Below are 229,217 nucleotides of genomic sequence, written 5' to 3'. Positions count from 1 at the left end.
TATAAATGGAGCTCAGATAAGATTTTATATTCATCCTTGTAAGTATGATCCAAGCAGAGATAACTCTGCATGTCTGTGACATTTATAGCTGAGAATGAAGTACCAATAATGGAAGAAAAAATGTGGGACTTTCATACTGCAATAAATCTTGACATATTATCAGCTTTAACACAAACCATTGATCATTTAATTTCAAGTGGTTTCCTTCCCACTGCTTCAAGAAGAGATTCCTCTCCTAAGGATCAGGTACCTGTAACCATGAAGAAGCCAACTCTCAGAGAATGTTTTGCACCTTTCTGTCGGAACATAGTCAAATATTTTCCTGGCAAAGAGACACCACGGACCCATCTAGATGGGACAGCACAGCTACAGGGAGCCCCCAGGGAGGCTGGAAGCGTTCCAACGCTGGGCTCTTGTGGCAAATGCCTGTCTGTACTGGGATCCATGCAGACTACAGTCTCCTAAAGAACAGTAGTTGCTGTGAGAGAAGGAATTGTTTGTGCTTCAAAAGACACGGCAATGTTTGGAAATTTTGCTTTCATTCTGGACTGGAATAAAAAACAACCTGTCAACACCTCCTTTGAAGTGAAAATGAAAATTGAGACAAAACAAGAATCATCATTTAAGATTAACAAAACACTTTGTTAACGTTTGGAGGTAAAACATTTTGCTTTTATATTTCTATAAATAAACCATAATTGCTTATGTTATTTTGTAAAGATTATAGTGTAGTCCAAAAATGTGCAACTGCTTTAGAACTACAATATATTTGTCATACTGAAATAATGGAACTTTTATTAAAAAAAAAAAAAAAAAGTAATTGATTGACCTGCTCCTGCAGAAATGTCTTTCCATGAAAGGGAGGCTGTTCCTGAATCCCTCTGATTACCTGCTGTACTGGTTGGGGTTGTGCAAAGCTGGTACCTCCTCGGTGTACACTTTTCCAAGACGATCTCCTTCCTGCTCTGCTTGGCTCCTCTGAAGGGCACGTTGTTTTGAATACCAGCTTCCTCACACCTTAGGCTCCAGGTGAAAAAACAAGTCTGCTGGTAATCTGAACGATCGGTTAGTGTGCGGGGTGGTGTAAAGGCAGCTTTGTGTCCTAGGGATGTACTGGGAGGAAGGTATGAGAAAGCCAGCTCGGAATGAGCACTACACAGTCTCGCAGTTCCAGAGAATCAGGGGGACTTCAGCTGAGTTAGTTTTGAGGCCAGTGGCTAACTTTGCTAAAGCCTAGAATATTTACCAAACATAGCTTTTTATTTTTATTTTTTTCATCTTGCTGTTGGTACTTTCAACATAAAAACCCAACTCCCACAAATACAATCTTTGTTTTCAGCCTTGTCTAGATTTCAAGCACCCCAATTGAGCTATTCTCATCTTTTGATGTTCCCAGGCCTTCCAGATCTATTAAATGATCTTCAGCCGTTTCCTCAGAGGAGGGATGTAATTTGTCTTGAAGTGGCTATGAGGTACTTTTAAATTAAATAATAAATATACAACTTTTTAGTGTCATTTTGTTGTATCGTGCTGGTGTTCCTGCAACTATAAACGTAATAAAAACACCCAAACCTTAACCTCCTCAGGTAAATCCTATGATGTATATTGATACGTCATTTTTTTGAAGATCTAAGTGGGTCTTGAAACACGATTCTTCTGATTTTCTTACACTCACTCTGTATTCTGCTGCACTGCACTTGCTTGATACTGAATCGCTACAGATTTTTTTCAAAGCGTGCTAATCAATTTTGGTTCAAACAGTTAAAATACCTTACAAATTGCTGTCACACATCAGTGAATGAAATTACTTTAAGCCAGGTTAGGTCAGGAATCTCCAGACACCTAATCTAAGCTTCATTACTGAAAGTAAAGGTATCTGCAGATCGTGTGTCTTACCTTGTTGCATTCAGCACTACAACCATTGATCTGTGCCCAGGGCTTTGATGGTGTGTAATTCTGTGGAAATTTTCAGGAGCGTTAGAGACCTGAAGCTCAAGAATCAGGTTTTGGCTGTTGTAAAAAGACCTTCCAGGGCAGTGAGGAAAAGCAGTGCACCTGAGCCCCTGCTGTGGGCAGGAATCCTCCCCTCCTCTTCCCCCGAGTGCCGCTGCTGCTTCCCCTGCGTTAGGGGCCTGGCCACGCTGCTGCATGAGAGCTGCTGCTGGTGTTGAGAGTTAACCTTGCAAAAGGAATAGTTTTCAGCTGGCTCAATGCAAAGGAAGGAACTGGAAATGCTCTTTTTGGGGAGTGCACATTAATATCTTAAAGATCCATCAGAACTGGCAGTATTGGTTTCTGTCTCTTATTTTGCCTGCAAAGTGTGACATGGTTACATTGCTGGAAGTTGGTTTCCAGTTTGTTCTAATTTCTGCTGGTGTTTTAGGAAGATGAGAACGTGGAAGTACACGATTATGCTATACAATTTGTATGTTACGTCTGTCTTCCTTCAGTACTGATGAGTATGAACATAATTCTTACCAAATCAATGCTTGATCTGAGCTTCTGAAGTGTAAGATCTTTTTTTTTTTTTCTTTTTTCTTTTTTTTTTTTTAAATGAGATTTGTCCAACTGCATAAGGCAGAACTGGATTCATATTGCTAAGATACTGGACCTGGTCCTGCTCTCTTTAAAAATTCCAATAAAATAAAATAATGTTTTGCAGAAGTTTAAAAAAAAAATCTAAAATAGGCTTTACATAAATTTAGTGCAAAAAGAACAAATCTGTATTGGAAAATGATTTCTCAGTCTTTTGCTGCAAGTTTGAAAGCACCACATCTCCTTTCCTAACATGACTTTTTTCATTGTTGGTTCTCAGTAAATACTCCACAAGCAGCGTTGGGAATTTACACAAAACAAAATCGTGCTCTCTGTGTATGCTTTTATTACAAGGCGTGCCAAATACCTTTCAAAGAGTAATTAACATTTCTGTCTCATTAATGTAGAAACTCAGGTATGATTGCCTAACTCATTTGGTTGAGATCACACAATGTATTAATGATGAAACCACACACAAGCTTTTTTGTCTTCTAGGATTATATTTAAATGTTTCTCCTTTGAGAATAGAAGGGAAATATGAATTGCTGTGAATTGAAATATTTTTCAGTTAGCTGTGAGGATGTGGGTTTCAAAACATGCAGGCCTCCCCTCATGTGAGCTTCATCCTAAATAAAATGCATTTGAAATAATCTTTGTTACCACACAAACATGTAAAGTCATTTGTGTGCTCTCTCTGCCTTATTTCCAGAGAAATAATTATGGTTTTTATTCTGTTCCTGCTCCAGAGGAGATGATTGTCCTCCAAGAAAGAGGTAGTCACTATTTGTATATCTTTAAACATTTTCCCCGAAACACAAAACAAACAAAAAACCCACGGTGTTTTCATTTAATTTGCAAGGCTGTGGTTAAATTTCCAAGACTTCTTGATGCCATAGTTCAATGTTTTTATTTTTTGTTTCTAAAAAAAAAAAATCTATTTCAATGAAAATGTCTTTCCTATAGGAAACAAAAAGCTGTTGGAAGTGTATACTTTGAAAAAACGGTCTTCTATTAATTCTAGTGGAGGAAGGAGGGGGCTGAAAAATAGAAAGCATTTTCTCTTACTGTGGTAAGAGGAAGGAGGAGAAACGACAGGGAATATGGCTTTACTATTTATTTCCTACAAGTTGGGGAATGACACTTTTAAAAATGAAAGATTGCTGTCTCTTTGAAATACCTTTTGCACTGAAAAAGTAAGTTTTTATAGATTTATGTACACATTCTTTATCCGTGAGCAGTATGGAAAAGAGGACTGGAAAAAAAAAAAAAAAGAAATGAGACATTTTCTGTTGCATCAGTGCATGCAAGGATTCAAAGGCAAAGCAAACTGTGTAACTGAAACTTCTCCATAAACCATTTTTCCAGATCTTACTAAGCATTGCTTCCCACTGTCCACTGGTATCTACAGAACACAGTCAACTTTTCTAATGATTCTGAAGGGGGCCTAATCTAGTCAAACGTCAATGCTTTGTCATTTTAATAAAAAATGTTTTCAGTCCAAAGATATTTGTAACCAGCACATAACATTTTGTCATTCCTCCAAAAATTTTGGTTTTGTCTGGCTAACAATAAGAAGTGGGCATGATCTCACCAACGGCAGTGATTTAATTAAGCTTATTGAATGGAGCTGCTGCCTAAATGGCAGGCCATTGTTCAGTGTTCCGTACGTGCCACTGAAGTATCTGTGAAAATACAAAATGTTGTATTTTTTACTTGGCAAAAATAGATTTGGAGCTAGAATAGATCTGCTTTCTTGTCTGAGCAAGTGGAAGGAAAGTTCTTTGATAATGAAGAGTCAGTGCTAGCATACAGTTGGTTTGACTCTTGGGATTCTCTCACACTGTGAAATAAAGATCTTCCTCCAGTGTCATTCTGCAACATTTTACTTAATATCCTTTGCTATTAAATAAAATTATACGACATGTAAGTGCTACAATTCATATAATACAAGTCCACTTTCTTCAAAACAGAAGTTAAAAGGATTGGAGTGAAACCAGAGGCACTTTTCCCTATTGATTAAATCCTGCCAAAAGTATTATATTAACTTGTATCTCACTTTTAGAGACAAGATCTGAGAGTGGTGGCCCCTATTGGCTTTACCTATCCTCAGAGCAGCATCTGTTACAGCGCGGTGCCGATGAAATTCAGAACCTGACAGCAGCGGCACAGAAAGTTGGAGGGCTGCAAGCATACCTGCCACATCGTGCAGCATTAGCATCAAACCTTCTACTGCTGCTTTTTACTTTCTGCATGCAAAGAAGTAGCTCTGAAGTGCTTAGTAAAAAGGTCAAGTAAGTTTTATTCTATTTCAAAATTAGTACTCAGTTCCATATTTCTGTGCAGAATATAGAACAAGAATTTAGATCAATTTATTTTATTTTATTTTTTTTCAACTTTAGTGAAGAAATGCAATGTTTTACCAGTTTAGGACACTTGAATTTGTCTCCTATGGTTTTTAAGTAGGTAGTGGAAGTGTACTGGTCTTTAAAATGTATGTTTATGCCTCTCTAGGCTTGTTTTGGCTGGTGGAATTCTTTAAGAGCAATCATGCTGGGAAATGCAGTTTCTTATGAAAAACTGAAAATCAGGAGCACGTGACCACCTCCAAGAAGTATTACAGGGAGTAGACTGGGCTGTGGATGTGAGCTGATGTGGTGTCTGAGGGGAAATGCAGTCAGCTGGGGTAGATAAGTTATTTAAGAAAAGCTGTGTTTTAGGAAAGGTGTGTTCTCCACTCCTTTGTTGTAGTTAAGGTTGCAAAGGTAAACTATTATTTTTGCTGCTTTAATTAGATTTTGACACCTCTTTTAAAATAAAGGCGACCTTGAGGAAAAGAGCTCAGAGTAACTTGTAATCTGAGTTGTATTGTCCTTTTGTATCATCAGCGTACCTGCGTACACTTAGCACGTCTGTTTTCAGCCCAATATTCACTGTTTGCTTTGAGTGGTCAGAAGAAAAAAAGACAGCTAAATTCAGTGTGGTTTTAATGCCATCACATGCAGCATGCTGTTTGTTTGTCTGGCCTAGGGTTTCAGGCATAACTTTGTCTCTGGTCATTTATTTGCTTAACAGAGTTAGTTAATGATGCTGCCTGGCTGCTAGGGAAATAGGCAACACAACAGACATACAAGTAAGCAAAAGTGCCAAATCCTAAGTATTGCTGGGACTTTTCATGTAATTGACATCCACTGGGGAATACCAGTTTCTGTTTTAGAAGCTGACAATTGATCCATGGCCCCAAATGGACAATTCCTTTGTAAAACACTTAGCACTCGAAAGCAGCGTTTTAGAAAGCATCAAACCATGGCATGTTGGTCAGAGAGAGCCCCGAAATACTAAATCTGACCTATCTGTACCTGCCTGAAACCATTTTTGGAGGCAATAAGAGACTTTTCCTAAGCTTCCTCTGACAACACAGCACTCAAGGGCAGCAGCTCCATGCTCCTTGAGGTGCCTCAAGTGAGCTGGCCCATCCCTTGCAGCTGCTGCTGCTTTTCCCTCCTCCTTTGGACCAGAGGCCCAGGGCATTGCAGTAACTCCCCTCTGTCTGACCACTGCCTTCACCAAGGGCCCCAAACTTTTTGTAAGGTCTGTTTGCTTTCACAATAGCATGAACCAAGGATTTTTTTTACAGTATGGCTGTGAGTATGAAACCATAACTACCTGTATTATATGTAGAGTTCCTACAGTCAAAGAAGCCTGAAAGGTTCTTGATGTTAGAAGGCATACTCTTAATATATTTTTCTATATGATGAAATTGCCAGCAGAGACCACTAATTCTACACCTGTGCTCAATCCTGATTGCTGAAATCAAGACGAGGGAGCACAGAAGGTTGCTGGCAGCAGGGCTGTGCTTGCCACAGGTGCCAGCTCTGTCTTTTACCCCTTGTGGTCCCCGAACCAGCTCGTCGTGCTGTGATGGATGCCAGCTGTGCTTCCACCCAGGGCAGCTCTGTCAGAGGCTTTCTGCTTCGTTGTTGCGCTGCTCTTGAGAGGGAGGAGAAGGTGCCAGGGGCCTTGACGTAGAGACAACATTGGGACCCCTCTGGGCATTAGGATCCCTCTTGGTCAAGGCTGTGGGGTTGGAGCAGGAACCCTCTTCACCCCCAAACCCAGCCCAGCTCTGTACCAGCATTTTACCTCACAGCACCACCCCCCACCTCCCCTCCGCCTAGAACAACAGCCGGCATCGCTGTTTGGCTACCTTACTTCCAACTTTTTGCCCAAAAACGAGCTTTCCCCTTTCCCCCCTGACACAACCCCGCTCCCCACCGCCCCCACCCCAGCCTTGAGGCTGGAGGCGGCCGCCCGCGGGGCTCCCTCCTCCCGGGGCGGGGGGGGGGGGGGGGGCTCGGTGAGGACGAAGGAGGGGCCCCCGCTTCTCCCAGCCGGGCACCGGCGTGAGGCGAGGCCGGTTGGGGGCCGGTTCCCTCCCTCAGAGCCGCGGCGGCCCCGCCTGGTGGCAGCAGGAGGAGGAGGAGGAGGAGGAGGAGGAGGAGGAGGGCGGGCTGGCGGGGCCGCGCACGGGGACGGCCCGGGCGCCATGTTGGAGGCTTGCTGAGCCCGGGTTGTGTGTTTGTGTGTGTGTGTGTGTGTTTGTGGGTGTGGGTGTGTAAGGGCGGCTCTGTGTCGGGGTGTTTGTGTGTGTGTAAAAGCGTGTGGAAGAGCCTGTGAGAGACCCGGCTCCTGCGCGGGGTGCGGCGGGGCCGCCGGAGGGCAGCGGCGCCGAGCGCGGCCGGGGGGAGAAGCCCAGCGCGGATCATGGATGTCGAGAGGCTGCAGGAGGCTCTCAAAGGTGCCGCCGGGGCTTGTGGCGGGGGGAGCGGGGTCCGCACGGGGGCGGGAGGCAGCGGCTGAGCCCTGGAGGGGGATTTGGGGAGCCCCTGCCCCTTCTCCCCTTCCCCGGGGTGAGGGCCGGGGGCTGCTCCTGAGGGGGGAGACGGGGGTCTGGGGGCGGCGTGTGGGGAAGGGGGGGCTGAGATCTGCCCTGGAGCCCCCCATGAAACCCCCACGAAGCCCCCCGGGCTGGGCGAGGGGCGAGAGGCGGCAGGGGGAGGCCGGGGGCCCCCCCGTTAGGCCCGGGGCTGCCCCTGCCTGGGGCTGTGCCCTGCGCTCCCCGGCCCCGTGCCCAGCCCCTCGGCACCCCCAGCCCCTCACCGGCAGCCCCCCAAGCCCCGGGGCCCTCGGTGCTCGCCGGGGGCCGCTCCAGAGAAGTTGGCGACCAACTTCTGCTGCTCGGCTGCGTGCAGCTTCTCCTGAGGAGAACGCCCGAGCGCGGCTCAGGCTGGGGGAGTTGGGCTGGTTGTTAAAGCAGTTACTGTGGGTTTTAACTGATTTTTTGTTGTTCTGTCCTGTTTTCTTTCTCCGTTCTTCTTCTGTCATCCCCACGCCAACAGACTTTGAGAAGAGAGGGAAGAAGGAAGTGTGCCCAATACTGGATCAGTTTCTTTGTCATGTTGCTAAGACTGGAGAGACCATGTAAGTGACTTCTTGGCGATCCTCAGCTGTACCTTGTAGGATTCCTGCCTTTTAAGTGAGCGAGGTGCTACCTGGATTCCCCTTTTTGTGTCTGCAGCGTGATTTTTGAGCTAAACAAGCTCGTCTTGGCTCTCACACTAACTTTGGCTGGGTTAGTTTTGTGTGCTGGTAGGTGGCTTGACCCCAGAGAGGGAATTTCTGTGCAGGCCGTGCTGGGGGTACCTCGGGTTTTACTGCTCCTGCCCCACACGGCGCAGCTGCTGCTCGCTGCGTTTGTGTGACGGGTGGGGGGCTCCGGGTGGGAAGTGAGCTGCTGCCTGTCGGCTCTGCAGCAGCCAGCAGCACGGCGTGGCGTGGCTCCGCGCTTCCCTTGCAGCTCGGTGTGAGGAACACACAGCCTCAGCCCCTTGGGCCAAGGGGGGAGCCGCCAGGAGGGGAAATCAGGCGGTGTTTTCAGCTGGGGGGGCACCAAACTCACTCCCCGCTCGGTGCTGGTGCTTGTTCGCCTTCCAGCCTGCCGTGACCCTTTGCGGGGCCTTCCCTTTCCCCTCCTTTTCCCCTCTTTTTCCCTTTCCCCTTCCCTTCCCCCCCCTCCTGCTTTGCCCCCCCCCCCCCCGCCGCGCCGTGCTCGCCCCGGGCCGCCCCGGCCCGCCCCGGCCCACTTCCTGCGGCTCACTATTTGGCAGGAAGCGGGCGGGCCCCGCCGGCTGCAGCGTGCGTGTGCTCACTATGTGGCAGCCGGCCTGCCTCTGCCCCCGCGGCCTGGGGACGGGGACAGGGGACAAGGGACGGGGACAGGGCCAGGCCCTGCGCTGGCTGCCCCCGCCGTGGGGCTGTGCGCTGCCTTCTGCAGCCCCTCCAGCCCGTGCCAGCGTTGGCTCTCTTGCTGGCCCTGTGCGAGCACCGAGCCCTGAGCTGCACTTTGCTCTGGGAGCAGAGGCTCAGGCCCTGGCGCTGGGCCTGGTGCCGTGGGGCCTGCTGGCTGCGCCCTGTGCGCCCGCCCCGCTGCCTCCTCGGGTCCCTGTCACCCACAGAGCCTTTATGCTCGGAAATGTTTTTCAGGCTGTTGTTTTTTTTTCTTGTTTCTGCCACCAATACGGGTATTCCAAAGCGGTTTTAAAAAGTGGCTGTAAAAGACCGTGTACTTTACAAAATTCCTTCCAGGGTGGAACTTGGAGTTTATTTAAACTTCGTTTTATTTCCGTTGGGAAAATCTAGATTTTTAAAAAAATATATCGTTTGATTATTACAAACTGTGGCTTAAACCTCAACAGAAGTCAGCAGGCGCTCCATGCAGGCCCTGGCCTTTTATGTTTTCACTATTTTCTTTAGATTTTTTTCCTTTTTTTTTTTTTGTCTGTACCATTTTTGCAGCCTTCTCAAACCTTTCAGTTCCATTAAATTGTTTTTAAAAAGCGTCAGACATGAGCAGCAGCAGCGTTCAGTGTAATCTGGAGACAGACATGGAAATGCTGTTCCAGTACATTTGATTTGCTTCCCATTACCTGTTAAATTCTATTTCTTTGGATAATATGCTTCTGTTTGCAGTAACGTGTTGTGCGTCAAAGTATCAGGAGGAAATTAGTAAAAATTAAAATCTCATCGTGGATATTTGTGTAAAGACTGGTGGCTGGTAATACACATTTATAACAGCCTGCTGTATTTTTAAGCTAGTACCTCTTGAGCACTGTAATAGAAGTGTTGTAAGTGTTCCTGAACACAGAGCTACTAGATGTGTCAACTTAAAATGAGCTGAATAGTCTATTTCATGCTATGCAAAAATAATTTTATTTAATAGAAATCTAAAACAGTAAGAAATGGATTGTCTGGGAAGATGAAGTCTAAGAACATGATTTGTAGTAATGTTAGTTAGGATTTTTATGGATTTCAGAGCTCAGTTGGGAAAAAAAAATAGTGATTAAGTTGGGTAATTGCACAGTTTGCAGACTTACTGAAAAACAATGGGTCTTATTCAGCCACAGCCTGTTTCTAGAGTAACAAACAAAAAGTACCCACACAAGTAAGGACCAAGGCAAATAAGGACAAGTGAAACATGAAGTATTTTTGCTTTGAGTTATTGTTTCTGGAGGCGTCACGTAGTGCTCGGGGAGGTTCGCTCTGCTCCGTAACTTGCTCTGACGACTGCTGGTTGTGTTCTGCGGGCTCCATCCTGGGTCAAAACACAGCGTTCTCACTCCCCATACCTTTTCCTGATGTAGTTGCAGCACGCCTTGTAAAATAATTGATAAACTTAGGCTGAAAGGATGCTAACAAAGTAAACAACCATGATTTTTAAGGTTCTCCCAGCAGCGCAATCACGGCATACCGAACTTGCTCGACAGACTGGAAGCCCAGTCTGACTGCTGTAAGGCCACGGGTGCCTCCCTGCCCCTGTTTGTTTCAAGGTGCTTATTCACCTCCGGGAGTTAAGAACAGGTACATGCAGGTTCAGGTTAGGCTGTAATTTTACCCTTGTTTCTCTTGGCAGCGGTCTCGGCGAATACAGCCCTTGTGTCACTGCCGCGCTTGTGCTTGTTCAACTGTTTATGTAGCTGCGTGGTAACCCAGAGCAGGGAAGTGCTCGCAGTTGTAACTTTCTTCTTGGCAGTAGGGCTCGTAGCAGGGGTCAGTTCCCAGCCCCAGCTCGTCGTGCCCGTGTTGGCTGGTATGGCAGCACCGCAGCTGCCAAGGCGGTGCAGGGGAGGGACAAAGGGTGAGAGCCGTGTGAGCCAGCAGCGCAGCCGTGATAAGGCTCTCTGGAATATCTTTACGTATAAAGCCTTTTCTATTTACACTGAAGATTTGGAATAAAAATGTTGCTAAATTTGGTCACCAGCGTAAGCTTGGATGTTTTATCAGTACCTTGCAGTAAAAGTGCGATCATACAGCCACCTGTGTTAGATTCATCCGTTTGAAGTCTCAGACTATCTTCGTGTGCATAGTTAACCATTCACCTCATTGTTTGCGAGATTATGAGCAGCATTTACAAAAGCCAGTCCAAACTTCCTTTGTTGTATCTCAACAGAAGCAAAAAATGGATTGCTTGACTGCTTTGCAGTAGGTGGTTGCTTGACTACTTTGAAAGTTTGGTTTCTTCACAGTTAATGTGGTAAGACTTGAGCCTCAGGTGAAATGTAAGGTATACAGCTCAAGCCTTTTTAATCCTGTGTTGAGTTTTAGGATTTTTTTTTGAAGGAGTTATATATTCCTTAATTGACTTGACTTTACTGAGACATTAGCATGGGTTTTCCTTGGCGAGACCAAGGAGAGTCAGGGGAGGATCATTACAACGTGCTTTTCTATAGATTGTAAAGGATCAGCATGACTTGCAAAACCGAATAAGGGGAAGAGATGAAATTTGTTACTCTTGATATCTCCCTGTATCTGAAAGACTTCTTTAAAAACAGGATATGTTTTTATGCTTTTATTTTTTGCATAAAAATTACTTTTTATCTATTATTTCTAAGGTATAAACAGCTTTAAAAGGTGGCACAAAAATTCACAACACTGCAATACTAGAAGCAGAATACAAAAGTGAAGTACAGTTTTTATAAAGAATTATGACAAAAATAGAAACGAAAATCACTGACCAGTGTCTTGTCTCTAAAATGTTCTCTTACCTTTTAGGAAGTTATCTTGGATGTAAAATCACTCTGCCCCTTCAGGAGCTAAAAAACATTTGTTTTGTTCCTTCATGAAGAGAATTCAATTTATTTCTTACTGAAATTTTCCTTTGTTTCTAAAGTTAAAAATAAAATGTAGAAAACAAATGAGATCAAAAAATCATTTGTCAGTTTTCTTCCCGAGTTTCCCCTGTTCCTGCCCTAGGGCAGGCAGCTTACAAAGCACAGCTTTAACGTCTTTCTGGAATGCAAGGTGTAATACAGGTCCTTACTGACAGCGAAGGAGTGCAGAAATGAGTAGTAAGGTACCAAAATCTGGAGAAGGGCAGTGTATATACAGCAGTGATGAGCTAACATAGTTCTCTGTTTAAGCAGAGAATACTCGGCCTGGCCAGAGCGTAGGGTAGTTACCCCAGCTCGTGCCCTGGATGCAGAATAAAGCCATTGAAACACACTGACTGCACATTCCTTTGTGTAGACAAATTCTTTCCTCTGAGTTTTCCTAGAAGATGTGAAATCCCAGTCCGTACCTCCTCGAAGGCTGAGGACGCAAGTTGTCACCTCACTGGTTCCCTGGAGGGTCAACGTAACTGCGGTTCTGCAACGTGTCTAGGGTGAAGCTAAGTACGTGTGGTTGTAGAGCAAAGAGGAGCACCTGCAGTGTGGCCGTGGGCTAACAGAGTTGGACAGGGTGCTGCAGGGCAGCCGGTCTGACCCAGGGGAGCCAACTCCAAGGTCAGACCGGGTTGCTCAGGTTTCATTTCAGGTGCCCCGATGTGGCACGGCCTTGCTCCATTCTAGAGGCAGGATTTGAGGTTCAGACCCCCCCGACTGCTACTCTGGGGGCCGGCTGCCCGCCGGGCCTGGAGCTGGTAAGGTGCCGAGGTGCTGCGAGAGATGGTGCTGAGTGTTTTGCTGAGGTCCCGTGAAGCAGCTCTCTGCCGAGTCGTTCCGTCACAGTCAGTTCTCTCCAAGGTAACATCACGGGGCCTTTGCAGCCCTTTGATGCAATTTCACGTGCCCTGCGTAGGGAGCTGTATTTTCTGACGGTTCCTTTCGAGTGCAGTTCTTCGACTTGGGTCTCTCCAACTTTTATTTTGTTACGGTGGTGAAATACTTGCTCATCTGCTGAAGAGGTGCGAGTGGAGATGGTAGCAGTGAATGCACACGGGAATAAATTCCTAATACATCCTCAGCTTTAGTGTTTTAGGGATGTGTTCTGACCTTTTGTGCAGTAATTTGTTACAAATATGTAAATGTTTATAGCCATGTTTCCTTTAGCTTATTTAACATGCTGAAGTCTGATTTTTCTGCGAAGAATGTTGGGCTTTATTTAACTCTTAGTTTTGTTGCTTAATGTGTGAGTGATAGATTTTTTTTTTTTTTTTTTTTTTAGTAGTTTGGAAATCATGTTCTGATTTGGAAGCAAATCATTATCTAGAAATCTTTAAAACTAGTGGGGGAATATAATTCCTTATGAACTCTTAAAAATGACCTAAAGCGATTCTCAGTTTTCTGCTGTAATAAACAAGGTAGTATGCTCTGAGAGGAGCCTGTGTGCTGTTGTGAGCGTTGGCCTCTTCCATTTCCACGGTCACCAGTGAGGCGAGAGGTGTGAGTAAACTTCCTTGTGTTGCTTCCTGCTATTATTCCCCATCCAGTCCCACTCCACTCGTAGTGCATTTTCTTCCTTGGAATCCGCTCGTGCCCCCAACGGGCTGGAAAAGTGGTTGAAAAGCCTGCTGGTTGTCTTCCTAAACGGTGAGAGACAGGGAGCTGAACCCAACCTGTGTTACACCATCATGTGTGTATCGGATGTGCAGTCGGGGTGCTTCAGAGAAATCCTTGCTAGGTAGATGAAATCCCTCGCTCCTGCAGGGACTGCGTGCTGTTCTGTTTTATTTTAAATGCTATGTGCAAGCAGATTTTCCTTGGTGCATCCATCGTCGTGTTCTTAGCAGCAGGCTTTGTGCAGGCAGTTCACTGCTGCTTTGCACAGAAAGCCGCCCCGCCGTTATTCTGCACCACTTAGCACAGTTGCATGTGCTTTTGACCATCACCTTTAATTATTTTCTGTTGTCTTTCTACTCAAGCTCAGTCCTGCACTCCTTATTCCTCTCTCAGTTCGTACCTTTACCTCTTAGTGCTATTTCATCACATCTGCAGTGCCTCTTTTATCTCTGTTTTCCAGTGAGCCTCAACTCGACTGTTTTGTGGTGGCTTTGCTCCTTGTTATTTAATGTAAGCACTTCCCCAGACCACTGGGGATTGTCCTACTCTATATTACACTTTGCAGAAGCAGGGATGTTTATTTCTGGTTTGGTCCTGAGCCTCGCTCCTCCTGCCTGCAGGTTTTGGGAAGGTTCCTTCTTGATGGGACCCGTTGTGGGGAGGGAGCAAGGTGCTGGAGCCTGCAGGAGGGAGGGTGCAGAGCAGTCTGGGCGGCTCGGTGGTGTGGTGGTTTATCTGGTTTGTGCCTAAATGAGGCTGATGCTGCTTTTCTGCAAAGCTGATGTGCCGGGCAGGTCTCACAGGTTCAGAACTAATGCTGCCTGAAGACAGCTACGAGGTTTCAGGAGGAGTAGAGCAGCACCCTGGTAAGATGGCTGTACCCTATGAGGCTTTCTGCTTGGAAGTGGTAAAGCGGTGCAAAAACACCTGCTGGCTGTTTACTGGGTCAGAGGGAGATGGCATACTCTGTCTCAGCCTAGGCTTGGTGTGGGAGCCAGAGTGCCTCGTGTAGAAGTCATTTGGGTGTCTTCTGTTCTTGGTTTTGGAAGGAATTAGCACCAGAAGCACAACTCACTTACACTGCTTCCAGGCCTGAGTGAGGTCTGTGTTTTTGTGGGATGAAGCACAAACTGATGAGCACTGTGCTACAGTGCAAAGGAGGTTCAGCTCCAAAAGCAGTTGTGCAGGGCAACTTTTCCTTTATCTGTTTTCCGAGCCTTATTGCTCAATACAGTCCAATTTTGACAGTATTATCTCAGTGGGATCTGCTGCTTTTGTGAGCAGTAACCTGTGGATCTCTACACGTCTGTCATTTGCAAGTTACACTTACTGGGTGAGTTACAGAATTTTTTATTTGCTCATTCTATGCAAACTTGTGAAAGCTGGAAGGATTTCAGTGCCCTGTATTACTAGATATGCGGAATTTAGTTTGTTTATGGAAGGGGTGATACATATGTGATTATCCAAACATTAAAGTTACATTACTCAGAGTGATTTTACTTAGGAGGCAGCTTCTGTAGAGATAGTAATTTTAGGTGCAAATTCAGGAAGACTTTAAAGTACACTTTGGTTGTTGCATAATAGTTTGCTTAAATTTGACTCCTGGCCTTCTGCTGAACAAGTTTATTAAGAAAGTGCAATCTCTTATGTTCCTGTACTCCCTGCATCAGCTCTACACTCCTGTCAGTGTGTTGTGCCCTTGCCTGATGGATCGTTCTCTTGCAGAGTGTCTGTTGTATGGGGTGCACTCTGAAGTATGGTGTGGGAAGAATCTCGATGATACAATGCACAGCATCACTTCTGAAACGTGCCTTAGTGAACATTTATCTTAAGTGAAAATTTATTTGAAATAGAAATGAGGAAAAGCTAGGAACAATGCAAGGAATTGTTAGTATTGACATCGTTATGGTTGTCTAAACTTAAACAGAATGTCCAGTCGTGTTAAAGGCAGGTCTGGGCACTGTGTAAGTGGTTCTCGGGAGGCGTTTTGACACATGGACAAAGCCTGACTGCTGTTGCTGCTCTGCTCAGCCAGTGCTGCCCACATCCAGCTGTGGTTATTTGTGGAGAGCAGCTGAATATCGGTGTCCTTGGGCTGTGAGGGACTGGCACTTGGGAGAGGGAGAAGTTGGGCACACCCCAACTGCAAACCTCTGTGCTAGTGCCTTGGTGTTCACAATGCTAAGGCTGGTGTGATTGTCCCTTACTTGAAGGTTAAAGAACAACAACGAAAATTCAAAAATGAGGTCACTGAAATCATGCCTTTTTGAAGCAATTATTCATGGGGTAGTCTGTTGTAGTGATAACGGAGTCCAAGTCTTGAAAAAGAAAGTAGCTAAGTCATAAATATGTTAATATACGCTCCGTGCTGCTTAGATGGCAGGACTTTGCTGGTTTTTGATGCTCATCCAAAAGTCTGGGTGTGTAGGACTTGCAGCACTGTGTAGTTGGTGAGTACTTCATAGGAACATCGATATCTGAGGTAATCGTTCTACTTGTAATAAAACTTGAGATTTATAATAAATTTTATGTGAATATGTGCATAACTGAAATTACACGAAGGAGAAATCAAAGCAAGGTCAGAATTTACACAGTGCAGAAACCCGTAAGTGGAATGTTTTAGCAAATATATCAGTTTATTCCTATCAGCCAAAGAATACTTAAAATTTCAAGTGAAAGAGGGAAGTGTAATGAAAATATCATCTCCTTTTACTTTTATCTTCATAGATAAGCCACTGCCTGTGGCTTGTGGAAGTTTTGGAGGCTTGCAGTTACTGTGTGTGCATTGCTTTCAACTCCACTCTAAGGGATTTGTTTCCTAAATGAAGAACAATCAATCAATTTTTTTTCCTCTTGTTCTGTGGTCATTTTTTTGCCTTTAAAATAAAAAAATAAGAGGTAGTTTGGTTTGTTTGTCTTTAGATAACTGTATTACGAAATACACTTTCCCGAGACGAGCAGCTCAGGCTTTCTGTTGTGCACAACAGCTGTATTCTGTTGGAGTCAGTTGAATATTTATCAGCAGAGATCAGAATTAGTCCCTTGATGATTACAGATAGCACTTTAATGCCTTCGTCAGCTGTCTGTTTCCACAGCTAAGTTTTAGTCTCTGTTGTTCCTGGCAATAACAGTAGTAATTCGTAAGTAGTAGAGAGGTGAGCGCTCACCACCGGGGTAGGTGCACCTCTAATGTATTCCCCTTTCTGTGGTTCTGGAGGGAGCTTGTCAGGCTCACCAAGAAAGAAGGCAAGGGCTGTATTTAGGCTGCCAACAATGAGTGACTGGAGATGGAACAATACCTTTTGTGCTTGTGGGAAATAGCAGTTTTCCCTCTTTTGAGCTCTTCGGTATTTCTTTTCCCTTTAAAATGAAAGGTAAAACGAGGTCAAACCCTACTGAAGATAACGTGAGAGTGTTTTAATTTTACAAGAGTTAGGAGGTGGGGGTGCTGGCTGGACACTCCCCCATGAAGAGCGTTTGCCAGCGTTTTCCTAACAGCAGTATGCAGCAAAGCACCATGTTCCAGTACATTCACAGTGCCCTATCACCTACAGTTTAAAGCCTACCGCTCATTCAGGAACACCGAAAAATAACCCAGCACTTTGGGAACTGCCCTGTTCCTTCTGCTCACGCTGTTTCTGTTTTGGTGCATGTGTCCTCAAGGCTGTGGGAGAGCACGCCATGAAGTTTGCTACTGGCACAGGGGTTTAAGCTGGGTATGTGATTGCTGGGAGCACTTCATTTTCTGTGCTTTTTGGCTTTTCAAATAGTTTCCTAGAGCAGAATAGGAAAGGAATTAACTTGTCTTGGGTGAGAATTTAATTTTACTTCTGACAGCACGGGAAGATTATTGTGTTCTGCAGGGTGTCTTCATCTTCTATGAGCTCTGGAGCAAAGCATAAAAAAGAAGAAAATTATTGAAGTTGGCAAGTTATTTCACTTCAAAAAACACCTGTTTCCTACTAGCAAATCTCAGTGGGAATGTAATCTAAATCAACAATAATTGGGGGAAGCTAATATGAGAGAGATGTCTCTTGTTAGAAGTTAAGAGAAGTCCTCTGAGATTGCCCGATGGTTCTTTCGTTCTGTGTCTTGGGGACTTCATGCTGAAATCAGTTGAGCTGAATAAGAGGGGTTTGAGTGCATCCTAAATACAGCATATTTAGGATGCCCACAATAGAAGAAGGATGGAGAGGGAAGTGCTCCTCGCTTCTGCCTGGTACTAGGTTGTGATGTTTCTTTATGGCCTGTTCAGTGAACAGGATCAGTAGTGGATCTGCTTTGGTTTTCCTGTGCCTATTATGTACGTGCTGGTATGTAGCATCTCTCCAAAACATCTGGCATCCTCTTAAAATTTAAACCAAGTGAATTTGCAATGAACTTCAGCACTGTGAAATCTGAGGACAGCCATCCCACCGGGACTCCTGGGATTCTTAATGTTTTAAGTACGTAGTTAAGTCTCCAGAAGCTTAACATCCCTGCAATATAATGGTGTTATTAATTACACCTATAATCTGTGAAGCAATTCCAGCAAGGTTTATGCAATAATTGCAGCACCTTCATGCCAGGGGGTAGCCCTATTTCAGGCAATACTGAGTTCTTCCTCCTGCTCTTCTAGTTAATTTTAGGTGTTGTCCTGACTTACCTTCCATGAGTCTTACGGAAATTTGTAACTTAAGATCCTGTAGAGTTTAGATAAAGTGTGTAAGCCATGTGTAACAGCTTAGTTTTCAATCTGATGCGTTAATAGAGGTGCAGAAAAGGGAGATATGTAGCTTTCTGTAGTTTTCTTAGACACTTCTGGAAGCTTTTACTCCAATCTACATGTAATATCCAAGGCATGTAGCACTGGTGGGGATCCCCTGAGTTTTTATGTATTTTTTTCTGAAAGCAGCAGGGAGAGCTCTGTGTACCTGGCAGAGGCAGGGGTGGTGCAGGTGCAGCTGCCCTCCTTGGCTTGGTCTGTGCCCTGTCAGTCCGTGTGTGTGTGTCAGCCTCTGCACTGCCAGACTTTAGCCTCTCCATTTGAGTTTCCCCAGCAGCCTTTCAGATTTCCTTGCTACTTGCTTTTTAGTATTTGTCAAATCGTGCCTGAACAACTCCGCTGAACCTTTCAGTCTTCCTGCTCTTGTTGAAATTTCGTGTCTCCCGAAGTGCCTGTCCCAAAGGGCAGCAGAATCGATGACAAAACTTGTCCAGCGCTAGGAAGCAAATAGCAGCTCGTTCTCTCACCTCCAAAACCTATCTGAATAGTGCAGGGTGTTGACAGGTGGTTCTCCTGTCTGACTGTAAGCAGGGCAGTACGGGGGAAGGCTGCTTTCTCAGGCTGATCAGCACAAATATTTTAAGTACGTGGGACATAAGGGAGTTGGGGGAAGTCTTTTTGCATTTTAACTGCTTCCCTTTCTCTGTTCCCAGAGAGTGGGAGTGATGGGATTAGATTATTTCTGTGTAAAATGCAATTGTGTTTTTGCTGTGCATGTTTGGAAGGATGAGTTCTGCACAAATCGTGTTAGCAGAGAAGCAATCTTATCTTGCAAGGAACTTCGTGCTAGTAATTCCTTTAAATCAAGGCCCAGCATCGGATTACTCGAGCTGCTTTCTGTCTGAGGTCACCTCTGTCCCTTGTGCTGTTTATCAAATAGGTCTGGTGGATTTTTAAAGCTGGGTGATTGGCAAACTTGTGTTGCTCTGTGGTAATGGATTACTTCCAGCAGATAATCACGTAGTTTAAGGCCAGGTGTGAAATAGTTTGCTTTTGAGAGAAATGCTATTTGGGGTTCTGTTCTCCTTTGTTTAAGCTCGGGTGCTGCGAAGTTACATCTTTTTGTAATTCTTCCTTCTCCGTGCAATGGACATCTGCTGCCTCATCAGCTTGCAGGGAACAAGTATGTTATTGTCCTGCTGCTCTGTTGGGTTCGCTTGCACTCCTTTGTGTCGTTCTTTATAGGACTTAAACTTCTTATCTTTACATAATTTGTCCCCATCTGGGGGCTGGGTGTGTTTGCAGGGGTGTGAGGGGTGGATTTTTTAAATAATATTTTATTTCTTCGGTCTCTTTTTGTCTCCCCCACTGATTTTTAGCCTTTTCTCATGCTTCCTCTCAAGCCACACGTAAATATTCTCAAATCTTGCTTCTGTTTTTCATGTTATTGCTTCTTGCATCAGTTGCTGCCTACTTTCCTGTTTAATTTCTGTGAAACACAGCTGAGTATCTTCAAACACGGAAGTCTTTTCCATCCACATTTCTCTGTTATCTTTCTAATGTAAACTGCAAGGTCAGGGGCTCCGTAATGGTACAATATTACGGCGTGAAACATCTGGTAGTACCTCGCAGTGTAATTACCAGCAAACCTAGGACAGAGCATCTTGTATTTAAGGGATTTGCAAGGACAAACTGAACTGTTGCACTGGGTTAATTTCTATGCTTTCATCTGTGACCTGACTATTACACTATTTTTTTTTAAATTTAAAATTTTTGAGTGTATAATATCAGCATTTACACCCCTCCTGGGAGGGTTTGAGATGCGTGGCCCTGCTGCGATACAGGTACTGTACAAGCTGTAGTTCTGGAAGCAGGCTGGGATTGCTTCCTTTCAGCCTCATTCTTGCTTCTGGTGGCTTCTTTCCTGGCTGCCTGTTTTGTTTAATAAAACCACTTTCCTTTTTTCCCCTCTAATTTTCTTTAAGTCAGAGCAAAACCTTCTGGCTGACGTGAGGGAAGGCTGGCGCAGGAGCTGGTGGGAGGGGAGCAGGAGGAGAGGAGGCTTCCTTTGAGCAGAAATGCCAGTTTGCAATGATGTGGAGTACCTGTGAAGTTGCAGGCTCATTAGCCCAGGGGAGCTGTCTTTGTACAGATATAACCACACGGGATGACCCAGATCTTGTAGTGAAGGATGCTTTAGATGTACATAAGGTGTATATAACTTAAAAGTTGTTCCTTCTCTACAATGTGAATACGCTGTACCAAAGCATCTTAGGATAAACTCATTTTTTGAAGTATTCCTCCTGAAGGTTTTTCCACAGATCCTTCAGTGCTCACGGGGATTTTTGCATTTGTGAATTGCTGTAAAAGCTCTCGGAAACGTTGCTAGCACAAAATCACAGGTTAGTGGACAGGAAAACCATGGTTTAGAAGCCTGGGTGTGCGTTTAGCAGAGGCTGTTTCTGTACAATGCTGAGTGGGAAGAACAAGTTTTTATAAACAAGTCTGCTCAGAAGAATGCATGAATAGTGTTTCTGCCATGGAATTCCTTCACTTTGCTTTCCTGACAGAGCTTAAATTGTTTGCCAGTTATTTTCCAGTGTATAAAACTTAACGAGGTTGTACATAAAGCTCTGTGGAAGTTTTTCAGTTCCATTTGGCCATTAACTATAGAAGGGATTTAGCAAACTTTGCTCATTTTTTAGTGTCTCCCATTTTAACAAAGCAGCTATAATAGAGATCTTGTGCAGTAATGCCAGAGTTATGCTCAGGGAGCACGTGAAATGGGGAATATATGTCCTTTTTTCCTTGAAAACCAATATTCCCTCTTTCTTTATCTCTTCTCGTTACCGTTGTCTGGCCAAGTGCCTGGTCTTTGCAAAGCACTGGGATAAGCCATTTGTAATCTTCGCTGTTGTGTTGTCTAAGGTAACAGACTTCTACCCAGCATTCAGGAACCGATTGTGTTTCCCCATACGTGAGCTGCAGGTGAGTTTCAGGAGGTTAGGAGCAGCGGACACCAACTCCTACTTATCAGTTTCAGACTGGTGAGACAGGAGAGCTAACTTTTCTCCTCTGACACTCATTTTCAATCACTTTCACTGAAGTAAATAGATAGTAGGGGAAAAAAATCTACTGCCCCTGCAGAGATGATGCTTTTGTCAAAAGGAAGTTGATTATTTTAACAGTATTTTAACCCCTTCCTAGTGGCCTGGCAGACACAATGTTAGGCTGGACGAGGTAAGGAAGAGGGGAACTGAGTTCTGGACATTCCTTATCCTAGGGTAAGGGTAGAAGAGCAGGGCCTAAATGAAACAAATGGCCTGCACTGCATCCCTCAGGAACCATCTTCCTGCCTGCTAGGGATGCACTGTGCTGCCCTGCAGGACTGAATGCTGCCTGTGCAGTCGAAGGCTCTGGAGCTCTGTTATTTGGGGTGTAGATGGCACTTCTACTGAGTGGGCAGAGTTCTGGAACTTACTGGTACTGGGATAAAAATGTTCATTGGAAACCAGTTGCATAGATTGAAAATGATTTTTGGTGGGAGCATGTTTCAGTGCTCATGGGACCATCCTGGGGTTCCCTGAATGTCCAAGGGGTGACCCTGAGCTCAGCAGGCGATGCTCCAGAAGCAAAGGGAGCTCTGGGCCTGTGGAGCAGTGGGTTACATTGCTCTTGCCTTGTGATCACAGAGGCAGCTGTGGTTTGTGCCACTGGATGTAACCAGTTGGCTCTCCTGCTGCCAGCAGTGCAGCCACAGCAGTGTTGAAAAAAAATCATTTTGAGGTAGCCGAGTACATGGCTGCTGCCAGTCTGCCCGGAGCTTCTGCTGCTGAGGTTGCCCTGCTTCCAGCAACAGCTCAGGGTGAGCTGATCCCTAACCTGCTGCTCCTGGCTGTAAGCTGGGCCTCGTCACCTCATCGGCAGGCGTTTATCATTCATTTGGTCTGAAATACAGGACGAAAGATGCTTTTTAGGTCAGTATTGCAACGGTCAGATCACAGCGTATTGCAGCAGCGGGTTCTTAGCCTTTCTATGTAATAGAAATACTAATTAAATACTTGAATTTAGAAAAAAAATAACATTTTTCTAGACTTCTTTACAGGGGTAAAAGGTTGCTTTGTTTTCATAGAGCTTCAGCACTGGGAAGAGGAGGTGGTGGATGCTGCCTGCAGGCAGTAGGTTCCCATTTTAAACATATTTGCTGTTTAGTGTTGGGTTATTTCAGCAACACGATGCTGATGGGTTAATCGTCTATGAAAAGAGGTGTTACTATTCAGCAAGAAATAAATAAAAATAAAATACAGCTTAAGTTGAAACTGAAAAAATACCTGAACAGGCTCATCAGAAGCCGTAGCAGAATAGTGGAATCCCTTTTCATGAGGCAAGTACAGCTCTTGGGGTGCTCGGTAGGAAGTAATCCTACCTTGGCATCAGGGTATTGATGGCTTTGTTCTGCCTGTGCTTTGTGATGTGCTTAGGTACTAACCGTGAGATTTGGTGTGAAAGCTTTGGTCTCACGGTGCTAGCACTGTGGAGCTGGAGAGCTTTTTCATTTCAGCTTTGCAGGAGTCGTGTCTAATACTGTATGTTCGAAATGTTGCTGCATTTTGTATTTTCCTGTATGATGCTAATTGGAGCAATAATCCCATGAGAACCAGTGGTTCTAGTTAATCTGCCCAGGACATTCCCTTTTGGGACCTTATTTCCTTCTATTTTGCTTTCTGGTTTTACAGTCATTCACCAAGTCCTGCGTTCCCCTCTGCAGCAGAGTGCTTAATGATTTCCTGGAAGGAGAAGGAAGGTTTGCCTTTCCTCTCCAGATTTTCCTCACACATTCTTGCCAATTTGTTACTTCTAATGAAAGACCAAGGCTTTGTCTTCCTATCTCTGGGTAAATCAGAGCTAAATTTTCCCGTTTTCATCTCATGAGCAAGCGGAAAATCCAGGTGGAGGTCACAGGGCACTGTTGTTTGCTGGATTCGCAGAGATGTGACAGTGCCCGTGTGGTCGGAGCCTGTTGGTTTCAGATCACACGTGGATAAATGTCATCCGGTAGCTGCGAGAGCTCCTGCGCTGCGTCAGCGTGGACGGACTGCAATTGGTAGTGACCGAAGGAAACGAGCTGCTGGCACGGTGCTCCCCGCGCCGCTGAGACGTGCGTCAGTGGTAGGAAGCCCGGAGTCACTTCTGGGGCTGCTGCGGGCTGCTCGGTGCGGAAGGGCACTCAGATATCCCTACTCTGCTGCTCAGGAAACCTATTTTCTTGCAAATGTCATTGTATAGAATCCTATAAATGGCAAAACTGGAAGTTGTAAGGCAGAAGGTGGTTGATATTGTATCTGTGATACAAAATGTATTTGCCTGTCTGAGAACAAGAGGTCCCATGAAATGCTTTGGAAGTGCGTGGATACCCAACAGTTGATTACAAAAGGCCCAAACCAGAAAGGTTTATAACAGAAGGCAGACAATGCTGGGTGGTTTCCAGACTTGAAACTTTTTTTTTTTTTTTCTTCTGTAAGCTGAGCGAGAACTTCAGGCTGTGTGTATGCTCTCTGGTAATATGACGTGCACGTACCCTGTGCGACTTTAGGTTGGAATTGTAATGGTTTGTGAAGGAACTGGCCCATCCTGTTACCTTGTTAATGGCAATTAACTAGTGTAAGATTGTTTTACTGTAATTATTTAAATAGTTATCATGCTTTAAATTCAGGGAGAAAAATAATACTTCCTTAGTTGCCACATTTATCTCAGGATTGCCATACCAGCCTGAATTTTGTTTTTACAATTGTGAAATTACACCATTTTCCTGTGGTTTTGGGGCTGACTTGTATACCTCTTATTTCTTGTGTCCTATGCAGGGTTCAGTGGTCTCAATTTAAAGGTTATTTTATTTTCAAACTGGAGAAAGTAATGGATGATTTCAGAACCTCAGCTCCTGAGCCAAGAGGGCCCCCCAACCCAAACGTGGAGTATATTCCCTTCGAAGAGATGAAAGAACGAATCCTGAAAATTGTCACTGGATTTAATGGGTATGTAACATTTGTTGCCTAAAATCAGGATAAGAAAGATACCTCCTTAATTTTTACCCTTAGGGTTCTGCTTGGTGACCATTTATTCTACTTCCTTAAATTGATGAGCAGAAAGAAATTTTTGCCTTGGAAATATATTGCAGCAGTTTCAGAACTTTCTCTTATTATATATCTGTATTAGATATATAATTTCTCTTAATCTATATCTATATTAGAATAATTTATATTATCTGAATGTAAATATTGATGTCTTGTGACATGTCAGTCATTTCAGTTTTTCAGCACATAGGCAGGTTTGTATTAATACCCTTCAATGAAGCAGGATAGCGTTACCTGCACGTAACAGGTCCAAGAGCTATTAAAGTCAGGTTTCTTTCAATGCATTTTAAAATATCTAGCTGGAAGAACTCTTTAGGTGTCCAGTTCTTAATAACTGTGCCAGTTCAGTAGGCTTTGAACAACTAAAGCTGTGGTAGACACGGTGTGACAAGGAGGCGAAGTGAACCTGGTTTTGAAGTGTTAAATTCCACCAGACTCAGATTTATAGTTCAGGGGATGCTTGTCGAGAGATGTGTGATATTCGATCTGTTGCTGACTGTGTCTTGAGTGTGTACCCTTTGTTGGTTTTGTAATCCTGGAAGTTTTGTTTCATTTTAAATAAAGCTCCTGATTTGTTTTTTGTCAAGGGTGTCTTTTTTATTTGCTGTATTGCTTTAATAGCCTGCGTAGTTATTTTTCTTGTTTCTAAACTGCATTATGTACTTACCATAAGCTGAGCCGTTCTGTTCGAGTCTCGATATTTGTTTATGAGAGACTTATTCTGCCTTTTTCTCAGCTTGTCAGTAAATGGTCATACTGTAAGGCTTACCTCCTTGTTGCTTCCTTATTTCAGTTTTGGAGGTACAGCTGACACGTCCTTAGCATGTTATTTTGATGTTAGCTGAATAATTTTTACTGTCATTGTTCCATGCAATGTTATGTACTTACAATGTAAGTGTCTTTTATAAGTCAGACCTGGTTCCCTTTAAAAAAAAAAAAAAAAAAGTTGTCTCAGGTTGCCCTTATATAAGACAATCCAAAGAATGTAAAATTGAGTGTGTTCTCTGCTGCCCAATATTTATATCAGGCTGCTTCACTGGAGGAATTTAGAAATAAACCTGTCTTTTATGCCAGTCTGTCTCTCTCCTACCTCCCCCAGCTTTTATTAATGCTTCACTGCCCCAAAAATCTGTAATGTTCTCACGTTGAGACAGCTCATGAATGGGCTGCTGTTATCTGCCGTTTTTCGGAAGAGCGCTAAACAAACCTCTGGGTGACCCAAGCGTGCAGCTTGCTCTGTGGCTGTGCTGTTCTCAGCTGGTGCTTGAAAAGTGTGCCACTTCCTCGTTCTTTCAGCTAACCACCTGCTCTTTGAGGAAGCAAGCTGTGTACATCAGCTGCCTTTAAGAAAGTCATAAATTAGGATGTTCCACAGTCTGGGGTTGTAGAATAGTCCATTAGTAAATACCACAGTTCCTACAGGAGGATATGGATGTGAAAGTTGAATCAAGTGAAGGTGTGTCCTGAGGGTCTCTCTAGATGAAGGAAGAGAGAAAACTCTTTGTGTTTTAACGTTACCGTGTCTTACCGGACTTAGTGTAATGTGCTTCTGGGGCCAGACTTTAGAATTGCTTTGGAGTAGCAGGTCCTTGAAAGACGTGCTCTTTTCTTTATCTTTTGCTCCTAAAGCAGAAAGTTCCAAGGTAAGGTACCCAAGATCTCAGATGGCAGAGGAGTCTTCATAGCACCAAAAAAAAAAAAAAAAAAAAAAAAAGGAAAAAAAGATGCATTAATAATAATTATTCAAGGTTTCAGTTATGTGCTTTGCGTTCTGGCAGGTTCGTTCTGCTTGCTATGTTTCCTCAGTACCATGTTTAAAATATGTGCTATGTCCACTAATTGTCCTTCGTTTTGAGTAGGAACTTTTAGTTATAACAGCTGAGTTCAGGATTTTAAACTTAGGGGGTCCGTGCCTCCCTGTTACTTCTTGACTGCTGTCTATATGAAGAATTTGTGGTTTGAAGTTCATTCTGAACAATCTGGCTAGGAAGTACAGTTACGAATGTCTTCATGGGGAATTTTAGGCAGTTACCTTAGGAAGGCAGGTAAGGGCTGACGCTCACACATTGCCCTGCACCAGGCATTTTCCGAAGCGTTGGAGGAGATCAGCTCTCACATTGCCCACAAGCTTTCACATTGGTGTTTACATACGTATTTACACCAATTTTGGTTACTTTTATTTTAAAATCATATTGTTAAACTTTTTTTTAATTTATAGATTTATATTAAAGACTTTATAATTAACTAGAGGTGAAGTTAACTTTGGTTGGGTTTTGCAAACTAAAGCATATACAAATGTTGAACAAATGATATGCAGAGGTGATACCGTGACACTTGGTGCCATCTACTGCTCGGTAAACAAAGTTCAGTTTACTATGGAAAATTCTGGAGGAAAATGAACCGGTTTTACCTTTCATTTGAACGTTTTATAACTGAGTAAATTAGGGGTGTGACTTCAGGCTATGCATTTTCTTGACTATTTCCCAAGAAACCAGAACTCTGTTGATGTGCAAAACTACTTTGTCTTTGTCTGTACTCCAAGTGCCCAGTTAGATGCAGCTAAATAGGAATTAGCCTGGGAATGATTCTTCAGAATGTTTAATGTGTTTGGTTGGTAAAAATAACTTCAAATTCTGTATATTGTTGTTTCTCTGAAATAATTTGATTTTGCACAGACAACTTAGTCTACTACAACTTTACAAAGACACTTGAATTAGGGACTTTTAAACCCAAAAGCACAGTCACCATCAGTGAGAAACAATAGCTACAAGTAGTGCTGTGCCTGCGTGGAGAGGTTAATAGATCAGGTAAATTTGTGTGTGTGACCGAGTCACAGAGGTGGGAATTCGGTTAAAAGAAGCTGAGCGTTGCGAACAAGTTGGGTGTCAGAAGGATTGCTAGCTCACCAAACACTGCTAAAGAGCAGCAATGTTTGAATACTAAGGCAGCTTTAGTGAAATTAAGAATGAGAGGAGCATTGGCAAGCCCAAGAGCTTTCATGTAATAAACTGAATGAAAAAGAACCTTTATTCCTGGCTTGTTCTTATCAAACTTTGGGGTTGGGAAAGAAACAACTTAGGGTCAAATAGGGAGGTGAGGTGTATTTTGCTTGTGTGCCAAAATACTACGTTTCTCCCATTTGTCTTACTTGCTTTTAAGCAATCGTGTCAAAACAAATGCTTTAGAAATGGCCTGCTTTAGCATTGCTTTTTGCAAGTATTGAACGTATTTAATGCTTTGTCAGCTGTATTCTAACTCGCCACAGCTGACTGATGGAAATCAGTCCTGACCATCTTCCTGTTCCTAGAAGTCAGGTACAGATAAGCTGGTGTGGTGTAACTGGGGCTGAGAGCAAGGCAAGGCATTGGCAGGGTAAATGTGGGATGCAGTCTGGTTTTTTTTCTGGTAGCAGCTTTTGAGCTAGGGCTGAGGGTGATTGCACAGTAGCATATACCCATACTGCTTTCAAGCTGAGGGTTGTGGCTTCCTCAGTGACATAATACCCAGTTCTGGAAAACATGATCAGGTTGTTGATGCTTGGTCACTCTATTTCTGCTTGCTGCTTGCGTTGAAGTGAACTGTCACGTAGTGTGAGGAATCGCAGCTGTGCTGACGTCTTCGCTGACCCAGTGGTAGATTTGTGCATCTTTAAAATGTGGCTTTTTAGCTAATGGGATAAGCTTGAGGTGCTGTGTTAGCTAATGAAACAGCCTAAAGATGCTGTGTACCGAGTTCCTTAGAAAATAATAAAAGTTGAATTAAAAAAACAACCACAGTGTAGTGCTGTATGTGTATGCAAACGTGTATTGGTAATGCTCTGGATTTGGTGTATCAGTCATGTTCTCAATCAAGAACTGGTGCTTAAGTATTATTGTATCAAATATTCTTTGAAATGTTAATGGCTTCGATTTCACATAGTCAATTGTAAAAATATATAAACGTTCATTATTTTATTGAATCAACCTGAAGTATTTAATTATTTTGTCAGAAGTCATAGAAATCTGTTAAATTGTGACATTGTATGTGAATTTTCAGTGAAAGTGTATGACATCTCAGGTAACTGATTGACGTATGTAAATATTGCTTAAAAGGTCAGTTTCTCATTTAAGTAGGATGAAACTGAGTGCAAAATTGTCAGAAAACAGCGTGAATGTGATGCTATGGATCTGTGTAACTTACTCGAAGTTTAATAATGATTTTATGGAGGTGTTCCATGATAGATAAATATCCTGTCCAGTTGTGGTAAAATACAGTGTGTGTAACAGCTAATGTTAGTAATTCCACCATTTAATGCTTTTTCTGTAAATGTATTTTGTAAAACATGAAATAAACTACAAGTTGAGATTTTTTTTTTTTAGATCTAGCGTGTATGACTCAAATTTATTTTGAATCACGTCCCATTTTTGTTCTATTTGAGTTACCTAATAAATGCAGTCTTAAACTACTTTACTGTTGATGATCTGGTTTCTGAATTTAAATACCACTTTCCCTTTCATCGTTTTAGTGGATTGAGTTGTGGGATGATGCCTTTAGGATGCTACTTAAGAGTTGTCATGGTGAGCATAGAAGACAGTGCCTTATCTCACTGTGTGAAATAAGGGAAATGAGGCTTTGAGTTACTACCCTATATTGCTAATAACAACAAATTTCTGTACTATTTTCTTTCTGTCCTCTCAATAACGGGAGGAAAGCAGTAAAGTTTTTGCTTCCTAGCAGTCATACTCATAAAAAAAAAAAAATTAAATTGTTATAAATCTATTTCATTGCAGCATCCCCTTCACTATTCAGCGACTCTGTGAGTTGCTGACAGATCCTAGAAGGAATTACACAGGAACAGACAAATTTCTAAGAGGTGTGGAAAAGGTATGTATTTTGCTGACAACATGCAGCTCAACAGTCACCATTTAAATAACTATTTAAATAACTTTGGAATTACTACCAAAAGTCTGTTGGTTTCCTTAAGGTTCACAGTCATGTAATAGCTAATAGCTACTCTTAACCATGTGAGTTCCTTCCTTTATTTTTAATGTTGTAAGAGCAGTTTGAAATAACTTATTTAAACTTGAAAATAAATTTCAGGAATGTAATTTATGTTTCCTAATTACTGTGCAATACTCAAGCTGTAGTTTCTGGAGGGTATAATGTCATTTTAATACTGAGTCCTAACTAAAACCAAGCAAATAATCAGCTGAAATAATCTGAATTTTTTGGTTTGATGCTTGCTTCCACTTTCGGGTTCGGGTGAGATCAGGAAGAGAGGAAACCTCCACCCAGTGTTTTTTGTGTCAGTATTGAAATCCTCTTGTATAGAGGAATGTATCTTCATAAAAGCATACAGATGGCAGTTACTGGACTATGTTAAAATGCAGTTCCACATAGGATTTTCTTGATAACAAAATTAGCTTGAGATTCCTACTTAGACTATTCAGTCAAAAAAAAAAAAAAAAAAGTTTAACTTTTAAATGGAGCTGCTTTCACTGTTATAGGGCATACAGTCAGATAAATTCTTGCAAGTTTGGCAAAGGAAGACAGCAATAAAGGATGAAACAGGGATTTCACAAAGCAAAAATCAGCCAGAGTGAGAGCTGTGAAACAATACTTCAAATTTTATGGAGATCCTTCATTAAAGTTAGTCTGGGTTAATTTAAGCAGTCCTGCAGAAAAGGTTGCATTGATAATTTGACTAAGCATTGATTTAAAAAAAAAAAAAAAAAAAAAAAAAAAATTTCTAGATATTAAAACGGATTTTGTTTGCAGTGCCATTCAAGAGGAAGAGGGGGCTAAGCAAAACACGAATTAATCATTATTTCTGCCCATTTTTTTATGCAGAGGCCAAAATAATTTAGCAGATGAAATATGGCTGTGCCAAAAATAGCTAATAATGCTTGCATGCTTTTCAGTATAGGACTTGTGCAAACAGAACATTTCTTCACCAGTTCAGGAGCTTTTCAGCATTTGAGAACATTTTGTTCCGATTTCCAAGGATATACCAGTTAGAAATTACAAACACTTGGGCCTGGGGGTTAGTGTGGTTGTCTTGTTTTGACCCACTTAGGAAAATAGTGGCTTTTAATGTAACTGTGGTCTGATCTTGTTAAAGGGGAGCCAAGATGGTTTTTATGTTTTTAACATGTTGATATCTCTAAAGAAAAATTATCTGAAAGCTACTTCAGCAGATACGACCAATATCCTGTAACCCTTTAAGTTTTGGACTGTTGTCAGGTACAGAAGTTTCTGTTTCTGAACTCTTAAAATGTGTATTTTTGTGTATTACAGAATGTCATGGTTGTCAGCTGTGTATATCCATCTTCAGAGTAAGTATAATCTCCAGTTTCTTGGAACTTCAGGATTGCATTAGTAGCCAGGAGGATGTGTGTCTGCATATGGAATGTATTTCGCTTCCTGACAGTAGTTGAATCCCAAAGTGCAACGTGCGGAGTTCAGTTTTCAGTATCAGTAGTTAAGCCAACAGTAGTGGTAGTGATCTGCAAGTGTTACGTGAAGTAATTTGGAAACATTCCTTTATTCCTAACATTCTGATTCTTACTTTATTTAATAGGAAAAATAACTCAAATAGTTTAAACCGGATGAATGGTGTAATGTTCCCAGGAAATTCACCAGGCTACTCTGACAGGTAAGTTTAGCTTCAGGAGTTACATTTTTCAGGATAAAAGCAAGGTTGTTATGGAAATGGCTGGCTCAGATCCCTTATTTTTGCCTATTTTGATCCTGAATAGATAGGCTCAAAAATGGAATACGATACAGAATACGAGTGAGGGAGAGGAGTCACGGGGATACGTCATGTTCTTTTTTCATATTTTTTTGTAACCTTGTGTAGAATTTTCTTTAAAGTTTTGGTGATACTGGTTCCATTGGAGGCAAGGGATTTTATTTATTGCAAAATAGGAAGTTACGCTCCCCCACCCAGTTCTTCTAAGAACTAGATTATAGCTGCTCTTTGTTGGGAACAAATTCCTTTATTAAAAGAATGGGGTTTATTACTACTGTTGTTGTTATTAACTTTGTTATTATTTTTTTTAAAGATCTAATGTAAATGGTCCTGGAACTCCCAGGCCAGTAAACCGACCGAAGGTTTCTTTGTCATCTCCTATGACAACAAACGGTTTGCCAGACAGCACGGAACATAAAGAATCAAGCTTGCAGCAAACGGACGATAAGAAACACAGGTTTGTGAGGAGCAATGCATTCCAAGTTTTTATTATTCTCATGTTTTTTCACCTGCATTTGAAAAGCATTTTAAAAGGGAATGGCCTTCCAAGGTATGCATAATTAAGCCATAACAGAAGAATGTCTGCAGGAGGATTCTGTTGTGTGCTTACTGCTGTTTGGGCTGTCTAGGTAAATAGTAGCTCAAGTTTTCAAAGTTGTAGTAATGCATCTTGTAAGCATATGGCATGTGTAGTAAAACTGCGGAGTCAATAATAGAGTTCAGAAATGGACAGTTACCATATTTGTGCCAGGATGATGAAGTCTAACCAGACACGACATTTCATAAATGCTTGCCATTAATGCTGACAGTAGGAGCAGTGTGTAATTTAGACCCTCCAGAACAGTGTGATTGCTGTTTTCATCAACAATCAGGTGAAGCTGGAGTGATGATTTTGAGGTTTTGTCATGTAATGAAAGAAGCAAGTTTTACTGTTTTCTTGTAAAGTGTTTAATTTGAAATAGCTGCTTTAAAAAAGAAGTGTAACAAGCTACAGAATGTTTTTTCAAAAGCAACAACAAAAAAAAAAAAAAAAAAGAAAACCAAACACCCTACAGCTGCTTTTGTTGTTTATAGTGAATCACCAGCATCTGAATCAGAAGGTGCTCAGAGCAGTCCTGTAAAAAATAAGCACTCTGAAGATGACCCTGCAGAAGCAGAAGAGCATGAGGTAAAAAGACTTAAATTTGACAAGGAAGGGGAAGCCAGAGATGCACCTAATCAAACTGCTTCCAGTGAAGTTTCTTTAGGCATGGGGGAAGAGACAGAAACATCCTCTACATCTCAGGATAAAGAAAAAGATGCTACTTGTGCCAGACAGCACTGTACAGAGGAAGAGGAGGAAGGTATTTCACATTTCTTGTTACATTTGTTTGGTGCATTTTCCAAGAAGGTTGGATTTTCTTTGCAGGAAGCCAGTACTGTTGGGATTGTTGATTGTCTCTTCTTCTGGATTCTGCTTTGTTTTTGTTTTTTTTTTTTTTAAACATGTTCTCCCAAGATTTCTTTTAATATTTATTTTTTTGGATCCTGTATTTGTAACATGTTCCTTTAGATGACGACCGATGTATACTTGAAGCAGTAATGTTTTCAGCATTTCCAGGAGACTAATTCTGAGGACAAATGAGGAAATGTGTGGAAGCAAGAATTTATTTATTGTTTTTTAAACTGTCTTTTTCCGCTGAAGTTTTATTAAGTGAAGCTACCTATTTAATCCAAAATATGACTTTATTTTATGGTATGTTAGTACAGAGTGGCTATCCTGATGAGGTTGGCTGATATTTTAAATTTTTAATAAAAGCTGGGATTGTCACTTTGTCTTGTCTTTGTGTTGTAGAAACTTTGCTCAGCATAGCCAGGAATGGAAAGTAGCAGGATTAAAATTTTCAGGATAAAAAACTGCCCTTGTAATACTGTCCTTTCGCTGTTTCTAGAGTCCTTCATGTCTCCTAGAAACTCTGGTCCAGACAGAAAAGATCAAGAAAAAGACACTGAATCCTCAACTGTGAATGAAGAGACCTCTGAGGAGAGCAATCAAATGGAGGAGTCCGATCAGTCTCGATCAGAGAAGGATTCACATTCAGACAACAGTGAAATTAGTGGATCTGGCAGTAGTGGAGCTGACTGCAGTGAAACTGAAGAGTTAGGGTCGTATGCTAGTGAAACTCCAGAAAATTCATCAGAGACCCCTATGGAAAACAGTGAGGAAGCCACAGAAGTTGCAGATGAACCTATGGAGCAAGACTAATTTAAATACACTTAGATGCAGTATTTTCCATAAGGCTCCGGTTTTACACTGTATAAATAATTTTATGTAATAAAGTGGACCTTTAGTTTTACAAAAAGAAGCAGGTTGTAAAATAAACTTCTCCATGGATTGAACCTTGAAAGAGTTGTACATGATAAGAACTGTGAATACCAGCTCCTTCAGGTCCTGCTTACCGCTGAACTTTCGTTTGGTCAAATCAGTGGTTTGTGTATAGTTTTTTTTATTTAGAATAAAAGTTTTTAAACTGGAAGGTAATTATAATTTTGACAACTTTTTTGGAAATTACCACACCTAGTTGTATGTAAGCAAGAAAGCTTTTTGTCTTGTCTTTTTCTGACAGCTATAGCAGTTACTTCATATTTTGGTTACAGTTTCAACATTTAACATGTGAACTATGGGGTTTCATGCTGGTTTCCAGATTTTTATTTGAATACACACTATGAAACCTTACGTTGTGTGTTTAAAATGTGTTACATTTCACACACACATAGGCACGCATGCACACGTACGTGTACCCTCACTGTTCTAAGGGGGAAATGTTATATTTTTCTGTTTCTATAAAAGATAAATACAGCAAATACTTTTTCTATAGGAAAAGACTAAGTTCACCTCTCAAGGCACTTTGTTTTGCCTCTGGGGAAGAAAAAAGGCAACTGAAATCTGGCCCATATGAAACCCTGGAAATATGAACGTTGTTGAAAACACCAGAGTAAACACATTCCAAGAGAACTGTTCAGATTACAACACTTTTGTATACTTCTGAGGTGCCTGAGTGAAAGGATTTCATTTATTTATGAGAAAATGTGCTTTATGTTGAGAACGTTGTAATCAAAACATTAGCTTAAACTTTTTGTAGAAGAAATGTTTGAGAGTATGGTAAGAAAGTATCTCGGAAGCAATTAACAGGTACTTGCCTTCTTGAGTGCTTCTCAAAGCATTGTGAATATTACAGAGAAGTCTCAGAATTACTCTAAGGTATGCAGATGGCATTGGTATGATCACATCACTGTATTGGAAGAATTAATATATGACAGTAGTTATGTACCTGAGCTAAAAAACTAAAAGGTGTAGAGGTGCATAGAAATCGCCATGATTTGTATAACATTTTGGAAGTGAACTAAATATTTTTGAACATGCTACTTTGACAGCCAGTGTTACATTTTTTTCAAACCAGCTCAAAGCACAACTACTGCTTTACTTTCGATATTTTCCAGTTCCCATATTTAAAGACATGCAAGCTGCAACCTCCCAGTCACAATTACTGGCTGCCAAATTTATACCTGTTTCTTCAACTGTACCTTTTTGATATTTAGGATTTTTAAATTTCTGTAAAGTAGATTTTTGTAGATTGTAATGAGTGCTCACTGCCATTGTGAAACGGTATATAATTGTATAATTTCTGTGTGTAAACTGAATGCTTGGGCTTTCAATACAGTATTCATATAAAGCAATAAATATTAATGTTATGAAATACCTGAGTACATTTTTATCAGAATTGTCCCTTTTTGGTTTTAAACACATATACCTGAAGTACAAAAACAACCTCTAAAATGCATGCTGATAGTTTCTTGTACTACCTGATATGCTTTGTATCATTTAGGAGAAATCTAGGTTTTGATTATTACCAGAATAATTTGGCTTGGTTGGAGTATCATAAAGTTGTTTCTTGCAGACTTTATCTATCAAGTTCTAAGCAGACAGAGTGTTCAGGGAGATGCTTGCCAAAAAAAAAAAAAAAAAAAAAAATTAAAAAAAATGAAAATCCTACTGAGATTCCCTTACAAAAGGAAAATTGTACTTTGAGTCATTTTCACTGTGCTGAAAGGTTGGATGTGTATTATAAAATGAAAGGACTGAACCAAAATGTTGGAATTAGGGAAGTTCAAAAATGTAGTGACATTTTACATTTCTCATTCATTTCTTGGCAGGGAATATTTTGCCAGTGAGAACAAAATTTTAAATTTTCTAAGTTTAGAGATTTCTGAATTTTTCTTTAGAATGTTTATTTGTGGAGATATTGTCAATAAAATTGTTCTTAAAGCACCTGTGACCCACTGATAAGTTTGTTTCGGCAGCACTAGTGCCACAGTCATAAAGACTTGAAGAACTTTGAGGTATGGATCCATTTGTGTATCTGCCAATATTACTTATTTTTGTTCAATAGCTAATAAAAACTGAAATAGTGATTTAATGTCACAGTAAGCATCTTAATACTAAATATGTACCTACATTTAAAGGCTGCATATACTATTTTTTTTTTTCCCCAAATTGTCAGAAGCACTGTGTGCCACTAAATATACAGGCAGCTGCTTCTCAGGGTGAGTGGAGCCGTGGTGTTGAATCTATTTTCTAAATCTGGGTGCTTAGTTTTGTAACTACATGTACCACACAGCAGGTTTCTGTATACAGAGATTTAGACAGACTCGGTCATTCTGTTTCCATTCATGAAGGAAGTGTGTGGTTAAACCCAAGAAACCACAGAGCAGGTGCTTTATATTGTTCACAGGTGTATTTCCTATTTAAAAACAAAACTGTTATGTGGAGTTAGAATATAAATGTGATGGAGTTTACTTCTCAGACTGCAAGGTAAACGTCAGCCCTCACCTGGGCTCTTGACAGTAGAAAACAACAAAACCCACAGCAACTTACTTAGAAAAGTTCATTTCCTGAAAGTATCTGAGATTTCTCTGTCCGCCTTGATTTCTAACCCCAGGAAACGCTCTGAAGTTTTCAGTACTCATAGCTTCCCACTAGAGCATATATTTGGTGTTTTAAGTATTAGGATGCTTATGGTGTAGATACTAGCACACTGAAGTTAAAATGTTCAAAAAAGTCCTGGAGTTTGAGCCCTTCAGTGAGGGGAGCAGAAGTTGCTGCAAATTGGGGCTAATTTATTCTGCCAGGCCCAACCTGCTGGTGGCTGCCCCGCTGCTGCCCATCCCAGAGGTGGCCGGGGTCCTGCTGGGGCCGTGGTGCTGCAGGAAAATCTCACAGGCTGAGGTCAGAACAAAGATTTATGTTCTTGTGCACGGCTGTCTGAGTTTGCATGAGGTTCTGAGGCCAGGATTAGCACTTTTTTGTATTGCTCACAAGGCCCTGGACAACTTTGGATTGCTTTTTTAAACCTCCTTGGGTCTGCAGCTAGCTTGAACAAAGTGTGTGTGTATATATATATAATTTAAAAACTGTGTATAGAATTTTTTTTAAGGCTAAGATAACCTCTACCTGTAGCAAAAGTCCCTGTTACTTTTTAAAACCTCTTAGGAGGAAATATTCCTTGCTGGAAAACTGACTTGGAGTTGCACTTCAGTTTATGCATAGCCTAAGGGATGCAGAAAACTGCGACCTGAAAAATATTTCCTGTTCTGCTTCAGTCTGTGAGCAAGTTTAGGATTATTTATGTCCATCCTCCGGATGGGCCCGGGCAGGGCTCCGCCGGCTGCAGCCACGGCCGGCGCCACCTGGCGGTGCGGGGCCGCTCCTCAGGGCCCTCAAACACGGTCATAAAACAGAATTAGGATAATTACCGAGTCCCTGCGGACCCCCACAGGGAGAGGCAGCCCCCGGGACCCCGCAGCGAGGATTTCACCGAATATTTAAGATAAATTATCCTGGCAGCAAACTAAGCTGATATTCCTCTCCCACACTAGCGAGAACAAGGCTGCTGACAGACTTCCTGCCAACAATTCTCCTGCGCGCTGGAAATCCTATTAGTTTAGCCTGCCACCCCAGTTTTCTGCCTGTGAGACTAAACAAACCCCATCCTTCCAACCTTCCCTGGTATTATGTGTTGTTCTGAGCCATTGCTCTTCTCCCAGTTGTCTCCCCCTTCCTTAAATTGCCAAATCCAAATCAGGACACAGGATGCCAGCTGGGGCCTCCCAAGCGCTGTGGAATAATGCCTCCCCTGTGTTGTATATATGTCTCCAAGTGATATTTGACTGTATTCAATTTGTGGTCCACCATAATCTCCAAGTCATTTTCTGCCCAAGTTATTTCTGAGCCATGATGTCCTGTGGTGTGTATTTGATTTTGCCTTAAGAGTCCTGTTCTGCTCTTGTCTCCCTTCAGCTGTCTTCCAATTTTTTGTACCCTTTCTATTTTTTTTTTAGATTTCTTTGAATTCTTGTTTCATAAGGTCTTTATAAGTGCCTCTCACTTCATTGTGCTCTGCCTGCTCTCTGGGATATTTATGCTACACCATGCCGTCTTCTCTGTAACACAGCTGAATCCAGAGCAGATACCTGCAGGAATCAAACTGACTTTAAACCGTGCTGGGAATAAGGACAATTAAAGGGCTGATGAAGGCAGAAGGTCTGATCTTTATCTTAACAATCGAGCTCTACTTTTGCATCATTAGTTTGTATTTAATCAAAAAGCACAGTAGGTTGTGTTAGGGCCTTCAGTGACAGAAGTGCATGTTGGTATTTGTGTAGCAGAAGCAGGGCTCGCTCTGGTGGGCTATGTGTGAACTGTGGCAGCCAACAGCTCCAACTACAGCCGTGTCACTCCTGCTGCCCAGGCCGGTCTGATCCCTCACTGTGACACTCAGGTTTTCAGACAGTTTTAGCTCCATTCACCTTTCACTGTCACCAGTGTATTGTAGCAATCTGGTAGAGAGATGCCCTGGGACTGCCTGGCAGCAGAGCTACCAATCCTTGTGAAACGGGCCTTTGCAATGTGCTTGGTGATGTGACATCAAATGAACAGAGGTAGGCACTAGAAATGTGTCGAAATCAACACAAGAACGTGTCAGCTGAGAGGTGCTTCCAGAGGTGCCCCAAAAATTTTCAAGGTCCACATGTTAATGTTCACATGCCTCTGAACACTGATCACAGAAGAGGTATGAGGAAAGGGAGCTCAAAAGCAGGATGGGGAAGAGGGGTTTTCTTGTGCAGTTGCTTCTCAGCTCTCCATTTCTGTGCAGTTAAACGATTCTGTTTTCTATGGGACACCCGATAAAAGGATTCGAAACAGGCTGCAGACTGGCGAACAGCACTTCTTGAAGTTTTTAAATAATCCTGTGGAAAATAAAAGGAGTACAACGAGACACCCGAGAGAGGAAAATGTGGGGTTGCTCTCTGGAACACGAGGGCAAGCAGGAGGAAGAATGTGAGGACCTGAAGGCGAGAGGCCTGCCAAGCCCCGCTCCCTCCGGGCCAGGCGCTGCCGGCAGAGGGCGCTGCGGGCCGGGCGCGGCGCCGCCATTTCCTCACGGGGGGCAGCCGGGCCCCGGGGGGCTCCAGCGCGGCGCTGAAGGCGGCCGCTGCCGAGACCCTGTCAGAAATTACCCGCTGGGGAATTAAACCGACTCCCGCCCGATCAGGGGGTCGGCTTCCGAGCTTGTCTCGTTTATTTATTGATTTGGCTGTGTTTTTTTTTTACCTCACAAACCTGGGGCGCTCGTGCCGTCTTAAATCTTGCCCCAAACTTTTAAGTTTCACACCTTTGCACACTTTTAGCCTGCACCCTCCTTCCAAGTGAAGGATAGGCGGCCTCGGTACTAACCCATGCCTCCAGGAGGTGGAGCTTTAGAGTAAATAAACGCTCCGATGCAGCATTTACAACACAGAACATGTACCGGGATGGTACAGGGGTACCGCCCTGCAATGAGCATTTCGGGGGGTTTTGCTCCTTCCCAGCCCACAGGTGGAGGTGCTGTGTCTGCAGGCTACAGCAGGGTGGGAATTAAATTCCTCTTTCTTCAAGCTGGACCAGTCCCGGCAAGGATTCAGCAGCAAGTGTGCTACAGGAAAGTGAGGGAAGGGACACGGTGCGCCACATCTGTACCTGTGGTCTTCCTCTTGACAGTCCTCCAAGTTACACAAACAATTGCAGCAAGTGGAAGGGGTCTCGTGAAATCACTTTGAATAACAGAAAGCTTCTCAGCACGATGTGCTGCCAAAAGAAGGTTATGGTCTATTCTTTCTGCCCACAGTGCTTAGGAAAAGGAGTTGGGGATTTAGAAGACAACAGAGAAAGAGGCCAGGTGCCAGGGTAGTTGTAAGTGATGCAGCTGATGCTGTCCCGAGATAGTTTCTTTTTTATCTCTTATTTTCCTTACCTAAAGCATTTTCAACTCTAGTTTCAGAAGAGATGTGATAAAGCTCAGTTGCTTGAGATGTTTTAGACAATTCTGTTCTCTCAGGTATTTGCCTGTCAGGATTGTTTTTTTCTTTTCCCGGTGTTCTTCATAAACTATTTCATCGCATTTCCCCAAGATATACTTAAAAGTTTCCTGGTTCTTCTAGCATGCATTTTTAGGTGCCAAATCTTTCCCCTTGGAGCCACTCCCCTCACCTGTTTCATATTTACTTTTATCTTTGCTTATAAATCAGTCCCAATTACTTTGGGTGCTCTTTTCTGAACTTGTGGGTCTGTGTTCTGCTTTAGTACTAACTTGTACAGATGCTAAGGAGGCAGGCTAGGTTCTCTGTCAAGGTAAATGACTGTTTATGTGTAAGACAGAGAGCGACTCCTACTTTCCACCGGCACTGGTTATCTCCTTGGGAACCTTAGCGAGGAAGGACTGTCTGTGTTTACATGGGCCTCACTCCATGCAGTTTCCACACCTAGGACCCTGCCTTCAGATGTGATGGTGCCAGGGCCTCCTTACCCCACACCAGTCCCAGGTGAATGACTGCGCTCCATGTTTTTTTTCTAGGAGTGATTCATATAAATCCAGAACAACCTGGGAGCAGGATGTTGACATCTGTCATTTCCCAACTGAAGTAACTGCTCTGATCGCTGGGCTTTTGGGTGATGCCCAAACTTGCTCCTTTTTTTTTTTTTTCTTGTTCTAAATGCATGCAACTCTGATTCTCCGGTTGTATAGGGAATAAATTAAAATTGTGTGGAAAATACACAACTTTTGTTACTACGAGGCATTTCTTTCTATGTAATACTGTAGTTTACAACAAAATCTACTTTCAACAACAGAAGAAATGCCTTGCTTTGTTGGTGCTCTAGGAATATCAGAATACCTCTGTACCTCTCAGAGTCTTATCAGCTTCTTTCTACTTCTGTTCCTTTGATTATTTATTCCTTTCTACATTCTCTTTGACTTTCAACTCAGTCAAAGAGCTGTGCTTCATGTACCAAAGGCCCTCCTCTTCAGATCTCTCTTTCTAACTGCAGGTCTTGGCTGTCTTGTTTAAATATATGTACTCAGAGGTGTCTGTGTGTGGCAAGGACTAGAACTAGGTGCAGAGTCTTTGTTTGGAAATCTGGCCGTTACGCTGCTAAAATAGAAGTCTTGGCCATGTGATCCGCACGTTGTTCTCTAAACACAGCAGTTCTGCATTACTGAGGTACTCCTGCAGGACTCCGTTGTTTCACAGCCCTTGGGCAGGCTTTCTCAGAGTAAATACCCTCTGTAGGCACATTTAGCTGTCTCATGTCTTTGTGTCTGAACCTGGAGAATTATCAAGTTATTCTGTAGTTGCTAAGTTGCTAGCTTTTAAACGTGATTTTTTTTTCTTCCCATCCATTTAAAATGTTTACAGTGGAAACTTCAACTTTAATATTACTACATTCTTGCATGATTTTTGAATAATAAAATTAACTTCCAATTTAGGAACATAATGAAAAACATTAACCTAATCTTTGCATTTTTTTCAACATCTCTGTAAAAGGGTCAGTATTTTTGTAATGCCTAGCAGCATATCCTCAGGCACTTATAAGCTAGTCACAACTTTCTACAGTAATACAAATAAAGCTAGAAAAAAAAAAAATTGTCGATGAGAAAGCAAAGACTTTGAAAGCAACCCTTTTCTTCACATGAGTATGTAGAGAAGATCTTCACTACTACCATCTAATTTCCATCAGCTGGGAGTGTGCCTGCCAGCTGGTAGCGGTAGAAACTCGTCAGCCTCACAATACTGGAGAAGGATAGAAAGAGGCTGGACTTCTGAAAAAAAAAAAAAAAAAAAAAAAAAAAAAATTCTCTTGTTTCTGTAGGGGTAATGATGATGATGTCTTGTCCTTGACCTTCTTAGTGAAAATCAAGCTGCTGTTTTCCATTCAATGAAACCTGCCTTTTCTGTTTTTGCTAAAATGAAAGCTGTGAGCTGTGGTGCATTACTAAAACGGCTGGGACGCTGGACCGAGCAGGTGAGAGATGTGGGTTTGGAAAGAGAGATGGGAGCAAGACTTCTAATAACAACACTTTGTAATCCTGGGCACAGGGTTGGGTGCCTTGTGACCAAGGGGGGATTTTAACTGTAGGCCTCATCCTCTTGGTCATGGGGCACCTTGTGGGAAACGAGAGGAAAGGACCGTGGAGGTGCTCTGACGAAAAGCATCTGTTCTTCGCTGAGGCTGGGGAGGTGCACCCTGCTCTAATGGGAAGGAGAAAAGAAGTATGGCTCTGAAATGACTCCAGCTGAATTGGGGCTGAGTAGTTCTGATCTGGCCAGACCTTCAGATCACAGAGAGATCAACAGCCTTCCCCTCAGTGTTATTTGAAAATGGCCTGTTGTGTGTTAGCTGTTCGGGTGTAAGCCACTGCTGTCTTTTAGGAAGCTGCAATAGCTTAAGGAGTGCAACATCTTGAGGGAGCAGTGTGGCTTTGATCAGCTTTTGTTAATGAGAGAAGGAACACAACTAGCACGCTTGCTTCCAAACAGAAGTATATTTTCCTCATGAGTCATTAGCAAGCAATTTTGCAGTGGTTTCTCAGGCCCAGCACAGGATTGTTGTGTTACCATTGGGTTATGCAGAAAGTAATGAGGTGACCTTGGGGAAGTGGAGTACATTTTAAAAAAATAATAAGGTATGAACCATGTGGTTCATGGAGCTTAAAATAAATGTTTTGATGTTGTGCAGGTGAACTGAAAAGCACAGGCAGAGGAACAGGTGAGCTCTCTTGCCAGCCATCTGGTACATCTGTGATCTCCAAAAGAGCTGTGCAACAAGTGTCTGAGCTCGCTGTATGTGACCTGGTACGGCTGCACAGCCAGGAGAAACAAGCGTCCGGCCATCAGGTGTGATAGCACGACCTACCCTGTGTGCTCCCCAACTTCTGCTGTTCCGTGTGCCTGCCTGGCCTGGGCAAGTACCGTATGGATTTGTTCTTTTTATGTGGCATTTTGCTGTCAGACCTGGCTTTGATTTTAGTGTTATTTTTAACTGTGACTTTGGTTGGTTCCTAGCATGTAGGAATAAATAACCAGGTTTTGCTCTTTCCAACTGAGCTGTGAATAAAACAGCTCATCTGGGATAGCAGCAGCTTCAGCTTGCTTGTACATCCTGAAACAAACTGGGTTTGATCTGTGAACCCTAGAGGGGTCTTAGGTGTGAGTCCTGAATTCTTTTTCATGGGGTTAATTAAAAAGTCTGAGAGAAGTCAGCCAACCTCCTGTGGCTGAAATGATTTCCCCATGTAGCACCTTCTGCAGGGATAAATCTCTGTTGCAGATGTATCATTCTTCTGCAATTAGTGGCAGATTGCTAGCTGCTGCGTCTGGCACTCCTGTGCGTGCTCTCTGTCTGAGAATGGAGCTGAACCACATGAGCTGCTTGTGCGAGGCTCTGGCTGCTTTCATGCCGTAGGTATTTGCACTCATGGGTGCTTAATGGTGCTGTGGAAACTTGCAGGGTGATGCCAGGCACTACTCAGCTGCACTTCTGTAGCAGTCTGCTTGGGGCTTACACTGCTACATTAGTGAATTTCTCTTCCTCCAGCAGGCTGCCTGGTAGAGAGAGTTCTTTAGGCAGGAGTCCGTGGGACACGTGTTGCTTGATGGTCTCTGCCCCTTCCCACCAAGCCCTGGAGTTCTCCACGCACACAGAGCTGGAGATGGCGGGACAGTCAGCACTGGACAGATGTTAAGAGCAGCTGGTAGTAAACTGACACTTTGAGTTAACACTTGGAGTGATCGATGGACAAAATCTGAGAGGTCAACCGTAAGATCTTTGATCAGACAAACTCAGGAGAAGGACACACTTGACAGGAATGCAGGATTAAGCCCAGTAAAAGCAGTTTCTAAAACTTTATCTTCCTAGCAAACTTCTCTAATGAAGAACTCTGAGTCTTGGCATGTTTTATGATTTGTGATTTGTTCTGTAATACAGAGCAAATTCTTTCCCCCTTTATACAGCTGTATTTAAGAGAATTTTATACTGCAGCCTCCTGGTTTTAGAAGTGATAATATTTATTTGATGGGGAATTTGGCTGACTGTAGCAGCGCAGCCTCCCTTTTGCTATCTAGCTGCTATGCACAGCAATGCCAGTGCCAGGGGTTGTGCTCCTGATGAACTTGTGTACATCTGGTACTTTTTAAGCCTCTGGGAAGACTGTGAAACTTTTTTTTTTTTTTCTTTTTTCTAATGGCATTATTTAAACTAAGAAGTGTAAGAGAAACTTCTGATGTGGAAAGCAGTGAGACAATAAAAGGGGAAACTGGAAAAGGGGAGAAAACGTGTGTAGATCAAATAGTTTGTGGTGGAGTAGGAATCCAAACCTCTTACTTTTGAGGAAAGAAGGCTTTGCTTCCCAGAACTGGGAGAATAAAATACTGTTACAGCATTACCCTGTCCTTAACCGTCAACTGACACAAGGCTGTTCAAAGGATCTGAATTTGTGTGTGGTGTTTGCTAATCTAAACCTACTGCAAATGGATGAAAGAGCTGGTTAGCTTCTTGTGTGAAAGGTTACTCTGTAGCTGAAATTGCTTTAGGTGGCTCAGCTGTATTTTGTCAATAAAATGTGCCATCAGTGGAAGAATTGGCAGTAAAGTAGCTTCTGCGTGCTTAGCAATGGAGAGCACGTTTGAAGGGCAGCAGTAGAGTTTTTGGTAGATGCAGTCAGCAATTGTATCATTACAAAGTCTATTTTCTGGGATTTAGAGTTTGAATGTGTTTAATTGCAATGGGCTGATATGATTTACAGCTTGGATGTGATTTTCTTCATCTATTTTGGCTACTTTATAGTGAGCTCTGTGCTGCATATGAGTTGCTATGCTAGAGGGAGTTCGGTGGGGGGAAGAAAACAATGTGTTCCTAATATATTAATGTGTGTGTTAGGAATGCGCCCTGTAATGTCTCTGTAAAAGTTTATTGAACGTGTGGGGGGGCTTGGCATGGTGCACCATGTCAAATCTTTTCCATTTCAGGTAGATGAGACAGAAGGAAGGCTCTTGCCAAGCAGTGAACTTCTCAAAAACTCAAGCAAGTTTTAGCCTTGGCTTCTGTCCCCAGCTCAATCCCGTGGGCCAGGTTGGTCTTCGGTGTAGCTCTGCCTTGCTGGGAGAGCTGCCTGAGGGTAATGCTGTGGGCTGATGCCTTGCTTCTCACATAGTTATTTTTTAGAGTGAGAAGGGATGGCATTGAATGTAAGGGACTGGAAATCAAGAAGTCTGTATCTGCTTCTTTGTTCAGACATAAACTTTCTATGTGTCCTGGGGCAAGCTATTTATTTTAATTGCCTGGTCCTGTTTGTCCTATTTATTTGGGCTGCATTGACAGGAACCTAAAGGCTTTTCTGCATGGTATGGCTAGTGCAGTGTAGCCTGATTTTAGGTTGGGGTCTTCTGGTATCATAGGACAAGTGATCAAGAGCAGTGTTTCAACAGGTCTGGTCTTGTTTGAAAACTGGCCTTTAAAATCAGATTGTACCACTAATTCTGTCAGTTTATGGAATGCTGTCATTAGGTGATGGAAATATTAACTGTACTTCAGCTGGGACATGTGAAAAGTGCAAATGGGCCATCCCAATGGTACACGAGGGCATTTTGTACAGAGTAATTCAGGGTCACACTCGGATACCATTTTAGTCATTCTGCAAAAGGTTCTGTGGGACACCCAAGGGTGTTGGCCAGCAAAAAACTAAATGAGTAAATAGCTTTTTTTTGCTGCTTTGCACTGCCATACAGGGTGCAGAGTTAAGATGACCCCTTGCTAGCTCTTTTTCACAGGAATACAGATGTGCCCAGGCTGTGGTGACTGTGGGTTTGCTGATCACTTCTCTCTGCTGTGGTAGGCAGTGGGTGACTTTGATCAAAAGGGATGTATCTGGCTGTGGGTGGATGTACTGTTCCCACCTCTGGCTTTATCTGCTCTTCCTGCTGTCTCTGCTGAGAGCAGCAGCAGCAGCTCGGATAATCTGTGATGGAAGATTAGGTTATTTAGCATTCTTAGACTTAGCTTTTTATTGAAGAGTCCTGAACATGGATGTACTCTAGGGTATGCCATCCAAACATAAGTAAGGGGAGTGTTTGTGAAAACTGCATGTGGGTCTGAAACTGTTCAATCCCAAGCAACTTAAAATAAGAGTGATATCTATTTAGACTGAGGAACTGATTCAAGGAAAATGGGGAGCCCTGAAACAAATCTGAACTGCATTTTTGCATGGACCTCAACAGGAGATAAACAGATTTCATTCTTCGCAGTTTACAGGTGTGGTACGACACATTCCTGACGCGATACATACTTTCTATGATTTTCCTATTGTTGCAGTAGAGTGTTGGCTTGGTAGCTTAGGGACTGAAAGAATTAATATATTTGGTTTATATTCATGAGGTATCTAGCAGCCTCAGCCAGCAATCGGGGCTCTTTCATATAACATTATGCAGGTTTCTAAAAGAGTAGTAAAAAGCCTTTTGACCACGCTATGCAGTTTATCAGTTTCCTACAGCTTTAAACCCAGAATGGTTCTGAGGGCATGTGTTCAATGAAGGTTTAAATCAAATATGAGTGATATAATGTAGGAATATTAAAAGAAAAACTAGTTTGATGTCAGCAGTTTTGACCAATGTAGAATCATTTTTAGCTTTTCTACAAAAGCAGCAGCTGGTTTAGTACTCTGGGGCTAATCAAAAGATGGAACACACTCAGAAAATGTGGGCAGGAGAGCTTTGTAAGTAAATATTTCTCCTCTCACAAGGCAAGATGTTTATTGTTTAACAAACATAATGACAGGAAAGGACTGACTCTCCCAAAATCATGAGATGTGTTTGCTTAGTCTTCGATGTACCACAGAAGTGGTGATAAAGTAGGTGTGGGCAGAAGGAGGAACGGGCACGTTACTTGTGGCTGAAGCACCGAACTGCTGGAGGAGCGTGTCTGGGTGCTTGTGGAGAGCCATGCGTGTGGGTCTGTGCTCAGCACGGGGTGCTCCATGGTGCCCCGGGGTGTTTCCCCACTGCTCAGGGCCTCTCCCTCATGGTGTTTGTGGCCCAGTCTGAAGCCCTTCTCATACTGCTGGCAAAAGACCCAAGCCTGGGCTGGATGCTGTTCTCAGTGGTGTTCTCCTGCCTGCCTCTTGAAAGACACCAAAATGTTTCTGGCCAGAAGGACCCTGACTTTGGAGCTTGTGATGAAAGGTGCTTTGGTTTTAGCTTCTGTTTCTATGGTGGTCTCTCCCATTAGATTAAATTAAATAAAACAGGAATTAAGGAACAAGATCTAGAGCTCAGGGTTTGAACATCTCAGGTGAAGGTCCTTCTAGCTGACTGGCTAGGGTAATTTGAGTTGTGTGTGTGGAAGGGTTGTGTGTTCTCTTTGGCCAAGTGAGCCTTACTCGTCTAAATTTAGACAGAAAAGCTGAGGATCCATCAGACTGACCCTGGGTTTCATTCAGTGTATCAGGATCTCCTGCTTCAGTGAGTACGTGCACCATTTTTTCTCAACCAAAAGGTGATGCAAGAATATAAGCAGGAGTCCTTCTGTGATCCAGAAGCCTTTTGGCCCACTCTGCAGGCAGGTCTTGATGGTTTTCATTTGTCCTGGAGACAACGCTGCTAGAAAGATGAAATTTGGTACTGTGGAGCTCACAAAATAGATTTTTTGGCTATATCTGTTCCTGTTGCTCACTTAATTATAGGACCTGAATAAGTGTACCTTTTGGTATAAATATTACTAATGTTGGCAGTAATCGAAGGTGAAACTGGCAAATGTATCTACTAAGCCATTTCACCAAGTAATCATTTATGAACATAGCTCTATTAATTTGTTTAGTCAGATGCAGAGAAGCAATAAAAGTGATTGACTAAAAACAATTAAAACAGTAAAAGTAAATTGTTGTGTGCATTAAAACCTGCTGAGCCTGTCAGATGAAAATTGTAGGTTTAAATGTGAAAATTAAAGCTATTGATTTTAGCTGGTATGTATGCGGCTATCGGAGTCCTAATTTGTTGTAGCTTTCTTAGCTAAAAGTTGTTGAGAGAAGAGTAAAGATAATCCTAAAACTCATTCCCCAAAAGACTTAAATGATCAGAAAGGCATATATGATAAATACTTGTGTTGTCTCAGGAAGATGGGAGGGTTTTTTTTTTTTTTTTTTAGAAGACATATTAACTGTCAGTATCTCAATGCTGCAGTACTGAATATAAATATTTACCAATACTGGTAATTTATTGCACTTCAAAGGAGATGAAGAATGAGACATTGACATGAAAGAAAATACAGCATTGATACAGACTAGATTACAGGGCTTCTCACCTAATTTATGTGTATGACTTTATTGTCATTTTATTTTTATGTGTTACAGTAAATCTTGCATTCAGTGAACTATTATTTTTTAGTATTCAATTAAAATGATAGCACAAAAAGAGTGTTATATCTAGACAGGTATTAAGGGATAGTGCTGGGGAATAAGACTGCAGTCTGTACCTGAGGGCTTCAGCCACTCAATAAGGGCGACTGTCAGCAATCGCATGAACCAGGGCTTTAAACAAGCATTATGTGTGTTGACTTGCCAGTGTTAAGCAATAGGTCAGAGTATTATTTCCTTTTATAGTTTCTTTAGATCTCTTATAAATCACCCCTTTACAGTGTAAGATGTAATATTTGACGGTTAACTCTTTGATCAATAGAGATTTTTAAATTTTGCTTTGGGGAGCATAAAGCACATCCTCCAACAGCTCTTGTTTTTTCTCTTTAAGAAGCAGACCCTAAGTTCTGTTACCTACAGACTCTGTGTCAGTGTTGACTAAATTCCTAATCCTGAAAGCACAAGGAAAAGACAATTGTGCACAGCCTTTTCTATGTTTCTGTGGATGGAAGCAATGCTCACAGTCATTGAATCACTATGTGTTTCTGGGGATGCTTGGAGGTTGGGACAACAGCAAAGAAAAAGAAAAGTTGGTAACTTTTTATATATGGAATAGCTCTAGAAAATGCAGAAATGCTGTCCCACCTCCCCCCCATGCAGGCTCTGACTTTTGCACTGGGATAAGCGAGTGATGCAAGTTCAGTAGCTCTTCTCAGGAAAGAAGGAATAATAAGAAAGAAGGAATAGACTCAAATTATTGGGATGACAGAAATGAGGAGACAGAGGGGAAATCTGAACCTGTCTATATGCATGAGTGGCACAGTTCACAGACAATGTGTGTCTTGAAATGGGATTTTTTTAAATGAAAAAATTCTGATACTAGAGCTGATTAGTTTGAACACTGTGGAGAACTTAAGTTCTTGGGAGTCTGTTCTACCAGATGAATGCTCTCGGCACATACTTCCAGTAGATAACACATCAGAGAATACAAATAACTTGCAGTCAGTAGGCAGCTAGTTGAAGTTTCTCTTTCTGCTTGTCAAAATAACTCCTTCTGTCAGCATGCAATAGGGTAGGCAAGTCAATAGTGGTGTTATTGAAATGCTATCAAGGGAGAATTAGACAGCTTTCATCTGTAAGGCTGTTGTTTATGGGGCTACTGTTTAAAATCACTGTTTACCAGTAAGAATCATGTTTGTTTTCAGCTGGAGCAGACTGTGCTGCTTGAAACAAAGGGGAAGAGCCACATACATCTGCTCCCTTACGCCATTTGCAAGTAGATGCTGTTCTCCAGTAAGGTGTAAGTCCCCCAGCACTGCAAGGCTGTGTCATACCCTGTATCTGTTCCATCATGTGTGTGAGTAGCCAAGGGCAGGGAGAGGGCCCCACAAGAGGGTTAATTTGCTTCAGTTATAAGGAAGCTGTCAAAAGGGGTGTCACTTCTGGGCTCTGTTTCAGCAAAGCTCACAAGCATATGCTGAAGTGCTTTCCTGAATCAAGCTCTAGCAGAGAAGCATGTCAAAAGTATTTTACATCTATCCATGTAACTGTCATGCTAATCTTAAACCTTCCAGAAACTTCTGCGTAAAGTATATTTTCTGATAGCAACTCACAATTTGAGGGAAGGGTTCATAATGTTTTTCAGCAGTAGACCCCAAGATAAGCAAAACTCATTTTCCCATTTATGACTTTTAAATTGATACTGCTTTCCTAGAAAAATAACAACATACCAGATCCTCTAGCAGAATTAATATAAAGCCCTTGTGGCATGTTAAAGGAACAGTCTGTATCATTGATTGTATAAAACATCACCTTGCATCCCCAGAGCAGATTGCCTCTTAATATTTGCATCATCTCTCACATGGCCATTACCTCTGAAGAATTTTCAGTTGAAGCAGAGATTGTGAGGATGGGGAGCTGCAATGACTTGCACAAGAGGCCACTTACAGAGTGAAAATTAAACTCAATCCATTTTCTGCTACAGCCTACGTTTCCTTTGTTCTAAATTCTTGGTAATGCTGCAAGTAATGACTGGGAAATGTGGTCGTCAAATGCAAAGGAAAAATAAACAACATTCCAGTGTTTGGAGCAGGTCTTCTCACTGTACTTACTGCAAATGGACAGCTTACTCCAAAAGTAGTTGTATCTCACTTCCTCTTAATGAAATAAGAACACCGTGCAGACAGTGGTCCTTCTAGATGATAAAGGACAAATGTATCAGGACAAATACAAGCACAAATGGGCAGTAGTTTGCATAAGCCCGCTGTAGCAAAGTAGTGAGACGGTAGCAGATGTCTTGACTGCGCATTTTTTATATAAATAATCACTTATTCACACCAATTTTATTTTCAGCAGCATTAAAACTCAGCGTGCTTTATGTTTAGCATTATCACAGGAGGAAACTATTCCCTTGATAGCAGAAACCTAGTGAATTTTCACATAAGTACCACGCTACCATTTTGCTCCTTGTGGAGACTGTAGCATTCAGCAATTCCAATTCTGCTGGGAACTGTAGCGTGGCACCATTATAGCAAATAATTTGAGCAGTTATGTTTCTAAGTGCTGTTACTGGCAATACCACGCTGAGCATTTCAGGCAAAGCAGGTGTGTTTTTTATTCTTAAACCAGAGATAAGAGTGTTTTTTTTTTCATTTTATAAAGACATGACTCAATCAGGACCCACTATGTAAATATATTTAAGTGAAGGTTGGTTTAATAAATAAATAAACCAGGGTTTTGTCTAACCTTTAACACAATCGTGTTTGTGTGTGGTCAATGTGAGACAATTTCTCTCTAATATTATCTCCTTAGCAAGGATTTAAATTGAAAGGAAGTCCACTGAAGATAAAATAAATAATTTCAGCTTTATTTCAGTATGCATTTAGAGTCAAGTCTTGACTGAAAGCCTACCAAAATCCATAGGATGCTGTCCCCTGATTCCAGTGTAGTTTAGTGTTGTGCTTTTAAGGCACCCCTCTATCTGTAAAGGGAGGAAGAAGGTGACATAGGAAGCTCCCATCTCTTCATACGAGAAGAGGAACTGTGCAACCAAACCCCAGGATATCATTGAGATAGGTGGCACTGATAATGACTATCAGTAAGTGTGCTATTAATATGAATGCAAACTCTTAAGGCTTTTGCAGAGAGAAATGTCCATCCTGAGCAATGAGAAGAGGTAGAAACAACCATTTTGTTTATTTATTTATTTATTTTCCCACCTAAGTGGCTTGCTGAAGACTAGTCACCCTGGCCTACTGCAATGTAGTGCTTTAAAATGTGAAGCTGAAATACCTTAATAACATCTTGTATTATTTATCTACATTTAGTATGTGTTTATAGACTTTGGTCAGGATTGAAGAACCTGTTATTGTAGGTACTGAAGAAGCTCAGTTTCAGTTCCCTTTTCCCCTACGTATTTATGTTCTTTTTTACTGAACATTAATATGTATCTTCGACTGCAGTTTTAAATGCCAACTCTACTCAATATATATGCAAATCGCCGTTTTCAGAGGTAGAATTTTGTATAAATTAAATAGATAATTAGTAATTCAACTTCTGCTATGTAATACATTATGCCATTGAACTGCTAAACAGATTTTGGTTTGAAAAAACAATAAAGACTCACAACTTCTGGCAGCATGCTGTGAAGCAGTATAATGAAGAATCAGTACATCTTGAACATACAGCCCAATTCATACTGAGGACATTTTTTTTATAACGATTGGAGCAGGCCCTAAAACCAGGTTATGCATACCATCACCCCTAAAACTTGCTGGCTGGTCTTAAACTCCTTTGGGATATTGAGTGGAGGGTTTCAACGTGCGTATAGCTGTAATTTACATGTTAAAATCAAATGTGATAGCAGGGTATTTTTATTTCTGTCAGTGTACCGTGTGGTACCTCAAGTTGGGGATAAAAGATGAGGTATTACCAAAGCTGCTAAAGTAAAATCTGCACAGGAGCTAGTAGTGTGTCGCTGTTTCGACAGCACATATTGAACTGATACGAATGCCCCTAGTGCGTCCTGTCCTGTCCTATTCTATCTTGTTTCTTTCAGTCTGGAGGGTCCCTTGGACCCCAGGAGGGACTGTTTTCATGACTCAGGTGATAGTTGTTATATTCAGTTTCCTTCAGGTTTGATTCACTGTGGCACTGAGGACTGGAGAGGCAGTCAGAAGATGTAAGACCACCTCTGCAGTAGGGGTAAACTCCTGTTCAACGGCTCTCCATTGGTTTAGGTTAGTGCTCACTTCAGTGCTCTATTGACTGTTCCAGCTGAGCATCTGGTTTCCTGTGAGTTGCACCCCTTGTTATCAAAGGGGAAAAATAAAATAGGAATGTTGCTGGGAAGCTGCCTTCCCAGGTACCAAACCTCTTTATCCCACAGTGCTATGCTTAAATCTGAAGATTGAAATGTGCACTTCTCTTGAATTGGAATATTAATCAGAAGAAATGCAGGCAAAGCTGGTTTTCTGTGTCATATCTTGACACTTGGGCTGAGCGCCATGTTATTCTTTATTGTCTTTGGATTCTCTTTTCAGTCATCTCAGTGTGCAATGGGGAAGCTCTCTTCACCCCTGCTTCCTTTTACAGAGTGAATGCATTGGGACTCATCTCACTGGAAAAATGAGACCGCTTCACTGAGTTGCACTTAGTTTTAGTGAAAACCTTTCTTAATTATAGTTTTGGGCATAATATCAAAGTATAAATCAGTCCAGATCTGCTTGAACTAAAGCCCGAGTCTGCCTGGAGAATTTGCTAACCTTAGAAAACACAGTCCAAGTTTTATATATTATATTGAAATCTAAACTTGCTAGGATTTGGGCATCTTTACAAAAACTTTGTCAAGCTCCAGTGAGACACCTCTTTCAAACATTTCATTTAAACTCTATGCCATGAAAAGACTTGAACTCCATCTTTCTCCAGGAAAAAACACCGCAGCTATTGTGGTGTTTGGAATTAGATGTGCACTTACAGGAAGGATTTACAGAGGAGCACGGTTGGTTTTACCTCATGGCTAGAGGAAGAAAACACTTGTCAAGTATTCCAGTTCTAATTTCACATGTGTTGCAGTGGATAAATACAGCACTGCCAAGAGAGAAAATTTAATAGGACTTGATGTAGAGCAAGATAGCATTTCAAGAAATGAGGAGCTGTGTTTCTTCTGGAGGAATGCCTGTGGACTGGGGGTCCCTCCACAGGAGTGAGAAGATTTACAATTAAGTAATGTAAACTTCAGGTTGATTTCATGAAGTTCTGTGGTTGTGCAGTGCTTCTACAGAGAGAATGAAGATGGAGAAGGAACCCAAAGTTTAATGCAGGTGTTCCCAAGGACTTCACTGCTTTGGGATTTCACCTAGCATCTCCTGATCTTGTGATGATGTTGTGATGGCGTTCAGAGGACCCATTAGTCTTCTGAAGTACATACAGACATATTGTGGCAGAGGTATTGATGCAACCCAGGTACAGCTGGCCGTTTTCACCACCAAGGCACACAGAATGTTGACTCATTTTGAGTGTTTTATGCATCAGAAACAAATGGTGAAGTCTGTGAAGGGCTAGGGAAGATTCCACCTTCCCCTGGTAATACATGGCCCTGTACTGGTTAAAAACAGTTTGCCTAACTGTTTTTGTAACAAAAAAGCTTGAATAAAGAAAGGCAGTTGTTGTAAAACATATCTCACTGTCATTTTCTGCTGGTTAATTATTTCACTTCCTAGCTAATATTGGAAAAAGTTATCTTAGAGAACATGGTTTTATTTTTCCAAATCTAAGATTAGTGATTTTCTGATATTAGTTAGTCATTCAAAATATGCTGTATGTTATAACTAAGCTTTTATTTTTTTTTAAATATTTTTGATGTTGCAAGTTTGAAAAAAGCCTGTATTTGCTAAATGAAGTTGGTTTTATGGATCCATATAACATCAGGGTCTTAATTACTACAAATGGATAATAAACGCTTCCCCATGTATGAGAATAGGAGACGCATGGAGTGACTGTCATTAGGAACAATTGGATTTTCTCTTGATAAGTTGGTAAAAAAATGTAAATACTGCAAATAACTGCTATCTAATATGCCCACAGGCAATACCAGAAAGCATGCACCAAAAACATTTTTTACAGAATTGCTTTCTCTCCGTTAGATTTGAATACGGTGGAAACTGAACACCCATTCATGCATGAGTTGTAATATCATTTTTTTTCTCTTCATTCTTTATGAACACTTTGCATTAAGGGTCTGATACATAGTTTTCTTGCTGACAAGAGCAGAATATTGGCACAGCAGTGGTTAGGATTCAGTTTTCCCTAGTGAGAGACAACCTCTTGCCTTCAGGCAGTTAAACCACTAAACCAACCCTGTGTTCCATGGGATAGAGTCAAAACCAGGAGGAGTTGCTTCACACCGAAAGAACAAGACTAAGAAATCTCTTGTGATCAACAGAGAAGAGGAAAATTTGCCTTTTTGTTTCGCAAGCTTGATAAGAAGCAAATCATGGCCCTTGCTGGCTGCAAATGCCACCAGCCAAGATCCCAGTTTTTCAAATGAGTTAGAAGAAGCTGAATTAACACTGCTCTTGATTTTTTTCAAGAGCACAAACAGTTCCACTGGGGAAAGGCTGGAAGAAGTAGTTCTCTTTAGCTTTGATTTGGGATTTACTTTTAATTAATCAAGAACTGGATTCCACCCCAATGAAAGGACAGCGTGTTGACCCCAGCTCCTGGTTTTAGCTCAAACATCTTTGAACAGTTAATGTAAAATTTCTTCATGTGTTCGGAGGGAGGAAAAATTGCAGCTTATGGGCTCCAAGACTTGGTCCTAGAGAGTCAAATCATTAGTGACTGGAACATTCAGAGCCCTTGCAGCTTGCTGGAAGGTGACGTGTTTGGTGCATGATCTGCAGGGCTCTGTGTTGATGTGGTGGGAAGTGGTTCCTTTTAAACTCTTCTCTTTGCAACTCATATTTGCACATCCTCTTCTCATTCGAGATGCGGTCACTTTGCATCATTACTATTCTCAGCTGGAGCTTTGTGCTGCCCCTTGGCACAGCCTCTCACCATAGGCCCTTGGGCCCTGTTTCAGACGTCCAAGGCCATTTAGCCAATAGGAAATGTGGAACGCAGGGACTGCGGTGTGATTTAGGCTCTGTGAAGCTGGGCTTTTGTGTTCACCCTACCTTAGTTGGCTGATGCTTGTCAACTAAAATGTGCAAACAGCACCCCTGGGATTTAGTGAATCCACAATAAAAAAGATACATTACTGAAGCAGATACTCTTATTTTGACTGGAAGCAATTAATGCTTGGAGGATGGTATTTCCTGAGCACTTTCTTTTGACACCATTCTAATGATTTTTGCCTTTCTGGTAAATCTTATTTTTACCCCTTCTTCCCTGGACTCTTGGTTACCTGTTGCAATTGTTCTCCGCCAGGCTTTCTGTGGTATTGGTGGTGATCCTCCAGTGGAACAAAATCCAGATATTTACAAGGATTTGGTATACTTTCAACAGAAATTGAAAACCTTCCTTAAGAATAGAATACCAGTTCATGAAGCAATTAAAATAAACCTTAAACACAGAGGGAAATGAGAAAAAATTATTTTTGAGTAATGCACGATCATCATTTTAAATTGAAACCAGAAGGAATCAACTTCTCAAAGGGTTGCTAAGAAAGACAAACACCCAGATTTTGAAAGTTGTTTCCATGTAGAACCTAGTGGTACTGTGAATTTAATATATTTTCACATTGCTGTTGTCTTTGTTTTAGGGTTTAATGGCTACTTCTAAGTGGTGCTTGGCTGTATACAGTTTTATAACATTTCAGATCAGTAAATTTTTCCACAGGAGATGAACAGAGGGCTTTTGTCTGTTATCACAGCCTTGAAAAAAGACTCTGTCAGCTGGACCCTGAAGCTGTTCTCTAGGGCTGTGTGGATCTAATGGAGTTTCTGTCTTTCTAAATCTGCATGGATGCTGTGAAGATCCACTCTTGATCTCACATTGCTTTTTTAATGCATGACAAAAGTGTTATTTTTCTGTAGAAATGCCCAGCAAAGACCTTTGAGAATTTAAGAACTGTGAAGAAATGCGGAAAAACAGTGCAGTCCAAATCATGGGTTCCCTACTAATTTATAGAGAATTTCAGCCCTGCTGGACTGTTCACTGAAGGCAGGGTACCATCAGAAAGGCCCAGGGAAAGGGGAACAAGACAGCAGAGTGTGATTGTGGCTAAAGGGTTGGAGGTGTAGTCGTTCTCACACCCAGTAAGTAAGCACTGGGAGTGCTGGGCAACCTCATCCTCACGCCCAAAGGGGCAGATGGGTTGCTTCAGCCCTGTTGTTATCACTGTAGATGTGTCTGTGTGTGGTGGTGTGCTGGGGTAGAAATAGCTTTTTGCTTTGCTGTTCTGTCTCCTCCGGCCTTACCGTGCCGTTTGCCTTTTTTCATTCATCAACATGACGAGTAGATCTTCTGAGGACGGTGCTGAATGTGAAGGCTGCTCTGTGAATGGCTGCACTTTGTTCTGCTCTTGCATTAGATTGTGAATCTTCATTTTGTAGAAAGCTGCCATGCCATAAATTGAGCAGAAGGCAACAAAAGATAAATTAGCTGTACCATCCTGTGTATGGAAGATTTCATGATATATTCTTCCCCATACAAGACTCCCATCATACCTACCTCTTAAAATCAAGCCTGGTGAATAATGGCTTAGCCAAGCAATAAATACATAATGCAATGCCACCTTTGAACCTTGTAGCTTGTGTGTAGGTCAAAGATTATATGGGTTGTATTCATGATTTATGCTTTCAGTCTTCTGATATTTTTTAGACCATCTTTGCTTGTCTGCTGGTATGACTAATTATTTAATTATTCTATTTATTTTTAGGAGGCCACAGTGATCCTTCTGGTACAACTACAAAATACATATATTTTTTCCTGAATATAAAGTAATTCAAACTGTGTAAGACTCATGGTGTTGAACTAGGCAAGCTTATTCAGAAAAATGTGAATGTTTATGTGAATAAATATGTCTATTTAGGTGTCTATCTTCAAGATTAACACACTGTTGAAGAGAAAACTTGTTTTATTATTGGTAGCAGACTTAGCAATTATCTATCTTAGCAAATAATGTAAACTCACTTCCTAATTGCTGCAGAACCATAATTATACAAAGAAATCTTGACAGCTTCCAAATTAATTTCTCTCACACTGGTTGATCTGAAAATTTAAGCTTTACTGATGAATGATGACTACGCATCTCAGAGAGCTTCCAAACTTAATGCTATTTGATGTTAAAGTGCATCAATCAACCCTTAAGCATAACTTGACAAAATAATTTGATAGTGGCAAATGCTTGTTTTCCTGTCTCTGGCTTTTGTTGATTCTTTGCTGTACCTGAGGCAGAAGCTTACCTAGCTTGTGGCAAAGAGCTTTCTGACTTGATAATGAAAGCAAATGTTGTCATTAGTTCCCCTCTTCTGTGTTCCTGCCTTCTGGCTTGCATGCTGTCACTTTCCTGCAAATAAAAGCATGTGAATTCTTCTTTCTCCTTTGTACAAAACTGCATTTTTATTCTTATGCATTCAGACTGAGCAGCCACATTTAGTGACAAGTGAGAGAATTCTTTCTGCTGCCTCAAAGCAGCTCCACAACCTTCATTCAAATGCTGCAGATGGGTTGGTTCCTCTTCTTAGTTATTGCCCCTACTCTGCAATAAGAAGCTAATCGCACTGCAGTGCAGAGCAGTAGGTGCTCTTGCCTTGGTTTAGTTCTAGAAGGACTGCTGTACTGGGGTGGCGTTAGCATGTGGTACCAAGTTAAGTTTTTAACCTGCTGCCTTTAAGACGTGTGACCAAAAGGTTTCAAAGCCATGCTGTTGGTCTGTGTTGTCAATGACGTGTTAATCTACTAGTAGCTATTTCAATTAATATCGTTTTTACTTTGCGTTTCAGTTCTAATTATCTGGATCATCCCACCTACTGTCTGGGAGCTCAAGCATGGCTCGTCTGAAGAAAACCTCAGAGAACAACAACAGTCAAACGTAAGTGGAACTGAATATATACAGTTAACAATCAAGTGTAATTGCAAGGAATATTATTTGGATTAGATGACTATACGCCAGCCCCAGGGCACTGTGGCAGATGCAACGCAAGGTCTAATAAACTATAGGTCCCTGCTGCCAGTATTACTCTATAGGAGTAATAATAACACTGTGAGAGTGAAAACATCCATCAAAAGCTGACAAATCTGACAAAGATTATACATACCCACGTGCATATACTAAAGATGCTAGTTAAATCTGATGGAACTGCTAATAAAATTTCTTTAGTGGTTTTAATGAAACATCATTTTGTGCTTATTATTCCTTTCATGTGAAGTTGCTTTTAAGAAACAATCATCTGAGTGTTATTGGAAAATGTGCTTGTAATTGCAAAAGTAAATACCAATATGTTGTCTGATAAATCACAGGTACAATAGCTCTATTCAGAGAGGAGCTCTGACTTAAAACTTTAAACATATAGAATATATGTGTGTGTTTTTAACACAGAGACTGCTTTTCTTGCTGTGTATTCAGACAAATGACTCTTGTTTCAGATTGTGGGTGGCCCAGTTGCAAACGTATGTGTTTACTTTTAAGAACTAAGAAAAAAATGGTACGTGTACGGATTATAGAGTTTGTGTGGGGGTAGATTTTTTTTTTAAAGTCTCCAAACAAATACCAAGAAGGACATTCCTTTGAGGTGCCTGCCTAACGCTGCTGTTAGTGCCACGAGTACCCTATTTAGAGGTTGACCTCTTTATTAGAGCTGTTGGCATTGCATATAGGATACAGCCCTGACTTACGATTTAGGCAAGCATGACAGCTTTGGCTGTACCCCAATCTGCTACATCATCATTCTCCCTCCTGTAAAATACCCATTCAAATCAAGTATTCTAATATCTGTTGGTGAAAATAAGTATATGGGGGGAAGCCGTACACATCACTTAATTTTTATGGCAGGATCTAAAAAGTGCCAGGTGTCCTGGTTAAGTAAGTACATAAGTACAGCAAGTTGCACGTTACATGTGATTTTAAAATGTTAATGTGAATTAAAGAAAAAGCTCATGGTTTACCGCAGATGTACCTACAGCCATCCATTCTCTAACTGTATTTATTCTTCATTTACACTGAACACACAACTTCAGAGTTCTGTGATGTTTCTGGCTTGAATTTTGAAACTGAAGGTAAAATGTAAATGCTGTAAATTACTCATGTTGTGTGTCCTCCCCAAGGCTGGAAGCAGGTGCGTTTCACTGTAACTTGCATCCTCACAGGTCTATGCCATGCTTTCTGCTTTTGATTGCGTAGTCTTTTTTTCCCTCTCTTTTATTCTTTTTTATTTATTTTTTTCTTTTCCCCTGACTGGGATCTGCGTGTCAGACATAGCCACTGGCCCACTGAACAGGGATACCTGGGTTGCTGTGAAACTGTGCAGGAAGTTTGGACTGTTTTCTTCCAGCCAGGGTCTCAGACCCTGCTGCAAAGCATGTGCCCCCTGTTTTGTGGTTTGGGTAAGGCATTTCTCTTTTGTCATCAAACATGCTGGCACATAATCTATATGGTTAGGATTTTCCTAACCATAAAAAACCACCTAAAACCACCTTTCCTAAAACCACCACAGCATGTGATTCGTTATTTCAGTGCAAAGCAAGGACAGGATTTTTCAGACCAAATCTGAATAGCTATTTTCCTGATGACAGCAGTGGGAAGCCCAAGGAGGATGGGCACCAATGTGTCTATGCCTCATCAAAGTCAGTGGAAGCTGAAAGATTGGGGTTAATTCATTTGGGCTTTCATTGGAGTCTGCTGCACAAAAATTGCACTCAAATTTCACGCAAACATCCTGTTTACATTCAAGTGCAAATGCTAACATTTTTGTAAACCTGTTGCAGGTGCTAAAAATTAGCATCTGCTCCAATGGAGTTACTGACATAAATAAAAGAAAATCTAACCTTAAGGATCGCTTGATATTACCTTAGAAACTGGGTTTGTTCCTTTGGAAATGGATGCTAATGAGTAGCCAGACAAACTCCCATTTTTCTTCTGTGCAGAAAAATGTCACGGTTCTGTTCATGAAGGCGTGTTCTTTGAGTATCTTATTAGACATAAATATAGCCTATGACCAATAATACTAGTGCCAGATTTCGTTGTTTTTTCCCAAATGTGTGTATTCACAGTTTCTGAAAAGGGAGGGTTTGTTTATGTTGCATTGTTCTGCTCCAAGAGCCTAATATATTAAACATTTTCCCAAAGGATAGCTGTGGTCTTTAATTAACTTTTTTTCCCATATGCCTATAATATATCATTATACAATATTTGGTCAGTACCCTGCTCTTCTACTCTTGTGGAGGACTTATTGGTTCTCATTTCCTGGGGGAGCGTTATGAGTGCAGACAGGAAGAATGCATCAAATGAAAAGTTAATTGTGTTTAAGCTGTGGGTGAGAGAGAAATAGGAATGAGACTTCCATTCCATTGTGCCTCTATAATAAGAAGAGCTAAATATACAGTTTCTTAAGCTACTAAACCAGGAAAACAGAAAAAATACCTCAGTTACAGAAAGGACAAAATACAAAATATGTGATTAACCACGGAAAGCTTCACACTTCAGTTTGAAAGCTGTGTACAGGATGATGGACGTAAGCACGTGCTGGTGTTCCTAGTGATTTCTTCATCGGGAAGGAAAAAATCCTGCCCAAAAGCCTCTCTGATCCTGTTATCCCAATTCTGTCGTGCATGAAAGCAGAGATGATGAATGGCATGGAGGAACTTAGCCATTTATAGGTTCATCGTAAATCATTGCAGTATTTGATGGTCAGCCTGTGGGCAGTTTCATGCCAAATCCGTGGCTGGCATGGGTTCTTTCAGAGGAAACCAAATGGGTCACATCTGAGCCTAGACTGTGAGTCACTTCCACTGTTCTGAGTGCTCCAGACCCAGCTCCGTGGCTTACTCATGCAAAATCTGTTTTGTGCAAGGACATGAGTTCCCAAGTGGGTGATAACATGAGAAATAGCAGCTGTTTCAGCGCAGGATTTCCAATATCCTTCTCATTTGAGATGTCCCTATTGCTTATAAGACATTTTCATTGGAAAAGCTCCAACTGTCAGCAGCAATTTACCCAGCAAGGGTCTGTTAGTTTCTGCCTTAATATGGTTAATGGGGCTTTGTGAAACTGGGTCTTCAGATGTCTGCTTGATCAAGGTGTTTTTCCGCTGGTTTTGGTGAGATTTTTCCATAATCTCATTTTTGAGTTTAAGGCTTTATCTGAACTAAAATTCAGTGGAACTTGCTGGGTCAAAAAAAAAAAAAAAAAAAAAAAAAAAAAAAAAAGAGGCATGGCTTCTGGTTTAGTTTTGTGCTTTCTGCCCCAAACACTTGAAATCCCTTGCACTGGGATTTCAGGACAGCTTTAGTCCATGTTTCTTTGAAATTTGGCCATAGTTTACTCAAAGATTCATAAACCAAAGTGAACGTGGCCTGAGTGTCAGGTTTGTAGCTGCAGTGAAAGTGTGTGATGTTTATCTAGAATTTGTCACAGAAATTTTGCCTGGTCATATTTCAGACTGGAATTGTAGGGGCAAGGTCTGTAGAGTCAGAGCTTCGTTAACTTCTAATCAATGGAACGTGGAGTGTGGGAGAAAATGGGAGCAGAGAGGGGCAGGCAGACCAAAATGCTACCGTATGATATTTCATTTGAAGTTTGATTTCAATATTGCCACAGCCTATGAAGTGCACAGACTACCATTCATTCAATAAGGGCAGCTCAAAACCCTTCCCAGTAGTGAGCGTGTGTGTTCTTGTAAATCAAAATAATTAACTGGTGTGCTGGGATCTAACGTGCCAACTGCACATGGCAAGCTACATCACCAATGAGGCTTTATTACTTGGATGTTTCTAGTCTCTAGAGATCTTAATTGAGGTTTCATTGCACTGTTCACACACTTAATTAAAAAAAAAAAAAATCATCCCCTATCCCATGAGTTTAGTCTAGTGTCCAGATTCTGCAAATACCTGCAAGATTTTAACTTTGTTAATGGGAGTAACTTTGTTGAAAATTAGTGAGATCATCGTAAATGAAACAAAAATCAGCTTATTATGAACTCAGCTGCTTGGGGAATACTTGTATGTGCTATTTGTGGTCAGACCAATATGCTGCTGCTTGTTTGACCAAGACAAGTGACTAGTAAATGTTCACTTGGTAGCAACTGATGTACCTGGTCACAGCAGGATCTGAGAAGTTCTGCCCTGTATTCCTTACTATCCGCTCTGCATTTTGTTATCAGTGGGACATGGCAGAACGTGACTGATGCATGGTAAGAGTGAAAGTGACCTTAGCTCAGGAATCCTGACAGACAATGCAGCCAAATAAAAATAATTTTTTGAAAGTAGCCTGGAAAAAAAAATAATAAATCCCATGTGCATCAGTTCGCTGCTTTTTTCGAGAATGCATTGATGAAGTCCTGAAATGCAGTAAAGCTTCTCTCTCCTCCAAGACAATGGTTTCATTTGGAGTGTTGCTGTGCCTCACTTTAACAGGGCCCTAATTTGAAGACAAGATATCTAGTAGAAGCACTCAGGCTGTTTGTACAGAACACATTAAAATTCACTTAGAGGTGGGATTTTTCATTGAAATGGACAAAAGTAGGCAACTCTACCTATCCACCCTACTACTGAGGAAACTGAAATATCTCATTTCACTTCTTTGTAAGCACATACACACAAGCTAGTAATTTTCTTGGATGTTTTTATGAGATAAAAATTTCCTCCATAGCCTAAACACAAATATAAAATTGCTGCTACACTTCTAATCTTGGTGACAGCATGTTATAAAAATCTCTTCTGACAGCTGATGACATTAACTGTGATTAAAATAACTGGCAGTGGTTTGATGATGAGCTATAAAGGGGTGTCTTTAACTACTTTCGTAACCTTTATTCTTTTAACAGGATGCTGTAAGATCAAATTCAGTATCACTACAACTGAAGTATACGGTTTCAGGTAGAATTAAATAAATATGATCTCAGCTCATGTTTGTTCATCTTAGAAGATATCATAGGGTTTTTTATTCACATTTTTGAATGGGATTGTTTTCTCATGTAGATGAAAGAGATGCTTGTGAGATGAGCACAATTCTGCATGGATGATGGGGGAAGGAGAATCGTACACGTTCTTTGATTTATGAAGATCCGTAACTTATGATGCTGATTTAATGGCCAGTCTTATTCAGGTCTTATAGGGAAACTCAAGCTATCAGCTTAAGTACATGGTATGGATACTGGACGTACAAGTTCAGTAGTAACTAGACGTGTACCTTTTTGCCAGTTGGATGTCATGAGTGCCATGGAAACTAAGACTGTTGCCACTCGTCCAAGTAAATGTGGTGTTAACGTTATGCTGAGCTCCGTGGGCTGTTGTTGCTTGGGCTGTCCCTAGGCAAGCCCGCCTGTCAGCAAGGCAGTTGTGTTGATCAATCTCCAGCGCTTTGCAGAGTTTGCTAGTGGTCAATGTTAAAGTCCCAGTGGAGGTTAATTACTAAATATGTTTCTTCCCTTGCTGGAGATTTATAGTGTTTTGTGAGAGAACGCCTAAGTCTTTGGAGAATGGTGAAATGCCAAGTGTCAGTTTTGTTCAGATCCCTTACAAGATGAAGATTCATAGTGTGGTGCAAATGGTACTTGAAGTCTCCTGCTACACATGTGCCCGTCTGCAGCTAAATATCCCTCTAGAGGCTGGCAGTCCAGTTGCTACCCTGCTGATGCAGCTTGTTCCATCTGTCACTGATGCTTCGGTAGTTATTAAGTGGCACATTCAAAATAACAAGGGTCTGAATCTAGTCTGACCTGTCTAGAGTTTATCAGAACTCCTCCAGCTTCTAAATTTAAAATTTTTAAGTTTGGAGAGAGAGGCTTTGTCCCCTGCTAGGAGACTTTGAGTACTAAACTTAGTACAATAGCGGTCTGAAAGCAGCAGAGCTCTTACTGTAAAGGAGTTTGTATATTGGTTTCTATATGGATTTCTTTCCCAAGATTTTTAATCTCAAGGAGGATTTAAAGCATCTGAATCTTTCATTCTCTTAGCTCTGGTAAAATATGAAGGTCTTTATGCTGTGGCACACTGCTGTTTTATTGCAAGTTATTCTTCACTAGACCTCAGGAAGCAGAAGAATTGCTTTCAAAGAGCCTAATTTATGGTCTAATATTTATATAGGACTGATTCACAAGTAATTAAGTGTCTGTGCTTGTATTGGATTTCCTTTTAAAGAGTAATAACTTAAATCTAAAGCAAACACTGGAGCTTCACCCATTCCAAAGTCTGAAAGTGTTTGTTTTCTGAAGTAACCTAGGGATGACACTTACTTCCCCCATGTAAAATAATGAAGAAACCTTTGACTTTTTGAATATAGAAGAACATAGGAACACTTATTCTAATGTTCAGCATGTTCTAATGTTCAGCAGCCACCATGTCCCACTGCGGTGCTAATGTTCTCAATGCTAGCTATGTTATTTGGTACCTCCATGAGAAGCTGAACTCCAGTTAGAAAAACTCAAGTTAGAAAGGCTGGCTGTGGCTGAGTTTGGTATTCCTTAAATCCTACCCTTGGAACTTTTTCCCCTCCAAGTTACAAAATCCAAGCACTTCTCTTGTGACTCCTTTGTAAAATCTACCAGACTTGACAGGCATTCCTTTAAAATGGCAAAATGTGAGCAACCAGGGCTTCTAAATAAACCATTGCAGAGCAAGAAATGCCGAAGGCTGACCTGTGGCTTTCCTATCCCTGCCTGCTGTAGACTTTGCAAGTAACTATTCATGTCTGTTGGACTAATGCGGTGCCAGTGTCTGAGTTCAGTCAAGAAATCTTTTGTTGTCCTTCATGATTCCATTGCCTTGGCTCCTTCTTCATTTTTATGTCAGAGGGGAATGGAATATAGCCAAATGAGGGCATTTTTTGAATTTAGTGTATCGTGCCATCAATCAATACCACTTTCCTGTGTTATTGCTGTATGCTATTGGGCTTTTGCCCTTTGAATAGATAAAAAGCAGCTGGATTATTTCTAGTGTGTGCTGGAAAGTACTTGATAACACTGTGTATAATGAATGCAAAGAACAAAAAAATCATCCTTCTGAAACTGAAGGCAAAAACTGTTAACTTAGTAGCCTGGACCTGCTGCTATATTCTGTGTATTTTTTGTATTTTTCCTTGTAGAATTTTTCAGGTTCCTTTTTTGGGCTTCAAAAGCATTTAGGGCATTTTCAACCTGAATATTTTCAGTTCCTGTTACCAAAATTGATAATTAAATGGTATTCGTCATCTTTTATGTATCTATAAAGGTGAGGAAGGGTATCTAAGGGGAGTGAAAAAGTAGCATGACACAAAAGCACAAAGGATACAATTTGAATTTTAATTCCATGATTAAAAATATTTCTCTCTAGATTTACTTCATTTAATGTTCTACAAACTGTTGGCACTTTCTTATTCCTTGCTGTACAAGCCTTTTCAGCACCCTGGACACCTGATCAGCCAACGCCTGTACTTCTGCCAGTTGTTCAGCCTGTGAGCTAAGCTAGCTGCCCAGTTCAGGTATGCTCATTCCTGGTGCATGCACACTTGCCATTTACCGTACAGGTAATAAGTTTAGAAACATGAGATTAGATTTAGTGTGTTCCTGGGTTGTGGATTGCTGCACCCTGAACATCTTCTGGCTCCTAACTTGCACATTAAGTGGTGCCCTTTGTGGGGCATGCGTGGTGGTTGCGCTCTGCCTTTTTTGTGCAGAGTCCTGCTCAGTGGAAACATTGAGTCAGAACAGAGCTTCTGGGCACTAAAGTAATGCTAAGAGTAAGCAGTGAGAGAAAACAGATTTGAGTATCTGTGCCAATTATAATGCTCGAAGAATACAGAAGCAGTGTAATGGTTTGGGCAAGAAGGAACAAAGAAAACCAGCACAGCAAAAGCCAGAGACCGTTCCTCACCACGTACCTTAGCTCTGCCAACCCTTAGACACACAGATGTGATAGTATCTCTGCATCCAGCAGGCTTGTTCATTTTCCTGTCTGTCATTGCGTTTGTTACTCTTCTGGCACTGTTCACATTCTAATGATCATTTTGTTGATCGTTACCCAAGATCAGATATAGAGTGAGAATAAAAAGCGATGTTCAACCCTTTGAATGTGGTTAGGGAGAAATCCTTAATCAAACATTAACTGAAATGGTTGAATCTGATATTAGGAAAGTGCTTCTTGGAAACTAAGTTTTAGGGGTCTGTCAGACATGATGGGGAAGTGTAATACCAGTGGTGGCTTTAAAAACAGACAAACAAGATCATGAAACAAACAAAACAGAACAAAAACCACTAGGGTGAGGAAATATGTGGAATTTAGGGTAAGACAGATCCTCATATTTGGAAGGATTATGAAGGCTGGTCATGTTTTATCTTTGCTTTTTGTGGCACTTGCAGGCAAGGGTCTTCTTTCTGTTACCCACAGTGCTGCTAAATGTATAATTACACGTGAAGGATGTTCCTCCTGTAGGTGTCTGAGATAATAGTTCTTGCTGCTATTATTTAATGCTGGGGAGAGCTTTACTCTGTAAAAGACCTCTTACTAGCATGTTTTGCTTAACTTAATCTTTGTTACCAATTTGCTGTCCTGCAATTACTGCAGAAAATAGTACCTTGAAATTTGCTAAAAGCATCTCTTGCTATAAACTATCTCTACACTGAGAGCTAGCACAATTAGCACAGAAACAACACACAAGCTAAGGGGAATTATAAAAATTTTGTAAGAGGGTAGTGTTATCTGGCTTGCACATTTTCCTTTCAGATAATAGTATCTAAATCCCTGTCTCGGTGTATTTTTGCTAATTTTAGTAATGTCTTGAGTGAAGATTATTTTACTAAATATCCTCAGTCTTTGAGTATGAAATTGAAGATCGTTGTGTTCCGAATCCAAGTTGGGATGCTACCAACATGTGAATGAAACGTTCAATAATACTTGAGTTGTATTGACTTTTAATTAGTTTTAGGCTTTTAACTGCCAGATAACTCCTGAAAACGGAGTTTCAATTCCCAAGCTACTGAAATGATTTTCAAAACTGTGTTTTTTAAGAACATGAACTCAAAACTCATCATCTAAATACTGTAGAACACTTGGAAACCTGGACAGCGTTGTTGGTGAAGATGATTTTCCTCCTTAAATCATATTAGGAATACAGCCAGAGTGAAGACTGATATTCTCAAAAGTGCTTGAGGTAATCACATCCCCCTGAAATTCAGTAGGAGTTGGGTGCTCTAGGGTACCAGGAAAACCTAATCTATGGCTAATTACTTTGGTGCTGTTGATAACTCAGTTGTTATTTTTTTAAAAATCAGCCATATTAGAATATACACTGGTGTTAAGAAACTTTTCCTGGGTAGAATGAGTCACGTTGTGGCTGTCTCTAGCAATGTCATTGAGGATGAGGTAAGGTAGAAAAAGGTCTGAGTTTGTCACGGAGTGGTGGTTCTGCGTCTTTAGTGTTTTCATGCTTTTCAGGTGATTTACTCCTCCGTTGGCAGAGTGGGCTGTGGGAATGAAGCCAGTGCAATTAAGCATCTCCTGTGTTATATTTCTTACATAATCATAGGACTCTGCCATCTCTTCAGAGCTGTTATAACCTACAAACTTTATTTCATCATTCTGGCTTTTTTGTAATTAGTATTATGGTTGCGCTCTCTGGAAAAAGCTAATCAGTAAAGCTTGGAAAGTCGCTTACAACTGCACCAACAACTCACCAATTATCTTCTGACCTCTGAGTGACAAAATGGTGATTTCATGCTGGTTTTCAGTATCACGATCTTGGATGTCATCATGGTAGCGTGATTGCCATGGATGATTTTCTCATTGGCAGCCACCTGTCTCTGTACCTTCAGATCAAGCTCAGCGGAGCTTTGCTTGGATACAAAGAAAAATTAATAGTGCAGGATAATTTAATGGTTGTTTGGCTGTTTTAGTTATGAGAGTGATAGCATGAAGTACATTATCAGCTCTCCTTTTCCTAGTGTTACTTTTTCAAGTTACAAAGAATAAATAACCGTTTTTTTGGTCAGTTCTCTGGGTTCTAGCTGCAATCTGTTTTGAGGCTGCAAATCTGTCTGGACAGGCCACTCAGACAAACCATTTTGTTGTCACATGTAAGGTGTGAAAAAGCTTTGTGGGTTACAGCACCAGGGAGATGGACTATTAAGGTTGTGGTTCTAGGGGAGGATAGATATATATGTGAGTCTTGCTTGTTGGAGTGCTTTAGAGAAAAGAAACCAGAACTTAAAAAGGAGAGGGGGGGGAAAAAAACAAAAAACAAAAACTATATCTTTCATAGGTATCAGCAAGGAATAGCTTGTGTGAAAAAAAAAAAACAACCTCACAGTAAGTTTCTGTACAGAAGAGCACACATGTATGTGTAGAGGCTATTCATTTGCTAACTGCGGTGTTTGCACAGCTTCCATGGCTGTCAATGTGATCTTGAGAAAGTTTTAGTTTTCACCACAGTGGTAAAATGGTGTGATCTGTCGTTCATTCCATAGTGCTTTATTTAACAATTTACAGGAATTTTGAATTATTCTTGGCAAACACAAACAGCAGATTAGAAAGGCCGTGATGGGGCCAGAATGAGATCTTTGGAAAAACAAAAAGATTTGCACTTTTTCCTCTTTATGCAGATAACTATGATATATACAATAAAAAATTGCATTGACTTAAATGTTGAAGTATTCTCCCCATAATCTGGGATTTACACTAAGAATCTGCTAGTTGTGGGTATTAGGCTCAACATGCTAAACTCAGGGGCGATGTTTCTCAGGAATTAGGGTTGCTGCAGTACACAAGAGGCTGCAAAAGCTAGCTTCTCTAAACAGCTCCAGGTACCTGAATATTTGGTTCTATTTCTGACACTGCTGAAAACGCAAGGTGAGCTGATCTGTGAGCTCAGCAGGTGAAGGGAGGATTTGGGTTACGTGTCAAATCATTTTGTCCTGTGAATCATCAAATTCTGTGTAGATCCGGATCATGGGTTGCGCAATGCAATTACTCAATTTCTGGCATCCAAGGATGTTTCAGAAAGGTTAGAATTGCACAAAGAGGTTCAAATAGAGTCTTGAAGGAGGAATAACCTGTAAGAAGGGACGTTAGTTCCAGAATAAACTAAAACTACACCAGCCACTTGGGCTCTTGCAAAGACAAAGGAACAGCTTCTATCTGTCATGGGTTTCCAGGAGGGGAATACAAACATTCAAGCTGTGCACATGTAGCAGGTCACCATGGCACTTTGGGAGAGGGAGATGAATGGTTTTATAGCTGTGTTTTTCTGTTATGTTAACATTTTTTCCAAGTTATTTCCCACTTTTTGCTGGGCTGCATGCCAAAGGTGCTGCTGCACAAAGAGTGGAGTTATTAAGATGAGATTGCCAGTACAGCATTTTGAAAAGAGAATGTGCAGAGTGAGACATATCTAATTATGCCCATCAGCAGGTACTTAGCTGCAGTGTGTGTTTTACTGCTTCTGTAGCTCTGCTCAGGATCTTGGACAAAAATCAGGCTTCTTTGAACAATCAATATCCTATGAGACTTAACATCATGGTATGTGTTCTCCACTAGCTGTGGATTTCTCCTGTACTAAGTTCATTTGCTGACCTCTAATTTAATTTTCTTGATAGTTCAACTGATTTTTTTATAAAGAATTTGTGTAGACCACTTCTTGTGTCAGCTCAGAGGTCTGAGATTGTTTACCTGTTTACATCTTGTTCACTCTTTAAATACTTCTTGTCTTTGAATGTCTTATTACTTACCCCATAGCTTCGTTGCACCTTCATTTTGGCCAAGACAGCCACGTACATGTGGCCTTTGCCATAAATTTTGCTTCACGGATCAGCAAGAGGGAAGTTAAAATCTGCATGTAACTGCAGTGTTCTTAGCATAGGTTGTGTTTGGGGTCTGGCATGTCATTTTAGAATCCAGCCTCACATTCAAGACTGCCAAGGAAATAGAGGTTACTGCATTCTTGGGTGCATTATTTTCACTGTTACAATCTTTAGGTTCATATAGATGTAGTCCAAAACCACCTATGAAGGAACAAACATTCAAAGTCACTCAGGTAGGCATTGAGGTAACAGAAGTAACAGCAATGCAACAGTATAGGAAGAGTTACAGTAAGAGTTTTCAAGGCAAGAACAAGTAGATAGTTTAGCAAAGCCTTGACCAAAGTGCTTTAAAAAAAAAAAAAAAAAAAAAAAAAGTGTGTTGGGGAGGGGGAGAAGTTTGCTAGAGGCTCGCTCTACAGAATTTTGGTGCAATGTGCCAACCAACATGTCTTTCCTTCAGGTTTACTTAGTTAGTCTCTTCAAAGGCTTAAGATTGTTTGAGATGTTATTTTTTGTCAAGTGGTTTGTTCTGCTCTTCACTAATTAGGATCCTTTCCCCTTGAAGGATTTCTACTCCTCTAGAAGGAGAATGACAGACGTGGGTTTGCTGTCCCTGCAACATCATACTTGACCTTTGGAGAGGCTTTTGTGGTAACTGCAGCTTCTAAGTACCTGCCAAATCTTTACTCTTCAGCTTCTTGGTCCCTTGAGCTTCTTACTGCACCTGGTTTGCTGTTACTGTGTGCTTTGCAACAGTGTGGTCTGGCTCTGTGAGGGGCATCTGGCAGAGGTAGTTCTCACTCTTTCCTGGAACCACGTGTTGTATCCTTTTTCATAGGCATGCTCTAGTCTGTATTTCTGTTGTGAGAAGCAGTACCAGGCAAGTTCACCTTGTGTTTGAAGTGCAGGCTATTACATCTCCTAGTGGCATTTGGTTTTGCAAAAACTGACCACTTCTAGAAATATGAAAATACAGGTGTGTCTCCTCCACAAGAGTGCCTTTCTGATGGAGGAAAGAGCGGTGGCTTCTCTTAGTCTGGTAAACTTCTACCATGGTTGGTCACGTAGGAAAACATGCAGGTAATTAAACACTGGAACAATCAGGTAACGTGTTCATGTGGGGGCTTTAGATCAAGACAAGGTTTTCCTAAATAATTCTTAGCTTTAATTTACAGGCCTGGAAGAGAAATGACTACAAGTTATTTGGAACGGCCTAATACATGGCAACATCGGGTTTTGGCTGTATAAATGTAATATCTCAGTATTATTAGAGAGGTATAAAATGTCTGTACAACATCTTTTATTTAAATAAAAAAATATTTCACATTTGATTCCAGCATAGATGTATCACATGGACAGTGATACATTTTTCATGCCTGATGCATTATCTTTGTGACTCTGCCATATGAGATCTACATGAATAATATATCTAAAAACTACAGAGAATATAGCACTTCTTGATGGAGAATTGCATAAGAATTTTCCTTTGTCTGTCCTGGATAATGTATAACATAACCATTCAGTTGATGGATGACCTTAGGGTTAGCAGGGTTTGTTGAGTAAGTTGAAAATCAACGAGCAATAATTCCCCCCACCCAATGATCCATGAGTATTAAATCTTTTGGTTTAATTATGCTATGAGTTGAAGGGAGAAAACGCACACAAAGAAATCAAATGAGGTCTGTGAGGCATTATCTATCCGTTGGCAGTCAGCGAAGGAGGCTCTCTGCTGTGTTTGTCAAAGAAGGACGTAGGTACGTGTGCTTGCAGGTGTATGTAGATGTTTAGCAGCCTGTGTCCAAAGGCTACTTCATGTTTCATATTACGTGGGGAAGACAGTGAAAAAAAGATAATATGGTGGGCTGTGAGGTACAGAGAGGTTGGGTCTGGTGTACCTGAGCCATGGAGAGAGGTAACCAGAAGTATCACTACACACACGTCGTACATTCTTCTTTCCTCAGTGTCTGTTGATGGACAGGGCAGAGGACTCAGTGGATTCTTGCCTCACCCCCTCTAGCCATTTTATAACCCCGGTAACCTTCTGTTCTTTCTAAATCAAGGTTTAGGAAGGTCCTCAGTCAATCACAGACCACTCCAGCAGATCAAGCTGTGTTTGCAATAAAGAACAACTTTTCCTTCTCTTCAGCGCAACAGAGGCGTCACTGAGCCTAGTTAGAGAGGATGTCTGCGTTTGGCTTTCATTGTGCTTTGTCATTGCAAAATCACCTTGGGCAGTGAGATTTCCCTGGGGAGAGCAAGTATATTACCAGAGCCCTGGGGATGCTATAGAAGGACAGGCATTCCATACGGAATGGCCGTAACACAGCTAGCCAGGCCTTTATTCGCAGTTATTATTTTTTAAGGCGTTAAATTAGCTAATATCAGATTCTGCATTGAATTTCTGTAGCTGGTCACTTTTGCCTGAAATACCTGGGGCAGGCTCAGATCCAGACGTGGCTTCAGAACTTGGCTTACCTGAAGCTGAGCATCGCGGGAGACCTCAGTGCTGTGCAGCCAACAGAGAACAGAGATGCTTAGGAGCCCCATCTCTAGAGGGTCTGTGCCAAAATAATTCCAGCTATTAGCTTAACGCCAGTTATCCCGAAGACCACAAAAAATAAGCTGAATGGCTCAGATTTGGTTGACACACTGGGTAGGATGGCTCAGATTGAGGCAATGACTCTCTTGCGGAGAATTACTACAACTGAACTGGGCTGTGCAGGAGCTTGGCTGAAGGACACTGACTTCCTTGGCTGGGTATTTGGCGAGGGTGGAATGGAAGTGCTACGGGCCAGACACGGATGTCTGGCCATCTGCACAATTTTGCCGTGTGCCAGTTGCTTGACTTAGGCTGGGCTGTCGGAGCAGGTGAGATGTGAATATCAGAGCTAAGCCTCCTTGTTTCTTCCCACTGCTCTTTCACCTATTCCCAGGTGGCTTCTCTGTATGACTACGAACTTCAGGCCTCGCTGCCGTGTTTTGTAGTTGTTGTTTCAAATGTTGCTGACCACTTATTCACCACGCAATTGTATTTCTGTGCTCAAAGAGGTTGTAAACTTGGAGCTGGTAGTTGCAGGTGTCTTACTTGCAAGTGACTCAGAGAGATGAACGCGATATTTTAACTCTGAACTGACATTGGAAAGGATGCTGGGGATAGGGAGGAATGCACCAAAAAAACCCCCAACAAACTCTTTTTAAAGTTCTGAATTAAATGTGAAGTTGAAAGCTAACTACTTCTGTTCTCACTGAAGTGGAACTGTTCCTGGGCTTCAAGTAACCTGGTTGAGGTTTTATTTTTTATTTATTATTTACCTAATTGCTCTTAGGACCCATCATTTTGTCATCTGATATCCACGTTTCTTGGTTGGGTCCTGATTCTATATTTCTCAAACCACAAATTAAAATTTGGCGCCCTCAATATATACAAAATGTAGTAGAAACAAATAGAGCATCCGATCAAGTTATTTTTGTTTAAACGTATCATAGATAACTGTGTCCTTCAGTTTATTATAGTTGGAAGCATTCAAATGGTTTGATAGCCTTTTCATTAGTGTGCTGCTAACTGCACAGTTCAAGTGAGAAGCAAAGTCTAGGCTGCTTTACCTTTGGTTTTATTACTTAATTTGTACCTTCATGCCTTTGGAAACTAGTGAAAGTGAATGGTGTGCAGGCCAATGTTTAAGCCAATATAAAGTTTTTGTATTGGGCTCTGTGAAAGCAGCTTGAAAACACTTCTGTCTGGATTAGGTCTCTTATGTTGAGTTGTAGTGATATTTCCATCTAGTATTTCATGTATGGTGCTTATTTTTTTGGCTTCTCCTTAGTCGAAAATAAAATCCTAACACAAATCTAGAAATTTATTATTGTAACTTGTAAAATATTCTTTGTAGCTAGAGACGCTTCTTGCATAAAGTTTTCTTTCAAAAAGCAGGAAGGAATGATGACTTCTATACAAGACTGGCTTTTTTTGTTTTGAGCAAATCATTTGATTTTCCATAATTGCCACGACTCCAAAGAGATGTCTCCTGCCGAACATAGAGCAGCCAGTGGCTGATCAGCGAAATTCAGCGGGGCTGCTTAATGAGGGGTGAAGACAATACGAATGCAAATCTCGTGAACAGTTGCTTTTTCACAGTTGGTAGGCTGCGTTGCAGGTGCATTTTCTTAATGAGGGTTAATTTGTCTCATATTTTAATCTGACAATACTTGGCATTGTTAGTAATATAGGTTTGCTTAAAGAAGTAAAATGAAGCTTTTTAGTGTAAGATTGGGATTTGATTTAAGTGAACTATTAGTGCTGAATAGCAACTGACGTTACTCAGAACCGACCTTTTACTCACATTTTTATGAGCTCTTGATTTTTTTTTGACAAATCAGAGAAAAGTAACTAAGACTGTTCTTTTAGTGGTGTTTTTTATTTTATTTTTATTTTTTATTTACAAATTCTGAGTGTCTGAGACTGAGATAAAACTGAAAAGGCTGTGATTGATCAAGATTTACTGAGGAAGAACCAGGAACAGAAATGGTGTTGAGTACCACAGAAAGTAATAAAATGGTCAGGTAGTGCTGTTCCCAGTTAGTATGGATTCTCTGACACTGAAACACATGGCTCAGTTGAAGAAAGCCTCACTGTGGTGTGTCAGTGCTTCCCCGCAACTTTTCCATTTGGGCATGGGGGATTCTGTTCTTTAAATTGGGATGCTGAACCGAAGGAAGTACAGCCCTTCCCTAAAGAGGAAGCCGTCAGATGAACCCAACCCGCTTGAATTGGCAAAAGCAAGCTTTACAAATTTTCTCTTGGATACCCCTTAGTTGCTGTTGTTACTGGTTAATAAAAGGCACCTGTAAGAATAAATACCCCGTCCTAGTGCCTCACAACCAGAGGTGTGTGCCTGACAGGTGGTGGCCTGACTTAGCTGTATTGAGATCACCCTATAAAATTAATTTTGTGCCTCTAAAGAAAAAGGAAAGCTGCACTGGGCACAGGCAAAAGGAAAGAGTAGCTTTTCTGCAGTTGCTTATTAAGCATCATGCATAAATTATCCATTGTTATCCTACTGTACTCTGTAGCCTTTTAAATCTCATATGCCTCTCGTATCGACTTGTTTTCATCCAGTATGAGCGCTCATGAATGCGGGATGCTGAAGTACTAGGTCAGAAATCAATTCCATCCTTCTGAAATATTACCTCTACGCCAGTGACTTCTGCTTCAGGGAATCTAGTTCAATATCCTATCTTACGCTCATATAGATTACTTCTTTAGCTTCCTTATATCTGGAACATGCAAAGGGATATTCCTACTGTTGTAAAGTAAATAACACCAAAAAATCAATGTGTGAAAAAGGTCCTTGATATCTCTGACAATTGGCAAAGAAATTTAGAGGTTTTCTTTTTTTTTTTTTTTTTCCTCACTTGAGATCTGATCCTGGTGAATAATGGCTGAAATGCACCGTTACTATGATATTTATACAGTAAGCCAGTGACTTTAGTTTGGTCCCTCACAGCTAGGCACGGAACCAAAAGGGGTTTGACCTCTGGCATCAGAGCTGGGAGGCTCAGCAAAAAAACACTGAACTGCTTCTCTTGCTTTAGACAGCCCTCCTGGTTCAGCACGTCGGTGGTATGGCGCTCTGTTTCCTCTGGCATTTTCCATTTCTTGGCAATTCTGTATCTATGCGATTGTACAGGGATTTCGTGCTCCAGCCCCATTTAGCAGCTGAAGGTCTCAGTTTAGCACAGAGACCTGAGAATAGTCCCAGGCAGAGTCAGAGCTTGTGTGAAGACTAAAGATAAGGGGAGTTTTGATCGCTGTGCAGGGATTAAGGTGGAGGAGGCTGTTTAATAATGGTGAGGTTTTGGAGGTGGTCAGTGCTGCTGTTTTGCAGAGATTTGTCTTTTTAGCTTCAGAGCTCCTCTCCCCCCCCAGTCTTCACTCCCAGCATTTTCTATGGTCTGCAGCCACCAGCTGGAGGCTTAAAATGCTGTGAGACAGCAAGGTGTGAAGGTACTTGCTTTTAAACAAGAATTATCTACCAATTCCAATTTAACTTAAAAACCCAATAAAACAGAGCAGCAACATTTACGAATTAAGAGCAGTGAAGTGCTCTGCCTGTGTCCATAGCAGTGATGTGCACGTGAGCTGAGCACCGAGCTGGGGCTGCGCACCAGGGACTGGCAGGGTGCACCCAGGGGTGCGAGGAGAGGGCCCGGAGGGCTCTGGGCTTATAACAGAGCGGCTGCATTCGTGTCCTGCCTCCAGCTTCAATGCACCCTGATGGGATGGCCCTGCATCAGTGCAGAGCCAGCTGGGTCGGGTGCTTTGGTAACACACTTCTCTTTGGGATAGACAGACCCAATGCTCATGTGGGGAATCAGCAGTTCTACAGAAGCTAGTTTTGTAGGCTCCCAAGTACTGTGATAAGTTAATTTATTTCTGTCTAGTCAGGAGAATGATATACACAAATCTCACTTCTGACTGAAATCAAATAAAACTCATTACTCCCCTGCAGCATTTGGGATGCTGACAATAATTTCAAGAAGCAGATCCATCAAAACAAGAGCACGACTCTAAAATCAGATTATGAGGAGTTTCCTGCTCAGAACGGTACTGGTGCTCCAAACAAAACAAGTGCTTTTGATTTTTAAGCAATTGGGAAATGTGGGGTAACTATTAAAGTACTCTCATTTAATTTCACCTGGCTTTGAGATATGAGTTGTAAGATATTTGTCTAACCTTTACTTTTCAGATGTAAGGGCTAATGTTGATGCATCATATCTGTGTTCTGAAAAATTGATGTATCTCATATTATGGGCATATGTAAGAGTTGATGCTTCAGGTACTATACTTAGCCTTAATGTTTCATGTAACATTCTTAAGCTACATACTTGTTCTTTATTTTGATTAAATTTCCAATAAAACTTGCTTGTGAATTGTGATTTTAGTAGGAAGTTCCCAGAGCTTATTTGATGTATTACTAATAGCACATATTGCACGCTGGGCTGCCTGACTGCTCATAATCTAGCTTATCTTGATTAAATGTGGAGTCCAGAGTTCTCTTTTAACAAAGATCTGTCTTTCTGAATTACAACCTGCTTAGCTGTTTTCTTTACCTTCTCATTTGAAGGAAGCTCAGATGTGGCTTAGTAAACAATGACAACATTATCTGTAATCAGACACCTGTCCATCCCATTACAGCTGTCACTTGTCATATTTTTCAGCCCTTGTATGGGAAATGTTGGCACTGCAATGCAAGGAGGGGAGGGCAGCATGTGCTAATCTTTTTATTAACCCATTAATAGATGGTGTGCCAGCCGGCTGATCAAAATACTGTGCTTTGGAGATCTTCACAAACATGGGGCCATGGCAGAAGACATGGAGGTTATCTTCTGAAATGAAGGGGAGTTTGGTTTTGTGCTTTGGTGGCTATTGAAGTTGCTGTTATAGTCACCATATACACAAATGGATCATCATTTGTATTAGGCTATCTATTTTATTTTATTTTTTAAAGCAACTGCTTAGGGAGATACAGTACCGGATTTTTAACCCAGCCATTCTTATTGTTGGTAATAGGAGTTTTTATACCCAAATCTGGGGAATTTGTTCCTGCAAGTCATATTTCTGCCATATTTTATTTCCACTGCTGTTGTGGACCAAAACGTGAGTTACTCAGTGTTACAGTTCCTAACTGAGTTGAGGGGCTGAGTACTATGGGTTTGTTTTTTACAAAAATGATATTTACATTCAAAATAAAGAATTCCCAACCAGCTCTTTTCGGGGTAGTGGTAGGGTCCGACTGAGCCTTGCTGTTGTTGTGTGCCCCTTGTTTCCCTCCTGAATTTCTCCACACCTGAACGTTTTTCTGGCTGATGCATCCTCTGGTACTCGGTGCTTTTCAGAAGCATCAACTCTACGGTGTCACGCGCTGCGAGACAACTGTTACATTGCTTTACCTCATTGAATGCAGGAGGTGCAATAAGGCTGTAAATCTCCTAGATGACAAAACATAAAATTTACATGGAAGATCTAATCTATCCTGTTCCGTCCGATAAAAAGAAGGGTCGCTAGTGGGTAGTAAATTAAGGGGCAGTATAAAAGTTTTACCTGGACGTGTTAAATCATTCGACCGTCTCAGGCTTATGTGACTGTCTTTGTTAATAACTACAGTGCAGATTACCTGCTGGTGGGTTATGGAGGGAAGGTCAGTATTTGCCAAGCCTTTCCCATATAAGTGATGTCTTTTGCAGATCCTCGTGGATTACTTTTGTCACTTTTTGTGATTACACAGTTTTTCATCGGGTTATTGTCAAAGTGCCGGGCAGCGAGGCGGTGCTGCGTGCCTTTAGCAACAGGACACTGCAGGAGATAGGTGAAGGACGGCTTTCTGCACGGTGGAGGAGGGAAGGCTGCTTTCTGTTTGGCTTTCCTGAATGCACAAAGAGAATCACTGAGCTGTGGAAATGGATGGTTTATCTGTACATACGAGTCTTTGTCACAAAGTCTATTTTGAACTCTGCGCTGGGTGTCTTCTGGTAGCTGATATATATATCTCAGATTTTTTTGTTGTTGTTGTTTTGTTTTTGGTTTTGGTTTCCTAACTTTGGTTGCAGAAATAGGTTAAAGAGTGTCGCTGTCTAATAGACTTGTTCCCCCAGTTGTAACCAGTGCCACAAGGCAAGTCCCCGAGCTCTTGCTATGTGTGCAAACTCACAGGTGCAGGTACGTGCAATGTGCTGCTAATGGCAGGAAGCTTGCTTCTCAGTAGATCTTGTTTATATTTCTCCCTCTTCACTTCAGATTGAGTTGTAGCATTTGCCCTTGCAATTGTATTGAAATCCTCACTGCAACAGACTGTTCCCTGCTGAGCCCAGGCTGCGTGTGTAAAAGTAAAGCAGGTGGTGAGCGTGCTGTGACTTGGAGGGTTTAGGCAAAGGATGGATTATGTATTTCGTTGAAATTTTAAGCTCTTCCTCCCTTCTTCTCTTTCAGAAGCTAAAAAAAAAAATAAATCAGATGAACCCTAACACTAAACTCTTAAAGTGTATGTCTGAAAATCTCTACTTCAACTCATCATTTTAACCTGGTATTTTAGAGAGGATTTTGTTAAAACCCGAAATCCAACCTGAAGATTACTGATGAGGAAACCTGCTCATTTAAAACAATGCTGTGTGTACAGGGGTTGTATGTTACAGAAAGACCCAGTGTTTTGGGATGCAATTAGGCTATAGCAATTGAGGAGGGTTAATCCAAGCATTTATCCAAATCCGATGCAGAGTGACCCATCAGAATAAATAAGTTCTTCTGTATGGTGTTACTTTTTGACTCAAGGAAGCTTCACAGATGCCTGGGAGTCAACAGCCTTCTGAGTTTGCCAGTATTTGCAGAGCTAATTTAGGCCTGGATTATCAAAATAACTCACAACACTGACTTAACTCTGTTCCTGCTGAAATCAAGAGGGATAGGCCAAAGCTCCGTGTCTTCTGAAAATTTGCTGCTGGGCTCCTCCTGCCTCCATCCACCTGCAAAAAGAGAGCCATCGTGCTGTCTGATGGGCAGCTCGCCTGGAATTGGTGGTTGGGTAGTGCGTTACAGAAAAGCAGTGTGCTAGTACTGCTGAGAAGAGATGTTAGGTTCACTTTAGCTATCAGAGTAGACAAATTATTCCAGTTTTGGCGTTTTCAAGGTAATTTGGGCAAATTATTTTCATTGGCTCTGCAAACTGTGGAGTAAATATGTTATTTTGACCAATTTACCTGCAGAAAAAAGCAAGGAAGGAAGACCAGAAATTTCAGAACAGTGGGGTTTGTGCTGTCTGACGCTGTGAAGGCTCAAAGCAACGTGAATGACCAATGCCACCTTGGAAGTAGGTGATGAAACCCTGGCCCAGCAAAATGCAATGGGAGAAACCACTGTAGCAGTGCAGCATCATAATTTTCTGTGAGGCTGCATGAGGAGTTGTTCATGGCAAGAAATCAGGCAACCAACAGCTTTATGAGCTTTTTTGTTGCTGCAGGCAGGAAGAAAGTGTGCTGCTTGCCCTGCTGAGGTGAGAGCTGTTAGAGCTCTGCCGGGAGGTGTCAGGGATGCAGCAGGAGGGTTATCCTCCTGGGGCTGTACCTTGGGCCACGGCCAAACAGGCTGACGTGAGGCATGGCCATGATTTGTCAGAAGGATGGCCAGGGTTCCACTGCACAAATCTTAACTTAATTTGGGGTTTGCAGCAGAGCGTGCCAGCAGGAGGGTTTCACTGGGGATCGATAGGAAAGATTTGGATCGCTTTGGGGGCGTTTTGCTGCAGAGGAAATGAAAGCTGTGTTTCTAACTTCAACAGTGTCGTCTGCTTGAAATGTCTTGTGGGAGAAAAAAAATCATGGAAAAGTAGATAATTTTATATATGTATGTACACATATAAAGCAGTGTATTTGGAAATTCACTTTTTTAGACATCTGCCATCATTTTTAAAAATATAAATATTAAAATATTGAAATTAGAAAAGATAAATATTTCTTTGTGCTTATGTAGAAACTAAAACTGAGAGGTATAAAGAGAGTAAATTAGCTTCATCAGCTACTCTCTCCATCCCTTCCTTACTCACCTTCATCCATCCATTTGTTTTGGGGTGGGAGATGCCTCACGTTGGCTGCTTTTTTTTGTAACAAATCAAGGGGAAAGAAATGAGCACCTACAAAACAACCAGCTGGTGCCAGGTCAGGGCGATCGTGTCAGCTCGTGTCATCGCCTTTCCTGGAAAATGAAAGCAGTCAAAGTGAGATGCTCCTTGGCAGCTTGTCTGATTGATCTGCGGCATCCAGTTGAATTCTGGCCTTTACTGACCTGCCATCCCCCCGCAGCAGCACTGGTGTCTTGGGTCAGGAGCAGGCACCAAGCAGCGATGCCAAGCCATGGCAGATAATTTTTCAGGCGGTGGCAGCTGGTGGGCTCCTTGCCCCCCTTTGGCAGTTGAACTGATCCCCCTGGAGAGGTTCATAGGGCCGTAAAGGGGACGGGCTGCTCTAGGGCTTGCTGGCTGATATTAACACCCAGAGCTCTCTTTTCCTCTGCTTTCCCGTTTAAATAGACTGGTATTAGTGTCGTAGCTGTGTTTTGTGCCTGGTAGCACTGTTACAATGAATGATCTGTCAGCGTTTTCGGGAAAAGGTGTTAATTTCAGGCAATTACAACTCAGCAATAAAAACTTGCTTCAAGCAGGAATATGAAATACAAGTGCTTAGTAGTGGTGTTAATATTTATGTGCAATCTCTCATAGCAATGGTTTAGCAATTCAAAAGCGATTTGAGCTTAACTCCTGTGTTTGACTGCACTTCAGAAGCTTGCTTTTCCTACTGGCTATGCAGGCACCAGGTTTGTTTTGTGCTAAGCATGGCAATCTGTCTACAGGGGACCCTCATCTGAATTAGCTGAGAATCCAAAATTATGGGCACCAGCAGTCACAGCAATAATTAACAGTTCAGTGTTACGACTTGTTGCAGCCTTTATCACTGCTGTATCTTCCTGCTGTGGCTCAATGAGGATCCGCAGAAAACAAAACATAAACACGAAAAACACGAGCACACACTCCATGGAATAAATCCTGAGCTATCCCCTTTTTTGCTCCAGTGAGGAGTTTGTTTGCCTGAGACTGAGATTTGCTTTCCTTGGGAATTTGCCAAAGGCCTCTGTACTTATTCTTTAGTTTGCACTGCCTTCTCCAAGTTGGTAACGCTGACTGGCTGTTGCTTCATGTCAAAACTGCAATGTTTTTGCTGTATTCTTTTAGAAAAATTCTAATCTTTCGATCTCTTGCCATTTTGAAGAAAACGGTCTGCTTTACCTTGACCGTCTTGTAAACGCTTCCAGGGGTGGCAGCAACTCTGGGTGACTGACGCGTGTGGTTCATCTCCCACAAGTCTGTAGGGTTGGCACAATTTTCTGAGAAGTCTCTCAGCCAAATCACTGCTTCCAGTTTTGCAGATGACTATTTGGGGTAACCTCCGAACTGCACAGCAATCTCTTTCTGTGGCCACACGTTTTCCATCAGAGAAGCAGCTTCCAAAGAGCCACACACCCACAGGTAGCTGCTCTGGCTTTGATGGGATCAAAATCCTGTACAGATAAAGGCCCGTGGGGTAACTGGGGCTCTGGAGGCTGCTCTACATCTGTGTGGCCTCTACCAAACCTGGGGTTGGAAAAGTATCTTGTAACCTTGTATATTTTTGTATTTTTTTCCTTTTTTTTTTCCTCTGAACTGCTTGGCACATTCCTTTCTCTTTACCCTTTCCATGTAGTAAATCGTGTTCTTGCTGACAGCCGTGGTAATTGCTTTATGTAGTATGAAAGTCTTCCATTCTCTTTCTCTTTTTTTATAGTATGCAACCTTCCACAGCTAAGTTTAAAAGGACAGAAAAATTCATGGTGTTTGCAATAAGAGCATGTTTTATGCTTGCCTGCTGCTAAAGCAGGGAGAATACTGCCCTGATATGGAAATGTCAGGGGCATAGACCCGTATCTAAGGCAGTAAATGTTTCTTTTATTTCTTATCCTACTTTATTCGGGTTGATATTAATTTTAATCTTTTCTTGGCATTTGGAGCAATAAAAAGGGCAAAAATCCTGAGGCTTTTTTCTTATGTGGCTTTGTGCTTATGAACCAAGCCTTCAGACTTCAAATGAGGCTTAGGCCCATCCTGCCTTCGGAGACAGCTGGGAGCTCTTACAAATATATGGAAGCACGGGGACAGCGCTGGCTGAAGGCGTTGTCTGGTGAACTCATACAGAGCCTGCCCACTGTGGATCAACAGAGGAAAACATTCAAAATCACTACATAAAAATCTACCTTCCAAACCCCTCTTGTGCAACTGGCCAAGTGTGGTCTTAGTGCTGCTTTGTGGTTTCAGCTGCAGCCCCCCGTGCTCTGTAGCAGCCCAGGAACGTGCGTTGGCTGCAGGCCCCAGCACTTCTGTGTAATGGGGTGACAAGGATGTGCCCTCGGTGAGCAGCCCCAACCGGGACAGGGTTGTGCTTCATGTCCTGTGATGTGCCACATCCCTGTTCCCCACCACTTCTGCCAGAGGTGGGGACTCTCCCTGTCACGAGCAATGTGGTGGCGTAAGGTTTGATGCACTCGTTCCCTTTCTTGATGATTCGTTTTGAAGCTGGCCCGACTTTCACCTCCAAGCCCAGGGAAAAGCCATTACGTGCTTTCTGGTCTTCAGCTCGTGGATGGATTCGTGCATGGTGAGATTCCAAAGACTTCGCAATTGAAGTTCAAATTAAGGAATATGTGGTGCTTGGCACGGGTACATACGGCTGGAAAGATAAATTCAATTGTGTTTAACTGCTAGACAAATTTTCACAGCCTTTGATTTAATCACCGGAGCATTAACAAGAAGGTTTGGCCCAGTGCTTCCCTATTTAGCTGTGCTATTTGGTTACTAGACTGGAACAGAAAACAGCAGGTATTGTCATGTTAGGGAGAGGCATCCCACAGCACGTTCTGCCCTAGAACGAAGCTTGAGCAATGGAGAAATAGCAATTTCTTGCCTGATCAAAGACTGCTTATAAAATCGGGCCTGCTGGAATGCAAAAAAGTTCAGTATTCATCTCTTAGGAGTAGATAATAAACTGCTCTTCTGACGGCGAGAGTCCCCGTGCTGCTTAGGGCTTAGCACACGTAAAGTTTTCCATGAACACACTCCAACCTGCGCTGCAGGCATGGCGCTGGATGCTGGGGCTCTCTACAGGACACCTCCCTCAGCAGCTGTGAGCAAGACCCAGCTCTGTGTTGTTCGTGCTCTACTACTGTATTAATCATAATTATACGGTAAATAAATATAGAAATAAATAAATATTTACTGTATAATTATAGCAGTGCCAATGAACATAATTTTACTGCCAAAGTTTTTGGGAAACATTTAGCCAAGACGCTGCTATATTGCATCTTGAGAGGAAAAGGCGGGGATGTGGAACTTTTCTGAAGTGATGTTTCCATTCAGTTCTGTATAAATAGGCCAAAGAAATGCATATTCCCTTTCTGATATTACTGCAATGAGATTTATATGTGAAATAAATATTCATAAATCTTTGTAAGGGTGCCTACGTTATTTATGGTTGGTTTGGTTTGGTTTGCATGCCATATTGCTCTCTTCTGTTAAACAGTTTTTACACCATCAGGCTTTTCCCATTAATCACTGCAGCCTGTGCTCGGTTGCCCCGGCTGAAGAGCCATCTATTACATTCCAGCAGCCACAGCCAAAGTGATCTAATTTGTCTGTTGGTGGTTTTATCCAGTGGTTCATAAACCCATGGCTGTTATTGCACTAGTAAAGATAAAGTTTTGATGTATCAGACTGATGTGTTTGCCATGTTCCAGGCAGTGAGGGGTTGGAGCTGCCAGCTGCGAGCACCAGGTTAGAGGTGGCTTCAGTCCCTAAATCTGATCCTGCCTAGCCCAGACCTCTTCACCTCGCCATTGCAGACATGCAGCTCTTTTGTATTCCTGTGAGTCTGTTCTAATATCTTGCTTTTCTGTTTGCCTTTTCTAATACTTCAAATAGACCCTTCTGTGGGCCTTTAAGTGCTATGATATCTAGCCTTGCTTTATGATGAGCTATAGATGGGGCACTAACTGACACATGCACGCACAACAAGACACATCTGGCATCATTGTGTGTGTGTATGTGAGCTAGAGATGATTAAGGAGTAAAAACAAGTGTGAGTGAGGAAGCCCTGCAATTCTGCTTTCCTCGCATGCAGCTGAGAATGTCGATGGGTCTATTTTGGTAGTCTTGGGGGAGATTGGGTTACTTGCCTCTGTGAAACCAAGCTGTCAGAAGGGATGTTGTAGCTGTGAAAGGTTCATCCCTCTTTCCCCAGCAAAGTCCTGGTACTCCTCTTCACCTGTGAAAAGCAGCGCACATGAGCTGTAGTAAGGATCCTGCCGCGTTAGTTATCCTCTCAGCAGCAAACGGGTTGTCTGATAATGAGGTAATCTACAAATACCACATCCAAGGGAACTTTTGTGTGACTGAATAGCCAAAGCGATTCATTAAAAATACATGAATGCAGATGGCTGTAAAGTAAGAAAGTCACAGCTGTTCGTTCTCGTACGATTCTTGCGAGCACATTTTAGCTGAGGTGCCTGAACCACCTTCTAAAAATACGGGAGGGGGAGGACAGGAAACCTCCTGTCTTTAAGAGAAAAGCACAACAGGAGCCATGTGGCTGTAATTCATGTGGGGTGTTGCTCTGAAGCCATAAAGCACAGCCATGTGCTCATACCCCAAAAGGGCATAATTATTTCATGATAACAGTTCTCCCTAGAGCTGCCTTGCTGGTATTATAAAAGCATTTATTGTGGAGAAAACCTATATTTGTGGTCCTGGCAGTTAAGAATATTGAACAGTAGTTGCAGCTGAGATAGTGACTCACAGAGATTAATGCAGCTCCTCAGACTTCTCATTAGCTGGACACCGCTCCTTCCAAGCCACGGGGAGAAAAAGGGAAATCTTCAGAAAATTGCAGGTGAAAGTACAGAACAACTTCGAGTGCCTTCACGCAAACAGTGGTGTTTGTATAAGGTCCAAAGAGCATCAATTCACATTTTTCTTTTAAAAGGCCAAATTGTGGATCAAGCTCCTTTTGCTCAAAGGAGCTGCATCAGTGCTCTGTGGGGTTTTCTGTGTTCATCTGCTCCTGGGAGAGGGAAGGTGGTCAAAGCCTCTTTGTGGTGGGTAGAGAGCTTGCCGTTCTTTAAACAGCACACGAATAATTACACCACCAGATTTTGGGTTTGAACATCATCTTCTGGATGGTGCTTTCAGCCACGTGTTCCCAGATGTTGACAGCCCATTATACAACACTGGTTCAGCTGTCGTGGTGCTAGAGGAGAGTTGTACTCTGGTCTGAAAACACGTTTCAAAGCTCTGAAATTATCCTCGTGCAGCTATTCGGGGCGAAGAATTTGTATGCACATTTCCTGAAGTTGTTTTGTGTTAATTCTTCAGCTGTCACTTAAGCAGTAACATGGCTTTGGGAGTGTCCAACAATTGTAGTATCTGCTGGGAGGCTGCCTGGCCTTCAGCTTTCCATACTTAAAATTTATTTGTAAAATTTTCTTCAACACAAATTATAATCACAAAATGGAAAAAGAGGACGTGGCAAGCTATGTATTTTTCTGTTTTAATACTGGCAATCAAGACCTCCAAAAGAAGAACAGAAGAAAGAAGTCTCTGTTAAAACTACCATTAGGGCAGCGTTGCTGTTAGGAATGCAGTTAAGGGTAGTGCAGAGTGGGAATTCTGTAGTCGTGGTGCAAGCGTATACACTATTCAGCTGAAAGATTTATAATGCACATGAAATATAAATAAAAACAGGTTTGCAGCATATAGTAGCATCAGTGTGATGAGCCTGTCAACACAGTGTTCTAGCAGGCAAAACATATTAAAGTCGGTCTGAAAGAAACTGCTTGAAAAGTCCAGGCCCTTGTCCAAGCCCTCCTAAACTGCAGCTAGTGTGTCACGTATAGGTTTTGTTTGCTTGTGTTTTTCTTCTCAATTTCATTGCTGGTAGAAGAGTAATATCCCTCCAAATGATTTATTTTCAAGAAAACAAAGGCCAGCTGCATCTTTCCTAAATTTACAAACACTTAAAGAAAAGAAAATCCATTTATCTCCAGACACCAGCTTTCCGTAGTCCCTTAATTTATAGGATTGTCCATTAAATGGCTGATTAGCTTTGTGTTCTTTATATGTGCTTCAAGAGAAGCAATCTCTTTAAAGTTTGCAGAGATTTGTGTTTGCCTGCTATTATCCTTAGTACTTCACTTGATTATTTTTATATACCCGCTCTCTTGTTCACTCCATTTATTGCCAGCCTAACCATGTCACATGCCTGGGGAGCTGCTGGTGTGCTCAAAGTATTTAAAAATGACTGCATGCTTGATTTCTTTGTGTAAGCAAGGAAACTGTTTAATTTCCAGCTTTTTAAACCCCCTTTTCCTCAGAACCTCCCCCCTCCCCTGCCTTCTTCTGCTATTTCCTCCCTTTCAGGAGGAGATGGAGCACGGTGCAGCAGGACCCAGCAAGGTGGTTGTGTTTATCCGTGTAGCTCCTCTAAAATCACCAGCAAAGTCCTGGAGATCCTGAGGTGCCAGAGTTTTGGAGGTAGGCACGTGTTGACCTCCTGCAACATAACCCCAACAGCGAGTTGCTCGAGAGGGACCTCCCGCAGCCTGTCCTGCTGCCCCCTGGTAATTCCTTCAGTTGCTCCCAAAGCAAGCACAGATCTTCCCTTCCTTCCAGAGGTAACCACTGGATCTGCCCAGTTCTTCTGAAGGGAGCACAGCACCAAATCATGGACAAATGTGTCAAGCAGTTACTGTACATCACTGTCCTAGTCACCTACCCCTTAGTGAGGCTGCCTGCTAGAGTTAGTTAAGAGGTTTGGATATAAATGCAGAGCATCTGTGCTCGCCTGAGCTGTTGTAAAGTTGTGCAGGAGGCTTGAATCCTGCGTGTGTCTTTCACCACTGGATTAAATTGCCCTTCCATTCTGGAGGAGGTGGAATCTGGTGTGGTGCAGCAATTGTTTTTGTTTGTTTTTAATAACCAGCTTTAAAGCAATAACAGGCACATAGTGTCAGGCTGATATATTCTGGTTTGATTTCAGGCATTACACAAGGGAATAGACTATTTCCACATCTCCCCCTAGAGCTCTTTAGCAACTACAGCAGCAATAATAATAACAATCTGGGTTATTAAAAAAAAAAAAAAAAAAAGAAAAAAACATCCAAACAGTTCCCTTAAGGAGTAGCACAAAGCCATAGGCCCATAGCGAAGGTCCCTAGGATGGGGCACCTCTGCTCCCTCTGTAAGAGCAGTGCACATCAATAGCAAAACACAACAGTGTTGCATGATTACCATTTCTGATGTTGAGGAGAAATAAGGTTTTCTTTCAGGTAAGGAAAAATATTAGGCTTTTGACCAGAAAGGTCTCCTCTCTACCCTTGCCAGTGTAAGAAAACCCATTTTTACCTGAGCTTGTTAGAACAAGTGTTGAGAGAACTTGTGGAATTGCAGTGTCAGATCAATGCCCAGGGTGGCTGCCTGCAAAAAAGCAGCAAGTTATGCCATGGGGGCTGGATAGGTCTAACCAGAAGTTATGGGCTTGGAGGCTTGAGGAAGAGGAATGGGAAGTGTCAATGGAGGGAACAGCTGATGCCTTTTTAATAGGAGAAGGGTCAGTGGGTTGGCAGCAGAATTGATGAACTGCCAGTGTAATATTCTGCGTGTAGCACTGAGGCTATGCCATGCACTGTGTTTTAGGAGCATGGTGCCTGTCCTCAGGAATTGGCACAGGCTTACCTCTCTGCTGGGTGAGTCTCAGGCATGCCAAGTTATATATATTTAGTTAGATCGTTCCTTTTCTTTCTTTCTATGTTTCTTTTTTAATCTAAAATGATTAAAAAGAGAACCTTTAGGCTCTTTTGTGCTGGAATCTCAAGAGGATATGATTTTGGATTTGCTTAGGTGGTTATCAGGTGGTGTGGTTGTCTGGTGAGGGAGAGGAGTTCAGTAGATGGGGAGCAGTGCTGGAGGGAAGAATTGGGCAAATCTTTTGTGCTTTCTCAGCTTAAGTTCGTGTGAACGTTTCATCAGAGCAGAAACAGCAGAAGTGAAACTTCTCTCTTATCAGATTGGATGAGGGTGGTAGCATTGCAGAAATGTTGAGTGTGTGACCTTATTTTTTCCATTCAGAACCAGATGTGGGCATAAGGCTTGTGCTGGGAACATGTCATCCTCTGAATATGCAGCTAGGTGGGACATGAAAACATCTTCTGATTTAAGTTTTAAGCTGTCATCTGCATCTGTGATGCCATCAGAGGCATCAGCTATTTTTGTATCAGTGGTTATCATGATGTATTTCATTGATTGCATGTTTTTGCCTTGTTTTGCCTGGAAGGTATTGGGTTGACTTTTTCTCCTCAAGGTTTTGGAGGCGATAGTCACCTAAGAGTTAAAAGAGCTTTGTTTTGCAGTGAATACATGGTGGGTATGGCTGCACTGTCAGTGGAGAGTTATGCTAATGGAAAGGACATAAGAAACAAACCTGAAGCATGTACCTTAGTGGGCATGGTCAGTGGTTAATCGGTGTGTTAACATGCACGGTGGTACAATTCAGAGCCCCTAGAAGGTCGCCCTCTAAGAGTACGTCCACTTCTGGGCATTTTGCCTCATATGAAAATGTTCCAGAAATGCAGGTTGCACCTAAAATAGCCAGTGCAATTTTTCAGATGGAGAGAAGCAAACAATCTCTTTGTTTCTTTTTCATTTTCACCTTCTCCTTGTTCTTCAAAACAAGGCATTAATCAATGACAATAGAAACTGCTACTCTTAGGGCTGTCAGTGTTTATAGCTCGGGGTTTAATAGCAAGGACATAAATATATACTTTTCATTACAGTTTTGCTGTTATTTGCTCATCATCCGCAGTATCTGATATTATCATAACTCTTTGGTTGAAGCTATTAAAGTTATGGTTTGCAGCTCACACTGGCATGAAGCAGACAGAGAGCCATAAAAGTGGGGGAAAAAAAATAGATTGAGATTCAACTATTAGGCAGTATTGGTCATTTTCTCACTATTCACGTAGCAGCAAATCTAATCCTGGTAGCTTGTATTTTAAACCCTCTTCCTTCTTCATCCTGCACACCTCCACCCCCCAGGAAAATTTCTACTCTTCAGGTAAGCTGAAATCATGTTTGCCATTGCAAGTGCAGGAAGATGTTTGGCTCATCATGGCCAAGTATTACTAAGCAAAGAATGTTTGTATTTCTGTTAGACAAAAGAAGAAACTCGATTAGGGCTCAAAGAAGAGCTGACTTGAAGCTGTGGTTGCCATGAGTCATTGTGGTGCCCACCCCAATTCTGGGCTGTGAGAGCAAGGATCCCTTGGAGCATTTGTTTATGAGGACATTCTCCAATGGAAAATCTTCACAGGGAAGCTTTCCATCTCCCTGTAGTCAGCATTGGCTGGGAAATTCCTCCAGTGGGTCCCTACCCATGAGCTTTTTGTCTGTGTTTGGAGCACTGCTCGCTGTCAATACTTTGGCCTGTTCACAAGTGAGTGGGTAGAAAGACAATGAAGCAATAAAACTTGTCTGCTAATTAAGGATGGCCAATGAGAAAATAAAGCCCCAGCTGAGACTTGTCAGGATAGAAAATATCTGAGACGGTGACTTCATGAGTATAAATCATTCATCTTCTGGCAGAAAAACTTTCCTTCAGCTACATCTTGAAATTACCAGCAAGAAATTCTAGATCAAATTGTGGTCTGACTTGTAACTATGCCGAATCTTGTGCTGCTGGGCTCCTTTAGGATACATACTAGACTTTCTAACATACTGGGAAGAATCCTCAATTACGTGAGCCTGATCAAAAATCCACTACCTTTACTGGGTTTTGAATTAAATCCTAGGGACTTACAGCTATTTCATGCTCTATATTGGTTTAAATTTCTGTTCACCCACTAAATCCTAGAACGCAAATTTACAAAGACTAGAAATGCTCTTTCATCTGTCCCCCTTCTGAACTATTCACTCAGATGTTGGCAGAGACTTATTTTTGCTGGGTTTCCCAGCTTTCTGCTTTCCAGGCTTATCTTTAAATAGCCTAATTCTGTCAGGGTATTTTAGGATTTGTTTTAGTCTCTAAGATTTCACGTGACTTTCAAACAAAATAAAACATCCTTAAAAAGAAGGCTTTATACAAATCTGATTGTATTCCTCTCCAAGAAGTAGCACAGAACAAGTTTGATTTTGTTTTCAAGTAGGGTATTATTCATTGTAAGCTACTAACTGCTTGTAGTAACTCTGCTTCAGACAAACGAGCCAGAAGTGAATGCATTTCCCGTCTCCCTTTCTGGCTGTTCACTTGCTGAATGGTTCGCCTTCTCTTCTAATAATTGCCCGCTGAAACTTGTTGGGTTCCCTGTGCCCGTGGTGGGTGAGAGTGGACACTGGCAGCTGAAATCTGTGGAAGTGTATTTATGTGTATCTGTAGCATGAGTACTGATGTGAACAGAGTTTTTCAACAAAATGTTTTTCTCACATAAATGACAAAACTGAAGCTTTAGGCTGGGGAGGGAGGCACAGCTTCTCCCCAGCTTTCACTCGGAATGTTTTAAGATTCAGGAAGGGCTTTCTAGCTGGAGAGGAGGGGAGGATGACCTGTGAAGAGCCTGAGAAATCTGAAAACTGAAGTCTGAATTTCCAGTCCAGGTTCTGAATGAGGCATCCCAGGGGGATCCTGCAGCCCCTGCGCAGACTCTGTGCGGACAGGCTCCTTTCACACCAAAAGTTAATGCTGTTTGGGGCAGAGGGACTATACAGCAGTCCTGCAGGGAGAGGACTCGTATGGATCTGGTTTCAATCCTTGCTCAGCCAAGTTCTGTCTGCTTTGACCTGGAGTTGCTCAGGGGCCCTTCCCTTCTCCTTAGCTTACTCATGCTGGGCACATACCTGGTTCAGCAGGTGCTGTTAATATAAAAATGAAAACAACAAAACCCCCACACCCACTTTTCTTTCCCATTTCCCTTTTCTTCCAGCAGGACTGCAGCCCTGGGTGGATTCACCCATTCTGGAGGGCCCTTGGCTCTGTGACGTGCCGCTCAGCTGCAGCCCAGGGGCTCCCCACTGCTTTTCATATGCTCACCTGCGGTGTTACTGCAGAATTTGTGTTTCAGGACCACGCAGAGGATAACGTTCGCTTTGAAAGACACTAACAATGTCTCAGAAGGGAGATGAAACAGCTCGTTGTGTGTCCTGGCACGTGTGGTGATACTCCTGGGGTCTGATGTGTCAGCAGTGCCCTTCTCTTCGCTCCTTTCTTCATCCCTAAGAAAGCAGTGAAAGGGTGGAACCTGTGGTGGCCTTGTAAAATAACCCGCTGTAGTGTTTCCATATGGTCTCTGTGAGTAAAGGCCTTTGTGCCACAGTTTAAACAATCTTATTTCTGTAGCCCTGTGTGCGAAGGAGATGTTTGGTTGTGCAGGGAGGAGCAGACAGCGACGGGAGCACGGCACTCACTGGCAGCACGGGAAGGCTGCAGATGCTTCAGTCCGTGGCAGTGTTTTTGTAGCTGGCCGCCTCCTGTCCTGGCGGAGCTCCTCTCGACATCTGACCGCTGGCTGATGGTCCTGAGACCTCCCGCAGCACCACTGCTCCTGTCAGCCACAGCCCTCAGTCAGCCCAAGGTGGGGAAGGATCACAAGCCAGAATACCGACCCTGTGGGAGGCTGGCAGTCGCTGCCTTCCCTAAATGTGTCCTTCGGCACTGCTCCCCTGCTAGAGACCGACTTGAATGTCCTCACAGAGAGGGAACAGAGATGTTCCCTCTCACTGCGGGTGCTGATTTCTAATCCCTGATAACCCTTCCACGTGGTACAGCCTCATCAGGCACAAATTGCTCTGGGGCAGCCCGGAAAGTGAGAGGGGCCTGAGAGGGTTTGAGGTGCTGGTCAAATGAAAACTGAAAATACTAAGGAGAGTATCAGGAGGTAGTGTGCTGGGGTCCATAGCTACTGCAGGCTGGCAGAATGGGGAATCTGGGGCTGAAGCAGGTCTCCTCTTCCTGCAGTGGAGAGGGCAAAACTCTGAACTGCAGTTTTAAGGCAACCTTGTCTCAGATGTTGGTGATGACTTGAGGTTTAAAGCTGAGCTGGGAATATACAAGCCCTTTGGCAGGCACTTGTTATTTAACAGAATTACTGCATTTTGGGCTCGTGTGCCCCTGCTGATGGCACTAATCTCCATGCTAGGAGACAAAGTACCAGCTGTGCCTGGTCCTATTTGTACTATTTTAGCCACATGGATGTTCATCCATTTAATTTGGAAATATTTCTCTGCACTCATCAGCAGCCACATGCAGGCAACCGAAATTGCCACATTCATTCTGACTTAGTTTTGAAAACGACAGATGCTACATTACTGTAAAACATGGTGAAAGGGTTTTCTAGCTTTGTTTTTGTTTCTCGTTTGTCTGTGAATGTTTGATATACAAGCCATTAATGCTGATGAGTGAAGCTGCTTTTCTTCAGCGAGGTCTGCTCCTTCTCCTATAAAGTCAAGCAAAACTTCCACTGGGGGACCAGTGCCATTTGTGCTTAGAAAAAGGACTTAGAAACTGCACTGGGACTCGGGAAGGAGAAGAGTTGGCATGAGTGACTCACAAATATGCGCAGATGTGTTATGTGGTGGTTATTACTTTTTCTTAATAATGTGACTTTTTCCACAGCTTGAATAATTCAAATGAACGATGCTGTTGTGAGCATGCCTAAAGGCATGTAACCTCCTCCGTCCTCTAGGTGTGTGGTATGTGTTCTACTTCCACTGCAGATATTTTTAAGGGCAGAAATACGAAAACATCTGCTAAACCTCCTGTATCAAGCGTGAGCCTTGCACAACTGATTCTGATTTGATGCCTGCTCAGGTCTGGGGCTGTGTCACAGAGCTGCAGCGTGGTGCTGCAGCCACCTTGACACGAGCCAGCTGTGCTCGGGGCACTGGTGGGGACAGGGACTGTGCTGCTTGGCTGCCCACCGGGGCCCCGGGACCCACAGCACCCTGCTCATACAGGCACTGCCTGGTCCTACACCCCAAGAACCACTCACACGGCCTCCCACAAAACCCGAGACACTGCCGTGGTTTGCATTGGAAGGTGGTGATCTGGGTGTTTAAAGACAAGTCTCAAGACTTGCAAGACTAGGACGTAAGAGGCTGCAGTGTGTGTCACAGTGATGCTTGCAGAGAAGAGAAGCAGAGCCTGTGCTGAAACTCTTGACCCTCTTTTAGTGGCTGCTTCTTTGTGCTTCTGGCCTTTGCCTTAGGTCTGCATTCCTTGTTTGTTTGTTGTGTTCAGCAGTGCTTGATAACGTTGTGTTTGAGTGTGGGATTGCATTAGCTGATCTCCAGAGGTTCCTTCCTGCATCAACAGAGGCACAGAGAGATGCCTACAAAGACTTCTGGCAAGACTCAATGAAGCAGAACTTGTAGTTGTGCTGATAAACGCTGACACAGGAGAAAGCCGTGCGGTTGTCTGTATAGGAAGGATCCGTCTTTCCTTCCTAGATAGCTTTTGATGACTTTGGAATGGAAATGCTGAAAAAGGCTCATCAGGTTATTACCAACCACCATGTAGTGCTTGCCTCTGCCTTGAGTTCGGGTTGTGGAGAGAAGCCCGTGGAGTTTCTCTGAATGAGGGCTTAAATGCAGTAGAGCAGAGAAGCCTTCTCTGGAATAGCTTTGTAAAACTGGCTTTGCTTTTTGTTACACTTGGCATCTGTGCTTGCTGGATCTTATGGCGTAACTGAGACTCGTTTCTTGTGGAAATTATTTGGATGTGACCTTCCTGCTTTTATTTTGGCTGCTACCTCGAGCCCTGAGGACTGGTAAGTGGTGGATGCTTACATTGAACTGGAGCTAAGCAGAAATTTGACAAAACTTGGGTCCCTTCAACTTGCAGCCTTTGGGTTTGCTTTTATTAAACAATTATAGTTGGATTTGCCTTTTGGGGAGTCTTTGTTTATGGCATTCTAAGCTAACAAAGCCCAGCTAAGCCAAAGGCTGGATTATCGGAAATCAAAGCAGGCTCTCCTAATGGGGACAATGGAATCCCGCCCGGTGCGAGCCGCGCTGTGACACCTGGGAGGCCCGCGCTCCAATATGATAAAGTATTTTCTTTGAGAGAGGGTCACCAGAAGTTCACTTTTACAGAGAAGTTCTTATTCTCGGTTAATGGGGCTCCCTGTTGCATGGTCCCGCAGTTGCCTAACATAAAAAGGATGGATTGTCAAAGAAATTACTTGTAAAGCTCCTCCCTGGCAAACTTATCTGAAAGGACAGACCGAGTGCTCTCCTGGCCCAAATGAGCGGCCCACGACCCAGCCACCCAAGCTATTGTGCCCTTTTGCACTTCTGCAGTGTAGGATTTGTCAGCAGTTTGGTTTCAAACCTTTGTTCTGGGCATGTGCTGTCCTTCAGGGTTGCGTTTTATAATAGACTCTCCTACCTGGCTTTCAGAGCAAGCCATATAATCTTTTAAGCCGTGGAAATGAAGAGATTTCCAGTCCTTTGGGGATTTTTCTAGCTCCAAAAGAGCAGAATTATAATTTAATGTGAAACATTATATGCTGATTATATCATACGTGAAATGGACTTTCTGGTCCTTAAGATCTAAACACAAATTCAAAACATACAAGCAGAGCCAGGTTTGGCTTTTTGTGTGTGTGCTTTATGTATGTAATTTCCTGCATATGTAAGCGATCCCTAGTCATAGCTGGGCCCAGGCCCAACTGAGAAACGGCAGTGACTATTCTTTCTGGTCCCTTTCCGATGTAGCTGACTCATTTTCCCCAGAAAGGGGAGAGATGGAAGTAGGACGTGAGAAATGCATGACCTAAGGCCAACATCATCTGCTGGGAGGACTAGGTAAGCTGGTGGGGCTTATTTCAGCTTGACTTTTCATGGGTAAGTGTAGGTGCTGGGAGAAGATACTGGAGAGGTTTAGTTATCTTTTTAAAATTACCAAAAAAGTAAGAATATCACACCAGATTTTTATTTGGGCTTTGACTTCAGTGGAGCTACACTGACTTTTATAATATTGGCATTGTATTTCTGTAAATTGAACCGCTAATTGGAGCATTGTTATCAGGCTGTTGTTTGCATTATTCATTGATTTGATTAAATCTTATCCAAGAAGCATTCTGTGTTGCAGAAGATGACGCAATTTTTCATATTGAACTCATGGAACTTGGTTCCCATTTTGGACTTCATCAGTAAAGAGCACTGTGACTGTGATTAGATCCACAACGTTAATATATTCATTTAGGTAACAGAACTTGGATGAAATATTCAAAACCAGCAGATTGAATCCAGTAGAGTAGGCAAGTGGCTTTTCAATTCATTTTGTTATTGTGTTTTCCAGCTAGTTTTCAAAGTAGGCGATTGCATCTCTTTATGTTACAGAAATGAGGGTGTTTCCAGTGTTTTGGGCATTTTACGATTCCAGGAAGAAGGTTTAGGACCCAACTGAGAGGAGGAGTTAACACAAGAACTCTTCTGGGCATTGCATGCTATCTTGCAAACCTGGCCATTAGAAGGTTTATGGCCAGTCCTGCACCAGAAATAGCTGCATAATTTATTAGCATGGATCTGCTGGAGCTTTTGGGCAGGCACAGCTTGGGAGGGCATTATGTTAGCAGGGCTGCGGGATGATTAATGTCTTTTAAACAGTGACAATTAAAAGGTATTTAGGTAGCTTTCCCCATAGAAGCCCCGGACTCTAGTACTGCTTTGTGTCCTGCCGGACACTCAGAGAAAAGTGGCATTAATTCTGCATCTCTGCATTCGAACAGCGAACGCATCTTCACTGAAACCTTGTGCTGCTGAGCTGTGCTGGTGCAAAAAGCTGCCACTCTTCCAGATTAACTCTGGCTGGAAGCTCATAGAAACGGTTCTGATGAAGAGAAAAGCTGTTGGGATGAAAACCCAAGCAGAATCTTTGCTATTTTGTTACAGTAAAGAATTTACTTTTAATAAAACTGGAGGCCTCTTGGCTTTATTAAAGGTACCTCCTCAGTACCTTGGGCTGGAGGTACAGCATCTGCTGTGACAGTTTCTGCCTTTTGTTTTTTGACTTCTTTCTAATTAGTTTATGTTCCAAGACGTCCTTAATACAACAACTGATTTAAAAAGAATTGGAAATAAAACAAAAATAGGAGTTTAAATCGCTTATGGCTTGCTTTGTATGGCTTCCAGGCATTTGAGCAATTTTGCTAACAAGTATCCTGTAACCTATTTCCAAAGGCCACTAGTAGATAATTATATTTGGTTAATTTACATACTTTCAGTTTATAATCCTAATTAGTTCTCCAACCAGTATTCCCTAGGCAATTTGGAGTCTTACCTCATTTTATTTGCCATCCCTAATGTGCAAGTTCTCTTCTTTTAATTTACAAAAAAACGCTGTTAGGTTTGGTTCAGGGCTTTCCCATTTCAGTGCACATCCAAGCTGGGTGATTCCATGCTGATTTAGACCCTATTTGCAAATAAGTATTTTACATTTTTATAGATCTTACATCTGGGAGACATCCTCCAATTTAGGGAAACTGCCCCGAGTTTGACACGGAGCCTGTTTTTCTGGGAAGAATCAGGCCAAATTTGGCATCAAGCTGTACGCAGGGATTCCTGCTCAAATCTCTGGTTTGCTGAGGGGGTGTTGGTGTAGGATGGGGACAGAAGCACCAGGTGTGTGACGGCAGCATGCCAGCCAAAGCAGGGACAGGTGTGGGTGGCAGGAATGAATGAAGGCTGCGTGCTGGGGAGCCTCGGGGAGCTGTGCACACAGGCTCTGTAAGGAGACAAAATCTCCCCAGCTGCTTGGCAATTGCTTGTTCTCCCTTCGTGTATTTAGGCTCTCTCCCTGTCCTACACCGGGCTTGGCTGTCACCCAGGAGGAGATTACACTCAATGAAGTGGCCAGGGAGGAAGGGAAAAGGAGGAGGATGGAAATGAGTATCTGTACTTCCAGGTGTAAATGAGAAACACTCCCTTTAGCTCATTCCAGGCTCAAAGTTCAGGAGGTGCTTGGAACCAGCCTCCCCAGCACAAGGAGCACACCCGGGGGTCCCTGCAGCAGGCAGAGCAACCGGGGCTGAAGCTAAGGGTCAGCCTCCTGCCGAGGGTCGGCCCCGCTGAGGATGGCTCTGCTGCTCTGCAGAGGTGGCTGAGAGAGGCTGCCAGGTGAAGCCTCAAGTAAGTCAGTTCTTGTTATCTTTTAAGCACTGAGGTACCTCCTATAAGACAAGTTTTTAGAGAAGCTGTTATATGACGTATTTCCACTTAGGCATCAAAGGCTGCTTTCTGGGCCGATTCATTTCACTGTAATGAGGTCAGGTTTGGACTCACTTTATGGTAATTTCCACTATTTCCTTGCAATCTATTAAAAGAACCCAAATCTCCCTTTTCAGTGTGGCATTAAGTACTTCTACAAGGCAATGAAAAAGGATGTGAGATAAGGTAACTAACGAAGCTAGAAAAAGTTTTGCATAACTTTTGCCCAGATTTGCAGGATAACTGATGGATTCTGTGAAATTATGTTAATTAACAAACCATAATACTACAGCAGACGTGATTTTTAAGTGACCAAAATAACAAATGCTCGGAGAGGAAAAACTCAAAGGTATCAAAGTAATTCTTGGCCAATAATTTTATTTCAGCATCTTAACAGAATGCAAATCTTATACTGTTGATGCTTTGGTATAATTTCTACACATTCCCAGGTACGTTTCTGCTGTTACACACATGCACGTAATGCTCAGCATTTATCTGACTGATGCCTTAAGAACCCGTTACCTGTGAAGTTTTTCCAGAGGAGCCTATTTGTATGAGGAACAACTTGATTACTTTTCCTCATTAGAGCATTTCAAATCCTACTCTAACATTTCCAGGTAGAATAAAGACAGCTTAAAGGCCTTTTCATGCCTGTTTAGGGATTGGGATTCCATGCTAATTATAGCTCTGCCCGTCCATGTGGATTTCTGAGCTTTAGAAGAAGCAATATCCTGCTAAGGGTGCTCTCCTTGCAATTGGGATGAACAGAACACAAAATCAGAGTAAAGCCGATGTGAGACAGAGATAGGAAGCACCTTATGTTGAAGGCAGCGTGTTGTGAATATCGTACATTATGCTTTTCCTTCTGTGCAACTTGTGATGGTAACCAGCTTCTAGTACGTCAAGTGAATTCCTGGCTCTAGCAAAGTCAATAGAAAATCTTCCACACACTACAGCAAGACCGGTACGTTGTCCCAAAGGTAAATATCATTCAAAGGTAAATGTACAGAGGATTACTGTTATGAGTGTCAGATTTCAAGGGGCAGTGATGATTTGCAGTGGCTTATGACATATTTTCCTGTATGTAAAATAGCTGACTGTGGAATATGGTAGATATACATTCAATGCTAATTCACTGCTCAAAGAGAATGGGGGAAAAACCACACGTCTGTTGCTTGCTTCCTGATAACTGGCAAAATAGGCACTGAGAAGCTGTTAATTTCTCCCCTTCCAGCTTTTCACCTCTATCATTCAGGTTATAGTTTTTGCTCATATAGTTATGGTGGAAGAGTTCAGAACAGAGATTTAGAAGGGTTTGGGTGAGAGCTTTTTGTGGCAGCAAGCAAAAAGGAGAAGGGGTGAAGAATCTGGGAGCTATTGATAATGAGTCTAGTTTACCATTTATCCATCAAAAAATCCAATTTATATTTGAATTCTTAATTAGAAATAGAAAAACAGAAAAAGAGTAAGATGCCTTTCTGACATTTACTCTTTATCCTTTTCCCCATCTCTTCTGTTTTAATTTGTATGTTTGATTTAAATCATATATTTAATTTATATATTTGTCTCTTTTTAATGCAAACCCATGCTGTTGTTTGTAGGTCAGTTTAATAAATCATGAAACAAAACAAAACAGAAGAGTTGAAGTCCTGTTTTTTTTTCTCACTTGCAGGTCATCTTAAATGCCTTGTGAGTTTATTATCTGCATTGCTTGATTCTACTTTTCATGTTCCTCTTACTTCCCTCTTGCTTCTTCCCTCTATGTCTCCTTCCCTCAAGAACACCTCCATCCAAAATCCCCCCAAGGTCAGGATGCAGATTTTCCTTCTAGGTGCGACTCGGGCAGGCAGTCCTGGCAGCGCAGGAGCTACGATCCAGGAAAGGATACTCAGCATGGCGAAACCAGAAGGGAGTCAAAAGAATGTAAAATTGTTTGAAATATAAAACAATAATTTATTTTACTTCATTTTACTTGTTAACGCTTGTAGCTAATGATGATTCCATGAAACTGCTTTTATAATTCAGTACATTCAAATCTATAAAGCAAACAGTTACTACCATGGGCTTTTCAAATTCCACAAACTGTCTTATATAAACAAATTAGCTGTACATGCACATTTTTCAATAGGTTGCAACATTTGCAAGCATGCTTTAAAATCCTTTAAAGCTGCAGTATACTGTACTTTGCTTCAGGCTTTTCAGATGAAACCTATATACTTTCTTTAGAAACCTTAAAAGGAAAAATGTTTAAATGTTGATCATAACTCTAAAGACTGCTGTTTGATAAATGTTAAATATTACAAGAGAATGACTCCGTTAGGAATTCAATAATTCTGAGTTTAAACCTTGAGCTAAATATTGATAAACAGCACTTGGTGTAGAAGTGAACAACAGCAAAATAGTATCACAAAATATGGTTTCACAAAAAATACATATGTGCAGTTGCTCTTGTGGGGTTTTTGCATTTTTTTAGGCAAAGAAAAGCACGGGTACCTTTTATATGAATATAGTTTAAGCAAATTACCTGTGTAAGTATGGTTAATACATTTCTGATAGTTAAAGGCTTTATGTAAAAGGTAACAAGTAAAAAAGTACAATCAGTATTCCAAAAAGCACTGCTAGTATTGCCTTTGAAGGAGATGGGCAAACTTTCTCTCCACTTCACGGCGGAGATCCTGGCACCCACAGTTGTAGAGTTCAGTATTTGAACTATAAACTCGATGACCGTATCTTATATACAAAAATCTTGCCACATTGAACGAGGCATTGATTTCTACCCCAATGGTAGTGTTTTATGTACATAACTTAGCAATGGTGATTATACAGTAGTCACTGACAGGAAGGAATTGTACACTCGTGTGCCGTCCGGTGACTTTGTTCCGTGGGTAAGGAGTTCCTGGATTGTCATCCAATTGTCAAATATTTTTTTATTTCTTTTCTTCATCATTTTTTTGTGGCTCAGTTCAATGATATTCATCTCTTTCTTTTCTTCTGCACCTTGCTGTTCCTTCAAACAATCTAGCCTGCTCTGCATCATGAACTCACGCCTCCTCCTCTGCTCCTTCGCCTTCACTAAATGCTGCTTGCGCTCTTCCTTACTCCAGTACCGGCCCATCTTCATTTCACTTATGGCATCGTCATCGGTAGTCATTCCGCTGCGCTCTTCCTTGATCTTGATGGCACGTTCTCTCAGCAGCCGGTCCCTGACCGGCCTCTTTGTGATGTACCGCGTCCCGTCGCTTCGCACTTTGACTTTCCACTCCATCCTCGGCTCGCTTTGGCTCGCGTTAAAGTCTTTACACATACTCACCAGGCTCATTTGGCTCTGTGCGTACTCCACGGCTGATTTCTGTTGGATCAGCTGCATGTAGCTCTGGTAGTGCTGTGCGTGGGCAGGAATATGAGCATGCTTATATGGGGAGTGATGGTACGGGGAGACGTAGGAGCCAGAAGGTTTTTGACCATGCGTAGGGCTTTTGCTTCCATCACTGGCTTTTCTCTCCTTGCTTTCCAGCTGCTTGCCAAGGTCGGGATCTTTAGCAGAGGAATGGCATTTACCAGTGCTGGATTCGTGGCTTTCTGAGCCAGCCAGTAAATTCTTTTGGGAGACGTTGTACGCCACTGCCCCCTCGTTACCTTGACAGTTGACGCCTTCCGCAGTTCTGCGCAGCGAATTGTCAGGGGAAATCTCCAGCGTGAGCGGTGTGCTCCGGCAGCTTTCCCCTGTGTTGTACGCGCTCGAGCTATCCTTGTCAGACTTCTCAGGGAGCTCTGTAATGTCTGAGAGCTCGTGCCTGCGAACGTCGATGCTGGTGTTATAGTTGCGGAAGCCGCTGTTATGCAGCATCCAGGGCTCCCGGTACTGATCTTTCAGCTGCTGCATTTTATGAGCTCTCACAATATTCAGGCACTCCAGCTCGATATTGCGCAGCTCCTCATTCAGCATCTCCAGCTCTTTGTCAACGCTTTCTTGGTCGCTTTTGCTCATATCCAGAGTGCTGTTATGGTAGTACAGGCTGTAAGGGCTGGCAGACTTCACCTGGCACTTCAGCTCCAGCAGTTCCCGGAATCGCTCACATTCGTCTACAGGGATGCCAAGGAAGTCGACGTCGGTGCAGTCGGCTGAGATGAACGACTCGTTGCTGAACTGCATATCGCCACTTCCAAGGGTGTCGTGACTGTAAGTCAGCTTCTTCTGGCTCCCTAAAGTGTTGGAGGAAGTGGTGTGATCATCGGCATTGTTTTCCTGCTCAGAGCTCTCATCGTTCCGAGTGCTGTCGTCTGTGCGCCCCACGCCGCTGTCCTTCTCGTGCTGGTTAGATAAAATGGTGGCTGTGTCTGTGGTACCCCCATCTTCCTCGTGCTTCTTCTAGCAGTAGAGATCAAAAGACAAAGAGAAATTATTGCAAGGCCATAATATATCTCAGGGTGTTTATTAAATAGTTTTCTTTATGCATCACCTGTTAGACTTTGTGTATCTTTGGCTTTTACTTGTAGGGAAAACAAGCTCCATTTTAATAAGAACACATAGAAATGGTGCCTGAAAACACAGCATGCTGTGGATGGCCTTTTCAGCAGAGTTTGAGGTCTGTTTTTCATTTATTTAGCAACAACACTAGAATTCAAATGTTCAAAATTGTACTGTTCCCATTTCGGTGCACAAAAGTATCCAGTTCTACTGTGGTGCCCAGGTAAGAATCTCTATCTTCAAAACATGAGGCTCCCACAGCAGATGTAGATTTAGGAAACTCTGGACAAAAATTGAAAAACTACTCATGAGCTTGTATGTTTATATAGATCATGGCAGAACAACAGGGAATCTGGGTCCAAATCTGTGGCCCTGCATAAACTTTGCTATGCAAAGACTTTTTCTTTGCCTTTCTCCCCGTATATATAGACCTCACTTCAGTCATTTGCCTGAGTTCTCCATTTGGATTTTATGGGTTTGGGAGGCAGGCTGTTTTCAGTATGTGTGTGCATATCAGATGGGATGTTTTAGAAGTCAGCTCTCTGCCTGCTCTCTCTATCATATACCTAGCTGCTTCTGTCACTGACCACAGCCAGATGGTGGATTTCTAAGAACTGTGATCATGTTGTCTTAATGGACAAAATAAAAAAGGTAACATTTTAAAACAATTGGATCCCCAAAAAGGTGTTTGTGGATCGTTAAGTAATATCTCGATTTTTGCAGGAAGCCTTTTTGCCTTGATCATCATTTGGGACACTAAGTATATTCAGTCAAGCTCAATATTGGAATATTGAGTGCAAGGTGCCGTTTTGACACCACTGCACAACAGAACAGCAGTACCTGCTGGAGCATGCTGGCAGTAAATTGCATTGCCTGGTGGTGCTGCTCCTCCAACATGTCCATGTGCAAGTCATCCAGAAAATCATTTCTGTCATCATCCATCCATCCTTCATCCAGCTATGTGAAAAGGGAGGGAAAAACAAACCAAATGTTATCAAAAGAATGAAGACTGATATAAATTATGTTCCTTTTTGTGGAAAGGGATTGGAAAACCTTAGGGGATTCTTTCCTGTGATGGCAGTGCTACGTCCTGTGGGGAAGCACACATCCCCTTGTACCAAGTGTGGGCATTGACTGCCCTACCTCCCCCCACAGCCACCTCGACTTCCAACATCATGGTTTTATCTTCATCAGCCCTTTATATGAAACAAAACCAGCCCTTTCATCCCTGGAAATACTTCTAAGCATTGGGGCTGTTTTGGTTTGCACATGATTTGATTAGGATGTATAAAATACTCCAGGGCCCAAAGCTTTGAATGCACCACTTGTGAGGCAGCATAAAGGGCCAGAGTGAAAAATGCTTCCTGTGGGTCTGCGAGACTTTTTCCTCCCAACCTCAGCCATCTCCAAGGAAAAGATCAGAAACGTTGAGGCTAACGAGACAGTCATGGGCACGACCCCGTGTCTCTGGGTGCACTGGCGAGGGTTGCTCTCAGCACATGGAGCAAGAGATAGATCAAACAACAGTGCTTGTGGCTGTTTGTTCGGCACCTTTGTTGTGCTAATCCCAGCTTGATAAAGGGATCTGCTTCAACCTTTTATTACAGCTGAGGATGCTTCTTGACAGTCTTTAACTACATTAAGAGACGGCGTTATAAAGGACTAAATAATAGGTGTTTTAATGAATGAATAATCAATAGCTATAGGATTTAGAGTTCAGTATATTCTTCATAGCTATGGCTTGAGACCATCCATAATACTGCACACCGATGTTTGTAATAGCATTGCAGCATACATAAATCACTGAACTTCTTATAAATTGGATTTTAATACAAAACATATATAGAAGCATTGTGACTGCTGAATTCCATTATTTTAGACCATATATATATTTAGTCAAGATGTATAATAGGCTTTTAGGTAGACATGGTAGATTTAGGTAGGTTAAAATTCTTCAAAAGATGGGAACAACTTTTTATAAAAAAGCTAGTCTTTAATTAAGACTCAAGAGATTTTATTTATTTATTGCTGTTGTTACAGTACCTGAATTTCTGGTCTTGCAACCAGCAAGGAGATATTCTTGCTCTCTTCACTGGTGAGAAGTGCCACAGCTTCTTCTCGGTTCTGTACCTCTATGCCATTGATCTTTAAAGGAAAGAGCAGCAGAGTGAAATCATTTCACATGGATAGAGAGGGAGCAGGGTCAGCTCTGGGTGGAAAGGAAGATCCTCGAGTGGGGCAGGTGGGCTGTGAACACCCTTCCCAAAGGCTATGTGGGATGTGGACCTCTGCTTGCGTTAGTCTCTGTGCAGAAGACAGACTGCTTCTGCCAAAAGCCCTGTGGTGTAGGGCTGCACTGGGAAGGCTCCTCATCCTGGCATACAGGAGTGGGGCTCAGCCTGCTGAACAACTATCAGCAACCCCCTAAATTGGGCTGCCCAGAGAGATTCTGCAAAGGGGAGCAATTGCTTGGGCCAGAATGGAGTGTTCCTGTTTCAGAAGGAAGGCTTAAAAGTGGCAGTGTATCAGAGTATGTGACGAAAGCAGATGAAGTCTGCTGACAAAATGATTAGCCTGGAGAGCAGGGCTAACATAGGGCTTTACCTGGCCAGGAACATCAAAATCTGGCTGATTTTGATCTGACTAGCAAAGGAAAGGAAACGTCTTCAGAAAGGTAAAAGGAGCTGTATGAATTTTGAATGGAACTGTAGGAGCAACCTGCTCTGGTGGGAGGTGTCCCTGCCCTTGGCAGTGGGGTTGGAACCGGATGATCTTTAAGGTCCCTTCCAACCCAAACCACTTCATGAATACCAATTTGAAAGGAATGATTTGTAAAAATACAATAAAATAAATTAACAGAATTTAAATGGTTGCGGCATGGTTATAGTGTGTCAGCAGGCTTTTGGTCATTTACACACGTACTTGAATAATGCGATCCCCTTCTCGGAGCCGACCGTCTTTGGCAGCAATACTGTTGGGATCAATCTACAAAATAAGAGAAATGTAAACATTTTGGAGGTTTTAGAGCTCTGTCTTTTACTTCCCATTGTAAATCCAGTATTGGTGCTATGACTGATGTGATAAACTCATTAGTGATTACAAGACTTTTCCTTGCTTATGTAAGGCAAAATGAAATGCAGGTCAAAATAGTTAAGTTAAAATCAAAACATTTCTTCCTGAGCCTTCTGAAGGTTGTGTACTTGAACATTTTTTCCACTCTATTTCTTAAGAAGCAGGGACAATTTTTAATTTTCTTTGGTTCTAGCATTATAATCTGGTGCAGAGTTTCTTAATGTCATTGGAGATAAGTTGTAATTAAGGAAAAATCATGCCAATATGCATTACATCACCCTTAAACCTATCACACTGTGTCACTCTTAGAGAAGAATGGTGAGAAGAGAAATAAATGGGAAACACTGTAGGCAAATGCTTGCTATTTCAGGGGTCAAACTTATCTTTTGATGTGCTCTGCACTGAAATCTAGGAAAAAAACAAAACGTGTTCACCCTGCTTCTTCTGTCTTTGCTCTCTCCACCTTCTCATTGAAGTCAGTAGGAGTTTGACTTCAATGGATGCAGGATTTCACGCAGTTTGGAGGAAAGGAAAAATAATTAGATTTCTTCCAAGTACTGCATGCTGGCTAGTTTTTTGACTATGGTACAAACAGAAGCAGGGATGTGTCTTAAATGCCCAGCACTGCAGGTCAGAAGACAAATTTTATCTTGTGGAGATCAGCTCAGTCTTACCTCACTCACATAAATACCAATGTCATCCTCATCGTCCGTTCGGTAACATACAGTAAGGCCAAGCTTGTCCTGGCTGTTCACTCTATGCAAATCTACTTCCTGAGGTTAAAAAAATAAAAAAGAAAAGAAAAAGACATTGTCAGTGAGCCACCGGTGACTGATGGAAGCAATTTTTCAAATACAATGAAAATATTTTGCTTAAGTGATATAGTAGATCTCTTTTCATTTTATTGTGTAGACCAGGTTAACTTACTGAGCAAAACGTGATTATATGCAGACAATCAATGCTTGGGGCTTTTTTGACCCTCCAATCAATATAAAGTCATTTTGAAAATAGACCTTTTATTGATCTTAAAGAAGAAAAATTGCCTATATTTCATGTAGTGGTAAGACTTCAAATGCTAAAATACTTATAAAGTATGATTTCAATATTTGCCACAGCTGATATATATTTTCTTATAAGCAGGGAAATTTTCTTGCTTTTCAGAGAGAAATATAATACTGGATTACCTTAACTTGTGTAATTTTCATGAAATGCTGTAATAAGTTTCTCCGAGGTGTGACTGAAGATCAATATATTGTCAGCAAAGGATTCAGCATTGTAAGAGAAATACAGTAAGTGCTTCGATATCTTGCAAGGGTGTGGTTCGAGCAGGTCATGCTTTATCATTCCACTGCTCTGTGGTGGTCGTGTCAGCCTTGGAGACATTTAAGCCATCTTAAAAATACATGGTTTTCCTCTAGGCTTTTGCCTCAAAGATTTTAGCTGGGTTACTTTTTTTCCTGTTTCCTACTGCTCTGTGATACTGGATGGTATAAAAGGGCTGTAAAAGCCCCGGAGACACCCCACAGAGCTTTGGGATGCTCCTGGCTGGCGTGCAGTCCACGTACCCATCCACACCATCAGCTCTCAGCTCTGCTTTTCCCTTTGGAGGGACATCCCCGCACCCTAAGGACCCTTGGGAGCCCAACACACTTAACCAGCTTATTGCATCGGTCCTCAGGATGCTTCCTCGGGGAAGAAGGATGGTTTGTCATAGGTAGAGGAGTTGTAGCAAGAGTAGTGTTTTTTATTCCCCTTAAGGATTGCCTGGCAGTGAGCAAAGCTTTGAAAAGGGCCCCACGTTGTGCCTTATACCCGTCAGAATGCATTGCTGGGAAGGGATGGAGTGGGACCAGGCAGGTGGGGCAGAGGGACACGTGTTGAGAATGGGGACACAGCCCCTGAGCGAGCCTGGGGCCATCCCGGCTGGGGCCAGACCCTGCTGCACTGCGAGGCACCGAGCGCTTGTGCTTGGGCCTCTGCTGCAGCGGAGAAGTCCCGATAACACGATTCATTATTTGTGAACGTCTCTTCTGTTTTGACCCGAGCTGTGCCATTTGTACGGGGCGAGACAATAAAACAAGCTGATATGAATAATTTATTGGCATGTCTAGATGACAGCTGCCAAGATCAGCAATCTCATGTTATTTACTTGTCAACATGTGTAATTTCTTTTTTTCCAAGAAACGTAGCTGTAAATGTCAGTGACATTTCAGATGGTATTTAAATGGTTTCAATCAATAGTATCCATGGTGAACTGCTGCTCTTTTTCTCCCTCTTTTGTTACTTACTGCTTGAACACAATGCTTTAATAGTGAGGCTTTTATTTTTTTCTTCCAGATTTCTAAAGCTTTTGGGGCTTTCTAGAGAGGAGGTTTAAAAACTCTTCAGTAGAAAAGATGAGACAAAGTGGATTGACAAAGCGATTCTGATCTCAGTTGTTGTGTTTAATCCCTGGGAGTACCACTGCAATCAATGCGTTTATTCTGGATGAAATTGTGGTGTGAATTAGGGACGAGTTGGGAGTGTGTTGAGTTGGGCCTAATTGAGGCCTAGAAAGAATCCTTTATTTCCTGCACGCTTTAACATGAAGATTTTGGGTCTTAAAGAAGATTTTTATATAGATTGCTCATTTGAAAGCAGGACAATGAAATAATGGCAAGAAACTAGCGCTGTAGCTCTTTATGATGTTTGTCAGACTGGTGGTGGTAGTGTCTAAAAAAACAAGTTGTGGTGGCTTTGGTCGTTATTGAAACAGATCCTGTTTAAACACAAACACTTGGAGAGGAGGGAGCAAGCTATTAATTTCAAACCTACCTGCAGAATGTTTTGGAAAACAATAGGTGTTTTTTCCAACAGTGCACACGTACGAAGAGTGTTATAATAATTGAACATTAAGTATGGGTTTACATTTAAAATGCATCAAGACACACATGCTTTAAAAACGTGCTCACAAATGAAGCACCAAAAAACTAAAGCAAACAAAAAATTGTTGGAGCAGGTGTTTAGAACCTGAATTTTTATGAGGAATTCATTGACATACTTACCCTTGGGTACAGTCCTTGGGTAGGAACAGAATAACTTGGTTTGATACTACCCTAATATGATAATTTTGTATACTTGAAGGTAGGAACAGCTGCTTTCTACAGGTCTTTGCGTCAATAGCATTTTAATATAATCATAAAGGTTTGAAATATTTGAGATAAAAGTGAGCAATTCCAGTTGGAGTTGGAGAATCAGCTCCAGAGTCTTCAAAGGAAAGGTTATTTCCCATGTTCAGAGTGGGATTTGTATAATGCACAGATACATGAAAGGGAAAACTAGAACAGACAATTGGCATCTGCAAGTACAGCTACCGTGGTAGCTTGTGTAATTGTACTAGGAATTAATTAAGCTCTAGGAATTAATGTGGGCCTAAAGACAGTTGAAGGGGTAACCAGACTTGCCATTCCTTACTCCTCACTCTTTGGTGTTGCGCTCCAGGACAGCCCAAGGGCCTGATCCTGTGAGCCCGTAGCCTTATGTGCTCCTGCTGCAGGCGAAGGCACCACTTGCACAGCAGCGGCCGGGCTGTGTCCAAAGCCCTTGCTCAGCACTTGCTCTGTCAGGTTAGTCCGCTGTGCCATCCATCCAGCATGAGATGAAGGAATATCAGTGCTCTGCTGGGGCTCCAGAACTATCGTAATGAGCTCTGCACAGGATCCTGACCGCACTATGAAATGCATCAGCCACCTACCTCGCAGGAGGGATACACTGACGTTTGTCAACACCCGCTCCTGATCTGCAGAAATTAGTGAGCAGACAACGGTGGTAATGCACAAAGTGTGGCAGTGGCAGAGGCTGTGCTGATACGACTGATGTAAAAACTTCACATATGATTTAACTTCTACACACACTTAAAATCTTCTGCTTCTTTAGATCAGGTAAAAGGACATCATTTTGAGAGATGTCCAAGAGAAACATTTGTATGCTATTCCCAAAACAAGTCTGTGCAGGAGAATTGTTTGATTCTCAGCTGCATATCAAATGCAGCCCAAGAGGGCTCGAGGAGCTAGCAGCTGAAACCCATGTGGCATTTGTAGTGAGGCAAGAAGAAATGAGCGTGCACTGTGACATTGTACCTGCAACTGCTCAGGAGAATAGATTAGGAGTAAGTGGTAATAGTAAATTAACCTCTATAAACTCAAAAGATCCTTCATTTGCAACAGATTATTAAATTATTGTACTGATGATTTAAAATTATGGCCTTCCTATAAATTTATAAAAATCAAAGTCTTTTCTCTAACAAGGCAAAAATGAGCAGTAGAAAATTGGAATGAGTGGACAATGATGGGTAAAAAAAAAGAGAGTTCAAACATTCAGCAAGCATTGTCCAAAGCTTGGACAGTAAGTACTTTGCCCTTTTGTCTGTCTCTATAAAAAGCTTTTATTTTATTTTATTTTATTTTTTTTTCTCCTGTGCTGACTTCTGAGATACCTGGCCCACAGGGCCTACTTTTCATCAATAGGTTTCACCGAGGAAAGAATGGCAGAGAAATAAATATTCCACTATTTCCTTTTATACTGTGTGGGGGCTTCTTTTGGTAACTGTTGCTTTTATAGCAGAAGGAAAAATCTTGTCTTGAATTGAATCAGTTCTCTACTCAGAAAGGAAATGGGACCGATAGGCTGCTTGGGTATCAGGGGGGTGAAGGCAGCAAGTCGGATGTGAGAGGACAAGTCCCCTTCTTGATTTAGAGTGTTCTTCGTAATCTCAGAAAATGAGCACACTGAGAAAGCCCTCACTTAGGGCACATGCTTGTTGGAATAAAAATATTAGCGCATAATGCTGCTGGGGAAGCCTGGAGTGATATTATTCGTCCTTTATGAACCCAAAATGACTTCTGGCTGAGCCTCTGTGAAAAACAAATGTACTTTTAATTTATAATAGAATCTAGGAATGGAATAGAATTCAGGATTTAGTCCTTCTTTCCTTGTGGCATATAAACTTGAAAAAAAAAAAAGAGAAAGTATTTATTTATTTTTTTGGAGTAGGGAATATATGGCAGTTACCTCTGAGTCCTCGGTTTTAAGATAAATGTTGAGAGAAAACTGAGAACACAATTTGGTGCCTTGGCAGTACTACCAGCATAAATTCCTTCCTACAGACTATTTACATTAGCAGCTTGTTGTGAACTCGGGTGTTTCGCTGTTTTTTGTCTTGTTTACTCGGTACAAATCACCAACCAGTCAGTTGTAGATCATATAAGTTTAGATGAGGAGTTTCTGATTTAAATTCAAAGCACATTTTATGGACATAGAGACCCAGAAGGCTGCCTTGATGGCTTTCTTACTTTAGGCATTCCTGCTGCAGTCAATGAAACAGTGCCTTTGTGGTCTTTTAAAGCATATCTATCAAAAGGCAAACAAAAAGCAACTAGCCAGTTGAGTCCCTGTTAGCACTTTGACCTTACCATTGATCATAGTCGCTACAATTTGAACAAGAATCTTTAGTGGTTTTTAAGAAATACTATTAGGCTACAGAGACTTTTCTAATGTTCATCTCCCTGTGTTACTGAGCTGATCACCTTTTGCCATCAAGTACTATATCAATGTCAAAATTATTAATGTTGTGGTTTAAGCCATATTAACGTCTGGCTACTGAAGGGCGTGTGTTTAAACTGTTTTCAGCTCAACTAGTTGACCTTCTAATGGAGGCAATACAATTTATCCACAATACTAAATTTCCTAAAAGATAGGTTTTGAAAAGACACTGGCAGAAAGTACTAATTTGGTCTGCATTTTCCCTTAAGACTGAAATCTATATTGTATTTGGTTTTATTTAAGGAAAAAAAAGCACTTGTTTGTAAAGGAAAGCCTTGAACAGGGCTTGTTTTACTGGCACGTTGATTTTGTCCTGACTTCTATTTGGGTTTGTATACAGAGATGAATTACTACCAGATCTGCAGATTTGAAGGCAGCTTGCAAACCGTTTGTGAGGATTGAGGCCTTGATCCTGCAAACATTTTTACAGGAGGGAACAACTTCATGCTCATAGAATGACCAAACCTTGCTCTCATTGAAGCTGTTGATAAATGTATTGCTGATTTAAACAGGACTACAGATAGGTCAGCATCACTCACTCTGACAGCGTCCTTAGCAGGACCAGGATCTAAGAAATCAGTAGTGCAAGCAAGCTAGGAGTAAACCATTCACTTACTGCTAACCATGAATGTATTATCTGGATGAGACATGGCTGGCAGCATATAGAAGTAACGAGATACTTTACTGTTATTTATTGTAAACAATTAAAAGCATCTCAGTGGGTCAGTGCTGCTCAAGTTGCAGCACTAGTTGCAGAGCTAAAGCCAACGATTTGTGTGTTGTACTCTGAAGGGCTGGGGACAGGTTATTAAAACTAAGAACGAGAAAACTGAAAATGAACTTGCATGTCTTCATGTCTTGTTCGTTTATTATCTATAGTTTTATACGTATCCTTATGTAACTTTTGTAATGAAAAAGGGAGGAACAGGTTAGGATAGTGGCAGATCTATTCTGGTCTTGTCTTGTAAACTTAAAATACTTCTAAATAGTATGATCAAGAACATGTTTCTCAGCTAGGGAATATTTAAGGGAAACTCGCACATTTTTACTGTGAGTGTGTGGAATAGGTCCTGCCATTCAGCAAACTTGCAAAGTCTTCGAGATTTTTGGAAAGTCGAAATCTGCATAGTTTTACAGAATTTAACTGATGGAATTAATGAATTCGTTATTGTAGTCTGTTAGCTGAAGATCTGGCTCAGCGGTCCACAGCACACAGTTAAATACATTGCTAAAGGTATCAGTATGGTTTGCAGTCTGCAAAGTAACCGAGGAGCAATGTTAGTACAAATAACTGCTTTAAAGTGTCTTTTCGCTTGCATAAAGATATAAAGACCATGACATGCACATGTTAAACTTTCAGTAAATGAAGTGGTTACTAAACATGACGTACCTCCAGTTCTAACTCATCTCGGTCCATTTCTTGATGAATTCCTCCCATGTAGTCATTTGGATCATAGTACTCGTGCACTGATGGATGGCTGGGAAAAAAAAAAAAAAAAAAGATGTTTTAGGATAGCACTCAGTGCTTTAGCTAGGATAATCCCTTCCAAGCTTATAGCAAGTTGTCATGAAACAGACTAACAACTAAACCAAGAAGTTGCATGGGGTTAATTATATATACTGTACTACTTTTATACCAATAAACGCATTAGACAAAACTATGTGTATTATAAGAAGTATATGAAACATTTGACACCTGATGATGAATGAGAAACTTGTAAAGAGTCTTAACAGTTGTTTAGGGATTTTTCTCCAAATATAGAGCTGACTTGGGGAAAAATGTAGAAGGAATGGTGGCAAAACAGGATAATGGGTATGAGGTGACACAGCCAAGTGGGTAGGTATTTGCCAGGGTGCAAGATGAGAAGGAATATGGGATTATTTGTTAGCTCAGGTCATTTGCAGAGATGCACACAGAATCATCCTTGCCTGCCTGCATGGTATTTTTTCTTTGCCTTAAAGAGACAAAATTGTATCAAATGAAGTATTATAAAAATAATTTGCCACCCAGCTATTTGGATTTAAATCAACAGCATTTGTTGATTGACTTGAATGCAACAGGCTGTGCATAATGATTTAAATAGTACTTAAATATGCACCACTCTTTTCATGCTGCCATTCATTGTTGGCGTGATGCTTTTTACAACTTGAGCTCTCCGACAGCTTCACTATCTACACTTTGCAAGTTTAAGCAGTGTAATTCTTTTGTGATCTCTCTTTTATATGCTGCAATTTTATATCTCCTTTTAATTCTCTGTTAACTAGATACATGCTTCTGTGTAAGTGTGAGGCTATTTAAGTAACAGCATCTGCTAAGTGGTTAAGTCACCCAAGTTGCTCTATGCAGGCTACATTTATTTAAATGGAATTTGGAAAAAAATGACATGAAACGTTAAGGAGGCTTTAGGCAGACTCCATAAACCTGCATTACTTTTTGTTTGCTTGCACTTGCTGGGTAAGAGAGTGCTTTAAAAGCTGTCTGACTGCCCTGGGATGGAGGGATGGCAGTGAGGCAGGCTGCGTGGTTAAGACCAACACCTAGAGCTCAAAGTGAGGCCAGCAGTTGGAACCTGTGTCTAATGGTCATGGGGCAATACGAAGCTACTTGATAGCACTGAGCTGCTATTATGCACGCGTGTTGCAACCTAAATGATTTCTCATGAATTAATCTTTGCCATGTTCCTAATGTGTTTGGTTTCACAGCTGGAAAGTCACAGGTAGCTGACGAGGTACTGAAAACCCCTCCTGCATATATCTTTGGGGGTCTGCAGGGTCGGTGCTCCAAGAATAAGTGTCCTCTCCGCAGTGCCCTAAGCTGCACTGCCTGTTCTCTGCAAACACGCTCAAGTCTAGCCATTTGTCAAGCATTTCCACTAATACATGCAGCTGTGCTTGAATTTTCAATGGGCTGGGAATAGGTGGCAACGCAGTGATGTGATTGAACCACCTTTCAAGTAATCAGCGCTGGGAGTCATGAAAGGAATACACGCTGCACACAGAGGCTCAGCTCCCAGCTGAACGTGCGGATGTTAACATGCCATAAAAGTCACCCAGGAGCAGCACAGGGTCGGTGCCTGTTTGTAGTCAGATCCTATTTCCTAGGAGCACTGACAGCGATGTCCGGAGGGGCGTGCTGGGGGGTGTTTGTGTGCTGCTGCTCACAGCTCAGGCTCCCGGTGGGGCTCTGTTCAGAGCCAGGACGTGCACGGCTCACAGGCTGCCACGCACAACAACTGAGACGCTGAGAATCTTTTCAATTACTTTTGACTTTGTGGAGGTATGTGGCAAGACAAGAGGCAATTTGCATGGATTCCTCGGGGAGCTGTTTTCCTCTGGAACAGCATGTGAGGGCGTGGTGTGTGTGCGCCAGGAGATAATTGTCATTTTTATTTGTATGTACAAAAGCATCAAGCTACCATTAACAATAATTAAAATTTGATTCTAAAACATCCATGACAGCACTGGTAAGTAATTTTAGTCCTAGAAAATAATTTATTTGAGTAACATCGCTGCAGGGTTATAATAAAGTAATTAATACACTGGAACAGAATGTAGCGACTCTTAGCATTACACAATTTATGGCAGCCATAAAAAATAAAGTTAAAACATAAGCAACCCAAAGAGGCAGTGAGAGGAATTACAAGAAGCAATAACTTTATCCATCAAATGCCAACAAAAAATGAGCTTTATGAGGCCGTGTTGTGACTCAGTGGCATTACTCATGTGAGTAATGGCTGGTTAATGTGTAGAAAAAGTGAAAATGCTTTGAGTTATGGTTCAGTGGTGTATGGATTCTGGCTGCTTCTGGGAGTACACAGTCACCAGCAAGTAAAGGTGAGTTTGTGCACTACTTCTAACATGCCACGTTAAGGAATGCAAGGATTTTCAAGTGCTTCATGAACCGTTACTTACTCTTCAGGTAGGAGGTACGGGTCCAGCACAGAGACCGGTGGCGTAGGTGAGCCCATCTTGCTTAGAGCCATGATGTGTTCAAAAGTGATATCGGTCTGCGTGCCCACATCGACCAGCTGGGACTCATGAGGAGTGAAGATCTTGGTGCGTGGGGTTCTCCTCAGGACCTGCACCACGATGGGCTCCTTGGCGGTTTTGAAGGCTTCCACTGCCTGCTCATGTGTTGCCTTAGATAAATCCTTCCCATTGACCTACGAGAGAGAAAAAAGCAGAACATGGAGAGAAACAGTCAGCAAGTGGAGGATAGCTTTGTCAGTCCTGTTAGTTTAAAAGGCTCAGCTTCACCTAAGCTTACATTCAGCAAGTACTAGGAACTATTTATGCAATGTTATGCATCTCTTTTTCCCTTGTCGCAGGAATGACGTAACAAATCCTGTGCTCTGATTTTTGTTTTAATTGGTAGATTTTACTGAGCTCACTCTTTTAGCTAAAGTACAGACCAGCATCCCATCTGTTTCTTGCAGATTAGAAATCCCTCAGTCCTTGCTCAAACAAAACAAGTTCTTGATTCTCCTGTAATATGTCTTTGTAAAAAAAAAAAATAATTACTATTATTATTTTTTTTTAAATCATTTAACCTCATTACAGAACTACTGGGACAAGAATTGCAATTATAGAGCTAGATATCAGCGTGTACCAGTGTATGATAAACACCTTCTCAGATGAAATGTGATAGAAGTACCGAGTACCATCACAATAAAACCTCCATTGTAGGGTGGGCTTGGACATCATACTGAGATAGGTAATAGAAAAAATAAGAAAGACCCAATCATGGATGCTTTTTCAGAATCACTTTTTGTCTCTGTAGCTTGGCCATTTCCCATCCCCAGGTCTTACCACCATTACCTGGCTGAGTTAACACTTACACAAAGCAGAAGGCCTTTACTAAACACGACTGAGAGACCCAACCCAGAAGTACCAGTGCTAGGCATGCCAGACTCTGGAAGATGGGGGTCTGAGGTGAGAATTTGAACACAGACTGCTCATATATCCAAGGAGTAGTGAAGGCCCTGTTCATTGCACCGAAACCCAGATCAGGGTCACATCCTTGGCAAGCAAAGAGATCTTTCCTGATCCAGATCCAGATTGCTGATCCAGACAGAGGTCCTGAGTACTATGCCACACCAGCTTCTAGAATATGATTTAAAACTCTAAACAAAACATCCTGCTGCTGGTAGCTTTGCTTGTATCAGAGAGCACTTAGTTCACACCGTGCTCTGCCACGTTTAGTCCCATTACAGTAAGTGGGACCACTTGCAGAGCACCATTACTCAGTGCACTAACTGAATTTAGCCCATGTTTAATGTTTCGCTTGCAGCAAGAAGCTGGGCAATAATAAAGAGGGTTAACTTGAGTGCAGAATCGATTGAAAAGGCTAAATTCCTTCTGAATTACCTTGTGCACGTAACACTTATTATGCTGTCATCTTTGGTTTATCTTAGGGGGGCGATGACACCAGTTTTTTTTGTTGAGCCAGCTGAGAAGGGGAGGTGTTAGCATTGCATTTGCATTGCACAAACAGTTGTATTGACCGCAATCGCTCACAGTAATGCACAGCATGTAAAGTTTGGCCTGGTCAAATTAAACATCATTAACTTGCCCAATTGAGCAGATTACTTTAAAACAATTTGTACAGCTGTAAAATTAAGTTCAGCGTAATGTTTTGTCTTGAAAAAGGAAATGCTGATTATGGTTCCAGTTTTATTATTTGCCACAAATTAAATGTAGCACATTTTACTGTGTGCATCCTAATTATTTGGTACAACTAAATACAACAAGCAATCAAAGCAAAGAATCTAAACTGCAGCGAGCATAATGCTTTCCAGAAATGTGCTAAGAATAACTCTTGCGCAAGAAACTTTTCATGTGAGCTGCTTTCTATGTCTTTACGTTAAAAGCTGGTAAAATCATGCAAAGGATAGCTTCCTGGTTATCCCCTGGTATTTCCTATTGACTTGGATTATGTGTCTTTTAGTATAGGCCTGTTAAGAATCCTTAGGACACTTCATTGCTGCAGATCCAAGGACTGGTATTGCCTTTGTGCTTTCATATGTGATTGTTATTTAAATAGTCAGACTTCAAAATCAGATTGATATAATGTAGGGAAGAGGCGGTAGTTGGACTATATCATAAATTGTTACTACCAGAGCTCTTTCCAAGTATTTCTGTGATATATGGCAGCATCTCATCGTGCTGGCAAGCAATTCTCTGGCCAGAAGCCATGCACACAACAAATGGTTTCTGGTCAGTCTGAGGATGCCTTATAAAAGACTGATTTCTTAACTCAGACTGGGTAGGATCCTTTTAACTCTGCAGGTTTTTGTTTTCATCTGCAGTCATAGCCAGCGTGGTGGACTGCTGACCTACCAGGCGTATCGAGAACTGCGCTAACACTGCCAGAGGTAGTCGCTGCACCGAGCTGTTGCTCCTAGCTGTTTGGGTTCTGAATGGAGAGCGATGGAAGAGGAAGCAGTGATGGAGAAGCATGTTTTAAAGTGATTTGTGGGAGGGAAATTACACTGTTTAAGCACAGGTCCTTAAAAACCTGGATAACAGAAACTAATAAGTCTCAAGTCTGCTTCTGTGTACCTGGCCAAGTTGCTTTTTGGTCCAGAAAAGGCAGCAGGTGTTGGTATGAGATTTCTAGTGGCACAACAATCATGACAAGTATCTCAATGGCCTGATTCTGATATCTATGTGGAATTAGCACTTGTGGTTACTTTTGAGTTCTTATGAAACTTTAGCAAATAGTTGATACTGATTCAGGTGTTCTGCTGCTATCTGGAAGATTTGTCACAATTGACAAATTATTCCTGGTGCTTAAAAGCCACTGAATATATGAATATATCCGTGCAGTTTCACTTTGTTAAAAAAGTGGTTCTGTAATCATAAACGTTATTCCTAATGCTGCTGAATTATACTCAGCAAAATTCTCCCTTATAAATAGTTACATCTGAAATAACACAGAAGGAAAAAATCCATGCATATGAATGCTTCAGAAGACTGCCAAAAACCTACAAATATGCATAATTTCTTAAGAACCTTACATGCCATGTGACAGAGACAATGGGATCTTTCATGGCAAAAAAAAAGATGGATAAATTAACTTGTCTGAAATGTTGAAATGCTTAGCTTTTGGGCCTTCTTTGCACTGGGATTAAATTGAATATGGAGAAAGCTGCAGTTAAACTCAAGTGTAAGGAATGGGCCTTGATGAAATTTGTGGTGGAGCCAGACAGTAGGCTCAACAACTGCGTGAGACACGGAGAAAGATAATGAGAATTAAGACTACAAGCTGAAGAAGGCAGGGATGATAGACTTTTTAAAATAGAAATTATGTGATGATTATGCACTAGAACATTTATAGTGTATGCTGTACCTTGTACTGCTCTGTACAAGAGTAGGCTGCAGAGGGCATGCTAGCTAAAATCTGCCTTGTAAAGGCAGCAAGAAATCTATGGGTACACCTGGCATAATCCTGTCTGGAAGGTCAGCATCTCCTAGAAGTTTTCTTTCACTACTTGGAATGACAATAAAATAGTCATGGAGTTTGATTTGATGGTCACTAAAGTCACTGGGAGCTTTGCCTTTGCAATGCGTTAGGCTCTGATTGAAGCAAAGTACTACAGCAAAACAAAGCAAAATGTTACAAAGCCAAGTAAGCCACCAGCATTCGACAGGAATGGCAGAAGTCTGACAGTGTAAAGGAAAATGCTGTCAAGGTCCATTACAGCACACATGATGTATATTTGTAATCAGGAAGGGGAGATCTGATAGACAAGATGCAACAGAGGAGACCTGACACAAATACAAATGTCCCACCAACCAAACAAATGGAAATGATGTTGGAAACTCGCATTTCAGTCATGGGGCGTTTATCAATTTCTATTTCCAAGAAGTAAATTGTGATAAAAAAGCAAACAGTAATTCATAAAAGGGAGAAAAAAAAAAGTCAATATGCCATATCTGGCCCAAACCAGAAGCATTATATGATCTTAACTATGAGGCTGTACCCTAAAGATCAGAACAGCACGTGACAGGAGATGTGAAAGCAACAAGTATAATGCAATGATGCTTCAAGATCAGACTTCTAAGAGCCATGAAAAAGGCTAGAAAATTTTGAATGCTACCTTGGAGGAGACAAACGCACAGCAGTGTGCAGTAGGACTTTGCTGGCTGTAGTCTTGGTAAGACCCAAGGGGATTCCTGAGTGTTTTCAAATCGCTGTTGCTTGGGTAACTACCTATTAAATAGTTTGTCAGCTACAAGATTTATGACCCACATCATCCGATGTTGGATGCATACACAGCATTCTTGTGGAGTACGGGATGCTGCAGTACAGATGGCCACTGGTGCTGTTTTGTTGGGGGGGTAAAGCAGGCTAGTTGCTACTTGGTTATGGCAGACATAAACTGGGAGCTTCCTAGGTATATCAAAATGCACCACTTGTTTATATAGACAACTAATTCTTATTTTATTTCTTTCTGATATAATGCTTATGAAAAAAACAGCTGTTATTCTTTTTCTTTCCCTGTGGTAGAATTTACACCACTAGGTTATTTACACTGGGTTATTTGCACATGTTTAAGGTAACGTTTTCTTGAAAATGATTCCTTGTTTCCCCCCTTGCAGCCACAAGGACACCGTGACCACGAGTGGCTGGGAGCTGTGCAGACTTGAAGAGAAAATGTGAGGGCTGCAGGACAGGGACATGCTGGAAGGCGATATGCAGAGGGGAATGAGGCTGGACACTCAATGAAAGCAGGTAAGGAGCCTTGCACTCAAGCATGTACAAATACCAGTTACAATAGCATAGATGAAGTAGCTCTGGATGTTTGCAAGTAGAAGTTAACTGAAAGGTGAGAAAGCCAGAAAATCCCTTAGTATAAGAGTTTACTGGCATACTTATAATTATTTTGTACCTCATTCTTGCTTAAATAACGTATAATGTTTGTTGGGTTTTCGAGTTATACTACAGAAACTAGAAAGGTTTCTGTAAAAGAAAAGTATTTTTCCATCCATCAAGTTAGACCGATTTTTATGGGTTTAATGTCATGAATGGCAAACATTTGTATGCATTGTACAGCTTGTTGGTTCTCTGCTTCACAAATGTCACAGAGGAAAACTTTTTTGCTTAAGAATGAGTAAGCAGCTTTTCTTTGTAGAAATTCATGCAAATCCTTGGGAAGTGCACTATAAAAATGCTAGTTCTGTTCGGCTACAGACGTCTGTGTTCCATTTAAAACGCTCTTTATGGTCTGATTCACTTCTTTAGCAAGTTCTTAAGAAGTCTGCATATTAAGAAAAAGCAGCAGAACTTTAAAGATTTTATAGAAACTAGAGCAGCAAAAAGCCTATTTTCTAAACCTCCTTTTCCTCAGGAATTGGAAAAGGAAGGTTCAAAATATAGGTTAATTCTTCTTGCGGCTCCATCTAATCCCTCTTTTATTTCCCTCATATGGACAGTCTCTCTTTTTAAAAAAAAAAAAAAAAAAGAATTGTTTAGTAATAGACTGTTTCCATGTGTGTGCATTTCCCTTCTGCCTTGTGAGCCATCCATGACAAAATAGTTAAGACCAAAGAAAAATTCTTTACTTAAGAGTACAGAATACATTTGTTCTCTAAACTGTTAACTTCCAAATGGAAAATCTTGGGAAAAAGACCACTGAAATAAAGGAACTTTTACTCTGTTAGTAATTAGCACATTTACGAATTAATGTTACAGCACCAGTACTGCACACTGCATACTGAACTGTGCCCGCTTCTGGTTGGATTCTCAGGCTCTGCTCCTATGTATCACAGCTCAAAACCACAGGGAACTTTTATCAGTTGCTTCAGTGAAAACAGTTTTAGACCAATGCTGAGGTGTCTGAAACTCTTGGACTTTCTCTAGATACAAAGTTTACTTGGAGCCTTTTTTCTTGCATATGCATTTATCTTGTTAAACAATCTTATATGAGGGCAGAAATACTTTAAGGTATCTTGTCACCATTAGAAATGCAACCTTTTGCCTATCTGTTCATGGCTTAATAGCCCTAGTCAGTATAAAACTGGAGACAAGTTTACAGGCCCTCCCTTTTGAATGCCTCTTTCTGCCGTCTCAGTCGCATGACCCAGAGGGAGCCAATCAATTATATTTATGAGCGAGGGACAAATGACAGCCGTAAATACTCATGACTTGCTAATGAGCAGAATTCAGTGACTGCACTTACCCACTTTTGCTCATTTTCTAGATTTGCCCATGGTTGTGGCAAACGTGGGCAAATGTTCAAAGATTTATGCTTGTGCAGTGATGTTACTTGGAAATGCTGCCCCCCTCCTCAAGCGTGCTTTCACAGGAGGCAAAACTTGTATCTGTGTACTTGTCCAGTACAGCGAATTGCACCTTCTTTGTGAATGAGAATTTTCTTTAAAAAAATAATGTGTGCTTCTGTATTTACCTTTAAAATACAGACTCCTGTAACAAGGGTCCCCATGCAGGTACAAGACCCAGAGGTGTCTGACTGATGTCCCAAGTTGTCTCCTGTCATTCCAGCACAACCTAATTGCAGTCAACATGGGTGTACACCAAGTATATTGCACAATGATAGTAAATAGCATCAGGGCATTAATCTGATTACATTATAATGTTGCACAGATTTCAGCTATATCTGAGTAATGTAAGAAACCAGCTGTGTTACTGAATCGGGTCAAAAGTCCCTGTAGAACAGTAACTTTTCCCCAACAGTGGTATGTAGAGGGTGCTTTGAGAAGGGTGTAAGGTGTACTCGGAGGGACCTTTCCCCTGCTATGTCCTCCCAGCATCTACTGCTAAAACAGCTGACAGTGTAGCAATCAAAATACCTCAATTAAAATCAGAGTAGTGCAAGCTGGCATATAGCTTAGGCCTTAAAATAACACTAATATTATTTTAGTAGTGTATCAGAATATGCAAGCACAGAACAAAAGGCAGTGCCTCCTCTGGAGAGCCTGCTCTGAGCAACAAGTCACAAGGAGTATTGCACGGATGAGAAGATGAAACAGAAAACAAGTCAGTGTTTTACCCAAAGTCACCAGGGTACACCAGAACCAAAACCTGCACACTGAAATTAAAGGCACCCTGCTTGAGAACATTCAAATTGTCAGCGTTCCCGTTTCTGCACTGCTGCTCACCATTTGGAGTTCCTGAGTCCATCCTCCCACTCCCCTCCCTTCTTCCATGAATGTCCCACTGATGTAAGACAGGGCAAAGAGTACTTGAGGACAGCTCTGAAGAGAGCTGTCTTGAGGTTGCTTATCTTGTTATGGAAGTCGCTGCCAGGATGAGATGGAAAAAATGCCCAGTGCTGCTCTCTGGGAACCCAGCAGGAGTGACAGATCCATCTGGGGGCAGCTGGGGACCTGCTCTTTCAGTGGCTACCTGGTGTCTGCAGGGCAGGCTTTGTGATCCTGTGCCATCTGCCTCCAGAAGCAGGGCCGTGCGTTCAGCTGAGGAACACAAACCTCCAAAGCTGTAGTGTTGGTTTAATTCCCACCAACACCAACTCATCACTGCCCTTTCAGTCCATGCTCCTTGACCATGACCTAGAACTTCAGTAGTGTGCTACTGGTGTACGGAAGAAAACCACCTCAATTTTCCTTTATTTGGTTAAAACTGATAGCAGTTATACAGCTACAGTAAGGTCAAGTACAAGGGCTTCTGTTGCACTCTGCAAGCAAGTCTGCTAAATTCAACAAGGCTTTCTTATCAGCTGTGATCTTTTAATGTTTGGATGCTAAATTTCTCAGAGATGGTGCTGTTAGGTCTAATTCAGTCAGTGTAAATGAACATGATCCATGAAAATGCGTTAGCCAAGTATTGCTTTAGATGTACAGATTGCCTTTCTGTGAAGCATTTATTTCTCAAGTGTTCCCAGGGAGTCTGATGGTGCTGTTTGGAAAATGTTAATGAGCACAGCTAAGGTGGTTTCTCGGGGTAAAGCCAGGTGAAATTTCAGCAATTAGAAATGAAATCAGAAAGTGCCCAGGTCCTGTGCCAGTGGAGAATGTGTCCCATCACCTCCAAGGCCGTGTCCAGAGTTATCACCTTGCTTCAACAGTCACTGTTTGGAGACTATTGAAGGGTTGTGTATGTACGTAGACAGTGAGGTGTAAGCATATTTTCCATTATTTATTCTGCCACTCTCCTGTCAAATGCCCACGTGGCCACCTGCTTCAGGAGGACTAGCTGGCCCTACCTCCAGTCTCTGAGATGAACAGTGCCATTTCTGTAAAAATGTAGAGTTGTACTGTCCTAGTGAAAATGAAGCGTGACCTTTTGTTTCATTATTAATGAACACAACAAAACACATTTATTAAAGCTGCACTTTTTCATTACTCCATATGTTTCCTCTTTCCCAGCCCATGCCTGACATGTGACAGTAAGGTGCAGAATGATTGTCCCTGGTGCCTTCTCCCTTGTGGTTTCTTGCCACCTGCTTCATAGCATTAAACAGATGTATAAGTGTAAAGCATTACAAAACCCATCTTTTCAATCATTTATCACTTAATAATAATAAAAAAAATCCAAATAGAGTTACGCTGTGGTTAAGCATTTTATCTGCTAAATGTAACGAAGAAAGGCACTGTAGATTTCAGGAAGATCATGAAGCAGTAAGACATTTCAGGTATACAGTAGGTCAAATTCACCATTTATATCACAGGTGACCATAAGGCATTTTGTTTATTTCTTATCGCATCTTGTGTATGTTCCTTTAATGATCAAAATATTCCTCTAATATGCAATAGAGAGTATCTTCCAGAGAAAGCCTAACAGAGGCATTGCATTATTCATCGTCAAGTGAAGAGGAAAATTTCAATTGCCAGTTTCTGGTAAATGTCTAATTAAGAAAGGGGACTTCTGAGCCACAGACAGGCGCCACAATCATTAAAGGGCAGTTTTCTGAAGATTATGAGTCTCCAGTCTGTCAAGCAGAGTTTTTCTACAGCTGAACTAATTCAGCGGTAGAAAACCCTGTCTAGAACAAAGCCCTTGGAATTAACATCTTGTTTAAGCAAACACATGCCTACTTTGAAGTAAGTGTGATAGGTTCACAACTGTTATTGAGGTCAAGTTTAATGGTAGCAAAGTGACAGAGTCTAACTTCAACACTATCCTTAATTTCAGCTGCAGTACAAAAAATGTATGTGAGAAGTATTTGAAGCCATACCGTGTATTTCAAGTAGACCAGTTTACTACAGTTGGTGCAACCAGTTCAGTTTTAGCGTTGAAAACTACTGAAATGTAGCCTGGCTAATTCTCTGGCTGTGCAGTTAAATCTGAGGGTGTGAAAAGCCTATATACAGATGCAATTATTTGTGTTTCCTGAATCTTACAGTTGTTATTAGGATTTTCTCTGAGACAGGTAGTTGCTTTGGCAGGCTCCAGTTTGGCTCTGATTTGGGATAACATCATAGCTCAGTGAGGTTGAAGTCTAGTTAGACTGTGTCCTTGAATCAGTCTTTCTTAACAACTGATTGCTTTAGTTTAATTTTTGCAATTCCAAGTGTGTGAGTGGAATTGTAATGGCAAAGGGAGCTGCACCAGTGACAGCTCAGTGCAACCGCCTTGTGTTAGTGCTGCTGAGGGAAGTCTCCTTGCAAGTGCTTCTGCTGGAAACTGCTGATGAAATACAGCGTTGGTTATTTCTTCATTGCTACCATCTTCTCATTAGCACAGCCATTTGACCTTGGTGTTTATATTACTTTGGCCACATACTATCTTAGTCATGTTTAAAGGACAAACCCAGTTTGCCCGCTATTGTTATTACCAGTGCTGTCGTTTACTTGTCTCAGATTTGTGCCAGGCCATGAGCATGTGAGCAGAGCTTTCAAGTTACTGAAACACTAAAAGGTCATTGCATCAACTGTTTATTTATATATGAACTTTAGTATTTCTGGAAGGTGCCAGCTCAACAATCACGGAGGCAGAAGTCTTCTGACCTCAGATCATTTGAAGCAAGGGCAGTGGCAATGTGAGCTTGTTTCCTGCCAGTGTTTCTATCCTTATTCTGGAGGGACAGCCTGGAGGAAGGATTTGGTCACCGTGCTCACTTAACCCATGATTTCTCAGCTGGAAGCGTCAGTTTTGATGTTTTTATGGTATCTTCCCACCCTAAGACCTGGATGAGCTCCATCATCTTGAATCTCAGGGAACACCTTTAGACACTGCCTGTCCAGATAGAGGCATGTGAGTTAAAATCCTACGTCCTTGCCCTTGGAAATATTAGGTGCTTATTTAGGAAATGGTTTCACTGTGTGCTTACCTCCCAGACTGTGTGTAAATGTGCGCTTAGGGTGAAATAGGTACTCAGAAAACAGAGGTCCTAATCACTATTTTTTATTTTACAAACTCTAAAGCTCTGCCTCACATGACTCACTCTTCTGTAAGTTTCCTTCAGTGGGATTACTTCCTGTTCCCCAAGGGATTTCCCTACAAAGGGAACACCCCTTATTTATGCTGTTTGTATCCAAGTTAGAGACATTGAGAAAAGCCAACTGGAAAGAAAACTGGTCTCAAACAGCTTCTGCGTTTCATGGTTTCACTCTTAAGAAAATTCTCCCCCCTTGTCTATTTTCACAAACTTAAAAATGTTCAGAAGAAAATTCCCATTTAACTAGAAAACCAAACTCTAGTGGCACATAGTTACTTCACTTCACACGCTGCATGCAGCTGGGAAGTGAACCTGAGGGTACGTCGCTGATACACGCACAGCACAGTGACACTGTTCTGCACCAGGAATCCAAGCTGCCCCAGTCCCCTTTGTATTCGCGATACAAAGCATTGATATGCACGGCTACAATAGCCTTTAATGACTAGGTGTCTTAATTTGCTTTTTATTATGTGATTAAAGGTCCAATAAGGTATGTGTTCAACAAGAGGGAAGACCATTGTTCTGCATCATTAAGCTCACAGCAGCCCAAAAAGAAATTGTAGGCAATGTGCCAAAGCCCTTAATGAAGAGGATCTCTTTGAATTATCTATGGATGAGGAAGGGATAAAGCCTGAGCCCTGGTATATTTGATCCTCTTTGTGCTCTCTGTTATGAGGACTTACGGAGCCAGACGTACCAGACCTTCTGGAATTGTAATTTATTGAAGCATTATTTTCCCAGCCACACTAAAGCTCTTGGCCTAATAGAGAAAGTGCAGTTATGTATTATTATTAATTCTTGCAAGTGTGTTCTGAATTCCTACACCTCGCAGTCATTAACCTTTTAAAAATAAGGCTAAGAGGATTTATCTGTAACAATGCTCAATATTTCCTAAAACCAAATTATGTAAATTTTGTCTACATCAGACTTGGAAAAAAGCTTCTTTTAGTTTTCTCCAGAATGGCAATGTCAGCTTATCCCATGATGTTAGGGTTACATGGATGATATGAAATAAAACCTACTGTAAGAGGTATTTATCGCTGCTAACATGTTTTAAAACTTTCATCTCTTATATCCTGTTATTTTAAATGAAGATGATGCTTCATCTCCTTTACCATTAAGTTTTTACTGATTGTTCTTAAGTTGTATGAGGATGCTTCCTGTAGTTACAGTGATGTTTAATTATCTGGACATAGTCCCTAAGCTATAGCATTCCCTCCCACCTATCTTGTGAGCCAGAGAAATCAAAGTAGTATGCTGTTAAAGTAATTTTGCACAATAATTTGTATTTTGGAATAATCAGGGATTATAGTCTTAAATAATTCAGATTTTACTATGTTAGAAATCCTGATTTTATAGGATTACATGCACCTTTCACTTCTGTGGGAGCTGAGGGTACTCCGATCACGTTTCCCCAAGGGTCTCTCTCTCTCTCTCTCTTTCTCTCTCTCTCATGCCTAATGTTAATCGCTGCTGCTGTGCACTGAGCCACCCCCCCTGCACAAACGAGGCTGCAGGACTTTGCAGGTTGGTTTCTAAATCCAAACTCCTGCCAGGGAGCTGCACCTGCAGTCAGCACCGGATAGTTTAGTCATCTCAAATATCACTAGGACTTCTCCTGTGATGGATTTTAAGGGCATGTATTTAAAGAATGGTGCCCTGCATCTGTTGGGAGATGTTAGTAACTTCCAAAGGTTCCCTGCTTCCATCATTTCGCAACACAAATTGTGCAAGCTTCCTAAACAATTAAAATATTCATAATTTGTTACTGTCACTGTCTGCTCTGGTTGTTGCACTTCTGAATGTGATTCACTGATAGTCATCAAACCCAGACTGCAGGAAAACTTGGTGACCTTGGGGGATAAGTGACTATTCCAGCAGCCCCAGCAGGATGCGAACGGAGGGCTCACACAAACGCTAACTGGCACCAAGTCTGCTATTGTGGGCAGCATCTGAAGCCCGTTCTCAGTACGGAGCCATGTCCAAGAAATCTGATTATCTCTCTCTCAAATTCTTGCCATCGTCACATGCATAGCAGCTTAGCAAGTGGAAGTGAGTCGGTATAAATAGAAATGACAGTAAGCGTGTCTTCCGATTTGTTCTCGCAAGTTTTTTTTTCCCTTCCACAAAGCCCCAGTGTCCTTTGGGTGAGCGACTGGGAATTAGATCAAAACTGCGTGTTTAAAATTTAATCACTTCCCTGCTAGCATTACACACAAAACACATATATTATTCACGGTGTTGTCAGTGACATCAGGATCTGTGATCAAACGCAGGTAGCACAGCGAGGAGCCCTGGGTTTTGCTGTGCTGCGACGCTGAGCAATACCCTCTGCCGGCAAGCGGAAAACATGACAGCACCGGGACGTGTCACCCGCATCAGCCCTCGTGTCACTTGGTGACTGTCACACACTCTAACCCACATTAGGAATGGCGAAGTAGTAAAGTACAATGTGAGAGAGCTGGGAGTTTTCTGTTTGTCTGGAGTGTTCAACTTGCTTCAGTTTTCAGAGGTTTACTACCTGCCTATGTTTATGTCAGATCACTAAGCATATGTCCCTTAAATACCTGGCTGTCACTTTACTTGGTTCCATCACACTTTTGGGGTCCAAATTATGTTTAGATGTGACAGAACAAGGAATTTCAGAGACAGAAAGGAACACAGAAAGATAGGAAATGGGTTTTTTGTAACAGAAGTTGGTGTTATCACATTTTTTGAAAAGTTATCAGATGCTTAATCACAGAATCACAGATTATCCCAAGTTGGAAGGGACCCACAAGGATCATCAAGTCCAACTCCTGGGTCCCCAGAGGACCACCCAGATCAGATCTGCAGGGTATTGGTTTTAATCTGCTGTCAGTTCTAGCTATCTGTTAGCTGATATTTCTGCACACAGAGGTGCAAGAACTGGACATAAAAACTTACACTGACAGGAGCAGTCACTTAAAGACTGGATTCAGCACTGAATGAAGGCATCGCACAGAAAGTGTCTGTGTGTACTTGTAAACAGAGACAAAACCTTTTGAGCATTAATCATTGCCCATGTCTTTCCTGACTTGTTCAAAGAGTGTGTGACCAAGCCATGACCCTTGTCAAGAAATTTTACTAATGCATGCTAGAGAAATAAAGCACAGTGTCCTATTTCATGCCACAAAGTTCTGTGAAGTTTGACATATAATAGCATGCATTTACATATTTGATGTTCTGCAAGTGTAAATGGGAAGGTAAAAACATGATAATTATCTCACACACATCAAATAAGGCAACAGACACTTTCATTACCATTTGTATAAGCAATTTTTGCTATTCTATTTTCCCTGTCATCAACAGGGCTCACAAGCCTAAAAGAGAACATTTGCTTTTAGAAATGAAATCTAATGCTTTACCTGACAAACTTCATACAGTAATTTGTACTGCTCTTCTTGCTTCTGTAGAGTGCACAAACTGCATCCCATGTTTAAACAAGTGGCAGAAATAATCTTCCTTATTCAGCAGGGCAGCCACAGAAATCTGTTAACAAGCATGCATGCAGAAATCCTTTGGAACACCCAGGTGAGTCGGCTGGCCTGGAACAGTTCACAGTGCTATCGCACAGGGTGCTGCCGAGCAACTGTGCTCTTTTCTTTAGAGCTTTCCCTCTTCCCTGGCAGTACGCAACACTCCCTCTGCTGCTCCACTCCGGCTGCCGTGCTGTGCTCCAGTGCGCACGCTATATACTGCTCCTCATGCATATTAATCAGCTCTCATTGACTATTCATAACAGACAGTGATACAGAAGCTATAATTGCCAACTATGACAGCTGAAATTTCTCTAATTAACAGGCAAGTGCTTCAGTAGCAGGCATAATAAAAGACACTAACAATTTTGTAAACCATTTTGTAGCAATTACAAATAAACATGACTACATTTTACCATGGTCCCTCAGGATAATTCTTAACATATTTAAGCAGACTAGAAGTACGTTTTAAATGTAAGTCACAATGCAATGAATCCAACAGCACAGAGCTCGGCAGTGGCTGTGGCAGAGTTGAATATGCCCAGTAGCATTTATTTTTCTCTCATACTGTGGTGGCATCTGAGAGGCTCAGTTTTATAGCAGGAGCTGACTGAACTAGGAATTTACCAAACAACAGAGAAAGGCCATCTCTATCCCTAAAGCCTATGCACAGCCTTAGGACTTCGCTACAAAGCAATAGAGATGTTACTGGTGGATGTATGTGGATATAGAAGAAAAAAAGAGAGCCTTAGTTTAATAGTTAGAGGTTAGCCTTAGTGTAAATTTATACCAACTGAAAAATGGCCATTCATGCTGCTTTCTCTGTCTGAATAGTGTAAATGACAGGTGTGCATATTATTTGTTTGATTAAATATCTAAATGTTACCTGATTTTAAAAAAGATAGACAATAAGTGTGGTGTGTGTGACTGTTCAGTATTTGAGTGCCTCAATCCTCATTAAAATGGTGCCATAGATGTAAAAGGATAAAAGAGCAGCGAACTGCCTAACGAACTAGAAAAGTACCCACAAGTGTAAGCTTTATGGATATTTCCCAGTCTGTAGGAAACACTGCATTGTGATATGAGTCGGATGGACTATACTCTTTCAAATTGTTTAAACATTCAGAAAGCGTGCATTTTTATAATCCTTATTTCGATCTATTCTGCTATGAAGATGAAGCCACAATAGCACAAGAATGAGACAAAGAGTTTAAATTCAGACATGGGTGTTTATGGCAGAGGGCCTGGGTCTCAGACTGTGGTTGTCTACCTGGTTTCTGACTGTTGGCTCAGCAGATTTCTGTAAATGACAGTGGAGATTTTGTGTGAGGACATGTTCAGCTTTATGTCCCAACTATCCATAGGTATCTTGCTGTAGGATGCCCAGCCATTGCCACAATGGTACTCACTCACAATTTGCATTGAAACGATCAGCTACTGAAATGCAGTTTAGGCTATGCTAGATGTGACCAACTAGAGACTTAGCACAGGATCCTAGACACCCTTGCACTCCAGAATGTGTTTGGTGCCTTCCCACCTCAGGGAAACAAAGAAGGGAAACATCAGAAAGCAGCTAAGGACTCCAGCCCTGTGCTGTGACTGGGATGCTTCTCACTCAAGGTTCCTGCTGCGATAACTTCTGAGGTTAGAGCAAGACAGAGACTGCCCAGATCCTACTGCTGGCCCTCTGTGCTGCAGAAGGGTTCAGGGTTTTGCTGTTCGATATACTTCTATTCAGCTACATACTAAGGGCTTTTCAAAGTTGGTCGACAGCCAGCAGCTGAGAATTTCAAACAACTGGAAGGCTCCTGCAAAAGGGAATTAGTGCTCCCTAAAAGCAGAAAAAATAATGATAACTGAATTAAGAAAACAAGGACCCTAGCATAATTGTAAAGATGTTTATGGCTTTGATTAGGTAACTTTTGGTTATGCAATTTGATAAAGTAACTTAAGGTCAAATTTTCAAAGATGTTGCCTATGTTTCTTTCTTTTTTTTCTTCATGCAATTTTGTTTCTTCTTAAACACTAGTTGCTATTTAAATATTAAACTTTAGTTCAGGTGGCTGGGTTCAGTCAAGAGTTTTTCTCAGAAACAGCACACAGCTGGATATGTTAAGAAATAAAACAACCATGCATGATATCTCAATTGCAATTTCAATTGAAATGCACTCGTTTATTATTTTTCTGTGGTGATGTAATGGGCTGTAAGAGATAATGTTCCATTGTATCTAGTAAATGCCACTGAGACCAGTAATAATCTGTTTGCAGAAAGATTCATCTGATTTGAAAAGATAATCTGTACATCAGGCCAGGAGAGCAAGTCCAGCAGAAGACTGTTTTGATGACCGAGCGGAGCTCTCCCCTGTAAGTGATGCTTCGGGTTCCTCAGCTAGCAGAGCAAGCACGCTGCTGAGCAGCAAGCAGGGTGGCTCAGTGGTGTGGCTGGCTTTGTTGCACTGTTGCTCTGGTAAATAAGCCAGCCTGACTGTCAGGCCAGCATTTAGCTCAACAAAGATGTTTTTCATTATCGAAATCTAATTCATGTTTCTCTGTTCATCTCATAGGCAGAAACTGTGGCACTGCCTCATGTTAGTATAGCCTAGTTTTTTATGGTACTTTGCCAAACTTCTAGCATTTGGGCTGAAAACTTCTATTCTGGGCATTGGCCAAGGCAGATTTTTGCTTCAGCCGTAGTGCTTTAGTCATTTCCAAGAGTAAGAGTACAGAAAGAAATACACTGCCTGCCCATGTTAAGAAATTCTGGATACGTTTCCTTTGAGAAGGTTTTAGTATCGGTGTAACTTGAAACAAGAACTTGAAGCCTGGCACAGGGATGGTTTGTGTTGTCCTTGTTGAAAGCAGCTAAATTTGGTCAGCTTTTCAGCTGCCGCACCGTGCATGTTCTGGGTAAAAAGCTGCTACAACTTTTCAGTTTAACTTCTATGAGACTTCTTCGACGATGAACCAACTCTAGAGGAAACGCCAGGAGGTACGAAGAGGCCCTGGCACTGCTGTTCCCTTTCCTAATTGCTCTTTGTGAGGTTCAGGAGCTGACACCAAAACCAAAAAGGTCTTTTTGGTGTCCCTCACGGCTGGACTCAGGCAGCCTGACAGAGCCACCTGAACTGCACAAGGTGGGTGCAGGTGCTTTATGACACACACACGCACCCAGGCATGTCTGCGGGTTACAGAAAACCATTAAACACGTGCTGTATGTGGTGGAGGTAAACTGGCCTCCTTCGGTTTGTCCGGATAAGGCAGCCTGTCACTGGATCTGTCACCTGCGTTAACGACGTGTCATGTGTGGTCTCACCAGTGTGCCACAGATAATGAGCTTAACAAAATGGGGCTGCAGAGGGGATGTCTTATATCACATATCATGTAAATATTACAGTGGTCCCAGCTGAACCCGAGCAACCCAGACTGAATGGGAAGTTAGCAAGCCAGCTGACTAGGAACAATGGTAAATAGGCTCTGAATGCACAGGGTGCCAGGAAGAGCTTTCATTAGCATTTATCTAGATTACTTGCTCCCTGACTGATTACATGTGACCAGCGCTTCAAAATCCTTTTTACCAAGATACCTGGCTCCAACTATCAGGCATTCGCTTTGGTGTCCAAGGGCCAGTTTCCAAGGAACTGGAGACAGCAAGCATCCCCAGCGCCTGGCCCAGCGGGAGCAGCGGGGTGTCCTCAACAGGGTGCGGGTGGCGGCTGGGAGGGAATCCTGTCCCAGCACACAGACCCGGTTTGCTTTTTGTCTTCTTCTTAGCTGCAACCTACAATCCCTCAGCTCATAACTACAAACCGAGTTTAAATTTTGCTACTTAAATGTTTGATTTATTTTTTAATTAAGCCTGTCAGGTGTTGGCAGGTAAAGGGAACGCACAAAGCCTGTGCACTTGAGGTGCTCCGTCTGCACGGGTTGGTGAATCAGAATAAAGAGGGAAATAAAGCGCCCACAGGGGACCGGCACCCTGGAGGGGAACATTATGAGGGAACTCAAAGGCTAAAAAGCACTCTCTGCCAGCTTTTCAAGGGTAAGGACTTACGCTGCCAAGTGCTGGCTCCTAGACAGCAGTTCCCACCAGCAAGAATAAACTCACGTCCTTTGTGCGAGGAGCAGATGGCACATAGCTGCTCCCCAGATCTGGGCAAACACCAAACCGTTGCACTCAGTTCTGGGAGTTCCTAATGTTTGAGCGGTTGACTGCAATATTAGTAATGGTTTGGCATTGTTTATTTTGTTTCTTTAAATGCGAGTTGGCTTTGTTAGCATGTAGTAACTATTTAACATTGTGTTTTTGTACATATACTTAGCAAATTCTGTTTCAACAAATGATTCCTATTTAAGCAGTGTGATTGTGGAAATGTTTGCTAAATGTATCAATACTTTAATTACTTTTCTTATTTTTACAAATATTTAAGACTTGAGAGAAGCAAAGGCTAGGAAAGAGAGCAGCTGTGACTTTATAAATAATTCTCGCATTCGCATGTTACATAAACAGAAGTCAGGAAACTGTACAGATTCTGATTACATAGGGTGGTGTGAAAGAAAACTGTTTGTGCTACACAACTGGACTTTAAAGCAAGTATCTGGAATTTTTCAAAGTGTTTCAGGGTGCTTTTTAATTATAGCCACTGGGTTGCCTCTATTAAAGCTTGAGTGCCTTTTTGTTGAGAATGTGTTGAAGTTCTGTTTCCCTGTGTTTATTTGCAAATTTTAAATACCACAATCCACTGATAGCTGTGAAGTGTGTGATTCTTAATACTACATTTAATTAATATGGCTCTACTTTAAAAACACCTTTCTAAAAAGTCCTTTGTTGAATACTTGAAAGCAGACTAGGATTTTCTATGGCATTGTGCAGGCACAAAAATTGAATACATACTCAAAATGTAATAGCAAAAAGATCTCAATTCTGCACCGTTTTGCATATGGGCAGAGCAATCTGCCTGTGCACTGGAAGCTTCAAGACTTGAGCCAAAATATTTAAACTAAAACATACCACAAGAGAGGATGTGAAAGCAAATGTAAAACGTTGGCTTTATTCCCATCAGTTAATGTTGATGTCTTGAGATCCTTATTTGCTCTACTTAGCTTCTCTGAAAGAGTTCCAATTCTCAGAAGTAACTTAAATGAAATGATATTTATTGTTAAACCATTGAAAGAACTGTTCTGTCCTCTAAGCTCTTTAAAGAGTCTGATATCTTCTTAATTCATGCCACTTGAGAAAAACAGGAACGTTACAGAAAAATCAGAGCAACATCACCGTAAGCACTTCAAGGCCAGCACATATGAGAACACTACCGTGTTAACTCAGTCTTTCATGAAGCAGAAATGATGAGGTCAGAACAGGGTAAATAACTGTTTAATATGCCACTGAGACCTTGTGATGGAGAGAATGAGGATGCTAAGAGCTGACCTGTGGACTACAAAACTCCTCCTCCTGGGGGCTGCCTGTCTGAGTGTCTGTTACTGCAGTGCCAAGAGGTCTTGGTCAACGATTAAGATAAAAGACGATCCCTAAACCAGAGATGTACATGCTGGATTTACAGTCACACAGCATTGGGAGTGGGTGAAACAGGGTTTTAACTACTGAGGACAGAGACCGAACAAATTAAAAAAGAAGTGCTCTTTCACCTTTTAATAAACCAGTTCCAAAATCACCATCTGCGATACTCAGACCTAGCAATGCCTGAGTGAGGGACCTGGAAGCAGATAATGCTCTAAGTAGTTGTTCTTTAGCTCAAATCCTTGACATGCTTATCCTTGTCCATCTTTGAAAATGTGACAAAATGTATTCAGCCACTAAGAACCACAAGCCCCAAAGTACAGAAGACTGGCAAGGAAATGAGAAAATCTGATTATAGGCTGGATTTGTGCTCTAAAAGCTTCTTCCATCTTACAAGAAACCTCAGCTTCCTCTCAGAAAGCATCTTTGATTTCCTGGGTTTGATACTGGAACAGCCAAGTTTGTCTCTCTAATTTTTTACAGGTGGTTTAGCTTTCTACTTAAGAAGAATGACAAATATAAGGATGCACAAATTGTCAGTTTTTACATGGTAAAAGCACCGTGGTCATTGCTAGCACAGTTAGAAAAACGTTTAATAGAAAATTAAGAATATTTAAAGGAAGAAAGCAGATCATGAAAGAATATGAGTGTAGCGTCAAATGTTATACACTGGTGTTTATAAGGTTCATGTGCTGTCCAATCTAAAATTACTTCCAGAGCTCCCATCCCCATTTTGCTTTTGCAGTGAAGTATCACTTCAGAGGGATAGCGCTGGTAAGCACAGACTGCGGTGAGTGATAGTTCATTTAAAAATAAAAATGTTTTCTGTAAAAGTGATAATACTCTTTTAATAATCTCAGAGCAAGCAAAATGACTCAGTGTACTCGAATGCAGCATAAAAACTATTGACAGAATACTTAATCTTTGAAACTGATAGACACGTGCCCAAAAGCTAATAAAGTTCATTCTAATACAAATGAGCAAGTAAAATAGTATATCACAGCCTGTGAGAGCTTTGGATCCCGATCATATAACGGTAGCCCAGGGACAAAGAAAATTGAAGTGATTTAGAAAGGCAGCAAATAGGATATATCTGATATTAGGCAGTTTGCTGAAGCAAAACAGTAATGTCAGAAAGATACAAAGGTGTAAAATCCATTTGACTGTGTCCAAATGCTTCTACTCTTTGACCTTAATGTCTCCAGATGAACTCCCCTTAGGGTCAGCAGAATAATACTTAATAATACATGGTCAGAAACTGCCAAGACCTGCTAAGTATTACAGTCTTCTCTTGGTTTTATGTTTTAGCTACTTCATTCATACTATGAATTTTAAGCCATTTGAAAAGATTTTAACTTTAATTTCTCAGTTTTCACTGCTCCACACTTAATTTGAAACAGAGCAAAACAGGAATGCCATCTACGGTTCATTAGGTTTTATATTAACCACCTGATGAAAAGGATATGTGGGAATATTAAGTATTAACAGTAAATGGCAGTCAATATGAAAAAAGTTGCTGATATGTTTGCCTTTGTAATCATTTCTAGGTTCAGGTGCACATTAAGAATCTGATTTCTAATTCCCAGCGAGAAGTCCTGAGCAAAAAAGACGCAGAAGATGAGCAGATCTTGAATGAAATGGGATTTAAGACTCCTAGGAACAAAGGAAATGTAAGTGTTAATTTCTGTATCTGAAGTTGGGAAAGCTGCATTTCTTCTGAAGGTGATGGGCGTTATTTCCAGAGCTGCTCTGTGTGATTCATTCCACTGTGGGCACACAGAGAGAGCCCAGCAGTGGCTGAGGGTCGGGCACGCATGAAGCAGCCGTCGTCTCTGCTTCAGCAAAGTACAGTCCAAACAGACCAAACGTACAGGGTAACAGAGGCACACGGTGACATCCACTGGTTTACAGGCACAGAGACAGGCTGTGCCAGCGTTGGGAACTTCACCTGTGTTTTCCTAGTGCCAGCCAACACGTAATCTTGGAATCACCTTCTTCTGAATATGGCAGAACACCAAAGATGCTGAAATCCTACAGCGTGCTCTGGTGCACTCAGTTACCTATTGTCCAGTGTATAAAACACATCAACGGCTTAGCCTGGTGCTTGCTTTCCATTTATCCTGGTCCCCATATCTTACAGCCTCCCCAGCCTATGAAATTGCGACTACACCGGTTCATTTCTTGTTTCATTACAAAATCAATACTATTGTGATAACACTGATTTCATAAAAGACAGTCTAAGGCCACAGTCCCTTCTCTGCCACAGGAAGGACACTTCTCACATCTAACGTGGCTCACTTTGAACAAGGAATTCTAGTCCAGGGGGTAAGGCCCATCGTTGGAAACCACAGAACTCACAGCTTTGGTCCTTCCACAGTTATTAACTTGATCTTGCTCTGCCTTAAATGGTGATGGAAGCCATTTCCACTTGTTATTAGCGCTGTGTTTTTGTGCAGCACTGTGAATCAATGGTACGTTACATGTTTACTTTAATGAAAAAAATAAATTATCTACACAGGTTATTGTATTGGCTAACTACGTAGAATTATTATGTAGATATACTTCCTCTGCAATTTCTTCCCTCAAAAAACATATTCCGAGAACCAGTATTGATTAAGCAGTATTGAAATGAATACAAAAATATAAACATTTGATAAAAGAAATGTGAAAGTACACAGGCAGACACAATGATGAATACCAATAATAACCCAGAAACGCTCATTCCTATCGGAACACACATTTACCCGCTAATCTTGTAATTCACAATGAAGTCCCATAGCTGCAGGCTTTCCACAATGCAGAAACTGAATTCAGTTGTTCCTGCAGACTCTTTAGACTGGCAATCCTACCAAGGAAGTAAGATGCATGTGTGTTTGATTCACTTACACCACAGAAACAAACCAACATCGTCGATAAGGATTTTACAGACAGAATGTAACTTAGAAGACAAGTATTAATTAATTAGATCGTCTAGTCATATGCACAATAAGTGGTTTTTGTTCTGCCAAAATATTATTACACGTCCAGAATTTTTGTCCTGATGGCTACCTGCAGTAGGACGCTGGGCTCTAAAGTGCTAAAGTTTCTGCAGTTTACTGTATGATTTACAAATTAATGTTTTTATTTTTCTGTTTTGGGTTGTGGTTCATCTATTTTGGGGTATCAGGTATAGTCAAGAAATACGTAAATGTTTTAGTAGAATTTATTACCCACTGTCTGTCTTTGTAACCCTTTGCTGTTCCCCCAAAATGAGAAGGCTGATGCATAGTTCCACGCTTTCTGTTCAAATTATTTTTGTCTAGCTATGATAATGATAGAAAATTCATATTTATTTTTTTAAGGACAGTGCAGTGCAATGAATGTACTGGATTCCAAGTACATGTCTACAGGCACAATCAATTCATGGCTGGGGGGAAGAGACTTTAAATTTCTGAGAAATGCACCTATGAGAGCATTAAATAACTCACAAATAAAGCACAGACAATGGGGGCACCTACTTAAAATAATAGCTTAGTTGCCAATATGATGATCAACATGATTTTCTGTGCTACTTAAAATCCTTTTCTCTTTATTGGCTGTATTTAGCAGGTTATAAACTGCCAAACATGTATTCCTAAGTCTTTGAAATTCAAGTTTCTGTATGCTTTCTTTGAGTTTCATGTTCTTTGCAGAGGAGAAAAATCACAATAATTAAAGCTTAAAATATTCTCATTTCATGGTGTGGCTAACAAGTGAAACTACAAGTAATGATGTAATCTAACATGTCAAAAAAGAAAATGAAAAGAGGAGACAGAAGGCAGGATGGAGCCAAGGGATGCGATGTGCCATGTCATCTTCTAATTAACTAACTGATCCTTTAAACTGTCAAAATCAGCAAGGAACTCCATGGCCCAGTGTCTTATTAATATTCATACTAGGCCACTAGGAGCTATGATTCCAGTCCCAGTGGTTATAGTTAAACATTTAAAAAAAAAAAAGCCAGGCTAGCCAAGGCTTCAGCAGCTCCACATTCATAAGGAAATGAAGGCAGGCCACCCTGCTTTCTACAAACCTCTGCTGGGGGAAATTCTCTGAGGATGCATATTGATTTCTGAATTATTATGGGGGTTGTATATTGAAAAAACAATTATTTTTTTCTTGCTATGAGCTGCCACATTGTTAATCACATTGAGATCTGTGTTGTCAAATGAAAGAAAGATGCATGTAACGTTTTGTAATACGAGCCCATTTTTAATTTTGAACACACCAAATGAATACGCAGTTAATAAAACCCTGTCACTTAGAGCAATGGCTGAATTCATTTTGCCTTGTAGGATGCAATTCAGGATTGTTTTTGCAGAAATCTGGGGCCCGCAAGAAAAATAATCTTCCATAATCTTCTTAGAATACAATTATTCTCTTACATTTCAGCCTGCCAGTCTTTCCCCACTCCCACTAAGTGGAGTTTCCTGAACCTTGAAGTCTAAGGCAGCAGCTGACATTTGGTTTCTCCATTCATTTTCTGTTTAATTCTTCATGGCAGGGAGATGCTTTTATTTTTTAATAAAAAGAAATCTGTTTTCTCTGTATTATGTAGTATATTTTGGGGCTCAGTGCAGGCCGGCCACTGACCAGGATGTTCCTGTCTGCAGTGGAAGATGGGGACGGGGACACCCATCAGCAGCACCCGCTGAAGTCAGGGGGAGTTTCTGCACTGGCCTTGTGTAAGTAATTTCAAGACCAGACTATTTTGAGGATAGTTAATCCCATTTTACACTTGCCATTTCTATCTGTGCATGGCATAGTCAAAAGCAATATATTATGCAGCACTTTATAGCAGTATGATCAGTAAAGGAGTAGCAGGGCCATAAATCACATGCTATACCTCCCAATGAAAAAATAATTAAATACTTTGAATCTCATCAATGTATTTAATTGAGATACTAAAGAAAAATATCCTAGGTTACCACCCTACTCCTTCTGTCCCCGTTACCAGTTTCAGATAGAAATTTTTAATAAGTTCACACAGCCCCTAGAGGAAATAAGACTTCGCATCAGCCACTTTTGCAGCTCGCCGTATGTCCTCATCCCCCACCAACAAGCAGGGCCATGAGGAGCCCTATGCCTCCTGCATCCTGCACCACCCTCCGGCATCGTCTCAGAGGACTGATTTTGGGCTCTCGGCACAAAGTCCTCTAAAGCCTGAGTCACAGCAGAGCGATTGTAAGTACGTTAACTAACTGCCCCTGGGACTCTTCCACGGCTGCATCACCTGGCCAGGCCCCTGGCGCTGCCTCTCAGCCCACCGCCGTGCCAGCGTAGCCATGCGAGGCCCTTGCCAAGCCCTGAGGAGCTCTGAAGTCCTCTCCCATATGGACAGACTTCCCAGACCAATGAACACAGAAACCTTGTGCCTAAAATGTGCATAAAAATGTCCACACTGTGCCTATGAAGGTCTGAGGTTTGTCTGGGTGGCCTCTCAGTGACAGAAAAAAGGAATCTCTGAGCAAAGATATTAAGCCAAAGCTATAACATCAGATGTTTTATTGCCTTAAATTCTATTATGTATGAAAGACAGGCTCAAATAAAACAAAAAAAAAAGGAAAAATTAAATACTTTAAACTGTCTGTCAGCTAGGTTAACATCAGGCACTGAACTGCCAGACCACAAATCTTGAATATGTTGACTCGAAATGTCTACCAGGAGCATATGTTATGGATCAAAGAACACACTGATTAATCCAGCAGAGACAAAACTCTGTCACTGTGGTCATGGTGGCATGATGCCACAGAAGACAGAGCTAAGGAAGCAAATGAACAGAAAACAAATGCCAATGAATAAAATAGCTCTAAAAGGTAACCTCCCAGAATACCTACCCATAATCTCCCGGTTCTACTAGCTCAAATATTTCTACTTATGGATGCATCTTTTTAATTCAACATGTCCTGATTTTTTAAAATAGCAAAATTCTTAAGAATTTTGTGTACATTAATGCATATTTCTGTGCCATGATTTATTTTAAATTTATTTGAGCAGTTTATAATTTTTATAGTGAAAGCTGCCTACATGAAGCTGTGTACATTGGTGTGGCATTAGGAAACAAGAATTCGGAATCACAGCAGTGCTGTATTCAGAGCGAGGTTGTTCCTCCTTGGTATTTTTAATGGTTTATTTTGCATTACTGTCAAACCTTTAAGTAGGGGAGTGTCTTGTTCCTGTGCAGTTTTACAGGGTTTCCTCATCTGACCAAGTTAAGAAAACTTTAAAACTACTTTAAAGGAGAGAAAGATAATGGCATCTTTTTTTTTTTTTAATTATTATTTTATTTTTTTTCCCAGGGAGCTTCCTGTCAGCAGGAGGAAGGGAAGGCTGATGGTGGCTGTGCTTGATACAAGCCTACAGCAAGGTAGGGTTGAAGACAGCCCTGTCTGCCTGTGCTTTGTTTCCACATTTATCACTACTCTACAACCTCTCCCTCTGAAGTAATGCCTCAAACGTCACTGCATAAAACAGCAGCTACTCAATTTTTTTTTTTTTTTTTAGTAATTTCCAATATTTTTCCATACAGCATCACAAGTATAGTCATGAACATTTCCCTGTCTGGCGTGTCTTCCTCAGAGCATGTTTCTGAAAACCTTTCCCATAACTTACACAGGAACATTTCAGATATTTTTCATTTAGTTTCAGTGTTTCCTTAAAAGTGTTTCTAACATTCTCCATTTCTGCACTCATAGTTTCTTCCTTACTGTAAGTTTAATTTAAAAAAGCTTTGGATAAAAAGTCTTCCCTAAATACAAGCTTTAATACTGCAAATATTTCTTGTGCATGAGGTACCAAGGCCAAGAGTCTGTGGGGATCCTCTGCTTGTAAACCAAGGGATTTGTACACAGATTATACTCAGAGACATCTGATTCTTTGGAGAGAATGGGACTCCCAGCACTCGTCTTTTTGCTTCCAGAATAGTCTCTGATTAAGCTCTGTTGAAAGGCTCCCCATTCTGCTTGTCATTCAGTAGTGTTTTAATGTGTCCCCGACTTTTTGAAAAGATAGCTGCCTTTGTCATAATAATATCCTGTCAATGCATGCATGTATAGTTGCTAACTTAATGCATAATTTATGAATTAGGTTTTTCAAAGGTATTCATTGAGCGGGTATATTAACTATACACGTTTTGTAAATTTTCTGTCTCATTTTGGCAAAGGATAAGTTATCAGTAATCTTAGAATAGAGAGCGTATGTGAATGTATGTGCATATTTTGTGTTTGGTAATACATATTTATACCATGATATCTAGCAAGCATGTCAGAAAATACATGCACCTCCACTTTTACCTGAGCTCATTGCAAAATGATACTGTATTTGTGTTTTCTGGAGGAATAAACATTGCTGTATTAGGTAGATTCCTTTAACAAGCTACTGTTCACTTACATTTGTCCCAAGCTGCTTCTTCTGCATAATTTAAAAGACAGCTGTCACAGCTACATGCTATCTTGTCTAAAATCTGACATTTGTACAGTGTTAAAAAAGCCACCTACTGTGCTCAATACTCTACACATGAGCGTGTCCATTCCCCTCAACATCAGCTGGAGCTGGGGACACCCCTGCATGGCAGTGGTGCTCAAAACCTTGCAGGTTTGCTTAATGCCAAATCCAGTCGTGCTTTGGGGAAGGTTTAGAAATGAAAGGTGAGAAGCCATGAGTCTTTACAGCACTGCTTGCCGTGCCTGCTGCACTGCTGGTGGAGACAGCAGTCTGTCTGCCAGGCCATGGTGCGTGAGGTCTTGGGATAAATCCCCGTGCCAGCTCTGGGTCCTTCAGGTAGCACCCAGTGACTGAAGCTAACCCCTGGGAAGCGGTCTGGGATACTCCACAGCCTGAACATGGCTTGGAAAAACAGCATTAAGGGACCTTGAAAGGGACAAAATGCTGGAAAAGCATCAGGAACTCATCAAATCCCGTTACACTACCACAACGACTGGGAGTTTCTTCAGAAAAAGAGTTCAAGTTACTTGCACGGTCAAGACTATGAGCTCAGGGTCCTTGTGACTCAGGAACTGATTTATGGACTGCAAATATGTATATCCTTCTGAGAAAAGGCCATTTCCTGTTTAAAAATTTAAAAATACTTGATTAAACTCTGCGGTTACCAAACCAAACACATTACACTATTTAGTCCATTAAAACTCCGAAAGCCTGTTACTTATTGTACAGTGAAGCATTGATTGCATTTAATCTTTCCTCCTTCTGCTGTTATTTTCATTTCCTGTGAGCAGCGTGCACTACTGGCAACAAACACTGCCAGCACTCGCTGGCCACTGCTAGAGTTGATTAAAAACACCTATTGTCACTATGACAATATTTATAAGAAAATATCTGCATTTTATGAACGATTCTTATTATTTCTATTGTAACAAACATGAAAGCTGGAGCCAGATGATAACAAGGATACTTGAGCAAGCTCCACAGGAGAACTCTTATCTTTTACGGTTAAATTAAGTTAGTGTCATAAGCTTTGATCCATTCAACTGTTTGATATATTACACGACTTTATGAAAAGCACTTTTTAACTGAAGCTAAAACCAGCACGAGCGTGTTTCTTAAAGGGGAAAAAAAGAAAGCCGACTTTGACCTTTACTATAATTGTCCAATAATAGTTTGTTATTTACCAAGTAACAAAGGTAAATACTATTATTACTCTAACTTTCACTGCTGTGGTTATAAATACACAGGGGAAATGATGCAGTCAGACCCTTTTTTTTCCACACTCCTACTCATGGGCTTTTTATACAGCTGAGGCTGTCTCAGAAGCGGCAGTCAGAGCAGTCAGAGGCACTTATAAAAACAGAAACTCTAAGTTGGAGCACAGCACCAGGTATACATAGATAATGAAAATCCATAAAGATCAAGTTCAGAAATACTTTTCTACAGAGTTCATCAGCCAGTGCTAATTTCATATTCTAGGTCTGTTTTTCCATAGGTCGGTGAAAAATGCAAGCTTCTAAAGGCTGCGTTCCAGGTCTGTGGTTCCAGTGGCTTTCCTTTCCCCCTGCCACTCACACCTTTAGACACAAAGCTGTAACAGCACAAAGATGCTAAACTGCAGTCTTCAGAAGTCTAACTCACTTCAAAATTGTGGAATAATTTTTGAAAAAGAATGTGTTCTCAAAAAGGTATAATATATATAGTACAGGTCACGTCTACTGAGCAAAATGGCCTTATACTGAGAAGTGAAACTTTGCTCCTGGTTTTGGCTTTCATTTAAAATCAAAGAAATTATTTTCCTCTTATCTCCTTATGTATAAACTCTGTTGTGAACTTTCTCTAGCAAATTTCAGAGAAATGGTGATGGAGAGTTACAGACTTTGCAATTCATGGAACAATGAGTTGGATGTTTTTTCCTTTCTCTTACAATCACTTCATCTAAAACTCAGGATTTGCATTAGTGCTTTTTCAGCTTAGGGTGGTGATTCAGCTTAAAGATGGTTTTTGCTGTCGGTGAGCAGAAATGAAGAGATGACTTCTCAGATCTTCTGCAGAGTCTGAATTTGTCCTTGTTTAGCTATGAGGAGTGGAAATAAAGAAGAAATGGAAGACTTACTGTTCTTCCAAAAAATACATCATCTCTGAATGGTGGGGGCGCAGGAATTGCTATTATAAAACACAGTGTTGTCAGAAACTTCCAAAAGGTGTCGTGTTGGGATTTTTAAATGCCCAGCATCAATTTAACTCAAAATGCTGCCCCAATGGAAATAGGATTATTATCTCTGTTAAAATACATCTTCGAGAACCTAAAAAGCTTTGACTCATCACTCAGATATACTTAACGTTACATCTTTAAGTTGTTGAGCAAGTCATTTTTAAGATAAGTCTGTTTGATTTTGTGGCTTTTAAAAGTGACCATTTGTTAGAGAAAGCATATCAGCAGGAAGAAATTGTGTGATTTTTTTTTCCCCTGCTACTGCAGATATAGCCTTTCGGTTGCTCTAGTAATTACTTGGATCAGACCACAGGACTTTTCTGATTAGCCTGCAAACTTTCCTCCTACCTGGAAGATAAAGGATTAATCTTTTCAACTGTCACAGCACATAGCCAGCATTGTACTCTTGGTCATGATGGTAATTTCTTAAGTCACATGCTTAGGGTTAAAATCTTGCTCTTGAGTTGCAATATGTGACTAGGATTTAAGTATCTGTTTTGTGTGATTAAGAGTAATTCTGAGCAATTAAAGAAAACAGTTCACTTGTGGCAGGTGGCAGAAAGCTAAAGAAGATAATTACTCTTTTTAGCCATCTGTGTTAGCTGCCATTAGCAGAATTAAACTGAGATTCACCACTTTGAAATCCGAGGCAAAGTTCCTTTCCCTTAACCACATAATATAACATTGTCTGAAGTCTAATTAGGGGGAAAAAAAGAGGTAATTTAATCCTGCTTGCCATGGGGTGCCTATTTATTAATTTTATTAAAAGTGTTGGTACTCCAAGATAGGATAAATTGAACAACGGCTTGTATTAAATGTCTTTGAGTTGTATGTTGGCTTTGAAAAACTGATCAGCTTTGAGGAGTTTGTCCTGGAAAGTCCTAATCTATACAACATCCTAATGCAACATAGTCCTAATCAACAACTGCAGAAATGAATGTCTTTGTAAAGAAGAAACATTTCTTAAGAGGACTATTTATATTAGGATTCTGGTAAAATTCATGTTGTCTCACACTACAACTGTAGAAAGACACAGACCCAGCCACTGTATTAGATGGACAAAAGGTTACTCTGGAACAACTGCAAATATGCTCCTGAGTCCTGAAGTACTAGGGCTTGGGACTTTTTATGGTAAACATTAAGCTTAATCAATGGTAGGAGTTTTTGTGTCGGTAGAATGATCCTGGATGATTATTGCACCTTCCTTGCTGATTAATACCAGCAACAGTTCACTTAAAAATAGGTGGATTATCTTAATGGAATCACGTTGGACTTTAATGGCTGTAATGACAAATTATAAATTTGAGAATATATTATGATTCCTCTCTTGTCTGAAATAGTTGACGATTGTATTTTTCAAAACCTGAATCTGCATTTACTGGCCCTCCTTGTGCTTCAAGCATCCGTTAGCAAGGAGAGACATAGGATGCCTGGAAAATGCTATCCAACTGACTCAGATCTGGTTTCAGAAAGTACCTTTCTGTAAAGGCAGAAAAAAAGGGGGAGATGTAAAGACCTGAGATGACCTTTAAATAAAGCAAATGCCTAAAAACTGATATAACAGCCATACTACAAATGAAGAACTGAGCTGACAGATAGGATGGAGGACATGGGAGGATCTGCAGCCCTTTCAAGCAGTACCTGGAGACCAGGTCAGATACTCCACAGTGCCTAAATGCCACTAAATTTTCATGCTCAGGCCACCAAACCCCAGTTCAGGTGTGGTATAGATGCTGTGCCAAGCTGATCAGGCAGTTGGAACAAGCTAACCTGTAGCTACAGCCAGGTAAATGAAATAGGCATTTCCATAGATTCTGTACAAAGCTTCTCACTGGGTTTATTGTGCTTTGATCCAGAAATCACTGCGATGTTCCTTTAGCTAGGGAGTTGTCCTTAATTGAAATAAAGAAACTATTTGCTATGGAGGAAATATAAACAAGCTGAATCCAAGTGAAGAGCTGTATGTTACACAGACAAGACAGTTACTCAAACCTCCTCTAATGTACCAGCGTCCTGCAAGTTGTGTGCTAAGTTTGTTTGGCTGTGCAGCCGCCTGGCCTTCCTCAGCAGAAGATGCTTCTTACATCTTCTTCCCTTTCTGGACTGTGTTCTGGGGCTTCCGTACAAAAGGAAGAAGGGAGTGGGAGGCAGATATTGTGCTGGAGAACAAAAGCCCTTCAAATAACTCTTTTAGACACATTTCACGCTATAATTGAATGAATTGTACAGAAAATCCTATGTCTGTAGAATACAACTCCCCAGGTGCTCTCAGCTACTACATCCGCAGCTGTTTATATTCAAACTAGGTAATTTAATACACTTACATCTGTGTATATTGTACAGTGTATTTTAAAATCAAATGGCTATGAATTTTGATTTGGAACAAAGCTAATGTCTATGAAGAGACGCTGCCTTTCTCCTTGGACCTTGCTGTTCATCTCTGAACATTTAAGCAATATTAAAAATAGAGCATTCTGCTGAGGCATAAGCTCTGCTTTCAGGGACTGCGTAATGTCACTGACATGACATACATGCACAAAAAAATGTATGTGTCACGTCAGCTGGCAAATCAGCTACCGCCTGGTATTCCCCAAGGGGCGGATTCATGCAGGAGGCTGCCAAAAGAAGGGTCATGATTCAGTTTGGCAGGGGCATAGCCTGGACACATTTTCATTTAATTGTTCCTTGTCATGTGAGATGCGGTCCTGGGTGACATTGTGACTAGAGCAATACAGACAATAAATACCCAGAGTCTCTAAATGCTTTGTTTATGTTACCAGTGATCATTAGAGATAACAATAATTAGCGTTTCCTTTTCTCCCACTTTGTTTCCATCATTTCTGCCTGACTGATGCAGAAGTCAGTGCACAAGACCTACGGTGCATTAAAATGGGATATTCTCCCTGGTTGATCTCTAATGCTACAGTCAAACTGCTTGTGCCTCACTTTGTAACTTCATCAACACAGGGAAGAAAGGCTAAAGATACTTCTCAGGTCTCCCTGTAAAGCCTGATGGCTAAGGATGTCCTACAGTTTATTCACAGCAGGAAGCAGTGTAATTGTCAGTTCCGTATTTCTCTCCTAAAGAGCTGTCTTTGGCTAAAGGGAGAAAAAAAAATGTGAACAAGATTTTACAAATTTGGCATATGGTAGAGTAACTGAGGAGGCTGAAAATGTCTCAGCTGCTACACAGCACTGGACAGAGAATAAACACCCTTCTGGGGTGGGCAGCAGTAGGTGGCTGTACCATCCCATCCCATCCCGTCCTGTCCCTAGCCTCCATGGGAAGCAGCCTTGTGGGCCAGCAGCCTTGGCCAGGCTGGATGGACAATCAGAGGAGCACCTCACACCCAGCCTGGAGGGAGACCCCAAAAGTTGCCGGGGACCTGGGCAGTGTGCCCTAACAGCCCTCTGCTCCTGGAACCCCTGGTGAACCAGAGCCTTATGATCCCGGCTCTGGCTGCTCATTTCCTGGCACCAAGGGAAAGGTCTTTGTTTCATTTGCCCGCAAGAAGCTCTCCGACTCCTTGTGCAATTAGCATTTAAGAGTGTGTCCAGTGTTTGAAGGAGTCAGTCGCCCATTTAATTGTATAAAAGCAAAGGTTTAACCACAAAAGCTGCCAGGCACTCCTGCAACGAGCATTTATCAGCCACACAGAATGTCCTTGGGCGATATATTCATCAAATGTTTATTGACTTAAGCTTTGGGCATTTTACAGGATTAGAAATTATTACTTCTGATTTAAATAGTGTTTAGAGGACAGAAATAAAATACAAATCACTATTTATAAAACAATAGATTTTTTTAAGGAATGCACACCAGAAAATTGGAGAGCAGGAGCCTCTTTCCAGTGTTTCAGAGCCAAAGAAGGGTCTCTCTATACAGCCACCAGCCAAGTATTAGAAATAAAGTGGGCCCATTTTTCACCTTAAGTGAGACTTTGCTCTTCCCAATGACTGTTCAGAGGAGAGCGTATCAGGTCCCTGAAAATGTCTGCAATTCCGTGAGAAACACGGAGGGCTGCTTCTCCTGCTCATTTGGTTCTGATAGTCCGATTGTTCATAAACATCTGAAAAATGACAAAACTCTTTCCTTTTTAATCCTAAACCATTTCCAAATGCAGGCAGCGATCACTGGATATTTGAACTCTGCTGAAAATGCTGTTTGGTCACTCAGGAAAGGGGTTATCTAATTCTGAGGGGAAACTTTCCACCTACTCAGTCAAAGCTGATCAGCAGAGATGCGTTCATCAGCATGCAGTCTGCAGTAGAAGTGACGCACTCTTTGGGGGGAACAAAACACTCACATACTCTGTGTCCAAGGATATAGATATAAATACATTATCTGTTGAATTCTATCTCTGAAACAGCTTTATCCTATTGAATAATCCCCTGAATGTGGTGTTGATCTTCACACAGGGCTCAGCAGCAATGACCCACCCGAGCCGCTGGCCCAGCCCAGGACGGTCCCTGCCACTGAAGTCAGATCTGAAGAATTTGCTGTTTCCCATCTGCAGCCTTCATCTTCCCGTAAGGAAGTTCATTTAAGGGTGTGTTTATACATATAAAAGGTATTATCATTTAATATATTATCTTGGCCTTTACAGGCTTGTCCTATACGTAGCCACGAGAGTGTGACATTTGTTTATAGCTGAGACCTGCTTTAAGTGAAGGGCATCTCACACAGCAATTTGTCAGTGGCTAAAGAGCCCGGGGCTAGGAGTAGACATTCACTTACAGATTCTTTGGACTATTTTAAACAGGCCTTTGGGACCTCCCTGCTGACCAGCCCATAACATGCCCTTCTGTAGCATCTCACTGTGCTATTTCTTTTAATTGACTAACCTCAACACTGGCTGTTCAAAATCACTTTAACCCAAACATGCCCCCGGTCTGAAGCTCCTAATGACCTTCCCCTGGCCCTAAACACATATGGCTGAGACAATGCAAACATCATTTGGAAGATGAGTAAATTCAATAACTCAATTACCACCACACCAAAATAACATTTATCAAACACTGGCCACAGCGGTTTGTATCTTTAGCTCTCTGTGTTTCAGTGGCACGGCATTTGGGTGAAAGTAACTAATCGATTTAGGAATGATTAAATAGAAATTTGTAACACTTGGCATTATTAAACCTTCAATCTTCATTACAACTGCTTAACGATTACATCATGGGCTGTGTAAAATAAATTAACAGTAGCTGGAAACAATCTCATCATAAATAAAGAGAGCAAAGGTATTAGACTAGCGTTCAATAGGAAGTCTAATAGAAATACATATATTGTGGCATTATTAGTGGATCGGACATACTGAGGTTTGGAGAAGTTTTAAGACTGCAAAAACGTGAAAAAGCTGAACCCTGCTTTACAACCCCCCATTACCTACCATTGAACTCCTTGATTTTAAAAGGCCTAATTTAGTGGCAGAGCCAGCAGCCTGAGGGCTAGAGATGACTAACGGGTCACCCCCTGCATCCTCCTCTAAAGCAGAAGAAACACTTCCTTTACAGGCAGCCTGGATCCCACGTCCTCCTCGTGGGCTCCCACACCCTCACCCTTTGTCTGAAGCGCAGTGAGGTTATGTACTTATTTATGAAATAGTACAACGGATTTTTTTTTTTTTGATCTATTCTAGCAAGAATGAGGAGTCAGGGGTGTGAAAGAAGTCTGGTGGGTCCAGCCTTTTGCACTGTCAGCAGGACCATGCTGAGATCAGAGAGGACTTTCCAGGTAGCTGTAACCCCTATTTGCTCTTCCCTCTTTGGGCTTATGCCAAATTCAGTTTGCCTGGTATTGGAGAATGGGGGCCAGAAGGTTCCAACACCAAAGCTTTAATCTCCGTCACTAAAATGTAAATAGCCTCTACCCTTACATTCAGGTTCAAAAAAATAAAGCAGCCTTTTCTTTCATCTCCTACTGCCATCTCTTCTAGGAGGTGAAAAAGAAAGAAGCAATAAGCCTGGTTCTGAATGACTAATGAAGTTAAAACAAAACAGCAATTAAAAAGATTTAACAAATATTTATCAAATATTATTGTCCTATTTAGAAAGGGTTATACAACACAGACTGTTTTCCAACACACCAACCATTACCATTTCAATGAAAAATAAGTTAAGTTACTACTCTCCTCCTGTTAAAACTGGAATGTAAACTTAAGTCACCAAACCCAATTTCTATGCCATGACATATAAGAAATAATATATCATATATTATCGACAATGATAAATACATGTATAGTCCCTTGCTTATTTTTTGGAAATGAAGCAAGATGGCTGCATCAAAATGGCTCAACCCTATCTTCCCTTATCAAACCTTTCTTCCAGGCTCAAGCATGTAGCAAATGCCATTATTATGTTCATTGACTTGTGTATGTACTGAATCAGGACTAAAACAGCTCATTTCATAAAATGGCAGATATATTGTTACAATAAAATGTTTGGACCCTTTCTGTAATTCCAAAGTAGGTTTTTTTTTTTTTTTTCAACGCTATATTTAGAAAATTTAAAGGTGAAATTTGTGTAAGTTGCTATTAAGTGTATTGCAGTCATTAATATGAAATATATAAAACACTTTCCCCCTACAGATGGGGGTGTGTACCACACATCTTCTCATGTACAAAAGGGCTACGTTATACCAGTTCCATAAGTATGATTTTGGAAAGTTCTGCTCCTCTTACAAGAGAGTTTTGCTAATCAGTTGTGAAGTCCCACATGTTAAATGCAACGGCAGTAAAAATGTGTATTGATTGGTAAGCCAGCAGCTGGAAAGGGTGTTTTATCTCAAGGCTCTGGGTTTGATTTATCCCAGGTCGGTGTTCCAGCTGCTGAGCCAGTCACTGACTGTCCTGTGGGACGGTGGTGGGTGGGCCTAGATCAGGATCTGGGAATGGCATTAAAATCCCACAGCAATCAGTATCCTAAAACATAGCCAAGATGCTAAACAAACTGTGGCGGTATTAGGCTGTTGCTCCAAAACAACACGTTTCCAAGTTGTATTGAGTGATAAGGGAGAACATTTGCTGTGTTTCTGGCTGTTCTGTATTGTACTGTGCTTCTCTAAAAACTGAGCTTTTCCTTTAAAGGCAAGGAAAGCTTATGACATTGATCCAGAGATACGAAGCACATTTCTACACCCATCCCCTTAGAAGCCTACTCCAAAGCTTTATGAAGTCAATAGAAAGATTTCCGTAGACTTCAAACGCCTTCACATGAGGCTCTGGGGAGCACACACATCCCATGAGAACCTGAAGAAAATATCAAAGAGTCTAGAAATTCAGATGTTCCCCTCGGTTTATTTTGTGACCACACCATACTACATCATAGATTATCTCTGTGGCTGATAGGAACGTAATTTGTGGAGGGCTGGGTTAACATCATCAGTGCCACAGCCTGAGCAGATTGCTTCCCCAGGCTGGTGTCTGAGTTCCTCAGCCCCCTGTGAGACAAATTCCTTTTTCATTAGTTTTCCAAAGAACATTACTTTGACCAGGAAATATGAAATATGCTTTAATCTTGGATAGCGTGGTGAGGTGTATTTGCATTAACTCTTCAAACAAGAATACAAATTTAGGGTTCAGCTGGTGGCCCGACCTAATTCCCATTTTACTGCCAATGTTCCTCAGTATTTAAACATCAGTGACGCTAATAAGAAATATTTCTAGCTCCATTATCTAGGGTTGATTCTGTATTCCATTTATATGGGCTATATAAATTCACCATTATACCATACACCTGTGCTGCAGAAAGAATGAATTTTGTATCTGACTTTCTGAATCTTCATTTTGGCCAATATATTTGCCGTTATAAAGACGTTACAAATCCCCTGGTACAAGGGCATCTACCCAACAATTCAGACACTTAAAACAAACAGGCAGCTACTTTTTAAGCAAGATTGCAGAAGTGCTACAAGCAAGACTGAATAGCTGAGCCTCATCACAAGCCCTAACCGTACATATTCCTTCTTCGCTCTGCCTGGAAGGTGCTGGGACAGTCACTGTCTGCTCCGGCTTCTCGTTCAGTCCTGAGATGCCCGATGCTTGGACAGACAGCTGAGCTTGGTTCTGGGTGACGATGACTGGGTGTCTTTTCAAGTGTTTAACTTTGTTAAGCTTTGTTTAGCTTCTGCAGACAGTTTTAAGACTTGCTACTGACATACATCCCACCATGTTTTGCACTAAGTTAACTGCAGAATAATTGAGAGCAGATGTAGGGCAATAATGGAACAAACAGGATTGTCTTGTTATCAGTTCACAAGACAGCAGACCATCCTTTCTATCTTCTTTGAGGAAAAACACTTTGAAATGATTACTCTAACAGCAACGTATCCCTCATGGCAAGGCTGGAATGATCTACTGCTGCAGGGCAAGCACACAATCGTTGGGACACTGAGAATAGGCAGGACTCAAACACAGGGATGTGAGTTCAGCTCTCTGTGCTTTCCTGTGGTAGTTCTTTTATTTTTGTTTATTTATGGAGAAATAAAGAGTGTAATGTGGAAGAGTAACACTAATCTAAAATGTTTCAGCTAGATGTGTTTTAGTTGGCAGGATAATAATAACTTAGTAATAACCTCACCATGGCACTGGGTGTATCAGAGAATGAACGCAGCCTACGCTCATAAATGTCCAAGTGTTTATGGAGGAGGATAAATTTATTCCCAGAGTTCACCAGCTGCTACTGAGCAAGTTATCACTACTCTGTTTCAGGTTTTCTCCAGGTATTTGCTGCTGGGAGCTGTGCCTAGTAAGGCATGACATCCTCAGGGTGCACCAAAGGGCCGGGACAAAGACACCACGTGCTGGTTGCAGAGCATCATGAAGCTGTCAGCCCTCCGAACGCCAGATCAGGCAGCACCAAAAGGTACACGTTGCCATGGGATAGCCCAATCAGTTCAACAGTAAAATTAGCAAAGTAATGAAAACAGAGGGAGAACTAATGACCTTTCCTTAAGTTTCAGCCTGTCATGTTTCTCCTTCCTTCTGAACTCTTAAGGCTGGGTCTCAAAAGAGAGGAAGGAGAACAAGTCAATTTAGATGTCATGTAAATTGGCAAATCCAACTCCTTGATTTCCTAGAGCCTATTTACTGAGTGCTCTTTAAGAAGATGTGGTACATGCAACCTCACTTGATTTCCAGTACATTAAAGTTCAGAGGACTTCATCTAAAGTTGTGATTAAATGAAGACAAGCCTTGTGTCACCAGGTGAACTTTTGAAAAGCGCAATTTTAGTTTCAAATGTACTTTTTTTTTTTTTTATTAGTGTCTTTGTTTGGCATTCTCAAACTAAAATTTCTAAAGCTGAATTAGAAACCTACAAAAAATGCAGTTACCATTTAGGTACCAAAACAGCCATACGTGTGTTGGTGCAAATGATACCATTGTAACACAATAATCAAATGAGTTTCTCATAAACTCTTCTGTAATCCAATAAAGCAACAGCCTTTTCTTAAACCTTTATCAATCTCAATCTGTAATATTTACATACATATCACAGATAGGGGATGAAAGGGAGCTGGAATAACTGACAAGCAAACTGAGATAAATGAGAAATAGCCCATCATTATGGCAAAAAAAGCAAAAGGCAGCATTATGTAGAAACTTTATCGAGTAATTAATGATCTATCTGGGAATAATTACATGTGACTCACTGCTCCCATTTTCTTAAATGAATTTAAAAGCTATTAAATATCCCCTTAACAATAAACAGCATGTGAGATACTGCTTTGCAGCTTTTGTCCACAAAATTTTATCTTAATCAGTGAATATGGATAGTCTTAAGGAAGAGCGGATGAGCGGATACAGCTGCCAGGTAGTGACGGATATGTATGCTTATAAGGAAAAGGCTGAGATAATGGATAAGAAGACACACAGCCTTGCATATTAATGGTGTTACTATTACTTGCATTGTATGAATATAACTAGATGATGTCTTTTTACGGCCAGTCTAATATGAGTAAGGCAGGCCCATGTGACAAACACCCTGTAATTGCCGTTTCTGTCCTGCAAGCACAGGACGGGGTGGGAGGAGGACATGGGTGGGAGGAGGACACACAGGGTGGGAGAACATCCACCATGTGCATGGGTCTGAGCGAGCAAAGCAGTCTGAGGGGGACTTAACTGAAGATGTCTGTACACAATCCGTGCTCCCCAACAGGTTCAGTGCAAGACTCACGCCATTATATTACTTTTTTTTTTTTTTTTTGGTTAAAAAATAAATGGAAATGATGTTGAGTGTAACCATGAGAGAGATGCAAGAAGATCCAGACTAGGAAGAATCTGACCCAGTCAGAATCACAAGTTCAACGGGACAGAGAGTAATTTTCTTTCCCTTGACCTGTGCAACAGGATAAGGCATTTATTAGGTGGATAGTGTGGATTTGAGGAGAGTACTGCGCTTAGATTTCTTTCTGAGTACCCTAAAGACTAGATTATTATGCAAGCATTAGCTGCAGTATTTTTAGACTAGAGCAATTCCATTACTAATTTCAAAGCAGGTAATGTTGTCTGTACATGTGGGGATGGAATGAGTCTACCTACCAGGCTGAACTGCTCAGATTGGGCCATTCAAGCAAGCAACACTTTGCTTTTGCAACTTAGGTAGAAGGAAAATGCTGAATTACTTGGGGTAGTGATGACTATGTGCAAAAAGAAGTTAAAGCTTCTGGGGGGTTTTAAATTGAAGGAATGAAACGAACCATTTTATAAAGTTTGTTCTTTTAATACCAAGTCCTGTATCAGTTCTATTTCTTCATCATATTTTTGCATATTTTTTCATAGGAAGAGATCATTCTGCCTCTATTTTAAGATTTCATCCTACTTATCTGCCTAGATTTTAATCCTTCAGGGCAAAGTCTGGTTCTTATTCTGTGTTTGTGAAGGTATGCACGATAAAGTCTTGTGTTTTAGCTACATGCTCTAATCATCCGTAAAGAATGTTGCAGCACAAAATCAAAGAATGACAAAAAAAAAGTCCTCATGAAGCGAAACGAACTTACAGTGCACAGCTGTTTCACTTAATGGGTACAGTTGTTTATATTCCCAAAATAAAAATTGCTCAAACTGTACAGAAATTTAACTTACAGAAGTTTTTATAGAAGTTTTTTTTTTTTTTTTCCAGTTCACTTACAGGCTAAACATCCCACAAAAAATAATTCTATCAAAACACCAACAACCTTTAAGTACTCTGTTTCCAAAGATAAAGCATTTGCCATTAAATTATTTTTTTCCACCAAAAACACTCTATTATGCTAACAAGCTAAATGTTATATGAGATGATTTAGTGTCATTATTAGTGTTCTGTATGAGCACTAATGACCTTGCATAAAGCAGACATAAATTATTTTCACATACCATCCCTAGAGTAGCTTTATGAAAATTCATGCAGTGATTGTGTACTCAGTTCTTCAATTAAATGCCCAAGAAGAAGTGACTTTGGTAAGATTTTGCCACTTGATTTCTTGGGATGATCCCATTCCCCAAAGTGATAATAACCTACTTTTATGCTAAAGGGCAGTGATTTGAAGGAGAATATTAAAAATCTATAGCTGTTGTATTTAGCATTTCATTTCAACTCAATTAAATTGCCATTTGATTGGGAACACATTTGTTTTAAATACCCAAATGAGAACATTCAAAGACAATTTTTTCATCCAAAAGAAAGACTACATTTCATGCAAAACTTTACCTTCTCTTGTACCAAACCATAGGCAACGTTCAGGTTTGAATTTTCATAGCACACATATATGAGGTATACAGAAAATACGTGCTATGAGTTAGTTTGATCCTGACAAACTAAGAGCGATGTAGTGCACAGAGACTTAACCAATTCTGTAGTTATTTCCAAGTCAGTGTACATAGACAAGTTTTACAAGACAGTTTTACATAGTGAGGTACTTTGTATTCTACAAACTAGATGTACCTGTAAAGATGTATGTTATGAAGACATCAGCTTTAATCGTAACTTCTGGAACTAGATCTATATTTGTAAAGCTAGGACGTCCACAGCTGCAGTGCTGGTTTTAGCCATTCACTAACCTTTCACTTGAGTTGCTTGCTTTTGAAAGTTGTTTCCATAGCACGCTTGATCATCCTCAGATAAGCTTTCTGGAGCTAACATGCTGTGTTTAAGGCATTCTCAATCAGTTAAACAGAAATGCAGCACAATGGAGGAACATGTGTGCAGTCCTGTTTGTGAAACTTCGTACTCCCCAGATGCTAGTGGATTAAGTTCTCTCACCTTCAGCATTTTTTTTTTCCAAACAAAAAATAAAAATTCTACACTGAGTAATAAACATGTAACAACTCAATATAGATTACTTCAATTGCTTCATATCCTAGGATCAACAAAAGCATAAGAAACATATGGATTTTTTGGTTTGCATTAAACTTTTTATGATAGGCAGCGTTCTGGCATGTCCTCACAAGAGAGTTGGTTTTAGTTAAAGAACTCCTCTTTACCTCTCAGTCTGAGGGAAAGCAGCCCTACGGTGGCAACAGCACCTGAGCTGAAGGAAAGGATTGCACAAGCAGCTTGTGAGCCTCACTAACACAAGCTGCTGCTTGTGACACCAGACAAACAATGCTGCGCTCGGATTGCAAATTAGCGTGTGCACGAAACTGAGACGGGACAGCAAACATCTGAGCTTCCATTTGAGCAGCCAAGCTGTAACCAACATGCCACGTGGGGTTGCGTGAGTGACGAGCAATGCGCCTAAACCAGCTAACCTTGCCCGCGTCTTCCAGCTTCAACTTGAACGCGCTTCCCTGGTTCTTGTCTGACTTTGCAGCTCACTCTGTCTGGTGCCAGGTTTTGCTAGCCAGGAAAAGTAGGTTGGATTGCAGCATAAGTAAGCTAGAAGAGGGATTATTTGATTTTATTTCTGTTTCTCCCACATAACCTAGTTTAGTAATTGCATGGCACTACTGATAAGCACCTCCTAAACATGTGTGGTTTTGCGGATGTATGAAATAAAAGAGCAATCTTGAAACAGAATTTCTTTTTCTTCCTTCCCAGCATATAGTGGAAAGGCAGCTAATTGTTATATTTTGGCTTCTGCATGACTATATGAAGACGATGCATAAAATGCATGTTGACAGAAATTTGAAGTGCCCTGCTCTTCTTTTTGATCATCTAAGTTTAAACTCAATGCAATTCTTCCTTTCCACCTAATTTGAGGACTGAAGAAGTGAAAACAACTGTTTCCAGAGATAAAACCAAAGAATTAAAATTATATTGTCCTTTAGTTCCTGGCTCCTATGCTGGTAAATTAATTCATAAATGGGAGCACTTATGATGAAAATGCATTCTATAATTGCCCTGCTTAATAGATTAAAGGCCCAAGAGAAAGACAAATAAAAATAAAAATTAGTGTTTTCATTTTGAGTATGAAGTTTTGAGTAGCAAATGAAGATAAAATGATCTATATTTCCTGTTTATGTTACCAAGATTCTCATTAAGGAGCTTCCTCTTTGACCTATGTTGTTACGAGAAAGAAACTACGGTTAGTAGGCTTATACTAATGAGAGGCAAGAATATCCCTGCTTTTTCACAATTAGAATAAATGTATTGGGGAGCCAGATGGGACCTTTAAAAATTTCCACAATTATATGCCTTCCACAGATAATGGCAAAGACCCCACAGTGGCTATTTTAAAGCAACGCACATGAACACATTAGCAGACTTCTTGTTAGATTCATTTTTCTCCCCCTCATTTGTGTTTTGATGTTCTGTGAGTTCTGGGGAAGGGGCAAGCTTGGGAAAGAGGTGATTTACTGGAATGTTTTCACTTAAAATGATAAATTTCATACAGCCTAACTAGAAGCAGGTTTTTGGTTCATGAAAGGAAAGCTGAATAAATTAAAAAAAAAAGAATCCTATGGTGGCTTTCATAAGAAGCAACTAATTCTGTCAGTTTTATCTAATTAAAACACTGGTGTCCTTGCTTCTTCCACAACCTGCATTACTGCTTCTCTGCTTATAATCCCCCTTCTCTCCTCATGTGCCTTTCACATCTATATCCTATGCTTCCGCCATGCCAGCTACTCCTAACTATGTTGTTCTTGTTTTCCAGGTCTTCCTCTAAATTGCCACTGTTGCATGTGAGGCTGTGATTTTGTATGGCTGTATCTTACTGATCAAAGAACATCCATTTCTTGAATTGCTTTACTTGTGATGTTTGCAGAAAGTCTGGGAAAGAGCATCAAAAAGAGACAGAGCACTTGTGCTCCAATATACCATTTAAATTCTGCGACTTCAGAGAGACTTGTTCATGTACATTAGGTATCAGCAATCCCTGGAATTCAGACCTCTTCAGCTTATCTGAAGCTGGACACTACCACGTGAAGTGAAAAGTTGGTTCAATGTACAGATTGACAGAGCATCTTTTAATTGTACAGGCTAATGCAGCTCAAATGGTTCTCCAAACCCCACAATGCCTTCCCAAAGACCTCACCTGCTCTTGTATCAGCAAGCTTATGCCAAGAAGGTGGTTATCTCGGCGAGTCTGGCTGACCATGACGAGGAGAAAACCCTGCACAAGGAGTCTGTCTTAACATAAGTGCAAAGGAAAGTGGTGAAATCTGAAAGCCATTGTGCTTCACTTGCTGTAAATGTGAAGATAATGCAGGAAGCAAATAACCAATTCCAATCCTAAATCTCTCCGTGGTACATGGACCATGGGTTTGCTTAACTGCACTGGCTGCTGAAAACAGCCCTTCAGGAAAACATATTTTGGCACTATAAACAAAGTCCAGTTATTCCATTTCACTGTGGCATTCAACAAAATTACCAATAAATAAAACAATTGGCCAGGCTTTAAGATCCATGAGAGTATCCAGCAGTGTAACAAACCAAACAAGCCAGTTATGACTGTGTTATAAAGTGGGTAATAGACACAGTGGGCCCAATTTTCCAAACTTTACAATGATTTGAAAAACCCTGCAGAGTGCTTGCGTGTTACTTGTTCATCTTAATTCCTTCACTAAGGCTTGTAATTATGTTAAATTGTATAATTCAAGAACGGTTGTTTCATTGTGTAGTGAACTTTGTAGAGATTTTAAATTACGGAAAAACAGCACCTTGCTTGCCAAGCTAGACTGTCCCTGTAGGTGCACCTACGTGCCATCTACCCAAATGTGCCATCGCTGTCTTCGGAGCCTCTGCATCTCCAGATCGAGCACACCCCAAGGTCCTGCAGCTTCTTTTCTGAAGACCACACTAGAGGGCTAAGCCCCTAGCAAATACAAGGCAAAACCCTGCAGCTATGTGGAAGGGGAGCTTACAGACGAGAAGTTATTGAGGGGCAGCTGATGAATGGTCACTCATTAAGCTCTGGTAATATTATTGCTTGCAATGCTCTGTCCATACAGTTAATCAATTTTCTAAGTGAATGAAACTGAATTAAGGCTGCTTTAATTCCAGATGAGAATGTCGACACAAGCATTTAGTGAAGTTCAACTAATGCATTTAAAACAAACTTGAGTTTGTTTCTCTCTGTAGCTGTGTGTGGGTAACTCTGGGACGGGCTCAACTGCTTCAGGCTCGGCACATCTCATAGCCCTGGGGGCTGCAGTCCCACCCTGCAGAGGGGGACATCCCACGCCATGGGATGAGGCTGCAGCGCTGACTGGCTTAGCTCTAAATCTATTCGGCTGTGATTTGGTACGGCAAATATTTAGGTACTTTGTATCAGCACAGCAACATAAAACATTAAATGCAGAAAAAGAAAACTAACTGCTAATGAAATCAGCTTATACATTTGCTTTTCATGTGTCATCAGCATCTACCTCAAGCATGCAGGGACAAAGAAAACAAAGTCGTTTGTAAGAACAGAGTGGATCTGGCTAAGAAATAGCACTGATAGAAATATAGGAAGCCATCATATAGAAAAAACATCAAACAAGCGCTTTTATCAGTGCTTCAGAAGGCACACTCTTCACTCAGCCTTCCTTCATGACCACTGACAGAAATGCGTGCAGCTTGTCTCATTTTTACCCGCACGGCAGAGAAAGAATAACAGCGACATTGAACGTGTTCATGCCCTTTGAACCACCGCTGTGCCTCAGAGTCACCGTGCCGTCGCGAGGAATTGTGCCATTCCTCATCGCTCTGAAAGCTTATTTCACCTTGGTGTCTTCTAGATACGGCTCCGAGCGCCTGCCCTTCAATTTATATGTTGAAGTTTTACTTCATATCAAAAGGGACTAGAGACCTACTTTGTCTTCATGCTTAATGTGTTATTTTATTTGTTGTTTTAGTAAAGGGGTAGATGGAAGCACCATAAAAGTGAACAAAAAAAAAGGGCTTAACATAGAACAATAGCTGTTGTATCAAATAAGCCACAGCAAACAAAGGAAACGCAAAGTGCTGGCACAGCACACCAGACAGAAGAAATACCACAGTGAGCCCAGAGACTCGAGAAGGCACCCTGGTCTCCTTGCAGGTGATGGGAATTTTGCCACTGAATTAATGGAGACGGGTTTACACCTGCACTGTCTGAAAAGCAAATGCTTAGCTGCTGAGGCACAGGATGGCAGCCACCCCAGAAAAACACCAGCTTGCTGAACCCCGGCACATGCTGACTCAACCCGAAACCTGTTCCTAGCTCAAGTTTTTGGCATGACTTTGTACCTACTCTTGTTTTATATGCCACAGCCTTAAGCAGGGATTGGACACAAGCTAAGTGAGACAAATCGTCTAACAAACATGAAAAGAAGATTACAGAACAGCCAGGACGCAGTCTAGTGGCAGGACAAGAGGTGATTGGAAGCAACTGGAAGATTTATTTCCTGCCTTTTTGCAATTTTGGGAAGGTAATAAAAACTAGCTGAAAATGCTCAGCAGCATCTCCCATGTTCAAAATGTTTTGTATACAGACTCAACTCTTTTTCTCTGTTGAATTCCTTTCTGCAGAACCGTGCTGGTGGGTTCAGGATGAGCACTGACTTGTCACTGACTGCTGGGAGCTCCTCCCAGAGGGACGTGCCTCAGCCACTGGGTTTGTGCCTCCCTGGTGTGTAAGTTATCCCCTCAAACTATGTGGTCATTCCGTTGGGTTAATATAGATTTGTGTAACAAAAGCATCAGGTTATTTCAAATACTAACCTGTCTCCAAGTAGTAATTACAGTAAGAAAAGAATCAAGCACCTGGACACAACTGGCTACCTTTGCTGTCTTGCCCTGTTCACCAGCATCTCCCTCCCAAAAAAAGCCAAAAGCAACATCACTTGTTACTTCTGAGCCCTCCTGTGTTCCAGCTCATAATGAATCTGTTAACTCACTCACAGCAGACTTGGTGCACTTCATCGTACTTGCCTGGCCAAGAATAGTTCAGTACAAAAATGCCCAGAGATTTGAAACAATTTTGAAGCAAAGTAAACAGGCATTCTGCATTGAAAGAATAAATGCAGCGCCCTGTGTGGACTGCAGGGACTCCAGCTGTGGGCAAAGGAAAGATTTTCCAGAGGGATACTCCTTAACAAATGAGAGGTAGTGAGAAAACCTCATAAATGCCTTTCACTTCGTTTTCTCTAAAGCAGTCTCTACAGAATACATTTCAGGCAACCTTGTCATTGCTCAATGTGAAATGGGCCAAAAGGTGAAAGACTAGTACTTCCCTCGGCCTCGTGGGATTGCCAGCCACTTACAAAGACTATTCAAATGATCTCATTAACTAACAGCCCTGCTTCCAGAGATCCTTTCACGTGCCCGTACAAAGACAATGGTTCCTGTTAGGCTGACATAATTTCCATCTGATTTTTTTTTTCCTTAAAAAGAAGTTTACACAGTTGGCTGAGAGCTTCTCGTGCTTACTTAGCAGGAAGAATTCTGAATACCATAAATTTGGAGCTTAGTGATGTTTTTGCTAGCTATTGATGCTCATTATGACTATTACTGACATGAGGAAAGACATCTAATTTTAGAAAATACCTGCAATTTCTTTGATACCGTGCATGAAATAAACTTGCACCTAACCTACAGGCATAAGAGAGTCGTATATTATGGAAGAAAACATTTGCTTTAAGGTGATACATTACTTTTTGGGCTAGGTTTTCCAGCTTCATTCCCTTCTTGCTGTTTTGGATACTGAAGAGCTATCTGTCTTTGCACTTCTCTGGCCTGCAAGCATCCCTTTTCCTGGGAAGCCGATGGCATCGATTAAGAAGAGAACAGCCTAGTTAGCCACCTATCCATTCTTGAGCAGGGAGAGACTTGACCATCTGATATATCCTAATCTCTAGTGTTACAAGCAGGTCCTGGTTTTCCTAGAATTAATGGTTACAGACGTTATCGATCTAGAGATGTGAGAAAGGTCACACTCCCAAAAGCCAGACACATAAAAGAGAAAAATGGAAATGAAATAGCCTTACACTTCCAACTGTCTGTTATGGCTGCTGAGTTGTAAAGGACTATGCACAGCATCTTTCCAAAACTATGTTTGTCTGCTTACAGGACTATGATGGGGAGTTAAAATGTGCCTTAGCTACAATACCCCAGTTTGCAACAACCCAAGTACTACAAGCCTCACCATCATCGTAACAATAGCAGGTTTTAATCACAGAGAATGTCACCTTCATGTTGAAATGATCCAGATATTTTTCAGTGTATGTGAATCAGCAAAGTCCTCTGAGGCTGAAGTATGCCCATGGTATTATTCATTGTTTTATACAGAATGAAGAGAGAAACTAATTCACTGTCCTTTTGTACTGGGAATAGAATAATGCATGTGATTTTCCACTTTGAAAAGATATTTAATAATCCCATTTAATGTTGAGTTAAACATTTCATTGTTTGCCATGACTAATCCACAGATTTGAAGGGAAAATTCCACTTTAAAATGTAACGGAGCTCCTCTGTTCCTTCACTTTTGAATTAGTACTAACACAATTTTGAAAATAAGTACCAATTTGGGGAGATATTTTCCAGCATGTGTTCTAATACACTTATCGTAAGTACAGTGAAATAGAGAGTGCTTTGGATAACAAATGCAAATTTGGTCAGACTAGTAAAACCAGCTCAGTCTTCACTTAGAGATGCCTTCTAATTAAATGAATAAACTTATTCTGAAAGACATTCAATGAAGGATGCAGAATAGGATTATTCTACTCCATCAAGCACCCTTTTGATGTCTAATGAAACTACAACACCAGGTAAATTATGGTTTTGTGTTCACTGCATACTTTTTAATGAGATTATTAAGAAAAATCCAATACGTAACAAGTGGGTCAGATACATTTTTATGTATCTGTCAGGAGAGACAACCTCCAGAATGATCATTCAGAAATAGGCAGCTGACTACAGAAGAACACTTAAATAAGCACACTGTTAGTAAAACATGGAAACCACAAAACTGTTGCTATTTACTAACAGTTTCAAGCATCGGACTGCTTTTGAGTTTGTTATGGCCAGTGAGGAAGCCAATAGAATTACGTAAATATTCATGGGTGCACAGCAATAAACTCTAACAACAAATTTTATTACAATATTTTTAAAGAAACACAACTATCCCAGCCATTTTTGGATATTTCAGCAACATTTTAAGAAATAGCAGTGTACGTATCACTGTGAGGGGAATGGCAGACACGCCTGATGTGCCATGAAGCACAGGCCACGCTGCCCGGGGTTACAGCCCTGTTAACAGCCCCAATCAATGAGGCTTAGTATTCAAATACCTCCATTACAGGAGCTCCTTCTCACCTTGAAGTAATTGTATGTCACACGCAGGAAGGTGATGGCAGCACAGAAGTGCTTTCTGCCTAACTAGCACTGCTCCCTGTGACAGCAGCGACCAAGCTCCTTTTGACTTCCACAGGACCCCAATTAATGCGACTGGGAGCGCTGTGGGAGCTGCCCCCGGCCCACGCCACGGCACCGCGCCACCGATGGACGTCCATGGCTCACCGGCTGACTGAACCCGCTCCCAAGACAGCCCAAACCACTGAGCCACTTCAGTCACATCTGCAAAGCTACATTGGGCTCTTGTCTGAAGCGTGCCAATATCCAACTTAGGCTTGAAACAGAGATTTTATCACGCCAGCTTTGCTGTAGTGAGGAGCCCACAGCGCTAGGCCCAGGCGCTGCGCGGCTCTGTGAAGAGCACCAGCAGCTGAAGGAAAGCCAGATTAAACTGAACAACCTGAACCACACAGAATTCATGCTGCATTTTCTCCTGAGATCAGGGCGTTTGATGGCTCCAACCCTTCACACGTTTCAGGACCTGCTGGGAATTGCGACTGGAGACAAACACGATACTATTGGGCCCAGATTTGTGGAATTTGAGAAAATTTTTACTTCTCTCTGAACCCTACAGTACTGAAATCAAGAGTCGTGTGACAGTCGTGTGACATAAATTGAATATTCATATTCAGTAGTTATAATTTTGATAAAAGTTGTTCTTTACTCTGAGAGTTACAGTTGGTAATAACATCAGTTAAAAGGCTAAAAGCATGCATCATACAATTAAACCTGAATGTCACATTAACACTCTTTTTCACTGAATCAACAGGAAAAACATGATTACCAGCTCGGAAGTGTTCAGTAAGTGATATTCTTCTAAGAATAGGAAGATTATGCTTCAGAGTCATCTATAGCCCACCCTACCGACACTTTCTTGTCAGTGCAAAAGGATGCATGCCTTCACGAGGTAGGTCTTTACCACTGTAAATTAATACTACTGCACCACAGAATGTGATAATAATGTGATAATGTGATACTGCAATAATGTCAAAAGCTATAGAATTATAAATAATTTCAATAATAAAATAGAAGAAAATTATTTTAGCTTCTAATTCAGAACTGACAAAAAGTTAGTTGGTGAATTTTTAACAGGCTTTAGTTTAGCTTTGAGATGTCAGTGCAGTTGAGAAGGTGCTCAAGGGTTTTGTTAACAGGGCTGGATTTAAGCACGTAGATTTGTAGGTCTGCTGATGCCTTTGGCTCCCAGTGTTGAGCTCTGGCAGATGCAGCTGTGGCAGCTCCTGCCCCCAGCTGCCTGCTCTGTGTTGATGATGATCGCTGCTGTCGTAGCAGTGTCTGTACCTTGGTCCAGTTCACGCCTGTCTTTCACACCACCCTCACCGATGCTTTAGGCTGAAATGCCAGGCTGTGAACTGGGGCACTGGAAGTGCTGACACATGTCCCGTTCTGTCACCCCTTCCAGGGGACGATGATGCTGGAAGGCAGTGGTGTTAGGTGAACAGCTGGGGGTGGTCACGTCTTAAGCCACTGCAGCTAAATCTGCCAAATCGCATCTGTCAGAGTACGCAGTTTATACTTTTAGCCTCATGTGTGTGGAACCATAGGATTACCAAATTACTACTTTAACTACAATGCATTAATCTGGATGAGATCAATTAAAGAAAAAATGCAAGTAACAACTAGAACATCCGCATACTCCCACGAAAAACATATTGTTAATACAATTTAGAGAAAATATCAGATCCTAAACTTTGCACATAATTTAATACTATTCTTTGGATAAAACCCCAAAACCAAAAACTAAAAACAAACAAACAAAAAACCACAACACACTTTCAATAGAAGATGTCATGTGCTTGCTTGATAAATGCTTCAAATATACAGAGCTCTGATCTTCATATGTTTTAAGTCAGAGAGACTTCACTTAAGTCAGAGGAGCCACAAAAGCCAACAGCAGATGAAGTCTGGGCCCTAGTTTGCTATTCACTAATCTTCAGGAAATTCGTAAGATTATGGACAGAACATTTTCTTTCTCCAAAACAAGGAAATATAATATCCCTAGAGTATCTCTTATCTACCCTCAAATTCAATCTGGAAGGTCTTTCTTCTTTCCTAAGCCTTTTGTAGAATTTCAGTTCTATAAACATAGCCTTTCCCAGTTTACTGGTATTTTTAATGCATTGAAGCTGTTGTTCCAGTTTTGGGCATAGTCTCCTCTCAAAACTTTTGAAACCTGTTCTTTTGCTGCTCCTTTCATTCTTTATAGATGCTTCTTCTCTCATTTTCTTTTGTGAACTGAAATGCTTCCTCCACTACAGTTCCCCTCAAGTCTCTCCATTGCGTTTCAGCCTTTGACCTTCTCTGTGCAGTGTGTACGTGTTTGTGTCCATGTGTGGGAGAGAGAAAACCAGTGTGTATGAGTTTATATCTCAACATTGGCTTGCTTTATGCTAATACTCATCACCATTGCACCTAATATGTATTATAAAAGTAAACTGAAGTATAAACACTCACATGCAGTAACTGAATTACATGTTCTTCCAATGTTTATAGTACTCTAGTGCCATCTAGCGAAATACATACAGCAAGTATAATAATGAGAGAAAAGTTCATTTTTGCATTGATAAATACATTTCTAAATATATTGCTGAATAGATATACTGTTTTTCTCTACAAGTGTGCAAAATTCACTGACAAATAGTTTAAGAACATATAAAATGCTTTTTTAACTAGGGTGGTTTCTTAAAGTACCCCAAAGCGTTGTGTTTCCAAGGCACTCGGGTTGCACGTGATTTAACATTCCATTGCACGTATAAAACCTGTTTCTTAAATCTTTGATAAATCCCTTCCAAGTAGAAACAAAGGAGCTTTAGTTAACTGTATCCAGTTTGTAGACTAAACATATAACTTGTATAATCGGTCTCAAAAATCTGTTTACACTATTTGCCACATTTGCAAAGGAATGTGTAAGGGCCTGTTATTTACCTAGAATATTTTCTCAAAATCTTAAATCCTGCACAGTTTGTTATTTGTAGCAGATGCTCAAAACTGCCTGGAAAAGCAGCTCAAGAGCCAGTGGCTTCGAATGGGAAATTTCACATTTAACCCTTTCTCTCCCCTCCAAATGGGATTCAGAATTTCTTTCTTTAGGGCTTTTGAAACCTTTTGAAGTGAATGGTACCACGGGGCAGCACTTTGCACAGCCTGGGCTGCTGAGCTGTAACCTCGTGCTCAGGACTGTCCCCAGCCCACCTTGTGGAGAGCTTCTGACATTTCGCCACTGAGCACTGAGAAGTATGAGGTAGGAACTGCCAGTGCCCTGCCAGTCTTGATAAATCTGTGTGGAGGTGACACTGCTATCCACTAACCTACGAAAAAAGTGAAAAAACAGTGTCCCCTTGGCTCCAGTTGATTATGGATGTCAGTAGTCTCAAGTACAAGTAGTTTGTAAGATGCCAAGGAAATCATATGGGGATTGCTTCAAAAACTCCTTCATTGTGCCCTCCTAGTCTTGCTTAACATTCCTGTAGAAAACAGAGTAAATGTACAAAAGTCCTTTCTTTTGTCTTAATAGCCACTTCCAACTCCCTTCTACTACTACTACTTGTTTTTATGATACTGTAGAAAAGCCAAAGCAGGATTAGAAACCAGCTCTACTGTGTGGTGTGCTGTCACAGACAGAGGCAACCTCTGCCCTAAGGACCGCAAATCAAGGGTTTGATCCAAAAAACAGTTAATGAACATCTTTTCACTGATCTCAGTGAGGTCTGGAGCAAGCCTAACAGCAAAGATGTTGTTTATTAAGTTAAATTTTCTTTTGGATGACATTTTGGAACTGTTAGCATAGTTCACATTTCAGTTTCCATTGTCTGCAACCATATGAACTTGATATTTTACAACAGTTTTACGTACAGATTGGAAATCTGATTTCAGTTACTCCTACTGCTGCTTTATTTCATTTAAGGAAATTGGTATTAAATTGTTGGATATATTTATGTGTCCCCATTTGTCATTACTTTAGTCTGTCTGAAGAACCGTGCAACCTACAGTACTGCATTCTCACCATTAATTAAAACTCTTCCAAGGTTAACACACCCAAGAAATAGGATTGGTGAGCAAGTGTTGTGTAACAGACAAACTCATATAAAATCTAAATGTGATTTAATTAGTTGATAATGGACCATTAATTACAAAGCCAGTGAAATGAAACACATTGTTGTGGGAACACATAATGGAACTATTGAGAAAGAATAGATTTGTTTTTACTAAGTACTTGTCTGCTAAGAAAACCACCTGTGCAAATAACTGGCTCAAATCAGATGACAAGCAGATTTTTTATTGCACAAGAAAGATTTTGGTTTCCATGACAACGCACCTAGGTCAAAACAGCAAATTGTATCTTTTTCTGCAATAAACATTTCATTTACTCTAGCAGGTTTAACATCCAGGTTTATAATGTGTCTAAAATATATTTATTAGCTAGCAATTATTTAATACAGCAGCTTCTGCCCAGAAATTGCTGTTCAGTGACTAGGGATTCAGCTAGAAGTGTATGGGATCTATCCTAAGCCTTTTGGCATTTTAAACAAATGCTGTAATGCTGTTTGGCTCACAGTAACCTACTGTGAGCTCTGGGGAGAACTAAGCAAACAGTTTAAATGTTATACAAAAGTTTTTATTTAATTGAATTCAAGCATTTATAAAATTATATTAAATTAGGTCATATTCGTAGGTTATACAGTATTTAACATTTTCACCAATAATTGCCTGTACATCTAATTTAAAATTTAATGGCATTATGTAAGAAAAAGGTTTTCTTGATCTGAGGGCAAATACGCTTTATTTATAGGCCTTTTTCTCAGACTGAGAATGGAAAGTACAAATGTGTTACTCATTAGGGCCCACGTCGTTACGAGATTGGATGACTACATCCCGCTTCCCCAGGGTGCCCAGGCCAAAAAGAGCTGCAGTCAGCAAAAACAGAAAAATAGGTGTTCTCATTTCCAGTGTTCCGAATTGAAAGAAACAATCGGCAAGCCCCTGAAGTAATGAGGGGTTTTGTTCCCAAGAGCAGGACGAGGGCGGCCTGAGGCCACCACCACATGGAAGGTGGCGGGGACAGGAGGGCAGGAGCGGCTCGGCCTAGCGGTGCCTGGTGTGTGGGTCACAGCGATGTGAGGGAAGGCTGGGCTCTTGTGGTGGAGGGAAACAAAGGATTTAGGAAAATCCTGTAGGAAAAAGGACTTCAATGTGAAGAAAAACGGTTTAATTGGCTGAAGGGCATCACGAGTGAAAATAGGCAACTGTAGCAAACACCTTTTAATGCATATCAGTTCCTGAATAGACACTCTTCAGACAGATGTATATTCCTTGATATAAGGAGGAGTATGCTGTATATAATACTGCTCCCAATATCCACTATTCCTAACTGAAGAAGGAACAACAAATTCAGGACTACAATGACTGAAAAAGAAGAAGTAAGAGGGGAGAGCTGGTAGAAGTGAGGAAAACTCCAGCATGTTCAAACTTCACATGTTGCCTCCTACCCTCAAAGCACATCTTTTAGATTGGAACAGCAATAAATGAGAGACGAGTTCTTAGGCTGAGATATGCCCTACTTCTCCTTCCTGCTGCACCTATCCAAACACCACACAAACCTAAGCAGAAAGCATCTTCTGTTTCACTATTCTCTAGTGTTTGATTAATATTCTTATTCAGTGTGCTAATTACTAAGCAAAATAAACTTCAAATTCTGTGAGCACTGACGTGTGCCAATAATCAAAATAACCAAAGAAAAACACATTTATATGAAAGGAGGCTTCCAGGCAACCAAAGAGTTGACTTGGCGTGTTAGGGGTCCCTTTGCTTACTTTTGTGTGCCACATCTCGACTGAAATCGTGGTGTACCCACAGGGCGTGCTTATGCCCGAGGAGAGGAGGCCACTAGATGGCTTCCGAGCTGCGGCCTTCAGCCGCCAGCCCTGCTGAAGAAAACTCAGCTCTTGCGGTGCCAAAAAGTCTTCCAGAAGAAATCTTCCATGTTTTCTTCTGCCAACTGCACAGGGAGCACTTGGTGCACTGCTATGAATATTGAGGGGAGCAGAAGAGAAGGCATCTTTAGGCTAGAAATGGTATTAACAATAAAATTTAATACACTTTTTAGAATTGGGATTTGAAGTTACCATAGCCCTGCCGACTGATGCCACACTGTACTGGCATAATGTGTCATTTCAAAAGGACTTAACAGTCCTCTGCCAAACCGTGTCCTCAGAGCAACAACTTTTCTTATCACGTAACAAGAACTCCACAGAAAACTTTGTTCTGGGCTAGTCCACCCAGCTTTAAAATTTAATTTTCACTAGGTGCCTGAAGAAATATGATGGTGGTTGTTTTTTGTTGTTGTTGTTGATTGTTTCCTTGATTGTTTTGTATTTTTGAAATTGAGCTTTCTAATAACATCTTCACTTCCTGGCTGAGGATTCTGTCCAAGTTTTTTGTTCCCTCCTACTCACACGGTGTTTTGCTGGTTTTTGAAGCAGAAGGGACAAAACAGGACTCTGGGGTGCTCCTGCCGTAGGGCTTAAGAGGAACTGGCTGGAACAGCCGGCACTGCAGTCACAGGACAGCCGTGGAAGACGGAAGCGTCTCCTGGCTGTTCCATCAAAGCATTCACAAAGGCTTGCCGAACAGAGCCAGCTTAATTGACACTAATTGGTTTCCCTCGGCTGGTCATGTCTCTTTGAAAGGCATCTTCATGCTGCTTTTCAAGGAGAAGCACTTATATTTGGTCCTTCTGAGAAAGCGACAGCAACCTGAAGAAAGGCCCGGCCCCTCTGCTGCCAGCCTGTCACGAGCGTGTCCTCGCCTCACGGAGCGATGTCCTCGGGCCCGTGCTCTCCATCAGCCTGTGTGTGTGACTGTCTGGAGGCACCAGATCATACCAGAACGTAAGAGGTAAATCATTTAGTGGTGTGTAGACATTCTGGTAGTTTTCAGTGAGTTTTGGTGGAGTTAAAACAGGTTAACTTGTAAAGCCTTGTCGGGAATATGTGAAAAAAGGGAGCAGGCCTGGCTTTTATACCACAAGAGAAATGCTCAGGCTGGTGGATGTCTGCTCGGAAGGGCAGAGGTGACAGCAGGGAGCTCCTCTGGAGGACCTGCCTGCTGGCTGAAGCCATGGTACCCTGACCCCAGTAAAGAGCCGAGTCGATGAAGGCAGATTGTTGGTGTTCTTTTAATTTCTTCTTATTAGAACAAATGTAGACTGATGGCCAATGTCTCTCAACAGTTTCCCTGCTGATGTTTGTCTCCCAGGGAAGCACCCTTAAGGAAACCACTTTCCATTGCCTTTACCTAGTCATCCCAATGAACATTTTCAGACAGCTATCATCAAGGTTAGCCCTTCAAAAGAAACTGACTTTGTAAGTGACTGAATGCTCTTGAAATCGTCTCCTTGTTGTGATGTGGTGATCACACAGAAGTACAACTGTTGACAGAAGTACAGCTCTGAGTTCCTTAGAAAATCTACAGACTGAGAGATTTACTAGCCTATCTGCGGTAAACAGAAATAAACAAAAACCTAATTTCCTCTCTGTAAACCAACAGACAGGGGAGCATGCTTTCTAAACACGGCACGCACTTATAATCCTAAGGTAAAGCTTTCCATCTGGGAAGCATGGAAAAGTAGGTCAGTTTGCTTATCGTTGGATATGTATTCAGTGGCTTGGACACAGACTCTGGTAATGAGGAAATGCTGGCGCACTACACTCCAGAGTTCAAGCTCTATAATGACAGGTTTCAGATGTAAGTAGAATTCTGTTAAGATTAGAATCACTGCAAAAAACGAAGTTTCCAACCCCTTAATGACAGCTACATGACAACTGTTGGCCTTGGGAGCTTTTCTGCTCCCGGAGCGTGGATGCTCCGGCTGCTGAACGTCAGGCCAGCATGTGGATCATCTCAGTGCATGTTTCTGTCCCTGCCTCCCGGCTTCTCCTGGAAGGAAAAGGAAAGCTGCTTGTGAGGGCAGAGGGGCCCGATGCTGGGCTGGCAGCAGGACTGCAGTGTACGGGCATGGCCTGTTCAGCTCACCTCTGCTGCCAGGAATCCATGAATTGCAATTGCAGTTCTCTGGGTAAGAAGTGTGTAGCTGCAATCTCCTGCAAGTACAGTCATAGCTAAAATTCTTTCTGGCTACGCGGGAAGTGAGTATTTTACAGCCCAAGCAGGTTGCCTTAATAGTGGAGGAATACTTTGCTGAAATGGAAGCAACTGAAGAGTCCAGTACGCCCTGATGGACAGCACAAAAAAGAACAAAGCCCCAGGTATGTGGAATTACCATCGACATAAATGTAAGCAATTGTTATAATGTAAGTATACATGTTGATGGAGGTACAACGCTGAAAAACTTGATTTCCACTGAGTTCTTCACTTTTCCATTCCATGTTAGTGAAACTCTTTACATAAATACAGCAGAGATGTTGAAATAAAGCGCAGTGGCTGTTCCTTGTGCGTATTAAATAAATTTTCTGAAGTCCATCCTCCACACTAGATTGGGCAATACCAGCATTTAAATATTCTAACCATTTGCATTTCCAGGGATGAGACAGAGTAAAGTATTGTTTTGCTGCACATTAAGCTTACAACAGCGTTGCTCAGTAAACCTATCAGAAGCTCGCAGCCTTTCCAAACTGGGACAGGAAACACCTGGACTTCTGTGGTAAAACATCACTGTGAGTGCATTGTACATTTTGGAACAGATCATTTTGAATTGTTAATAAATATTCATCTTACTGCAGTAAAACACTGTGTGTCCAGTGCTATAAACATTGGTGGAGCTAAATTAAATACATGCAATCTTAGTCATCTTGATTTTTTTCCCTAAAATGAGAACTCGACTTCCCCTCCAAGAACATCTTAAGTTTTAAAAGCTTAAAACCCAAGAAGATAATTCTATCGGATATACAAACGAAATATCTCAGTTTCTGTTATATTTGTTCTTTGTTAGCACATTCCCCCATCTTTTCTAAATGGCTCACTATTAAGTTAACTAAAATGAAGGCTTTGTTTCCTTTCCCAGGAAAAGCCTCGCACCTTGGCAGACGCAGCCCTGTAGGCTCACACAGGAATTCACTGGCACTCCCCTAATGGCCTCAGTTTGAAAAACAAACCGAGAGATGTCCCTAATTATGTGAAAGCCAAGGGGCAAAATGCAAATTATATACAAATCCTCAGGCTTTTTCCCAAGAAACTGCACAAATTGTAACTATCAATTTTTGCTACATTGGTAGAGCTTGCTTTTGTGATGAAGAGCCCCGGAGCCATGCCCTGAATTGGGAAGAATTTCCTAATTTTAGGAATAAAAATTTAATTGTTGCAAATCAGTCCTGAGCCGAGTGAAGACCTGAACTTTCTGCTATAGTGTGACTACCTAGCTTGGCATATTTGAAAACAGGGAATTCTTATGAAGGCCACTAAATTTATTCCTGAATCATGTAACGAACAAACACAGCATTACTGACCTGCCGAGAAAACAACAGTCTTGAACATACTGAGCTACCTGTGACCAGAAACCTGAGTATTTTGTTCCATTTTTGGCAAACTCCACACTAAAAGCACAAACCGTGCACCTCAGAAAACCCAGCACAGGTGCTCACGGTTGCACTCGGGCGCATCTCTGAAGAGGGGCCAGTGCCCTGGGGGGCCAGATAATTCTGTCGGCCCCTACACGATGGGGGCTCTCCAACTCCTCTGCAGACTTTGGGGTCTGTTGCATTTACAGGGACAGAAGATGCAGCTCGGTCTCGTTTCCAAATCATAACACAAATCCCTTAAAGGTCATCATAAACAAATCCTGCGTGTATCCTGTTGCATATGCTTAGAAGCGAGGTTAATCTTTTACAGGTAATTTTCTCAGGTTTGGGAGCTGTTTCCATGTTTCTCTTGCCTAGCTATCTTTTGTGAAGCTGGCTTGCTAACGCTGTAGTTCTGTGTCCTAACAGCTTTCATTGTTTAGGTTTAACATAAGCATTCACCAATTTTCTACTAAAATATGTTGGCCATGGAAAATTAATATATTTTTCTGTCTTTTCTCAAAGTATTTTAATACTCAGGAAAACAAGATATCATAAATCTAAGGGAAGAAAAGCTGCTTTCAATTGAGCAGAAAAAAATAAAAGGCAAAGTCTGTTGTGCATGTGTGTCAACAGCTTTCAAAGCTGCGATCTGAACACAAAAAGCAATCAGAAAAATCTCACTGCTCATACAAGAAAAATTTCCCTTGGTGAGAACTACACAAACACTGAAGCAGCCTTAAAACTTGGCTTATTGTGTCTGTCTGTAGCTCTACAAAGAAGACTACTTGTTTCTATTTTCTGAATGTGTTGAAAACTAAAACATGGCAGCTGTAGTTCTGCTGTAAAGCTCCCCCAAACAAACACCAAAACAACCCTGACCACCTGTTTTGAGCAGACTTCAGCTGTGCAAAATGCCTCTCCGAAGGGAAAGTGTTGGAGAATATTTACGGGAGCCAAAAAGCAAGGGGGTTCTAACTAAGATTTTCCCGTGCACACAGCATTGCATTATTAAATCGCTACTGCTTTGTTTGTCACACCCCAGGTAGGACATTTATTCTGAGCTACCATCACTGCTGTAAAAAGGAGCATTTCTTCACGGTGCGGTGCATGATGCACAAGCAGCAATTTCAGCCTCTTCAGTTGCTTCCGTGCTGCAGGGACAGCTGGAGGAGCTGGTGACACCAGGCTCCTTCAGGAGCTGGCCCTTTGGCTGGGCTCTGGGGTTTCTTTGCTTCCTTCACCTGTACTTGCCTCTTGAGGGTTCGCAGGACAGCTGGAACCGGAGAGCTGGGCACTGCTCACAGGCTCCCAGCCCTTGTCACCGCTCAGTCACCCTGTGGGAACACACCCCGTGTGCCGGGCTGAACGATTGCTAGGTCAGAATACCCAATAATATAATAAATAAATGGAACCGCACTTAGTGCAACATCTGGTTTGCAAACTGTCTCTGAACCATCTTCTCCTTTCCCAGCAGTGACTCTTTCTAACCCTGCTTTTGGGGTGCTGTGTCCGTTTGTCAAAAGTTTCTCTTTTGTGTCAGCACAAACAGTCTTGCAAAGTTGCAGGTATTTGGGAAGGCCGTTGTGTTTGGCACATGGTCATATGTCCATGAGTAATCACGCAGCCTGGTATTTAATTGACACAGAATACAAACGCTGTGTGAGATACCCAAAGTCTTCCAATAAATTATTGTAATGAGTGGCTCAACAGCCAGAAAGGTGCATGTAAAGGATTATCGGGAAGTTTGTAAACCTGTTCATCAGCACTGCCTATAAACTAGTAATGTAGAGCAACAACACCAGATACCAAGCAGCATTGAAGGGATACTTGGATGGGCAGAGAAAGGTGGAAGGGCATCAGTGGATGAGATGCTATTCCCCAAGCCACCTGAACTGAAGAAGTCTTCCTGTAATAAATACACCATTGCTGATTTGATTGTGTTGTGAAGTGGTAGCTTAGCAAAGCATTCAGTAGCATTCCGTCTTTTTTTTTTTTTGACCAATGCAGGGGAAATGGATGGAGTGGAAGAAGATCAGCTCACGCATGATAACAGACTTAATAATTCTCATTATATTTTTTGTCAGCTCCCTCCTCTAACCGGTTAAGAAGAAGAAGCTCCTGCTAATAAAGTACCACTTAATGTCCCAGTGCAGCCATGCCAACCATCACCGGTGCTGGGGATTCTCTGGTTTTTAACCTCCTGCAGAGGACGGCTGCCAGGGCACCGCGGTGACTTCACCACACTACGGGCGTTCATGCCGAGACCAATCTTATTCTCTGTAACCTTCAAAACACGAATGGTCTTACTCGCTATCTTGAGACCTTTCATTTTAGAATTTATTCCAGCTGGACTGCAGAGCAGGGCTGACATTTCCTTGGTAGTCCTGCCCCACACTGCAATGTTGAGAAAAAGCTCAGACTGTTCATGAGCTCCCTGCTCTCATGAATGGCTTGTTTGTACGGGCGGTTTTGCCACCAGTCTTGGTACTATGAACACTCTCACTGTTACTGTTTAACTATAGTAAATCAGTTAAAGACTAACCGTGGTGTTCCGGAGAAATATTTTATTTCATGCAACGAGACTGGCCTACAGTCATGTATCTGACTTCCAGACTGGAAAGACTATAAAGAACAATGATTCCGAACTTTACGGCATTTTTTCAGTGACTTATATGCACAGAGTAAGGCAGATGAAGATTTTTATGCTTTAACAAGCTCAGATGTGAATACATCTTCCTTTTGAACCATTCTACTGGCAGGGGGTCTAAAAGAAATTGCAAATAGGTATAACTGTGGAGGTATTTTTTATGAAAGACTTCACTGTGCATTGCTCTAGCTGACTAGTTATGCATAAAACAACTCAAAGCACGCATTATTATGGTAACTCCTAAGTGACCAGTTCAAGCAGGCAAAACACGATAACTGCGCTGGAAAGCAGACCCTGCTTGGCGGATGTTAGGGTAAATGCCTTTCCAATAAACTCTCCAGACTCTCAACTACGGCATTTCATTTTTCCAGAAGCCTCTCAAGTATGACCATGTGGATTTTCAATGGCAGAAACATCCTGCTCACAGCTGATGTTTTGTCAAGCTGTTTTCTTCCCCAAGCCAAGTCAGGAGAAAACGCATAAATATTCTCAGAAGCAGGTCACTTATTTTCTAGCTGACATACATTTTATACTCTGCTATTTTCACTCTATTTTCCATACATACAGAGCCCATATTGTTGTACGGGAAGTAGTTTATATGAGAAAATTGAACTGGTACAACTTAGCTTCTTCTAGCAAAAGTTGAGCAAAAACCTGTGCAGTTACTCTTTTTTGTTGAAGATTGGAATATTTAGATTTAATGTAAAGCTACTAGGAAAGGATTCACCTCAGCTAAATGAGAAAATTCAATCCAAAAGTGGAGTTTGGCACCAATCAACAATGATTTTTTTTTTTAAATCAGATTCAGTTTCTGTCACTGTGACTTTTTCATCCAGACAAACCCATAGATTCGGTGTCGTTTTGAGATCCTATGCTTCCTGCAACCAAATTGGTTTTAGGATACAAAGAGACAGTAAGTCTGTTTTACATTAGACACCATCTGAATAGGCACTAATTCCACTAAAACACGTAGGCAGAAAACAGTCAGAGATGAAAATCAACTCAGGCTGATTTGTAGTAAGTAACAGGAAAAGCAAAACCACTGATGCAAAATATTAGGCGAAAATAGATTTTAAAACCCTGTATGAACTGTCCAAACTTCTGACATCTGAAGCATGATTTATCCTCACACCAGATGTGAATGTATTTTGTGTTTTAGGAAAGCACATGACAACCCTGTATAGAATTTTTGCTTTAATGATTAGTGTGTGAAAACAGCATTCAGGAGGTGATCACAGCAAGTCTGAAGCTTTGCTCTGATTAACAAATTAGCCAGTTCTAAACAGATCAAGTAACAGTCAGAAAAGCCGATGACCCTTGAAAGCAGGCTTAAACTTTCATTGGGCCACTTATTACAGACCACTTGCTTTGCATGCAAACAATATCAGGTGTGCCCCCTTGGACCCGAAAATCTCTTTATTAAAAATGAAAGAGCAGTTGGTTTTCACTAGCTGCTTTGAAGTAACAGCAGTTATTTGTAATAAGAGGGATTTTCAGGACCCAAAGAGTCTGTATTTAGAAGGAGATTGCTTTCACTGGCATACTGCTATTTAATTAACTCAGATTTATAAGGAGAAGATCTACGTTAGTTGTATTCATAATAGGAAATACAAAATTAAAAAAGAGTTTGTAATCAAATGAAATTTGTAAAAAGGGGCCAATACTTTAAAAGTCACCATATCAGAAAACACGATGTTGTTTAATGCCGAGTCATTATTTTTTCATAATGGGTGAGACCCTTCTTGAAAGCTTTTGCTAACTGCTGCATGGATCTAAACTGATGTTCAGAGGAGCTTTTCCTTGGACTCTGATGGGTGCTGAGTTTGGCAAAAGCACCCTGAATAATGAAGAATTTTCCTTTTAATTCTTTGGTTTCTTCAAGAAGTTCTCTCAAATTTTCAAATGCTAAATACCACAGCTTCTGTTCAGCATTTACAGGTGTTACTTGTCAGAAAGGAAAATGGTTCCTCTGCTGGTGTAAATCAGTGTAATCGAGGACCTGCTCAAAGTATTTATGTGCTCAAGTGTGTTCTCCTGGAGAGATTTAAATGTGTATGATTTAGGTGGGATCTCACGAACTGCATTACCTCGACAGTGCAGCATTAATAAATAAAGTATCTAACAAACCATTTCAGTGACAGCATTTATCAAAAATTCTTTGGCAGAGTAAGACTACTAAGGCAGTTCAACAAATGATTCCTCATACGAAACTTACAGCTGTTCCCGTGATTTCTGCTCATTATCTGTCTCATTCATTACAGATTCCCTGCTGAAATGGCATTCCTCTTCTCGTGCTGTGCTATCAAATGCTCTAACACGAACTCAGGAAGGCAGTTGCACTATTAGCATGCAGCTCTTATTTGCTACTTGGAGACAACGTAGGTCCTGACCTTGTGGGTACTTTCACATGGGAGTAACTTTATACATCTGAGCAAATGCACTGCACATATAGCTCTGGAAATCCGGAATGCCTTTCTCTGAGAATTAGAGACTGGATTGTCAGTAAATACCATAACTAGGGAAGGGCAACACATGACAGACCCGCTGGTCTTAAAGCTGGAAACACGTCCAGAGTTCACTTCTGTCGCCCACACATGCCAGAACACACCTAGGATGGGCAGCATACTGCACAAAATGTTTTTTCAAGGGTAATGCTTACAGACAAGAGGACAGAACATATTTTCTCAGTCATTAGGTTTCAAGCTGCTACAGCATTTTGGTTCCAAATATGATCTAGTCTAGCTTGGGAATTTTCATATGAAGGCTGTTAGTGCATCTGGTTTGATTTGTTTCTAATCAACCGATGTGGATTTGTAAAATGTATTCCCTTGGAAGGTTTAGCTGATATTTTCAAGGAAAACAATCAAGAAAATTCAGCTTTGACATGCACATTTTTTTTGCTTATGCAACAAAAAACTTTTGCTTTCAAGTCTGTGGTGTTCCGGAGACGCTGGGGAACAGAAATAGTTTTTCATGCCAAAATATGCATTTCTGTCCTAAGTAGATTATTTAAAGAAACCTGTCCTGCTAAATGAAAATCCTCGGTTCATCAGCTCATAAGTGAAAATTGTCAGTATCAAATTAAAAACAACACCACCGACAACACGGAATGAAGCATAAAAATCTACTGCAAATCTATTTGTTTTTACCAGCTACTGAAATCACTGGTGGGGATCTCAGCTCCTGGCAGGGCCCCGCACTGGGAACAGCCCCTCGGCGCCCATCTCGGCTCTGTGGCACGCTTTGGTGGGCCAAAATCTGCCTCTTCTGCCTGGGCTCCCACTTGGCTTCAGCACCAGCCTGCGGGTTTCCTTTCCTGCGTCCCATCCCAAACCCCATTCCTGTCTGGGTGTCTCTCTGCTGGTCGACCTCCAGTCTCAGTTTACCACTCTAATTAATGGGTTTGATATTGCCCTTACTTCATCCCCACCACTTTCTGGATCACTGAAATACAGACTGCAGGAACATTTCTCAATGTAAGTGAGCTTTGTCCAAGGCCTGCCTGCAGGCTGTGCACTATTGAGCTAAATTTCCATCCTTCCTTCCTACATATACAACATGAATTGGGGAGCTTTCAGAAACAGTATTTCACACCACCCTTTTGTCCATTACATATTTCAGGCGGGATTGGTAAAGATACCTGCAGTTAGTTATCCTTGACACCTTTTCAGATCATTTTACAGTCACTTGCACTTTTCCAGTTTAATCCAGTAGGCTGGAATTACCATGCAGGGTATCTGCTTCATGTTTGATTTTGAGGAGAAATTTTCAAGAAAAAAAAAGAGGTGCTTGTCTGTTTCTGAGAAGGAACGTAGGAGAAAATGTGCTGTTCTCCATAAGTTTTAGGACTCTCTCTTTGGGGGCTGATGCTTCAGCTGTGCTCGGCATGTCCCCAGTCCCGAGGGCTGCTGCGGCCGGGAGCTCGCAGCTCCTCGCTTACGCCCTGGAGACAGGTGACAAAGTGGCTGCGAGCACAAGGAAGAAGCAGCCCAGCTAAAAGCACAGGGCAGCAGCGTAGCTTGGGGTGTGTGGCCTGCAGGGAGACGTCTGTAACTGGAAGGTGATCGGAGCTGGGGGTCCAGGAACAGGGAAGGAGTTGGGGAAAACAGGCTGCAGGAGAAGGCAGCAAGACAGAGGACCACAATGGGGTAGGTTTGGGGGAATACAGACCGATTTTTTTTATTTTTTTTTTGGAACAGTTGAGCACTGCTGTGGTGGTTCTGGGCTGCTGCTATGCATATCACTCAAAATGAGCTTTCCACAGGTGGCCACAAGCTGAGCGTTCCCCGATGTGCTAATGCCCAACTGCAGGCACCTAATCTGGCTGACCTGTGGGAGGGCTGGCACCCCACAACTTCACTTCGCATTAGTGTCCCTGCTCGAACATTCAAACTGACTGTGCAGCCCCAAATACCCCCTGAGATCGGGTCTAATGCTTAAGAGCTGTCAGCTCCAGCCCGTCACCCAGCGCAGGATGACTTTTTCCCTGTATTTCAGGTTCCTGCCTCCTGGTATCCTCTCACTTTGTAGCTGGGATGATAAACTGAGGTTTGGGAAAAAGACACAAAAAGGAACAACCGTGGTGAAATTAGCAGTTCTGTACGTGAAGCAAAGTTCAGCCTGTCAGTAAGGCAGCCCCGCGAGGCTCTGCCCGAACAGTACTGTGCCCTGTGTGGGGATTTCGGTCTGATCACAGGAATAAAGAAAAGTATCCACAGCTCTCCTACCTGGTGAGCCTTTCCATGTACAGTTCAACCATCTCTTACAGAAATTTGTCTGTGTAATGTGCGGCGTATGAATGAAAGGTGAAAGCCCTTTGTATATGTAGCACGTTTGTAGCTTCTCGCTGTTTGCTTTAGGAATTCCTGACTGCCCAGCTGCCTCGGACCCGCACACACAATAACCCCTAACAAACTGCCCTTGCTGATAATCAAGGCTGCAAGGGCCAAGGTCAGAGTTCAGCTCCGTCTGATGCCGAGGGCCTTCCACCAAGGCCCGAAGGAAGCAGCACGTGATGGGGCCGTGAGGGCCGCGGCCGTTCATGCTCTGCTGGGAGCTGCCTACACGAGTGGCTGCGTTAAAGCTCCTGTTAGTTAATCCCTCAAATGGCCCGGTGACTGCTTTCATGAAGTACACAGGGAAGATTAAAACTGCCTGATTTTTTTTTTTTCTGCCCTGAAGTTCACAGGAAACTGCCGATTTCAGGCTCTAAGAGCACTGAAAATGCATTTGAAGGAGAAATCAACATAGGAAGAATGTGGACACAAGAGTTTCATGACTTCCAGAGAAGCTTCAAGTGATTATTTAACAAGAATTATACAAGGCATTAGGACAATATGGATTATATCTCTTCAGCAGATGGGGTAATACCACAAAGCTAGGAGGAAAAGGCTGGTCTGATATTCAAAGTGTTTCTTCTCCTTAGCCAAGCTTTCAGGTTCCCTACAGAAAGCTGGCATGCCTAAACATATTACAGGGTAATATCTGACACTTTTTTCTTGCCTTTTCAAGAAGAAGCTAATATTCAGCATGAAACAACACTTTCTCCTTCAAACTTTTAAAAACCAAATGCTGACTGTGATGTTTATAATTTTGACCTGAGCAGTGAAAGTCATGTTCACATGTATTAAAGGCCGAAATCACGAGGAGCCAGAAGGTGGCCTGCCCATCAGTGCTGGGCTCTGCAGAATGCTCTGGTGCTCCTCTCTTCTCACCGCATGGAAGAGGTAGCCGGGTGCCTGCAGTGGGGGTCTGGGTTTCATCACACAGCAAGGATCTTCATTAGGGGCAGCAGAGCTCAGTTTTGCAGCACTTGAGATCTGTTTTGGGATCTAAAAGAGAATTTGGCCCTAGCTGTAACGATATTTTGTCTAATCTAAAAAGTACCACAAGGTTTTCTGTACCGTCTCCCCTCATCTGTAGCTGCATTCCATGTGATCTGCTGTAAACATGTAATTTGGGTAATCTTTTTTGTTCCGTACAGATAAACATGTTCTTTGTGTCACCATTTCTTATGATGACCAAGAGCTAAAATACCTTATTCTCATTCTTCAATTCTCCAGTTAATCCAAACACTTTTTGCTACTAAACTTGGGAGTTAGAAGTAACTATAGGCAAAATAAGTTCCTGAACTTTCCATCCATTGTAATCCTCTCTCTGCATCCTGATTACTTCAATCAGTGGGATAGCGTACAAAGTAATACAAATCAAAAGGTGCAATTATGTTCTTAATAAACTTCAAGATAATGGGCTCTGCACTTCCCATCTGTGGTTTCTTGCACAGTCTTTATTGTGGGGGTCTTCAGTCAGATTGGATACAGAACATCAGAAAAGCATGCGTTTTGAAGGGATACAACCTGCAATTATCCTCATCACAGAACTGCTTAATATGTTTTATTCTGGTAGTTTATGCATTCATTTATACTTTTAAGTTCATGCTTTGCAGCAACATCTAAGATTCATAGCTAAAGCACTTCCACTGATCAAAACTGCAGGTTCAGGGTTGCTTTTTAGGGTTACTGTACTTTATGAAATTTTGGGGCACACACTTTCTTAGGGGTTTAACAGAACACTTACATATGCTGATGTTTTAATCCCAATGCCCTTACTAAGATGTAAGAGTGTAACTTCTGAATGTTGCTGAGCTTTTCTGCACTGGAATGAATGGCTGTCTCAGGGACACGTGGGTACTGGAATTTCACTTGGAATCTCTGCCCTAAACTGTTACTGGTATTTTGATGTGAGCTTGGAAATTTTACAGCTTGCTTATTCATACATATTTGTAAGTGGTCCAGAGAAATAAGCCAACTTCTTACCAACACATTGGCCATTATTTTCAAAGTGTGAAAAGATGACAGCATGTTTTTTTACAGCTTGAAGTATTTTTCCATCTTAGTAGAAAATGTCTTTCACAATGTAAATATTTTTGATGAAACACACTTCTCTTTTTCTACACTAGCATCTTTTCTCTTCTTCAAAGTGCAACTTGAACTATTTATAACTTGTGCTGATTAGAGATAGCATATTTTTTAGTTTTAAGGAAATTTTCTCGTTGCCAGTCAATAGCTTTTATCACTTTGTACTCCATTAATATATTCACTAATATTTATACTATTGGTATAAATAGCCAGTAATGAAGAGTTTTGAACATATGCAGAACACATTAATGCAATTAGAAGGTAAGCTAATGCTACTTTTCCTACTTAAATCTGTAATCAGTTCTTGTAAGAAAATCATATGGGAAGCCAATCTAGCCTGCTCAGAATTGTTTATGGGATTTGATTAGTCTTCAATAAGTCACAAATGTGAATTTATATTTTCTTTTGCACCCAAGCAAGGCCACAAGTAAATATTATATGACTTCAGAGGAATTTAGCATATAATAGTAAAGCAGATCAAAAAACTAGCCAATTGACTGGGCAAATAAACAGTACCCATAACTCCACAGATCCTTTATTGGAATAAGAAAGTAAACACTCAAGCAGCTTTCAAACAAATTAAACTAAGTAATGTGAGAAATGAGAAATCTCTTTAAATTCCGTTATAACAAAAAGGAAAAGAGGAAGCCAAAACAAAAGAAAGACTAGGACAGATCTGGTGTGACTGCTCCTTTTCCACTGGGCAGAAAAAGCAAAGATTTACAACAACTAAAAACCAAACCCATAATTTTTTAAACTGACCATATTTTTTTCCAGCAAACTGATGACATGATGACAGCTTTTCAAGGCCTTCCCACAAATGACACAAATGAAATTTCTTCAGCATTTTCCTAACACAGTGCTGAACTATTATATTATTCCATCCATATGAATCAATCGCTATGAATTAATCTCATGGCTGTGCTTTACTCATTTACCATTACTTCCATGCACATGCACATATATTCCATTACTACTTGTTGTAAAGGAATAGGGTTCGTGTTTTCTACATAAATATGTACCCTTTATGTCTCTCATGACTTACTTGCATTAGCTGTGTACTAAATGATGTTAGACATGAGACTAAGTATGTTGATTCTGGAATGCAGCAGTTGCACGTGGTTGACTGGCCTCTTTACTAAGGTTTATAGCGTAGTTTTGTAGTTCATAACATAGGCAATTTTTACAATATAACACCCCTGCTAATAAAAATAAAATTGTTACGTAAGGCCACTACTAAATAATGAAACCACTACTATGCTTAATTTCCCTATTAAATTCTGTGTAGCAGTAAACGTTGTTATAGAGTTATTAATGTGAGTAACCTCAAGACTGCTGCCAACACTTCAAACATAAAATTTCTGTATAGATGTTGGAATCAAATGATATAGTGCCTAACAACTTACTGCACTTTACAAAATCGGGGTAAGACTCCCAGTAATTCTGTGAGATTGCCAGTAACAGTATGTATGGCACAGGAAGGGAGCGAAGGACAGAAAGCTGATCCCACCTGCTGGATGATCTCAGGTGTCACTTCCACGTGTTTTCGCCATGCAGATGATTTGTTTCTGGATTAACTCCGTTAAGCAATTTAGCTTTACCTTTCGAGTATACATGCAATGCAAGGAAGTATCAAGATTGTGAAGATTTATTTTTAACCTTCCAATTATTTCCATTAAGAACAGTGTAGGAGCTCCTGAGAAGATGCCAGAGGGGCTGTCCTCCCGAACACAAAGATACCGTGACAGAACATAGCCCTTCTAGTCCCAGAAAGGAGGGAAGATGGATAACAAATAGCTTCTGGTTATATCTAAGAAATATCTGACTGTAAAATTATTAGTAGTATCAAGCATCATAATTAAAGAACTCCAGAAAATAAACTTTGCTGGGATAAGAAAATCCCCAGACAAGCTTTTTTGTTTTTCTAAAAGAAAACAGTAACTAACAAAGTTCTGCCTTAGTGAATCTTCACTGTGACCTCAGGATTCAATTTTAACAAGTTGATTTTAATCCTGTTAGTGTAAGATCAAAGAAAAAGATTCATTGGCAGGGTTAAATGGAGCAACATTGAAGGATTTATAAAAGTAAGGCCAATACCCACATCAGTCCTTCTGTCCTAATTAGGCTTATATTTTTTCTAAGTATTGCTGGCAGGAATTAATGCTCAGAGGCCTATGCCAAAGTAGCTCACTTTAACTCGAAGATATTTTTTCACTTACTTTGACTGTATTTTAAGGTTTCCATTTTGAAGTATTTAGCTTAATTTCCTGTTTTAGAAAGCGAAGGTCTTTTCAGCAACTCTTTAGTAACTACCCTTTTCCTTTTCTGTTCCTATATCCCGGGAGGCCGCATCACTAGGGGTGACAGCAAGGCCTCGCAGCCTGCTGGCCTCCTGGTGCAGGACACCTGCAGTATGGTGTCCCCACATCCTCTGTCCATAAAGACACCCACCAAACAACACCATAAAATTATTCCCACAAAACAGTTATTACCTTTTCTGTGGCTGCTTTACCAGTGTCAAAAATTGCTCAGAAAACTTAATCCTAATAGGAAATGGTCACTGCTACTTTGCTTTATAACCAAGGGAAGGCATTAGAGCTACCGGGCCTTGTAAAGTCTGAAAGCTTTGCACACGGGAATGGGCCCCTCATCGACAATGCCCCTCAAGAAAGGACCTACAGAAACCTTCTTCTTCAGACCCTCCAAGGAGGAGGGAGGTGTTACAGGACACTCAGCCTACATGGAGAAAGGAAACGGGCAAGGCAAATGTGGAAATATCTGAAAGATAAATGAATACATAAAACTATCACTGGATATTTATAGCTACTGAAGTAGCTATTCTTTTGGATTCACAAGATACGCGACTACTTCAGTGAAAGTTAAGCACTTGTTAATTCTCCATCCTTTTTTTTTTTACCTTTGGCTGTCTAATAAATTCTGCTAACTTTCACTGATCTCATTTTATCCAGTGGTCTGAACAAATGTTACAGGATCTGCAATTTTTATTGCCTCTTTGATTAACCTAAGATGAAGGATAGTTTCCATTCTTCTGAAATGATTTTCCTTGGCTCGTATGCAGCGCAGTACACAATGTAAGACTGTCCTGAGACAAAACGAAGGGAGAGGCCAAAATGTGGTTACCAAAGTTTTGGTGGTAAAATATCTGATGCCATCATGTCATTTCTTTGTGGCCCTCCTGGAAGTCAGGCAATAAACAGTTAACTTGGGGCCATCCGTTTGTGCATCTGTATGTATATATGTAATGTATAAACTTAATTAAAACCAATTGTAACTGCAGAAGTGTAACATTACTGAGCATAACATGTATTTTGTCATGGCTTCAAAATGCAAATGTGCTTTTTGACTTGTTATGGAAGTCTTGCTTGCCAGACATTTCTAAATAAAGCCCAGGAGACTGGATTTTACATCTTCCCCCTCTTAACCCTTCTCTTAATCACTTCCCTCTAATTCCACTTTTTTCAATGTGTGTGGCTTGAGCAAAGCCTCTTCTCTATAATTGTCTTCTAAATTGGCAGAAGGACAGTGCAGGGTGTGACCCTCCTCCAGTTTTTTGTACAGAATTGTATTCTCCTGTGTCTCATTCTTCTACAAGCTCTCCCACGTCTCTGTTAAGTAGCCAGGATCATACAAAGCAGTCAGATTCCTGTTTCACATCTGCGTCTTCCTACGGCAATCGGATCCATAAAATGAGTTGTCATCATGGTATTCGATAATATTCTGAGCCAGAGGTACTCTATCTTCACATCTGGAAGTGAGCGGTTCCCTCCTTTTAGCTACAGAAGATGGTGTAACTCACAGCACAGCACTAGCAATAGCAGGAGGAGAAGCTGCTGAGAATTTCAGAGGAGCAGAAAAAGGTTGGTACAAAAGAAGACAACACAGTTGCAGGAGAAATACTGGAGTAGAAGATTGCCTAAAATACTTCTTTTCATCAGGGATTCATTTTGAACTGTTGTCCTGACTGTGTACTTCGCAGCCACTGGCAGGATTTCACTGATGGAAGGTGTCTCAATTCATGCAGCTACAATGCTTTCCGGCACACCAGTGCATGCTAGAACATTTATGTGTGCACATCATACATTGAATGCTACCCTTGTTAATGAGATTAACTCCATAGTATTATATATGAGAGCGCTGCTCCTAGGCAGTACACGCTTTCGTTCTTAGAAGAATGAAAGACTCTAGAAAAAATGTGTCCTTAAACAGTCCATATTATGTTCCTGAAGACCAGTTTTATAGAGGAAACATACATTGTGTGGTAGTCTTAACGTTATTGCTTTTGCCTTAATTCTCTTCTGTTTGTTAAACACAAATGTTTATGCCACCCTTTATTCAACAGTAAGCTAGTCTGACAGCTTTTGGCACACACCGATTTTTTAATAACTACCATCCATTGGCATACACTTACTTCTTTAATAAGTACCATCCACTAAGCACACATACCAGAGATGTAAAACAGTTTCATTAAATGAAGCAGAGGCACAGACCATTAAAATTATTTTCTAACTAATAAAAGGCAAATGTTTACATTTATTAACACTATATTGATTTCAAACTATACAAATGATTGGCTATTTTGCAATACCACCCACGCCACTTTGTATAGGTGCTTAGACTTAAAAGACGGTGTTTTCTTACCAAACATAGCGTTTTCTAACATTTTGACTGTTCCTAACTGTTCTGGTCCTAACGAGATTCATCAGCAGCAGCTGCCCATTTTACATGGGCAGGGACATCCATTGGTGTCCCCACCTCCATCCCTTGCCCATCCCTGCTGCCAGGGCTCTGCTGCTCGGCAGGGGTTGGGTTCACCTGCAGCAAAGACCACAAGCTCAGCAGCACCACGTACTCTGGCTGCTCGGTCTCCTGGATTCTAGTTCTGTCTGCTCATAATCCGATTTATTACCTCAGTGACTGAAATTACCTGTCAGCAGAAGTAAGCTGGCCTGAGCTGTGCTGTGAAGCCCAGCCTAACCGCTTCAGAGACCAGCTCAGTGTGCCAGGCCAACAGAGCCACGCGCTTGGCTACCTTACTTGTCAGGGCTGTGTAAATCTCTGCCTGTGAACCTAAACGTGAATCTAAATGATGGAAAATCTGTCTAGGTCCTTGGCTATTGAATTTTCTTGGCATCACAGCTGCAACAAGAAAAGCTTACAGTCTTCAAGGTGTGTTATACAATTCAGTTTTATTTCTGTTCTTTAATACAAACTTACAAAAAAATGGAAAATCATTATTGCTCACTATTTACTGTGCCCTGGAATAGCAACTGTATCTGCTTTACATGGAAATGATCATCAGCTGTTGCATATTTTTCCAGCAGAAGAATCTCTTCAAAAGAACTAGCCAGGAAAGTATTCTTACTATCTACATAACAAAATACTTAAAAAAAGTGGGTAAGCTAGTAGCTTTGAAACAAAAGAATAGAAGAATGCATTAGAGCAAGACAGCCCATTTTAAAAATGCTCAAGGAAGACTGGGCTGAATCACAACTATGCCAGCTGACACAGTCCAGCACTTCAACTCCCTGGGAGCTGTGGGAATGCAAAAAGGTGCAGGGCTGCTGTAGTAAAAAAAAAAAAATGCAGCAGATATTCTGGTCTTCAAAATGTCTGGAATGAGTTGAAATGTGTGGCTGGCTGTCTGGAGGGGTCTGTGGAGCCTGCAAAGTGCTCGGGCTGACTGTGATTTATGTCTGCTTCCAGGTACATGTAAATTTTCCATCCCCCATATAGGCTCGAGCACTGTGCTGCACAGTCACGAGAGATTAAAATTCCTGCGCATTTTCGAGAAGCATTGGTCGAACCGAGGAAGAAGCGCAGGAGGGAGCATTTGTTTTGTGCTTACAAGAATACTTTACAGATACACGTGTTTTCTTTGCATTTCATATGAGCATGAATTAAAATATTCCACTTGGGAAAAATGTTATTTTAGTTAATTTCCTACAGACTGTTTTCAGCACATTTCTAAGTGAATGGTGAATAAGCCTTCAGTTGAACACAGCACTTTCAGATCCCGTTGCTTAGAATAGCTCCCCACTTCTCAAGTATTAATTGTATCTGGTTATGTTTAAATGTCATTAAAATATGCAGCAAGTGATCTACAGGGATTCATATTTCCACCAAAAATCGAGCCTGCACCTTCACGTCCCCACGCAGGAATCCTGGATGGGTTTATCCCGCTGTGCCTGTTGCAAACATCTGCCGCTTTTGAGCACTGAAAAGAGTACTTCGCAATGCCGATCTCAGCATTGTAGCTGAACGCTTTTAGGAGAGAGTATTGCCATTTTATTCACAAACTGTTTCAAGAAAGGAAAGGGGGAGAAGAGGCGAGGAAGTAAGCCAAGAGTGCTTTGACTTGCTTTCTGTTTTAAAGTGTCTCAGCGAGCGGCGTGCCAAGAAAAACAAAGTCCAGTGCAGCGAGCAGCGAGGAGCTCCGGTTACAGCCGTCGAGCACGTCGAGAAACGGCCGCCTCGGGCAGGGGGAAGGGGAAGGGGAAGAAAGCGAGAAGCGAGCCCACGCTGCCGGCAACCGCACGCTTGTGCAGGTCTGCGACAAGGCACCCATTCTGCTGCCTGCCCTTGGCCGGTCTGAAATCAGTGGGATCATTCATACAGGCAGGACAAGCCAGGCCTGGGCTGGCAGGAGAACTGCGCGAAGGGACGGGTAAATGGGAACGGGCAGAGCCAGGAGCTACCAGCGGAGGTGAACGCACACGTGTGAGCACAAACCTGGTCACTGTGCCCACTGGGCTTTAGGGCTTCACCGAGGAGCTTACAGCAAGGGAGGGAAAACAACAACAAGCCTCCAGAATTTCTGTGTTTCCTGTTCTGGTTATATTTATCAGTCCGGCTTCAGAAAGCAAGCCTTGTTAGGGTACATGTTGTTGCATATTACTTTATCAAGGACAAGTCAGCAACTTCTACAAACTTGTACATGGAACTGGAGCAAACAAAGCTCCACTTTATCAGCCTTTTAAGAGGAAAGCAGGGCTGCTGGCCCTTCCAGGCAGGCAAAGAGAAATGCATGGAGCACATCTGAAACAGCATAAACTGCCATGGGTCAACACCAGGCTTTCCCCCCACACTTTTCTCAGACAAGGAGGAAACTTTGCTCAAGCTGCACATGAAGTCTGAGTCCATTGTAAGAGGGAAGATACAGTGGCAGGAGTCGACTTAAACAGCAAAACTTGTGAACTGTTATAAGCAATCACGTTGGATGTGCTTTTGCCACATACTGTCAGTGAAATGGGGAGAGAGCTGCAGGCCCGTGAGCCCAGGCAGCTGAGCTAGGCCTTAGATGTTTTCCAAATAACATTATTTCATTACACCGACTGTGGCAGGGCAATCCAGGCAGTGTGTGAGCTTTCACAGTGCTGTGGTGCCCTGCAGCCACCCTGCTGGTGCTGTCCTCCATTTCTGAGGGGGAACGGCCCATCTCCTGGTGACACAGAAACTGCACGGGCTGTGACACCGCCGATGGCACAGGTCCCTTTCAGAAAGATTGGTACCTTCAAGGAGTGCTTAGGAAGAGGGAGAACTAGGGAAGTAAAGCTGTGCAGCTTCTTGACAGCGCAGAAAACATGTGGCACTTCAAGGGTATTACAACTGCAACAAATTCACTCCAGATTTTTACTGCAAAACCTGTGAGAGCTTAAAATGGCTCGGGGACTCTGAAGTCATCCCAACTAAACAAGAGGAGATCTTTGTCCTGCTCTGGGATAAACAGTGACAAGCGCAGGATGCCCAGAGGCCTTGATGGCCCTGACCAGCCTCAGCTGGGGCCTCCACCCACCCACCCATGGGCCCAGAAGCCCTCTTAAGCTCAGCCCGGGGGGTCCTGGCCCTTCCTGAGCCATGCTGGAGGGGTACCAGTCCCCAGCTTGTTTCCTGACTTGACCATGGACCTCGCTTGCTCTCTTGGCTTTGTCTGGTGTTCACTGCACTGCTGGTAGGACATGTTGCCATCACTGGCCTGCTTTATCACTAATTTTTTTGTTTTTAATATCATTTTATATTGCTATTACAGTTACCTTTCACATGTAGGTTAAGAATCATTGTCACTGCTTGGATGTCTCTAGGCTTGGGCTCTTTGCCTGTTAGGGTAGCTGCACCCCAGTGAGCCTCTCTGTTAAGGAAGGCAAGCAATAGGCATAAAACTGACTTGGGAAAGGTTACGTTTCAGTGGGGGTGAAAGGCTTGCTTGTTTTGACCTAGTTCAGGGTCTACAGTTGAGTCTTGTCAAAGTCTTTTTAGTAGATGTTTATTCTTATGGCTAAGAAGTTGAAGACTTCTCTTAGAGGTGGAAGCTAAACGTGTATTTTCATATTCTTTGGTTGAGAAGACTGAGATCTGTGGAGCAATTCAGGTTTGCTCTTACTTGTGCCCAGCTGCCCATGGTCCCAGGGGGTCACTCAAGTTGCCAGATCACTGTGGAAGGATGAGCGATGGCTTGCTGAAGGCATTTCTGTGAGGTTCCAGACTACCAGCTGCCCCTTGGAAACCGCTAAAAGCGTTCTCTTCCTCTCTTCCATTTGAATGAGGGGAAACATTATGTGGCCCTTGTCACTGACTTCTAGATGAACCAGTTTGTGGATTACTGACAGCATTGTCAAATATTCCCTGGAGTTTGTAGCTAGCACAGCCTAGTCTGAATGCATGAGTCTTTACTGTGGTGTCCATGTCGTTATGTTGTTAAATACTGTCACTTATTTCTGAACATAGCAAAAATAACCAGTGCAACCTGAATGCATTTTATGAAATGGACTTATTCTACGTGTAATCCTTTAAATCTATATGGAGACAGTAGAATCAGGTGGTTGGTGTATGTCAATAAGATCCCAGAAAATGGCTTCTAGTGCTGCCTTCTTGCATATATGTAGCCTCTCTGCACCTATGGATCCCCATCTGTAAAATCCCAGGCAACAGCACTCACCCACCTTTACAAACAGCTGAAATCTTCTGATGGAAAGAGTTCTCTACATATGTAAGACATTAATATAATTGCATAGATAGTTAAAGATACCAGCCAAATATCCAGTTTATGCCATGATTCATTCTGAAATACAATAAACTGTAATTACTTGCTGCTGGCCTTCTCACACAGTACTTTCCAAGACAAGGTACAAAAATGTCACGAAAAACAGTCCAGAAACAAAGATGAACCCTTATTATCAAGGAAGAATCAATTATTTGGAATTTTAAGTTACTAAACATCAGGATCAAATAAGCAAGAGTATTCTGATAGAAATCTGTAATCCAAAATATTCTTATTTTTCTTCTATTTTAAAAACCTTGTATACAGTAGTATGAGGAAAGCTTATTGTGTGTGTGTATACACTCTCCAAATTTGCTATCAATTACACCAATATGAATCTGGAACTACTCCAGTGATATTTACATGTGTCTAAATTAAAACAGAGTGTGGTTTGTTAATGAGGTATATATGTTCCAGTGCTGTATACTGCTCTACGGCAGCTAAGACTTGTTGAAGTCAGCTTTTCATTCTTACTTGTGATATTAACACATAAGGGATGTTTTCTGCTCCGTAACAATGGGTGCAGCTGTAATATGTCTCTGCTTAGGAATATTTAAAATGATCACCTATGAAATCTCTTTCATGGTTTGAATATGATATGGTTAGAGGGAAGAAAAATAAGACCATTCTGTATGTATAATTTAGCAGTGAATCTCAGTATTTTTACCTCTGTACTGATGATCCTCTCTATCAGTATTATTCATCCTGTTTCTTAGTCAATATTTCAAGAAGTTTATTGCTTTCCATAGTAAAATATTGCCTCACACTGTGTTTGCCTCTGAATGGCTGTGTTAGTTTCTATTCTGTGTGTTGTTCAGTGAAGTCATTTGGAAATGTCAATGACAAACAGTTGGAAATATTGCCTGCATTTTTTAGAATCCTGAGTTAGTGGGCTACCATTAGCAGACATAAGCATTGATAGATCTTTCTTCAAAGAGGAAAATAAGGCTTGCTATACCAATCAAGTGTCTTAAATATCATTTCTTTATCATTAATAACAACATCAGTGCTGCTTTCGTTCAGCCAGAGCTGTCTGTGCTTTGCTATGTTCCAGTGGCAGTTCTTCAACCACTGGAGTATGGTTGGTGACTACGTAATGAATTAGTGTAGTAATGCTAGGACTATGAAGCTGTGTAGGTCAGGCAACATGAAACAGCATCTCAAAACCAACTTGTTACAGAAGCTCATAGAGGTGAGTTGAAAAGCAGTAATAAAGGCTTTGGGAAATTTTTTTTTTTTTACTGTAAAATAGTATTAATTCAACTATTTTATTGAAAAGGTGGAAAGACAATGATATTTTCAGAACAAGCTACATTACAAATAAATGTTCCTAAGTTTGCCATGCTGGCGTAGGACTTAAGAGCTCTGGGCTGACTTGCCAAGTCTCCTAGATTGCTCATCACCTGGAGGTGCATAGATCTCCATTCTAAATCTCTTTAAAATGGTTAAAAATCTTTCTCCTACTACAGACCAATGCAAACTCAATGTGCTTTGAGCAGATTACATGTATGGTGCCTAGCCTAAGGGAAATGCAAGGAACTAGGACACACCTATGAATCTGACTAAAATAGTGCACACAACATGCCAATTTGACTATTTCCTTGAAGTAATCTAAGATACAAATCTCAACTACAAACAGTATCTTGCATCAGAAGATGTCACCCAGTGCTGGCAGCGGAAAAGCAGAGTTGAATGGCAAGCTGAATGGAGCTCTACTCATGCAGAGCAGCACAGTGGTTCAAAGCTTCACTCCTAATGGAGAGTCTGAGGATGGACCAGAAGGGCTCTTTCTTTAGGGTTGTGTAGCTGCCCATTCTTTTCCTACAAAGAAACTTGTAAGATAAACTGATACAGGAAGAAGGGAGACATACCAGCAGTGGAGAAAAGTTTTTTGCATTGCCTAAAGTAATCTGTATCTCAGAAATCAGAAGAAGTTGAAAAAGCACGTTAGGGTTAGTAATCATGATTAAATTTTTTAACAGCCCTATATTGTGTGAAAGCAGAGTAATTGAGATGTGTATATTCTAAAAAAAAAAAAAAAAACACCAACACTTCCTTGACAACTACGTGTGCACTAATGATAGCACAAGTCCATTTAACAGAGTTTTAAATGAGTAGATTCAAAAGATTTTAAGCCTTAAGCTGCAGTGATTTTTAAATAACAAGTTCACTACAGATAAATTAGTCACTTCAAAACTAACAATGCAAACTCATTCTTCAGTATGCTAAACTCTCTGGCCCTTTTCTCAAAGAAAACATGCTGATTTAAAGAAAGCAGCTGTTTTGTATTTATAAAATTTGCATTATCTTTTCTTGGAACTGGGTCATCAGCCTTGGGTTAGGAAATCTGGAAATATTTCAGTAAATATTTCTGAACTGATTTCCGTCAGCATGTTTCCTCATTCTGACTTCGGTAATAAAATTGACCATGTGGTCACAATTTCTCCGCAATTTATTAGTAGAGGTGAATACTGAAAGCAGGACTTCATCTGTAAAGGTTCAAGACAATTCTCAAGTATTAACTAATGAAGTGTTCAACATCACCTAAAATGCCTTGTATTACATTAAGAAAACATCTAACTGCCACAGGACAAAAGGATTAAGAGCGCATAACTTCTTATTTACTTGTGTTTTTGCTGTAGATCTTTCCCTTGCTGCTTTTATTTCATAACATTTTTGCTAACAAGGGTCCTTTTCCCCTCTTAACAATTCCTGCTGTCTGTCTGAACTGCCCCTCTCATTCTCCTACTGATGCAGATTGCTCACTAGAAATATCAGTTGTTACCAATGGAAATAAATTGTGCTCACAGGGCTAGAACTGCAGGCCAAAGCTTCACCTAGTGCAGAACAGCCATGGGTGTTCACCGAAATAAAGCAACTCTGTGAAGCTTCATCTGAGGAGAAGTGCTCCCATGAAATGTAGCACCCAGCAGATAGCACACTGAAGATTTAACCTCAAAGCATAAACATGATTTCTCTGTGCATCCTTTTTTTTTTTTTTCTTAGTTTGCCCTTGGATTAAAAATAGAAGAGCTAAAAGGACAAAACACAGCCTGTTGTAAAGTGAAATATCCTTAAATCAGGAGATTAATGTTAAAAGGCTGAAAATGTACATTTTATCATTGCAATATCAATGCAATGTTTTGAGCCAGGACTGAAGAGGGCTTTTGTATAAAAACAGGACTCCAGTCTTCTGACTCCTCTGTGCCCCTGTATGAGTCATGGGTTAGCCTCTTACAGGCTTTGAGTGTTGGAAGGAAAAACATTTACATGGAAGCATCAGAAATGCACGCTGAGGTCTGCATTCTTCAGATTACTGTTCTGTGCAATCATGCAGTGTTAATCAACACCAACACCTAATGGCAACCCCATCAAGGCTCAAATACAGGTTAATACAATCTAAGGCTATGCTGATGACACTTAGGTTTGTAAATGGTCCCATTAAAATCAGTGGCTGCATAAATGAAGCAGCAGAACTGAGTTGAAAAAGCTCTCTGGAACTACTTACAGATGTCAAACTATGCCCTGGTAGAATGTGCACTAGCAGGGTTTTATCAGGCTACCATGATCAATAAAAATCGCTAGTAGCGTAAATCCCATCATATGCTAAAACTGGGGTGTTTACTTGTGAGATTAAACATACCTGTTCCTCAAACATAAATTGTGAAAATTTTTTTTGGATTTTGCAAGTACAATGCAACTGAGCCTTAAAGTATATATGGTGCAAGGGACAGACCTCTGCCTGCAAGATGATTCCTTATGTGCATAAGGAACTGAATGGACTTAAAATCAAGTATCATAAAGAGGTTTTGATGCTCAAAGTACTAAGAGACAGTTGCAGTGATTATTTCCATCAAAATGTTTGAAAAGTTCAGAGTTGTTTTTTAGTTAGGCCATGTATTTGCTGTGCACATGTGGAACTTAAAATGAGAAGTTCTGATTTGCATTACTTGACAGGAGCTTCATATGCTAGGAAAGTTAATGCAATCAGTTTCTCTAAATCTTAATTTTGAAAAACCTGAAGTGCTCTGTATGAAATTACACATTGTGTTTACATATTACATGTTTTTAAATTAATGAATAATATAACACATGTAGGGGAGTATGTTCAGCCAACAGTAGGATGAAATACTACACAGGTGATAAAAGCTAGATTGCAAGTACAGTGTGTCAGGCAGATAATGAAAGCTAAGTCTGAAATGTGGCCTTCTGTGCTTTTCTCAGATACCTACCTGGCAGGGTAAAGCAGCTGATTATTGTATCTAGCCACATAGCTTGTGTAAGCTGCTGTTAAAATTGGTAAATCATTTTGTTCAGCACTAACAACTGTTACATGAACCAGGCAGTGCAATGCAGAGTCCAATCCAAGCCTGACTTAAACATGATAGCCTTGCCATTTGCCTTCATAGAAGTTGGATAAAAGCCATAATTTTTATTTCTGAAAACATTCTGGCTGTGTGTCTTGATTGAGTCAAATGGAATGTTCTTACAGCAACAAACTCCCTTAAATATTTCAGCACAATTGGATTACAATAATTTCAATGTGCTTAGCCCTGGAGATATTGTTGTATCCATAACAAAGTTGAGTGCAATGAGATCCCAGAATAGGAATGGCTTTTTCTCAAAAACGTGGCATGATTATGTTTTTTAAACCTCCTAAGGGTAAGATACTTCAAATCTAGATGTATGCATCTGTTTGTGAAGGCACTAAATCATAAAAGGTTGTTCTGAAAATCTCATTCAAAATGTATACGCGAACATTTTGATGTGTGTGTATATAAATATATTTAAAAGTTAATGTAATATCCTGTTAATAGCTGGCTTATCTAAGGACAGTCATGCAAGTGGTTGAGGGACTCCAGAACTTTGACAGCATCCAGATTAACCTTTATTAATACAGACCTGAACTTGACTCTTGGTCTTCCATGGGAAGTGGGCAGTGTGAACATTAGGATGCTTATTGTCACACATGGGTTATTTCCATGGAGCACTATGGCTGCACTGTATTATTGTATTGGGAATATTTCTTCAACTTTCCAATAAAAAAGGCCAACAACTGGCTGTTTTTAAAGCCTGAAACATCTGATGGCTTTGCTTGAAGGGACTGTAAACTTCATTTGATGTTTGCTAGCAGGAGAGGATTAGAATAACTGGTGTATACCTGTCTGGATGACTTTTTTCCTGATGTGTTTTCTTCATTGGCTTAATCATTTGGTATTTCCAGGTTTTTATACTAGTTAAATAGTACCATAATTTGCAGCATGCAATAGTAATCACAAATTTGCTCTTTTTTGTTTGTTGCTATATTCCTTCTTTCCCCAAATACGTAAGTCTGTTGTTCAGAGGGGCAGCTATGAAACTAAAACCAGTATCTTTGGCCAGTACAGTTCTAAAATTTAGACTATGGTGTGTACACCTGAAGATGAGCAAAAACCCATTGGACTATTACATTTGAAACATCACTTTCCTGGTTCTGTAGTAACTGTGCAAAGCCTGACAGTTTGCTACCACCTTCCTGGGACACTCAGGATGCTGGTACCTCATCCAGATATTTTCCACAGGTCCAACTTTGTACACAGTACTTTTTTGTAACTTTTGCTCGTTTTTAAGAATAGTTGAGGAGAAATAATTAAAATAAACTGAATGTTCTGGATCACTAACAAAGTATTCATGGCATCAACATAGCATATTTGTAAGAAAGCACTGTGGTGTTATTTTTTCACTATAATATACTGCAGTCAGCAAATGGACAGAGTGGCTACAGACTGAGCTGTGTCAGATCATGTAGGCACACAGCTTCACAGACTTCAGCTGAAAATGCTTTCAGTCCCTGCTTGTTGGAAGTCAGAAGATTTGTATTTTCCAGCTCAGTGCACTTACTGTAAATAAAAATATTCCTGCTCACTTCTACACTTGAGGACAGGACTTGTTACATGGCTTTGCTCATTGATCTTCCCAGCCATTTTTCCAGGGCTCTATGAACACAGAATTGTGCAGATTTTTGAGACAAATCTAAATGTCCCATAGCGTCATTTCTTGCTGTGATACCCTCTTTTCAAGTGCCTATATGAAAATAGGGAGCTTTGCTACCACCTGTTTCATTTGGCAGATGACACCTAGCAGCCCAAGAGGATGCCAGCTGTCTGGCCGCACAGCAGCAGCTTTCCCCATACTGCTGCATGCAGTGTTAGAGCTGTGCAGGGGATGAACTGTGCTCCTCTCACAGGCCTCTGATCTGCAGGATTAGCAGGTGGCACTGGCAGAGATAAGGGTGCACACGTCTCTTACTCTGGGATTTTCTGTTCTACTGCAGGGTTCTGCAAGAGACTTCTTCCAAAAACATAAATAGGATACTTAATTATAGAGGCTCTAATGGGGCCCACACTAATAACAAACTTAGTTCTTCTCCTTTTGCATCAGTTTTATATTGTCATTGATCTTTAGAAGCTTGGAGTTATGCTAGTGTAAACTCCTTGCAATTAATAGAAAAAAGATAACCAAATATTTACAGTTAACTAATATCTAGTGTTTTGAACCATTGTACCAATCACAGGCATGTTCTGTAGAACTTCACGCAGAGATTTACACTAACTTTGCCTAGAAAGGGCTGTACAGATGCCTCAGTGACTTTTGAGGATAGTAAAGACCAATAAATCAGGCTGCTTTGGATTCTGTTTTACAACTGGAAGAGATTATGCTGATCTTCACCAAAAAGAGAGGATAGTATTCTGATGCACAGCATTTGATGGTTACCACTCATTTTTGTCGTGAAGAAGAAAGGAGCAAATTGTCCATATGCTTTTAAATAGTACTGTCAACATACAGTATTTCTAAATCAGCTTAATCCATTTTGCTATAAATGGAAACCATGCTTTCTGTATTTCTGGTGGGAATTAGTTAACTAAGTGCTAAAACTTGCCAAACTGCATTTTATATTAAAAAAAAAAAGGAGCTTCATGAATCAAAAGCAGTGTTCAGCTGCATATAAATAGGCTTCCAGAAAAACGTATGCCTTGTAATCACATCTTGATAGTCTAATACCTTGTATAAAAACCAGAAACTATTTTCTGCATCTGACAATGTTTACAACACGGAGCCTGAAGTCTGCCCTCCTATAGTTACTATTTCATACAACAATACTTATGGCCTAAAACTGAACGGGCTTCCTATTTACAGCTAAATAATACAGGATATTGATCTGTTCAGGTAAGCACCCAATTCCACTCAGCCTTTGTGTGATGTGAGATAAAATGTAATCCAAAGTAGAGTGGAAACTGTGCCATCAGATGGCTCTAGGAGTCCAGTCCTGCAGGGTCCAGGCCTTCGGTCTGGACAGACCTTTCCCATTTGAGGAGAATTGAAAAGGTACAAGAAGGTACTCTTATTTTGACCTGGCTGGGCAGAGCAGCCTGGGGTTTCAGCCTTTAGCTTCCCTGTGGCTGACCTGATGGACTGCAGGTATATTTATATCCCGCAGGGTTGCCAGTGGATTATCAGGTGCTTGTTTTGCTTTCAGCTGGAGAGGCCCTCTAGAGGGGCTGATGCCTTTCACTGTCTGCTTGACAGAAGTAGGTTTGATGGATGGGACTTGCAGAGAGGGAAAAATGGAGTAAGTGCTTGGAGATGATTGACAGATGCAGTAAATCTAAGCCAGCCTTTGAAGATCAAGAACTAATGGTGGAGCACATGCAGCGCTATCCTTTCGCTCTCTGTTGAGGCCTTTCAGCTTATGAACAGTGCCCTTACTTTTTCATGTTGTTGAAAACAGAACATATGGTTACATTCAATGCAAACAAGTCAGAATCACTGTCAGATGAACACAGATTAAAACCATAAGAGAAATCTGACCTGCTCAGATGCTGTGGCACTGGTGCCCTCCCACTCAGCTGCAGGCACCACCGTCACTAAAAGCCTCGCTGCTGCTCGCAGGCTCTGCTAGAAGCACGCTGGCAGTGCGATATCAGGAAACATTTGTGCTAATGATAATGTATGATTTCCAAATGTTTTCCACAAGAAAGAATCCAGTATTAATGTGATTATTTGCTGTGAATAATAGGCTATCACCACATGGCTAGATGCCTTGCGTTTTGTCAGGAAGATGTGGTGCTGGCAGACTGCTCTTCAGGAGTTGGTAGCTTAAGTTGTGCAGCACTCCCGATAAACAAGTAAACCCTGAATCAAGCATTTTGTTGAGTTTCCTCCTTCAGTGCTTGCTTTCCAAAGACAGTAAACCATACCTCTCTGGGAGGTAATAGTCAGCCTGCCTTCTGGTTCAGAGCTCCTCCTGCCAAATGCATTAACGGGGAGAGCTGACATCTCTGCAGTATTCGTGTTCCAATTCCTCTGCCAAAAATGGAATTTGGGTGTTTTGTGGGACAAAGCAAAGACTGCCAGCAAACAGTGAGCATCTTGAAACCTAAAAACCTTGTACTTGGCATGGATTATTTAAAACAGGAGAATAGAGATCCTATGTACAATATCAAGTGTTGTCCAGCCCAATGACTGCAGCTTTTGTCTAGGTGCTAAGCTTTTGTTGACACATCTTGAATTTGCTGGAACAGCCGCAGCTCTTAAATCCCACAGGAAGGCTGCTTTTGGGTTTCAGGATAGTTTGAGACCAGACTCTAACAGGCTGCTGACCTGCTTTCCTGTGAGACCTACTCCTTCTCAAAAATGAAACTTATTTGTAATAATAAACATATATGGGGATGATTGCATTACAGTCAGACTCGAGGTTGCAGTGCTTTTGAATTTTTACTTTTTAAAATTTAGAAAATCTTGTTTTGTACACATGCAGTAGATTATGGATCCGAAGCTATTTTCTAATTCTACATTCTGCTATTGGACACTGATAAACAGGATACAAAGCAGCGGCCAAGATTATTAGTATACCAGTTCAGTGCCAGTATGGGGCTGATGTTATCATCTGATACACTTTTCCCAGCTCTGATTTCGATGAGTCTGTGTTATGTAATATGTGTCATGCTTTACTGTGTTAGATCACATGTTAGAGGGCTGTTGCAACATTTGTCAGCATCTTTATAGAGGAAAAAGAAACCCTAGGAAATGTACTGATTCCCAACTAATGGTTAGCCAAACATGCAAAGCCGATAACATTTAGCAAGCACTATTCTAAAACCCAAAGGAAAGCAATGCGGTTGGTAGAAAATCTGATCTGAAAGCTTATTTTTACAGACAAGTTGCAATTTCCATTTACAAGAACCAAATCTTACTTTTCCTCCATTTGTCTGGAGATTTAAGATTTGTTTGTTGTAAGAGTAATGATACTACCTAAAACCATCAATTAACATAATCAACAGAAAGCAAAGAAGGAACTTAACTATTCTTAAAGAAAAAATTCCAGGAAGAGTTGAAAAACGTGACTTTTTTCAACAGAGCTTTGCTTAGGAGGAGTTATGAGTGAAGCAATTGAAATACTTTAGTAGAAGTATGCAGTGCTGCTCTGTGCAGAACTCTGAAAGGTTAAGTTGTTCACTGTCACTGTTGGGTTACACATCATGTTACTGCTGGGGGAAGGGAGCACTAACTACTCTATTTTTCCAGCTCTGCAGCCAGACTCTCTAAACAATTTCCTGCACTGGGTTCACCTAAGAGACTAAATTGTTTCTAATACAAGGAATGTAGTAAACCACCACCGATAGACAAATACCTTTTCTTATCACTAATGGATTACAACACTTGACTGCAAAAGCAATTTAAACCTTACAAATGGCATATTCAACCCCGCAACAGTAGTTACGCAGGGAGAACTGTTGTTACAGCAGCTTTTCATTATATCTTTGAATGTTTGCACTGAAAATTGATTATGTATTTTAAATTCAGCAGTATAGCTTTGTTTTTATCTGCTGTACCTCTGAAAACGATAGCTTCAAGAGAGTATCTGGTAGGTCTTCAAGCTGTGGACAGTACTTGGTGGTTAGCAGTTCATATTGCCACTCAGCAGCAAAGCAGTGATGGCTCAAGAGCTTATACATTTAGAGTGGGGGAAAAATGTTCACTCTATTTATTGAAACACCTGAGACATCACCAAGATCAGGGGCCCAACAAGATAAATGATATGGGTAAAAATTGCGTATGTGGATGTACATAATAGAAGTCCCCAAACAGCATGGAAGTCACAAACTGATTTGCCTGGCGGTACTTAGCTCAGGGAAATGGGGCACAGAAACCTCAAGGGCAGATTGAGATCACAAAACTTTCATGGGCTATGTACACAGAAGTAAGGCAGCAGAATTACTCCCTCTTCTCCTTTCGGACCTGTCACTTACATTCCTGCCAATGCCCTTTGTGTCAAAGGGAAGGAGCTACTCCAGTCAACATGAGTTTCACCTGGGCCATGATAGGAATAGGCAACCCTCTACTACATTCCACTTCATGGATATAGAAACCTCTCATGGATAAAGAGACCTCTTAGTTTCTTCACCATATATTTGGTAAATCCCTAGTTTTGATAACAGTGTAACTGTGGATGACAACCCCCTTGGCATCCAAGTACGTCAGGCAGGCTCAGTGCACAAAGATGAGATCTGTCTGGGCACAGACCTGGGTATCCATCTGCCTATCTGTCCTGACATCCATCCATCTGTCTGTCTCTTTCTTACAAAGCAGACTCCTTGAGTTGTACCCCAGAGGCCTTGCTCAGGCCTACATGCCCACTGGCCTGCCCGAAGTTCTTGTTTCTCTTTTAAGGCCTTGCTTCTAAGAATGGTGGTCTTGAGTGGGAACATCACCTTTTATCACAAAATCTTGAGCCCTCATGACAAGGAGAAAGGCTTGAAACTGCAAAACAAGTTCAAAGAAAAATTGAATCCTCACATTTCTTAGAAAACTTTGAGTCTCCCTGTGACTTGTTGCAGTGTTTCAACAACAGAGACTACAGTGCTTACATCATTTTTTTTTTTTGGGGGGGGGGGTAAAGGAATGAAGGAATGGTTTTGTGACGAGTAAATAGGATATAGGATAGTCTGTGTTTGTCCCTTACAGTGACAGCACCTACAGGCGGTTTCCTTCAGGCACTGGAATTCAGTGTGAATCATCTGATATGATGACATCTGGTACTCTATGGGGATTTTCTGGTATTAATCAAGTCCCATTTGCAAGTTCTTATACACTAACCTGTTAGTAATTAGGATTTTGGGGAGAATATTTGAGCAACACAATTGCATCAGTTTTACAGTAAATGTCCTGCAACTGTATATACCCACGCAATATTTCTTTTTCCATGTAACCTTGGTCATACAGAATTAACAATAAGCAAACCATCTCTCTCCGTGTATCTTAACCTATGTATTAGGAATGCTATGTTCTTTACAAAATTATACCTGGTTTAACAGACATTTCCCGAAGTCAAAGCATTATTTCAAACTTGTGGACAACTGCCCTGTTTTTCCTTTTTACCCACTGAGAGTAAGGGACAGTTTGCACATAAGCTTGAGGGACTGAAGGTGGGGCTAGCAGCGGACAAACTCCTCACTGAAAGCTAGGATCTGGAGTGTATCTCCTTGTTACCCCAGGTTACTTACAGCCGTATCACTGCAAAGCCATGGTAACTGGCTGCATGTGCGCTCTTTACATTCACCAAGTATGATGTGAAAGTACGTGAGCCAAAATCACCCTGGAAGTGATGATTTCAGCACAATAAAGGAGGGGAAAAATGACCCAAAAAGGAAGTTTTAACCTGAATTTGTTGCCTTGACTCCTTGTTCAATGATTGCCTAATAGTTTGGGGTGAAATGGATTGCAAAGTTCTGAATGTAATACTACCATATTGAATTATTTAAAATAGAAAATATCTTGAGTTTGTCAGAAAGGTAAGTAGCTGGGATCTGGGGATTCAGAATTCAGCTGAGCCTCCATCTCTGTTCCTGATTCCCTTTGTGGCTTGGAGAAACCCACCCACAGCTGCCCAGATGCACCTCTGTCAGCTAACACTGCTTCTGGGATGCTCCTACCCCAGGTTACTTCTGTGACCCCACAGTAGCATCTGTCCTCCCTCTGACACCACTTTCAGATGGGCCACCTGCAAAAACAGTGTTTTTTCAAAAAAAAGTTAAAATGAAATAGGTGGTGCTCTGCCCCCCAGTTTAGGATGGCACTTCCAGCTACCATGCAGGAATGGTAATAAGTCCTTACAGTTTAGATTTGCTATATATACAAATCTTTGAGGAGATCTTTGAATATATGTCTAGCTCCGTCAGTGCTATTATTAGTAGGCAGACTGGAGTAATGAGTCAGCTCCCAGGTTTTGCAGTGACACAAGTCAAAACACTGAATAACAATGTTTTTCCGATGTTGCAAAACAGCATGAGCGTGAATTGTTGGGTTTAATTGTGAGACAAAAAGGTGAAGTATCCAGGGGCAGAAAATCTGCCAGCATCTTCTCTGCACAGATTTTCCATCTCCTTTGGGTCTCTCTCCTCCTACCCTGTACTGTGTGCAGTCACATAAATTACAGCGAGTGTGAAACACCATCAGTGAGAACAATTGTTTTACATGCTTTTCACATTAAATAAAATGACCACACAAGGGGCACAGTAGTGGAGAATATGGCCCATGGGGAAATTTATCTGAAATAATGGTTTCTTCTGCGCTTGAAAATAGCTGAGATGGTCTGAGAGTTAGATTCAATTTAATGACTCCCAGACTTGTAGAAGTGTCTGGTCTGGATCTCAATTTCTCAGCTGCTTTCTGCTCTCTGGAACCAGTATCTGTCCCAGAATGGGGGACTAGTTAGGAACTTCAGGCCCTGGATTCATGTGCATTTTAGCTATCATCTTATCACTCTTCTGCAAGCCGCCTTCTCAAGTATAAATACTACATACTCTAAGTGTACTATCTTTGGTTGAAACTAGCAATAATGTGAGTGCTATAGATTATATATGTCAACAGGTCCTCTCTGAGTAATGGTTTAGTGTTTATTATACATCCCTAAATATTTCTACAAGCATTTTAATGTTGGTTCATTTTGCACTGTAAAAACTCACGTTTCAGCACAACTGTTAGACATAACACTGAAACCCTTAAACACTCTTTTGGGGGTAGTTCTGTTAAAGTGCATTTTTCAGAAGCTGGTGCCATTTGTTGGAGCTTGCCCTGAACTGTCAGCATACCTTTTCAATCAAAGCAACAGCTGCCAGACTGATATAGTCCTGCACCAGAATGAGAACCCTTCAGAGCCTACATGCCCTCGACTTATCTCGGAAGAGTCTGTAGCCGCTGATACCAAATCACTAAAAATGGCAGCAGGACCAGTAATTTGGGGCTAATCTAATATCATGGGCTGAAGAGAAGCCACAGTCTACCCCACCCGACATTCCTCAAACACTCAAATCTCCCCCTGGGAGCCTTAAGTACACCAAAAATGAATGCTTTATCTGTAAACTGATTCACATGTTGCTCTTTTTCAAAAGGACATTATTAATTGCTGTTAGAAATGGTCAAATACAGCAAATCAAAACTGGAGTTAAGTAATTTATCACTTATTGATGCTTTCTATTCATCATGAAAGTGTAGGTACAGCTTGTACATACGTTGTATGACTGCAGGTGGTGTAGCTATGGCTTAGGAAGCATTCTAACAACTTCAGCTTTTGTTCTTGTGTTTTTGGAGATGGCACTATTGCCACTGGGGATTCAGTTTCAGTTTGTGACCCCAGGCATTACGAGGGTGGTAAGAATAAAAGATGACCTACAGCCTTGGATCTCGTGCAACTTCCTTACTGTGGTTTAAAGGTCGTGTAGGGCAGAAAATCCCTACTCTCTGCAGTGGAAGGAGAAAAAATACTCCTGATTACACATGAAATAAGCCCGCTGAAGCCAATGCAAGCCCCTACCTTAATGGACAGTTTCCTTTTCTTCCTGGTGAACTGCTTAAATAAACCTTTGGGATCGACTGTGATAGCTGAATAAGTAAATAGCCTTTCAGAGGACAAAGTGGAATTAACACAAAGCCTTGGTTCCTTAGCACATCCTCCAGGCATGAGTAGTTTTGAGGGTGTGAGAAAGCCAGAAATGGAAAGAGCAAATGCTCTTTATCCTAATGCAGCAGTTGTTGGAAATAACAAGCCAGTTGTAAAACTGTCAAATATTTGGTGCTTATGTAAAACAGTCTTGCATTATCTACCTTCTGTTGCTTAAGTCTGTTTTGTTGATGACATTCAACTAACTTCTCTGTTTAGTACTGGTTGTAGGAACAATTAGTTTTAGTAGGTTCTTGAAATCACCATATTTGATCATTTTCCTTTGGTCTTCTATCTAAGGCCTCTTACCATGGGAAAAAATAGTGTCAGTATGACCCCACGCTGACTGCAGCAGGGAACATGTGAATGCACTAAAAGTATGCTGTGAAGGAACTGCTGTGTAAACAATTACCTAAATAAGTACAACTCTGCTGATAAGGATTTCAGTGTTGAGCTCCGTCTCAGAACTTACAGTGGACACCGCAAATGAGAGCCACGAACCCTTCGTATTTGAAGGTCTCTTTGCCTTTTGTTACATTGAAGAATTAGGAATGGAAATGCCTGAGACCATTCTGATGCTGCGGAGCTGACAGGTATGCTTAGTTCAGCTCTTAAGCAATGCTTGTGCTCTTGCTGCATCTTGGGGCCCAAATTCTGGTCTCATTCAGAGGAAGAAGAAAGCCAACAGACATGGGAGCTGACCTTAGAAAATCATCTGCTATCGCACCAGGCCATGAAATATTTTTTTGATTTCTTTGATGCAAATACAGAGAAAAGAAGTCCATATAATGCCTTGCTAACTGTTAGCAATCAGCTGTATGAGATGGTGGCTCATCCAGCTCTATCATTAGCAACCTTTTAACAGCCCAAGTGCAAGGCATCTTCTAAGTGCAAAGAACTTCTGCCCCATGGGCTTGAAGAAATGTACTTTAAAGCTTAAGTAAATCAACTGGTTATTGTGCTGCTATTGCATATTAGATGAGCTGTTTTTGTCCATGTGCATTTTGAAGCAGAAAACTAAACTAACGTTTGTCCTGGTTGCTTACTATAAAAAGCACATGAAAACTGAGTGCAACTTACTGAGACTCCTATCTAGCTACATAAGACATAATTCATGCAGCTAAAATGGAAGTCTTGGAAGGACTACAACTTTTATGCAGTGCAGTTTGACTCTAACCACCTGTTGCAAGGATTCAGACTAGCTTCCAGTGTCTTTCCACATCCCTGGGCTCTGTGCAAGAGGTCTCTAAAAGGGGCACTGGAAACAATAACACTCCCCACCTGGAAAGGAAAGGCAGTGTCAGCCTGCTCAGCAGCCCAGCAGCTGCTGATGTGAAATTCTTCCTCCCCTGATAGGGGGGAAAATGGCTGTGTCAGGTCATAACCAAAATCTTACTTTGGTGTAAGTGTGTGAGGTGAGAAAGCTTCCCCTGGCACCTGTTAAAATGTATCTGGCATTGCTCTGCTTTACTGAACCTATTGGACTTTGAGAGCTAATCACTGATGTCTGCAGGGAGCTGCTGCCACAAACATCTGTGGACCAAGAAAACTTCCAGCTCCATCTTTCTCAATCCAACTTCCCTCGTGTCCTCTGCAGCTGTCCTTTGACAAAACAATAGATGGATTCAGACTCACCCCAAAAGAAGAGAGCAGGAGTAAAAATTACATTGCTCCCAGGTTTACCAAAGCAGGAAGATTGCTTGGCTTCTTGCAGGTTTGCAGCATGTAGGATGCATCTCCTGGCCTCCTGCGCTTGTGCTGTGAGGCTCCCGAGTGATCGAGGCAAAGATAAATGTGTTTGGGAATGAAAGGTTTCAGCCCGCTCTATGTAAATTCCTATACAATGTTATCATCAGGGAAGCCAAAGAGCCAGACAAATAGCAGTGAAATGTTACCGTTGTCTCTGGAAAATATTCAGAGTAAAATTAAACTTCAGCTGACAGATTTTTAACTTCTTCATTGTTTAAAGTTGTTTCACTTACACTAAGCTAAACTCCTGTAAACTAATCTGTGGTCGTGCTGGCTTTGAGCTGGGCAGTCCATACCAATCTGTAGCTGTACAATCAGATCCTCTGATTTTGACAATTTCTTTTCATGTTTAAAGTCCTCATAGACAACAAAGAAGTTAACAAAGAAGCTAAGTGCTGAACAATGTCCCTGACGTAAACTATTTAAGGGTGACTAAGTAAGGAAATATTTCACCCAAAAGTAAATATTAAATTTAATTTCATTGAAGAGGTTTTCAAGTTTTATAAGGAGGATGAGAATTACATGTTCTCAAGTTGTATGCAATGCACTGAAAGATCTGTCTATTCTTTGTGCTAACTTCCACATTTTCTCCAAGTAAAATACTTTCTAAGTAAATTGAGTTCCCAAAAGAAGTACAAAAATCTTCTTGCCTTCTGCTTTTTTTTTTTTTTTAAAAAAAAAGCCACGTCTTGGGATACACACTTTTTTTTCCTCCTTCCTTACATGCTTGCTATATAATCATCTCCTCTTAATTGTAAAATAAAGGAATTAAAGCAACATTTGAATATATATATAGCTCTTATCACAAGATTGTTAGGAATGTTAAATGTGTCAGCTCTATGAAGTCTTTATTTTCTAAACAATATAATATTTAAACTTAATCTGAATAGCATTACAGTGGAAGCCCACAGGATGTAGAATGGATTTAGCCACTTTTCCTCTAAGTGACTCCTTTAGCTTTATATCTTCTTACATGTAGAGTTAAGTACCAAACTGCTAACAAAATGCAATTATATTACTTTATTGTTCCTCTAATTTTCTGCTAAGTATTACCTATTTGTTTGTTGCTGGTCTTTAGCTTTTTTATTCTTTAGAATTTCAATTTAACAAACTCTCAGCCTTTGCAGAGTAGGTGGTCTGTAACATTAAACCATCAAACAATTAGTTTTATGCTTTCCTTTCTAATTCCAGCCCCAGCTTTCTTTTCACAAGCAATGGTAGGAAATCCTCTGTCTGACATAGTAAAGGATAAAGGAAAACAAAAATCAGGCTCACTTGTGATTTACAGACACACTTAGTCCTTTTAATGCCCTAAATGTTACGTTTTCTAAAATATAAGTGTACTTTAATCCCGAGGCTATTCAGACAACAAAATGGCTATGTGACAACAGTGATAAAGGTTTTCTCAACAAGCTAACTGTAGACAAATTCTAGATCAATTCTAATCTGTACATCCAACCAAAAGGAAACTTGTACCTTTGGAGCTGAACCGTAAGCTTTTACATAATAAACCTAGTTGTTGTGACACAGAAAACCACCACGATCTGAGTTTTTTCTTTCTGAGAAGAAAAGCCATTTTAAACAACTCAAACACTCAACAATATAGAAAGCATGATGTCTCTAAATCACAAAAAGCAGTGGTAGAAGTTTTTGTCAAGTCATTTCAGGTTCCAATCCTGTATCTACTCCAGAATTAATGGTAAAAAAAAAAGTAAAGCAAGGAATAGAAGTGTACTGTAACAAAAAATGCTATGAACATGGAAAAGTCTTTACAAACTGAAAGCCAATACTGCATTTTTACTGTAAATATGTAGTTATCTGTAACAAAAACATCAGTATGTGGTGGTTCGCTATCTTGTATCAGAAATTTAGTTTGGAGAATAAAAGCAGCTAGGAATCTGCTAGCTAAGCTAGATGTTACCAACTAAAGGAAGCAAAACTCAAGCAGTTTATAATAATTGGGTGGTTATAAAGGAGTTAAGTAACAATTTGCTTTATAAAATTCTTCCTCAAGTATCATAAATACCATAATTTGGATTCTTGAATGACTAGCTAAGGTTTTACATAATAAAAGGAAATGTAAAATGAATTTGTCTCCTGTATCAGTGGATATGCCATTTGTTGATTGTTTTCATATGCTTGTAGACTCTGACACTCTTGAGTACTAAGACCCCATTTTTCTTATTCTAATGTATATGCTTAATTTTAAGCAGATGAGTAGTCCTTTTGGCTTTAGTAAAGCAAATTCCATACTTAAAGTTAAGCATTCCCATACATGTTCAGGTTTTTCTGCAGTAGACAGCTTATGGTAATGCTCGTTTTTATCCCAATGAATTCACTTACAGATTGTACTATATGCTTGCATTGAACTTAGAATAACAGAATGAATACTTTTGAATTTACTTTTTATCATCAGATCAGGACAGATGTGGCCATCAGATCTTGTAAACTCACTACTGCAAGCGGGCATAACCTCTTCATTATGGATCTGCACTTGGTCCAAAACCTCCTTCACCACTGACTTCAGCTGGCCACAACTCCTGCCCTAGAGGAGATCAAATTCCCTGGGCAATATGCCTGTACTTTCAGGCCAGGATTTGTCTTTTGATTTTTGTCAGCTTTTAAAATACTGTCCTACTATCTTTGGGCTACTTTACTTAAAGACAATTTCCTTTGGGAAAGGACTAGCATGGTTTGAAATGTTGTGACTTAAAGTTAACTTATTGGGTACTGTATCAACAATGGATATAAACAAAGGCATTTATTGTTTTAGCATCTGTTTGATGGTGTATGTATATAGTTATTCCCATAGCACTACTTTTCCTGGCAAAAGATTTACATCATCTGATTGCCTGAGAATATGAATGACTAAGTGTGATTATTAGTCCAGTGGCAGAAAGCATTGAGACCTTTCCCAAGACCTCCATTTACAGCCTTAATTTGCATTCTCCTACAAAGATAAGTAAATTCTACCATGGTTTATTGCTTCATTGACAGCTCACTTTAATTAAGTAGCCATGATAATTGCATTTCTTCCTGAAACTGCTGGAACTTTCTAAGTACTTAAAAGCTTTTGAGCTTATGCTTTTTTTTTTTCAACCCTTTTTTAAAGGGGGGGAATTAAAGCGTTGCAATCGGACAAAAATAAGCAGAATGGGCCAGACTGCAATCCTTGTTCATATGGAACAGAACCTCAGGGTATGGAATAAACCAATAGTAAAGAAATTATTTTTAGAGTCAACTGTTACTCAGGGCAAAGGGACAGAATTGGGGATACATGTATCATCTTGGCCCTTACTGTGGGATTTTGGTTCCTTTGTTCTATAAAGCTATTCACATTATAACTCATTATGCAAAAAGAAGCATGAAGCCTCATCAAGAGACCAGTATTGGCCAAGAGCAAGTCACGCAAACACAGAGGAGACTGTCAGGGATGCTATTTATCCTGATTTCTTGGCTTATGCATGAAATTCATTTCATCCCAACAGAAGCTTCTCAGCATCTCCATGAGCTTCCCAGCCCCCCAAACTTCCCTATTTCTGCATGAGCCACGTTACTAAAATGCTTCTCATAAATCTAATGAATTCAGGTATCTAACTGCAACAGAGTCTGTGGAAAAGAAGCCAGGAAAACCGTAGCTGAAATGCACAGCATCAGCCCAGTGAAAGTAGCCTCTAATCATCTATAAAACGTGGAGATTTGCTAGGCCTGACAGGAGGCTAACATATTATCTATCACTCCCTGACACCCCTGCTCATTCCTATGTTTATTACTTGCTTCGAGTCAGCAGCTCTGAAAGTCTGCAAAAGTCTTCTGCAATGTGAAATCCATACGGAGGGCAAACAAACTTGCTTTTTGGTGAATGTGACGCAAAGCGAGACAGTATTTTAATTACCAGCAGGGGGTAAAACTGGCTAAAACTGAAAGAAAAGGTTCCAGTTGCTAGAGGAAGGTTTGTAATAGAAACAGCAATTCCCCTGCCGCAGAGGGAGCTGCCTACAAAGCAAGAGAAAAGAGGGAGGCCAAAATGAAGGGAAAACAATGAAAGGTTATATTAAAAAAAAAAAGGCATCGGTATGTACTGGCTTCTTCAGATACAGGAAGGAATCAGAGTTGGCTGTGTGAACTTTTTGATTAAAACAAGAGTTGCTAGCAGGACATTTATCAACTGTAACTGCATCTGAAGACTGCTTGTTGCTTTGTTCCAAAATATTTGATGCTTACCACTGCCGAGGAAATGCTTTTAGAAGCTAGCTGGTCTTGTGTCTGCGTTATGAAAGGTGCCAAAACTTTTACTGTGAAACAAGAGCTAGGGGTTCTTAACAAACCAGCAGGAAAAGGCAAGTCCTACTGGCAAAGAAAATGGGAAAACGCAAACGTAAAAATTGAATTCATGTAATTTTCATTGCAAGCTTGTGGTTAAAGCAACTGCTTCAGCTCAAGTGGGGAAAGGGATCTAAGTGGTACAAGGCAGTGACGGTGCCCTTGTGAAGTGCAGGTCCCAGGGCTCCCTTGCCTGAGAGCTTGCCCATTATTTTTAGCAACATCTCATATTCTGTGACATTACCATTGCCTTGTTCACATTTGGGATGAACTAAGCTTTAAAGACTTTGCAGTCCTTTCAAAGAACACTGAATGATTTAATTCTTTCTAACTATAGACATGAGATTTCCTTAACACTTGCAATATATGAATGTTAGCCTTAATTCCAAGTGCGCTAAAGGAGAGACAAAAATATGCAGTCAGTGAGGTCTCCTCATAAAACAAAGATTTCATTTTTTGTAAGAAATCTGCATCAGGAAAAGCACTGTACAGGAAAGGGGGTTATTTCTCCTTAGGTTTTGGCAAATGATTATAAACTTCTATGCCCAGTATAGGCTTAGAGGCTTCTGTAAGTCCATCAGGAGTTTCTTTAAAAAGAAATAAAGCACTTAAAAGTTGGTGAGAGAGTTGTGGTGTCAAAGTTCTTGTTCGGTGTGACTGCACTGCACCAGTGTGCCTGCCCTATGCCCAGCGGGGTCAGCAGAAAGTCCCATCGTGGAGGAAGGGTGCAAAGCCATGCTCTTGGCCACGCTTATCCATTACCCAGTGGGTTAGCCCACATCTTTGCATGGAGCAGCACGCTGTCTGCTTTGGGATCAGTTCCCCTTCTACGCTCCGCAGCAGCCTGCATAAGCAGTACCACGCTGCTGCACTAGCTCAGCATTTAATTTTTTTTCCCCTTTTTTGCTAGAGGGAAAACCAATTAGCCAGAAAACAATGGTCCATTTCCACATGCCACACAGGAAGAGTAATTTAAACTTCCAACTGTTCTGTATTTGTGGATCAGGTTAAATACTCTGGGATTTCCAGCGAATTAAATGGGACCCGGACTGAGCCAACAGTCTGTGTTCGGTTTACATCTGTTATGGCCATAGGAGTCTTTTCTGAGTCTTTTCTTTCTATTATCTTCCCCTTGTCAAACCACAGTGTATCTCCATCTGACTCTCAGAAATACCACTAGCCCTAAAAAGCCACAATTTCCGCAACAAAATATTTCTTTGAACAACTTGAGGCTGACATTAGCTTTTGACCATGACATGCCCTGTTATTGATGAACACTAATAGTTTGAGTAGCAATAAATAAATCACCCTATTTATTCATGGGCTTAACTCAGGAAAGCTCTGCCTAGGGCTCGTTACTATTTACGGCCAGATTTCGGTCTTAAAAAGAGAAGACTGTTAAAGGAAAGAAGAAAAAGATTTTTGTTTAGAAATGAAGTTAGATAAATATACTTCACAGAGAACATTGCAAGGGAGGGGATCAGATGATCTCTTTGTGTGCTTCTTTAGAAGGAAAAAAGTTATGCAATTCCAAGCAGTCATGTGGTATGGCAGCTGCTAAAGTTACTGCTAATTTTTATTAGAGCTGGCCAGAGCCAGAGAAAGGTCTGCTTTATAAGCAAGACCTTTTAAGAAATAAACCAAGTCTTCCTGAGCTGGGAAGCCTGCAGAACTGAAAGAGATGAAAAAACACTAAATTCTTTTTTTTTTTTTCAAATGATTTAGGAAATATTTTCACTCTCCCTTCCTGTTGCTGGTTTCTTTCTCATGTTCATCCAATCAATCAAACAAATGTTTACTAGTTTTCAGCTCAAATTCCTGCTCAGAGCCATGGCCTAGAAGGACTATTCATAGGTACAATGCGTTCGTGCTTTTATCCTCCCACGGAGGGAGCTGACCCTACTCTGAGCACAGGGCTTGGGCTGGATGAGCTGCGGAGGTCCTCTCCAGCCTCAGCCATTCCCTGCTCCTGGGAGGCGAGATATCACTCGGTGATAAAATTGAAGATGAGGCTTCAAAATTACCCATATCCCTGTGATATTTTATAGGGCTGGGTTCCTGTGGGTCACCTCTTCAAAAATCTGTGCATAAATTGAAGGGGAGTGTGGGCCAGACCTGATCACCAGAGCTTTTACTTGCTGTCAGTGTTGCACACTTGTCCAAAAGTTACCAGGATTTTGGCAGAAAGAAAAGACTAAAGACAAATGTTTCCAGATAAAACTCATTACAATTAAAAGACCAGTCATGCCTCTTCATATGTCATCTAAACCCAGTTTAAACGGGATGAATTTAGTACTGCTAGTAAATGAATCATAAGTAAACTGTGGATAGTATACCGGGGTTCTGGATGCTAACTCTAAAAACCTTGCAAGTTCTGTAGTTGCACTTCGTAGTGGAATATAAAATAGTAAAATTACACTATTTTAAATATCAAAACATCATGTGAAAAGCAGTCAACAATGTTGGGATTAGTATCACAATGCTGGTAAGTTGTCATCTTTTAGTGCTTAAAGCACAAAAGCGCAGTTACTTGTGAACAGTTTTAAATTTTTCATGGTGTAAATGAGTAAGAGGGAACAAAACTAAAACCATACCTCATATTGGAAGATGTTTTGTTTAATATCAAGCAGTAATAGTCTTATTTAGACACTACAAATGCCATTGTTCAGAAGCAGCTTTGTGCTGTATTTGTTCCCAGAACTGATTCCAGGATTTTATTTCATTTTCCATAATGTATATGTGGGGGAAAAAGAGGAAATGCGGTACTGTGAAAAACAGACAAGTGAGGCTTGCAGGTGAGACAGGCAGGTTTGCATGAAGCAATCTTCTGAAGAAAAATCCCACAACCAGTACAAACTGGGCTAGAGCTGCAGGATTGGCAGCTCTCGATTCAGGGTTCTTGGGAGGATCTGGTCAAATCTGGTCACCCTCATACATCCTGCTTTATTCATTTTTTGCTGGACAAATTCCATTTTTCTTTTAATTCCAAATGAATAGTTATACAAATTTTACTTAAGTGCATTTTGAATGGCAATGGTCTGAGCTGGCTTTTTTTCTAGTTCATTTGCTCTCACTTTGTGCCTATCTTTTAGTACAATTGACATGGTAATGTACTACATGTGTCCTAAATTAGGGATGATTGCATCTGATTGCTCAATTATTGCGATATGAACAAAATGTGTGAAAATAGTTGATAGGACATTCTGTGTGTTTTCTCTAAAAAGACTCAGCGCATTCAGAAATCTAAAAATAAAATTTAACAGTTAATCATAATGGTTTGGCTTCAAATGTGGAAAATCGAGCAGGAGATGATTTGAAATGCGAAAAATTGTACCGCATGCGAAAAGATTAAATTGTCTCATTGTTATATGCTCTATGTGCATGCTTTTAAAAGAGTAGTTGTTGGAGTTTGACATGTTGCTGCGTGCTTAGCTGAAGAGAATACGAAATGGCTATATTTCACTTCAAAAGGGGTGATTGCTTATAAGACCAAAATCTTGATCTCTCAAATTGTATTCTCTCCTTGGTGCACATGTCCTGGCCCAACATGGGTGTGCAGCATCACCGTGGCTCCTGCAGCCCACGAGGTGACACTCCAGGCTTGTCTCCAGTGAGATGTTACTGGGGTGAAACCACCCCAAGCATGGATTGGTTTACTGGGAAATGGGAAATACGACTTGGGGAGAATGGAGGAGCTGCTTGGCAAGTCTTGTGATCCACAATATTTGAGTTTCTCGTGTGAGTCCAGAGGTGTGAAAGGCCTGAGAGTTATCAGAGCTCTTTGCATTTCCTTTCTGAGTCCTGATCCTTGCAATACTGAGCAAGTTAATAACCAGAGCAAAAAAAAAAAAAGTAGGGCATGGGGCAGGTGCTGTACAATCTGGGCCTTACGCTGTTTGGTTTTTAAAGTGTTATGAAAAGGTACCATAGTGCTTTTGTTTTTATTAAAGGTGGAAAGGGGCATGGATGCTGTAATCCTGTTAAAGTGTGACACAGAGGGGGTCTATTCCTGAGTTTAGGGAACTTTTTTTTTTTTTTTGATAACTTAAGCTTAGGGTCAGCATGCTGTGGGTTTCTAGTGACAGGAAGGCAATAAAATGGTGGGGATACCTGAGGGGAACACGGAGGACTTTTTCAGAGGTTACAACGTGAAATGTGCTTAGAACTATAGCTCTGCTTCAGTGAAGAGACAGGGCCCAGAGGTCCCTGAGACTAGGAACAGTTGCTAATTTCTTTGCAGCACTTCAGATTTTCATCCCCTCTGATGGATTTATCTTTTTTGTTGTCTGGGGGAAGGACAGCGGTGCAGTATTTAGCATAAATGTCTGTTACACCTCTTCAGTTCACTGTTTGCTGTCTGGCTCATCCCCCTGCTTCCCCACCTCCCTGCCACAGCTCAGGCTGGAGCGCTGGTGTGGAATCAAGCAAAAGCATTCGAGATGAAAAAATGCAGTGATAACCAAGATCTTCTGTTTTCATTTACATTTTCCTCTTGAGGTTATTATTACTCTGTTTTAGCAGAGACCAAGCTGCAAGACCTATGTTTTAGCACAGACGTAATGCTGCTTCGTGATGCCATTAACAGATAGGGACAAAGGACTTGGAAAATCTTCCATAAGTACGATCTCCAAAAAAAGCTGGCTTTGCTACAGCTGTACTCACTGCCCCGTTGTGTTCCCTCTCCACAAATTCTCCACTGTTCTTGCATGTCCTGGCAGGAACACGAACATTCAATTTTAAGTTGCTGTCTGAAAACGTTTTCTTCCAGAAAATTAATTACCAAGTAAGTGTATGTATCTGTATAGTAAATCTTGTTCGCAGAGCTGAACTCTGCTGTTCACAACAATGAAAAAAATTCTGTTTAACCTCTGTCTATCACAGTTCAGTATGATTTTTTAAGTAGCTATAGGCATAGATTTATCATATTAAAGCTGGTGTGATTTTAAAAATCGCTCACCAGCAGATGAAAAATTGTTTGGTTAATAATTTTATTTACTAATTAGTTGTGGAAGCCTCCTGTGAGCAGTGATAAGTTGAGCTGGGTGTACTGCTTAGGGATAACTGCAGGCTAGCAAGAAAGCTGGGCAGGCAACACAGAATCAGTCCAGAGACTCAACCACACTGAAAAACTAGACCCCATCCCATACCAGCAGACCCCATGAAATGTTTCTCCATTTACTCCATCTCAAAGCAGCAGATCTTCCTTAGCATCTATATTTCACTGACACGGAAACGTATGCCACACTCCTGTGAGTGCTCCTCTCCTTGCCCTTCCTGCCTGGCCGATGTGCTTTGTCTGTGCAGACTTGGCTTTTTGGAGGCTGTGCTGTTAACTCAGAAACCATGCGTGGGTTGCCAAAAAACCACCTCACGTGAGCAGAAAGTGGCTCTGCTAAAGCAGCCTCTATGCTACGGGGCAAACAGAATCCAGAGCAAATTGTAAACTTTAATTGCAAGTATATAGGAGAACATTTGCTAAAAAGTTTCATTGTTCCTATGTGTAACCTGTGAAGAAATCCGTGTAATAGAAAAGCAGCCTATAATTTGTAGCAAATGAGCGTGCTTTGGGGAAAATCAATCAAATGCACTAAGACATGTTCTCAACTCCTAAACTAATGATCCTTCCTGTGAGCAGCATGAAACACTGGGCAAGTCCCAGGTGGCATAAATCCTGGAGGTTTCAGTGCAGCTATGACAGTTTATACTACCTCAACAGTACCCTAATTGTACTTAAAATGTTTTAAGGTGGCAAGCAGTCAGCATTTCAAAAGTCTCCTTCTTTCTAAACAGTCCCGAAGCTAAACAAACAAGTTTACTAGTTAGTGAGAAAAGAATGCCATATTTAATTTATAACCTTTCAGAGCTGATGTGCTTAAAAATAAAAACTCTGGAAATCTAATTTTGTCTTAAGAAATGCCAGGCAGCTGCGTAGAGGAGTCATTCATGTCTGGGACTTGAACCAACTTCTGTTATAAGGGGAAATTAGGACCATTTTGTTACCCTGACAAAAATGTAATCTGTGAGAACAGTAATTCCTCTGCATTAAAATCAATAGTTTCAGCATGTTTCTAATACAGTGATTTGTTACGGAGCATCTTAACAATAATTCAGTGAATTACTAGTAATGGATTAAATCAGCTGTTTGCTTTGAAGTCAGAGCAGTGCATGAAAAACCTGCAGTCGAATCAGAGAAAATCTCATAATATCATTACTTTGCTTCTACAGTAATTGTGAAAGACCTGGAAACAGACATAGGTATGAAGCATTGGTTTACATAAAGCAATAATGAATAGACTGAGATCTGAGTCTTTAACCCTGACCTGACAAGAACTTCTCAAGATATTCTCAAGATATTTTCCTGTATACCTCAGACTATCCATTTGCAAAATATGGATAATATTAAAAAACAGCGAAGGGAAATAATTAATGGTTAACAGCCATAATGCATTCTTCATAGTCCTACATAAACACTAAATATATTTATTATTTAACAGATTTAGTAAAATGAAGTACAAGGAAAAAAGATTTTATTTCTGTTGCGTGCTTTGCAGGCTGAGTAGCACGAACCACACATCATTCATCTTGATGATGTATGTCATTTCACAGTAGGAACACACCTCACAGTGGCACTGCTTATGTTAGTGATATACAAAGGGCCAAAAAAAAATGCTTTCACTGAAAATTCAAGACAATTCTTAAACTTGATTTACTTTTTTTGCATTTAACCTTTTAAAAGGTACAAAGCAGAAAATCCAAACCCACACTAGAGTGGGAAAATATGTTTAAAAACTGTCTCAGACATAATTCAAAGTTCATCTCAGTATCAATTTGTCAGGGGGATTGAATTTGCAAGCAGCATTTGCTATCAGCTATAAACAGCACTATGTGTCTAAATTTTACACTGCCTAATCCTGCTAAGTAATAAGAAATGTTTTGACAGTTTTGAAAATGAAAAACAATGCTTTTATTTTATACGTGCTCCAAAACGCATCTACTGTAAGATCTGAGCGAAATGTTTTCAAAAGGAAATCAAATAATTTACATTTCACTGCATTTTAAGTTCACTGTCATGGATTCTGGAATGCTCGATGTTATGATGTTATGCTCAGCAACTGGAATAAGAGTTCTTTGTGAAAGGGTCTATTTAAAAATCACACTGGTGATACTTACAACTGTAATACTACATGAGCAAGTTGCATATGTCCCTGATAGCCAAACTCTGTTCTAGATAGTTATCTTTCTTTACCATCTTTCACGCTTCTCAAAGCAAATGTGACCACTAGTATGCTCTAATCTCTATGTTGAATACCATCTGTGTCCACAGTTAAACCTATATCTGTAAATGAGTCTGGCAATTCAACTGAAAAATCAAATATGGGTTGAAGTTTCCTTTTGGAAAGGCAATAAAAACATCTGCCTCTAGAAGGACATCATGATTGAACATCACCTAATTTTCATCTAGAAAACGTACAGGATATTTCAATTAACTAATATAATAGTATGATAAAGCTGATTTAAATGCCACGGTGCAGGAGGTATCCTCTTTTTCCTTACCTGGAATAAAGTTAAAATACAGTGCAATAAACACAAATTGCACAGAGTACAGAATGAAACAGTTCTTTTCAGGTCCTGATGTCCCCAGTGCATGTATTTTTAGGGCTTTGTAATATCCCAGTTAGAACACACAGAGAGTACTCCACAGGGGGAACCAGAACACATCAGCTGGGCACCATGCAGAGATTTGCTTCAAGATGACATTTCTAATCCAAAATCATGCTCCCAAGGTCAACAATTCAGTAATAATTTTGCTAATTTTTCATCAGCATTTAGCAGATATTTAAATGTGAGAAGAGTGCATATGAAAATTAATTTGTGTCAGCATAACAAGAGTTGTCAACACAGGTTCCTGCACAAGGCTTCTTGCTACCTTTGGTGTGCTATAAACAGGATACATTCCCCTTGTGTCTCTACTCTGGACTTTTCTGCTATATTAAAATGTAAATAAATTGAGGGAAAAAGCCTGCACAAATGCTACTCATAAAGGCACCACAGCACTCAAGAAGAGACACAGAAGCACAGCATGAAATCCCACCCTATCTGCTTTCTTCTGTGTTCTTCTTGGGTTCCTACTGGCCAATACAGCACAGCAGTATTTAGCTGCTTGGCCTGCCCTGTGCTACCACTGCCAAATGCTGAACTTGTGGAAAAATGGAGCAAAGAAAAGCAGTAAGGAGGGAGGTCCCTCGCAAGAGAGCAGATGCTGTAGAGCTCGTGGAGGTCGGCCGTCCCTGTTCTCCCCTGCCAAATCCTACCGACAAAATGCTGCACGCCTGCAGTTCCAGCCTGAGTTACAGCGCTCGTTCTCAAGCAGACTGAGCTGAGCTTGCATAACGAGACCAAGCCATCTCCTAACTTTGGGCTATTTGATTTTTCCAAAGTTTTGTTTTTCATGGCTGTTTCAATTGTGTGACCAAACACTGCTTCAAAAACAGATGTCAGCTTCTCAAATATGCTTTAGGGAAATGTATGCCTATGGGAAAATTTTTCAGTTCAAACAAAATTGCATAGTTCTCACAAAATTGTCCAGACCTCTTCAGAATTATGTTGTATCATATATATATAGTCTAAGCAACTCTGGATCACTTCAGCTCAGCTTCTTATCTTTTTATAGTTGTGCTACTGTGGCTCCACTCTTTTCCTTATGAAGAAACTTAATTAATATTTTATATCCTTACTAAATTGTGAATACAATTTACCATAACAGTACAGAAAATAGCAAATACACATTGTCTCCTGCCAACAGAAAATCCTTAACAGCTGTTTATTGCTCATTTGCAAAACATAAGAGCAATGGAATTCCATTACTTAGAGAAACTGGCTGTTCCATGATATCCTTGGCAACAAACACTGCACTTATCTTTTTGAACAATAGACTCTCAAAGCTTCCCCAGCCTACAAAAATAAGGCAGTGAAGAATACTTTTCCTAACTGTAAAATGCTAAACAATGGAAACTGACTCACAATCAGCTGCGTTTCATGAAAACTAACCTTTCCTTCTCTTTCAAAAAAAGAAATTTACTCACTGCAAATTACGACAAACATTTCAAGCAACCATCTCTTTCACAGAAAGGACTTTTTATTGAGGTCAAGACTGGCAAAATGAGAAGCAATTCAGGCTGCAATCTGAATAATAGAAGGACTTACAAACAACATTATGGGAGTTATTCGGACAGGTTTACAATAAACCCTATGGAAACTTCAGAGTAGATTTTTGTCTAACTGTTCAAAACATTTATTTTCCTTGGTCTTAGAAACCAAGATAAATAAAATCATGGTTTACGCTACAGCTATTTCACATATGGTTTTAACTAAATAACTTACAAGTTTCCAATAGCTTTAAAAAGAAATATCTATGGCATACCAGATAGATGCTAGCTCCTCAGAAAGTCAGGACATGCACATACCATCCATAATCTGGTTTCTATATTTAGGTAAGGACTATACCTAAAGCCATAAAGGTCAGCACTGAGTCAAGTCAAGCATATTTTAACAGGCATGTCTTCTAGACAGTGTTTACCACGGTGCATTTCTCCCAAACCCACACTAAAACATCATGCCATTTGAAGACCTGACACGGAACTCATACTATTAAAAGAGACTGGACAGTGTATTCGCATACCTCAATAATCCTGTCGTGAATTTGCAGCCCTCCTTCCTTAGCAGCAGGCCCCGTGTCGACTATTTTCGATACAAAAATTCCTTCGCTGGATGAACCGTCTTGATTGTCCTTTAGGGAGGAAAAGAAAAATATAATATTGTACCTTGAACTAACTCTAATTTTCCCTCAGCTAAAACTTGTCTGTGTCATAACAGTGTATGCAATTTAGAAGAAATATTCGTAGGGATGTTTTAATATGGGGTTATTTGTGCTAATGAGAACACCTGATACTCCCATTCTGAAAAATTGTACAACCAGGAACGGACTTTCATTAGGTTCATTAGCTGCATGGTAATCATTTTCCTCTGACTTAGGCCAGTTCAGTAGTAACTGTCATTATAATTATTCTTAATGTAAAACCCAGTGAGACAGCAGCCTGCTTGCACATCAAACGTAAGGCAACAGTGCATTTTTATTTTTAGCTGCACAGCTCTTCCTCTGGGGGCTTACAAACAAAACTGTGGAAATCAAATTCTACCTAACAAGGGGTCTCCAGATTCTGTGTACTGCGAAATCAGCTTCTATTGGTGCAGAACCGTGTCTCAGAAAAGTAATTGAAAGACGTTAACTATAAAGAATAACTTTCAAGTTAATTTACTAGGCATAAATCGTGATTAATGTCACATTTCCAAGAGGCCAAGAAGTACTTCTGAATACTTTCTAAATTACTAGGACAAGGTATAATCCACTCCTTCATCTAATTAAAGTCATATGCAGCAGCCCTGGCCAACAAGAATCAAGAAAAAATACATTAGTGAGTGTGTGGTGCAGGAAACATCTGCTGAAATCGTGGAATTCAAAAGTAGGTTGGTTAAGTTACATCCCTTCACCTGCACACAGGGCTGCCTAATCTTGGGTGGAGAGGAGAGTAATGTTTTCCTAATGAACTGTAAAGGGCTCAAAGCTGTGGGTCCTGAACTCGTGCGCTATCTTCAAAGCGGAATGGTCTGAGGAGGAGATACCAAAGGGTTCCCCGTTTGGGGAGTTACACTCCACCTACATCAGTGTTCCTAGAGGTGGCCACATGTAAGATTAAATGTGTTGTGAGGGAAGAGACAGTACAGACGTAACAGCCATCGTACACATCCAATACAACTCTGACCATAAAATTTGCTCTGAAAGAATCCCAAGAGAACCAAATGCTTGTCAGCAGCATTTTTCCTCTAAGTGTTGACCTACGTGCTTTTCCCAACTGGAAAGGGCAAACATATTTTAACAATTAACATACCACGCATGGTCGGCCACCAATAATATTAAATCCAAGCGAGCCTGAGTCACGATGGAGGACAAGAGTCAGCGCTTTGGTTTCCTCGCCCTGCAAAGAACAGATAAACGTATTCAAAACATTTGTGCGCATCGGTGAGCAGGGCAGATAACACTTCCATGCGGGTCTGCTGGGTTGCTTTGTTACTTTCTTTTCCCATGAAGTTTGGAGAAAAACCACATCTGTGGGAGCGCTCCGGCCTCCGCCGTGGTGTGCCTCAGCAAAAGCCGCCCTCTGAGATTTATGCGTATTTTTTATTGAGATCCACAGAGACACTTAACAGCAACAGAAGATATTTATATGCAATGCTGTTCCTGCAACTACTTGACCCAGTCATACGTGATGTGTTATGTAAAATACTCCATGTTTCCAGTAGTCGGATTCTTGACTTTTCCAGTGCTTGAGGGTGTCTGAAGGACTGCGTTTTTGTTGTTTCTCTCCAGTGCTAGCTGCAGTACATTGTTTGAGAAAGTATCAGATATGAACTGCTATACAACAGCAATTCTCTGGTGAGTTTTAGAAAACAGCTTTAAAGAAAACTGCTACAAATTCTGTAAAAGGCCTGTGATGCTAATGGCTATCCACAGTGCCTGCTGTGAAGAGATTCGTAATACATTTTTCTTTGGAAAAAAACGACCAGCAAATTTGAAACTAGCAAAACAGAAATCCTCCACGACTGAAAATCATTATGGTAATTCCCTAAAAGATGAAATTCCACAGTGAAGAGTTGTCTGATTAGGCAAAAAATGCACCACAAAGACAGACAGGACAGATGGGTAATACTGGAGCAGCTGTGCTCTGTTATCCTGCCCTACCCAAGCTTGCTCCTAACTGCACATTTGCTCATGTAGAGTACAACTTCTATAAAAACGTACACAAAATATCCTTTGTGACACTGTGATGCTACTCAAGGTCTGTAAGTTTCACAAAAGTTAACAAAGTTAACTAAGTAAATTAACAACGTTTAGTGCATGCACTGTTCAATACAACTAAATCCTCACAATACGCTAATTTCAATCGCAATCAGGTGGCTGTCATTCATCACACTACACCACAAAACTATACAACAGTGCACGTGGTGCATCTACAGATCTCTATGAACAATGCTACCTCCAATTTTTTTTTTTTCTTTTATGGAAAGGGTGAAAAAGTTATGAACACAAGAAAGTTTGAGGAAGTTATCTTACGAGTCTGGTTTTCATAACTGATTAATGACAAAAATTACAACAGTTACACTGTAATTTGGTGCAGATGTTTCTAGTTTGTGCATTTTTCTTCTAACGTATCAATTTGAAGTTGCCAGTCAAATACTAATGTCAATTAAACTCATCAAGAATGTTGAAGTGATCCTGGATTACTGAATTACTCTTAGATTTGGGGGTGACAACAAAGAACAGTTCCCTCCCAGCGTAAACCAGCAGAGCCCCACTGACCGCATGCCCAAGGCTCCACCACAGGGCTGCTGCCCCAGTGGCCTGAAATTTTGGGTTGCAATTTTCTTGTCAGTTTGTGATCTTATCTATCCTGTAGGTCCCATAAGCAGACTTGGACCTGTTACAGAGAAATAGGAATGTGTTCCAGCCAATTTTATTTGACTTTGCCTACACTCTGCACTAGTAAGGATCAGGTACCCAGAGGAGGCCTGGAAGATGAAGTAAAGGCTATTGCCCTGCAAGTCGTCAAACCCAGACGTCAGGCAGGATTTCAAGGAGCAGATTTCCAGTCCTGGGAGGCCACTTTCAGGGCCTGGTAATTCAGCATTTAAAGGACAAGGACATGCTGCTGTCACTGTTGGCTTCCTCTGTTAGGCCTTTTTAAGAAGACAAATCAATTAGAACAATCAAGAAACAATTTCAATGTTGCTCTCAAGACACCTTCCGTAATTAAAGCTGAATGCTTTCATTAAAGCTTCCTTACATGGCTCTGATTTGATGGCGTACGCCTAGCAGAACCAGTATTAAAGCAGGTAAGCTTGAACCAGTCAAAGGTTGTGGGAAAAACCCACCCTAACGCAGTGCCTTTCTGAAGTACTCCTGAAAAATGACCACAGGGGTTTTAAGAAACTTTCCAGTCCATCCTGACAGGTCTGTGTGCTGTCTCCATCCTCTCTGGGGCTGCAGAGTGGTGTTGCAGAGCACAGCCCCACGTCACTGCCCAGCGATAACTCCGCCATCTGGGCTACCTCACCCAGGCACAGGGCAGGCAGTGGTGCTCCAATGTTTGGGAACTTTTGTAGATTCATGCCTTGGGCTCTGCCTTTCTTTTCTCCTCTGCTGTATCTAGTGCCTCAGAGCAGCAACCATCAAGCAGTGAGGAACTGGAGATGCCGCGGCCTGCACCTAGCCCTGCCCCACGCCTGGCTCTGCAGCAAACCCGGGGGTTACCGGCACGGTGTGTTCCCGCAGCCGAGTAGCACTCTTACAGGTAATTCTTGAGATGAGTGTGCTTGCCAGCTGGGTAAATCTGCCTTTTGCTTCCTCGATTGGAAGGCTGATCTGTTTGGTAATCGCGTGGCGAAGCCGCGCTGCCTGTTCCAGGAAGCACTTCAGCTCCTTGTTTATTGACCGAAGCCCAGCTGAGCCTGGTTGGGGACAGCCTGAGAAAAAATGCAATCTTGTTTTAAAGGGCTTCGTTTGGCTTTTATGCAATCAGAACTTGTGTTGCCCCCTCCATGGAGGCATTAAACCTCGGGTCCTAAACACCAGATCGTGAACTGGCTCCCGTATCTGTCTGATGTATTTACTGGAAGTCTGTCCCTGCCTTTGGTCATCAGGAAAGCAGAAAGGCCTAAGACCAGACTTCCGAAGATCTTGCTTTGGCAGGCCTTAAAGCCTTTACTCGCCCTTTGTAGACTGACATCTGTACAGTTTAAAATGCCATCCTGAGAGCAGACATTGCCATGTACAGCCTTTACATCGCGCTGTGCCGTCTGCTCCCCCTGAGCTGGAACCAGCTCCATAAATTGGTTTTGATTCCCCCCTACTCACTTCTTCCCGAAGGACTTTGATGGCTGTGTACATAAAGGACCGACTAGATTGGCTTATCAATAGGTGTGAACAGTGGTATGTTTCAGCAAGGATTAAGCATTGTTTGAATAGCATGAGGTTTTTCTTGCTTATTTAGACTTTGATGTTTCAGGATTGACAGGGCTGATCAAAGGCAATACTAATTTTGAGAAAGACACACTGCCTTCCCTACCACTCCCTCCTCAAGCTTGCCCACAATAAGCCTCACCTCTCAACCAAGGAGTAAAATTACCCTCTAAATAAACCTTCAGATTCGTCTTCTGGAACTAGCATGGATCAGACATCCAGTAAATACACTGTAAAATTAAAGCATTCCCTCAGTGGCTAAGAAGATGGGGAAGAGTACACATGGAAAACGCAACTGGAATCACTTAATGCAAATCTAGCTATTTAATGGACTTACAAAATTGTGAGGTATTTTCAGATAACTCTCTCTGTGTGTATAAAATATATATTTTATGTGTGTCTTTATATAGTTGTGGCAGTGTTATAAACTCACTTCAGAAATGGGAGATGGAAGCACAGAAAAGCGAAGTGATTCATCTGGTACCACAAAGGGAGTCTATGCTAAAACAAATCCAGACCTGGCTTTCCAAAATTGCTCAAAAACAGTTGCCCCAGCCAAAAGACCACAAGTTTGGGTCCTTCGTGATGGAAATGGCCTGACATCCATCACTATCATGTTTCCCCCGTACCTAAGCATTTAAACAGAACTGTAAGTGGGCACTTTGTCTGTTTTGACTAGGGTATACGCCCTCTGATTTATTCTAGACTGGCTCTACGTCTGCAGCAACAAGCAACCACCCATCAGGTAAGTGAGAAGATCCTTTTTCTTTGCCTACCGAGAAGCCAGAACATCCTACGGTGAGTTCTGGAATCATCACATGTAGCCAGAAAACTCAGTTCATTAGTGCCAGGTCTGTGTTTTAACAGGGAACAAACAATTAGAGTTTTTAACAGAACCTACGAAGTATGAATATCGATGACGGTAAAATAACGATAGCAATGGCGCTGCACGCTTTGAATAAGCAATCACTTCTGAAATTGAAATCTGTTATTCTGTATTACCATATGTGTAATCCCGGCATTGAGAGACCTAATCCTTAGGCAAGCACATAACGCCCCGCTGAGTGTTTATAATCCGCATCCTGCACCGCACAGCCTGTGCGAGTGCCTCTGAGAAAATAACCCCTGAGTAAAAACTTGGAAGCCAGCCACATCCCCAAATTGGTAAAGCATACCCTGCGCTAGGTGATTACCAAGGGTCTTTTAAAAAAACACTCTGGTGCACAAAGATGCAAGTTTCCTGATTGTAGTTCTCTGGGAGCTGGGCAGACTAAAGCTGTTGGTGTTGGAAAGCTGCCCGAAATGCTGTGAAAGACATGTAATTGATTGACCGCTAGACCACAAGGCTGTGGTGACATGACACCTTCCAGCTTTCTTCAGATCAGGCACTGCCTCAGAAAGCTGCATAACAGCCTTTTGTAACGCGGCTGGAAACCAGCGCAGGCGTCTTGGGCAGCTGTGTCCATAAATTTGATAAAAAGTAGGGCTGGAAATTATCTTCCCTGCACGCTTGCTACGTTTTGTAGCAGTGCCTTTCGTGCTAAAGCGTGCTCAGCTGCTATTACGAAGCCAAATAACGCAAACCAACCCCAGCCACCAACAGAGGTGTGCTGTTGGCATCAGGTCAGAGGTGAGGAGGGGGAGATGCAGGGGGTGATTCCGTCACACCCAGCATTGAAGTCAGAGCAGTATTGTCAGTATTGGGATACTTTCTGCTTGGAGCTAGCAGAACACGGTGAGTTGTGTGGCCCTGTGTTTCTTTAAGGGAAAAATAAGAGAGAAAACTTAAGTTTTGTTTCCTTTACATAGCTTTTGGAGCCCCAGCCTTTCTCGAGGTGTGCCTATAGATGTCTGACAGTCTCAGGCCCTCTAATGCTGCTGGGTCTGTGCTGGCACAGTCCAGGTCATGGGGAGGACTCCAAATGTCTTCATTTAAGAGAGAATTGGCTTCCAGCACTGCCCTCACTGGGGAGCCTCATCCCAGTCAGAACTCGGTGCCACGGCAGCTCTGCCTTTTGGTTCTGGCCACTTTATAAACACTTTATTTCAGACTGCCTGAAATCAAGGCAGTTTTTCTCCTCCTGAACCGTGTAAAGAACCCAGTGCGGGTCTGGAAAAAACGCCAAGCGTGAGACGGGTGCCTCGCACCACGACGTGGCTGCTCCGGAGCCTGAAATGGCTGGCGGGGGGCATGGGGGACCCCACAGGGGTGGTTTGGGGGACGTGGAGGCACAGCCTCACCCGACGGACCCCGGGGGGCCCCCTCCAGCCCCTCGGGGCCCCCTGAGGGAGCGCGCGGCCCCTCGGGGAGCCTCCGCACCTCGCCCCTCGGTATCGCGACAGGGCGGGCGGGCTCCCCGACATCACCCCCTTCACCCCCCCTCCTCCGGCTCGTCCCCCCCTTACCTTGCCGGGCGAAGCGGCGCGGGCGCGGGCCAGGGCGTCGAGGCGGGCGCTGTACTGCGTGAAGCGCTTCTGGTAGCGCAGCGCCGTCACCTGCAGCTCCAGCTGCGCCGCCGCCAGTCGCGACAGCAGCGACTGCTCCCGCTTGCCGGCTCGCAGCGCCTCCTTCTTCAGCGCCTTCTCCAGCGCCGCCGCCCGCGCCTGCAGCGCGGCGCCGTGGGCTCGCAGGGCCCGCAGGCAGCCGTGGCCGCCGGCCCGGCGCTCGCCGTGGGTGAGCACCAAGCCGCAGCCCTGCTCGCACAGCCCGGCCGGCCTGGCCTCGCAGCGCTCCCGCATGTGCTGCTCCACGTCGCGCAGGTTGAGCACCTGGCGGCAGCCGCGGTTGCGGCACTTGGCCGGCGAGAAGTCGCACGTCTCGGCGTGCTCGCCCAGCTGCTGCAGCGGCACCACCGCCTCGCAGCCCCGCGCGTGGTTGTCGCACTTGATGTCCAGCTTGAGGATGAGGCTCTTGAGGGGCAGGACGTGGTTGAGCTCCTTGGTGGAGATGCGCTGGCAGTTGACGGGGCAGCTGCCCTGCTGCACCACCCAGGGCAGCACGCAGCCGGCGCAGAACACATGGCCGCAGGGGGTGGTCAGCGGGTCCTCCAGCACCTTGTTGCACAGGTTGCACTTGAAGTCGGGGTCCACGTCCCCGCTGAAGCGATCCAGCTCGAACCCCATCCTCCTTCCGCTCCGCCGGGAAGCGAGCGGAGAGATGCACGGGCGTGAGCCCGCCCGAAGCAGCACGGGGACGGCACGGGGCGAAGCGCAGAACCCGCGGCAGCCCCGGCACAAAGCTCAACCCCCGGCACAGCCCCGGCACAGCGCCCTGCCCGCAGCCCCGCTGCCCCCGCCGCTCCCGGGCAGCGCCCGGCCCGGCCCCGCCGCTGCCGCCGCCGCCGCGCTCCCGGGCGCCGCCTGCGCAAAGCCCCGCCCCGCCCCGCAAAGCCCCGCCCCCTCGAGGCCACACCCACCGGAGCCCCGCCCCTCGAGGCCCCTCCCCGCCGGGCCCCTCCCACCTCCGCGCCCACCCCCCCCCCTTCCCGTAGCGGATCACCTCACGACTTGGCTGTGCACAGCTTTAAGGGGTTTTT

At 41.5% G+C, this 229,217-nt stretch overlaps 3 protein-coding genes across 6 annotated transcripts; 2 read left to right on the top strand and 1 right to left on the bottom strand.

The window, feature by feature from the left end:
* The first annotated feature begins 7,051 nt into the window (after nt 1-7,051).
* PPP4R2 (protein phosphatase 4 regulatory subunit 2) lies at nt 7,052-35,242 on the top strand. The gene is made up of 9 exons (XM_084531355.1): nt 7,052-7,330; nt 7,932-8,013; nt 23,934-24,104; nt 28,973-29,066; nt 30,480-30,517; nt 30,763-30,837; nt 31,247-31,390; nt 32,008-32,276; nt 32,865-35,242. Exons 1-9 carry the CDS (start codon nt 7,297-7,299, stop codon nt 33,176-33,178), a joined length of 1,221 nt encoding a protein of 406 aa, XP_084387481.1. The 5' UTR covers nt 7,052-7,296; the 3' UTR covers nt 33,179-35,242.
* Nucleotides 35,243-97,858: 62,616 nt separating this feature from the next.
* On the bottom strand, nt 97,859-229,002 carry PDZRN3 (PDZ domain containing ring finger 3). Of its 2 annotated transcripts, XM_084530865.1 has the most exons (10): nt 228,088-229,002; nt 222,554-222,640; nt 221,287-221,394; nt 114,530-114,780; nt 112,008-112,095; nt 105,712-105,810; nt 104,888-104,950; nt 104,009-104,110; nt 102,806-102,922; nt 97,859-101,866 (listed from the first exon to the last, which is right to left on the bottom strand). In XM_084530865.1, exons 1-10 carry the CDS (start codon nt 228,802-228,804, stop codon nt 100,316-100,318), a joined length of 3,183 nt encoding a protein of 1,060 aa, XP_084386991.1. In that variant the 5' UTR covers nt 228,805-229,002; the 3' UTR covers nt 97,859-100,315. The 2 variants fall into 2 exon arrangements, with proteins under 2 accessions (XP_084386991.1, XP_084386992.1); XM_084530866.1 differs by lacking the exons at nt 221,287-221,394; nt 222,554-222,640; nt 228,088-229,002 and adding an exon at nt 128,367-128,587.
* Nucleotides 119,309-157,770, top strand: LOC311442091 (uncharacterized protein). 3 transcript variants are annotated; one of them, XM_084530872.1, is made up of 7 exons: nt 119,309-119,354; nt 135,540-135,662; nt 140,310-140,377; nt 148,088-148,198; nt 149,308-149,402; nt 152,377-152,530; nt 157,740-157,770. In XM_084530872.1, the coding sequence occupies exons 2-6, from the start codon at nt 135,625-135,627 to the stop codon at nt 152,422-152,424; spliced, it is 360 nt and encodes a 119-aa protein (XP_084386998.1). In that variant the 5' UTR covers nt 119,309-119,354; nt 135,540-135,624; the 3' UTR covers nt 152,425-152,530; nt 157,740-157,770. The 3 variants fall into 3 exon arrangements, with proteins under 3 accessions (XP_084386998.1, XP_084386999.1, XP_084386997.1); XM_084530873.1 differs by lacking the exon at nt 149,308-149,402; XM_084530871.1 differs by lacking the exons at nt 152,377-152,530; nt 157,740-157,770 and having other exon boundaries at nt 149,308-149,653.
* Nucleotides 229,003-229,217: the final 215 nt, after the last annotated feature.

The sequence above is a fragment of the Aythya ferina genome, assembly GCF_964211825.1.
Source record: "Aythya ferina genome assembly, chromosome: 10".
Classification (NCBI taxonomy): domain Eukaryota; kingdom Metazoa; phylum Chordata; class Aves; order Anseriformes; family Anatidae; genus Aythya; species Aythya ferina.
The sequence above is the reverse complement of the archived record's forward strand: the minus strand, read 5'-3'. Positions and strand labels throughout refer to the sequence as shown.

Coding starts and splice junctions, on each gene's coding strand:
- PDZRN3 (XM_084530865.1), bottom strand. CDS start 228,804: ATGGGGTTCGAGCTGGATCGCTTCAGCGGGGACGTGGACCCCGACTTC. Junction 114,781..221,286: donor TTCACGACAGGATTATTGAG/GTATGCGAATAC, acceptor TCTCTCTCGTAG/GTCAATGGGAAGGATTTATC. Junction 104,111..104,887: donor AAGGGGATCGCATTATTCAA/GTACGTGTGTAA, acceptor TTTCCTTTAAAG/ATCAATGGCATAGAGGTACA.
- LOC311442091 (XM_084530871.1), top strand. CDS start 135,625: ATGAAATGGGATTTAAGACTCCTAGGAACAAAGGAAAT. Junction 140,378..148,087: donor TGATACAAGCCTACAGCAAG/GTAGGGTTGAAG, acceptor ATCTTCACACAG/GGCTCAGCAGCAATGACCCA. Junction 148,199..149,307: donor TCTGCAGCCTTCATCTTCCC/GTAAGGAAGTTC, acceptor GATCTATTCTAG/CAAGAATGAGGAGTCAGGGG.
- PPP4R2 (XM_084531355.1), top strand. CDS start 7,297: ATGGATGTCGAGAGGCTGCAGGAGGCTCTCAAAG. Junction 8,014..23,933: donor GCTAAGACTGGAGAGACCAT/GTAAGTGACTTC, acceptor TGTCCTATGCAG/GGTTCAGTGGTCTCAATTTA. Junction 30,518..30,762: donor TGTGTATATCCATCTTCAGA/GTAAGTATAATC, acceptor TTTATTTAATAG/GAAAAATAACTCAAATAGTT.